This window comes from Staurois parvus, unplaced genomic scaffold (genome assembly GCF_062004578.1).
Source record: "Staurois parvus isolate SC_StPar_1 unplaced genomic scaffold, SC_StPar_1.0 ptg000734l, whole genome shotgun sequence".
NCBI lineage: Eukaryota > Metazoa > Chordata > Amphibia > Anura > Ranidae > Staurois > Staurois parvus.
In genome coordinates this window covers 2,155,111-2,443,468 of record NW_028318530.1, presented here as the reverse complement: position 1 = coordinate 2,443,468, position 288,358 = coordinate 2,155,111, and the positions used below count along the sequence as shown (strand labels likewise).

General features: G+C 42.0%; 1 protein-coding gene across 4 annotated transcripts; it reads right to left on the bottom strand.

Moving 5' to 3' along the window:
• Window positions 1-73,277: 73,277 nt before the first annotated feature.
• On the bottom strand, window positions 73,278-223,882 carry RBM47 (RNA binding motif protein 47). Of its 4 annotated transcripts, none has more exons than XM_089654021.1 (6): window positions 223,342-223,881; window positions 162,400-162,596; window positions 88,848-90,010; window positions 82,500-82,706; window positions 81,167-81,378; window positions 73,278-78,388 (listed from the first exon to the last, which is right to left on the bottom strand). In XM_089654021.1, the coding sequence occupies exons 3-6, from the start codon at window positions 89,977-89,979 to the stop codon at window positions 78,149-78,151; spliced, it is 1,791 nt and encodes a 596-aa protein (XP_089510147.1). In that variant the 5' UTR covers window positions 89,980-90,010; window positions 162,400-162,596; window positions 223,342-223,881; the 3' UTR covers window positions 73,278-78,148. The 4 variants fall into 4 exon arrangements, with proteins under 4 accessions (XP_089510147.1, XP_089510149.1, XP_089510150.1 ...); XM_089654023.1 differs by having other exon boundaries at window positions 82,500-82,703; XM_089654024.1 differs by lacking the exon at window positions 82,500-82,706 and having other exon boundaries at window positions 223,342-223,882.
• Between the last annotated feature and the right edge of the window lie 64,476 nt (window positions 223,883-288,358).

Here is a 288,358-nt window from a genome sequence, read left to right as displayed (position 1 = left end):
GTGTGGGCATCCGGCTGACAGTCGGGTGCCCACTGCGCATGCGCGAGAAGCGCTGCGCTTTGTGATTGGTCCGGCATCTTCTGGGACCTGTCATGTGTCCCAGAAGATGCTGTACCATTCACAAAGTGCAGCGCTTCTCGCGCATGCGCAGTGGGCACCCGGCTGTCACAGCTGAGAGCCCACGCTAACGAAGCCGGCGCGGGAAGACTGTGCAGTGCTGGACCGAGGAACAGCTAAGGTCCTGCTGTACAGAGGAGCACACACCAGAGACTGCGGACATAGTACAGGGGATGACCAGAGACTGCGGACATAGTACAGGGGATGACCAGAGACTGCGGACATAGTACAGGGGATGACCAGAGACTGCGGACATAGTACAGGGGATGACCAGAAACTGCGGACATAGTACAGGGGATGACCAGAAACTGCAGACATAGTAAAGGAGATGACCAGAGACTGCAGACATACACGGTACAGGAGATGACCAGAGACTGCAGACATACACGGTACAGGAGATGACCAGAGACTGCGGACACGGTACAGGAGATGACCAGAGACTGCAGACACGGTACAGGAGATGACCAGAGACTGCGGACACAGTCCAGGAGATGACCAGAGACTGCGGACACAGTACAGGAGATGACCAGAGACTGCGGACACAGTACAGGAGATGACCAGAGACTGCAGACACAGTACAGGAGATGACCAGAGACTGCGGACACAGTACAGGGGATGACCAGAGACTGCGGACAGTATAGGGGATGACCAGAGACTGCTGACAGTACAGGGGATGACCAGAGACTGCGGACAGTACAGGGGATGACCAGAGACTGCAAACACAGTACAAGAGATGACCAGAGACTGCGGACACAGTACAGGAGATGACCAGAGACTGCGGACACAGTACAGGAGATGACCAGAGACTGCGGACACAGTACAGGAGATGAACAGAGACTGCGGACACAGTACAGGAGATGACCAGAGACTGCGGACACAATACAGGCGACCAGAGACTGTGACCAGAGACTGTGGACAGTATAGGGGATGACCAGAGACTGCGGACAGTATAGGGGACGACCAGAGACTGCGGACAGTATAGGGGACGACCAGAGACTGCGGACAGTATAGGGGACGACCAGAGACTGCGGACAGTATAGGGGATGACCAGAGACTGCGGACAGTACAGGGGATGACCAGAAACTGCGGACATAGTACAGGGGATGACCAGAAACTGCGGACATAGTAAAGGAGATGACCAGAAACTGCAGACATAGTAAAGGAGATGACCAGAGACTGCAGACACAGTACAGGAGATGACCAGAGACTGCGGACACAGTACAGGAGATGACCAGAGACTGCGGACACAGTACAGGAGATGACCAGAGACTGCGGACACAGTACAGGAGATGACCAGAGACTGCGGACACAGTACAGGAGATGACCAGAGACTGCGGACACAGTACAGGGGATGACCAGAGACTGCGGACAGTATAGGGGATGACCAGAGACTGTGGACACAGTACAGGAGATGACCAGAGACTGCGGACAGTATAGGGGATGACCAGAGACTGCGGACAGTATAGGGGATGACCAGAGACTGCGGACAGTACAGGGGATGACCAGAGACTGCGGACAGTATAGGGGATGACCAGAGACTGTGGACAGTATAGGGGATGACCAGAGACTACGAACACAGTACAAGAGATGACCAGAGACTGCGGACAGTATAGGGGATGACCAGAGACTGCGGACAGTACAGGGGATGACCAGAGACTGCGGACAGTACAGGGGATGACCAGAGACTGCGGACAGTACAGGGGATGACCAGAGACTGCGGACAGTACAGGGGATGACCAGAGACTGCGGACAGTACAGGGGATGACCAGAGACTGCGAACACAGTACAGGAGATGACCAGAGACTGCAGACAGTATAGGGGATGACCAGAGACTGCGGACAGTGCAGGGGATGACCAGAGACTGCGGACAGTACAGGGGATGACCAGAGACTGCGGACAGTACAGGGGATGACCAAGAGACTGCGGACAGGGTGCAGGGATGACCAGAGACTGCGGACAGGGTGCAGGGATGACCAGAGACTGCAGACAGTACAGGGGATTACTAAGAGACTGCTGACCTTTGGGGAGGGAGGGGGAGCGGGTACCTGAATTTGACAGGTACCCGCTCCCACTTCCGTGGAGTTGTCCTCGCTTTAGTGTGGGCATCCGGCTGACAGCCGGGTGCCCACTGCGCATGCGCGAGAAGCGCTGTGCTTTGTGATTGGTCCGGCATCTTCTGGGACCTGTCATGTGTCCCAGAAGATGCTGTACCATTCACAAAGTGCAGCGCTTCTCGCGCATGCACAGTGGGCACCCGGCTGTCACAGCTGAGATCCCACGCTAACGAAGCCGGCGCGGGAAGACTGTGCAGTGCTGGACCGAGGAACAGCTAAGGTCCTGCTGTACAGAAGAGCACACACACATATATATACACACACACACACATATATATATATATACACACACACACACACACATATATATATATATACACACACGCACACACACATATATATATATATACACACACACACACATATATATATATACACACACACACATACATACATATACACACTTGTTGAAATGCATTTTTATTACAAAATATCTGAAAAATATTATTAAAAATACATTTCAAATATTTAAAAACACACATCTACATTTTTGGAATGCATTTACGAATATATGTAAAAATATATGTTAAAATTACTTTTTTATATGTTAAAAAAAATCTGAACAATATATTTATAAAACATTTATTTTTAAAAACCACACCACTCTTACGCTATCTTCCCAGGGTCATTAGTACTCACTCAGAAGGCTCTGACTTGTCATTTCCAACCCACTCTAGCATCCACCAACCATAAGAGACAGGAGGAATACAGCCAGCTCTTCTGGTGCAGAATTCTCACCCTGTCCTCCAGCCCTGTCCAAGGTCTCTGCCTTTGCTGACTACATTTGCATGCTGGTTGGGTATCTGGCTCCCATGCCCCAGCTGCACTGGGCTCCTCCTAACCTGGCATATACAGTGTAAGCCCAGTGACTAATTCCGGCCATACATGGGTCGAAATTCGACTGATTTTTCATCTGACAATCAGACCTAAGAATAATCAGCCGATTTTCACTCTGTTAGTGGGTCAATGGCACCGGCCGATTTTCGGGGTTCCTCCCCTTTTCTGTGATCGGGCATGTTGGAAAATTTGTGATTTTCGACTCAATGATGGTCAAATCGTACGATCGTTTTTCCAAATAGAATATGCGCATGAGACGTGACTTGGAAGGAACAGAAGTTTTCCCTGTTACCGAGCGAACAACGTTTTCGATTTTTGGATGAAAAATCGTTTGGAATTTGGCCCACGTATGGCCTGCATTACTCTACACTACAGGAGAGCTCTAGCTAAAAGGGGCCTAGCACCTGATTACACTGTTCTCTGTCACCACACACTAGTCTGGGACAGAGCCACCTAGTGGCAGACTAGCTAACTTCACCTGCTTACAGACCTGGTACTCATTGGTTGGCTTGCCCCTGTCAGTAGTCTTGCGCTCTCTTTGGGAGTGGACCATTTGACGCATTCTAAGTGCACTTTTTTGTGTGTTCACATGTTTTTTATTATTATTATTATTATACAGTATTTATATAGTGCCAAAGGGTATGCTCAGCGCTGTACAGTAGCAAGGGGGACAGAACATGAGACAAGACAGTAACAATACAATACACGAGGGGTTCGAGGGCCCTGCTCTTTCGAGCTTACAATCTAGGAGGGAGGGGAAGGTGGTACAGTAGGAAATGGCTGTGGGGGATGGAGTGGTAGGAGGAGTGGAGGAGATTAGCTGTTAGGTGAGGTTGGGGTAGGCTTCCCTGAAGAGGAGGGTTATCAGGGTGCGCCTGAAGGTGAGGAGGGTAGGTGACAGTCTGATGGATTGTGGTAGGGAGTTCCAGAGGATGGGGGAAGTCCTAGAGAAGTCCTGCAATCGAGCGTGGGAGGAGGAGACCAGGGAGCTAGAGAGCAGGAGGTCCTGTGAGGAGCGGAGGGCACGGGTAGGGTAGTATTTGGGTATCAGGTTATGTAGTTTGGGGCGGCGTTGTGAATGGCTTTGTAGGTCAGAGTTAGCAGTTTGAATTTGATGCGTTGGGCAATCGGGAGCTAATGAAGGGATTGGCAGAGGGGGGAGGCAGATGTGGAGAGCTTGGTGAGGTGGATGACTCTGGCCGCTGAGTTTAGGATCGACTGGAGTGGGGATAGCGTTCGTTTGGGTAGGCCAGTGAGAAGGGAGTTGCAATAGTCCAGGCGTGAGATGATGAGGGAGTGTACGAGTTGTTTGGTGGTGTCTGGGGTGAGGAACGTGCGTATCTTGGAGATGTTGCGGAGGTGAAGCCTGCAAGATCTAGATAGCAGTTGGATGTGGGGTAGGAAGGAGAGGTGGGAGTCCAGGGTGACACCCAGGACTTTGGCATGTGGGGTGGGAGAGATGGTGGCGTTGTTAGTAGTTAGTTAGTAGTATTTTTATGGTTCACTTATGGTGTTTATAACAAGCAGTTCAGGCTGGTAAACAACAGAAAAAAAAAATATCTTCATAGTAATTTCGCTCTGCTCTTATGTATTTCCCTTTAGTAAATCAGCCCACAAATTGGTTTAGTATGTTACATTTTCATACACTTTGTTAGAATTTTTCTTCCCTTGGCTTTTTTTTTGTTACTATTCCTATATTCAGGCCTAAAAATGAAAGATATTACTAGAAGGTCAAAATGGAACAATAAGGGCGTATAGAGACTTATTCTGGGGACTTTATTTTTGTTAAACTAGAAATAGTTGGCGATTATTATGCGGCTGCACATTTCTGAGACTGTGACCCTCGTTTTACTGGTTGCAATTATGAGCATTATAAAGTACTGTTTAACTAGCTGCTCCACAAATGAATTTCCTCTTCCTGTCTCTATGGGATAGATTTATTGCTGAGAGACTGGCAGATAATCAAACAAGAGCTGGTAAACACTACATTTACATATTTGATGCAAGCTGAAACAATAAGACATTGGCTTGCTGTAGATGGAAACCTCCATCTACTGCCATTGTTGGCATGCACTGCCCTCTAGTGACAACAATGTGCACTGCTCCTAGTGACTGTATATTAGAGAGGAAAAGGGAAGTCAACATGTGACAGCTGTCACAGAAGCAGGACTATATATTCACTTGCCCTCCAGAGGATTTGCCCCCCTTCCTGACCAGGCTATATTTTTTGCGATATGGCGCTGCGTTACTTTAACTGACAATTGCACGATCATGCAACGCTGCACCCAAATTAAATTTATGTCCTTTTTTTCCTTACAAATAGAGTTTTTTTCAGTGATATTTGATCACCTCTGCGTTTTTTTATTTTTTTGCGCTATAAACAAAAAAATGACTGACAATTTTGAAATAAAACAACAATATTTTTGACTTTTTGCTATTAAACATGTCCAGTAAAAATTAAAAAAAAAATAAAAATTTTGTCATGAGTTTAGGCCAAAATGTAATCTGTTACATGTCTTTGCTAAAAAAAATCCCAATATGTGTAAATTAATTGGTTTACATGAAAGTTATAGCAATTACAAATGGCGGTATATATACTGAAATTTTTTTTTTTTACTAGTAATGGCAGCGATCAGTGACTTATAGCGGGCTTACGGGACTACAGCGGGCATTCTGACACTGGGGGGGAACTGATTTGGTGTCACTGACATCCCCAGTGACAGAAAAACAGTGATCAGTGCTAATAAAAAGCACTGACACTGTACTAATGGCACTGAGCAGGAAGGGGTTAACATGAGGGGCAATCAAAGGGTTAACTGTGTGCTGTTTTACTGTGTGCTTTACACTGTAAGCACACTGCTTTGTATGGCTCTGCTTTAAAGTCATACTAAAGGAACATTTAAAAAAAAAAAAATAACAAACATATCATACTTACCTGCTCTGTGCAATAGTTTTGCACAAAGCAACCCCAATCCTCGTCTTGTAAGGTCTCCCGCGGGCACTCCTGGCCCCTCCCCCCTGCTGAGTGCCCCCATAACAAGTCGTCTTCTATAGGGGCACTAGCGCATGCTCTCTCCCAAACCCTCCTCTGTGTGTCCGTAGACACACAGAGTGCAGCTGAGCCTTGCCTCCGCTCCCTCCTGGCTGTAATTGATTGACTCTGAGCCAATGAGGAGGGAGTCAGAAGAGCCACTGCTTTCATGCACATCAATGGATCAAGGTTGGGCTCAGGTAAGTATAAGGGGGGAGCTAGGGAGAGGGAGCTGCACAATATAGAATGCATGAATCCTTCAGCCTTTAGATCCACTTTAATATATTGCAACCTACACTTCTTAGATGTGGCAACTGCATTAGTTTCATTTGTAGGTTTTTTTTTCCTTTCACTTGGTGCTCCAGCTAGTAAGTTTGTTACTTTTCAGTTTCCTTTAACAGACTAAGTTGTCCAGCAAAAGTAGCAGTTATAGGAATGAGACAGACTGGTGCTTACAAAGGTCAGCTTTTATTCATTTATGTAAACCCTTTATTCCAAGTTTAACTGCGCAAATGTGTTACATAGAGTTTAGGCTTTAATGTGTTTGCCACATATGTTAAGTCCATCTAAATCAATATAGTAGTCCTTCTCCAGACAGAGCTACTGTCCAAGGGTGTCCCTGTTACTCCTCCATAGATAGAGGAGACAAACAAAGTCAGGAATTGTGTTATTGGCTGGATCACCTAAAGAAAAGAAAGGAAAAAAGGCTAAAAACAGAAAACTAATGCAGTCTCCTTATTTAAGGACTGGTAAACTGCAACACTTTACATTTTTGTTTTGTGGTTTAGACACCATTTAAGGTGCCATTAATACCCATTTAAAGGTATCTATGACCTTTAGATGACCATCATTTACTCTCAACTGCAGTACTAGAAGATGACTGGGATGACCAGGTACCATCTGGCTAGCATCTGGAAAACAGGCCCTGCTGGTGACAGAAGTTTATTCTGCTGACCTGGTTTATTTCAGCCGGTAGATTGTTTCCTAAGATAAAATCAGTTAAAAAAATCAGCACCTGGATTGCCTGTGATTACATGAGAAACTTGTCCCCAACCAAGACAGTTCACTGCGTATACGATGCAAAAACAATCAGCGGGTCACCTTCAGTAACAATTCTATATAAAAACACTGATTAGACGTAAAGACATAGGCAGCTGAAGATACACTCACCGGCCACACTCTCCGGCCACTTTAATAGGTACACCAGTTCAATTGCACAAATTGCTAATCAGCCAATCACATGGCAGCAACTCAATGCATTAAGGCATCTAGACATGCTGAAGACGACCTGCTGAAGTTCAAACTGAGAATCAGAATGGGGAAGAAAGGGGATTTAAGTGACTTTGAACATGGCATGGTTGGTGCCAGACAGGCTGGTCTGAGTATTTCCAAAACTGCTACTGGGATTTTTAACACAACCATTTTTTAAGATTTACAGAGAATGGTCCAAAAAAGAGAAAATATCCAGTGAGCGGCAGTTGTGCAGATGAAAATGCCTTGTTGATGTCAGAGGAGAATGGGCAGACTGGTTCAAGATGATAGAAAGGCAACAGTAACTAAAATAACCACTTGTTACCATCTCTGAACGCACAACACGTCAAATCTTGGAGCAGATGGGCTACAGCAGCAGAAGACCACTCCGGTTGCCACTCCTTTCAGCTAAGAACAGGAAATGGAGGCTACAATTTGCACAGACTCACCAAAACTGGACAACAGAAGACTGGAAAAATGTTGCTTAGTCTGATGACTTTTGATTTCAGTTACAATATTCAGATGGTAGGGTCAGAATTTGGCGTAAACGACATGAAAGCATGGATCCATCCTCCCTTGTATCAATGGTTCAAGGCTGGTGGTGGTGGTGTAATGATATTTTATTGGTACACTTTGGGCCCCTTAGTACCAACTGAGCATTGTTTAAATGTCACGGCCTCCTAAGTATTGTTGCTGACCATGTCCATCCCTTTATGACTACAGTGTACCCATATTCTGTTGGCTACTTCCAGCAGGATAATGCTCCATGTCACAAAGCTCAAATCATCTCAAACTGGTTTCTTGAACATGACAAGAAGTTCTCTGTACTCCAATGGCCTCCACAGTCACCAGATCTCAATCCAAGAGAGTACCATGGGATGTGGTGGAACTGGAGATTTGTATCATGGATGTGCAGCCGACAAATCTGCAGCAACTGGTGATGCTATCATGTCAATATGGACCAAAATCTCTGAGGAATGTTTCCAACACCTTGTTGAATCTATGCCATGAAGAATTAAGGCAGTTCTGAAGGCAAAAGGGGGTCCAACCCGATACTAGCAAAGTATAACTAATAAAGTGGCCGGTGAATGAATATATAATAATTGACCTGCCCATCACACTTCTCCAGTCACATAATTTATCAGTGGGGCTTTCTATTACAAAGGAAAGAAACAAAAGGGACTTTTACTAGCTGAGAATTGAATATGACCAAGCTGCTTATATGTATGCATCTACTGATCATTTTGACATACTGTACCATTTTCACTGATGGTAACCTCTGTTTATGTATTTTAAATGAACCTTTAATGTTAGTTAAAGGTTTCATTCATGTCCTTCCTTCCCCTCCTTATTCCTTCTTTCCTCAAGGCTGTACATATTAAATTATTGAAGTCTCTCCTGATATGTTTTATTGCTCAGAAATTTTACCATTTTTAATTCTCCATCTCTGGACTCATTGGGGTTTATTTACTAAAGCTGGAGAGTCCAAAATCAGACTCCCTTCTGCATAGAAACCAATCAGCTTCCAGGTTTCATTGCCAAAGCTTCATTGAACAAGCTGAGGTTAGAAGATGATTGGTTTCTATGCAGAAGGGAGTCTGATTTTGGACTCTCCAGCTTTCGTAAATAAACCCCATTCTGTCATTCTTATCAGTAGCTTTTATATCTTTACCTATCTATAAGTGAGGTCTCCAGAACTGGACACCATATTCTAAAGCTGGCCATATATGAATTGAAATTATGGCCGGTTAAGCAGGGACCAGCTTAGATTCGGTCTATGTATGGGCAGGCTGCTTGTACCCAAGTTGATCCATCAATCGTTTTGCGTGCAACCAGCATGTTGGATTTTTCTACATGCAGTTACTGCGTGCGGCTATAGCCGTTAGCAGTAGTTGTTGTGTTCTCATGGCTGGGAAGGCTCAAAAGCATTGCTGGAGGTATTCCTCCATCAGCACTTACTATGCTGATGGAGGAATCAAGCACATTTTTTTTCCTTCCAACTTTAGTGGAAGGAAAGATATTCCAATCATCTATGACTTTCTTTAATGAGATCTAACTACAGCTAGGTTCACACTAGCCCACATTCTGTGGGTTGGTTGCGGGTGCGGGAATCAATGCGATTCCTGCAGCCGCATCACGTTTCTCTTGCAAGATGCCAGTGGGGTCGCATCTCATCCCACAAAAAGACCATGCAGCTTCCGTGCAGATGCGTTTCTGAAAAGGTGCATTTACCTTTTCCTTGTGTGCGCCGTGGGCACAGCAGCCTATTGACATGAATGGGCTGCTGTGCCCGCACAAATGTGAGCTGAAGGGTCCGTACTAATGTGTAACCGGTCCTACCTTTCTCCTGCTGGCGATCCCTCTAGTGATAATGAAAGCTCTGTACAGAGGACTCATGACCTCTTTTCTCCTGATGGTGATCCCTCTAGTGATAACCAAAGATCTCCTTTCGGCTGATGATCCCTCTAGTGACAACTAAAGATCTATATGGAGGAATCAAGACTTCCTTCTTCCTGCTGGTGATCCTTCTAGTGATTAGTGATGAGCCGAACACCATCCTGTTTGGTTGCAATCGAACAAATGAACCTAACAAAGGTTCACCCCGAACTTTGAACCATGACAAATTAATAAGCGGTATCTTAGTATGAGGAAAGATACCACACAGCTACTAAAATATTGTTGAGTTATAGTATTAAGGCAGGTGGTATTTTTAGTAGTGAAAACATTCTATAATGCTTCAGCTGTCAGCAGGGTTACCCGCTGAAAGCAAAAAGAATTGCTGGCAATTAAAACGTTTTAAAAATGGCGTGCCCCCCCATCCATACCAAATCTTTCAGGTCTTGGGATGTCATGTGTTGTGATTGGCCAAAGCATTGCTCCTGATAGGGTCATTGCTTTGGCTAATCACAATGCACTGTCAGGGCGCAGTGCATTGTGGGGCGCAGCGGATGAACAGCCTTACCTTTTATGTGTTTGTCGAACACACGAACGGCCGATGTTCGAGTCGAACTTATGTTTGACTCAAACACCAAGCCCAACTCTACTAGTGATATAACCGCAGAATTTTATTTGCTTGACCCACTGCCAGACCGTGCTGCTCATTTTGCAATCATCAGAAATAAGCACCCCCAAATGTAATTCCTCTGTAGTTCTGGCTAGCACTGTACCCCAAGACTGTACTCTTTTAGAGGTATTCTTTTTCCCTAAGTGCATTATTATGCATTTAAAAATGTTGAACTGCAGTTTCCAGTGCTTGTACCAATCTCTCAGCAATACCAAATCATATGCCATATTGAATACCTTTGTGTCATCAACAAAAAGACACATCCTGTCCATCAAACATTCAGTTATATCACTTACATATGGAGTAAATAGAAAAGAACCTTGTACAGAGATTTGTGGTATGCCACTGGTGACTGGTCTTTGTTCGGAATGAACCCTATTTACAACCACCCTCTAATATCTATCCTTAAGTCATCTGCTTAATATCTACTATACCACACAAAGATTAAGCCCTAGCTCATACAACTTTTAACCACTTGAGCTCCTGAGGATTTACCCCCCTTAATGACCAGGCCTCTTTTTGCTACTCGGCGCTGCACTAATTCAACTGACAATTGCGCGGTCACGCAATGCTGCACCCAAACAACATTTACGTCCTTTTTTTCACACAAACAGAGCTTTCTTTCGGTGTAATTTGATCACCTGTGCGCTTTTTATTTTTCACGCTATAAACAAAAAAAGGCCAAAAATTTTGAAGAAAAACAATATTTTTTACTTTCAGCTATAAAAATATATAGTAAACTCAAAGTTGGTTATAAATTTAGGCCAAAATGTATTCTGCTACATGTTTTTGGTAAAAAAAATCCCAATAAGTGTATATTGATTGCTTTGTGTAGAAATTATAGCGTCTACAATCTATGGTATAAATACTGCAATTTACGCCATGTCCAGTAAAAAAAAATGCAAAAATCAAATTTAGTCATAAATTTCTGCCAAAATGCATTCTGCGACATGTCTTTGCTAAAAAAAAAACAATACGTGTAAATTAATTGGTTTACGTGAAAGTTATAGCGTTTACAAATGGCGGGAAAGATACTGGGATTTTTAATTTTTATTTATACTAATAATGGCGCCGATCAGCGACATATGGCGGCAATCAGCGACATATGACGGCGACCAGCGACTTATGGCGGGACTGCGGCGGACATTTTGACACTGGGGTAACTGACTTGGGGTCACTGACATCCTCAGTGACACCAATACAGTGATCAGTGAAAAAAAAACACTGAAACTGTACTAATGTCACTGGGGAGGAAGGGGTTAACATTTTTAGAATTTGCTGTGAAAGGGGAGTGTTTTACTAGGGGGCGGGGGTGTGTACTGGATGGGGGGAGGGATAGGGGAGCTGATCGACGGAAAGAAACTCTTCTCTCCCTCTGCAGCTTGTCGGCGAACTGTCACAGAGCAGGGCTGTGTGTAAACAATGCAGCCCTGCTCTGTGTCAGTGATCACCGCTCATCGTGGGAAAACGGCCGGTAAAAACCGGCCGTGACCCAGCGGCGGAGACCTGCTGCTGACACCCGCGGGACAGGCAGGGCGGGCGCGCGCCTAGCGCGCGCCCCCTACCTATTTTGAAGGCAGCGTTTTAAAACGTGCTTTTGCCTATGAGCGCCGCCCTGCCGCCGTTTATATGCAGTGGCTGGGCGGCAAGTGGTTAATGAGATAATTAGTGGAACTGTATCAAATGCTTTGCTGAAATCAAATAGGCTACTGTATGTCCGTGTCAGGGCTCCCGGGTGACTGACGCAGGGAAACGCAGACTTCAGATATGTTATAAACAATACAATTTATTAACACTAACAATACAAACATAAACGCAGTGCAATACTAAACATAATACAGTGCAAACAAACCCAACCAACCACCCACAGATAACAGTACATACAATGCAAGCGTCGTCAGGCAGGCCGGGTCAATATCAATCGGGCAGGTAAGTACAGGGGGAGCAAGCGGAGAATGGTCGGGGTCACAGGCCAGGTTCAGCAGGTAGCGGGCAGCGTGGTACAGAGGGTCAGGCAGAGGAGAATGGTCAGACAAGCCAGGGATCAGGAGCAGGAGAATGGTCAGACAAGCCAGGGATCAGAGCAGGGTCAGCAGAGAATCAGACAGGAACAGGGAGCAGGAACAGGATACAGGGCCCAAGAGAAACACAACACCAAGGCAGAGTCTGCAGGTCTGAATGTCCCTTAAATACACCAGTATAATTAGTTCCAGGTGTTTGACTGGCTGCAAGGTTGAGTCTCTGATTGCTGGGAGCACCCGCTGGCCAGCCCTGGTACTGCAGCTCACAAGGCAGGTGAGTCCCACTATTGCTGGCCAGTCCATTCCTGACAGTACCCCCCCCTCAAGGAGCGGCCTCAGGACGCGCCAAACAGTCCTAGCTGGGCAAAATGTTCCACCGCCCGGGTCTGGTAACTGGCGGGATATCAAAGACTGGCACACCGGGCAGGACTCCGGGCTGAGGCACACCGGGCAGAGGCACACCGGGCAGAGGCACACCGGGCTGGACTCCGGGCTGAGGCACACCGGGCTGGACTCCGGGCAGAGGCACATCGGGCTGGACTCCGGGCAGAGGCACATCGGGCTGGACTCCGGGCAGAGGCACATCTGGCTGGACTCCGGGCAGAGGCACATCGGGCTGGACTCCGGGAAGAGGCACATCGGGCTGGACTCCGGGCAGAGGCACATCGGGCTGGACTCCGGGCAGAGGCACATCGGGCTGGACTCCGGGCAGAGGCACATCGGATTACCAGGTGAAGCAGCAGGCACCGGGCCCCCAGGCGGGGGCGACAGGCACCGGGCCCCCCGGCGGGGCGACAGGCATCGGGCCCCCAGGCGGGACGACAGGCACCGGGCCCCCTGGCAGGGCGACAGGCATCGGGCCCCCAAGCGGGGCGACAGGCATCGGGCCCCCAGGCGGGACGACAGGCACCGGGCCCCCTGGCGGGGCGACAGGCATCGGGCCCCCAAGCGGAGCGACAGGTCTCGGGCCCCCAGGCGGAGCGGCGGGCGCCGGACCCCCAGGCGGAGCGACAGGTCTCGGGCCCCCAGGCGGAGCGGCGGGCGCCGGACCCCCAGGCGGAGCGACAGGTCTCGGGCCCCTAGGCGGAGCGGCGGGCGCCGGACCCCCAGGCGGAGCGACAGGTCTCAGGCCCCCAGGCGGAGCGGCGGGCACCGGACCCCCAGGCGGAGCGACAGGTCTCGGGCCCCCAGGCGGAGCGGCGGGCGCCGGACCCCCAGGCGGAGCGACAGGTCTCAGGCCCCCAGGCGGAGCGGCGGGCACCGAGTCACCAGGCACGACAGTGGGCTCCGAGTCAACTGGCAAGACTGCGGGCACCGAGTCAACTGGCAAGACTGCGGGCACCGAGCCAACTGGCGGAACAGCGGGCTTCGAGTCGTCTGGCAAGACCGCGGGCACCGAGTCGTCTGGCAAGACCGCGGGCACCGAGTCGTCTGGCAAGACTGCGGCACCGAGTCGTCTGGCGGAACAGCGGGCATCGAGTCGTCTGGCAAGACTGCGGGCACCGAGTCGTCTGGCAAGACTGCGGGCACCGAGTCGTCTGGCAAGACTGCGGGCACCGAGTCAACTGGCGGAACAGCGGGCTTCGAGTCAACTGGCGGAACAGCGGGCACCGAGTCGTCTGGCAAGACTGCGGGCACCGAGTCGTCTGGCGCAACAGCGGACATCGAGTCAACTGGTGGAACAGCGGGCACCGAGTCGTCTGGCAAGACTGCGGGCACCGAGTCGTCTGGCAAGACTGCGGGCACCGAGTCGTCTGGCAAGACTGCGGGCACCGAGTCGTCTGGCAAGACTGCGGGCACCGAGTCATCTGGCAAGACTGCGCGCACCGAGTCGTCTGGCAAGACTGCGGCACCGAGTCGTCTGGCGGAACAGCGGGCATCGAGTCGTCTGGCAAGACTGCGGGCACCGAGTCGTCTGGCAAGACTGCGGGCACCGAGTCGTCTGGCAAGACTGCGGGCACCGAGTCAACTGGCGGAACAGCGGGCTTCGAGTCAACTGGCGGAACAGCGGGCACCGAGTCGTCTGGCAAGACTGCGGGCACCGAGTCGTCTGGCGCAACAGCGGACATCGAGTCAACTGGTGGAACAGCGGGCACCGAGTCGTCTGGCAAGACTGCGGGCACCGAGTCGTCTGGCAAGACTGCGGGCACCGAGTCGTCTGGCAAGACTGCGGGCACCGAGTCGTCTGGCAAGACTGCGGGCACCGAGTCATCTGGCAAGACTGCGCGCACCGAGTCGTCTGGCAAGACTGCGGGCACCGAGTCAACTGGCGGAACAGCGGGCATCGAGTCAACTGGCGGAACAGCGGGCTTCGAGTCGTCTGGCAAGACTGCGGGCACCGAGTCGTCTGGCAAGACTGCGGGCACCGAATCACCAGGCACGACAGTGGGCTCTGACTCAATTGGCACGACAGCGGGCACCGGGTCATCAGGTACCGGATTGTCTGGCTCGACAGCAGGCATCGGGTCACCAGGTATGACAGCGGGCACTGGGTCACCAGGCATCAGGTCAGTTGGCTTGCCAGCGGGCACCGCGTCATCTGGCAAGGCAGTGGGCACCGGGTCACCAGGCATTGGATCGTCTGGTTCGGCAGCGGGCATCGGGTCACCAGGCATGACAGCGGGCTCTGAGTCAACTGGCATGACAGCGGGCACCGGGTCATCAGGTACCGGATTGTCTGGCTCGACAGCGGGCATCGGGTCACCAGGTATGACAGCGGGCACTGGGTCACCAGGTATGACAGCGGGCACTGGGTCACCAGGCATCAGGTCATTTGGCTCGCCAGCGGGCACCGCGTCATCTGGCAAGGCAGTGGGCACCGAGTCACCAGGTACGACAGCGGGCTCTGAGTCAATTGGCACGACAGCGGGCACCGGATCAGGTACCGGATCATCTGGATCAACAGCGCGCATCGAGTCAACTGGCCTAATAGGATCGTCAGGCTGGATCAGTTCATCATGCTGAGTAGCGGCATCAGGCTGAATGCAGGCATCAGGCTGAGTAAAGGCATCAGGCTGAGTAGAGGCATCCGGCTGAGTAGAGGCATCAGGCTGAGTAGAGGCTTCAGGCTGAGTAGAGGCTTCAGGCTGAGTAGAGGCTTCAGGCTGAATAGAGGCATCAGGCTGAGTAGAGGCATCAGGCTGAGTAGAGGCATCAGGCTGAAGAGAGGCATCAGGCTGCTTACAGGCATCAGGCTGAGTAGAGGCTTCAGGCTGAGTAGAGGCTTCAGGCTGAGTAGAGGCTTCAGGCTGAACCACGGAAGGCAGGTTCACCGGTTTGGATACTGGCAGGATGGTATTGGTTGGAAAGAATTTTCGCTTTTTTCTGGTTTTAACTACTGGAGCACTGCAAGTAAACGCAGGTCTGCAAACGAATGGAGCAGCTGGAGACAGAGAAGAACTGGAGGATGGAACAGGGGAGGGAGCAGTTGCTACAGAGGACTTCTTTACAGGGTTACAGGCAGGATAGGTGCAGCGAGTGGGAACAGGGTACTGACATGCGGTAGATAGCAGGGCAGGAGGAGCTGTTGGGAATACAGGAGTAGAGCTTTGAGGAAATAGATTAGAAGCAGGACTGGGTTTTTGTAAGCTGACTGAGGCTGGGTGCAACAAATCTGTCCATGTCTGCAGTATGGGTTGAACAAAGCTGAGCTTACACAAAGCCTGTCTGACCAAAGACTGCACTGCGTTTATACAATCTCTTAGTATCTGTGGTGAACATGTGGAATAACGCTCCAGAAAGTAACCCACATCATCCTCTAATAACCACACCAGGGACTCTACCTGGGACTCTACCTGGTCTGCACTAAATGGTGGCAAAAATTCATCCCTGCATTCGGGGGTACCAGATGAAACCAACTCAGCACAAACCTCAATCAATGGCTGCACCTCAGAGAACTCTGTGCCCTGATCTACTAGAACATGAGCGAGCCGTATACATTCTAGCAGTTCATCCCGGGTATACTCCTTCAGAGTTTGATAAGCATACTCCCTGTCATCAAACACTAGCAGATATAAATATGCAACCTCATCCAGATCCATCCTTCCCATCAACAAACCAAGATGGCTTCCCTGTGCAGCCACTTCTGGTCAGGAGTGGCCTTGGTGTAATGTCAGGGCTCCCGGGTATGACCAGAGGTGTGTGACTGACGCAGGGAAATGCAGACTTCAGATATGTTATAAACAATACGATTTATTAACACTAACAATACAAACATAAACGCAGTGCAATACTAAACATAATACAGTGCAAACAAACCCAACCAACCACCCACAGATAACAGTACATACAATGCAAGCGTCGTCAGGCAGGCCGGGTCAATATCAATCGGGCAGGTAGGTACAGGGGGAGCAAGAGGAGAATGGTCGGGGTCACAGGCCAGGTTCAGCAGGTAGCGGGCAGCGTGGTACAGAGGGTCAGGCAGAGGAGAATGGTCAGACAAGCCAGGGATCAGGAGCAGGAGAATGGTCAGACAAGCCAGGGATCAGAGCAGGGTCAGCAGAGAATCAGACAGGAACAGGGAGCAGGAACAGGATACAGGGCCCAAGAGAAACACAACACCAAGGCAGAGTCTGCAGGTCTGAATGTCCCTTAAATACACCAGTATAATTAGTTCCAGGTGTTTGACTGGCTGCAAGGTTGAGTCTCTGATTGCTGGGAGCACCCGCTGGCCAGCCCTGGTACTGCAGCTCACAAGGCAGGTGAGTCCCACTATTGCTGGCCAGTCCATTCCTGACAGTCCGCCACACCACCCCGGTCCAAAACATTTGTAATATAGTCAATGCGGCCACCTACCTGTTGTGTAACAGAGGACAGAGTTTTCTAACCCTCCCAGTCTCTTGTGCTTCTGAATTTTAGCTATAGATCCCATAGATATTGTTGTTAATCTATTAGTCTCATTGAGTAGCAGTCATCTCCTCCCAGTAAATAGTATTAGACCCTTCTTCATTCCTAATTGGAAATGTCCTTTCAAAATATGCATGAATATTATATTAGGAGAGAGTTCACAATTATAGAAGAATACACAATAACAGAGTTTTGTATATATAATTACAATTACTTAAAAGACAAAAACCAACTGAATCATTTTGATGGGAACTGAGTTTCCTATACCAACATTGCAGCAAACTCATAAACAGTCACTTCTTTATTTCTCATGCCATATAAGCATCAACTGAAGGCAAATAAAAATGCCATAGGGAGAACAATGACTGAGCTGTTGACATGCCAAAAATAGTTTTTACATATAAAAACATAAAAACAATCTATAGGGGCAGGAGGGGTATCTGTTGGAATTGTGACTTTCTACCAGAAAATAATGAGATGGATTAAACAGGGGTCTAGAGGTGACATTTAAAGGTTTAAATTGTAGCAAATAATTTTTTATTAACAAAATACACTAAAGCAGTCCATAGAGTATTCTGATTTTGACCTAATTCCCCCATCCACACATTCATGGTGGATGGGGGAAATCACTCCCATTGAACTTTTGTGTTCTGACGGTGGGGAGATTTCCCTGATATCAGAATACACTGATCAGCGCTGTAACAATCGTACGTACAGAGATGGACGCGGTCATCCATCTTGCTCAAGACCCTCCATCTTGTATCTCGCTCTCCCTCCAATCCCCCTCCTCGGGAATGTGGTCTGTGTGTGTGTATGCTGAGTTCAAAAGGTATCAGGCCCCAGCTGGAGAGCTTCATGGTTATAAACCCAAATTAGCTGGTGCCCGGGTGTCTGTTAGCTTCTCAATCTGAGATAATCATAAAACCATAAACCAGTCCTTCACTGGGCTTCAAAGACATTTCAGCTAGCCGTAAAACAGACCTCACATTTAAAACCCACTTTTCCATATAAATTTAAATCTTGAGGTAGGAAATAATTACATAAACATAAAGCATATATTCGGATAGCTCAGTTTAATGCGAGTCGTCTGATATCTTACACCCTTAGTGGAAGTCTACAGGAGAGCAGAAAGCCTATAGTTCTAGCTGGAATAGTCAAATATAGCATGTTTGATATCTAGACGTTCAGCAGATGATTCTGCATATTAATCTACCTGTGGATAGAATGTTACATGTACCTAGGGAAGGTTATTGCCCTGGTATAACTTGTGAGGGATTTTGGTTCTAGCCTGAGTCCCCTGCCTACAACACCCCTCCCCAAATGAGGCGATTGGTTCTCTGCTTTAATGTGACACCCTGCTGAGTTCCTAGAAAAAGGCTGTTATGCTTGGAGCAGTAAGTTGAGTTGAGGAAATCTCCCTTTTAACATCGGGACCAACTTGGGAGAACGGCACCCTTTTGCTCTGAAACTTGATCTGCTTAACCCAGGACTTTTGGCAAGTACTCTACCTCTCTAAAACTTCTGTTATCTCCTTGCTTTGTTATTGCTCTCTGTACAGTTGCAAGAAAAAGTATGTGAACCCCTTGGGATTACGTGGAGTTTTGCATGAATTGGGCATAAAATGTGCTCTGAACGTCATCTAAGTCACAACAATAGAAGAACACAGTCTGCTGAACATAATACTACACAAACATTAGATGTTGCCATGGTTTAATTGCACATAACATGTAAACATTCACAGTGCAGGGAGGAAAAAGTATGTGAACCTTTGGACTTAATAACTGGTTGACCCTCCTTTGGCAGCAATAACCTCAACCAAACGTTTCCTGTAGTTGCAGATCAGACCTGCACAACAATCTGGATTAATTTTGGACCACTCCTCTTCACAAAACTGTTTCAGTGTAGCAATATTCTTGGGATGTCTGGTGTGAATCGCTCTCTTAAGGTCATGCCACAGCATTTCAATCGGGTTGAGGTCAGGACTCTGACTGGGCCACTCCAGAAGGCGTATTCCGTGCTGTTGCAGCCATTGTTTTGTTGAATTACTTGTATGCTTTGGGTCATTGTCCTGTTGCATCACCCATCCTCTGCAGAGCTTCAGTTGGCGGACAGATGGTCGTACGTTTTCATGCAAAATGTCTTGATAAACTCTGGAATTCATTTTCCCATCAATGACAACAATCCGTCCAGGCCCTGAGGCAGCAAAGCAGCCCCAAACCATGATGCTCACTCCGCCATGTTTTACAGTGGGGATGAGGTTTTGATGTTGGTGTGCTGTGCCTTTTTTTCTCCACACATAGTGTTGTGTGTTCTTCCCAAACAACTCAATCTTGGTTTCATCTGTCCACAGTATATTTTGCCAGTAGTGCTGTGGAACATCCAGGTGCTCTTTTGCAAATTTCAAACGTGCTGCAATATTCTTTTTGGACAGCAATGGCTTCCTCCGTGGTGTCCTCCCATGTACTCCATTCTTGTTTAATGTTTTCCTTATTGCAGATGTGTCAACAAAAATGTTAGCATGTGCCAGAGATTTCTGAAGGTCTTTAGCTGACACTCTGGGATTCTTCTTTACCTCATGCAGCATTCTGCACTGTGGTCTTGCAGTCATTTTTACAGGACGACCACTCCTAGGGAGAGTAGCAACAGTGCTAAACTTTCTCCATTTGTAGACAGTCTGTCTTACCGTGGACACATGAACATCAAAGCTTTTGGAGATACTTTTGTAACCCTTTCCAGCTTCATGCAAGTCAACAATTCTTGATTGTAGGTCTTCTGAGAGCTCTTTTCTGCGAGGCATGGTTCACATCAGACAGTGCTTCTTGAAACCAGTAAACCCAAAACAGGTGTGTGTTTTTTAAGGGCAGGACAGCTGTCAACAACACATCCAATATCATCACACTGATTGGAGTCAAGGTTTGCTCACTCCTGGTTCCAATTATCTCTGGGAGAAGTCATTAAGCTATGGCCTCACATACTTTTTCCTCCCTGCACTGTGAATGTTTACATGTTATGTGCAATTAAACCATGGTAACATCTAATGTTTGTGTGGTAGTATGTTCAGCAGACTGTGTTCTTCTATTGTTGTGACTTAGATGACGTTCAGAGCACATTTTATGCCTAATTCATGCAAAACTCCACGTAATCCCAAGGGGTTCACATACTTTTTCTTGCAACTGTATATATATGTATGTATATATATATATAAATATGTATATATATATATATATATATATATATATATATATGCTACATCTTTTTCTGTAAATATTTTTATTGTACCCTTTTGACCTTTTTAGTAATAAATCCTATTATCTGAAAAGTGTTGAACTGTTTCTAAAGCTCTTTAATGCAAACTAAGAATCCCTGTCTCTGAAGAGCTCTACTGTGTGTTTTAAACCTCTATATATCTCTGCTTGCAGTGACAGTGGTATACAGATGATTATTCAAACATCATAGTGTTATTGCTAATATTGGCGGTGTGGATGGACATTATCTAATTGGCTCCCTGTGCTCTTTCCTCTCACATTAGCCCTGCTGTACAGGTAATGCAAGAGGTTTATATTAGGTCAAATCTAGGTACTTACACTGATTGAATTTAAAAAATACATTTATTGGTGTAGTATTGAGCTGCATTAATTTGTATGCATATATTATATCTGCCTAGAGTTCAGACTTAGTGGATGACTATGCACAGAGCTAAGATCAGAGGATCATCCTGAAGGAAGGCAATGTCCTAAATGGTGCTGCAGACAACATTTTCCTTTTCTTCTGAGCTGGGTTTTGCTATTATGTACTTTCTTGAAAAAAATCTATTCAGTAAAATAAAATGGAGGGCCCTTGTATCCATGCAGGCTTGCAAGGCAGGTGTCATCTGTTCAAAGGATGTCTAAATCCAAGAACAATAATTTTAAAACTGTATATTGCAGTTTACCAGTCTTTAAGTGTAATGGCTATACTTATTTGCTGTTTTGAAAAAAATATAATTTGTACAAAGCCCTAGTAAACTGTACGTAAAAGAATATTCGACTGCATATTCATGTATCTTGGAATATAAAAAAATAAATATTGTAACATATGAAATGCTAGCCACAGCATAGCATACAGGTTCTTTGCATGACATTAGTTTGCAGCATGCTCATTCACATTATTTGTATGTTTTGACTTACTGTATCTTATTGTGTTGAAAAAAAAAATATATATATACATATATATATACACACACAACTACATATACATGACTATAGACATTTTAACTCTCTAGCACACCCTCCAGCATACCTGGTAAACTAGGACTGTGCAATACACATTGAACTGTAGTATACGTTCAGCTAGTTAGGGTTCAAAGTTCGCCAGAGCAATGTGAGTAGTGATTCATCTACGCATGCGGTGATGTACGTTGTACCAATTTATCCCTGTTTCTGTTAATTTGCTTTAATAAATTCATTCACATCTGAAATCATGTCTGCTAGTTATAGTCGGGGGAACGCAGTTCCAGCAACTCCAGCACTGAATGTATGTATTGGCAAGGGGTGTTAGACTGTGCTGGAGGGTCCATTTATGCTGGCTGTATCTGCTGGGATCTATTTGTGTGTGGGGGTCTGTTGTTGCCATGAGGTGTGCTGTTGCTGGTGGGGGATCTATTGTTACTTGGGTGGTATTTTGTTATGGGGGTCCATTGTTGCTGGGGGGAGGGTCAATTGTTGTGTGGGGGATCTATTTTTGCTTAGGGGGCCTACTGTTACTGCAGGAGGCTCTAGTTGCTGGGGTTGGGTCTATTGTTCTTGGGGGTCTATTGTTCCTGAGGTGGTCTATTGCTGCTGGGGGGGGTCTTTTCTTGGCTGAAGGGAATCTATTTTACTGCTTTTTTTAATATCATTAATTAATTCCATACAAATTACTTAGCATTACAAAATGATACTTGGTTCTGCATTCTCTAAAAGGAGTGGTACTGGGAGGTGGGTAGGGGGTGGAACCAAGAGACGGTGCTCAGAGGTGGGTAGGTGGAGGAGATAAGGGGCGAATGGGGAGAATGGGGGAATTCCTGCACCTGTTCTCTGAGAAAAAAGCCCTGGTTTTAGTATAGTATTCATAAATGCATGTAGAAAATAATTGTGGACCAATGGTTGTACAATACTTTAATTTGTGGACCCTAATATACTGTATTGATCCAGTGTATAATAGATAGACATTGCTAGACATGTGCACACCAGAACTTTTAATTTAATTTCAGATTCATTTGGTCATTGAAGAATTTTGTTTTGTCCTATTTGTTACATTGAACAGATTTGCTTTCCTAATTCATTTTTTCCCTTTCGTTCCGTATATATTCGTTGGTCCAGATGGATTCGAAAAATTTTGCAGTTTTTCCAGAAGATTGCTACATATTTAATATATTATCCAATTGAACAGATTTAAATTGGAAGGATTCGATAATTTCAGTTGCTAGTTCATCCCACAAAGAAACGGCATGAGCTGATTGGACAAAATCTACTGCCATTATGTGCATCCAAATTAACAAAGGGAATGAAATTCGGATCCATTTGTTATTGAGTCCAGATTATTGAAAAAACTTGAAAATTTAATTAATTTCCCCATGGGCCCAAACTATCGCATCATGTGATGTCATCCGATTGAAACAAATGCATTTGTTAATTTCATTAAAAAAAAAAAAATTCAGATTCATTGACATCAATTTTTATGTCCATTCAGAGATTGCTATACATCAGAACCTCCAAAAATGAAATTTTCCCCTGAAAGACGAGTCAAGAGGAAACAAAAACGCACATGTCTAGACATGCACACCTGAAGATAGATCCCCTCACTCACCCGGCACTTACCAACACACCTTGAGGTGATTTAAAGAGTTTATTAGGACAAGCAGGGCCTAAACGTAGAGAGGATTACCAAGTGTACTCGTACAAACAATGAATAACACAATAATGTTACTCTGAGAGATATGGTTAAACACCTGGTGTATTCTGACTATAATGACTGTAATAATAGAACTGAATTGCTTTTACCTAGCAACAAAAGACAGTCCTGACTTACTACAACAGTCCCCGTTTTATCCCACTGGCCGCTGAATGATGACAAAGAAAAAAACCTGTTAGCCTGCAAAGTTGGTGCCCTTGCAGAAAGCACAACAGTTCCCAGTAGACAACAGATTAAACTGCTAGTCTCTTACCAAACCCAGGGTGCTCTCTTCTGGGTCTCAAGACATGTGCTCTGGTTTAGTTCAAGTCCTCAGACAGGGATAGGAGATGCTAGCTTTCTTTTAGTCCTTCTTTGACAGTCCCTCTTTTCCTTCCTACTCTTTAGTACAGCCTGATCTCACCAGGCACCCAAATCACGGCAAGGTCCTGTACAATGAGCAGTCTCTCTAACAACTCATCCAGTTGTGGTCAGCTATGGTAGGGTTCCGTTCAGCCAGCAGTCCAGTGGGGGAAATTAGCAGTAACAATCGCTAATGCCTGCACCTACAGGTGGAGGCTGTGGTCATGTGAAATTATCGTTGAGGCAGCACTCCGACTTTACTTGCACAGTTAATGCTCTGTGTATGTATCACTACTGTAGCACCCTCCTAGGAAAGCTAGGAGAAGCTAGATATTTTTTTTTAGTTACAGGCTGAATGGCAGCCTGTGCAATAGTCAGAGGGTCAAAGTTGGGTCAGGGCTGAGAGACTCTACAGATCAGCTCTCTGAAGCCTCCCCCTGGTCGAGAGACTTGGAGAAGTCTCTAGAATTCAGTGGGCGGGGGTGAGGAGGAGCTGGTCTGCACTCTCAAGCGGTCCTGGCCAATTCACAAGCAGGAGGCTTGGTATGAGGTCAGGTCAGCCCTTAAGAGTGACTGAGCTTGCTCAGTAGCAGGATAGTTTGGGTGGAAGAGGGAGTGAGCAAGATGGTGTGTGGAGCCTGGGAGTGGTTCCAGGAGTGGGGCCTACCTACAGGTGGAGGAGCCATCTTTAAGGAGTCCACTTTGCAATGTTTATCTATGGAGTGTCTCTAGTGCAGGGCACAGTCATCATGGCTGGGTCAAAGTCGATCCTGGAAGGATGGTGACTGGCAGATACAATAAAGCAAGGGGAGGAGGGTCTGCTGGTTGCTGAGAGGTAGAGCGAGGACAGTCTTAAAGGAGATGGAGGTGAGAAAGCCAGTCACCATCCTTCCAGGATCGACTTTGACTCAGCCAAGATGACTGTCCCCTGCACTAGAGACACTCCATAGATAAGCATTGCAAAGTGGCCTCCTTAAAGATGGCTACTGAACTTCTGCATTAATGAGTATCCATAGCTGCTTGCTATGGGGGGACTCGTGCTGACTCGATCTCCAGCCAGGCTATATGCGTAAATTGAAATACACAGTGCGGCTCAGCCCCGCGCTACCCCCTGCTCCCTTCTCATAGGCTGTGATTGACAGCAGAGCCAACAGCTCCTGCTGCTGCCTCCATGTCCAGTGAGGACAGAGAGAGAGCAGCTATTCTACTTTTGGGCACAGATCGGGCTCAGGTAGGTATTTGGGCGGGGGATGGGGGGGAGCAGAACATAAAAAGGTTTTTTACCGGAATGCAGTGAATGCATTAAGTTAAAAACTTTTACCTTTACGACTACTGTAACCAATCACTTACTGCGTATTAACTTTTCTTGATTCATGTGTAACACTGGACATTGTTACTGAAGGCGCAGAACTCTACTTGCCCGCAAGATGGCAGCATTTAGGACTTCACCTTGCCATAGCCCTAATACAAATACTCAGAGTATTCTGGGACATGTAGTCTTGAAGGAGGACTTTCCATACAGTAAAACTGTAAGGCCTGCAAGCACCAGGCAAGGGGAGAGATGTTATAAAAGATAAAGCCTGGGAAGGAGCAGTTTAAGCCTGGCAAGGAGCTAAGTCATGTGGTTTGAACGAGGCCAGGCTAGGCTGTTATCGAGCTGAGTAGTGGACTGCTGTGCTGAGGCAAGCAGACTGCCCAAGGGAGATGCTCCAGCATCCAGAGCCACCATGTGAAATGCATGCAACCTGACTGCTACAGCAGCATCACCACTTAAGGGGGCCCCTTCCCACTGTGTAGATAGGACTGCCACAGAAGGACTGGGTGAGAGGGTTGTCACGATCGCGGCGTCAGACCCCAGCCCTTCTCACCAAACTCGTGACAGAAGGACTAGCCAATCTAAAACTGTGCTGTCACGTGCGTAACAATGCCATGCCCAGCTGCACCCTGCACAAAGATTTTCCAGCTAATGGACCACAACCTGTGTGCCGGGAGCGATTGTTACTGGGTTAGGTTAATTACGCAATTAACCCTTCACACCTCCTTTTTGTACAGAGAAAGAGGAAACTCGGAAAATATCAGCAATAACACTATGGTGTTTGCATAATCGTCAGTATACCACTGTCACCGCAGGCAGCGATATACTGAAGTTTAAAACACACACACAGTAGCGCTCTTCAGAGGCAGGGGTTCTTTAGTTTGCATTAAAGAGCTTTAGAAACAGTTCAACACTTTCAGAAAGTAAGATTTATTACTAAAAAGGTCAAAAGGGTGCAATAAAAATATTTACAGAAAAAGATGTAGCTAAAATATATATATATATATATATATATATATATATATATATATATATATATATATAAATATGCAGAAAACAATACCACAGCAAAGAGATAACAGAAAGGAATTTAGGTAGGTAAAGTACTTGCCAAACGTCCTGGTTTAAGCAGATCAGGTTTCATGAGCCAAAAGGATGCCTTATCTCCCAACCTTAGTTCCGATGTTCAAACGGGAGAATCTTCAACTTTGCCCAACTCAGCTTAGCTTTAATTCAAGCACCACCGCCTTTATCTAGGAACTCCGCAGGGTGTCTCCCTGAAGCAGATAACCAATTGCCTCATTTGGGGAGGGGGTTGTGTAGGCAGGGAGCCCAAGCTATGACCAAAGCCTTCACAAATTATACTATGGCCAATAATTTTCCTAGGTACATATAACATTCTATCCACGAGTAGATTAATACCCAGAATCTTCTGCGGAATGTCTATATATGAAATATGAGATACCTGCTTGGATGGCTAAAGAGATATAATTTTCTGCTCTCCTGTATATGCCAGCTAGGGGGTGTAATATACCAGGCGACTTGTGAGCCATCCGAATATGTGCTCAATGTTTGTGTAATTATTTCCTATTTGGAGATATAAAATTATATGGAAAACTGGGTTTTAAAATGTAAGTCTGTTTTACGACTCCCGGGAATGTCTTTTGAAGCTCCGTATGGGCTTGGTTTATGGTCTTACAATATCCTTGATTGCGAGCAACAGGCATCTAGGCACCAGCTCGGCTGGGGGTTTTATAGCCATGAAGCCCTCCCAATGAGTTTGCTGCCTGTGATCTCTGCAACAAACAGACCACATGCACTCAACAGAGAAGGAGGGGGGATGTTGGAGGGATCTGATTTGGGAGAGAGATACAATGTGGAGGGGTTTGCAGCAAACTGGATGACTGTGTCCATCTCTGTGTGCATGATTGCTACAAGGGTCACAATCTGACCCTATACTTTACAACTAGTTCTTGTTTGCCACAAATGCCCAGCTGGGCTGTGACCTTTCACAGATACTGTTTCCCAATAGAAGTCAACTACTTGCTGCCATTTATTACTAGAATCAGCCACCATTAACACCAAAGTTGCTACTAAACCCAGGCTGCTGATTTGGAATACCCCCTCCCTTTTGCACATTGAACACTCCTTCTCACAACCATATTTGCCTTTGCTTAGCTAACTTTAAGGGGCATACTTACTGACTGAGTCCAACCCCTTTTTGCTAAACTGCCCCTGAACTCCACATTTTAATGCAGCATCATACTCTTTTTAGCACTCCAAGATTAAAGGGCCCCAACTGAGCCGGCAGAAGCTTACATCAAGGGACTGTTCAGATTTAGAGTTCTACCGGGTAGCAGCACTGTTTTGCAGAAAATTTAACTATCTTTTAGGCCTAAGGACAGACTGTCCCAACTGAGAGCCCCCCACGTGAGTTAGCCTGACATTACTATTGTTAGCCATTTTAATCACTTGGAGCATAATCTCTCAGTCAGAGAGCTATTGTTTATGCTCTTGGTACTGCAGTACATCTAGTCTGGCCTTAAAGGTACCAGAGTCAATTGCATTGTATTTATATCGCATTGTTTTTCATGTGTTAACCCGGAGTCAATGACTCTTCCACTCTGGCCTACCAATGCAATCTGGTTACTTACTAACAGTCAGTGTGTTCCTTTTTTTTGTGACTGCTTTGAGCCCCTGGCCAAGGTATTTTAGTGATGTCAGCAGGAGTGAGGTTCTGCCTACGGCCAGGGAAAGAGCAGAGGACCCAATACTACCAGCAATTCCTGCACAGGCAGCTCTACACGAGTTTATGAGGGTGTGGCTGGGAGCGTGTCCTTTGGGGCACTTTGTGCTAAAAGGTGTCCCTTTTTCTCATTTCATAATGTAAGGATGTATGGTATATGGCACTGGGCTGTGTACTTTAGTTTGACGGTTTTTACCAATTTTAGATTAATGTAAATCATGCATTTTATTTTGACAAAGTTTACTGGTTGGATTGACATAGGTTTACAGTTTTATAATGGAACACACTATTAAAAACACATGATCAGGGTTGATTCCTAAAGAAAAAAGGTTTAATAAATCAGGCCCAGATTGTCATCGTCAGTTATCTGTGCCGTGTGTATTTGACTGTGTTCTGGTAGTTACATCTCAATTGTCACCTGTCACTCACAGATATGTAACTTCGCAAGACTGGTCGGTTTTGCAGGTTTGGTCACATAGAATAACTGCGGGCAGTGATAAATAGTTCAGTGTCATTCCGTAAAACAAATAGGTTTCTCTACTCTTTATAGAATGACACATTCCCTTCTTGTCACAATGCACATAAAATGACATCTGCTCAGTCATGGCTTTATCCAGCAGGTGACATAACATGAACATTGTGAAGTACGATGTCTCAGTATGGTCTAGAGCTTTCTGATTTAGTAGAAAATGACCCAAGACTATAGGGAATTAAATAAAATATGATAGACACCACACACTTAAGCCTGGGTTCACACTGATGTGGTCCGGAATTCGCAGGATTTTCTATGCAAATTCCTCACCGCATCAGAATCGCACCCCGTTCATGTGAACGGGTGTGTATGTTAAGTTAACAACACTCCAAAATCAGTCTGCAAAACGCGGTGCGATGTGCTGAATCAGATCGCATAGGTGTGAATACCCATGTGATCCAATTCTAGCGCGGACCTAAAAAAGAGTCCTGCACCTTTTTGGTGCGGATGTGGTGTGATTTGAGCCATACATAATGTATGGATCAAATTGCACCGCACACAATTCGCATGTGATTTGCACAGGAATGCGGTGCGGTTCCTGTGCGAATCACATGTGATGTACTGCACCGCATGAGTGTGAACCTAGCTTAAATAAAAAAGAGATGGGAATATTTGGTTCAACTATCTTACCTTATTTTATGATGAAACTTTTCAACATTTTCTTTGTTGACATAACAGGTGAAGCGAAACTTGGCAGGAACAACTAGACGGACATGTGAATGCTACACTTCCCACCTGCTGCCAGCGTGGCAAGGGCAACTCATTTTCTGCAAGCAATTATTTTAATTTATACTAGTATAGTTTGCCGCAAATTATTTTTAATGTTCTGTTCTATTGGTGATCTTGCTTAGCTGACAACATGTACAGATTGGTTGGAAGATTTCTCTCTCTAATGGCTATCCATATAACAAACAAGACAAACAGTACAGCTCTCCATACACTTGCAGATTTCTCTTATTCAGTCTGTGGGCTTCATGAGAGAAAATCAGTGCATGGATGGAGGAATCTTCCCTTCCAGCTATTGTACTCAGACAGCAACAACAAATGTGGTTGCCTGAATACCTAAATAGTGAATGCATCTGATAGGATACATTCATAGTTTGGCTGAGAATTTTCCAAATGACTCAATAAATTTTTAAAGCAACTTTTGCCTAGCTGGGCCGTGCTGTCAGGGCAACTCACACATTGAATTGCAGCCATGTATGGCTTCCTTTTTATGTATCCGCTTCCTAGTTCACCTAAAGGCACTAGTGACATAGCTCTGTCACAGATGTACCCTAGGAGGTGACACCACGCATGCCTTCAGGTAGATCCCGTACTAAGCAGAAAGATCTCAAGAGATCTCAGATCTCACAGTATTCTGATACTGCATATGCAAGACATGAAGCGCATGACATCATGCGCGTCATCTAGTGCATGCACCTTATAGCAGTAGGGTCATTTGTTGTTGTAGCCAGGTGACAACAAGGACCGAGTCACAGAGAGTTGCTGGGTTCTGGGGCCAAACTGGGATACTTGTTGCGGCGTGTGTCTACAGTAGGGGAGAGCTAGTGAGGGACAGATCTTGAGAACCTGAGACTTCTGGGATACCAGACCGCCAAGAATATGGGACTGTTGAAACCTGGGAGCGGTAAGTTGAATCGTCTTTGCTTATCTGTACATTGACGCAATTAATGCAATAGAGATTGCTGCTGTTCAGCAGCCCATCAGCCATCCATTACACACTCTCAAAGGCACAGCTTCATGTGCACCACCTGACAGAAGGGCCACAATGGCAGCGGTTAGTACGGACAATTAAGCGCCAGGTACTTATAGTCACTTCCAGAGTTACCCCTTTACCAGGAACGTATACACCCATTGTGCACACGAGGACTTTTATTTTTGGGTTATTTGATGCCTATACTTTTAACCCTTTTCATTGGGTGTAGCAACACTACAGTTTGTCTAATACAGTGCCTTTATACATTTTCATTTGTCTGTTTATGGATTCATGTCATGTTTAACTCCCTTGTCATAATACATTGTTTCAATAATCATTCAGTTGCTTGTGGCCTGTTCTCTTACATTATTCTAGATTGGTAGCATACAAACTTTTAAAATACACAGGCGGGGTCCTAGAAGCTCAAGGAGTCGTGGCAGAACAGAAAACCCATGATATCCAATGGCTCCTGCCGGGGGAAGCGCTACATTGTTAAAAAAAAGATCTTATGAGATCCCACGGAAGGCTTTTTTTTAAAAAGATGATTGTAATGTTGTATGGAGTATGCAAGAGATCAGACGCATGATAGTTCCCTTTAACTCTGCGGTAAGATCAATTGTCAGTGGAACACTCAAATGTCTTTTTCTGTTGTTTTCAAACTTTTTGAGCAGTAGGATAGACTTTGTTTCATCATTGTTTAGGAATACTAATCAGAAAACTGTATAATGTATAAAATGCAAAAACAGCCGACCCATACATGGATACAAAATACACAGTATATATACAGAAGCCAGGTTTTTAGAACATTAAAGTCACAATAATTATTCAAGCTCAAGGTGCTAACTTGCCAATGACAGGATTGGTAAGAGAACAGGCACTTTGAGTGTGTTGGATAGCATGCTCCCCTCTTGGCGCTGTGGCTCCTTCCACCAACTGCTACATAATTACTGTATTGTGCAGTGATGTAGTGGCCAGTGGGAGAAACCACAGTGCCCAGCAGGGGACACAATATTCAGCACAAATGGAAGTGACAGCAGCAATGCCCATAGCTATCTCAAGCTTACCACACATTACAATCTGATTTTACAATCGCCTTTAAATCTACCAACAACTATGTAGTGCAAGTGCCTGCCTGATTGGATACAGATAGATTATACAGTTTAGGTAGGCCCTCATATTACATGGTATGGTAGCAAGTTTTAAGAGGGTAATGGTTCAAATCAGCGTTTCTCAACCTTTTTTCAGTCAAGGCACCCTTTAAAACTATGGATAATCTGAAGGCTCCCTCTAAAATTCTGCAGAATCTCAAGGCACCCCAATCTAAAATGTAAAAACCTATTCTACACACAGCCAGGACACGCAACGTTAAAGGGGATTTATTCTGCCAAAGCAAATACACCTTTTGCAAACTGATACTGACTAGTATTCCAGTGTGTCTCATTTTCTCTCCTTCAATCTGCTAATGTGACCCCAGTGCTGATGGAGAGGGGCAGGGGAGGGCCAAACAAGGATGATGTGCATGCACCTGACGTCCTCCCTATCCACTGATGATGTCATTGGTTGTTAGGATGCCGGCAGCTAGAAGGTCATAAAAGTGCCCAACGAAAACCTGTGGCTTTGTGTACTAAAAGGCAGGATTGATCCACCTGCTGGCGTGTATACAATTTTTGGGCTTTTTGCCAAGGCACCCCTGAAGAAGCCTGAAGGCACCCCAGGGTGCCTGGGCACCCTGATTTAGAAATGCTGGTTTAAATCACCGTCCACTGAAAAGGTAAAAATATCACACTTCTACAGGGTGCCCATATTTTTTTGTGTGAAGCTATTCTTAAAGAACTGTAAACTGGCATTTAAGTTTCAGTTTCGATATGCAGGAACATTACAGAGGGAGCATTTTGTAGGTCTATACATTTGAGTAAAGATAAAAACAGATATTGTACTTCATCTGATTTATTGGATTGTCGGATTTTTCATCCTTACTGTTTGGTTTCCATAAACTGATCTCATTTTAAGGGAAAATTATGCAGAGAGGTGTTTTTTAAAGAAAGAAACAAGGTATGTTAACTGTCTCACTACTACTTCTCACTGTGGATTATTGTCTATGCAACATTGAACATGTTTGTAGACTTATGAGACCCTGCACCATAACTGGATATTAAAGTCTAAAAACCTAATATTTCTGCAAAAGCTACACTAAATGTGACTATTGTTTTGCTTTAAATAGACACAGGGGCATGTTTCAAAGGGAAATCTTTAGTGTTGCTGGCCTCTGACCTGGAAATGGTAGTTGTTTGGTCACCCTGACCCCACTGACCTCAACTGTTATTTGTATACAGATAAGGACTTCTAACTTCTTTCTGCCGTTCCAGATCAGCATATTAAAGGCAGCATAACAGGCAGGTAAGTAGTATTTTTAGAAGGAGGCCAGCAATGGCATTTCTTTACTTTAATTTAGTTGTTACTTATGACCACTAGAGGGGACAATTCATAAGCAATGCAGTCAATACAGTTCAATAAAGAAACGTAAAGTGATATGGCAGTCTTGGGACTTTTGTCATCACTGGTACGTTTTATGCAGTGCAAATGGGAAAAGAAAAGGTCAATTACAACAGCCTTGAAATGATTCATACTAGCTATCCACTAGCATGGTTGTAAATCATATTTATTAAGTTGACAACATTTAGCTCACCTATGTCAATACCTATACATATATCTTGGTTCTGATCGACCAGTTTGTACACTTACTGTTGTCCACTGCTTCCAACTTCCTCAGTAACAATTTTGAACAAGAAAAGATTGTATACAGCTGAATATAAAAAAAAAGTCAGCATTGCCTGGCAATGAAAACTTTTTTTTAAAAAAACGCGTGGGGTTCCCCCTCCCATCCATACCAAGCCCTTCTGCTTTGGTATGGCTTTTGAGGGGAACACCCCACACCAAAATTTAAAAAAAAATGGCGTGGGGGGTCCTCTCCAAAATCCATGCCAGACCCTTTTCCGAGCATGCAGCCTTGCAGGTTAGGAAAAAAGGGGGGGGGCAAGCAAGTGTCCCCCCATCCTGAACCATATTAGGCCATGTGCTCTCAACATGGGGGGGTGCTTTAGGGCAGAGGGGGCTCCCCCCCAAAGCATCTTGTCCCCATGTTAATGTGGACAAGGGCCTCTTCCCCACAACTATGACCAGTGGTTTTAAGGGTCTGCGGGTGGGGGCTTATCGGAATCTAGAAGCCCCTTTAATAAGGGGACCCCCAGATCCTGGCCCCCCCAAGTGAATGAGTATGGGGCACATGGAACCACTACTCAGCCACAGAAAAAAAGTGTATTGTAAAAAAGGACAGTAGACAGTCTTTGACAATCCTTTATTAAAAACTAAAAATTTAAAAATGTCCCCCGAAGTAGACCCAACAGCAATCACAATGCCCTCCGCCACCACTGACCCAAAAAAAGGAAAAAAAAAATGCTCCGCTCTTGATGTTGGCTCCCACGTTGGGATGACAGTTCTCAAATACTGTAATGAAGTCACGGGGGGGGGCGGAGTCACCTACCCCCTTGTAACGTCATCATGTGCTGTTGCACCTGACCTCTGGTCAGGTGCATTGCTTTGGCCAATCACAATGCACTGTCAGGGCGCAGTGCACTGTGTTCGCCGAGCACATGAATGGCCGATGTTCAAGTCGAACATATGTTCGACTTGAACATCAAGCCCAACACTACTTACCTGGATCTTTTGGCCGCAGCTTCCTCACTCTCCTGGCTGCACTTGTACATTACAGCTCCATAAACCTTTATAGAGCTGTGTCCCAAGGCCGGAAGTGAAGGGAAATGGTACCATAGAAGTCTATGGAGCTGTATGAAGTGAGACTTCAGGCACTGGATGTACACAAACACCAGAGGACACGGCCATAGGAAGGTAAGTACGCACCAGTGGAGGGGAAAAGTGGGTTACAAGAAGAGCAAATATGATAAGTGCATGTTGTCTTAAAAGTACATCTATACTTTATAGCAAAAGCATTGGTGTCAGTGGTTAGAGGAGACAAGACCTACCAGAATGCAGTCACTATCATGTGGGAGTCCAGTCTGCCTAGGAAATATCTGCAGTATGGAAGCCAGGCCTCAGTGACAGAGAAAAGGGTAAGGAAAGACATGCTGGTGTTTCACTTTAACTACTTGACCTCCGGAAGGTTTTATCCCCTTCCTGACCAGGACATTGTTTGCTATTCAGCACTGTGCTACTTTAATGTATTTGTAAACCCTCACCATCTAAAACAACCCATTCAGTTTTAAAATAAAATTAAAGGCAAAACATTTGTGTATACATATAAAAAAATGTTACAAATACCTAGCTAGTAGCACAGAAAATTTACTGATCTCCACCAACTCAGCTATTCCATCACCTCACTCCCCCTTATTAAAGGGGGCACTGACAATGCCCTAAATGTTACAATTGGATAAAGAAAATACACTTTTCTTTTACTTCATGCTTGTTCTCCTTCCATATTTCTCGTGATTCCCAGGCTGGGCCTCTAGGTGCTCTGTGCAACAGACCCGATCCCAGTATGTGGGGAACCGGATGCTAGTGAAGGGCCAAGCATAACATCCCTTCACTACCAGTAACCATCAGCTGTCAGATGAGTAACCATCAGCTTTGCTATGTCCCCCATCTCCTGGCTAGTTGGTTGCTTTAGCAATATGGTAGTCCTTAACAATGGCAATATAGCCTCCTGTGGACAGCATTCTGCTCGTTAGACTCTGTACTGTATCTTCTCTAATCTTTCCAGTCCCTTGTTGTAAGCCCTGTTCTTTGATATGACTTACACCTTACATGCACCCTTTTAGAAAAACGTAAACCAGGCAATTTAGATGAACATTATAAATCTTTTACTGAGGTAGTAAAAGGCAACACACAGTTCTCAGAAACATCTTCCACACACTTTCCTGTACAAAGTTCTCTAGTGCCTCATGAAGTTGTCGTACCTTAGGCAGATGGAAAATCCTGCAAAGCAGTCCTTCCAAGGCAAAAGTCCATTTAGGCAGTAAATCCATAAGAAGGTAGCAAATATCCCTTAGGGTCCATGATCTGGTGATAATCCACAAAAGGCAGTAGGTCCAGTAACAGGTATCTCAAGTCCTTAAAAATTCATAGGTTCCAAACCCCACTGGGTACCCTGACTGGTCTCTCCCCAAAGGTGTGCTCAGACTGACAGCCGAAAGGCTACATCTTGGCAGTCTTTCCCCAAACCAAGGACCCTGCTGGGCTAATGTGTCCCTGTTTATAAGGTACATGCCTGGAGGGAACCTACTCTTCTTAAAGGCACAGGGGCACACTGGACACCTTTTCTGCCATTGTGCTATATGCTGGGTGTCCAGTGCGCCCCCAGTGGGCGCTTCCCAGGCATACCTGCCCTCAATCTATCCATTATGATATATGTGCTTCTACTATGGAGGCTCTCAAAATGTAAAGAATTAGGATTGCAGATAATACTGTGGTGCCATGAAGTCACTCTGCAGCTTACACATGTATTGCAAATGTGTGCAAACTAAACCCCTGTTTTTAACATGAAATGTTAGACAGGACTATTCGGACTGTTGCAGACTGGCTGGTAAGTTTAGCTGGGAATGTTTCTTTGTTGTTGTTTGATTGGCATCTATGCAGAGCTGCACCAAATGTTGCACTCTCTAGTTCAGTAAATCAACTCCAATGTGTTCAAGAAAGGATGCTTGCCTTTCAAAAATAAAACAAGTCAAGTTTATTCAACAGCTTTAATTACTATAGTCAGGGCTTCTTTTCAGTGGGAATGCGGGCAAACGCAGTACCAGAACTGAATGTATGAAATGGCAAGGGGTGTGGGGTGTGCTGGAGGATCTATTGATGCTGGCTGCTGGGGGGTCTATTGTCACTGGTGGGGACTGTTTTTGTGTGAGGGTCTATTGTTGCTGGCGGGGTATTTATTGTTGCTGATGGGGTCTTAGGTTGCTGGTAGAGTTCTACTGTTGAGAGAGAGGTTGCTGGCTGCTGTGAGATCTGTTGTTGCTACAGGGGGAGGTAATGCTGCTGGGGTAGATCTTTTGCTGTTGATGGTTGAAGTTTTGTTGTGGGTGGTCCATTGTTGTTATGTGGGGGATCTATTGTTGCTGGTGTTGGGGTCTAATGTTGCTGCAAGGACCTATTGTTGCACGAGTGGGGTCTATTGTTGGTAGGGTTGCCACCTCATCCCTTTAAAACCAAACACATATTATTTACACAGGTTCTGAGGCTAAGTTATTGCACACAAGGCACTAAGTGAGTTTAATTACCACGGTAATTAATCGCAGAACCTGTGTAATTGATATGTGTTTGGTTTTAAAGGGATGAGGTGGCAACTCTAATTGTTGGGGGGACCTATTGTTCCTGGGGTGGGGTCCATTGTTGCTGGGGAAATCTATTGTTGTGTGGGGGATCTACTGTTGCTGGAGCGGGGTCTGTTGTTGCTGGGGGGACCTATTATTGCTGGCTGCAGGGTATCTATTTTACTGCTTTTCTTGTTATCATTAAGAAATTCCATACAAATTATTTAGTACCACAAAATGATAGTCGTTTCTATACTTTCTAAAAGAGGCAGAACTGGGAGGTGGGTAAGGGGTGGAACCAAAGGATGGTGCTCAGAGGAAGGTAGGGGGCGGAGACAAGGGGGAACTCAGAAAGGGGGAGTTCCTGCACCTTATCTGAGAAAAAAAGCCCTAACTATAGTTAATGACTATATTTGTTACTAACATTTAAGGTGGCCATAGACATAAGGGAAGAAATGTACATGCACACATAATCCAGCCATCATGAGAAGTCTGTTTCCATGGGCTCAGACATAAACCCACTCATTTGGGGGACCTGAGCATGCATGGTTATGCCTATTAGAGGAATAGTGCTGACAGGCTGGTGGGAGGACACAATAGTGATTAGACAAAGTTTTCAGACCTGTCTGATTTATATTTTCCATTTGGATTTGTTAGTCAGTGTTGTCTGTTGCTACTCATAGGTGAAGCATGTAAACAAGGAGAACTGATAAAACCATAATGGATCTCCATTTGTGCTGAGCTGACTGATGTGTACATGATTGTCAGACAAAAGTGTAACTTGCTAGTTTTCTCATGCAAGGCTCCCCACCCAAGACTGTAGACTCTTTTATGTGGCAATGAATCCTGTTTTGTTGTTGTTACATTGCTCTGCAGACAAAAGTTTATCCAACCAGAAATGTCACTAGGGAGAGCCTTCATTTGTATGCAGAGTGCATTTGTATTGTGGTATTAGATGTCCCCAGCTGGTGGGACTGTAGATGGATTCACTGTAATGTATCTTCCCTTTAAAGTAAAACTTTTTAAAGAGAGAGATATGGGGGGCTGCCATTGCCAACCTCCTTCTGAAACTGCTACTTGCTTGACTAGTTTTCTTACTCTTTGTCTTCAATACATTGAATCACTAACCTGGAATATGTATGGAACTCAGGAAACAGAATTCTTTACTTGAATGTTTTGAGTTAGCGACTTAAAATATTGAAGCCAGAGGCTCAGCACGACAGCCAGACATTCAGCATGCCACAAAGTAAGAAGTCCATGTTTCCCTTAGGAAAGGTTTTCTTTAACCACCTCCCGCCCACCATATAGTAATGAGGGGCGCAAGGTGGTTCTCTCGTTTTGGGAGGACGTCATATGACGTCCTCCCAGTCTCACTGCGCATGCGTGGCTCAGGGAGCGTGCAGCGCGGTGTTCGGCGATGTGCTGTGTCCCTTGGACACAGCGGATCACCGATCCCGGAAACAGCCAAAGATGTTGGCTCGTCATGTGATCAGATGTGTCCAATCACAGCTGATCACATGTAAACAGGGAAATGCCGGTTATCGGCATTTCTCTTCTCTCGAGCTGTCACACTGACAGCTCGTGAGGAGAGGAGAGCCGGTAATCGGCTTTCCGTGAGGGGACATGTACACAGATCAACAGGGCACTGATGATCAGTGTGCCCTGATGATCAGTGTAGCCCCAGCAGTGCCACCTGTCAGTGTCCATCAGTGCCTTATGCCAGTGCTCATCAGTGCCACATCAGTGCCATATATCAGTGCCTACCAGGGCACATCAATGCCACATTGTGCCCATCTGAGCTGCCTTTCAGTGCCACCCATCAGTGCCAGTCAGTGCCGCCTATCAGTGCCAGTCAGTGCCGCCTATCAGTGCCAGTCAGTGCCGCCTATCAGTGATGCCTGTCAATGCCCATTAGTGCCACCTACCAGTGCCTCCTCATCAGTGCCCATCAGTGTCCATCAGTGCAGCCTCATTAGCGCACATCAGTGAAGGAGAAAAATCACTTATTTACAAAATTTTATAACAAAAACTAAGAAAATACATTTTTTTTTCAAACTTTTCAGTGGTTTTTGGTTTGTTTAAGAAAAAATAAAAAAACCAGAGGTGATTAAATACCACCAAAATAAAGCTCTATCTGTCACAAAAAAATGATAAAAATTTCATATGGGTACAGTGTTGCTTGACCGCGCAATTGTCATTCAAAGTGTGACAGCGCTGAAAGCTGGAAATTGGCCTGGGCAGGAAGGGGGTATAAGTGCCCTGTAGGCAAGTGGTTAAAGTTAATTCTATATTGAGAGATATTTGGGGCTACCATTGCTGATCATCTTGTGAACATGCTAGTTGTGTTGGCTGTGATGGTAGCCAGCTTGCTTTATTCCTTTCTTAGCCACAGTCCAAGAACAAACATACATACAGTAAAGTCTAAACTTCTGATCTGCCAACTCAGTGGCTGAAATACTGAAGCCTCCAGCATTTTTATAATTTTAGATCAGCAATGGCCACCTCCATTTTTTGAAATCCAACGTTGCACCCTCCTCTAGTTAGGCTGCAGGTGAAATTAAGTTTTTGGGTTAACTGTAGCCAGCGGAGCAGCAATTGATTGTTTTTGTCTGGTTAGGGTGTCCTAGTTGGGATGTCTGATTTCTCGCACCTGCTTCTGGAAGACATTTCCAGAATATAGGGCAGGGAGAGTCAAAGGACCAGTCTGAATATTTATCATGTAAGTGTACAATCCAAACGCACACATTCCTGCGTTAAAAATGGCTGTGTGTATAAGTGGGTGCTGCAGCGACCGTAAGCTGGAACCGAACAGAATCTGCAAGGGAGAATGTCACCAGCACACCGAGGATCACCAATATGGGTCCAAAAGTTTTAATGAACGATCACATAGTTACAGTAAAGCAACGTTTCGGAGTCTCGCAGGACCCCTTCATCGGGCATGAGATAAATTGTGACAGAAACTGGAGAATTATTTAAGAAAACCATCCACCAATCAGAGTGAAGTGAAATGTGCTTGGCCCCGCCCCAAGTTGTCATGTTCCCTCTAAAATGCATTCAAATCAATGTAAACAGAAACATTACATGCTGCAAAAGTAAATAAAACAATAATCAGATGTACATGAACTGCATTCCCGGGGATATAAACATTGTTGTCACATGTGTATCATGGTACTCCCCGGATTGTAATAAGGTGTCACCTGAAAGCAGCGCTGGATTCTGGAAACAACGACCAGCAGCATATATGTTCCTGACAGAAGATAAAGACTGTTGCCTAGAGATGTGGGGGGTGTCTCCGATTGCCAAGTGACCTACAGTGGTCCTATTAGTGCAGCGGCCGACAGTTTCATGGCATGCACCATGCGAGTTTATTACTCATGCATGCGCTCAAACCATATGTAAAATATATAAAAAAAATTGATTGATAAAAAATTAAACTTTTTTATACATTTTACATATGGTTTGGATTTTTTACATTTCATTCCTATTCTATTCTATAAGTATTTTTGGTAGTTGATATTATTTCCTGTGTATGGTGTAGGTACATGACTCCTCACTGTGACAATATTTCGCATATTAACTCTCTGAGAGGTTTCCTTTTTTGCTTTTCAGACTAATACATTTTTTAATATATTTTTTATATATTATATATAATATTTCTATATAAGTTTATAGTATATAATGTTTCATATTTTGATATTGATCATGTAAGACCTTTAGTCACTTTTAATTATTTTTTATATCGATTTATTTTTACATATTGATGTTTATACTTATATTTTTATATATATATATATATATATATTATAAGTTTGGAGGGTATATGATTCCTGTTTTATATCCCCTCTCTTTTTGAATAATTTGATGCTGGTTCAGTCACAGTAAGGAAACATGTACCATTATATTGATGTATAGTATTGATATTTGATGTGTCCTGCCCCATAAATGGTCCATACTTTAACATTGGGGCATATTGGATCGATGCATGTACTTATTGACATCAAGCTAGCACTTTTCCAACTAAGATCAGCTATTTGCCTGGATCGTGACCGCAGTGTAGTCCGCACAGGCGGCTTAACCTACGTGTCCCTGTTGTACTGTACGTGTCCCTGTTGAAAATTGGGCCCGCGCACTGTGCATGCGCGGACATCCTTACCCTATAAATAGACTGTATTGAGACATCCAACGATAGGCACACCCCTTTTGATAACGTGCTATTGCACGAAACGCATTAAGGAAGAGCCCTAACGGCGTGACGTCACGCCGCCGGAGCCGAACGGAGATCCGGAGGCCATTTTTAAAAGTGGCTTATACAGCCACCTGGAGAAAGATTCAAGTATTTATATTTATTCATGTGCACTTTATTTCCTCACAGTTTGAGGATATTTTTGAGTACTTTTACTTGTTTTTATAAGGAGCTTAATCCACAATAAATATGAACCTTTTAAATACTACACTATAAGACTATTTCATATATGGCTTGGCTCTGAGCCAACTGCTCGTGGAGACCCCCAGAGGAAGAGTAGCTGCACAAGAGGCTGGTGTCCAGATGAAGGATCCTTACTCCTGGCTGATCCATCTAAAGGGGGACCCCGCAGAGATTTTATGTTTATTGCAGAAATTTCCATGTGCATCTGGTGAGTGCGCATTTTATAATATTAGTGCATGGAGTCACATCACAAGGACTTATACTGTTAGTGATAAAGTTGGATTTCACTACCTGTTATTGCTGACCTTTCCGAGTCAAGCCTTCACGTTTTTTCACGCGTAATTAGACTGTGTATTTACAGTCAGGTGCATAAATATTGGGACATCGACACAATTCTAACATTTTCGGCTCTATACACCACCACAATGGATTTGAAATGAAACAAACAAGATGTGCTTTAACTGCAGACTGTCAGCTTTAATTTGAAGGTATTTACATCCAAATCAGGTGAACGGTGTAGGAATTACAACAGTTTGCATGTTAGAATTGTGTCGATGTCCCAATATTTATGGACCTGACTGTATGTAACACACTGCATTAATACTGGTTGCAGAATGTTAGTTAAACACAAGACGGCAGTGTTGTGCGGTTCAGTTACCTAGACTCTGTTGAAGCAAAGCCTTGTTGAACTTGTATGCTGGCACTCCTGCACTCAGACGAGGAGGGAAAGGACTACATTTCCCATAAAAGCTAGCAAAAGGGCAAAAGCATAGATATTGAGTAGCTGGGAAACTCTACAGCAGGGGTATTGAATTAAAATTCAAGGAGGTCCGGTCACTAAAATGTTTTTCTGGCCGAGGTCCGAATAGGGTGAGCCCATCAGTGTGCCCCCTTACATTAGGTGTCGCCGTCAGAGTGCAACTTTACATCATGTATTCCCATCACATCAGGTGTGCCCATCAGAGTGCCCCTTTACATCAGGTATCCCCATCACATTGCCACCTTATATCAGGTATTCCCGTCAGAGTGCCCCCTTACACTCAAAGTACCCCTTTCTATTATTTTTCCCAATCAGAGTGCCCCTTTACATCATATTCCACATCAGAGTGCCCCTTTCCATCACATGTGCCTATCAGAGTGCCCCTTTCCAAAGTATGTGCCCATTTGTGCTCCTTTAACATAAAATCGGCCCATCGGAGCTCCCCTTAACATAAAATGTGCCCATCAGAGTGCCCCTTAACATAAAATAAGGGGCATGCTGATGGGCACATTCTGTGTTAAGGGGCACTCTGATGGGCACATTTATATTAAGGGGCACTCTGATGGGCACATGTTATATTAAGGGGTACTCTGATGGGTGCATTCTATGTTGTACCCATCAGAGTGCCCCTTAACATGCAATGTGCCCATCAGAGTGCCCCTATAAGACTACAACCTACCTTGAGGGCAGACAGGAGCTGTGCCGGGATCCTTGCTGGACGCTTGTGTACAAGAAGGGAGCAGGAGCCAGAGAGACAATGAGCTGCACATGTAATGTCATGTTGCCATGACGACTGCCCTGCTCAGCGTTGGTTCCGTCTTTGTGGACTGGCGGTCCGGGCATCAGCACTGCTGGGGCCATTTGCGGACCGCGGTCCACCATTTAGTGACTGCTGCTCTACAGGAAGGAAGTGGATGGTGAAATTCAGAGGATGGGTGTGAGTGTGGAGAAGGCCATGCGTGACTCAGGGGACCCTTCATGGAGAAGGAAAGAAGGACTGCAGATTGCTAGTATCACTGACAAGCAGGACAGACAATCCTGCAGGCAGGCAAATCATAGTGCTGTCATCAGCATCGGTTCTTGACAAAGGGACCAAGAGAACATGCCCCCTCCCCCAACAGGTGAGAGGGTTCCATAACCCAGATCAGCAGAAGCTACAAGTTACTGTGGTAATTTCAATTGCTCGTTTCAGTACACCTTACACCACAGATTATCACATTGAGACCCAGACTGCCTAGCCCATTCATTATTATGGCCTACTGCTTTAGTGTCTCACTAAAATCCTGAAACCACAGGACTCTGGCTACAGCAAGTGCCCCGGAGACAGGATTACAATAGTGTCTCATCTCAAGCCTCTTCCAGCCCCAAAGAAACTTTCTTCACCAGACTAGTTTACATACCTTATGGGTTCAACCTCTGCTGAAGTCTGCTTCCACCCTTCTTCAATTTTAGCAAATTCTTGCCTTCATCCCTTGTGTTAAAGAGACATTACCCAATTTCAATATCACTTAAAGGGGGAATCTTTCTGTGGCTAATCTTGCTCTTACACAAGAAGGGATCTGAACCTTAATGTGCACCAACTAGGGCCCCATCAAGCGCGCAGAAAATTTGGCATCTTTCTTTAATGAGATACAAAAAGGGGACATTACTGCTTATACCAAAAGTATTCATCTCAAGAGATAAATACAGTTACCAGCAACTGAGAACCCAAAAGTGAGTTAGTCTGACATCTTGATAGTTCACTTCAGCTCACTTGGGGAGGAATATCTGGAAGCTGGAATTGATGTTTAAATTCTGATCCTGCAGGACATTTGGGTTTGCTTAAAGTGATACTGTGCCTTATTACTTTGTTGAACTTTTTAGAGTGTTTAATTTTTCTTTTATGCACATCTACTGTCATCCTTAATATGCATGCACTCTTTATACTCTGACCTCAATACAATTAGAATGTTTGCTTACCTTAAACTGTGTGTTTATTTTATGGTTCAATGTCAGGGAGACACAGTGGTGTCAGCAGGGGCTGTACTTCCAAAGTATGCTGAGAACAGACAGGGAACCCAAAAATACTCAGCAACTCTTAAGAAGGTAGCGCTACATATATATACAGGGGTTGGAAAACATTATGGAAGCAAAAGGTAAAAAAACTAAACCGTGTTGGACCGCTTTTGGCATCCAAGACGGCCTGAGAATTGACAAATATAAGTCTTGCATGGTGGATAATGGAATCTGATACTACTCTTCATGCAAAAATCTAACAGTTCTCGTAGGGATGCTAGAGTGGCTCTATGATATTTAGGTCTGGCAACTGTGGCACCCAAGAAAGGTGCGAGACTTCGTCTGCATGCTTATCAAACCACGATTCTACAACACCAGCTGTGTGAGCCTGAGCATTATTCTCTTGGTAAATGGTGCTGTCTTTGGGAAACAATGTCTGCACCATGGGGTGCACATGGTCAGCCAAAATTTGTACATAGTTGTTGGCAGTGACTCTACCTTTCATGATGACGACGGGGCCTGCAGAATGCCAAGATATGGCTGCCCAAACCATGATTACATCACCACCATGCTTTATTGTTGGCACAAGACATTGCTAGTTGTATGCCTGGGATGGTGTTTGCCACACTTAAACATATCCGGTGGTTGGGAACAGTGTGAAACTCGATTCATCAGACCATATTACAGTCTTACATTGATAGATAGTCCATGATTTATAGGTGTTGCACTTTTCTGAGCATTAATATCGGTCACTAGTGGTTTGGCAATTGCAGCTTGCCTGTGAATAATAATACTGGATCCTACTGCGCTAAAATGGATGATCCCTACCGTAAGCAGCTACCACTCAAACCTATACCAAATCGGTAAGTGAAACTAAATAAAATGAATAAATAGTGTAGTGCTACTAAAAATATCAACATCAATAAATAATAACATATAATGGTGATTACTAAAAAATAAAGTGATAAGATCCTTCCAGGATCTAATGATGAAATATGGTGGCAAAGTGAAAACAAGGAATGAATCTTGTAAAAAATGCAAAATGATGAAACCACAATCCCCCTATCCACAACTGAGGGATGAATCAACACAATTGACAGTGTAATTGATAAAAGGTGGATCCCCTAATATGGGGATATGTGCCTATATAAATAGAGATATGTGCCACAAATCACACTAGACCACATATAAAGGTCCACATAAACAAATGTGTAACTATTAGTCAAAAAATCCAAAAAAGTCCAAACAAGTCCAAATATAACTAAAAAAATTACACTTGTATTCAATTTAAATCATGCAAGTGATGACGTGTATACGTGGTCACAGCAATGGTGGAAATCCTTCAGTGGCCGAAATGCCCCCTCACCTTCTTACAATGACCACAAGGGCCAGCTCGCCTTTGGGATCACCCCACGATCCTCACAGGTAATATTCGTCACAAAGTGATATCCTCACTGGATCCCATCAATGGTGGTTAACACTCCTCTCCTTTAAGCTCTCCTCCAGGCACAGGTAACAGTAATACCGCTCACTCTCCCATAAGGATCATATTGATAAAGCACAAAGATCCTCCATAGTGTAATCATGTTTAATAAAAACAACATTTGCAGAGTAAAAATTGCCCATTCACATTTGCTCCATATGAAATCAGCTTCATCACCTCATGCTATGGGTGTACTTCATGGGTAGTAAAAGGTGTACCAAGATGACACCCACACCAGAAATGACGTCACCACTCACTGGAAGTTCCTCCTCGCGTACCAACACGTTACGTCACACTAGTCACGTGACTTCTTGTCTGTGAATGTCTTGCTTATGGAGTGCCCTCCGCATAGCTTGGGTGGACACGGTCTTTGTAAGACTGAGATTGACCTCTGCAGTCACTTTTTCAGCAGTTGTTTTCTTATTAAAGGTCACAGTCCTGCCCATTTCCTTTTGTCTCTCATAACCTTTGATTCTGTACCTCGCAATACTGCAAATAAATTGGCAACTTCAGTCACAGAGGTACCAGCTAAGTGGGCACCAACAGTTTGCCCTCCTTGAAGCTCAGAAAACTCTGACATGACTCCACATTACTAGCAGCACATGCAATGAATGAGGCTTCCCAGCTGTTAGCTAGACGTCCCATCACACAGCGGAAGCAAAAGAATGTTACATTACTTCTGCTTTCAACACAAAACATGCCGCCAGTCTTACACCTGCAAATCATGTAGTGTTTCCATATTTTTGTCCAACCCCTGTATGTATGTATGTACAGTGAGGAACAGAAGTATTTGAACACCCTGCGATTTTGCAAGTTCTCCCACTTAGAAATCATGGAGGGGTCTGAAATTCACATTGTAGGTGCATTCCCACTCTGAGAGACAGAATTAAAAAAAAAATTCAGGAAATCACATTGTATGATTTTTAAAGAATTTATTTGTCTTGCACTGCTGAACATAAGTATTTGAACACCTAAGAAACAGCAAGAATTCTGGCTCTCAAATACCTGTTACTGTGCCTTTAAAAAGTCCACCTCTACTCCACTCATTAATCTAACTTAGTAGCACCTGTCTGAGCTCTTTAAAGACACCTGTCCACCCCACAGTCAGTCAGACGACGACTACTACAATGGGCAAGACCAAAGAGCTGTCAAAAGACACCAGAGACAAAATTGTGGACCTCCACAAGGCTGGAAAGGGCTACGGGGCAATAGCCAAGCAGCTTGGTGAAAATATATCAACTGTTGGAGCAATTGTTAGAAAATGGAAGAGGCTAAAGACGACTGTCAGTCTCCCTCGGACTGGGGCTCCATGCAAGATCTCACCTCGTGGGGTATCACTGATGATAAGAAAGGTGAGGAATCAGCCCAGAACTACAAGGGAGGAGCTGGTCAATGATATGAAGAGAGCTGGGACCACAGTTTCAAAGGTCATTGTTGTTAGAATACTACACCGTCATGGTTTCAAATCATGCATTGCACGGAAGGTTCCCCTGCTCAAGTCATCACATGTCCAGGCTCGTCTGAAGTTTGCCAATGACCATCTGGACGATCCAGAGGAGGCATGGGAGAAAGTCATGTGGTCAGATGAGACCAAAGTAGAACTTTTTGGTCTAAACTTCACTCGTCGTGTTTGGAGGAAAAAGAAGGATGAGTTGCATTCCAAGAACACCATCCCTACTGTGAAGCATGGGGGTGGTAACATCATGCTTTGGGGGTGTTTTTCTGCAAAGGGGACAGGATGACTGCACTGTATTAAGGAGAGGATGAATGGGGCCATTTATTGTAAGATTTTGAGCAACAACCTCCTTCCCTCAGTCAGAGCATTGAAGATGGGTCATGGCTGGGTCTTCCAACATGACAACGACCCGAAACACACAGCCAGGATAACCATGGAGTGGCTCCGTAAGAAGCATATCAAGGTTCTGGAGTGGCCTAGCCAGTCTCCAGACCTAAATCCAATAGAACATCTTTGGAGGGAGCTGGAACTCCGTATTCCTCAGCGACAGCCCCGAAACCTGACAGATCTAGAGGAGATCTGTGTGGAGGAGTGGGCCAAAATCCCTGTTGCAGTGCAAACCTGGTCAAGAACTACAGGAAACGTTTGACCTCTGTAATTGCAAACAAAGGCTTCTGTACCAAATATTAACACTGATTTTCTCAGGTGTTCAAATACTTATGTTCAGCAGTGCAAGACAAATAAATTCTTTAAAAATCATACAATGTGATTTCCTGAATTGTTTTTTACATTCTGTCTCTCAGAGTGGGAATGCACCTACAATGTGAATTTCAGACCCCTCCATGATTTCTAAGTGGGAGAACTTGCAAAATCGCAGGGTGTTCAAATACTTCTGTTCCTCACTGTACATACATACATACAGGGGTTGGACAAAAATATGGAAACACTACATGATTTGCAGGTGTAAGACTGGCGGCATGTTTTGTGTTGAAAGCAGAAGTAATGTAACATTCTTTTGCTTCCGCTGTGTGATGGAAGCACATTTGTGAGGTCAGGCACTTATGTCGGATGAGAAGGACTGGCTCACAGTCTCTGCTCTAATTCATCCCAAAGGTGTTCTATCGGGTTGAGATCAGGACTCTATGAAAGTCAGTCAAGTTCCTCCACCCCAAACTCTCTCATTTATGTCTTTATGGACCTTGCTCTATGCACTGGTGCACAGTCATATTGGAACGGGAAGGGGTCATCCCCAAACTGTTCCCACAAAGTTGGGAGCATTATATTGTCAAAAATGTCTTGATATGCTAATGCCTTAAGAGTTCCCTTCACTGGAACTAAGGGGCCAAGCCAAACCCCTGAAAAACAGCCCCACACTATAATCCCCCCTGCACCAAACTTTACACTTGGCACAATGCAGTCAGACAAGTATAGTGCTCTTGGCAACCGCCAAACCCAGATACGTCCATCAGATTGCCAGACAGAAGCGTGATTTGTCACTCCAGAGGACACATCTCCACTGCTCTAGAGTCCAGTGGCGGCGTGCTTTACACCACTGCATCTGCCGCTTTGCATTGCCCTTGGTGATGTAAGGCTTGGATGCAGCTGCTCGGCCATGGAAACCCATTCCATGAAGCTCTCTATGCACTGTTGTTGTGCTAATTTGAAGGCCACATGAAGTTTGTAGCTTTTGACTCTGCAGACAGTTGGCGATTTCTGCACACTGTGCGCTTCAGCATGTGCTGACCCCGCTCTGTCATTTTACATGGCCTGCCACTTCGTGGCTGAGTTACTGTTCCCAGTTGTTCCAATTTGTTATAATACCAATAACAGTTGACTGTGGAATATTTAGTAGCAAGGAAATTTCATGGATGGACTTATTGCACAGGTGGCAACCTATCACGGTATCAGGCTTAAATTCATTGAGCTCCTGAGAGCGACCTATTCTTTCACAAATGTTTGTAGAAGCAGTCTGCATGCCTAGGGGCTTGATTTTATACACCTGTGGCCAAAGAGGTGATTGGAACACCTGAATCCAATGATTTGGAGGGCTGTCCCAATACTTTTGGAAATATAGTGTATTTATTTATTTATTTATTTATTTTTAAACATTATAAATACTTTTTCTTTTTTCAAAAAATGTGATCACATGATGTCTGTTCTCTGCTACATGACAGACTTGGGGATGTGGGGGTGAAGACTGCAGGGGGCATAGAAGCAGCAGTACACTGATCTTCCCAGTGATCAGCTGTGCAGCACAAGTCTGATCATTGGAGTACAGTTAGGCTGTGCTCACAAGTAGAATGAAAAGAAGGAAACTGATTTTGCTGGAATGGATGTGCTTCCATGTCTGTCATAGTCAGTTTGAAATAGGAAAGCAGGGGGAATGGCCGGATCACTAAATATTTCACACAAAGGAAGCAATGCAAAGAAAACAAGATAATTTTTACTACAAGCACATGGTACAGTGGCCACAGATCATAAATATGAAATGTTTGGGTAACATACACTTAACCCATGCAAATGACCATGCATACTATAGACCACTTTTATTATATTTTCTTGGCCCTGTAATGAATTTACCTTCATGGGACCCCCACTTTTTGCCCTGTGCCCTAACCTAAAATATAGCAAAGCATTGCGGAAAAGTTGTTTCACAACAAGCCAAAAACCCTACTTTTTTGGTAATGTCTAGCTTTGACCATGCCCCCTATACCTTTTGCAGGTGGCTGATGTCTTTCACAAACCCTTGAAAATGCCACTATAAAATATTTTGAAATGTTGGCAACTATGCCTTTAATACATTATAAAATTAGTTAAATATTTGCTTTTGATAATTTCTCAGAAAAAAAAAACCTGAAAAAAATCGAGAACAGACCATTGTGAGTCATTGAAGATGATAACAGCACAAACATAAATACGGGTGTCAGGCAGTTGGACTGTGACTACATGATCATGGTCATTGCTAAAGGAGAGATAAGAACAGGTGCAGCTTTTAACAATCTGTGTGCGATGTGCAAACACAGGTGTGGTGTATTTCCTCAAACACCCTATCAGTTTTGACAGTTCCACAATGTCTAAATAAAAGAGTATTTAAACAACACTAACCAGTATAACTTAACATCAAATAAATTCTCTGAAGCATGGAGTGTGCATAAACCTCAAAATTTCTGATTCCCTGTAAGCTGGACATCTTTGTTTAAAAATGGGGTGATGGATGACCACTCGGATGCTCAATGAACAGATGTCGAGTATCTGTAAAGATTCCCAACGGAAATTTTTGAAAATATGGGAGCCGTGGTTGACACATGCTTTTCCCATGCCCCCCCCCCCCCGGCTAATCTAGGTTTGTGATGTTGTTCGGTATTGGAGTTCCTGGACCCCTGCTCCATATGTCCTATTGATAGCCCCTGCTTGGGTGCACCTTTTGCTGTGTTGGTGTTATAGCACTGTTTGGTATTGGCGTTCCCGGACCCCTGCTCCTGGTCTTGTTTTCTTCTTCCTTTTCTACTCCCTTTTTCCTTTCCATTTTTGCTTGCCTTTTGTGTGGCAGTGGATATCTGCCTTTGGTATGAGCTACTGTCAGTGTTGTATCACTGTTTTTGTAATTTATGTGCCATTGATAGCCCCTGCGTGGGCGCACCTTTTGCTGTGTTGGTGTTAGAGCACTGTTTTCTTTACTTTTCATGTGCCATTGGTAGCCCCTACATGGGTGCACCTTTTGCTGTGTTGGTGTTAGAGCACTGTTTTCTTTACTTTTCATGTGCCATTGATAGCCTCTGTGTGGGCGCACCTTTTGCTCCCTTGGTGTTAGAGCACTGTTTTCTTTACTTTTCATGTGCCATTGATAGCCCCTACATGAGTGCACCTTTTGCTGTGTTGGTGTTAGAGCACTGTTTTCTTTACTTTTCATGTGCCATTGATAGCCTCTGCGTGGGCGCACCTTTTGCTCCCTTGGTGTTAGAGCACTGTTTTCTTTACTTATCATGTGCCATTGATAGCCCCTACATGGGTGCACCTTTTGCTGTGTTGGTGTTAGAGCACTGTTTTCTTTACTTTTCATTTGCCATTGATAGCCCCTGCATGGGCGCACCTTTTGCTCTCTTGGTGTTAGAGCACTGTTTTCTTTACTTTTCATGTGCCATTGATAGCCGCTGCGTGGGCGCACCTTTTGCTGTGTTGGTGTTAGAGCACTGTTTTCTTTACTTTTCATGTGCCATTGATAGCCCCTACGTGGGTGCACCTTTTGCTGTGTTGGTGTTAGAGCACTGTTTTCTGGACTCTTCATATGCCATTGATAGCCCCTGCGTGGGCGCACCTTTTGCTGTGTTGGTGTTAGAGCACTGTTTTCTGGACTTTTCATATGCCATTGATAGCCCCTGCGTGGGCGCACCTTTTGCTCTGTTTCATATGTCATTGATAGCCCCTGTGTGGGCGCACCTTTTGCTCTGTTTCATATGTCATCGATAGCCCCTGTGTGGGCGCACCTTTTGCTGTGTTGGGGTTAGAGCACTGTTTTCTTTACTTTTCATATGCCATTGATAGCCCCTGCGTGCACGCACCTTTTGCTGTGTTGGTGTTAGAGCACTGTTTTTTTTACTTTTCATATGTCCTTGATAGCCCTTGCATGGGCGTGTCTTGTTGCTCAAGCCTTGTTGAAATGTTTACAAATTAATAAAAACTATTGAAATACAAAAATGGGGTGATGGAACAGGCAGGGATTGCCTATAGCAAAAAAAAAAAAAATCACTGCTGTTCTAGTTAAAGAACTTTGTTGAGAAATATCATCCCTTGTTGTTGATATATATATATATTGCAAGGATTTTACCAAACTTTGTTGCAGATTCCTACCTTTGGTTATTCCGCAGAAATAGCTGTTTGTTTTTCTGTGTCCATGGGCAGAGTGAACCTGTATGGGAGTTATTATATAATTATCAATCAGATGCTGTACTTGCAGGGTTCTAATGAGGAAAATGTCAGGGTCTGCATCCCTTTAGAAGTGATTTCCCTTTGGAAATATCTCACCAAAAATTACATTTTTGTTGCAGGGGATGCTCAGAATCTGACTTGTGTCTTAGTACAGGCTTCCAGGAAAATTAGAAGTCAATCGCATAAGCAGGAAATTACACCATCTGTGTGCAGAACCCTCCAGGTTGCCATACAACATTGCATTTTACAGAAAATTACAGCACTGCAGATTAAACAGAAAATTTAATTTTTAATAACATTCCATTACAACATGACTTGTGTAGCAATTGTGTACAGTATATTATTTTTTTTTACAAAAATGGAGTCACCGTTTAAGTGCTCATTCACACTATGTACAGTGACCAGCATTTTTCTGCATTTGATAGAAGCCAATCACCACAAGGGCACATAAAACAATTGTTTTCCATGTACCACATTCACACCACAGCAGTGTGTGGTGAAGTGCAGAGCAGAAAATTTCAGACATGTTGCATTTTTGTCAAGTGAGGAGGACGGCACCACATGTCATTGCACTTCAACGCAACACACCTGGCTGCTGTGTGACACTATAAAAAAGTAAAATAAAAAGAATATGCTGAAAGGAGGAGAAAGTGGAGTGACAATGGGATGAGCTCATCTGTCTGCTTCTCCTTTCACTATCAAGTTATAGGCAGTTGGAGCAACAAGATCTGTTAATGTGTTACTTAACCATTTCAATACCGTGCAATTTTACAGCTTCCTGCCCAGACCCATTTTCAGCTTTTAGTGCTGTCGCACTTTGAATGACAATTGCACGGTCATGCAACATTGTACCCATATGAAATTTTTATCATTTTTTTCCCACAAATAGAGATTTCTTTTGGTGGTAATTAATCACCCCTGAGTTCTTTATTTTTTGCACTATAAATGAAAAAAGACCGAAAATTTAGAAAAAAAATAAGATTTTCTTTGTTTTTATTATAAAATTTTGCAAATAAGTAATTTTTCTTCATAAATTTAGGCAAAAATTTATACTGCTACATACCTTTGGTAAAAAAAAAACAAATCAGTGTATATTATTTAGTCTGTGTGAAAGTTATAAAGTCTACAAGCTATGGCACCAATCATTGCAAATTGATCACACATGAAGCACTGATGGCCTATTTCATTTCTTGAGGCCCTAACATGCTAGGAAAGTACAAATAGCCCCCAAAAGACCCCTTTTTGGAAAATAGACAGTCCAAAGTATTTAGTAAAAGACATGGTGAGTTATTTGAAGTTGTAATTTTTTTCCACAATTCTTTGGAAAATGAATAAATTATTATTTTTTTTTTTCATGCATAATTGCCAAAATAACAAGTTATTTCTCACACCTGGCATAGACATACTTGCAATTGCACCCCAAAATGCATTCTGCTACTCCTTCTGAGTATGGCGATACCACATGTGTGAGACTTTTCCGCAGCTTGGCCACATACAGAGACCCAACATCCAAGTAGCACCTCCATGCATTCTAGGAACATAAAAGGGGCATAAATTACACATCTAATTTCCTGACTCCCTATCACAGTTTTGAAGGCCCTGGAGCACCAGGACAGTGGAAATACCCACAAAATGACCCCATTTTGGAAAGCAAACATCCCAAGGTATATTCTATCAGGCATAATGAGTCTTTTGAACGGGTTATTTTTTTCCAAATGTTTTTAGAAAATGTGGAAAGAAAAATGAAAACTTTTTTTTTTCACACAGTTGTCAATTTCTAAGATATTTCTAACACACAGCATGTACATACCAAGAATTATGCCCCAAAATGCATTCTGCTACTCCTTCTGAGTATGGCGATACCACATGTGTGAGACTTTTCCGCAGCTTGGCCACATACAGAGACCCAACATCCAAGTAGCACCTCCATGCATTCTAGGAGCATAAAAGGGGCATAAATTACACATCTAATTTTCTGACTCCCTATCACAGTTTTTAAGGCCCTGGAGCACCAGGATGGTAGAAACACCCACAAAATGACCCCATTTTGGAAAGCAAACATCCCAAGGTATGTATCAGGCATAATGAGTTTTTTGAACATGTTATTTTTTTCCACAAGTTTTTAGAAAATGTGGAAAAAAAATGAAAAAGTATTTTTTTTTTTTACACAAAGTTGTCAATTGATAGGATATTTCTTCTATACTCAAAAATACATTTTACTACTCCTCCTGAACATGACAATACCACAATCTGAAACTTTTTTACAGCTAAAGAAAGGATAAGCAAAAGATTACCTATGGTTTTAGGAGAGCATTGGACCAGGAAGCAGGCAACAGCAACAGGATTCGACCAGGCAGCAGGCAGGAATATAGTGGATAAACAAGCCAGGGTCAGAACAGGCAGCAGGCTGAGATCCAGGTAGAAGGAAGAAACATGGTCCATAAAAAGTCCTAGGTCAGTCCAGGCAGCAGGCAGAGATATGGTCAGCACAGCCAAAATATTGGTCCTAGACAACAGGCAGGAACATGGTCCATAAAAAGTCCTAGGTCTGTACAGGCAGCAAGCAGAGATATGATTAACCTGTGTTGGTTTGTATTGGTCCATGCAAAGTATTGGTCCAGGCAGCAGGCAGGAACATGGCCCGAAAGTTTTGGGTCAGTACAGGTAGCAAGAGGAGATATGGTCAGCACAGCCAAAGTATTGGTCCAGGCAGCAGACAGGAACATCAGGCTTAGGGCCTTGATCAGGTAGGACTGGGGCACAGGGGTAGAGGCTTCGTCCCACCCAATCTCTTCTAAGCCTCCGGACAACAGACCCTATTCCGGGACTAACAAAACCCGGAGAAAACCAAAAACTGGTTTTTATCTATTCTGAAGCCCCTCACATATGCGAGACCCCTGTGTTATCTTGAATCCCACTACTGCAGTAGCAGGGCAAAAGATCAATCCAAGCAGCAGGCAAAAAACATTGTCGATTTAACAGGCCAAGGTCAGTCCAGGAAAAAGGCATAAACATGGTTGATAATCCAGACGGCAGGCAGAAGCATAGTCGATAAACAAGCCATGGTCAGTTTTGGTGAAAAGCAGAAATGTGGTGTAGAAGCAATTCAGACGGCAAGCAGAGGCATTGTCGGTAAACAGGCCAGGGTCAGTTAAGGTAGAAGGCAGAGGCATGATAAATCATGGCAGTAGGCAAAAGATCAGCACAGATAACAAAAATGGGGAAGTTGTAGGCTGTTGAAAATATGGGGAACTAATATCTTATTATAGTGTGATAACGTTTGAAGCAGTCTTCAAAGCATAGGCCTGGTTGGGAGGGACATTGGGGACAATGAACACTGGTGTCTTTCCTAATTCCCCTTCTGCTGCATACCTTACATGTTTTTCGACGTCTTCTTCCTGTTTCTAATGGTGGAATTCTCTCAGGGAAATGGCGTTCATGCAGTCTGCTGACACGGAGCGAATGATTTGTGGTGGAGATCCTTGCTGATAGATTAGGGCAGTGATGACATCTTCAGTGTATTTGAAGAGGTGGCTAGGTCTTTCAGTTGATTTTTGATAGATTATATATGAATTATAAATTGCCATGTGGAAAATGTATATTGCAGCTTTTTTGTACCAGTAGAGGGTCTTCCTTGTTGGTAAGTATGGCTGCAGCATGCGATCGTTTAAATCCACCCCCCCCCATGAATTGATTATAATTGAAGATACACTCTGGCTTTTGGACTTCCCCTCGTCTTCTCTGAATGTCCACCATGATGTCATTATGGATTGTGGACAGGACATAAACATCTCTCCTATCCCTCCATTTCACGGCCAGCACTTCCTCGTTCCTAACACTTGCAGATTCCCCTCTTTGTAGAGTCGTTCTAATTAAACTTTGTGGGAAGCCCTTCCTGTTTGGTCGGACAGTACCGCAGGCCATTGTTTTTTCAAGGTACAGGTGGCGGAAAAGGGGCAGGCTTGTATAATAATTGTCAAGATAGATGTGATACCCCTTTTGGAGGAGTGGAAAGGCCAGGTCCCAGACAATTTTGCCACTTATGCCAATGTAGGTTGGGCACCCAGGGGGCTGAAGGTGGGAGTCTTTGCCTTCATACATGCGAAAGGAATGCACATAACCCGTGGCACTTTCACACAGCTTGTTGAGCTTAAGTCCATACCTGGCCCTCTTACTGGGCATGTATTGCTTAATTCCCAGCCGGCCAGTAAAGTGGATAAGAGATTCGTCCACACAGATGTTTTGGTCAGGGACATAAACTTCAGAAAATATTCTAGAAAAAACAATAATTAGGGGGCGAACTTTGTACAGTTTGTCAAAGCCTGGCTGATCTCGGGGAGGGCACTGGGAATTATCACTGAAATGCAGGAAACGCATTATCATATCATAAAGTGACCTGGACATTACGAATGAAAATATGGGAATGTGATGGATGGGGTGGGTGGACCAATATGAATGTAGTACATTTTTTTTTGTAAGCCCCATGTTGACCGTAAGGCCCAAAAACAATCTAAGCTCTTCTAGTGTTAGCGGTCTCCACTCGAATGGACGGGCATAACACAAATTGGGGTTGGCTGCAATAAATTGTTGGGCAAATAGGTTGGTTTGATCGACAATTGACTGAAGGAAACTATCAGGGAAAAATAAATAAAAAAAATCAATTGGGGAAAAATTTTCTGTGTTGATCTGCACTCCTGGTTGTGCAGTGAAAGGGTGGATTGTAGCTGATCCTGTGTTGGAAGGCAGCCACAAAGGGTTTGCAAGAGAGTTTGGGAGGCAAGTTTGGGACCTGACTCTTGGGGTCTGGCGTGATATCCCAGTGCTGGTACTGGGCCTGTCATCCTGGGGTCTAGCTCTGTTGGTGTTTTCTGACTGACCATTTGTGTGTAATGGCACTTGTATGTTGGCACTGCTCGTTGTTGCCTGCTCTTCAGAGCGTCTTACTCTTTTTGTAGGGACTACTTCCTCTTCCGATTCGGTCACCGATCCACTGCTTTCTCTTGGCTCGTAATCAAAATCGGAATCGGACGGTGAGAGCTCCCCGCTGCTCTCGTCCGTCATGCTCAGGATTTGGAAAGCCTCCTCACTAGAATAATATTTTTTGGACATGTTGGCAGTATGTCAGGCAACTGTAATGGGTAATGGGTAACTACTGATGGGCTGCAGTGATGGTGGCTTTTATGGGTACTCTGATGACAGGCTGATGACAGGTACACTGACAGGCTGCACAGTTGTATGCGCTGACAGGTACGCGGTGATAGGCTGCTGACAGGTACGTGGTGATGGGCTGCGGACAGGTACGTGGTGATGGGCTGCGGACAGGTACACTGTGATGGACTGATGACAGGTACACTGTGATGGACTGATGACAGGTACACTGTGATGGGCTGCTGACAGGTACACTATGATGGGCTGATGACAGGTACACGGTGATGGGCTGGTGATGCGCTGACAGGTACACTGACAGGTACACTGTGATGGGCTGCTGACAGCTACACGGTGATGGACTGCTGACAGGTACACTGTGATGGGCTGCTGACGGGTACACGGTGATGGACTGCTGACAGGTACAAGGTGATGGACTGATTACAGGGACACTGTGATGGGCTGATGACAGGTACACGGTGATGGGCTGGTGATGCGCTGACAGGTACACTGTGATGGGCTGGTAATGTGCTGACAGGTACACTGTGATGGGCTAACAGGTACACTGTGATGGGCTGACAGGTACACTCTGATGGGCTGACAGGTACACTCTGATGGGCTGACAGGTACACCGTGATGGGCTGGTGATGCGCTGACAGGTACACTCTGATGGGCTGACAGGTACACCGTGATGGGCTGGTGATGCGCTGACAGGTACACCCTGATGGGCTGACAGGTACACCCTGATGGGCTGACAGGTACACCGTGATGGGCTGACAGGTACACCGTGATGGGCTGACAGGTACACTGTGATGGGCTGACAGGTGGGCTGACAGGTACACTGTGATGGGCTGACAGGTACACTGACAGGTACACTCTGGCAATCTATAATGTGCTGCACTGTACTGAGCTGCAACTCACGGTTCCCCTTCTTCTCCTCACACAGGATCCGTGTGTGAGGAGAAGAAGTGGTGACAACAAGTGACAGCTCTTTGTTTATACTTCTGATCGGCTGTGATAGGACACAGCCGATCGCAGGGTAAACAGCCAATTGTATTGGCTGTTACCCTAATCAGGGAAAGCGCTGTGTCCATGGGACACAGCTGGCAAGATACCGGCTCGCTGCGCCTTGGGGGCGCGCCTTGGGGGGTGCTTTGGGGGCGTGTCCGGGAGGAAGCCAAGTGACAGCTCCTTGTTGCTACATTTGATCGGCTGTGATAGGACACAGCCGATCGCAGGGTAAACAGCCAATAGTGTTGGCTGTTACCCTCATCAGTGAAAGCGCTGTGTCCATGGGACACAGCGGACATGAGACCGGCCGGATCCGCGCCGCTGGGGGCGCGCTTTGGGGGCGTGTCCGGGACAACGCCAAATGGCGTGGACCCGGAAAGCTAGAGCGCTTTTCAAGCCGCCAAACGGCTATTGGCCGGGCGGCTAATGGTTAAAGTGGATGTAAACCTTGGACATGAAATGTGAACAAAACATATCCTATATTGTGTACTTGTCTCAATCCAGAGTGCTAAGAGTAAATTCTGTTTGCTAACAGTGTATATAAGCATTACTGTGAATAATAATACTATAACTTGTCTAAAGTGAACTCTAGGAGAATGGCTAGGATATGGTGCAATGTCCCCTGAAAGGTACCTTTTAGCATAAGCAATAGGTGAAGGTCTCTGTGTAACATCTGTAAAAGGGATGGTCTTTAATTCTAATTCTTCAGCCGGCTATCATCGGGGCCCTGTTGTACCATTAGTGCATATGAGAATAGTCCCAGTTAAGCCAGCAGGCAGCAATGTTTCTACTAGATGGCTATATGGTCCATTCCTAATGGGCTCACTCTCTCTAGCAGCAGATAGTAAATCTCACAACAGCAGCTCACAAGTCCCAATGATATTGCTACTCAGCATCTGGTCACACACAGTGCATCTGGTCACACACAGTGATTAGTCCTCTCTCTGCACCCAGGTTACTCTGGCTCCCCCACCTGGCAATCTCTCTTCAAAATGCAGTTCACTACAGTTCCCACAGCGCAGTGCTGCCTGACTCAGTCCATTGAACTCTTCCTGCTCAGCAGCTGCCTCCTCTTGCTTATATAACCAGTTCAGCACCATAGGGAAGAAGCTACAGAGAGCAGCTGCAGCCACTCTCACTCTCCATTCTTAGCCAAGCACCTGACTACACATATGTTATATGATGACAAGCCATCATTTTTAAAGTATTGTAGCTTGTCCGTGGAGCTTGGGCGTGTACATTATTACCAGAGAGTCATATTTTACATATATCTTTATTTCTTTTTTTTTTTTTTCCAAAAAAGTTTTATTGAAGTAAGAAAGACAAAACAGATCATAGACAGATACGGATCGCAGTCCGTGCACATCTTCATATATGTTCTCCCGTATCGCAGACGGGAATAGGACGTTAGAATAGATTTTAGATCAACATGCATCCAATTCCCACAATAAAGCATATGCAAAAAGTATAACCATAGTAATAATATTTACCATCTGTAATGTTCGATAAATATGGTATACATTAGTCTCTATGTAGAGAGAGCTCAAGCAGCAAGACTATGAGGTGCAAGACAAACGTATTATCTCAAGGCACATATGTCTGCTATATCCGTATCCAAAAATCGTGGGTTAGTTTTCTAAAGTATTATCACACTTGTACATCTAGAAGTGTTCTGATCCTTGTAAATAATATTGCTATTTAGAATATGAGAAAAAGGGTTGCTAAAACGAGAAAGAAAAGAAAAGAAAGAGACTCGAGTGGAAATGGAAAAGGAGTATGGGAAGTAATATCAGAGTGAGGAGGAGTGGGACAAGGAAGACATATAAATAGGGGGAGAGAAAAAAAAAAAAAAAAAAAAGGAGGGGGGAGGGGGGGGAGTTGGGGATTAGAATTAAATAAGTATAACTAAACCAATCACATCACATAGTATCGGCCTGGTTATAACAGATGCTGTCTTAAATTAAGGTTATAATCTCTTTAAAGTCCAGTAAAGGAATTATTCCTGAGGTGAAAGTTCTAGAGGTTCTCCAGTTTACCAAATCTTCTCGCTCATTCCTTCATTAAGCCATGATAAGTCTCAGTAGATAGGAAGTGAGTCCATCTTTATTTCAATGTTATCAACAAGGAACTATGTTTTCCCTTTGAAATACAGAACAATCCTACCCAGGTGTAAATCTTTCTGCCCGGCCACGTTCACACTGACAGAAAAGTAGTGAAATCTGACTTGTTCACTTACTGAGGAATGGTAAGGTGGAAATTTACCAGACCTTTACACATGCTTTCTCCTACACGGTAATCTATATGAGATCATTAAAAAACTGCAGATTACGGAAACCCATTTTAACTACCTGTCACTGGGCCAGATTGGGGCAAATGATTTACATGTGGAACACTAAAAATACGTTGTGCCGTTTAACATTTTCTATCCTAACAACAATATATTTTAACGAGAATGCTTCCTTCCTGACTTGCTTACTTCATCTAGAAACAAAAGTAAATAACAATATTTTTAGTTTTACATAAAGTGTTTATTGACATTTCCCATGTATTGTACAGTGTTTTATAGACAAAGAATATTAATGATCTAAGGGGAAAGAGGGGTAAAAATCTTGGGGAAGATAGGGGGAGGGGTGCCTGTTCAGAGATGGTTGTGTTCCTGCCCTGTTGGGTTCAAATACATCTGGATTCAGTGTTGATATGCCTCTTTCACAGTCATGAGATATATAAAGATAGAAAAAGAAAAAAACACTATAGTATTTTATCCAAAAGCCCACTATAGTATTTTATCCAAGACTGGCTGAAACGTCAGTGAGTAAGTAGACAGTGAGGATTAATGTGGACATCCTAGGTGAGGGATTTAAGGTGTCCCCTTAGGAGACTAGAGAAAGAGAAGAGGGGGCTTAAGATAAAGAATGAGAAGTGAGCCAAAATGAAAGAAGAAAAAAGGGAAGGGTGTGATGAAGAGAAAAAGAGGGGGTAAACGGTGGGGTGATGTTGTGGGGTTATGGGCTAATGGGCTAAGGGACTAAAGAAGGGGAGTGTCTGAGATGTAATTCTTGATATTTTGTGTGTTTGGGGGGCATATGGTTAAGTTGTGTACATATTGAACAATTCTGTATGGGTGCCATGATCCACTTATATGCTTCTGTAGTGTTATAGTGAAGCCAGTAGGCCCAGGTCTCTACTTGTCCAATCTGTCCTATGCTATAAGTATGAGTTCTTCCACTTCTGCAATTTTTATTCAGTTTTGTAAACCACTCCCTTAAACTTGGTGGTTGAGTGAGTAACCAGTGTATCGGCAGGCACAGTTTAGCTGCACTGATCATATGTGTAGCAATAGTGCACACAGAGATGGACGCGGACATCCATTTTGCTCCAAACCCCTCCATATTGTATCTCTCTCTCCCAAATCAGATTCCTCCGACATCACCCCTCCCTCTCTGTTGAGTGACATGTGGTCTGTTTGTTGTAGAGATTACAGGCAGCAAACTCATTGGGAGGGCGTCATGGCTATAAAACCCCCAGCCGAGCTGGTGCCTAGATGTCTGTTAACTTCTCAGTCTGGGATATTGTAAAGCCATAAACCAAGTCCTTCACTGAGCTCAAAGGCATTCCAGGTAGTCGTAAAAACAGACTTACATTTAAAAACTCACTTTTCCATATAATTTTATATCTTCAAATAGGACATAATTACATAAACAGGGAGCACATAGTCGGACTGCTCACTTTAAGACAAGTCGCCTGGTATATTACACCCCCTAGTTGGCATATAAAGGAGAGCAGAAAATTATATCTCCTTAACCATCCAAGCATGTATCTCATATTTCATATGTAGACATTCAGCAGAAGATTCTGCGTAATTATCTACCTGTGGATAGAATGTTATATGTACCTAGGAAAAGTTATTGCCCATAGTATAATTTGTGAAGGCTTTGGTCATAGCCTGTGCTCCCCGCCTACACAACCCCCTCCCCAAATGAGGCGATTGGTTCTCTGCTTCAGGGAGACACCCTGTGGCGTTCCTAGAAAAGCTAAGTTAAGCTAAGTTGAAAAAAGTTGATGATTCTCCCTTTTTAATATCGGAACTAACGTTGGGAGATAATGCATCCTTTTGGCTCATGAAACCTGATCTGCTTAAACTAGGACGTTTGGCAAGTACTTTACCTCCCTAAATTCCTTTCTGTTATCTCTTTGCTGTGCTATTGTTCTCTGTATATTTATATATATATTGGCTACATCTTTTTCTGTAAATATTTTTATTGCGCCCTTTTGACCTTTTAGTAATAAATCTTACTTTCCGAAAGTGTTGAACTGTTTCTAAAGCTCTTTAATGCAAACTAAGAATTCCTGCCTCTGAAAAGCACTACTGTGTGTGTGTTTTAAACTTCGGTATATCTCTGTCTGTGGCGACAGTGGTATACCGACGATTATTCAAACATCATAGTGTTATTGCTGATATTGCCGAGTTTCCTCTTTCTCCGTACAAAAAGGAGGTGGTGGCAGTGTGAAGGGTTAATTGCGTAATTAACCTGACCCAGTAACAATCGCTCCCAGGCTGCCGGCACACAGGTTGTGGTCCATTAGCTGGAAATCTTTGTGCAGGGTGCAGCTGGGGCGTGGCATTGTTATGCACGTGACATCGCGGTTTTAGATTGGCTAGTCCTTCGGTCATGAGTTTGGTGAGAGAGCTGGGGTCTGACACCGTGATCGTCACAATATGCATTTTTAGGTATTTAAAATATTGTTTCATTTGTAGGTTAGCATAGTGTGTCAGGATTTGGGCTGGAGTAAAGTCTGGCATGATGCCCAAAGCTGTCCATATGATGCCATGAACATTTGACCAGAAAATAGAAAGAGAATTACAAGAACTCTTGGTATGATGAAATGTCTCCTACTTCATGGTAGTATCTGTTATCGCATGTGATCGCATATAGTGAGCCTATATAAATAGCAAGGTTTATGTTCTTCCAGTCCTCCTCGGTTAAGGTACAATTCAGGTTTTTTTCTCCTAGGCCCTATAGAAAGGTCCTGTATTAGTGGTAGTGTGCATGAGAGTATAGGTCTGATATTAAGTGTTTTTGGGATGCAATTCTTATGCAGATCGATTCAAATGGGGTAAGAGGTCTACAGAATAGGTGGTGAGGACTGAGGTTATTTAGACAAAGGTGTATTGGAAAGTAGGACCACAAGGGTATGTCATTTTACTTGGGTGTTGTTGGTTAGGGTAAACCGAATGCAGAAAGCTGCATTTTTGAAGACGTGGTGTGCTAAGGGTTGTTTGTGTAGCTTTAGAAATCTTTTTGACATTCTCATTGTGAAGTCTGGGTTTACCTGGGGAGGGATCAGAGGGCCTGGAGTCAAGGAAAGCCAAAGAAAACCACACATTGTCCTAAAACATTTCAGGGTAGTATTTATTGTATGTGAAGGTGATTACTGTTCAGGCACTGGATGTGGATGGAATTGAAGCAAAGCATGGTTTGCAGAGGTTGGTTTAGAAATGCTTGTTTAAAGCCCCATTTACACTTGCGAATGGGGCAGTTAGCAATTAGCTATGGGAGACCTAGAAAAGGTTCCATGCGAACAGCTGTGGGTGGGAGACGCCTTTAAAAGCAAGGAAAACTGGCATCTCCTGCAGCAATTCACATTTGATCTCATGTAATCTCTCATGCAGAATGCAGACTGTCCCAGGCTTTCAGATCTCATTGTACTTCTCTAATAAGGGGTGCAAGGTTGCAAAAAGCCAGTTCTGTTATGTTGGATGGAAGTTTAATGCCAATTTCTTATTTTCAGAAGGCACCAGATAGGTGGCCATTCACCCTATTTTTTGCTTTGGAGTTTGAGTATATGGATAGAATTCTTTGATGCTTTATTGCTTGAAAGTCCCATAGTGGTTAGAACTGCCTCCATGTGATCCCATGCTACCCTGTCAAAGGCTTTCTTGGCATCCATTGAGAAAGGAAACCCTTCCTTTTTGTGTTGTTTAGGCCATAGTTGTATGTTTAGTGTTTCTGGAATGTTTACGTGACTCCCTCCCAGGGACAGGTCCAGCCTGCACTTGCAGAATGAGGGATGTGAGGGCCCCCCACATTCCCCAAGGCCCTCTCACTGGCTGCCCCACTGAACCTACCAGAGCTGGCCTCAATAAGGAAAAGAAAACTTTATTTCTTCAGGTTACCCTCACACATGGAAGCTTTTGGGTGCTCAGTACAAGCGCAAGCTGAGCAGCCAAATCATGCTCCAGTGTCCACTCCATCAACCACTTAAGCTCCAGAAGATTTTACCCCCTTTATGACCAGGTAATTTATTGCTATTCAGCACTGAGCTACTTTAACTAGCAACAGTGCCATCATGCAATACTGTACCCACATGAAATTTATATTATTTTTTTTGCCACAAATAGAGCTTTTTTGGTGGTATTTGATCACCACTGTGTTTTTAATTTTTTACTACATAAACAAAAAAAGACCGAAAATTGGAAAAAAAACTATTTTTTTACTTTCTACTATAAAACATATCCAATAAAAAAAATTAATTTCTTCATAAATTTCGGCTAAAATGTATTCTGCTACATGTCTTTAGTAAAAAAAATTCCAATAAGTGTATATTAATTGGTTTGTGTGAAAGATATACTGTCTACAAACTATGGTATAAATAATGAAATATTTATTTATTTAATACTAGTGATGGTGGAGATCATGGTGTGGTGTTTTCACTAAGCAATGTGCTGGTTCCTATTTCGTGCTTTGCATCGAGACAAAAAACAGCACATCGTCGCTGTCAGTAGAGAGCTCTGTGTTGTTTACCAACACAGAGCTCTCTCCTGTCATTTGCTCTGCCGATCAGCAGGTTTCAGCTATAAGTTATTGGCTGGAGCCCGGTGATTGGTATGTGCTGGAGCGAATGAAAGGACAGCTGTGCACCCCCTGCCCAAAAGTGCCAGCAAAAAAAAGTAAACCCAGCTGCTTGCCCTTGGCATGGCTAAATGTAAAGAAGAACTACATGCCTGGTGCCAAGACCTGCGTGGCATGATATGATTTGCACATCCCTGTGTTTGTATACATGTTGAGTTTAATGGAGGTAGAAGAACGTTTCCCAGGTCTCCTTTGCCTGCCTACAGCAGAGTGTCCCCCAAGTGACATTGGCCCTGTACCCAGATCCCTACACCACCATCATCTGTATAACCCCCAACCTGCAATATTTCCCTATCTCTCCTATCCCCCCTTCCCTCCCCTCTTCATGGCTGCCCCATGCATCACCTGCAAAGATTTAATTTACTTCCTAAACGTGTTATAATGATGAGACTTCATTCCAAAGGATTTGGGGAGCTGAGCTTAAATACATATTTATTCTAAATTTATGGAGAGGACTAAGAGGATTATACTATGCCAGTGTTACAGCAGAAAACATATAGTACAGTGATGGAGGTATGTGGCAGGCATTGTGCAATGGAAGGATTGGGAGCAGGAACAGACAAATCCATCTGGGTTTTTTCCACAGCAATCAACAGAAATAAAAATTAAGATCATCCTGGGTACTTACTGCCTATCTGGCTCCCTGCACGTGTCTCCACTGCACCTCTACTGACAAGGGGTCCCCTCACTCAATGAAGAGCTCCTCCCCCTTCACACTATTGGCCCATCAGCTAGTCAGCTGACTTTCTCCTCCAGCCTCCCGACATGGCTTCTGTCTCTCTGTAGCTCAGAACTCCCTGTGTCTGTGTGCATATGGCAGTCAAAACTAGAGGAACGGGCAGGCGGCAGGGCCCCCCACAGTGGCAGAACCAGGCAACAAGTCGTTGGTTGGGGACCGCCGCCCGGGCCCCCTGCATATGTATGGGCTGCCTCCCCCTGTTAGCGGCCCTGGCTATGGGTTTGGGGCCATGTTGTGAAAGAAATTCTAGATTGAGTTGTTGTCTTTGTTGCAATGCTAGGCTATCCTTTGTAGGACTTCCGAGGTTTGCAATATCTCATGTTTGAGTATTTACATTGGCCTGTCTATTCTGAGTTGCTTCCACTTTGGTGGCTGACTGTCTTGATCTTAGCATTCTGTTTGTAAAAGAAAACTTTCTAGATTTTTCTTTTTCTTTCTCTGGTCTTTCTCTTCTTTCCTGGTGAATGTCAATTCAGTTAGTGTGGCCTGAGTGATATAAACTTAATGTGTGTTCTGGACAGAGCCAAGAATCCTCTACAGACCACGCTCTTATGAGCTTCTCATTTGATTATAGGCGATGTGTCAGGTGTGTTGTTGTGGGCGAAGTGATCCTGGAGGAAGAATTTGTCATTTGCAATTGGATTGGGTCTCTCAGTAGGAAGGTATTTCATTACTAAACTTTTGTATGCCATTCTTGTTGTCGGAGGCACATGTAAATGTAATAGGGGTAGTTGGAGAGAGACATCAGTTCCATCCTCTGTTCTGCAGGTGTGATAAGTTGCAGGAAGTGTGTGTGTAAGGGGGGAAGACAGCAAAAACAAAACAGGGACACTGGTTTTGATTCTCTACTTTATCCAAAACAAAAAATAAATAAATACATTATATATATATATATATATATATATATATATATATATACTGCTCAAAAAAATTTAACGGAACACTTTGAAAACCCATCAGATCTCAATGGGGAAAAATATCATGCTGGATCTTTATACTGATATGGACTGAGTATGTCCTGGGGTATTTCCTCCCAGATGTGGACCAGGCCATCACTGAGCTCCTGGACAGTCTGAGGTGCAACCTGGCAGCGTCAAACGGACTGAAACATGATATCCCAGAGGTGTTCTATTGGATTTAGGTCAGGCGAGCGTGGGGGCCATTCAATGGTATCCATTCCTTCATCCTCCAGGAACTGCCTGCATACTCTCACCACATGAGGCTGGTCATTGTTGTGGATCCCAGGACCCACTGCACCAGCCTAGGGTCTCACAATGGGCCCAAGGATTTCATCATGATAACTAATAGCAGTCAGGGTGCTATTGTCTAGCCTGCAGAGGTCTGTGCGTCCCTCCATGGATATACCTCCCCAGACTATCACTGACCCACCACATAAATGGTCATGCTGAACGATGCTGCAGGCAGCGTAACATTCTCCATGACTCCTCCAGACCCTTTCACGTCTGTCAAATGTGCTCAGGGTGAACCTGCTCTCATCTGTGAAAAGCACAGGGGGCCAGTGGCAGACCTGTCTATTCTACTGTTCAATGGTAAATGCCAATCGAGCTCTATGGTGCTGGGCAGTGAGCACAGGGCCCACTAGAGGATGTCGGACCCTCAGGCCACTCTCATGAAGTCTGTATCTGATTGTTTGGTCAGAGACATTCACAACACAACAGTGGCCTGCTGGAGATAATTTTGTAGGGATCTGGCAGTGCTCATTCTGTTCCTCCTTGCACAAAGGAGCAGATACTTGTCCTGCTGATGCGTTAAGGACCTTCTACAGCCCTATCCAGCTCTCCTAGAGTAACTGCCTGTCTCCTGGAATCTCCTCTTGAGACTGTGCTGGGAGGCACAGCAAGCCTTCTGGCAATGGCACGTATTGATGTGCCATCCTGGAGGATGCTACCAGTAGTGACACCGACCTCAGCCAAATGCAAAACTAGTGAAAAACAGTCAGAAAAGATGAGTAGGGATAAAATTGTCAGTGGCCTCCATCTGTAAAACCATTCCTGTTTTGAGGGTCATCTCATTGTTGCCCATCTAGTGCACCTGTTGTTAATTTCATTAACACCAAAGCAGATGAAACTGATTAACAACCCCCTCTGTTGCGTAACTGACCATATCAATATCCCAGGAGTTTATTTGACTTGATGCTATACTCTGATTAAAAAGTGTTCCATATATATACACTTTAATTAATTACTCAATAGCAAGAGTACTTCCTATTAAGTAATTCCTGTAATTATGAAAGGCAGCCTGTGAATCAGCCATAGCAAATTGGGAAGTGAAGCAAAAATTAAAATAATAGGGAGTCTTCTATTATGGCTTACAACAATGTATGTCACAGCTTTGACAAAAATGTAGAAATATATGTTGGAATTCCATTGTAGATGTTCACTCAAAGAAAAACACAGGGTCACATACCGCCACAAATGAGTTATGCATGTGCTGTGCCATATATTACCTAAACAACACACTAAAATGCAAAGGTCAAACATAAATACAAAACAACTGTAACTTTATGTCAGAAAATACTGTATATAACATGGCATTTATATATTGAAATTCTGGTTTTAATAACATAAGGCCTCATTTACCAGGTGTACTACAGCGTAAACCTGTGCAAGGCCCATGTTTATCCGCAGAGGGATACATAGGTGTTCTATGCATCCCCGTGCAGGCAGCCCCATTCATGTCAACTGGGACACAGCAGCTGCACGGACAGGGACACTGCTCCCAATTGGACATTGGTGCAACCTTTAACGCAGACAGCAGCTACAAAAACTGTAGCTGCTGACTTTTAAAAAACAGCCACACACCTGTCCCTCGGTCTCGCGGTGTTTCCCCCGCAGTTTGTTTCACCGGCTGTCCTGTATTCCAGGAGGCTGGCATCTTCAGTGTGGGCACCCGGCTGTGATAGCTTGCGCATGAGCGAGTAGCACTGTGCTTTCTGAATGGTCCTGTAGTCTTCTGGGACCTGTCACGTGTCCCAAAAGACTACAGGGAGGGAGGACACCTTCCGTTTCTGATCGCATAGGTGATCGGACCGGAAGTGGGAGTGGGTACCTGTCAAATTCAGGTACCCACTCCCCCCGCCCCCCAAAAGTGCCAATCCTTAATGGGCATGGGGGAGCAGTCCTTAATGCAGAACTTCCCCTTTTGGGTGGAGCTCTGCTTTAAAGAGTTACTAAACCCAGGCCCCTGCTTTCACTATATCTGGTCTCCCACAGTACACAGAACATGGAAATGCAATTATTTTAGTAAATATAAACTGCTATATCGCTTTTCTCATCAGCAGTTAGAATAGTCTTGTGACTTCTATCAGTTTCCAGCAGAGCACTGGTTGCAGCTTGTAGGAGGAGTTTTAATTCTCCTGTAGTAGGATGCAGGACCTTTGACCTCTTTCTGGACAGTGCACATTGGCCCTGTGCTAATCACATGCACTCTCCCAAGAAAAAAAAACTCTTTGAGCATGTGCGGCTTGTCCGTAGCCTCTGTTATATCAGGAGATATTTTAGAGACACTGGAAGAAGTGGAGGATCAGAGAAGACAGGATCAAACTTCTTTTTTTACAAAATGTGGAAGATTAACCCCTTATGTTCCACAGTGAGTATAACAAGCATGCTTTACTGCATATACAGTCTGATTTTACTGTTGTGGGTTTAGTAATACTTTTAGGCGTCTTCATTGCTCCTCCATCCCACGTGTCTTGTGACTTCAGCAGAGCACTGGTTAAAGCTTGTAGGAGGAGTTTTCTTTCTGCTCTAGGAGGATGCAAAACCCCTTACTCTCCAAATTAAAAAAAAAAAACCTCTAGCAATACACACTAAACTGAGTATGTGCAGAAGGGCTACGGGTTCAGTCCGTCTTATCAGTGTGGACATTTGAACAAGAGGAGGGGCAGAGAAGTCAGGATCAAACAGCTTTTTTACACAATGCAGAGGATTAACCCCTTAGGTTCCACAGTGAGTATAAGCAGCATGCTTTACTACATAAACAGTCTAATTTTACTGCTGTGGGTCTGTTAACACTTTAAGGTGTCTTAGTTGCTCCGCCATCCCATGTAGAGACTCTGTAAGACAGGAAGTGTGTTACTGGCTGCATCACCAGGTGAAAATAAATGTGGTGGCTGCATTAATTTTCTTCTTTCCTTTTTTCTTTTAAGGATTGGTATGATGCATATTATGGTAGACAGACCTACCTTCTGAATATTTTGCATATAATTAATTGTAAATTCCTTTGCTTTTTTGATCTGAGTACGCATTTCTTCCAAACAAAGGAAAAAGCAGCACTTCCAGGTAGTTCAGACATATACATAATAAAGTGTACTTCTTCTTAAGAGCTGATTTCCAATTGGCGCAACCCATAGGAATCAATTAGACACCATTTTCTACTAGTCTGACCTAGGCAACGTGCATCTCTTATTTATTCTATTATTTCTGTCTCCATTAAGGGAGACAGCCAGAATTTCCAGTCCCTGTGAAACTATTACAAGAAATGGAGTGGGGGGTTGTATACCACTCCAACACCAGTAAAAACATTTCTTTTTCTACTTTTTAATAGATTGGTTAATATTTTAGAACCTCTGTCAGGTTTTAATACTGTCTGTAAACCCCTTGGAGAAATGTTCCCTTCATTGTTCTGTCCCTGTGAAACCAGAGATAGGGAAAACGGGTCAGCAAGGCACAGACAGCAATGAACACACTACTAGAGGCTCGAAGGCTTTGTTCACAGGGGCATACTACAGCGTACACCCATGCAAGGGCCTTATTTACTTGTACAGAGGTGCACAAGTGTTCTGCACCTGCCCATGCAGGCAGTTCATTCATGTCAATTTGGATACAGCGGCTGCATGGACTGTCTGCATTCGGGGCCGTGTACCCGAACCTGCACACCTGTCAAATAGGGAGCAGCGGCTGTGTCTGTGCAGCCAATGCATCCCAGTTGACATGTATTGGACTGCGTGCATGAAGCACAAGTGCATATCTATGCAGGTACAGTTGTGTTAAAAATAATAGCAGTCAGACATCACTAACCTGATCAATCACTGTTTTTGGTAGAAATGATATTTCTACATGGCAAATAATTTACTAGCAGGTGTAGTAGAGTAGTAGAAATCCAACAGACCCAACAGTCATGACATGCATGCTGCTGATTCTGTGTAATTGAATCACTAATTGAAAGGGGCATGTTCAAAATAATAGCAGTGTGGAGTTCTATTAGTGAGGTCATTCATTCTTTGAAAAACAGGTGGCAATTATTGCCCTTATTTAAGGAAGGAAGGCAGCAAATGTTGTACATGCTGGTCACAGTGCATTTCTCTCTGAAATTCTGAGGAAAATGGGTTGTTCCAGACATTGTTCAGAAGAACAGCGTACCTTGATTAAAAAGTTGATTGGAGAGGGGAAAACATATAAAGAAGTGCAGAAAATGATAGGCTGCTCAGCTAAAATGATCGCAAATGCTTTAAAATGGCAACCAAAACCTGAAAGACGTGGAAGAAAGCGAAAAACTACCATTCGAATGGATAGAAGAATAGCCAAAATGGCAAGGACTCGGCCAACAATCAGCTCCAGGAAGATCAAAGAAGGTCTAAAGTTACCTGGGAGTACTGTTACAATTAGAAGACACCTATGTGAAGCCAAGCTATCTGCAAGAAGCCCCCGCAAAGTCCCACTGTTGAAAAAAAGACATGCTGAAGATGTTACAATTTGCCAAAGAGCACATTGACTGGCCTAAAGAGAAATGGCGCAACATTTTGTGGACTGATGAAAGTAAGATTGTTCTTTTGGGGTCTAGTGGCCGGAGACAGTTTGTCAGACGACCCCCAAACACTGAATTCAAGCCACAGTACACTGTGAAGACAGTGAAGCACGGTTGTGCAAGCATCATGATATGGGGATGTTTCTCATACTACGGTGTTGGGCCTATTTATCGCATACCAGGGATCATGGATCAGTTTGAATACATCAGAATACTTGAAGAGGTCAGGCTGCCTTGTGCTGAAGAGGAAATGCCCTTGAAATGGGTGTTCCAACAAGACAATGACCCCAAACACACCAGTAAACGTGCAACATCTTGGTTCCAGACCAACAAGATTGACGTTATGGAGTGGCCAGCCCAATCCCCGGATCTTAATCCAATAGAAAACTTGTGGGGTGACATCAAAAATGCAGTTTTTGAGGCAAAACCAAGAAATAGAGAAGAACTGTGGAATGTAGTCCAATCATCCTGGGCTGGAATACCTGTTCACAGGTGCCAGAAGTTGGTTGACTCCATGCAACACAGATGTACAGCAGTTCTCAGAAACAGTGCTTATACAACTAAATATTAATTAAGTGATTCAAAGGAAAGCAAAATCTTCAAACATTTTTCAGTTTATATAGTGAATGTTTGAGTTTGTAAAGAAGAATACAAACACTGCTATTTTTATGAACAGTCTAATATTCACTTTTCTTCAATTTTTTTAGAGGAACAACACAAATTTGATATATTTTTCTTCATGTTTTGATTTGGAATAGAATGTGTAGTGTTCCCAATGCATTTGTGTGTATGGAAATAAAAGCCATTAGAAGGATTTTGAGTTTTATTCACTTTTCAACACACTGCTATTATTTTGAACACAACTGTATATGGCCCTTGCATGGGTGTACACTGTAGTATGCCTGTGTGAACGAGGCCCAAGCTTTCCCTGCTGTACTCAAAAAAAGTGTTTGTATTCTTTGGTAGCGTCCCTATTTGAGACATATCCCATTACTTCCTGTCACTAGAACAAATTGTAAATCTAATCATTCCACATTTAACACAAAACAGAAAATAGATTTAGTTGAATTTTGGCTTCAAGTCTGCCACAACTTAGAGGTTTAGCTGGGCTCTAGCAGGAAGCAGAGCCTGTATACTGTATATAATGAGCATGTCTAGTCACACCACTGTATGTATACAGTTGCATACTAAACATAGAAACAAAGTATCTAAAACATCAACAAACACCATGAAAAGGGTGTAACCTAATGTAATGGTATGTATATCTGTGGTATGTATATAACAAAACATTAGCATGTCTATAGTTCATTTTAGCATATCTAAACCCAAGAACATACATTTAGGTGTGACAGTCTTCTTTTTCAGTCTCTTTTTTCCTTTATTTTCACTTGGTGATCCTACCAGTCTCACACAAGCTCCCATAGAGTGACAGTGGTCACTCTCTGTACTGTATATGGAGAAGCAGCATGGTCACCCTAGGCTGTTCTCCTGATTTGGGCTACAGATTGCTTCTGCTCATCTCTTTTACTGAGCTCATCTCTATTACTTCTATAGTTCAGAGAAGAGAACTGGAAAGAATAACATTGTTTGAGCTTTCAGTTCAATGCACAGGAAGTGACAAGCACATTGCATTTCTGGCAGGATCGGTATGTTCTCTTCTAGCAGAAAATATACTTAGGCCAAAAAAAATGAATGCCGCTACCAAATCTCGGGACTGGTAAACTGCAATATGTTACATTTATATTCTTGGGTTTATATATAGTTTAAAGTGGGAGTTGGGATTCCATACTTAAAGCGTTACTAAACCCAGGACCCTGCCTTCACTATATCTGATCTCCCACAGTACATGGAAATGCAATTATTTTAGTAAATATAAACTGCTAAATACCTTTTCTCATCAGCAGTTAGAGCAGTCTTGCGACTTCTGTCCAGCAGAGCACATGTTAAAGCTTGTAGGAGGAGCTTTCATTTTGCTCTAGGAGGATGCAGAACCCCTGACCTCTGTCTGGACAGTGATGATTGGCCCTGTGCTGATCACATGCACTCTATCAAGAAAAAAAACTCTCTACCAACTAAGCACGTGCAGAGTGATTCCATACAATATGTCTTATCAGGTGATAAGAAGGGGACACTGTAAGAAGGGGAGGATCAGAGAAGCCAGGATCAAACAGCCTCAGTACACAATGCAGAGGATTAACTCCTTAGGTTCCACAGTAAGTATACAGTAATAAGCATACTTTACTGCATATATTGACTGATTTTACTGTCGTGGGTTTAGTAACACTTTAAACAAATAAAAGATTCTTAACTAAAGCTGTGAGTGGGGACGTAATGGTTTATTTTTTTTAGCAGTCAGTTGATTGAAACCAATGCCAACAGCAGTCGTCCTCTGCTGTGAACAAAGGCAATGAAACTCCCTCCCAAGAAACCCACCAAAATGCTCAGTTGAAAGTCACACAACAGCCCAGAACTTAGAATAAAGACAACAATATACGGTTTTCAATACTTTATTTTCTACACTCTTAAAATACATAGCAAATACAGGTAACAAGCTCACACTGAACTTGAAGGGCTTTTTAAAAACACAACAAACATGGTAATTCAAGAAGAAATAAGAGAAGACTCCTATCAGACAACACCTTATGAAGAAAATAAGGCACATATTTCCCCATTCCTTGTGTGCATTTGTTCTTGAAAATAAGCTCAAATATCAAGTCTCTATACAGCTTTGTGTGTTTAAAAATAAAAGTAGCAGTTTGCATGAAATGGTTTTTGGAGATAGTAAAAAAACCATCTTGGGCCTGGTTTTATACATTTAATTTTTCGGGTGTGAGCTGTGTCATTTTTTTTTCTGTAGACACAATATTGTTGTAGTCAGTTCTTTTGGGTTGTTAGTGTCTTATCAACTGACAGTTTATCAATTTCTTCCACAAGTGATTCTGATTAGGAGTAACACATGGAATGCCAGTCCTTGTGCAAAATGTGACATTTCTCCATGTTAAGTCATTCATCCTGAGCAGAAGATACTGCAGCAAGCCCAGAGATTGATGACCCAAGCTATAAGGCATAACATTTTCTATCATGTATATAGTTCAAAGTCACTGCCATGGATGATATTGATGGGGCTGTTGAAAAAAGCTTCATTTGCCCAGGTGCATCGTGGGACTTGTTGAACCTGGTAATCCTCATGCAAGTTGACATTTGATCCTGTCTAACATAGCCCACTGCTAGCATGTCTATTCCCTCAGTTGTATAACAGGCACAGTGTGAAGGCACAGGCAGGTGATGAGCAGTAGGGGAAGGAAGAAGTTGCTGGTTTGTTACCATGGAAATGTTTTATGATCCCTGCTCAGTAAACCAGAATTCTCCTGTTGCACCTGTTACAGAAGAACTGAACGCATTTAGAGGCAGGCATCACAGCATTAAATTTAAAGGGTTAGTTCACCTTTTCAGAAAAATTGAAAAGGTGAACAAACACCCTACACCTTTTCCTCCAGTCCTTATTGTTCCTCAAGGCCTGAGCTGTCAATGTCCATGTAGCCAGTATGGTCCAGGGATTTGAAGTCCTTGCCCCTCTTCTTTCTGCAGGACTCGCGGGACAGACCAGAGCAATTCCTATTAGGTCAAATAGGTCACGTGCCAGCTCTGACAAATCAGAATCGATCTGACCATCCAGGAACCCCCACAGAAAGAAGAAAAGAAGAGCGTGGATTTCAAATCCCAAGACTGCAATACTGGCTGATCGGGCACTTACAGCTCATCACTAATGGAGGTAAGAACAGTGGAGACCAGGAGGGGTAGGGAAGGTGTAGGGTATTAGTTCACTTTTCATTTTTTTTCTGGACTAAACTAACCCTTCAAGACATTACAGTTACAAAGCAGAAGCTACTATTTCCCTTACCCCAGCTCTTTAATTTTTAACAACAGGAGGCCCCATCTTAGACCTTCATTGGACCTAACATTCAGCAGACTTTACTAAATAGCACTGTGTCTGCTGTTTTTCCATTAGGGGAATATTGCATTGCAGGTTTATTAGGAGTCATAAAATATGTCACACATATAAAAAGGCATGCTGCTTGGCCATGTGCTAAAACAGCACAAACATTCAGCCAAAAGCTGCTAGTGGTGAAAAATAAATAAAATAAAAAAGGATATTTCTAAAATAATAAGTATTTTATTTCAAATACAGCATATTGGCACGTGATGTGTTATAAAGTGAAACACCTAGAAACAAAAAATGCTGCATTCGCTCAAAATGTTAAAAACATCTTAAATATTGTTCTAAAAGCCTTTAAACAGGCCACAAGAAAACAAAAACACTGCAATAATATAATGACATACTAACATAACAAAATCTATCTTAGAACATTGAAATAAAATGGTTTTACCTCTGCAAATGGCAAAAACATATATCTGAAATAAAACTATAAAGAAATACATATGTACACAAACTACGTCTATTTCTTATGGAAGGAATGGGACAACCCAACTTGCTCAGCAGTCTGTGGTTGATCTCACTCTATTCTAAGACAAAACGTAAAAGCCACCAACACCCATAGTATTTCATTAAAGAAGCGTGATATAAAAATGAGTAAGTAATGCAGTTTCAGAGCTCTTGGAGCATAGCTATTTACAGCACAGCAGTAGCAAATCACTAAAACACTCAAAGCTCTTACAGAGTAGGACAGGAGTCTCCAAACTATGGCCCACGGGGTACATCTGGCCTGCTACAAGATTTTATCTGGCAGCTAGGGTCAGCGGCATATTCACAATATGCACTGATTGAGGATGATGGTCAGCAGAGGCTGGCTGTGGTCTCCACTTCTGATGTAAGGGGGGGGGGAGGGAATCTGATGAGGACCCTGACGTGCGTGTGTGTGTGTGTGGGGGGGGGGGGGGGGCTCTTGATGCAATGGGGACTCTCATGTAATGAGGACTCTAATAGGGAGTTTTTTCAGCCCACAAATATTTGTAAAATATACTGTGGACCTTGTACTGAAAAGTTTGGAAACCCCTGGACCAGGAGAACCAGTATCACAACTGGATGTGACTGTTGTATAGCAAAGAGGGCTGGATAGATAGCTAAGGATCTGAGCAACCCCTGAGTATTGTACTAAAGTCACTGAACCTATAGTTAATTTATTTATAATAATTATTTTTAAGCAGTGAAGTAGTATGTTATTCCCAAGTCTACTGAGAACTCAGGTTTATTCAAGTCCCAGTGAGGAAAGCACTAGAAAAGCCATAGTAGCCGGTCAAATGTCACCTTCTTGTAGTCATCTTGTTTGCCCGTTTTTACTATTTTTCAAAATTTTCAGCATGCAGGGCTTTAAGTGAGTAATAGGTTTATATAAAAGTTGGCACAAAAACTACTTACTGTTGCTCCAATACCCAATTTCAACTTCCGGGGATAGAAGCAACACCTGGAATTTGACCACCTGCTATTAACAATACAGACTCTTTTCTTTTAATACATTTGCCCTAACAGAACACTTTTATACATCTACCCAGTGTGTCTACTTGTCAGTCAGTTTGGGTTGTCTCCCTCATTTGTTTCAGTGTTTTTACAAAACAAAATACATAGGTAATAAATACAATTCCTATAAAGCATCATATTAAGATTGGCTCCATCTGTTGGATAAACTCATCTGCGAATCCCGCAGGAATTAGTAATCTCCAGTACTTCAGCCTAGGCCAATATACAGCTAATATTCTACCAAGCTAGGATTGAAAAGGTGGTATTAATGTATTAAGGTTCCTCCATGAGGCTAGGGCCCAGTTTAGCCCTTCAGGTTTGTTTACACTTGCATTAGCCTTCTGAAGAGCAATCTATAGTAAATTGATTTTCAGAGGGCATTTGATAGACGGTGATCAAGTGTTGGGCATAGTAAAAACTGCCTGTTTTTACCGCCAACCCCCTCTCTCCTTACCCCACTACACTAGGCCTTCTACAAGGAATGCATTTGATAAATGTCAATAATGCCCATTATATTATAAAAATCACATAACAAATAGGTGTGTCTAATATATAGATTTTATGTTAGTACTCAAAAATGCGTGCTGTATAATATATATATATATAACATATTCTATCATTATAATACATAGATATGTCATAATGATATGCATATATCATTATACAGGTTCTGCAGAATTTGAATTGTGTTAATTCAGAATCTAGCTATAGATGGCCATAGATATCAGATGGTACTTGGATCTAACAAATGTATCCAACCACCAGAAGACATACAAACATGGATACTTATATCCTACAGGGGCCTTACCTCAGGGGAAGAAAATATATCAGCCAAACATTTCATCTCGGCCAATAGACATTCACCCTCTCCACCAAGATATGTCAGCCAGAAGTATCTACTTAGGTCTGGGGCCTACCACAACCTCCCAGAGTATAGACCTACTACTGCATTATGTTGTAGCCTAGAAATGCTCTACTCATGTGTCAATGAATCAAATAGGATATTACAATGATATTCATATTGTTTCTATACCATTTTGTTTTTGTCCCCCAAAAATGGAAAATTGATATCCCACAATATCAAACTGCTGCTCGGACACTCCTATCTAACATACACACAAGACTACGACTACTTCCTCTGACAGCACAGAATACTTTTGGTTGAAGTTGCTGAAGTTCAGAGTAATACAGCCAAGTATTGACAGAGAACCAACCTTCTTATCCTCTATGAATAATTCTGTTAATATTCCACAGAGGACCAATAGCCTTCACCTTGCTCAGTTGCTAAATGTTTCCATTGATATAGTGAACAATATACAGTATGATTTATAGGTCATGACAGAAACTTTATATTCCTAGTTATCCCCAAGATGTTCCAGTACAGCTTTATAAATAAAGTACCTTTCTAAAATCTCTCTTTATATATTTCTTTTAAATATGGAATATTTACTCTTTATGCTATAGCTGCTCTTGTACTTTTACATACCTATACATTTCAGTTACATTATTATCAAATGTACTACATGACATATATATATAGATAAATCTCTAGTGCAGAATGTTCTAAATATATATATATATATATATATTTATAAAAACAAATAAAATAAAAACACACCTTCATACCAATAATGTTGCCTATGCATATATTGTTAAAAACCTAAGCAACCAAACCATATAATATAAATCTACATGGTTAAAGCATAAAAATGCAGAAATGTATAAACAAACCTATGCATCCATCTCAACTGCCTTTTTGAAAAAAAAAAAAAAAAAGAATTCACATATATAAAATATTCTTCTAAGAATATATCTGTAGGTTCTTTCTTCATAAATATGTAAAAGTTCCTTCAGTAGCCCTTCCCACTCCTCTAGAGATTGCAGTCTTAGTAAGTCTGGTAGATATCATGCAATGGGACCTGGATGGCTGCAGCAGGAAAGGCTTGAGGTATATAGCTAGCATATCCTCCGTACATTGCTGCTGCAGCAGCTGCGTTCTTTTGTAATGTGGCTAATGTGGCTGTGGCAGGAGCAGCGATGGGCAAGTAGCTTGCACCGTAAATCCCAGCAGCAGGAATCCTTTGCACATTGGGAGCCATGGTATAGACTGGAGTTATTGGGCGACCCTGAAAGACAGATTGGATAATTAAGGAATAAAAAGAAACAGCTTAGTTTATACTGTCTTTAAAAAAGATAGAATGGAAACCTTATGTGATTAAACATGACTGAACTACAACTATCAACAACTCCACTAATATTCTCAAGGTAAAACTTAGTGATAACTAAAATGCTGTACATACTAGGCATATCTAATTACTATGCCCTCCAGCCTACACATAGGCAAAGCATACAAATTTTAGGCAGGTAATATCCTCAGTGGAAAACTAGCCCACAACTCCAGCTTTAAAAAGCAACATTGCTAAACCCTGAGACAACATCTGAGAAATTTAACGGAGATGTTCACAATATCTTCCATAATTTTTTTTTACTGACAATCATCATCAACACTGTTCCAAGTTATAAAATAAATTACCAAGCAATGCAAATACAAAAAAATGAAAAAGTATTTGCTCCCTTCCTGATTTTTTTTTTTGCATATTTGTCACACTTAAATGATACAGATCATCATGCGGCTGACTTAAAACAATTCCACAAAGAAGAGTGGGCCAAAATTCCTCTACAGTGATGGAAAAGACCCATTGCCAGTTATCACAAACACTTGATTGAAGTTGTGGCAGCCAAGGGTGGCACAACTAGTTATTAGATTTAGGGGGCAATTGCTTTTTCACAAAGGGTCAGGCAGGTTTGGACAGCCTTTTTCCCTTAATAAATGAAATCATCATTTAAAAACTGCATTTTGTATTTATTCAAGTTATCTTTGCGTAATATTAAAATTTGTTTGAGGATCTGAATAATTTAAGTGCGATAAATATGCAGAAAAAAAAATCAGGAAGGGGGCAAATATTTTTTCCACAGCCATGTAAATATGTTAATCAGATTCTAATTGTGACAAATGCACAATAATTTAAAACCTTGCAATACACATTTGTTGCATGCCTAAATGTTTACACTGCCTAATCAACATTCCCAAATGAAAAACATAAAAGCAGTAGAGTGTGCCTACCCACTTTATTGTTAAAATCAGTAGTTGCACTCATATGGAGCTGAAGGGGTAAATGGCATATCAATGGACCTGCTGACTACCAGTCCCATTGATAGGTAGATACACTAGTCAAAATATGGGGATTTGATCCATCTACTGTTGTCAGGGCTCTAGGTATGACCAGAGGTGTGTGGACTGACACAGGGAAACGCAGGCTTCAGATATGGTATAAACAATATAATTTATTAAGACTAACAATACAAACAATACAAAGAGTAGTCAGACAGGCCAGGTCAGTAGCAAACGGGCAAACGGAGTACCAGGAACAGGCGGGAGAGTGATCGGGGTCACAAGCTGGGTTCAGTAACTCACGGGCAGCGCCGTACAGCCAGGGATCAAGCAGGAGAAGTCAGCAGAGGTCAGGATCAGGCAGGGTCGGCAACAAGTCAGACAGGAACAGGAATACAGGATATAAGGTACAGGGGCCCATGGAAAAACACACACCAAGGCCCTGACTGTGAGTCTGGCCATTCCTTAAATACAACCCCTGCAATCAGCTTCAGGTGTTTGGCTGATTGCAGGGGTGAGTCTCTGATTGCTCAGAGCACCCGCTGGCCATCCCTGGTACTGCAGCCCACAAGGCAGGTGAGTCCCACCATTATTGGCAAGTCCATTCCTGACAACTGTAGACTGTCAGTAAGATAGCTGAGGATTTCTACAGTAACAAGTACCACTGGCCATACTATCTAATGCTCCCTTGGACTTTCAGTCAGCAGGGCTGTTGGTAACTTCAAAAAAGGGGATCTGTTTTTTTACTGTGTTATCTATGTGGACCTAATGTGCAGATTTTTTTCTGTTCCTCTTCTGTTCCACCTTCACAAGCTAAAGAGTCCATATGTACAAAGGGACTCCATGCTGACAGTCTACTCCTAAGTTCCCAGCTCTGCTCACTTTTTTCTTATGACATCTCCATTTAGTTACATTACAGAGAAGCATTAGCTAGTAGAATTCCCAACTTGGCTTTAAAATGATACAGCCTGGAACTCCAGTGCAGAAATTTCACTTTTCTACCAGCATCTGTTTTTCCATGATGATATTCTGTGTTTGTCTAGCTTTTGAGTCTGATGCCCATGTACACTAACCCTAAGCTTGGGAAAAACATAAGAAGCCAAATAATGGTTCAGGCCATCAGCAACCACCTACAATAAAACTTGAATTTTTGATAAATTTGTAATTTTAAGCCTCACAATAGATGGCTACTATCATCAAAGGAGCCACCTGTGAAAAGGTGCTTTATCATATGGCTTATTTGATAGTATCAGAATTGAACTGAGCCCTCAAAAAAGAATACTTAATTTTGCAGTGCACTGTAAATAAAAGAGTATCTCATTTTTTTGTTAAAAAGATAGTTTCCCCATTTCTTTGATCATGTTTTCTTACTCTGTCCTATGCCCACTGTAAACTCTTTATATGAATTTCCTGCGCACATGTGCATCCTTCAGCAGCTGAATGTCAGTCTCATTGTAGGAATGTGCCAGTACACAGTGGGCTGCATGCATGCCAGCTTGTACTCTAACTCAGGAGTATGAAAAAAGGGGACACAAATGGCGAATTTAGTAAGCATTGTCACTTGAAGAAAAGAAATGCTTTGGGGTCCACCTTGCTGCTAGGATCACTAAGTGTTACTTAATTGAAAGAAGGAAATCTTAAAAAAAATATATTTTTGCCATTAGAGAATACATGCAACAACATATTTACTTTATACATTTACATACACTTTAATAATAATTGCCTCACTTACCTGAAATGGTGGAGGAGTTGTCACTGAAGGAATAACAGCTGCTGCTGCCGCTGCTGCTGCTGCTGCTGCAGTGGCAGCACTCACTGGATCGGCCTGCACAGTGATGGGATTTATCATGTGTTCCATGCCATGGATTTTCCCATCTTCAATCAGCTTAGCAGCTGAGGCCTGAAACATGGAGTACGGAGTACTACCAATCGTGGGAATGGCAACTGAAAAACACAAAAATTGGTCAGCAACAACAGCCTTTTGTATAAACAACATGTAAGACTTCTTAACTGAACTTTTACCTACACCCAAGAGAAGTTATCAATTTACCAACTAAGAAATCGGCCCACGCAGCGATAGCCTTTACTGTGTGTAGACCACCATCACTATGAAAACATTGTACATCTCACACTTCTCTATACTGAGATAGCTTATTGTCACATTGTGTTAGTTGTAGCAGATGAAAAGGCATGAACAAGTGATTTGGGAAGTAATAATCAAATAAAAAACACAGCATGATTGATGAATCTCAGTTACAAAGATGACTATATATGCAGAATGTCAATGACACAATCTGGGCTGATTGAAGTAGCAGTTTGGCTGTATGTGTGTTGAAAGGTATGGGTTGGGAAGTCTACTTGTAGCATATACAACTTTTCAGACAGAACGTTTCTACACTTCAAAATAACTACAGCAAAATTGCCTCTTTCCTAAATGATAAGGAATACAGTGGACCTTATTAATAAAGTGTCTTAAATAAAAATGGCCTCTGCTGCCCAACCTTACTGATAAAAGTCTGATACTGTTAGTTAAAATCTAAAGTCTTTGAATATAATTGGAGGCTAATGGACAACAAAAAGATTTCTTATTTACAGTACTCTACATAATAAAGATCAATATGCTCACACGTCATAATTCTGCTATCAAGATTGTCTTTCAACCTTTGAAAACTTGCTGTGTGCTTATATTAGGGGCTATACATGGTGAGCCAAAAGTGTATATCTCTGGTGTTTAGTTGTCCTGTATTTACAATGTCCATGCATGTGTACTCTTCAGCTGACAAGTCATCACCTAAGAACTCATCAGCCACAAATATATATTTTTTTATTTATTATTTTTTTAGGGGGCATCTTCTGATCTACAAAACATTTTACAGAACAATGAATAAAGTTTTGTGAAATTTGCATTAAGATAAAATTGTCAACAATGCACTGGAGGGTCATTTATTAACATGGAGTAAGCATTATGAAGGAGCTATTACTCAGCTTTTATAAACCTCCCACCAGTATATTGCCTGATAGATTGTAGTCACCAGTTAGGGTTGAGTTTAGAATTTCAGACTAACCTGTACCGGGCTTAAGAGCAACTGGATTGACCGCTGGTAATTCCAAGTTGGGTACAAGTTCAAAGCCTTTTTCTTGCTGTTTACCCTTCCCTTCATGATATCTGCTATAAATGCCACGGCCGGCCGAATATCCCCCCAGGTACGTGCCCCTGGGACCGGGGGCTCTGTTGCCAGCTGCGCCTCGCCCTCTGCCTCTTATGCTGCCTGCTTGTAATATCAACACAATACAATCAGAAATCACAGAAGATCACCACTAAAGCCTTTATAAAGTACATAGTGGGAAATGAAATTGAACTTCCATTTTGGTAAATGACATACCAATCAGCACTGAAATTCAAACACCTCTATCTCTGACCTGACTTAAACATAACGTTTTCCTCCTTTTGTTGCTCATTTTTAGACCAGTTAGCTGCTGGCCATATTTTTTTTTATAATGGATTCACTAGAAGAAATAATACAGGTCACAAGAAATACTACAAAGAAATTCTAAAGCTTTTGGGGATATCATCTCCAAAATGGAAGCACAAATATGAGAAATGTTGTTTCAGTGTAAGGTTTCAAGGGAAACTTCAGCTAAAATACAAGTTATAGACTTTATATGGAGGCACATGTTAAGGGAAATCTACTCTTAATTAACTCGGTTGAGAGAGGTGAGTATAGTCTATAACTTACCCTACCAACCTCACGAAAAATATTTGATTTAATGTCAGAATGTAGTATTCTAATGGTTGGTTATTTCTACATGTCAACTATTCAAACTACTTGGCTGAAAAACTGCTCCAAATATTATTATCCAAGCAACCCATTTATCTGTATTTTGATGGTATTATTCTAATGATTAAACCTCTGAAGGGCCAAGTGTGTTTTTTTAATTAATGGTGGGCTTGCTTGGACATGGCTGGGGTAAATCAGGTTCATTTCTTGAAGAAACCCTCTCAAAGATTTGGGTTCAAACTGAGCATAAGATAAAAAATCATTATCAAGCTCATATTCTGTGAAAATCCAGTGTCGGCTATTACGTAAGAATCAGGTAATATGCAAATTTCACCTTGTAAAAATAATGCCTGCCCCACCCCTCACCCTCTCTGAGTTTCCCTATTGCTGCCTCAATGGGATAGGTGGTCTCATTGACAAGAAAGAAAGGATCAAGTATTGGGAGGAGGCAAAGCCAGTTTTGATTTTTTTTTACAATTCTATAACTGTGGATCTAGCTTCGATTCCCCATTTTCAGAAGTAAACTGTCCAAATTTTGGATATTAAAAGGGTGGCAGGTATGCCATTACCCCACTGACACTTATAAGATTTTATAGATACGAAAATAAGCATTATCCTGTATATGGTTTCAATTGTAATTGAATATGGGGCATTTCTTCCTCACGTAACCTATAATTTCATAACTATTACATTCTGTTAAGGACAGATAATAATTCCACTTATACTTGTGTAGATTACAATGTGCGCTCAAACTGAAGAAAATCTTGTATTTTAGCGTTTGTGATTTATGACTGATAGAAGCGTGATGTAAAGGTACATGCTATGTACAACAAATCAGGGCAGTTCCAGCAACATATCAGCAGTAAAGCTGCCAGGTAGTCAGGTGACAAACATATGCTGATAAGAGATAAACAAAGTGCACTGTGACCAATAGCAGAATGGAATAATTCATGTGACCTTGGGTAAGTTTTCTTATCTTTTGTCATCAAACATAACAAGGAGACCATGACATTTTGTACTATGCACTCAATACACTTTTCAAAAGATGTTAATAATACATACATAGTCTGCCTCGATAGCTTTTTGGGCTCTGGTAAGGTTTACTAAAGTAGGGAAGCAACACCTTCCACGGTAAGCTGTGAACAAGCTGGATATATGACCATTATAATTCATTTCTCAAAGTTCCCCTATGATGACCAATCAGATAAGTCATTCTTTCTTTAACTTGTACTAAATGAGAAACATATGGTTGCTATTGGGCAACAATGACAATTCCTTCTGGCACTATGCTAAAATCCAAGTGTTTCTCTAAGGCTGGATGTTAACTTGAGGTTTTTTTTTTTGTGTGTGCATGGTTTTGGAAGCTCCATTTAAGATAATTTTAATGCCAAAATGCAAGTCAATACATATAAAATAGAGCATGTAGGGAATTTCCCCAAAGCACTACAATTATATGTGTTGGTTTGCATCTTCTCAAAATGCATTAAATGACAAACTAATGGTTCGTTGTTTTTTCAGCATTGGGTGTAATCATTAAATTGTTTGAAATTTAACTTCCAAGCAATACAACCAAAGAAGCTCTTTTGCAAAGACTGAAGTAAAAACAAAGCAGTTATTCATAACAACCAGATTCCGTTCCTAATCTGAAACATGACATCTCACTGGTTGTTATTAGCTACTGCCAGTTTTTTTACTCTGTGCCTTCTGCTTCAACAGTTTCAGATATCCTTATCCTTCTATCCTTCCCCCCACAAAAGTATTGGGACACCCCTCCAAATCATTGGATTCAGGTGTTCCAATCACCTCCATGGCCACAGGTGTATCAAATCAAGCACCTAGGCATGCAGACTGCTTCTAAAAACATTTGTGAAAGAATGGGCCGCTCTCAGGAGCTCAGTGAATTCAAGGGTGGTAACGTGATAGGTTGCCACCTGTGCAATAAGTCCATACGTGAGATTTCCTTGCTACTAAATATTCCACGGTCAACTGTTAGTGGTATTGTAACAAAGTGGAAGCAACTGGGAACAACAGAATTCAGCCAGATAGTGGTAGGTCACGTGAAATGACAAAATCAGGTCATGCTGAAGCGCACAGTGCGCAGAAGCCGCCAACTGTCTGTAGAGTCAATAGCTAAAGACCTCCAAACTTCATGTGGCCTTCAGATTAGCACAACAACAGAGCATAGAGAGCTTCATGGAATAAGTTTCCATGGCCGAGCAACTGCATCCAAGCCTTACATCACCAAGTGCAATGCAAAGCGTTGGATGCAGTGGTGTAAAGCATGCCGCCAGTGGACTCTAGAGCAGTGGAAACGTGTCCTCTAGAGTGATCTCTTAGTTCCAGTGAAGGGAACTCTTAAGGCATCAGCATACCAAGACATTTTGGACAATATCATGCTCCCAACTTTGTGGGAACAGATTGGGGATGGCCCCTTCCTGTTCCAACATGACTGCGTACCAGTGCACAAGGTCCATAAAGACATGGATGAACCCGATAGAATGCCTTCGAGATGAATTAGAGAGAAACTGCAAGTCAGGCCTTCTCATCCTACTGAGGCATTTGACAAAAGCAAATAGATGTCATGTTTTAACTTCCTTGTGGGTAATTTTATATGACTGTAAACCATATAAAGAATGTATATGGGAATGCAAGTGAAAAGTAGGTCATCGTTATCATCTAAATGGCAATGTGGACTTTTATACAGGAAACAATACAACTTTTGGTATTGCTCAATAGAAAATTATGAAAAGATGACTTGTACTGTATGTCTGTGGTGCATTAAAGTGCACCTGACGTGGCCTAAAAGAAAACAACAGTGTGGCAGAACAGGAATCATCTGGTTCCTGTAAAAACTAGTTTAGTCTTCAAATTGATTATTTTGTGTGCATTGGGACCTGTTCTGTTTTCTTATTTGTTGCTCTAATCAGGAAACAGCAACTAAATTTTGTGGCCTCTGGCTTTTGCCCACCCTCCCATTTGCCTCATTATGAGTCAATCACTATGATGGTAGGCCTCACCTACAAAAAGTGAGGTTTAGTGGATATGTGGTTAGGTGTGAGAATCTGGGGTTACCTTTGTTTTCCATTCTAAATCAGGCACAATAGCCCAGATGTGCAGGCACCAGGAATAACCCATGGTGGTTAAAGTGTATAGATAATTATAACTTTTTTTTTAAGTTTTAGGCCTCATGCACACAGGGCATCTGTTTAAGCCTTTCTGAACATCAGAACTCCTGTTAGCCACTTAAAAAACATAGTTAAACAAGCTTATTGCACATGCGTTCAGGTGCATCTAGTGTTTGAGCGTTATTGCATTCTATTGGCTAAAATATTAATTCATTCTGGCCATTGGAATGCTTTTACACTCAGCATCTAGCATTATAAGCTTTTGGATGTATTTAGGCATGTTCCCCATTTTTTCTTCGGCTCTTCTCCTAAATGTGCATTTGTGTCTTTTTAGGCCTGTAAAAGCTCTTCTTCTAATACACCTGTAAATGCTTATGTCTGCAAGGACAGACAGGCTTACATAGAGGTGCTCTTACAGCCTGAAAAAATACCCTCAGTACCTGTAACAGCAGCTTTTGTAAGCTCTGTGAGCATAATGCCTAAAAGTAAGGAAGAATTACAACCTTTAAGATTTTTCTCTGTGTCCCCAATAGGTAGACCGGCCCACTCTTTTTGCCCTGGTGACTATTTTCAATGAGACAGAAAGTGATAGAAATCTAAAACTTTTGAGTTGTCAGAGAACAGTATGTGAGGGTAAATTTTCCAGTGGGAACATCTGTTCCAATGACAACTAAGAGGGGAACTTCCCTCACTTTAAAGAGATTTCCGTTTACTTCCTGTTGCATCTGCAGGACAGAAAATAAAAGGAATTCACCCCAATGGTACATAGACAGCAAAAAAATATATAGATTTTTTAAAATTGATGTGGGTTTAAACCCATGAGGCAGCATAAACTGCATGCCAATGTCCACATACACTAGGTATAGATACAATCAAAAATCTATAATGCTGTAATGGTTCAGTGAAGGTCTGCGTAGCCCCTATATACAGGTCATCTGTAAGAAGATGAGGTCACATGGATTAGTATAAATGAGAACTGTTCCATATATGAAGAATGTTGGATCCCAGAATGTGAAGGTCCTGTAAACTCATTTACATCACATATCCAGCTTGTTTACCAAGAGTTACAGGTTGCACCTAACAATGTCCACCTTTTATTGACATCACAGTGCACTTCGTAAATAATTTAAGTTCTCACTGTAAACTATGATGATGATGAAATGACTTATGGTAATTAAATAGGAGTATCATTTTGTAAATCAATGTGCTTGCTACAAAATATTCAAGGCTGTACACACATTCTGGAGATTTATGTTCTTCTGTTAGATTTGAGATGATCCTTACAAATTTGCAGAAGGAAAGAGGGAAAGAATAGTTAAAGAATAACAATGTGTAGTAACATCAACATCCAGCACAGAGATACAGCAAAGAAGTATATTATCCATGTTGCTTAGCCATGTTCTGGAGAAAGAGTCAGTACATGGCTCAAGCTGCACAAAGCAGAGGTGTAGAACATTTTTAAGACTCTTGTTCATCAAGCAATTGACATTAGAAGTCAAACTTAACTACTGAACTGTGTATGTTTATGAATCTGAAAGGCACATGTGGTCTGGAAGATTTTAGTTTTTGAAAACGATTTTTTAAAAAAATCTTTACTTTAAGATATAGGAAATCTGCCATTGTTTATGTATCCTTCTAAAAATTAAAATCTCCTGGCTTTCGTGCTGATCCAATTGCAGTCATTGAACTGAAACTAATATGGAGATCAGAAATGTTGATCTCACACTAGCCGCATACTTGCTCCAGGTCAGTGATTTACAAGTTCTGAAGACAGCTAAGATACTAGCATTTTCAAAAAAGGTCTCCATAATTTTCTTTGTACAGGTTTACTTTTGAGTCCCATCTCCTGTACTAGTTGATCTGCACTTCCCTCATTTTATGTCTGCCAGAAGGAAGTTAAATTGCGGAGGAGTTTGATGTAACTTACTGAGCTTCTGAATGGCAGTTGATTGCGTCATAAATTAAAGAGACAAATGCAGACCAAATACTACTTCCTTATACTCCTCCTACACATCAGTATGTATTAAAACAGTAAAGGGTTCATTAAAAAATTGCACATTAAAATAAATGACAGCTTAAATTTAATTTGTTTTCCCCCACTTCATAAATAATTCTTCTGATGAAAAAAATTGGTGAAACTGTAAAATAACCCACACGAAAAACAATTTTGATTTCAGTACTCTTTGAATACACAATTTAATGCATTCACAGGTTGCTTTGTTCCAATGGGAGAATCACCCAACTCAAGAAAAGGCAGCAAGATATCACTGGCTATGATCAGTTACCAGAGCTTGACATTTAAGTAGGGAGATCTCCTAAATGGGTTGTCCTTGTGACATTGAGTGCATGAAGTTGCTGAAATTCATCCAGTACTGAAAATTAAGTTTTTGGTACGTATAGCCTTTGATCGGGAGTTTAAAAAACAGAAAGGATCAAAAGGAAGTTGACCAGATTCTCGGAATAACTTAAATATAAGATAAAACAAAATACATTTATTACAGTTACCAACCTTTCACAAAGTAATCTCTGTTTGGACCAATCAATGCATTGTATGGGTATCCATAATAGGCTAATGTGTAGGGATCACATGAGTAAACATAATTTGGCTGAGTGACTTCCGTGGCAGTAGCCGTGGTCGTTGTTCCTTTAGCAGCTTTCTGGTATCGTGTGTACTGTTCTTTATCTACTGGTTTAGCCAATGTGACTTCTATGCCAGAGCCTTCCAGTTCAGTTCCATTAAGGTTCCTCATGGCCTGCACTGCATCATCTCGACTGGTAAAATGCACAAAGGCATAATCCCGTATTTTCTTAACCCGCTCCACACATCCAGGATTGTACTGGCCAAACACCTTTTTAATTGTATCCTCGGATGTTTCAATCATAAGGTTCCGCACGTAAAGGATTTTGACGGTTTCCATCACATCTTCATCAACATCAATTTCTGGTTCCGCCCAGTCAACAGCAATCTGGTGGCCCCATAGCTGTATTCTTCCTGGCATCAATTTCCTTCTGGCCATGGCAGCTGCTCGGTGGCTTTCATATTCTACAAAGGCAAAGCCTCTATTTTTCATCTTATCAGCAGCACTAGCATAGACAATAACATCTAAAACTCCTTCAGTTACTTTAGAGATTTCTTCTAGAATCTCTTCTCTTTTCTTCATCTTTGGAATCCCCCCAATAAAAAGTCGACAGTTATCTACACTGCAACAAACACCTAAGAGCCTTCCAGGCCTGATTTCATAATTATTAAGTTCTCGAACTGCCCTCTTGGCTTCATGTTTCTGTGTGTACATGACAAAAGCATATCCCCGATTCTTTCCATCAAAGTCCATCATCAGGCGCATTTCATAGATACGACCTACACTTTCAAAAACGGGAACAAGCTCATCCTCATAGACATCACGGGGTATTTTGCCTACAAATACTTCACAACCACGTGGGGGATGAAGACCTTCCCATCCTGGTGGTGGACCTCCATATTTTCTTTGTCCATTTTCCTGGACCATTGCGTAGCCTGTACGTTCCATAAGTGCTACAAGAGCAGCTTCATTTGGTGCACCGACAACTCCCTCTGTGATCTTTGAGGCTGACATGTTAGAAGAATCGTTACTCATCATAGCAATAGAATCCTCTGCTGTCATTATGCCAAAGTCATGCAATACTTGCTGAAACCTATTTAAAATAAAAACAGAGCATTAATAAAATAATCAAGGGCACTTGTACAAATAAAAACATAGCTTTTGGTAGAAATCATTTCTTTCTGCTTTAACAGATTTCTGGAGTAAATTAGTCATGTAAAAACTTGGCTAAAACAAAACTACAAGAAAACATATATATGAAGAAAGAGCAATACAGTGCAGAAACCAAGAGACACTCCTTATCATGTAGCAGCTTGCACAATAGCAAATGTAAAATGTTTACCCAATAGATTTTAACTGAAATCAGATAACTTTAGAATAAACTGCATCCATTACAATTAAAGAATCTTTCCAGAATGGAAGTAGAGGGGACATCTTCCAATAAGGACACATGTTTTGGTCACAGCTGTCTAAGACAGGATTTCCTTTATTTTTGTGTCTAAAGTAAGCCATAGATAATTCGAGTTTCTTTCTTTCCACCACGGGTGGAAGGAAAGAAAATTGCTCAATCCCCCATTACACAGTCGGTGAAGATGGGGGAATGCCTCCCGTTGCGCTATCGTGTTCTGCTGGGAGGCGCAGGGAGCCTTTCCAGTTGGGAAAACACAGTGCTTACTGCTAGCAGCTATAGCCAGAGGTAACAATTGAATTTTAAAAATCAGACAGGCTGGTGGTACCCAAGTCGATCTATGGATCGCCATGGGTACAACCAGCCTACCCATAGATGGATCGAATCTCAGCTGGTCCCTGCCGAACCAGACAAGATTCGATCCATCTATGGTCTGCTTAAGTATACAGGAAGTATAGGTTTTTCTCCCAATAAGACCGATACAAAACCTAAAAGTGGTATTAACCAGTCTACCCTACCTAAAAAAGTTTTGGCTTTAGATATACCATAATTCTAATTTAAAGGTGATCATTTCCATGGTAATTCACCAAAGGCTTGTATCTCCCTACCTTCTTTCATCTCTCTCAATACTAATATAAATAAATCCTACTGGTCTTATACAAAAAATAATCCCGAGTATTTAGTTATGTTAGTATATAGTGAAAGTTTTTTGTTTTGACAAACTTTCAATTGGCTTTACTGTCTGATTGCACGATCACATCTAATGAGCAGTGCTGTACTAATGATGTTACAGGACATTTCACACATTTCCTCTGTGTCTGCGGCATACATAATCAGTGTGTGCAAACCACATCTGAAATACAACCACTAGTGTTCAATTAAATATTTATGATGCCTGCATTGTAAAATCTCAACCCAATCCTTTCATAAAAGTGAAATTTAAATATACACTTCAGGAGGACAATAATTACATGCTGATGCATTGCGGTAGCACACTGTAAACCGCATTTTTATCTTGTGTTAGTACAAATGCATTTTGAGTAGCACCCCAATGTGCTGCAGCACACATACATAGTAACACGCTACAGCATACATATGTGAGCGATCTGTGACTTGCAGTGCATTCAAAAAATGTGGTATGTGCATTAATGGCTGTATTAACACAAAGCAGGTAAAATATGCAATACCACATGTTCAACATAAGTGCACTAAGGCAACACAGTCCACAAATGTAGTTTGAACCAGTCCTAAGTTGAGAACTGTGGTGTTAAAAAAAAAACATTCTATGTGCAAAGGTGTAAATGGGCAGTAAATGTACCTCCACTATTTTGTATCTTCTTCTGTACCTGATATGAGAATAACAATAGAAAGCTCTGGTGTTCTGATTTGGAGTTCTATGGAAGTTATGCAACCTGCTAGTAGTCAGTTTCTTGGTATTACTAAATTCCATTACAATATATTTTTATACAATAATGCATGCTTTACTGCAGACTAAAGACTAGATCTGAACCTTTGAATTGCATGGTTCAGAAGTCATCACAGACTAAGAGGACACCACCATCTTCCTGTGATTTGTACTCATGGAGTACTTTAGCAGACACATTATCTTGATTAGGGGTGCTCAACCCTTTGAAAAGCGAGGGTCACTTAGGTGATTTGGTAACCTGTTGTGGGCTACAATAAAATTAAATGGTCCAGAATTTAGATTTTTTTTATTTTAAATAGCATAATGAACATTTTCCTCCTGCAGCCGCTGAATGCCAGCAGAAAGGAAAGAAGATGAGTTGCTGCGGTTACAGAGGGAAAATTGAGAGAATCAATTCTTGTATATGCCGCCCCCGCCGCCCCTCCTGTCCACGCCTCACGCTACACTGGTGGTTTGGGGGGGGGGGGGAAACACATCTCAACTATGGGGGTTTTACCACCCCCAAACCACAAATGTAAACAAGCCCTTACTGTCCTGAGCACCCTATAAGGCTGCTTTTACACTGATGGGGTATGAATTGCATATGGGGATAAGGTGTTAGTTTAATCTCAGGAGGTATTATCCCTGCTATATTTAGAAAAAGTAAAGATACAAAGGTGTGACTTTGCGTATACCTCCAAAAGTATGTTATAAACAAAAATACAAATTATATATACAAATATTTTAAATATAATTTGTATTTTTGTTTGTAACATACCTTTGGAGGTATACACAAAGTCCCACCTTTGTATCTTTACTTTTTCACACGGACGTGCTGCAGTTTACCCATACTTTACCCATACTTCACAGTTAGCTGCACTTTGCCATAGACTTCTCTTATATCTTGCAGGTGTGGGGTACTTTCTGAAAGTGCACCAAAACCGCAAGATATAATAGAAGTGCACTTCCCTGGTTTGAGGTCGAAGGCCACATCAGAGGGCTCCAAGGGCCACATGAGACCACTGATCACTCAGTTCTCCCCTCCATTCTAAGCAGATAACCTGTGAATGTGAGTCTCCGGCTCTATGCTGTGCCTCCATGGAGGGACAGGAGTGGCTGGCTTAGGCTCTCAGTGGCTCCTTGAGAGGCTGAGCCAGCTGCCAGTCTAGGCTTCTGGGCAGATCCCGACTATATGGTCAGGATCTTTCCTGAGCCTGGACCAGCTCTGTGATTTTGGCTGAAAACAGGTCACATGAGTGCACTCCTGTGATCCATAGGATAAGTATAGCCAAAAAAGCTTTGGCCATACTTCTCCTTTAAGGGCCAAACTATTGCACTGCAATACAACGATGCATTAGAGCAGGGCTTTAAATTTCCACTCGCCTGCTTGCATTTGGCAAGTGAAAATAACATGGGGGCGAGTGTGTTCCAGGTGCCGCATCAGAGGGTGGGGGGCGGGTGCTACCAGCAGCACCAACCTGCCCCGAGCACTGTGTTGAGGGGGGGGCACACTGCTGGTGCCGCTCCTCATTGACCGGAGTCATCGCAGTTTCACTCCTGTCACAGGGAACAGCTGCTGACACTTGCTGGAGGGAGGACTAGGCTTTCTTCTCCCTCCTGCCTGCAGGGGGCAATAGACAGCCGGCACTAAGGAGTGAAGGCAGAGTGTCCTCCCTCTCTCCCCTTGTCATGTGACTTATCACATGACCGAAGGAGGGAAAGAAAGAGAAGCTGCATTCACAAGAAGATCTGTGAGTACAAGGGGGAAGGGCGAGGTTACACTTATGGGGACATCTGATGTAAAGGGGGACTCTGATGGGGACACCTGATGTAAAGGGGGACACCTGATGTAAAGGAGGACTCTGATGGGGACACTTATTTTCATTTTATGTTTACATTGTTTTATGTTAACCACTTGCCCTCTAGACTCTATTAAGCTATTGCTGTTATGTTTAAATTGACATAATAAAGCTATGTTATAATTGCTGTTTTTTTATATTTTGAACTCTTTATTCTAAAGAAAAATGTTATTTCATAAGCTTTAAGGGGGCGTGGTTGGGGGCAGGGCTGGGGGACGGGCCTGGGGTGGGGTTGGAGGCAGACCTGGGCAAGGTTTGGTGGGGCAACTGGTGGAGAGTAAGGTTTTTGCCTAGCTAGTAGGTCTATACTTGAAATTTTAATCCCTGCATTAGGGCATACTAAAAGCACATGAAAACCAGTTGCCACTATAATCTGTGAAGCTAGGTGTCCAGTTCTGAAGGCCTCATTCATAGAAAGATATTGATAAGATAACAAGTCCAGAGATGGACAATATAAATGGTGAAAGGGCAGAAGGATAAAACATATCTGGTGAGACTTCAGTAACTTAAAGTGTTACTAAACCCACAACAGTAAAATCAGTCTGTAGATCCAGTAAAGCATGCTTGCTATACTCACTGTGAAACCTAAGGGGTTAATACTCTGCATTGTGTAAAAAGGCTGTTTGATCCTGACTTCTCTGCCCCTCTTCTTGTTCAAATGTCCACGCTGATAAGACAGACTGAAACCGTAGCCCTTCTGCACATGCTCTGTTTAGTGTGTATTGCTAGAGGGTTTTTTTTTCCTTGGGAGAGTGCATGTGATCAGCACAGAGCCAATCAGCACTGTCCAGACAAAGGTCAGTGGTTTTGCATCCTCCTAGAGCAGAAAGAAAACTCCTCCTACAAGCTTTAACCAGTGCTCTGCTGAAGTCACAAGACTGCTCTAACTGCTAATGAGAAAAGGTATTTAGCAGTTTATATTTACTAAAATAATTGCATTTCCATGTTCTGTGTTCTGTGGGAGACTAGATATAGTGAATGCCGGGTCCTGGGTTTAGTAACACTTTAATCTGTACAGTTTGGAGGAAAGAAGGGAAAGGGGAGATATGTATGAAAGGGGGTGAAGAAGGCTCAGGAGAGAAATATTTTCAATATGAAGTCAAGATCAAGAACATGGAGACATGACTTCAAACTAGAAGGAGGAAAGTTCATAACTAATCTTAGAAATGATTATTTTATAATAAACTTGAAATATAATATAAATTAATTAAGAGAATAAAATAAACGATCAAGCGAGCGTTTTTTATAAATAGAAATAAAAGCAGCTTGCATAAGGAAAAAACCTCTAAATCCTTTAAACCATGTATATATCAAAATGCAGCTCTAGGACAACTATATAAATATAAATATGCTTAAATTATTAAATAAAATAGCATATAGACAAGTGATAAAACAAGGCGCTATAAATGAGCACAATAAAGTGACAATAGTGCGTCGTCTTAAAATGGACGAGTAACAATAAGATAAACGCACATTATGAACGCATACTAGTCCAAACAGTGGAAATGACTTTTAAATATAGAAATTGTGCCGCGCTCCTGTGTATAAATAATTACAATATTCACTATTTCAAATGACAATCCAAAGTAAAAAAAAAAATAAATAAATAATATAATGATATATATACTTATATCTAGTGTATAAAATACAATTATCTTCTGCTTATAACATCATAAATAAATACCGCATACTGTGCTGGTGACAATAGTAAATAGTGATAAAAACAATATATATGAAAAAGTGCTCATAGACAGGTGGATTAAGATTGAGCATAATCATCCCATTTGCCATCAGGAATATCCTAAGCAGGAGGATCATCCCAGCAGTCCTATAAGGACAAAAAGCTAGTTTTGCCTTTTTATAAGGCAAAACCTGAGGTGAGCGCATAATAAAATCACACTGCACGTGGATTATGGGAGCGGCATTGCACCATCATAATTTAAATTTAAATTGAAAGAGGACTGTCTATGAGCACTTTTTCATATATATTGTTTTTATCACTATCACTATTTACTATTGTCACCAGCACAGTATGCGGTATTTATTTATGATGTTATAAGCAGAAGATAATTGTATTTTATACACTAGATATAAGTATATATATCATTTTATTATTTTTTTTTTTTTTTACTTTGGATTGTCATTTGAAATAGTGAATATTGTAATTATTTATACACAGGAGCGCGGCACAATTTATATATTTAATTTTCTCACAGAACACTGTCTAATTATTATTATTATTATTATTACTACGAGTTTATATAGCGCCAAAGGGTTCGCTCAGCGCTGTACAATAGGGGGGACAATACATGGCACAGTACAACAACAACAAACAACGTACGAGCTTACAATCTAGGAGGGAGGGATGTAGGTCTAATGAGTAGGTGTGAGTGCCAGCGAACCACAGGTGTATCATATATTGTGTTTTGTTTGTCAAATTAATTAATGGTAATAGTTTAGACAAACACCATAGTAGCTCACAAGTACACTCATTTATTTTTTAGTGGAAATGACTTTTCCTTACAGGTGCACAGATCAATCAGTGTCTTGGGATAATGGTCGCTCCCAGTGGAATTACATCAATAGGTGATCGTGACTTCTGTGGATAAGAAAAAGAGGTGTGTTTGCACTCACCAGACGCACAATATAATTGCGCATGTATATGACACTCAGAGGGGCACTTGTGGTCATGTGGTCTTGTGGTAGCACTTCTCAGGCACTTTGTACACCTTGGAAACGGACTCTAGACCTCTTAGTGCAGCGGTTCTCAACCTGGGGGTCGCGACCCCTTTGGGGGTCGAACGACACTTTCCCAGGGGTCGCCTAAGACCATCGGAAAACACATATTTCCGATGGCCTTAGGAACCGAGACACCGCTCCTTGATCCGTCTCCAGGTGTGGGCGGGATGACATGCCGTCCCTGTCATCTGGACACACCCCCGGGATCAATCCTTCCTCATCGGTGATTGGCCGCCGGAACTGTAGCTCAGGAGAGGCACACAGGCGGCCAATCACCGGCGAGGAGGTGTAGCTTGGAAAGGAGGAGCCGGGCGGCACCGCGAAGATCGAGCGAGTGAAGAGGAGGAGAGCGGCCGGAGAAGGAAGACATCTGACCGGTAAGTGTCTGTACCATAGGAGAGGGAGGGAGCGAGCGAGCCCAGGCTGGAGCAGGGATCAGCAAGGTAAGTATCATTGGTGTCAGTGGGAGGAATAGTGCCCAATCATTGGTGTCACTAATACCAATGATGGGGCACTATTCCTCCCCCCACTGACACCAACGATGGGGCACTATTCCTCCCCCCACTGACACCAACGATGGGACACTATTCCTCCCACTGACACCAACCATGGGGCACTATTCCTCCCACTGACACCAATGATGGGGCACTATTCCCCCCCCTGACACCAACAATGGGGCACTATTCCTCCCACTGATACCAACGATGGGGCACTATTGCTCCCACTGACACCAATGATGGGACACTATTCCTCCCACTGACACCAATGATGGGGCACTATTCCTCCCACTGACACCAACGATGGGGCACTATTCCTCCCACTGATACCAACGATGGGGCACTATTGCTCCCCCTGATACCAACGATGGGGCACTATTCCTCCCACTGACACCAATAATGGGACACTATTCCTCCCACTGACACCAACGATGGGGCACTATTCCTCCCACTGACACCAACGATGGGGCACTATTCCCCCCCACTGACACCAACGATGGGGCACTATTCCCCCCACTGACACCAACGATGGGGCACTATTCCCCCCACTGACACCAACGATGGGGCACTATTCCTCCCCCCACTGACACCAACGATGGGGCACTATTCCCCCCACTGACACCAATGATGGGGCACTATTCCCCCCACTGACACCTATGATGGGGCACTATTCCTCCCACTGACACCAACGATGGGGCACTATTCCCCCCACTGACACCAACGATGGGGCACTATTCCCCCCACTGACACCAACGATGGGGCACTATTCCCCCCACTGACACCAACGATGGGGCACTATTCCTCCCCCCACTGACACCAACGATGGGGTACTATTCCCCCCACTGACACCAATGATGGGGCACTATTCCCCCCACTGACACCTATGATGGGGCACTATTCCTCCCACTGACACCAATGATGGGGCACTATTCCTCCCACTGACACCTATGATGGGGCACTATTCCTCCCACTGACACCAATGATGGGGCACTATTCTTCCCACTGACACCAATGATGGGGCACTATTCCTCCCACTGACACCAATGATGGGGCACTATTCCTCCCACTGACACCAATGATGGGGCACTATTCCTACCACTGACACCAATGATGGGGCACTATTCCTACCACTGATACCAATGATGGGACACTATTCCTCCCACTGACACCAATAATGGGGCACTATTCCTACCACTGACACCAACGATGGGGCACTATTCCTACCACTGACACCAACGATGGGGCACTATTCCCCCCACTGACACCAACGATGGGGCACTATTCCCCCCACTGACACCAACGATGGGGCACTATTCCCCCCACTGACACCAACGATGGGGCACTATTCCTCCCCCCACTGACACCAACGATGGGGCACTATTCCCCCCACTGACACCAATGATGGGGCACTATTCCCCCCACTGACACCTATGATGGGGCACTATTCCTCCCACTGACACCAATGATGGGGCACTATTCCTCCCACTGACACCTATGATGGGGCACTATTCCTCCCACTGACACCAATGATGGGGCACTATTCCTCCCACTGACACCAATGATGGGGCACTATTCCTCCCACTGACACCAATGATGGGGCACTATTCCTCCCACTGACACCTATGATGGGGCACTATTCCTCCCACTGACACCAATGATGGGGCACTATTCCTACCACTGACACCAATGATGGGGCACTATTCCTACCACTGATACCAATGATGGGACACTATTCCTCCCACTGACACCAATAATGGGGCACTATTCCTACCACTGACACCAATGATGGGACACTATTCCTCCCACTGATACCAATGATGGGGCACTATTCCTCCCATTGACATCAGTGATGGGACACTATTCCTCCCACTGATACCAATGATGTGGCACTACTCCTCCCACTGCAAAATTACAGTTATGAAGTAGCAACGAAAAAAATTTTATGGTTGGGGGTCACCACAACATGAGGAACTGTATTAAGGGGTCGCGGCATTAGAAAGGTTGAGAACCACTGTCTTAGTGGGACCCCCACAGGCAACTAGTACAGCTTCTTGGTTTCACTTATACCGAGGCATCAATCAGGTCAGCACTAATGAATATCCACCTTTAAGTAGCTCAAAAGAAAAGCCACCAAATAGAAGAGCTCATATAGTGTAGTAGGATTTATTGAGCCAGTGGTACAGATGTATTGAAGCAGGTTATATCAGCATAATGCAGCTAATGCTGGTAATGCAGTTGAATATAGCAAATAGTAGAAATTCCATTCAAAAGTTGTAAAGCTTGTAAAGATGGCCGCCAGCCTTACATGTGGACTAGGCAGCAAGTGACGTCAGTGCGGCAAGCTCCTCGCTGACGCATTTTGTGCGATAGCACGCTGTCAAAGTGATTGAAACATACTCGGGACAAACATAGATCAATACTCACACACAAAAAATTTAAATCAAGAAAAAAATGGGGCAGACTCAATGGACCACTTGATTTAGTTAGTTTTCTGCTGTCAATCTTCTATATTTAAGCTCCTAACATCAGCATCTTATGTGTGTTCTGGTAAAAACTCATGATACATTATAGTGCATGGAAACACACTAAATATGTAAGGTGCATTTAATTAGTCCATTTTTCAAGTCACATATTTATAGTTCCTGCCTGCAGGAAAAAAACATGTAACACGCACGTAAAATACATCTTGTGTTGCATTACTTTATATTGCAACACATTAAAAAAGTACTAAAACACATTATGCACTTTGAAGAGAATGCATGTACATTTTCCAAGGCAATGATGTCAATAGGACGGAGTTAGGCAATTTTATAAATATTTAGCTGAATGTTCTTTCCTGAAGTCCCTAATGGCATTTCTCACTGGTATAAAGAATGCTTTTCTTTCACCTGCACGAATTCTTCTTTGTTACCCTATGTACTGTTTAAGTGAGGCTCCACAGTCTTTTTGATCTTGATTACTATACAAATAAATGCAGTAGGTTAGGATGACAGGTAGGCTGTTGACAGACAGGTTCTACAAGCTCGAGGGCACAATTACTTTTTTAATTTGGTTATTTGAAAAACGTTGTCATGGTGAGGGCCACATCTACCAAGTGCCAGCTCTAAAGAAGGTGAAGTTTCAAAGTTTGTAAAACATAATTGCAGATCTTTGCTTCAGCAGGAATAGAGACTGTGCCAACAGTTTCCACCAATCTACAATTCTGTCATGACATGAATTAAGATGGTGAATTGCAGAAGTAAATTCCTATTTTTTTCTCTTTCAACAAATGAAGATCTAGCAGACGGACTTATTTAAAAGGAATATAAAATGCCCATGCACAGAACCCATGCATGTTGAGAGTGTCTCCCCAAAGAGTACTCAGGCCTCCTCCTGTAATGCCCTTGTGCCGTTGATTGACAGTGGCTCTGAGGGCCGTGCACTTACAGCTATGGCACACACTTCTGTACAGAAAGCTGTCAGCTATACCTTCTGCAAAGTGCACAGCTGCCAGCCCCCCACCAAAAATATGCTGCAAGTCACCAAGTTTAGTTACAGATAGCATAATAGCTAATATTTAACTGAAGGGGTCTGTTAATATGAAATATTGCATATAAATGATTACTACACATTTACATTTCCTAGCTGAAGCACAAGGTCTCTTTTCTCATGTTCACCAGGCTAACCTTAACTGCTATGTTAATAAAAAAACTTTTTTATTTACATAACTCAATAATCATGATCAAGTTTGAATCTTGGTTTTTACTAACCTATAAGCTTTCTTTGCTGTATGAATCAATTTGTTTTTCTTTGAAAAGGTGATTATGATGCTTGAAATATTACTTTTCTCATGCAGTTATTGATAATGTAACTTGATCAATCAGACCCTCAAGGCTCATTTTCATATGCGGCAGCCCTTACTGCTCCTCTGTGATGCAATATGTAATGAGGACAGTTGACAGGCTGGTTAAACCTCAAAAACCAGTACAACCACGCCACAACTGCATTTATTGCATGGTTGTGGTGCAGCCCTATTCACTGATAAACATGACAATGGGTACAGTTTTGCTGCAGCAGCAATGTTCTGCTCTGCAAACCCTTCCAGCCACTGCTTTGATAAAAGCGTGACTTAACCATCTATGTTACCCCCCCCTGGACCACACCTTAGTAATGTTGGCAAATTCTAGGTAATAAGGAAATAGTGATAATATTTTGACCACTGTTTCTTTCTGCTTTCACCCTGTACTGTGCACAATACACCTAAGCTCCAGTTTTGGTTAAAATTGTATATTATTATTATACAGTATTTATAAAGCGCCAATAGTTCGCTCAGCGCTGTACATTACAAAGGGGGACAGAACATGTGACAGAACAATACCAATACAATGCAAAACATGAGGGGATCGAGGGCCCTGCTCTTTCGAGCTTACAATCTAGATATATAGTATATTTCGCAGCCTATAGAGTCAGACTGCCCATGCAGATACCGGCACTAATCTTTTCTGGTCAGCTTTGTAAAAAATGAAACTGTGATGTGTGACTCACTGCTGAATGTATGTCAGACTTTACAACTATGCATTGATGCTGTTTTCCCCACATTCCGTCTTGTTGCCAAACACAGTACTGTTGCCTATATACACAGCAATCTGCCTGCCATATTGTCCAAAGGGTTCATTTACTTTTATGCTTGTTTTCTTTACTTGTTATCCATAAAATGACCTCATTTATTTGACAATAAGTGTTCCAGAGGCAAGCACACCATTAAGAGTTAAATTCTCCATCATCTTCACCCTGAGGCTGATTGTACCAGGTTAGACTGGATTTTCCTAACTAATTCAGATGCGGGATGGTGATACCTTATGGAAATGCAAACTGTCTAATTATAGGACCACCACTATACACTTCAAACATTTTTTACTAGTGATAGTGAGGATAAAAGTAAAAAAAAAGGCACTAAGAGCAATACATAAGAATGGAGTCAACACCTAGACCTAATAACATTACCAACTTAACATATACTGTTCAAAATTCAAAAATGTTAACTGACCCAGACTGGTCTTGTATACTAGTGTCCATATCACATGCTCATACAATGGTCTAAAAAACAAAAGTTTGGCCATTTGTTTCTTTAATTTTTGGACAGAGGGATGAATAGTTAATATTCTGAAAGGTCTTTACTTCTGGCTGCTACATTCACTGCAGAGTTCTCCTCACTTTCTGTCCCTGTGACATCAGTGCAAAAAATGGGGAAAGAGGTTGTCACCAGGAGAGGAAGGCACAGGCAGCAAGAAAAAATTATCAGAGGCTCTTAGGCTGGCCACAGATGGTTAGTTGTTTTTATTCAGCCAGCAGGCCGAACAAAAAAAACCCAAATTCCTCCATCTACACAAATTAGGTCAATGGAGGAGTCCTCCCTTCTGTCCATCATTGGCTACAGCCGCTGATAAAAGTTTTCCAGCATGTCCCTTTGACAAAAGTTGATCAAGCAATTGAACATGGATAGCTGCACACTGATTAAAATTCAGCCGGTCACTCCTGAACTGTCTGAATTTCAATCAGTGTATAGACAGCTTTACCCTTTGCCACTCTACTAAATTTATTTTTTTTCTGTATTTCCGTCGGAGAGATTTGTCATGACTTCCCGTCCCATCCCCAATAAGGACATATACAGCAAAAAACCCTGACAGAGGCTCTAACCCTTCCCTGCTGTATCCCAAACTAAATAAATATTTTAGCTGGAACTGGGCTTTTTAATATTACCTTTACTGTAAATATTGCATGTCTCTTTATCTCTTGAACAATCAATAACATTTTATTGTAGATAGTAACCTGTATATGTTAAAGTTCACATTTAAAAAAAAATGCCCATTTTTTGCAGGTCAAAAAATGTGCATTTACTATTTCTTTTTTTTAGGAGCCTGCAAAACATTGCACCAGTGATCAGCAGATTGCTGGTGCCATGCAGAACTCCTGCAGATTGTCAGTGTAAGCTTTCTGCTTGTACCTCATACGGGCAGGCAGGTTCACCCTGACAGGAAGAATCAATGAACTACCGGAGCACTCAACATTCATTGAGAACTACAAGCCAACAGCCTTGTAGTTGATTCATTCACAGAAATCTGTGAATGAATGATGTGACTATGTGGGCGGAGCCTCGCAGAGCCACGTTCTCTTCAAAAAGTGACAGCTGGTATGGGGAACTTCTCCCCGTACTGTCAAGCAGAAGGCTTGGATCACCAAACCTCTGCAGGAGTGGGAACATGTTACGTGTTCCACCCTAAAAATAGGTGGAACATGTAACATGTTCCCGAAGGTGAACATATCCTTTAAAGTCAGCCCTACATGGATTGAAATTCGGCCAGTTCAGCAGGGACTGGACGAATTTTGATCCATGTATTGGCATTTTGGTCAAACAGAAATCCACCTACCGATTGACTTCTGTTCAACCAGCCTTTTGGAAAATTTCTATTCTGACGGCTGGGAAGCCTCCCCACTTTCAAAATACAAAGACACAGCAGGAAAGATTCCCCCATCTACACTGAGTTTGTGGATGGGGGAATGGAGTCAGCTTTTTTTTATTTAGCCTGCTGGTTGAACAAAAAAAAACTGACTCGTCTATGGCCAGCCTAAGCCTCCAATAAACCAAAACTGAAATCAACATTCAAGTAGGAAGGCTGATGGTTATAATGCTGTATATAGACTGCTGTACGCTTCAAGTATGCAAATGTACTCATTTATGATGTGAAAATGACCTGTGTAGGTAAAGCTTAAAAGGGTAACTCCACTTTCGTTGGAAAACATTTGCAAATACAATTGCGATACAAGTCATATTGTAATTGAATGTTATTTAAAATGACCTTTCCTTTTCAATCAGCAGCGCTGTAATTTTCTGTAAAATGCAATACAATGTGGCTACCAGAAGGTGTACACAAGGCTCCCCCTCAAGAAACTTTACTTTCTGCTTGTGTGATTGGCTCACTGATTTTCCCAGAAGTCAGCACTAAGATACAGTCAGATTTCAGGCACCCCTTGCAACAAAAATTTCATATTTGTTGAGATCCCGTCCCTGCAATTTTCCTCATTAAAGCCCTGCAATTGCAGCAGCTGATTGATAATTAGAAACCACTCCCATTCCCATTAATTTTGCATATGGACACAGACAAACAGCTATTTCTTCAGAATAACGAAAGGTAGGAATATGTAACAAAGTTTGTTAAAATCCTTGCAATGTATATAGATCACCAAGAGGGGAATGGGTTTTTTTCTCCCAAAAAGTGGAGTTATGCTTTAATATCATTCATCAAACTGAACCCAAGGATGTGACAAACGCAAAATGGATATATACTGTACATACACGTGTACAATAAGATACGACACCTTAGCTAAGACAAGTAACACAAAATATCTGACATCTGAAAAAAAATATTTTTATAGTTGGATCCTGACCTAATTCTAGCCATACACAATATAATTGTTCCTAAGGTCTAAGCTGTAACTTATTTTAATACTATACATAATGTGAGCATATAAAACACATCATGTGTATAAGCTTTCCAACTACCACTTAGACCTGTACAGTAATAACATAGTCAAAGCTTTATACAATCTCATTTATTTATTTTTATTGAATTACATCTTATGTGACCATTTACATTTCTGAGATCTTAACAATTTAAAGTAGAAGGAAAGGCGATATAGCCATTCACATTTTATTTGGTGTCTCCCCACTGTTCTGATATTTCCTGCATACCATTTCTAATAAGTCTCCATGCAAATATCTGTTAAAAAACATTATTCTAGCAGTCACATGACTTGTCTGTACGGGGCCAATAACTCCACTAAATCCTTGGAAACATTACATCATCCCACCAGAGTTCAGAGCTCCATGGTGTTTTCAGCCCAAAAGGATTTCACGACCACCAGCAGTACAGACACCCAACGGAGGTTTCAGATCATATGACTGCGCAGAAAAAGTTGAGATTTATTAGTAATTGTATGCAGGAAATAAAAGAGCAGTGAAGAAGCAACATTTAAAAGGTAGGTGGTTGTATTGCCTTTCTTTCTACTTTAATGTCATGGGACCTGAGAGTCTCAGGATACCTTATGGCGCAGCTTTAGGTTGGTCATAAACTTGTTGGCCATGCAGACTTAATAATACAAATCTAACACATTTCTCCATGCTAAGACTGTAAATGGACAAATCTTTACCTGCTGGCTACTATATTCCAACAGTTGACTCCATCGGCTGTCAAAATACCTGTGCAGTGCCTGTGTCACTGGATGCAGGGGCCATGTGGATGCCAATTTTCAAGCTGGCTTCTTGCACAAAAGTCAGTTGTTCAATCAACATTTTTTGAGCCAGTGGTGCCATCAGGGACCCCGTGGTTCACATTTTGGCTGATTCAGCATGAATTGGATGAAATTAAGGCAACTTTTATCCATAAATAGACACATGAGTTATATAGGAGTTCCTGTGTGGGCTATAAGAGGTAATGAGAGGAGGGACAGTGCTCATGATGCAGACGGCCTGTCACCAGCTCATCTAGGGGGAAACTATAGTGATCATACAAGTTTTACCAGACTATCCACTTGCTTTTCCCTGAAATCTGTAAGTTGGGTTTGTCCGTAGGTGCATAAAGACACAACTCCTGTTGCTGCCATTAACAGTCATTTGGGTAATCTGTCATGTTATGCCCATAGGCACCTTCAAAAGATTGTACAATCAAACTACAATATTTAAACCTAGCATAACAGCTGGCAGCGAGTAACACGTCTTCAAAGCATTCAATTGTCTATGTGAGCAAGGCCTGAAAATATCCCTTTGGTTTAGAATATGAAGTCATCAGCCTGACCTTTTTTGCAGCTTTATGTCCCTATAGGAGCATGAAAAAGTATTTTAAAAGTGATGGCATTTTGATTGCTGTATATTATCCCCCCCCCATTAATTCCTGACCTTTCTCCATAGGCCTCTCTGTAGAAACCAGGGTTGCTTTTGAAGTTACTGATTAATCCGAGGTCCCAATGAGTGACTTGTAGAAATCAAGCATTTACCAGCAGCTGATTTTAGTGCTGGGTGGAGGGAAGGGGGTGCCAATCTTCATATCTGGATTTCTGTCACATCGGCAGAACTGAGCTGCAAAGTGCAGCAATTCAGGACTGACCTCTGATCTGAAATGTTTGTACAACCCTTTACAGGAATTGTGAAATAAAGGTTTACAGTGATTGTTAAGGAATATAGCTAGTGTGAACATTCCCTAACCTCTACACAGGGTTAATGTCATAAATATATTCCAATGTTTAACTAGGGTGTATGAAGAACTTTGCACCTAGCATACTTTAGTTAAATTTATAACATGTAATCATACTTGTTTAAAGGGTTCAAAAATACTTAAGGTGAGAATAATATGACCTGTAAGAGATAGCTACCTAGCTAATGTGCATAAACGGTTTTAACCCTTTCAAATGTCGCCCACACAATAGTCTGACTTCAATACAAAAATGTCTCTCATTGACTTCGCATATGTGAACCAGGGTGGCTGCATTCATGCCTGGCCTTTTTTGGGATCCTGGCACAATCACTGTGATTGCAAAACGCGGGTTCAGTTGCCATTATTTTCAATGGCACCTAAAACATGGCGCGGTTTTGCTGTGATTGTTGCACAGCTATCGCATTGCATGAAGCTTGTCGCCCAAAAGTCAACTTCCTCGGATGCTGACAACCCATATTACACTACAACAATCTTAGCTGTTATCCTAGATTCCTAGATTGCACTAAACTCTGGTTTAACACATATATTCTATTCAATTGTTACCCCAACATTTCATATTTCTGATATGTGTCTGTTGTGCCATTTATTTGTGTTAAGTATTCTGCACTGTGTATTGCTTCCTTTGTGTAAAATACCTGGTAATCCTGGCAGTCACCCTGCTTTCCTATTGCAAACTGACTACACTAGAATGAGAGCACATCCATCCCAGTGTGGTCAGTTTTCTGGTTGTGATGGGAGAACACCCTGCCTGTTCTCCAATGGTCAGAGTTGTGCTGACAAGCCCCCCTGCACAGCTCTTCACTGGGAGGATCAATGTACTGCTGTTGACATACTGTACTCCCCTGCAGCCTTCACCCCTACCTCTCTAAGCCCCTTATGCCCCTCCACTGGCTTCCACTCGCCCAACGAATACATTCAAAATACTAACAACAACTTACAAAGCCATCCATAACTCTGCCCCCAGCTACATCACCAACCTGGTCTCAAAATATCAACCAAATCGCTCTCTTTGATCCTCCCAAGACCTCCTGCTCTCTAGATCCCGTGTCACCTCCTCCCATGCTCACCTCCAGGACTTCTCCCCAGCTTCTCCAATCCTATGGAACTCCCTACCCTAATCTGTCCAGCTAATCTATCCACCTTTAGATGATCCCTGAAAACCTTTCTCTTTAAAGAAGCCTATTCTGCATCTACTTAGTAAACTACTGTTTATTTCCTCCATCAGCTCATCCCCCCACAGCTATTACCTTCTGTACCACTCAACCTTTCCTCCTAGATTGTAAGCTCTAACGAGCCGGGCCCTCTGTTTCCTCTTGTACCAAATTGTATTGTAACTGTAATGTCTACCTTCATTTTGTAAAGAGCTGCGCAAACTATTGGCGCTATATAAATCCTGTATAATAATAATTGCTGAGAACAGAGGTTATGTGATCATTTATTTAAATGAAAAAAAAAACACTTTTTTTTACTATACACTTTTTAATGCCTTGTCACTGCTACTGCTACCCAATCAGCGGCACTCACGCGCACCTGCTGAATGGGAAGTAGTTGTGGTTGTGCAGGGTGGCATGTCAGTCCGCTGGAGATAGAACCCTGCTCTCAAGCAAAGGACAGCTGTTCCTATCTTCATCCTGCTGTGGATTCTCACCTTTGGGCCGGTGCAGGGGAGCAATTAAAGAATAAACCAAACCTAAGACATTTATAAAGCAATGTTTTTATGCCCCCACCCCCTTGTCGGTCTATTATGTTCTACAGAAAGCTACAATGCTATAACATGTATCAGATTACACACAATTATTCACCCTGCTGCAATAGTTTTGTTGTTCAAGGGCTAAAGATCACTAAAAGGATCTGAGATAAGCAATCATCAGTCATGTGCAGTAATGTGGCATGGCATGGCATAGTATCTGTGTCAGGGCTGCTTTGCTATGTTAAGCCAGCCATAGATGGTTCGCATGTAGGGGCAGGATGATTGTACTCAAGTCGACAAGCCGATTCATCGATCAACTTGAGTACAACCTGCATGTTGGATTTCTTGCATGCAATTATTGACAGTCAGTGTTGAATGGGGAATCCCTCCCGTGAGGCTTCTGTGTTCTCCTGGCAGGGAGCTGTCCCTGCTGGGAAAGCATAGTGATGGATGTATGGACTTGGGTACAATCAGCCTACCTATACATGGATTGAACCTTGGCCTATCCCTACTGAACCAGCCGAGATTCGAACCATTTAGCTTTAGCCAATACTCTTATCCCAAAGAGAATGCTCCTGTTTCTGATGCAGTTTAATGTGCTTCATATAAACTGTGATCCTCAGCTTTTCCATTGGAAATGTAGTATCAGACGATAACCACCTAAGAAGGCAATATGTATGAAATACCAAATGATTGATCAGTTAAACAGAATTGTGCAACAATTGCACCACATCGTGGACAATCACATCAGAATACCACAGGAGACCTGTCAATGATCCTCTGTGTTAAATGTGTCTGAGAAGATATCAGCCATTTAGAACAGGATGAAACTAGAGTTACTCCTGTAATGCAGGCAGGAACCAGTATGTAATGCATAACGAAAGCTCATGTTGTGAGTTTCAGAATGAGCATCCTATGCACCTTCTTAAGATGTGAGTTTTCTGAAACCTAAAGAAGGCCTTGGACGATACGAAAACCGAAAAAAAATATTGAATCAGTTTTTCACATCTTTAGTGTGCCAGCTGAGATGCCACAATCGAAAGTCCCTGATCCAACATGATGGATTTTTATTAGAAAAAGGAAACAATTGATGGCACAATCGTATGAGCTATTTTCATTTTTCACTCGACAGAACTTTAGGATTTTGACTTGTCCATGGTCTGCCTTAGTCCATAGATGCAAAAAGCTGCAGTAAATATTAGATACAGTGGCAGGTCCTGTTGATGTTGCACTGGTTCTTGGAAGAGTGCTGACAAGTGGTCAGTGCAGGAAATAAAACACTAAGGGGTAGATTTACTAAACCTGGAGAGTGCAAAATCTGGTGCAACTCATGGAAACCAATCAGCTTTCAGGTTTTATTACCAAAGCTTAATTGAACAAGCTGAAGTTAGCAGGTGATTGGCTACCATGCACAGCTGCACTAGATTCTGAGTGCTCCAGTTTTAGTAAATCCCCCCCCCCCCCCCCCCCATGTCCGAATACACTGTACATGTTTGAGACCTATAGGATTTCCAGAGGCTCAGACTGCTTGGGAACAAATGGTCATATGCCAAGGTCTGTGGCCAGCTAGACACATGGCCAGCTAGCACAGGTTCCACCATTCCTAGCAGGACAGCCTTGAAAATAGTCTTCTCCAACCTGCTGTGAAGTTGAAAGAGAGTGAGACGACAACAAACAGCTAACAGTCTAGAAGGGCAGAGTCAGGGGAAACATATAATGAGATTTGACTTGAGAACAATTCATACATTGTCCCACTTGAATGAAAACAAGTATAGGAGCTCTCTACAAGCATGAGCCATTGTTCAGCCCCCCTACTGGTAATGCTACAGAAAATCTCAGACTGTTTACCACTGAATGGATTTAATAAAATGAAGGCAGAATTGAAACTAATTAGAAGATTAGAAAGTTTGCTCCACCTCAGATTAGACAGCCCTCTTATCAGCCTCATTATCTTATCTGCTGTAAAGTGCTACACCATGTAAAAACAACGCCATAGACAAACATGTCTCCTGAGTTACAGGTACCTGGATAACCTGTTCCACCAAACTGCTTTTTCTATTTATACCTAGACGGTGATTTGGGAAAAACCTGAAAAAAAAATGCAGGTGTGGACCACAATAACCTTTCAGATACAGTCCTAGGGTTTCTATAAAATATCACAACTTTTGTTCACAATGCACTACACAGGGAAATGTGTACCTAAATAATAATCTAGATAATTAATCTATATAACCTATATATTAATCTATATCTATATTTTGTACAATAATCTATCATTTTCTAATAAATCACTAGTGTGTAGGGGAATTCCCCCTTTAATTTGGCAGTCAGTTTCCTGAGCTGTCCTTGTGCAAACTTATGTCTATGATCACAGCAAAAATTTGGGCTTACAAAGGGGTTTACAAAGAACCTTTTTTTGGATTGCTATGGTATTATCGTAGGGGTCTTGCTGTTCCTCTCCCTGCTTTCTCTATAATTTTAAAGGACAACCCTTGTCCAACTGTGGTGCCTGAAGGTGATGAAATCAAGCATGCACACAAGTTCACCTATGGGATTTGTAAATATTATAAGGAACATACTTCTTGAGCTCCAAGACATACATTATTTGGACTCAAACACTTTGTAAATTCCACTAAATAATAAAAAGAAAATTCCTCATTGTATTGTGCCAGCACATTCGATCACCATGTAATGTCTATCCATCCTTTGTAACTGCATAGGCACAATGCAGTTGTGTAAATATGATTATGTATGTAACTGTGTTGCAAAAAAACAAGAACATCTACTTGGCTGCAATACTTGGAACATCCATCAAGTATGGCGTTCAAAGAAAAGTAGCCATTGCACATTCAGCACCTGCTAAATTACAGAACACCTGCCGCTCTTAATTATCCCTGAAAATTAGCATCTTACTTGCCTAGCAACTTACTAATCATTTACAGAAATTAAAGCCTGGTACACACAATACGAATATCGGACGAATGAGCATCTATTTTTTTTTTATGCTAGTCTCATATTGAAAATTAAGAGATTACTAAAGTTACAAAAATTCTCATATGAGAGAATACAACTTCTGAAGTGATGTAATGTGTTGTATTGTATTGTAATGTATTTATTTCTGAGCATGCGTGATCTAACTCTTCTGAATTTTTTTCAGAGTGAAAATACTGTACTGATTAAATGAAAATCGTATGATCTGGTATTGGACGAAAAACATTTTCAAATTTGTCCCTTCAAATAATTTCGGATGAAAGCTGTGTACTAACATTTAGATTATCATAAGATTGCTTTGAAAGCGATATCTTTTGTCCGTCCATTTTTCTGATTGTGTGTACTGGCTTAACATGATAAATATAGCAACCTCTATGAATCAGGATTTCTAAAAAAAAAAAAAAAAAGTTGCATAAAATGATGTTGCTATATGTAATGCTAGCTGTATATATGGATTTAAAAAATGCATGAAATAATGTTGATATATTTAATGCTAACCTATACATAGATTTACAAAAAATCATGAAATGATGTTGATATGTTTTATGTAATGTTAATCTATACAGAGATTAATAAAGATTTTTATATCACAACTAAAAAGTAATGTAGAATATTCTGATAGTTTACAAACCAGAAGACACAATACATATAAATTGAGACACTAATCATAATTTAAATTCCAAGATTATTGATGGTTTTGACAACCTGTGGTTCTACTGTACCAGTAGAGCTACAAGTCCCAGCTTGTACTTCAAATTACAGGACATGTTAGATCCCATAGTGCCAACGCTACTGCCAGGGATCTGCATGTTGGCTGATCCAAGATTATATCATTACAGCACCGAGAAAATGCCAAAGTAAGAGAGAACATTGCACCGTGTCCCTTCTCTTTACATTGTAAGCTCTCACACGTAGGGCCACTTTACCCTTCTATCATTAACTGTATTGTAACTGTAAAGCACTGTGCAAACTGTTGGTGCTATAGAAATCCTGTATAATAACAATACTGTGTAATGAAAATTATTTTACACATAAGCCATTTGCTGTCTACTAAAATTTGTTAATAAAGTAAAATGACAAAACATTATTTAACATTCCATGTTAAAACTAGAACAGTAATAATGAAGCTCTCTGTATCTATATCAATACAAATCTGTATCAATAATCTTCCTTTAGGTCAAAATTAAATCTAAGAAAAAACAAATGCCCCACTGCCAATAGTAACATGAACATCAGAAAGTTAAAACTGAAGACTATAGTGAAAGAAGTGTAAAACAACACACCTTCTAATGTACAAACATTTCCATACCTCTCAAGCCTTGCTGACAGGTCAGTAGTACAAAGCACCTTTGGTGGAGGAGTCACTAGCAGTCACAAGGTTTGCAGCTCATGCATATGTTTATTGGTCAGCAGCAAAGGACCATTTACATTCCTTGGAAGGTATTTGCTCAGGGCACCTGTAATTAGCCTGCGTGGGTGGAGTTGATAGGGAGGGGGCAGGCTTAACATTTCTTATTAGCAGTACCTCAAAAGCACATTAAGCATTATCAGGGACGTAAAGGATATGATTGGAATTTGAAGAACACAATCAAGTGTGAAGAAAAAGGAAAATCACATCATGGGCATGAAATTTCACAGTTTGGGATTTATTATACATAATGCCCTTTCAAGGCAGAATATTAAGTGGCCATTGCGGAGTGATTTAGGTACAAACAACTTCACCCTAGCACAAGGCGTTGTGCAAACAGTGTTACCTAGCAGATTAGATAAAGTGCAGGATTGCTTGGCAGTACATTGATCTGATAAAGGAAGGAGAGAACTGGGGAAGGGAAGAAAAAATATGAATTTGGAACATGATAAGACTATCAAAAGCCATTTCTTGTTTGGTGAAATCTAAAGAGTATATTCAGCATCAGTTCTTAGGGACACAGAACTGCTAGATTTTCTATTAAACACTTTCCAGCAAGGATGGACAACTTTCACATATTTTTAATCACAATGCATTACAAAACGCAGCCATACACACAAGGAGATCATTATTGGCACCTGCTAGCACCAAAGGCTGGGAGACCTCAGGGAAGCCACACATAGCTGTTTATTGAGCACTCTGCTGAGAACTTGCTGTCAGTGTGATCGGATTGTTTTCCATTAGTTTTTTCATTCTTCAATACAATAGTACAAATAAGTACAAAACAGTACAGAAAAAATATAAGAAGAGTATCAAAGCACGATACATCCATGAAGTTACATTCTTGTACATGATATTAAAACGTATTGCTTAAGATGCTAAACCTGTACATTTCTTAACTACTTTCATTAATTCTTCCACAGAATCTCCTTTCACCGAGCCCCTCCTTCCAGAGCCTGGGGGAGGTTCCCAGCACCCATTGGCCCTGAGGTTCAATCCCATCAGCACTGTCCGCCCGGGAGGGGGGGGGGTGTTGGGGAACCCATCTATCGACCCTTGGCCCCAATCCCCACTCCATAACAGCCAGCAGAACATAAACAGATCAAAGGTGTAGATGAAGAAGTAGGTAGGGAGGAGTCAAATAAGAGAACAGAGAAAGAAAAAAGGATAAGGAAGAATCAACGAGCCGTTACTGTGGCTCAAGGGGGCTTCAGCTAACCCGATTGAGCAGAGCATGTGAGGTAGTCAATCCAAGGTTCCCAAGTTCTGTCAAAGTTTGATAACTTGTCCTGCAGAATGGCAGATAAGTGTTTGTTAAACATTATGCAGGACAATTTAGACTTTACTAGGTCAAAAGGGATCACTGGCGATTTCCAACATCTTGCTATTGTGATCCTTGCAGCTATGAAAATGAATGTTATGAGGTGTTGAGATGGTCTTGAGATCCCTTTCGCAGGACAGCCCAAGAGAGCTTGTCACAGGGATTTAATCAAATTTACCCCTGTAAGGGAATAAAGGAGGTTATAGATGTGGATCCAGAATCTACGGACCTTTGGGCATGACCACAAAACAAGATACGCTGTCCCTTCCTGACCGCAGGCCTCGGAAACAGAGGAAGTATCTAGTATCCACTGGGCTATCCTGGCTGGAACCATGTACCACCTTAGTAATACTTTGTAATTAGCCTCAATTAAAGATGTGTTCAAAATCGCTTTGGCGGCCCCTTGGGCTACTTTGTGCCATTCTGCAGGTTCAATGGACTCGTTCATATCTTGCTCCTATCTGGTCATATAGGGAAGTTAGCCATCTGAGAGGACAAGATAATGTATACCTTTGATATGTAGCCCGAGCATTTATCAATATTCAAACATAAACGTTCCATAGAAGTAGTATTCGTGAGATCGGAACCTTGTTTCAACGAGGATATGAAATTAACTTTTTGGGTATAATGATGGTATTCAGTGGGTGGCATATCATATTTTTCTTTAAGATAGTGGATGGTCCTGATCCCTCTATGGTCAAAAAAATCTGCTATATGTACTAGCCCTTTGTTTGTCTACCATGAAAATGTTTGGGGGAGGAGACCCGGGGTGAATGAGGGGTTTGCCAATAATGGTACGAGTGGCGTGTGGGCTGATCGAAATGAATGTCTTGAGGATAACCTATCCCACATATTCATTATGAAAGATAAAGTGGGGCATAGGAGTGGAGGAAGAGCTTCAGATGGGAGCCATATCAAATGGGAGACTGGGGTTGTGGGCATGATTGAAGCTTCAAGCTGCACCCGAGCGGGGCGGCCGTGTTTTATATGGTGAATGATCAGGGATGCTATCTGAGTTGCATGATAATAACGCAGCACATCAGGGACCCCCAGTCCCCCTTGTAGCCTAGGGGTATGAAGGTTTATTTGTTCATCCTAAGCACCTTGTTTCCCCAAATGTATGCTGATACTGAGAACTGAACCTTCTTTAGGTCCCATATATTTATAGACACTGGAAGCGTCCTAAAAATGTATAACAATTTAGGTAACACATTCATTCTGAGCGAGTGCAGTCTGCCGAACCATGATGGGGGGCTAATTGACCAGCGTTTCATATCTTCTTAGAGTGTTTTATATAGTGGGGGGAAATTCTGTTTGTACAGTTTGAAAATTTGGAATAACTTTATTCCTAAGTAGGGAAGAGCACTGTCATCAGATTGTGAATGTATGAATGATAAACCTTGCAAATTTTGGCGTAAATTTATCATGCAGTGGTAAATTACTGCTGCCGAGTTCTCTGGCAGTCTCAGAGACAGCTCTGAGTGCCTGTTTATGAAGCGGTATAGATCGCTTCTCCTAATGAGGAGTGAAGCAATCTACGAATGCTTTGAACTCTGGAAAATGGCCACTGTTGCTATAATTTTTGTGAGATATAGCAAGATTACAGTAACAAGAGATCAGTAAAACACACAGCCGTGGGTTTATTAAGCAGCGGTGAATTACTGCTGCTGAGTTGGCAGCTCTCCTCAGTACACACAATCATATACAAAAATTATATATATATACTGTATATATACATACATATATATTAATATATGTATACATACATATATATTAATATATATACACTATATTGCCAAAAGTATTGGGACGCCTGCCTTTACACTCACATGAACTTTAATGACATCCCAGTCAAAGTCCGTAGGGTTCAATAATGAGTTGGCCCACCCTTTGCAGCTATAACAGCTTCAACTCTTCTGGGAAGGCTGTCCACAAGGTTTAAGAGTGTGTCTATGGGAATGTTTGACCATTCCTCCAGAAGTGCATTTGTGAGGTCAGGCACTGATGTCTAACGAGAAGGCCTGGCTCGCAGTCTCTGCTCTAATTCATCCAAAAGGTGTTCTATCGGGTTGAGGTCAGGACTCTGAGCAGGCCAGTCAAGTTCCTCCACCCCAAAGTTGCTCATCCATGTCTTTATGGACCTTGCTTTGTGCAATTGTGCGCGGTCATGTTGGAACAGGAAGGCGACATCCTGCTTTTACACGCATGTGAACTTTAATGGCATCCCAGTCTTAGTCTGTAGGGTTCAATATTGAGTTGGCCCATTCTTCCAGAAGCACATTTGTGATTTCAGGCATTGATGTATGACAAGAAGGCCTGGTTCTAATTCATCCCAAAGGTGTTTTATTGGGTTGCGGTCAGGACTCTGTGCAGACCAGTCAAGTTCTTTCAACCCAAACTCGCTCATTTATGTCTTTATGGACCTTGCTTTGTGCACTGGTGCACAGTCATGTTGGAACAGAAAGGGACCATCCCCAAACTGTTCCCACAAAGCATGAAATTGATCAAAATGTCTTGGTATGCTGACGCCTTAAGAGTTCCTTTCACTGGAACTAAGGGGCCAAGCCCAACCTCTGATAAAAAACCCCACACTATAATCCCCCCTCCACCAAACTTTACACTTGGCACAATGCAGTCAGGCAAGTACTGTTCTCCTGGCAACCGCCAAACCCAGACACATCCATCAGATTGCCAGATAGAGAAGCGTGATTCATCACTCCAGAGAACACGTCTCCACTGCTCTAGAGTCCAGTGGTGGTGTGCCTTACACCACTGCATCCAGTGCTTTGCATTGAACTTGGTGATGTAAGGCTTGGATGCAGCTGCTCAGCCATGGAAACCCATTCCATGAAGCTCTCTACGTACTGTTGTGCTAATCTGAAGGTCTCATGAAGTTTGGAGGTCTTTAGCTATTGACTCTGCAGACAATTGGCAACTTCTGCACACTGTGCGCTTCAGCATGCGCTGACCCTACTCTGTCATTTTACGTGAGTTGTTGTTGTTCCCAGTTGCTTTCACTTTATTATAATACCATTAACTGTTGACCATGGAATATTTAGTAGCAAGGAAATTTCACGGATGGACTTATTGCACAGGTAACAACTTATCATGGTACCACGCTTGAATTCACTGAGCTCCTGAGAGCGACCCATTCTTTCATAAATGTTTGTAGAAGCAGTCTGCATGCCTAGGTGCTTGATTTTATACACCTGTGGCCATGGAGGTGATTGGAACACCTGAATCCAATGATTTGGAGGGGAGTCACGATACTTTTGGCAATATAGTGTATATATATATATATATATATATACACACACACACAAATAGAACACACACACACATAGTGTTTCTAAACTGCTCTAGGGTTTTTTTTTGGGGGGGGGGGTTGTGAAAGGCAGGGGGGCTTTTCCACTGTCTTGGAGGCTCTTAAGGAAGAAGATTCCTCCCCAGTACTTCTTCACTCCTCTCTCATGACATCGCACCCTCATAAACTATCTGTTCCTGTTTCTGTCGATGACAGATTCTCTATGTGCTGAAAAGATCAGTGGAGAACGTGTTCCTCAGGATCGCTTCTGAACTCAGTTTCATAAACGCACACCTACATTTACTACACTCTATACTAACCTTTATCAGCTCTAGGAACATAATTTTTAAAGTGGGACCAAAAAGAAAGTGAAAACAAATGTATGCAGTCATCCCTGACCTCTAACCTATCCATATCACTTGACTTTGAAACTTATTTAAAACGAAGCTTAGGTTCACACTAATGCCTTTGCATGTTAATTTTTTTTATGCATTTTTCATGTTTCCATTTGTAGGCAGGTTGCCTACTGCTATTCAGCTTAGATGCTGCCCATTGTGCTGTCTTTGCAGGGGCTTTGTTTTGGCAGGTTTTTGGGTCTGACCCATTGGTCCTGGAACATATAAAAGAGGACAGGGGTCTGGATCTGTGGCACTCTAGTCTTAAGTCTAGTATTGCTGTCAGCTTCTAGCCAGTTCCTGTCTGTCATGCTAAATCCAGAGTTCCTGCTCATGATAACCTCGTTTCCAATGTAGGGGAACTGCTGGGATCCCTATTCTGCCCTCAAGATACCAGCCCTGAATACCGCCAACATGGACTCAGCCAAACATGACTCCTACTTTTGCTGGTATGCTGGGGCAGCCGCTGTAGTTAGTGTCTAGGTTAAGGGAAAGACTGTTGCTGTTTCTGGAATTACCAAGTTTTTCAGTAAAGCTTTTGAAGCTTTGTCCTTGCCTGGTCTGAAGTTACTAAAGATGTGTAATGCAACTAACTAGCACACACATGTAGTTTACAACCTGGGTCAGAAAGCACATTGGAGTAGCCCCATAAGAGTTAACACAGTGTGGCACACAAGCAAATGGTTACCAAGGGCAAAGGAATTTTAACAAGCAGCCTGTTGTGAAGCATGTACCTGTGCTGAGGACATTATCTCCCTAGGCAGTGTGTCTCCCATAGCAATGGGAGCAGATCATCGCTCAGAGGTCCCTAGCTTGTGCACTAGGTAAGGAAGAGAAAGAATTAATGCAGATAACTTGTGGAGTCCGCATTACATGTTTGATGGGGCTCCCTTCTGATACTGGGTGTGAGGTAGTGAAAAGTGGACAAGTGGAGAAGGCATCTGCTCAGCGTGTCCCTCCTAAATGCAACAAGTTACAGTTACATGAAGACAAGACAGAGTTAACTGACGGACAGTTTATTGATCAAGTGTACATGGTGCACTGCCAACTCTAAAATCACGGGTCTGCCTTAATGTTGAGTTATCCCGGAAAGTGACCAATTTTGTATGATCAGCACAACACTTAAAGGATAAGTACACCTTTGGGAATATGTTACATGTTCCACCAGTTCCACCACATGTTCCCAATGCTACAGCCACTGCCTGCTGCACAACCCCCCCACAGTGACAGAAGTACAGGGAGAAGCTAGAAGTTTCCCGTACTGGCTGGCACTTTCTAAAAACAGGCTGGTCATGTGGGGATCCGCCCACACAGCCACCTCATTCATTCACAGTGTTCTGTGGATGAGTGAACTACAAGTCCCAACACCCTTAGCGGCTGTCGATTTGAAGTTCTCAGTGAACTACCACAGCACTGTGGAGCACTGTGGTAGTTCACTACATCTTCCTGTCAGTATATCTGTTTGTCTGTACATCCTGTATGGGGAAGCAGATATACTGATAGGTCTGCATGGCACCAGCGATCTACTGATAACTGGTGCAATGCTTTACAGGCTCCTGCAACCAAAAAATATTAAATGCACATTTTTTACCTGCAAAAAAATGTGCAATTATTATTTTTGGTCAAAAGGTGAACTTATCCTTTAAGCCTGGTACAGACATTAAGTGTATTAAGTGGGCAGAACAAAAAAAACTGAGGCGCTTGTAAGGAAGTCTTTTTACAACAATACGATGTTAGTGCAGTGATTTCCCCGCTGAGCTATTGTGTTCTAACAGGGGGGCACTCCCGCTACAGCACACTGGTCAACGTCATTGGCTGACAGCACTGATCAGATTCTGATCGGCTGCTGGTTTTCCAAGCAAGCTCATTCGACAGAAGCCAGTTGTGAGATTGGCTTCTGTCAAACAGGGACCTGTAGTTACAGGATGAATGTTGGCCAGTATCTACTGTACCAAGGGGGTGAATAAGGTTCGGGAGGGCAGTATTTTCAACATGAAACCAAAATCAAGAACACGGGGACATGACTTTAAATTGAGGAAAGTTCAAAACTAATCTCAGAAAGTACTATTTTACTGAAAGAGTAGTTGATGCTGGAATACACTTCCAGCAGAGGTAGTGAGCCAGTCAACAGTAAATAGCTTCAAACATGCTTGGGACAAGCATAGATCTATGACAGACAAAAAAGTTAACAAAAAAATAAAAACCAGCAACAACAACAAAAAAAAACAAAAAACCCAACACTCCCCCCCCCCAAAAAAAACATAAAACCCAACACCCCCCCCCCCCCAAAAAAAAAAAAAAAAAAGAAAAAAACGGCAGGGCAATGGACCACTCTGTCTTTTTCTGCTGTCACTTTTCTATGTTTCCAATATCCATACTAATGGCAATTTTCAGTGGATTTCAACCACTTTCCATTCCTGAGAATCTACCACACTCTAGTAAGGATGAGCATTAGACCCGCGAGAAACTTTCACAGAAGGCCCTCGGCTCAATCAGCTGCAATAATCCTACAGCCACGCGTAACAAAGGATGGGGGATGTTGGTGATATCACTGACCTAATATGACCACATGGCCATACTTAGTGACATTATCCAAGCTGAGCCCATTCCCTGCTACTAGTCTGATTAACCGGTAGACTGAATAATTGTTAAGTCAAAACAGGGTAACACATTGCCCCATAAATACAGTTTATGGAAAGAAAGATTTTAAAAATGCTAATTTTGTTGAAGGTGTTTAGATGTGTTTGATGCAAATTCAATCCAGTTTCCTAATTTGCAATTTTGACAAAAAATGGAAACTGAAGTTTTATAGCTCTTGTTCACACTTTCTATTCACAATTTCTAACTCTTACTAAACACTCCTATAGCTTTAGTAATGGCGTTAGACAGGCATTAATGAGCTTTAGTATGGGCATTAGACAGGCCTTAATGGGTGTTAGACAGGCGTTAATGAGCTTTAGTATGGGAGTTAAACTGCCTTTTTACAAGCATTAAAAATGCTCCCCAAATGCCCTATGAGCAGTTTTGAAGCATTCTATAAGCATTTGACAAGCATTAAAACCACACCACAAACTAAATAAACTGTAATGTTATTAACAGCCGCAACCGCATGGGAAATTCCCTGTAAACGCTTGCCAGTGCGCTTATGGAGTGTTAACATAGACTTGAATGGGAGGCGTTGAAAGGCTTCAAACTCCTTCTGACTCGACATGGGTCTTCAATTTTGAAGCAATGCAACGCTAACACTTCATGTTTTTATAATGTGAACAGCACTGTGTGCTGTCCATAGTATCATTTGCATAGGTGTTTGAGGAGCGTTAAAAACACCCCTCAAATGCCTGCTTTCAATGCCAGTGTGACCTAGGCCTAACACTAATAAAAACTAACAACTAGTCCCTCAAGGGCTTCTTAACATGGGAGGTGTTTCCTGGGCTTCCTCAACACATGATCACTATGATTAGCTGTCACAGCGATCACGTAATCAGGATCCCATCCTACCCAGGGGTGGACTGACAACTCATAGGGCCCCCGGGCAATAAGGGATCATGGGGCCCCTGTGTCCTTGCTTAAACTCAAAAAAGCCTATGAAAAAGGTACCAGGGGCATCTCATAGGGCCCCCTACTGACCCCGGGCCCTCAGGCAGTGCCCAAGTTTCCAAATGGTCAGTCCGCCCCTGATCCTACCAGTTCCTGATCATCAACAGTGGTCTTGGCCACAAATCGGCCACAGCGCTGGGGCACTGAGTGATCGCACTCACAATACAAAACAGAGACAAGGCGTTCTGCTGTGCTGCTACATATGTGCATATTGTTCAGAGATACAGTACGGGGACATGTACATGTATTGCAGATAAATACTGCATATTTTTTTTTTACATTTTGCCTTTAACTTATTAGACTGCAATTTCATAAGACAATGAACAAATAATAGGTAAAGTGATAGTACCTGTATACATTATGGCAGCTGCTGTGCTCCTTTTTTCCCGATACCATTTATGAAATAGAAAGTGGTTGATCAGATACTGCTTGTATATTGTACACAAATCCATTGCATGTATTGTAAAATAAAATAAACAGAAGACCTAATCTCATAGAGGGTGGGAAGAACACTGGCTGTCTATAATAAAAGCTAATCAGTACATAACAACAGTGTGGTCCTTAGACACACTTAGGCAAAGTAAACAGCACACCTACACAAAACAATAAAAGAGAGATGAGAAAAAAAGAAATCCTAACTGAAACTGTCACTGTGAGGCTGCAATTTGTCAGTTCAGCGGGCAGTGCAGCCAACCAGCGGGAGAAAGAGAAAGAGGTGTGACCCACCTATGATTAACAGGTCACAGCCCAGCAAGGATCATACAAAAATAAACATCAATGATAGCAGGAACTGATAGTGAAGAGGTGGACTACTTCTGTTTATTAATGAATTAGTCACAGATAAATGTTTTTTTTTTTAAAGCCAGTACTAATTGAACTGGGGTGGATCGCTCCAAAGGCTGAAATTCGATGGGGGAATTATTGCACCAAGATTACTTCCTGACTCAGAAGCAGTTTGTGTCAGTTACAAAATTGCTAGCAACAACCGCTGTTAATGCATCTCTATGGAACGTTGCTCGAGATGCTGAAATAGAGTGATTTGTAGCAGAACACAACCAAAGCTATAGCACTATCGTCAGCAACTATGAAAAAGACATAAGCAAGGCAATCTCAAGTTCAGTTTACTAGTGGTTACAACCAATAATGTATACTGCCATGCGTATCGCTTGCAGAGATTTCCAGCTTGCTGGAAGATCTCTGTAACCAATGGGTACCTGTTTCTTCACAAAATAGAAAATGATTCTTCTAGCTTGTGTGCACCACAGTAACATGTCCATAACATGCATAGTTTAACCATCTTTAACCACTTGCCTACCGGGCACTTATACCCCCTTCATGCCCAGGCCAATTTTCAGCTTTCAGCACTGTTGCACTTTGAGCGACAATTGTGCGGTCATGCAACATTGTACCCATGTGAACTTTTTATAATTTTTTTCACACAAATAGAGCTTTCTTTTGGTGGTATTTAATTGCTGCTGGGTGTTTTATTTTTTGTGCTATAAACAAAAAAAGAGCAAACAATTTGAAAAGAAAGTTTTTCTACGTTTTTATTATACAATTATGCAGACAGGTCATTTTTCTCCTTCCCTGATGTGCGTTGATGAGGCTGCACTGATAGGCAGCACTGATGCGCACTGATGAGGTGGCAGGGATAGGAAGCACTGATGAGCACCAATAGGTGGCAATGATAGGCGGTACTGATGATGCTGCACTGATATGCAGCAATGTTGGGCACTGATAGGCGGTACTGATGGGCACTGATAGGCGGCATTGATGGGCATTACTGATTGGCACTGATGGGTGTCAATGATTGATGACACTGACTGGTGGCACTGCTGCGCACTGATAGGTGGCACTGATGGGTGGCACTGCTGGGCACAGCTGGGTGACATTGCTAGGCACTTATGGGCACAGGTGGGTGGCACTGCTGGGCACTGGTGGGTGGCACTGCTGGACACTGATAGGTGGCACTGATCATCAGGACACTGATCATCAGTGCCCTGATGATCAGTGCTGATCTATTCTCTGACAATTGCGAGTTATCGGCAGTACTTTCCTCAGGCTGTGACAGCGTGAGGAAACTGCAGCCGATAACTGGCAACTGTATTTACCACGTGGTGATCTGCTGTGTCATTGGACACAGCTGATCACGTGGTAAAAGGCCTTTATGATTGGCATTTTACTACATCACGTGATCAGCTGTATCCATAGGAAACAGCCATCACGGGGATCGCTGGGTGCACACCACTGGAGGTGCCGGAAGGGTGCACTCTGGGAGGATGTTATATGACGCCCTCGCAGGACTGGAGAACCATGCTGTAGCTGTCATTTGGCTATAGTGCGGTCGCCAAGTGGTTAACAATTGGGCTCCCCCAGATCCTGCCCCCCCCACCATGTGAATGAGTATGAGGTACATAGTATCCCAACTCATTCACTAAAAAGTGTAAATAGTGAATAAAAACACAAAATCTGTTTCCTCTTGTACCAAATTGTATTGCAACTGTAATGTCTACCTTCATTTTGTAAAGCGCTGCGCAAACTGTTGGCGCTATATAAATCCTGTATAATAATAATATTATGGTTTTTTGTCCCCCAAAATAGATCCAACGTTAATCATGATGAACGCAGCCACTACCGCTGACCCAAGAAAAAGAGTTACTCTCCCAGCAAAGGCTCCTGCTCTCTGACAGCTCTTAAAGGGGTGGAGCCACATGATGACATTGCCAGGTGCCCCTGCCCCCTTGTGACATCATCGACCGGGGCCCACTCCTTAACAACCATGTTGTTTACCTGTTTTTAAGGACGCCGGAGGATGCCCTCTCCTTGACAAGCAGGTAAATTCACACAAAGCACAAAATGCAAAATGCATAAAAAAAGCACAAAAATTGCAACAAAAATGGGTGTGAAAAAAACCCCTCAAAATGCACCCAGAAAATGTATCGACTGCAATCTGTATTCATGTAAACATAGCCTAAGAGTTTATTACAGAAGAACGTAACAGGAGGAAGGGGTTTAGGGTCATGGAATACTCCAACATGAACAAGGCCCACAACAGGGCGTGTTGATGTTGATACACTGTAAATAATCTGCTTCCCATAATGCCTAACCAGCTGCTGACAAGGCCTGTGCTTACAATCATACTGGAAAGATTAACATTAAAGGTCCAGTTCACTTCTAGTCTATTCACATTGTTGTCAATCAAGCCCCTGACTTTTATTGGAATAAAATTGTGGGGTTCTTAACAGTGGTATAGCACTTCAATTTAAATTTTTGTACCATTCAGATTGGAGGCACCCTGAAACAGGATGTGTGTACTGACCCAATCACCAGGTGAAATAAAGAGAAAAAAAACAAAAAATATATAAATATAACTCATGCAGCTACATATTTATGGATTGGCAAGGATTGGATTGCAATATATTACATTTTTACATTTTTTGGGGGGTGGGTTTAACACCGCTTTATGTACATTGGAAGTTTCGGTCAGTAATGTGTGTTGAATTTGATGCTGTTTACTGTGTTCCACCCTCGTGTGTGTTTTTGTCAATCCATGCCTCACCTTGGTAACATAGTTCCAGTGCCCAGCATACACCTAAGTACCATGACACATCACCTCTGGAAAAGCTAAAACACTTGAGGCTGAATTACAAATGCCTGCAAAGACGGTAGAGCACAACTGAGGCTCCTACAAACAGCAACCAGTTAGCTACTCCCGTTCTCCCAGACAACTAAATTAGTTTTACTTGCTAGTTTAAATTAACATTCTGACTGGAAACAAACTGACTTGAGAAGCGGTTCCGGTCCAAAGAATCTATGCTGCCCCTACTATGTATGAATATATTTCTTCAGTTGTATCTGACGTTTGGCGATACTATAGGCCAGCTCTCTGGGCACCATGTCTGATACTCTTAAAAGCCTTCCGCTAAAGACTTTTCTTAGCAAGGATTTAACTAGATAGGCCTCCATCTCTTTCCTCAGCCCTCCTCAATAGTCAGCCTTGGGAATGGCATGCAAAATGTGATATCATATACACATAGCCAATTTTTACATACATACTAGGCCAATTAACCTATCAGCATGTCTTCATAGTGCTGGAGGAACATGGAGTACCAAGAGGAAACCTGTGCAATCACAGGGAGATCATGCAAACTCCATGCATATAATGTTTTTACTGAGATTCAAACCAAGGACCTCAGTGCTGTAAGGCAGAAGTGCTAACCCCCGAGGCATTGTGCCACTCCCTGCAAAGCATCACAGCTGCTGCATGTGTACAGTCTTACTCAGCTACATGCTCTTTTTTAGGTGGATGGTTGAAAGGTGGTAAAACCACAGCTCAACTACTTGCTTTTACTCCCCCTCTACCCCACTGCCCATTTAAATAAGCCCTAATACGTTTACCAATATTTAATTTTGTCTGTGCCTTCCTGTCTTGGTGAAAATTTCCTGCACAGATGTCACAGTTATAGAGAGCGATGGAAAATCTCCACTGGGGAGTCACAGACAGAAGTAAAAACCTCATATGAAATGCAACTCTTTTCTATACTACCCAAAACATCAAGCAATATCCAGGGATCAAGGAGTTGATATGAAGTGATAAGCCTCCTGACTATGCTCCTGCACTGTCACTCCGAAACATGCACCCCTGGAGGAGAGTCCCAGTGGCCGTGTCAATACGCATTATGCAGTCATGGCTTCCTATTGTCATTACCAGAAATGTAGACCACAGCAGGGATGCAACAGAGGTTTCTTTAAGTGCATGTATACAGGAGGTAGCTGTTAAGAACTGGAAGAAATCGGCAGCAGTGAAATGCAAAAAGTATGAAAAAAAGTGTAAAGAAGTATCGTGTAAAAAATTAGTAAGGTATAAAGTACTTTAGGAAACTAAATGCCATCCAGTCAAGGTTTAGATCTAGTTTAACTCTATTATAGAATCATAGGGACAGATTTACTAAAACTAGTGCAAACAGAATCTGGTGCAGCTGTGCACAGTAACCAATCAGAATTTAGGCTTTATTGTCAACACTTATTGGAACAAGCTAACGTTAGAAGCTGATTGGTTGCCATGCACAGCTGCACCAGATTCTGTGTGCACCAGATTGAGTAAATCTGCCGCAGAAACACACCATATTTTTTTGGATCAAGATCTGAGCATCTCAAATGGAGTATAATTATTACAGTATAAAATGTCTGAATGTTAAAATTAAAATGCAGAGACGTATATTGTAAAGCGCTGAGCAAACTGTTGGCGCTATATAAATCCTGTATAATAATAATAATAATAATAATAATGTGCAGTCTACTGCAAACATACACTCAGCTGTCAGTGGGAATCCCTCCGACAGCTGAAACATAATGCATGCTTTTCACTACTACAATTCTGCAGGACTTGATAAAACAACTCCTGCGGTATTTTAGTAGTCTTTTTTAGTGGAATCAAATTTTTTTTTTAAATGCTATGCGTATCCTGATATGGACCTGTCAAAAACGCTTCTAAATGCAAACGCTTATAAACGCGGTTAGCCGCGTTTACAAGTGTTTGGCATTTGAAACGCCGGTAAAATCTACTCCTGAACGCAATTTTGCTACATTAAAAAAAAAAAACCACTGTGAACTCAACTGCCTGTAAAGGATTGTAAACGACATAGTGTACATGGACACATAGGAAAACATTAGGGAGTTCAGGGGCTGCTGAAAAAAACGCAGAAAAGCTCCTGAACGTCAGTTTATTAGCTGCAGTGTACATGAGCCCTAATTAGTGCAATGTCACATCAGTCAAATAAGCCAATGTTTTTGGGGCCGGGCAGGGTCCCTTCCTCAAGTTGATCTACCATAGTGGTCACTACGTCACCTTGAGGAAGGGATCCCTCACAGCCCCAAAACCTCAGTTTATTTCTCTGATGTGACATTGCACTAATAAATGAGCGTATACAGTATGTTTGCAACAGACTGCTAGAGATGTCTCCTCCATTTACTGTGATTTGAGTGGCACCATCCGCTACAATCACTACAAATTGCCAAACACTGAAAGGAGTGCAGTCCTCATCCTTTGATTCCTGTGAATGTTAAAAGTCTGATCATCTCATTACACACTGGACAATATGGCTGGAGATCTGATGCAATGTGAAAGCCTGGAGCTGCTGTCATAGTGTACAACGCTGACACCAAAAGTTGGTGAGACAATTTGGTCGTGGTGAAAGCTACATGAAGGTAAAATCTGAAATCTGTACCTGAAAATCTGTGTCGATGCAATGAAGAGCAAAGTTAATATGCAAAACGACAGTATATGATATAAAACAAGCAGACAAATGATCATAATAGGAAGGAAATAAGAGAAGCTTCCCTAAAGACCGGGCTTCATCTGTTTCCTTCGTGTTGTCACAACCTCTCCATGTTATATGGTAAACTCTAAAGAGGCGACTGAAGTGGCAATTCTGTGAATAACACAACCCAAGCCCTGGAGTAAAGGCAGCATATTGGTATATGAGGTATGGAACTTTTCAGAAACATTAAAGCACACATCTTTAACGATCTGAAAAATCTATCAAAATGGCATCAGTTATGTAGAGGTGCAATTTTCACATTCCAACACTGGTGTGTCTATATTTATTTATTTCAGGTACTTACATAGCGCTGTCAATTTATATTGAACGTTCACATTGGTCCCTAAACCTCAAGGGGTGTACAATCTAAGGTCCCTAACTTACATTCATACATACACATATATTAGGGCCAATTTAGACAGGATTCAATTAACCTACCAGCATGTCTTTGGAGTGTGGGAGGAAACTGGAGAACCCAGAGGAAACCCACACAAGCACAGGGAGAACATGCAAACTGCATGCAGGATGCACCATGGTTGGGAATTAAACCTATGAACACATTTATTGCAAAGCAGATGTGTTAACCTCTAAGCCACTGTGCCTTAGAAGGCATGGAAGGCATAAGAGCATACATGAGAGCAAATGAGCATATATGGGAGGACATGATTGGTTGCCATGAGTAACAAGAACTGTTTTTCAATTACACATATAAAGGCGTAGCCTCCCTAGCGGTCTGATTATGGCAGTATTTCTGTGCTCAAAGCGGTACATTTTTTTGCATGGAAATATGTAGTTTTTTTATTGTAGGCCTGTAATTTGTAGGAATAACTCACTGAAATCTGTCCGAACAAGAGTCTAGTAAACATCCCGGGTATGTTAAAATTTGAAACACGAAATCATAAATTATAATTTAATAAATAATCATAAAAAATAATAATATAATAATAATAAATTTAATTCAATACTATAATCAAACCAAAAACACTGATATTTAAAAATAGAGCGCCAAGTTTGCACATCACTGAGCAAAGTCGCAAAATCGTTTTCAGTGTCTGATGATGAATTTCCCCACGAATCATTATCACTCAATTCTGCAAGTGGTTCTGATTTACTATCGCTGTTCTCTAGCTGGTCTAAAACCGCTTTTGACCTAAAGGGACGCTTTTAGGACGCCATGGATGTTTCTCAGTTTCCAGGCAGAAAGAACAGTAAAAATGCAGGCAGGGCACAGGACAAAGCACTCGGGACAAAATGTATGTGAAATGGTTTGATACAGTAATGTTTTACTATGTGATTTTAGTGTATTTAGTGAATGTCACTTTTTCACATTTTTAAATTTCCCGCCGTTCCGTCCCCCATACGTCCTGACATCGCAGGTAACAGAACCCAGAAGACAGATGCTGGCATCCGCCGGAGGACATTGCAGGGGACACTGCAGGGGGGACATCGCAGGAGTGAAGGACAAGGTAAGTGATTGAGGGATCCCGAAGCAACGCTGCAGGGTATTCCCGAGTGTAGCTCGGGGTTACCGCTTGTGATGCTGAAACTTTACCCCGAGCTACACTCGGGAATACCTCCAGGGAGGTTAAAGCTCAGCTTTTGGATAAGCAACTATTGTCTAAATACATTTGGTATGTGTACTCTCACTTGAATCTTGGTGTCCTTTATGCATTTCTTCGCTGATCTATGGTGAAATTTTGTCTCTGCGCAGGAGCTTCCTGTATTAAAGACCGGTCACTGCTGCTCTCTCTCCTTGTGCAGAGTGATTGGTCCTGTATACTCCCCCTCCTGTAGTTTTCTGCAGGCAGTATGCAGTTTGGTGTGGCCTGCTGGGTCCCAGGCACAGGCTATGTACAGCACAGTGATGATGCCACTGCTACCTTTACGTGGTAATATCAGGGTTTGCAAATGCATCTGGTGCTCACAAAATAGTCATATTTCCTTTGTGGTTATTGAGGAATATAATTAAATATTTGTCAATTATTTTTTATCATTTTTGTGCCCAAAGTTCACCATTAAGTCTCTGCATTTGATCCCACACAAAATCGTTTCTTCCTTGTACATTAGGAATAGAACAGGACAGGTCTGCCGTTTTAACTAATGAGCTTCCTTCACCATTATGAAAAACATATTGAGCTGCTGAGCGAAAAGCACACACCTGTAAAGCTGCGACAAGCCAAGGATAAACAGAGCCCTACCAATCAAAGTCAGTTGTTTAAAGATCCACTCGACTATTGTGAAAATGTCTTTCCATTTCAGGGCTGTGTGGAAACAGAAAATGTTGTCCATCATTGCATCTGTTTATAGTACACCACTTAGACTGTATGCACAACTCCCGAATCACAATGGGACCTGTCTATGTACCTGCTCCCTGGATAAACACAGAATCAGTGCTCTGGAAAGTGCCAGGTGACAAGCAGGACATCAGTGTTGGGGGAAGGAGGAAGTCCTGAGATGGGAATGATGACAAAACAGTACAGTATAGGGGGAGAGTACATTTATTTATTTCAGGTACTTATATAGCACCATCAATTTACACAGCACTTTTACATATATATTGTACATTCACATCAGTCCCTAACCCTCAAGGGGCATACAATCTAAGGTCCCTAACTCACATTCATACATACACATACTAGGGCCAATTTAGACAGGAGCTAATTAACCTACCAGCATGTCTTTGGAGTGTGGGAGGAAACCGGAGTACCCAGAGGAAACCCACACAGGCACAGGGAGAACATGCAAACTCCAGGCAGGTGGTGCTGTTGTTGGAATTTGAACCGGCGACCCTAGTGCTGCCAGGCAGAAGTGCTAACCACTTAGCCACTGTGCTGCCAGTACATACAACAAAGGCACCAGTTTGCTCTTTCTTTTTTAGACTCAAAAATCAGTTTACTGCAGGAGACCAGGCAGTCATATGTTGCCACTGACGGGTTGCTAGAGGTTACAGCACACACTGTGGCCCACTGATTAGTTGCCAGAGGTTACTGCACATCATTACCACTCACTGATTGGTTGCTAGAGGTTACAGCACATCATTATGGCTCACTGATTGATAAACTCTGCACCCCAAACCTCTCTACTCCAGCGCCCCCCCCCCCCCACCTAGCTCTACATGCCTACTCTGCTCATCTATGCACCCACCCGCCAGAACAGGCTGATGGTAGGCTCAGTGACCACAGTTGAAGCCAGGACTTTCAAGCATGCCCGTTTACCTCCCCAGTGGGCAGCATTCAGCAGAGGTGATGATGGATGGAACCTGGGGGGGGGTAATATACATATGAATGCAGCTGCTATTTACATATTAATGCCACCACAATTTACATATCAATGTGTGAATGCTGACATGATGACATGGTCATCAGTACACTGCAAACCAATGTAAGACAGGACAATTGGCAAATATGGGGCAGCTTCTTTGGGTCCCACAAAAATGACTGGGCCCAGGGCAGCTGCCCCTCTTGCCCTGCCTTAAAGACGGCCCTGACCTACACAATGGCTGTCTTTCCTTACGCATAGATTCTCTTTGGACCGCTTGCATTGTCATTGGCACTATATGAGCACTTGGCATCTACGATGAATAGTCATATCTGTCATTGGTACACACCATAGATGGCCAAATCTATCCAAACTGGTCAAAGCTGAGGTGACCAGACATCTGCCTATACACTTCAATGTAAAAGTGTCAATAGTGATTATAATTATCCCTGAAGACCCTTTCACACATTTTATAAATGGCAAGCCCCCATTTACATTTAGCTTGAGTGTACCCAGGTGTAAATAGTGCATCTAAATCAATTGGCAATTGCACAACTTGTAGTACAAGAGAACAATTGTGCATTTTTGGCCTCATAGATTTTTAAAATGAGAGCCCCCCCCAAAAAAAAAGCATATAATAACACATTTCTCAGGCGCTCCCATAAAAATCTATGGGGCCAAAAATACACAATTCTGCCCCATTGAAGCTCATGTACTTTTTTCTGAGTTTCATAGGACAGGCAAAAAGCAAAATAATGCTCAGGTGTGAACAGGCCTCCTGAGAACAGTGAAATTCTTCATTTCAAAGCAGAAGCAAACCCATTGATTTGACCATTTTAAAAAAACAGTTAAATTCCCAACATACTTGGAATGCTATCTATCACATTTGCTTGGGCTCTCAACCAAACTGTCAAACAAGGGCGGACTGACCATTTGAGCACTCGGGCACTGCCCGAGGGCCCAGGGTCAGTAGGGGGCCCCATGAAATGCCCCTGGTACCTGTTATAGGCTTTTTTGGGTGTGCTTTGAGTGTGTGCAAGGACACAGGGGCCCCATGATCCCTATTGCCTGGGGGCCCCATGAGTTGTCAGTCAAACCATCAAATGGCTGATGTCATAACTGATCATATGTGCAGCATCATGGCAGTTGCTGATCAAACAGAAGTTAAGATGGCAGCCTCCTTGGTTGGAAAGGATAGGAGGGTTTAGTTCCACTTTAAGTGTTGTCACGCTGTAGGAATCATTTAGGTGTGAATGGGGCTAATGTTTTTGATTCATGTTAACTCAAGAATGTATGTACATCTTATTAAGTTGTTTATATGGGTTTCTCTGTGTTTTATAAACTTTTTAGGTACATTTCTTAGTGTGTTTTAATGTTCTTTGCTGACATAGATAATATACCTGCAGGAGAAGAAACGGGACTGCCTTAAAAAAAAAGCATATGCCAGATACTGTGATTGCCTATATTTATGGGTCTAAACTGAACATGACTTGTTTAAGAGACAGTGTGCCACTCCTTATATTGTGTTTAAACAGCAAATTAACTAAACAAAATAATGATTATAGCTTGCAATGAGATTTACCTTTGAAAGCACATTGCACAATGACACAAGCTGGATTATTAGGGAAGTATTTTAAAGCCATTGCATAAACTGAATGATAGGGGATCTGTTTAGTTTAGGTGAATGGAAAGGTTTCCAAGGGGAGAGGTCCCAGTAGTAGATGGCATAGTATAACACCATAAACACCAAAGAGGGGCTGACAGCTTCCAGAATACAATGCAACTCCAATAGATCTTACATAGATGTATTTAACAAAAAGGTGCAAAGAGAAAAACAAATAGTAGAAGACCCAACTGTGTACTATTAAGATCACAGCTGGTATAAAAAAAAGGATCATAAAAAGGATCAGAACCAAAATAGGCTAGATTAATAACTGAATTCCTTGAGGCTTTCCGCAGCACAAAGCACTGGTATACGTGCAGACACCTTGATGCACACATAAACATCTTACCAATACTATAGCACATCACAACATACAGGTGCTGCATTGCCAAAATTATAAAAATATTACAGGTACATTGACAGCTCATTTCAATTGGACTGTCTTAGTGCATGGAGTGAAAAAAGGTGCATTACTCACTCCAACAGTATGACTAGGACCATACGGCACATTCACGCCTATGCACGTGCGTTGTAACATACAAAATATTGCACACATGTGGGTTCACACCTGAGCGTTTCCCAAAGTAAAGGTAAAACCTAACTCAATCTAAAGCACCCCCAAAAAACCTGTGTACAAACACACATAACAAAAGTCTCAAAATCACTTGAAGAAGCTAAAGACTCATGTACACGGGGCGTTTGGAAAACTGTTCTGACCACAGGAAACTGACTGCTGGAAAACGTAGGTAAAAAAGTCAGTTTAGCTGCGTTTGCATACTGTGTTTATGCGCATTTGTGTTTAGAAGTGTTTTTAAACGATAACCTCAGGAGACCCTCCCAAATGCCCAGAATGCACTGAAAAATAGTAAATAATTAACTATTTCAGGCATTTTGAGAGAAATAAAGAGAGCAGAAGCAGAGAGAGCAGGATTTGTTGAGATTACCTGTCTTTTCTGGTTGTATTCACTATGGATCCCATCATGAGCATAATGCAGCAAGTTCTACCATTTTTTCCTTCACGCGAAACCTGGAACTGACTGCGCTGGTGTACTAGGTCCATTTGAATACATGGAAAATTCTTTGAATGCATTTCTGATGATGAAAAAATGCTCTGGACAGCATCTGGATATGGAGCTGTCAAAAACCGCTTCTAAAAGCAAACGCTTATAAAAGTGGTTAACCGCATTTACAAGCGTTTGGTGTTTGAAACGCCGGTAAAATCTACTCCTGAATGCAATTTTGGTGTGTTCACAAAAACGACTGTAAACTCAACTGCCTGTAAATGACTGTGTGTACATGGACACATAAGAAAACATTAGGGAGAGTTCAGGGACTGCTGAAAAAAATGCTGAACAGTTCCTGAACTGCAGTGTACATGAGCCCTAAAGCTCAAGAGTAAACCTATGGTAATGGTTTCTCTTTTACATTCACTAAACTGCAGTGCATAGTTGTAAACCAGCCAAACAGTAAAGAATAGTATATCTAACTGAAATGTGTTTTCATGGAATACATTGTAAATTCATGTATTTTATTGCAAACGAAATGGACTAATGAGGAGCACACAGACAAGTACAGCTGTATGTTACAAGCATGAAGGTCCTTGTGTTGAGCAGATAACTTACCGCTTCTATTTCCTGGGGGAAAATAAAATTATAGCAGACCTTCACTGAAAAGTTAAAGCACCACTTATCCTCCTCCTCCCCCTCATGCCCTTAACACAGGGGTAGGCAACCTGTGACTCTCTAGCTGTTGTAAAACTACATTTCCCATGAGACATTGCAAAATTGACAGTTACAGCTATGACTTGCAGAGGCATGATGGAACTTGTAGTCCTGCAACAGCTGGAGAGCCGCAGGTTGCCTACCCCTGCCTTAACACATTTAAACTGTAATCTTTTTCGGGGAGAAGGTAACTTTTGACAGGTACCCTCTCCCACATCCTTAATTCTTTGCTAGAATAGAAGAGTGACATCTGCCTGTGCCGGTGACCACCCATGAGCTCCTGTGACACGTTCCATGTTTCACGAGGTTGCAGGTTGTCATGGCATGCGCAGTGGGAAGTCAGCTGTGAAACATCGGGAAAAGCACAGCCAGCTCCCAAATCCTTATGGATTTGGCAGAAGCCCGATGAAGAATCAGCTGCAGGGAAGACATTGTTGGTCTCCATGGGCCAATAAGTTTTTTTTATATATATTTGTAGCTGTTGACTTTTATTTTTTTTTTTCCAAAATAATGTTTTTACCACATTTTCTTCCAAATTTTTTTTTTTTACCTTTGGTGTGCTTTCAAAAAAGATGGCAAAAGTGTGCAACCGAATAGAAGTCAATAGGACCAGAGATAAAAACGCATGTAAAAGAGTTATAAAACACGCATATACCCTTGATGCGACCAAAGCACAGCGCATCAGTGGGAACCCGGCCTTAAACTAGTGTGAAATTCCTCGTTAATATTGTTCTAGACATACCTTTAAAAATTGTAATAAACAGACAATGATCTCTTAAATCAAGTTTAAAATTTGCAAACCACAACATTTTAAATTAAGCAACAGTTATTGGGTCTGTTTTGTAAAATCCTACCAAATCTGTGGATAGATAGAAAGATAAATAGATAGATAGATAGATAGATAGATAGATAGATAGATAGATAGATAGAATTTTGCATGTGGAATCAAACCTTTGCACAGAATTACAGGAAATAAGTGTGTGGCAGCTGACCGATCAGCTGACAAATGATTGTAACACCAGCCTGTAAGCTGTGCTTCTCATGACCTCCCTGGCCAGCACAGAGAACACTGTCATTTGTAGCTGTCAGGAAAGCTGATTGTGCGTTCTTGCATTAAATGACCAAGTGCTGAAACAAAGTGAAAAGAACACTGCATTTCCTTTGCTCATTTGATCAGCTCCTGAAAGCAAAGCTTCTGATGGAAACAAAGCTGACCATACAAGAGCAGATTGGTTTTGCTGATGTTTCTCATTCTTGAGAGCTGGTAGCCCCATCTGTTACAATACTTTTTTTTTTCTTTTTTTTTTTTACACGTTTACTTTTTTTCTGCCGTAAAACAGGGTCAGTAGGAAAGCTCACACCCATAACATTAAAATAAATTAAACAAATACAATATCTAAGTTGCTTGTCATATAATTGATTGTATTTCTGAAAGAGGCCATAAACGGTTCGAATCTCGTTCAGCAGGGACCGGGCGAGATTTGAACCATGTATGGGCAGGGTGAATGTACCCAAGTTGATCAGTTTCTATGCATGACAGTAAAAAACCTTCTGTGTGCAGCTTCCCCACAACCCCCCCCCCCCCCCAATACTCAGTTGAGCCCCCTCTAGATCCAGCAATGTAGATGAAAGCCTCAGGTCTCCGGGGACTCTCCCTCCACATTGACTGAGACACAGCAGCGGAAGCCATTGGCTCCCACTGCTGTCAATCACAGCCAATAAGGATCTAGCGAGGGGCAGGTCTGAGCTCAGGAACGAGCATGCACGAGTGCCCCCTTTCACATGGGAAAGTCTCTGTTTCAGCAGGGGATCTGTAAGCTGATTGGAGCAGAGCGGGCGAATGACATATCTGTGTCCACTCAGTTTATGCAGAGCAGACACAGTCAGAGTCCACTCTGCTCTATAAGTGGCTGAGAGTAAATGGACTCTGCTATCTGTTTGCACTCAGCCACCTTTGATCCACTCCAATCCATAGGGATGAGTGGATTTTACAATCAGACCCACCTAAAAAGCTGAGAAGGGGCCTTAAAGTGGAACTGCACTGCATCTGAGCACCACAAACCAAACACGCTCATTAATTTTTAATATTCAAAGCAAACTCCTCCATCCATCCATGTCTCCATGCTTTATTTTGCTGAGAAATCATTTTGAAAAACACCCCCTGGCATTTCTGGCAATAGCCATCTTGAGTGAGGGCAGATGATTCATGTAACATTTATTTATTTCAGGTACTTATATAGCGCCATCAATTTAAGCAGCGCTTTACATATATATTGTACATTCACATCAGTCCCTAACCCAAAAAGAGTGTACAATCTAAGGTCCCTAACCTACATTCATACATACACATACTAGGGCCAATTTAGACAGGAGCCAATTAACTTACCAGCATGTCTTTGGAGTGTGGGAGAAAACAACATTTACTTCCATCTGCCCTTAGCTCAGGCATAGGCTGAGCTGAGAACCATACCTCCTCTCCTGAAAACTCCTGAGATGTATCGCATCATTTGCCAAGGTATGAAAACCAGGGAGTAACTGAAGTAATGTAAAAAAGTTTCAGCCTGAGTTCACACTTCTGCGGTGCAGCATATCGCATGTTATTTGCACAGGAACCGTACCACATTCCTGTGCAAATCACATGTGAGTTCTGTGTGGTGCGATACATTTTGTATGGCTAAAAATGCACCGCATCCATACCAAAAAGGTGCAGGACCCTTTTTTTGGTCTGCAATAGAATCAGATCGCATGGGTATTCACACCCATGCAATCTGATTCTGCACATCTCACCGCGTTTTGCAAACCGATTTCAGGGTGTTGTTAACTTAACGTACACACCCACAGCGGTTCACACTTCTGCGGTGCAGCATATTGCATGTGATTCGCACAGGAACCGCACCGCATTCCTGTGCAAATCACATGCAAATTCTGTGTGGTGCGATTTAAGCCATACATTCTGTATGGCTAAAATTGCACCGCATCCGTTCCAAAAAGGTGCAGGAACCTTTTTTTGGTCTGCACTAGAATCAGATCGCATAGGTATTTACACCCTTGTGATGTGATTCTGCACATCGCACCGTGTTTTGCGATCCAATTTCGGGGTGTTGTTAACTTAACATACACACCCGCAGTAGTTCGCATGAACAGGGTAATGTGGTGCGGAATTTGCACAGAAACCAGTGTAAATTCCGCACCGCATCAATGTGAACCCAAGATAAAACAAGTAAATATAATATACCTTCCTATCGATTTACTAATGCTAGCAGCATCAGGATTAAATAGTCCGTGTTGATTAAGAGAGAGAAGTTCTGCTTTCAGATGCAATTTGCAGGATTAAACAATGAACCACATAAACTTTTCAATGCTAATACTTTACTGTAGGTGTAGTTTTAAATGCCGTAAAATGCAATTTGGACCATAGGTAAACCACAATAAATTAACATACAATTCTCCTCTATAATGTATCATATGTACATTAGATTACAATGTAAATGTATGAAAACATTCCATCCAGGTTAAACAAAATGTTTCTATTATATTACTATTATCAATCATCAATCAGTCTGTTGTAATACCGAAATCTCATTTATGACCTTCTCTCCAATAACAAGTCTTTATTACTGTCAATGATAAACTGATATATTTAAAGTGTATGTAAACCTCAACAATAAATGTATGTTATTTGCTCTCTTTTGGTGTGTTAATATACCATTGAAAGAGTATTAGTATATCTATTCAAGTGAAAACATGACTATTCATCTAGCTAGAAATCTTGTCAGCCAATAACATCCTGTCCTCACCACGTCTGGACTGTTATCAGTGAGCATTGTTCCCTGCTATCTCTGTGGATTACAAAACACATCCCCCTGTTATGGAGAAGAATTATACTGTGTTATGTAGTCCGAGTACATCCTGTCTTATGCAGGCCATAGACGGGTCGTTTATCGGCCGAATTTTCATCCGAACGAAAAATCGGCCGATATCCACACCGTTAGCGGGGCAATGCCATCGGCCGTTTTTCGCGGATCTTCTTGTTTCTTTTTATCGGACATGCTGGAAAATCCACAAAAAACGGGTTGTTTTTCGTAAGCATTGGTGGCAGCATCCATCGCAGCAACAACTGATTTTTTGTTTATCGGCTGACAATTCGGCCGATAAACGGCCCGTCTATCGCCAGCGTTATGGTGACAATGCTGCTCAGTAAGGTTGTCATTCTCCACCGGGAAGTGTGTCCACATCTAAGCAATAGTGAGCTGCAATTATATCAATTTTTTTAGATATACTGTGCCTTAAAATACTTAAACCGGTATTAATTTGAAGAACAAAACTGTAATACACTGCAGTTTACCAATCCTCAAATGTGGTGGCTGCATTAGTTTTCGTTTTTGTTTTTTTCTTTTTTATCTGGTGATCTCATTGGGTGTCTCCACTCTGGATAGAGGAGTAATGAAGACACCATTGGACAACAGCATTGTCAGTCTGGGTAGAGGGAAGAGTCAGACTAGCAGATTTAGATGGACTTGACTAACAAATACAAGGTGATCTCCAGCTAACAATTTTTAAGCAGTTACAATCGTTTTTTTTCCTTTTTGGATAAAGGTTTTACATAAATCGATAAAAGCTGGCCATTGTAGGCAACCCATCAGTTTTAAATGGTTTGTCTCAACCCTCTAACTGTCACATTTACTGGACAGATTGAAAGTTGATAAATATCAGTCTTACTGGCCGGATCACCAGGTGAAAATAATAGTTTGTTCACACTAGTGGTTGAAGGGCAGTAAAAGCCCACAGATGAGCCACACTTACATCGCCCCCCCCCCCCCGCCCCAACTGCTACCCCCTTTACCTGCAGAGGCAGTGGCCAGGGGTATACACATACCATGGCCGTGATGATTTGCTTCTCAGTGGCAGCAAAATGTAAGCACCCGGATGCTTTTGGTGGTTGTAGCACCCACCAACCAAAACCCATTCAAGTGAAAGAGCCCACTCTACAAGAACCTCACAACTGTGTACAATGCACGGAGTTGCAGTGTGCTAGTGTATGCTTCAAAGGATTAAAGTGGGTGGTTTGGAGGCGAAACAATGCCTTCTCACTGCCTGTTAATTGTTCTCTGAAGATTGCTCTTCAGACAGCACTGCTAGTATGAACAAGCCCCAAAAGGAAAAAAGCCTAAAAAAATTAAACTAATGCAGTCACCATATCTAAGAACTGGTAAGCTATAATATAGTACATTTTTTTGGGGGGGAGGGTGGGAAGGGTTAATACCGCTTAAAACTGGCCATACGCTGTAAGATTTTTCTTGTTTGGTCCCCCAGGCCCACAATATAGAGAGTGATGATAAAAAAAAATAGGGGGCTGATTAGGCTCCTTGAGACAGTACAGGGGAGTAAATGGGATACAGGACAGCTCCGAATTTCTGAAAAGACCACCAGGTATTTTTTGCACTTATTGAACCGACATAAATACATTTTCAATTGGGTATTTATTAAAGTGAATTTAAAAAGTTTATTGTTAGGGTTGACATACATTTTAAGGGCTTTGTACACAATCATTGTTTTCTATACGAACTGAACTTTATTTTCCTATTCAAGCAGGGCCGGATCTAGCCTATCTGATCTGGGGGTGAAACTAAAATCTGGGGGGGGGCATGGCCCACCCCAGCATCCCCCTAGATCTAGGCCTGCATTCAAGTCAATGTGAATGGAAAAGCAGCTCAAGGCAACTTAAAAGCATACAGAATATGATCTGCTTCTGAGTCTGACACCCATAAACATGCTCCTGGGTAAGATGAACATGGCACATCATAAAAAAAATGCCCAGTATGCCAGTCCTGTCACCCCATTTGCATTGGCTGTTCCAGCTTCCAGTGAGCCTCACCAAAAGTTCAGTCTATCTTTGGATGACTTCCCAGAGAATGACCAATGTTCTTGGGTCTGGAGCCCCATACACATCACACTGACACGTAGCAAAAAAGAGCACTTATGTTCCACCTTCCACATGTGCTGCAAAAGTCTGTGAAGGGGACTGAGGCTGTCCCTGGGCTGTGCAAATCCTCCCACTGCAGCTCCAATGTGCCAGGCCAGGGGTGGACTGACAACTCATGGGGCACCTGGGCAATAGGGGATCATGGGGCCCCTGTGTCTTTGCCCAAACTCAAAAAAGCCTATGAAAAAGGTACCAGGGGTATCTCATGGGGCCCTCTACTGACCCCAGGCCCTCGGGCAGTGCCCGAGTTTCCAACAGGTCAGTCCGCCCCTGTGCCGGGCTATTGGCCACCAACCAAGACGGTAATGGCAGCAAAGTCAAGTAAATAATTCCAATTTCCGTACAATGACTGATTGCTTGAATTGAGGGTGAGTAGGACCTGCTAGCAGGTCAGTAAGCATAGTTAATTCATTTTCTTCCTTTTTGAAGGAACTGCTTGTTAACAATTTGTTTCAGGACAATCCCCACTGACACTGCACAAGCTTTCATCAACTGAAAAGGGTAATTTGCCTTACTTGGAAATGAACTTAAGATAACAAATCAAGCCATTTAAATTCAGCATATAATAGGTTCAAACACACCAAGTATATCTATTGAACTGATTCACAAACCTTATCAGTGCTCTTTCACATGGACACTGAATGTAAAAGAACCTCCTATGTTGGGGGGGGGGGGTTCTGGCTGTGGTAAAAATGGGACTGGAGCCTGCTGGGAGCCACAGAAGTCATTAGGAAGGCAAGGCCTTAACACTGCATGTGGTGTTCCAACTGTACTCCCAAATGTACATTATTTAACCCCTTGCCCTCCAGATGATTTACCCCCCTTCCTGACCAGGCCATTTTTTGCGTTATGGCGCTGCGTTACTTTAACTGACAATTACACGGTCATGCAACGCTGCACACAAATTAAACTTCTGTCCTTTTTTCCCCCACAAATGGAGCTTTCTTTCAGTGGTATTTGATCGCCTCTGCCACTGACATGAATACAGTGGTCAGTGCTAATAAAAAGCACTGACACTGTATTATGACACTGGGCAGGAATGGGTTAACATCTGGGGCGATCAAAGGGTTAACTGTGTGCTGTTTTATTGTGTTGTCTGTGTGTGCTTTACTGTGTATTGCTATGCAGAGCAATACAAAGCAGCGTGCTGGTGCTGACGGGAGAGATCTGTATTGTTTACATACAAACCTCTCCTCTGTCACTGTTCCCCGGCGATCGCTGGGTGCCGGCGGGGAATCTCCGTCCGGGAACAGGTGATCGACAGCTGAAGCAGCCAAAGGAGGCACGGGTAGGGAGGCGTTCAAGCACCCCCTACCCGGATATGCAAAATCACGTATACAGGGGTGGACTGACCATTCGGAAACCCGGCACTGCCCGAGGGCCCAGGGTCAGTAAGGGGCCCCATGAGATGCCCCTGGTACCTTTCATAGGCTTTTTTAGGTGTGGTTTGAGTGTGGGTGAAGACACAGGGGCCACATGATCCCCTATTGCCCAGGGGCCCCATGAGTTGTCAGCCTGCCCCTGCACGTATATATACGTGATTTTGCGCAGCCCTGCTGCCCTGTACAGTACTTCTGCTATAGGGGGTCGGGAAGCGGTTAAAGAGACTGTACCTCTTTTGGAACCAAATTCCCCTGTCCCTCTTTCCTCCTTGGTTGTCCATTGATATACAGACCTGTATAGAAAATTTACTTTTTACCTAATTAAAGTGGTACTAAAGTAAGTGCTATTGTATTAAGAGTACAAAAGTTTTTTTTTAACCTTAATGCATTCTCTGCATTTAGGTAAAAAACACTCCACTATCTGTCCTATTCACCCCCATCCATAAACACTTACCTGACTCCAGTCTCTGCTCCAGCACTGCTCCCCTTACTTCCTGCTCTCACAGAAGGACTGATTGCAGCGGAGTCATAGGCTCCTGCTACTGCCAGTCAAATTCTGTGAGGAAAGAGCAGTGGATGTGACTTACTGATGCTGTGTGTGTCTATGGGTGCACACAACCCAGCCTTGGCGCTTACTAAGGAGGCACCTGGAGGAGGGAGAAGCTGACAGCACCAGCAGGGGGACTTCAAGAAAAGGAGGTAAGAAACCTTTCCATGCAGTGTTGTTGCACAGATCTGGTAAGTATTACCTCTTTTATATTTTAAACAACAAATATAGCCTTTAGTACAACTTTAGGTATTGTAATGTAGTAAACCTTTAATCCAATAATCAAATAAAAAGAGTGTTGCGCTACTCAGTGATATATATTAATAAAGTGTACTAATATACTTTCCAAAATCAGTGAAAAGAAATAAATATAATATGCTGATAAACTCTTCAAAATAAACAACATAATAAGTCCCGTTCAACTAATAGAAGAATTAAATTATAATATCAGTTTCTTGAATTTCAATCTTTCTTGTGACAAACTGTGACACAATTTTTGTGCTCCACCATGTTAAGAAGTGCACCACCACCACCGGGAAGATAAACCGCTCACCACTCAAATAGGAAGAAGAGGGGAAAACTCCAATAGTGTAATAACATTTTTACTCTACGCAGATTAAAAACAACAGCATAATACACACAATATCTAAATATATTACCAGTGTTGTAAACAAAGCAACTTCCGATTTTCAGCTCTGGACTGGAATTGACGTCACTTGGCTCCATCACCAACCCACGTGGCTTCGTACTTGACAGCATGCTGCATTTGCCCATCTTAACAATCCATTACACAGAGTAGGAAAGAGTACATTTATGAAAACTGTGTGAATATAGGTGTCATCTGCAGATCATTGGGGAGACCCCTGCAGATTACTAGGTGGGGTAAAGGTCCAACCTTTGCCATCACCAGAATCACAAAAGTCTGACTTGGAGGCAAGAACAGACTCCCCTCCCTCCCACTCGTGCTCCCAATGTCATTCTGATTCGGTAACATGTTTCATCACATAGGTATGTATAGCTTAAGATATGAGACGCATTTCTAGCAGATATTTAAAGAAGAGCTCTGGGATAGGCAATCACCCATTACTACATCCCCCTGCATAAAATTCTAAACCGTTAATACAATTTTGAAAATGCTTACCATTTAGGAAAAAGGTCTAATTAATTTTTCATGACCTCATCTCTGTAATTCAAAAGTTAACACATCTGCTCTGCCAAGGAGGAGGTGTAACAGCAGGGATTACATCACATCCCCTTCCTTCTCTCTGCAGTAAAAGGAAACTACAGTTCCTATCAACCACAGGGAATTGTAATGACTATGGACGGCTAAACTAGACCTGTACATGTTGAATGTGTCTGAGAGTCTCCAAGAGTCACTGGAAATGGGGCTGAATTACATTACTGCTTCCTGGAGAAAGAACTACAGAAGGGATGTGCCAAGACAGTGGCTGGGGGAATAGGAGGCATAGCAGTCACTGGTCTTACAAACAGGAAACCAAAGAGAATTAACAGTTTGATTTGAAAATAAATAGGCTATTTCAGAGCAACTTCTGAGTTAATCATAAGATGGATGACATACTCAGTGAAGGTAGGAAATCAGCAACAAAGATATGTAAAGAAGTTTTTGCCTGGAGTTCTGCTTTAAAAAAAATCACTTCCTTATTTTATGAATTCTCTTAAATATGAAAAACAAGCAGTTTCATTTCCAAGCACAGCTTCCTCTTTGGATCAGCCACACATTGTTTTCCCAACTCAAAAAAGTCTCTATGTATGTTATCTGTTAGAAGCAAGGGTCATGCAAAATATTATATATCACCCTGTCTATGCTTTGTTATTGCAATCTCACCTACCCAAAACAGCAAGCTCATCGATTGTTAAATCACATGTGATAGCAGTGTCAAAAAGAGGAAACAAAATCTCAGCAAAACAGCCAAGCAAAAAAAATCTTATAGAGATCCAGTGGTTGGGATTGTGCATAAGCCGTTATTAGCCTATGTTGTGAAATCACAAGTTCCCTAATGTATATTTATGACTAGAGATAACTTTGTCCAATATATTAATACATGGTACATACAGCAGATATTTACCCTCAAGCATATTTTATCCTGATCTAAGCGATCTTTGTGTAAGTTTGACCCCCCCAACATTTGCCAGCAGCCCTCTGGGACACATCATAGGTCCTGGAAGGCTATGGGACCAGGGGTGGACTGACAACTCATGGGGCCCCCGGGCAATAGGGGATCATGGGGCCCCTGTGTCCTCGCCCAAACGTAAAAAAGCCTATGAAAAAGGTACCAGGGGCATCTCATGGGGCCCCCTACTGACCCTGCGCCCTCGGGCAGTGCCTGAGTTTCCAAATGGTCAGTCCGCCCCTGTATGGGACCATTCACAAAGTGCAGAATGGCTCGTTCATGCACAGTGGGAAGCCAGCTATGATGCCATATGGAGTCCCATCGAACTTCCGTTAGTAAACATGCCAGTGCCAAGGACAGTGCTGGATCCCTGAATAGGTAAGTGTCCTTTTATTAAAAGTCAGCAGCTACAGTATTTAAAGCTGATTTTCAGGAAAGGCTTGCATTGCATTGTTAGGTCCAGCTTGGAACAATGTAAGTATGCATATGGCATACCTCTGGGATCCCTGTAGAGGTCAGATATCACTATAGTAGTCTCTGCTGTTATTGTAAACACAGGGAGTCACTTGCTCAGCATTGGTGCAATTCACAGAATGCCTTGCATTTTCCTCAATTAATGCAAGCCGTTCTCTAAATGGACAAGATGGAGAGTCAGGGCAGTGATGTTATGCTCTCCACCTCATCCAATCAGAGAACTCTTTGCATTCAATCAGAAAATGCAAATATATTCTCTAAATGGTGCCCATGCTTAGCGTCCAATTCCTGTATTCAAAATGTATTAGGTCAGCCACTCAGCACAGGACCCAGAAGCAAGTAGAAGAATGTAGCTCAGCCATTTGGTTTTACTGTCCCCCATCCACAAGTCTAAACAAGTCCCTAGAGCTAGTTTACACTTGCTTTGACTTTAACACAAATTAAAGCAACTACCATTCCACGTGCATTTTTGAGGTTTCTGTGAAACCTTTCTGAAGCTTGGCAAATGCCCTGTGTGTGTTGTGTAGAACCCCTGCTCAGCAGATCCCCAAGTCATTGGTACCCAATTCAGCAGATCCCCAGCTCATTAGCACCCTCGTTCAGCAGATTTCCCACTCAGTAGCATCCCCAGATCTGTTGATGTCCCACTCAATATTACCCACAGATCCTCTGATCCCCCAGCTGAGTAGTACCTCTAACTCTACTGATCCCCCGCTTAGTAGTACCCCTAGGACTGCTGATACCCCGCTCAGTAGTAACCCCCAGCTTTGCTGATCCTCCCATCTCTGGTCCCCGTTCACCTTCCACTATAGCATTATTTTATTGCTCCCATGCTGCGCACCATGTATGACATCTGCTAGTTTCTCCCCCAGCTCTACTGATCCTCCGTGACTCAGTCCTCTCTCTCTGGTCCCTGCTCACTTTCCGCTATAGCACTCCCATGTTGCACACCACATGTGCCATCTGCTAGTTGTTCTGCCCCAGTCTGGATCCCTCTCACCTTCCTGCTGCTCCACACTGCACACCAGATGTGACATCTGCAGCAGTCACTCCCGGAATATGAACCAGAAGTGACTGCTAATGACGTGCTACCAGCTTGCTTGTTGGTTTTCCAGTACAACTAGATTATAATGTGTATGGTATTCTTGCTATTGTTATCTGTATCTGTCATTCAGCCTGGGTTCACACTTCTGCAGTGCAGCATATCGCATGTAATTCGCACAGGAACCGCACCGCATTCCTGTGCAAATCACATGCGAATTCTGTGCGGTGCAATTTGAGCCATACATTATGTATGGCTCATATTGTAACGCATCCGCACCAAAAAGGTGCAAGACCCTTTTTTTTGTCCGCACTAGAATTGTATTGCATGAGTATTCACACCCATGCGACCTGATTCTGCACATCGCACCACGTTTTGTAAACTGATTTCGGGGTGTTGTTAATATACACACCCGCAGCAGTTCGCATGAACGGGGTGCGATTAAGAAACCGCTGCGAATTCCGCATGGCATCAGTGTTAACCCAGGCTCAATCTTCACACAAATTAACATAAAATTAAAAAGAAAAATGCATCTCCATTGTTCTTGCATCAGTCAGCAACACATTTCCAACACACAGCTCATTTATTTGTCATTTCACGCAATGCGACAGTGAGGAATGCTCGCTGCAAACAATCGATCCACTTTTTTACAATGTATTCCTGTAAAGAAAGGTATTATTGGAAATAGTAATTATCTATAGTTTCTCTTTATATCTACAGATTCTGTTGAATTATTGTATTGATCTATTGTGACCTGGGAGATTTTAAATATGAGCACAGCTGTGTCGTTTTATTGATTCATAAATAGAACAATATTTATAAAATAATGAAAAGTTTATAAATAGCACAGCTGTTTCGATGAAGTACAACTTGTGCCTAGGCTCACATATAATTGTCTGAAGCTCTTTAAAGAGAAGGACATAAGGCAATAAAGTTTGAATAGAGGTGGTGTTGTGCTTGCATACTACAGCATTAAAGTGTAAGCAAAGGCAAAACTTTTTTTTTAGATTTGGATGGAGTGGAGATGGATTAGAACACCTGCCAGGTTTTTATTGCTGTCTGTGCCCCCGTTAGGGAGATTCACCCTCTTATTTGTCCTGTTTACTGTTATCATTGAAAGTGAAATCGCACATTTTGGATTGACACCAGAATAGTAATCAAGGGAAAATCCTCCAATGGGGACACTAGTTATCAAGACCCTGGTGACACCCCAGGATTCCCTCACTTTGGAGGGATTTCCTCTCACTTCCTGTTTTGGCTATGGGACAGGAAGTGAAGAGAAATCTCCTCTATGGAACACAGATGACAAAAAAAAACAAACAAAAAAAAAAGACAGGTTATAACCCTCCCTTTCTAAAATTTTGCCTGCAGTTCTAATTTAATCCTACACTCACACAGCCACACGCAGGTGGCCAGGGGTGGCCGCTGGCAAGGATCAGTAAGTTTTTCCCAGCGGTTCTGAACACTGCATGCACACACTGGGGGGGATTTACTAATTCTGGAGAGTACAAAGTCTGGTGCAGCTCTGCTTAGAAACTATTTAGTGTTCAGGTTTTATTGTCAAAGCTTAATTGAACAAGCTGATGGTAGAAGCAGATTGGCTACCATGCACAGTTGCACAACATTCTGAGTGCTCTATTTTTACCCCCGCTTCACATATATTCGACCACGTTTTGCGTGGGCACGAGAGCCCATTCATTTCAATGGACTTCCATGCCCCGTGACACGCAGGGAAGAAGTCCCTGCACTTCTGAAAAGGCAGCCTGCATGGGAACCTCGGTTCTCAGTACGGTTCTGTTTTCCAGTGTGGGCGGCATGCCATTAGAACTAATGGCACCCACCTACGGGTCTGCATTCCTCTGTGCGAGGGGGGGGGGGAATCCGCTGCATGGATTTTCCAATTTTCTACCACCCGCACATATGTGACCCTAGCCTTAGTAAATTTCCCCCAATATGTGTGACCAGCAGCAGTTGTCAGTGGCGGCTGTCAGATCTGTACAAGTTAATGGCTGGCGCCACCACTATTCACGTTACAGATACATGCCAATACAGCCAGGCTGGACAGGGTTTCACAGCTTTGCCCGCGCACAAACAAGCTGGACACAGCTAATCGGACAGTTTGTACGCAGCCATAGCAGAGATTGCAGCTGGATCCTCAGGTGGTCTTTAACCCCCTCTCAATGCAGCAAACTAACCATAGACACATACTCCAGGTCATTCTCTATATAAGAACAACAATCACAAACACCCAGCAGTATAATGTGCAGTAAGTGCTTCTACCAGCATGATGGACAGAGCAGATACAGTAAAACTAGTAAGGAAATATATGGATTTCCAGGTAACAATTCACTATTGTACCTACGAAGACATGAAGGCGTGTCATTATACACACAAAGATTTTTTTGTTATATATCTTATCTGTTATGTCGATTTGCTATATGTAATCATTCTTGATAGTGCCACTTCCTGCCTGAAAAATCTCATCAACCATCAATTACCAGGGGGAACTGACTTTGGCTTGCAGCACAGAGGCTTAGTCGTTAACACTCTACCTCACAGCACTAGGGTTCTTGGCATGAGTCCCAATCAGGACACTATCTGCATGGAGTTTGTTCTCCCTGTGCTTGAGTGGGTTTCTTCCAGGTACTCTGGCTTCCCACACTCCAAAGACATGCTGGTAGGTTAACTGGCTCCTGTCTAAATTGGTCCTAATATGTGTATATATGCATGTGAGGTAGGGACTTTAGACTGTAAGTTCTTGAAGGCAGGGACTGATGTGAATGTACAATATGTGAAGCACTGTGTAATTTGACGGCTCTATACAAATACTTGCATAGTAAATAAATAACACAGGCACCCCCAGTCAGTTATGAACAACTGCACAACTCCAGATCTGTTGGCACTTGGTGGACCAGTGTGGCAGTTGCAGCGATATAAAAGCAGTCACTCTATAGAGTTAGGTTGGCCATAAATGGATCGAAATTCAGCTTGTTCAGCAGGAACCGGACAAATTTCGATCCATCTATGGGCAGGCTGGTTGTACTGAAGTTGATCTATTGATTGACTTCAGTGCAATCAGCCTGTCAGGTTTGTACAAACGATTACTGCCAGCTATAGTCACTAGCAATGATCATTGTATTTTGATCGCTGGGAAACCTCCCACTGTCAGAATATAATAGCGCAGGGGGAGGGATTCCCCCATCAACACTGATTGTGTTGATGGGGGAATCAAGCAACATTCTTTCCTTCAACCTGTGATTGAAGGAAAGAAAATTGCATAATCTGTGCCTACCCTAAGCTATGCAGTACTGCCATACATCCTATAACATACATGGCTGCAGAAATACCAGATATATAACAAGTGCATGAAAATAATGAATGATAAGCAGTTTAAATCTACTTACACAACACTTTGTTCCATGTCTGGATAAAGATGAAAAATGTGTTGAGTGTCTTCCTTGTATAGTCATATGGGTATAATAGAAGGATAGATTTCACTGTTAAAGATCAGCAGTGGGAGAAAGTCAGCAAACTCCCACCTTTATTTCAGAGGCCAGCAGACTATCTCACGCCCCTGTCTGTCCCCCAGTCTAACCTGATTATCCAAGGTGAAGGTATCAGCTCCAGATAAGTCCAGGAGATGGTGTCAGCTGGAAGAGGAGAGGGGTGTCTTCCAATGTACCTGCAGCCGCTCTGTATTTAGGTCTTCATTGACATTGTTCTCATGCAAACAACAGGACAATGTGTCTGTAGTTGGAGAAAGGGGAAGCTGTCAGGGCTCTCCGCATTGTTTCCAAAATCAGGAATTGTTGAATTGAAACTAGCCCTGAGGCCAAGAGGGCAAGTATGTTTTGTGTATGGCCTTGAACAGCACATTTCACTCAGAGGGAGATACAGACATAAAAGTATCAGTCTGGCTGATGTCATTTGGAACATCTTTAACTCTTTACAGCCAAATTACTAACAAATATAATTGCATCTTTAGGGCTCATGTACACTGCAGCTGATAAACTCGCGTTCAGGAGCTGTTCTGCGTTTTTTTCAGCAGCCCCTGAACTCACCCTAATGTTTTCCTATGTGTCCATGTACACATCATCGTTTACAGTCGTGTACAGGCAGTTGAGTTTACAGTCGTTTTTTTTGAACGTAGAAAACTTGCGTTCAGCAGTAGATTTTATCAGCGTTTAAAACACAAAATTCTTGTAAATGCGGCTAACCGTGTTTATAGGCGTTTGTGTTTGAAATTTTTTTAAACTCTTCCATTTCCAGATACTGTCCAGAGCCTTTTTTCATCACGAAAAATGCATGCAAAGCATTTTCCCAGTACTAAAATTGACCTAGCACACCAAACCTTGAGGTTTTGCATGAAAAAAAATATGTTAGACACTGCTGAAATAATTTCTGCACAGAAATGAGCTGGAACACATCCAAACACTACAAAAAAAAATGAGACAGCTAATCTCAACACATACTGCTCTCTCTGCTTCTGCTCTCTCTATTTCTCTCAAAATGTCTGAAATAGTTAATTTTTTTACTGTTTTTCAGTGCATTCTGGGCATTTTGGAAGGTCTCCTGAGGTTATCTTTATAAAACGCTTCTAAGCGCAAACGCTCATAAACAACGTGGTGTGCAAACGTGGCTAAACAGATGTTTTTTAACCTACGTTTTCCAGCAGTCAGTTTCCATCGGTCAGAAGTGTCCCATGTACATGGAGCCTTATACTATGATGTATTTTTTTTGTCATTTGAGTACTATTGGAGAAATTTCCCTAAGGGTTCATTAACACCTGTTCAAAGCACTTTACCGCACAAAACAACAAGGCACTATATATACATTAAAATGTTGCAGTGCCAATAATATTCAATGGCACCCCAATGCGTTAACATGTGCTGTAGCACACCACAATGTGCAGTAATGCAACACTTGTGTGATGCGCTGCATTACAAAGAATGGTGCTTGTCCATTCAAATGTGTTGGCAGCACATCCAAATGAGCAGGCTGCCAGAATATAAAGCACATTAATGCAGTGTGTTCATCAATGTGCACTGGTGTGAATGGGCCCCCTGAAGCAGACCTTCCAGGAGAATGGAAGATTTGCTTTACTAAAAGCCCCCCATATTGACAGTGTGCCAAGCATCTTAACCTGTTGGCAAAGCGCACGCAAATATGCGGCCTACCAGGAGCTGGGCCTTGGCGTGAAGGGGACGCATATTTGCGTACCCAATGTAAACAAAGAATGTGCCAAGAGCACACACCCTGCACGCTCCCGGCACATTTACCAGCGCTTCATGGAAAGGTCCCAATCGGTACTTGCGGTCAAGAGCTTTCCGATCATGTCACCACCATGACAGCCAATCACAGTGGTCACATGACCATAAACATTGCCCCGCTTCCCAGCGTTACAGACCCCCTTAAAGGGCCAGGAGGTGCTGGTGCCAAGGGGTTCACCATGGCACGCTGAGCCCAGAGCTCCCCTGGTACAACTTTTGCTCTTACCTCTATGGCATGTTTGAAAACTGTCCGTAATAAAGCCAAACTCTTATAAGGGGATTTTATAGCTTAAAGCAGAACTAACTTGCATCTGAGCAACACAAACTGAAAACACAAGTGACAGTGAATAGCACCTAACGTGCACCATTTAGGAGATATTCACATCTATGGCAGCTGGAGATGTTACTGGCGCATGTGCACTGCACTCTGAATTGTGGACACACTGGGGGGGGTTTACAAAAGCTGGCTCACTCAGAATCTGGTTCAGCTCTGCATAGTAGCCAATCAGCTTCTAACCTCAGCTTGTTCAATTAGGCTCCATTCACACTAGAGCGTTTTTCAGCTCAATGCCTGACATTCAGAAACGCTCAACAAGCAAAATCCAATTCATTTCTATGACCCTTGGTCACATATGAGCGTTTTGTCACCTATAGCAAAATGCCTGTCACTCAAAAAAGTATTTGCGCTACTTTTCAGGCAGATCTGAGCATTTTGTCCCCATAGACTTGAATGCAAAACGCCTGAACAGTGGGAATGAGCGTTTTTTTCAAGTGTATTTTCAAGTGTTTTCAGCTCAAACAACAGCTATTTCTATTTCTATTGGCCTAAAGGAAAAACGCCTGAAAAAACACCTAAAGTATTTGCAAATCTGTTAAAAAAAAACACCCTCAAAGACGACTGAAAAAAACGCTTGAAAAAACGCCTGAAAAACGTTCAGATCAGTGTGAATGGAGCCTTAAGCTTTGGCAATAAAACCTAGAAGCTGATTGGTTTCTATGCAGATGTGCACCAGATTTTGCACTCTCCAGCTTTAGTAAATAAACCTCATTGAGTGTGCTGTCAATCCAGAGTGCTGTGCCGTGATAGCTGACTCCTGTGTGCATGCACAGGAGTGACGCCATTGCAACTCAAACAGCTGGAGTCTGCAAACCCCGAAGGAAGATGGAATCCCTGTCAGCGGTGATGTTGGATGTTCCACGTCAACCGATCAACTTGTGTACAACCAGCCTGCCCATATATGGATCAAAATTCAACTGGTCACAGCTGAACTGGACAAATTTCGATTCATGTATTGCCGCCCTTAGAAAGTACTAAGGCCAGAGACAGCCAAGTAAATAGCATTTTCAGAAGGAGTTCAGCAGTTGCAACCTAGTTATTACGATCACCACTGTTTTTATTTTTTTTAAAGCAGTATTAAACCCACAATAAAATATATTGCTGCTAAAACTTGTATGTCTCATTTTTGTTGGCCAGTGATCTTGTTTATGACTGTTTCTCTGATGTTGTCTTTTCTATAACAAAATCCATTGTAAAAGAAAATATATATTGCTGCTTATCAATCATTAGATGTGGTGGCTGCATTTGTTTTCTTTTTCTTTTTTTTTTTTAAACTTTTTTACATTTGTTTTCACCTGGTGTCTGGCCAGTAACACACCTCCTGTATTAAAGGGCCCCCACCTTGGATGAAGGACCAACAAAGACATCTTTGGACAACAGCATTGTTGACCTCTTGGCGCCGGCCACACGCAAATGTGCGGCTTCTGGTGTCTGGGTTTTGACGCAGAGCGGCCACACATTTGCGTGCAATTAAGAAAAACACATGTGCTGAGAACGCGCACCCTGAAAGAGGGTTTTTGATTATTCCATTCCATCTGATTGTTCTTTTTAGACAAATTGAACAATGTATTCAACATGTGAATGCGCTTGATGCTGCAATGGCACGATGTCTCCATGCAGCAACGCGCACCACCTTCTACGACCTGACATAAACCTCCCAACATTTGGTACTATTCTGTTGTGACTGTAGCTCAGTTGTAAAGACAGAAAGACATATGGGCTTGTTTAATAAAGTAAGGAGCAAAGTACACGCTGTGGTAATTCAGAACAATCAAGAACTTTTATTTATTGTGCCATTTGCTGTAAAATGAGCAAAGGTGACATCTGGCTAGTTTCAATAGGATGCTGTACTCTACACATCATTGTCATTGTTCTGTACATCACATTCCAGGTAAGCCTGTTGCTGTGATATATTAGATGTCTTGACCTACAGTCATTGCTTTATGTCCTCACTTCAAGAACTCCACATATTAGCAGTGGTGTATTTAGGTTTTGTGCTGCCCTAGGCAACACAAAAATCATCTGCCCCCAGGGACACGACCAACACACCCCCTTCCACCTCCCACGGAGAGAGCCTGACATTGACCAACAACACCCCTGCCCTTCACCTGGGAGAACCTTCCACTACCCCCCCCCCCCGGTGATAGAGAGAAAGACACCCATCTTTCCTCACAGCTCCAGACATCCCCAGGAATGAGTGTCAGGCTCTACATACATCATCAAGCAGCCCGCAGCCTCTCTCGGATCCCTCCTGGTTCCCATAGTGCGCATGTCCCTTTTTCCATCCCTTCTTATGGGGGGAGGTGCTGCACCCCTGAAAAATGACGCCCTAGGCAAGTGCCTTGTTTGCCTTGTGGTAAATACGCCCCTGCATATTAGCACAACTTCACCCAACAGGTAAAGACAACCCATGAACTGCAGATGTCAGCCATGCGACATTACCACTCTGCTAAAGTCAAGAGTCAACTCAATTTACTTTTGGACTAGAACTTAGAAAGTGAATATTTGCTATCTCTGGGCTTGACAAATTTGCTTTGAATCTAGGAGCCAGCTAAAAAGGTTAGGAGCCAGGTTTTTTTTATAGCGTAGCGTGGGTTGTCAGCACCCGAGGCAAGGCAACTTTTGGGCGACAAGCTTCACGTGATGCGATTTGCTATGTGGCAGTCATGGCAAAACCGCGCCACGTTTTAGGTGCCACTGAAATTAATGGCACCTGAACCTGCGTTTTGTGATCACAGTGATTCACAATCCTAAAAATGCCCAGGTGTGCAAGGAGCTGCCCTGGTTCACACATTTCTGGTTGAGATTTGAAACTCACAGATTTGCATGACAGACTAGATATTATCGGTTTCTATTGAGGAGGTTCACACAGATGTGATCCACATACATTGTGTTTTGAGCGCCATTACGCAAAGTCCTGTGCAAGTTTGTAGCGGTGCGTTCCAGACTCACTAGTGATGGAGTAGCGTGGCATGCGGAGATAAGTGTTCACATAGGATTGCTATTGACAGGAGTTCTTGAATTTAAGTTAATGGGAGGCGTTTTTGCATTGAAGTCTATGGAATGGGATTTTGCATTGAAGTCAATGGAATGCGATTTTGCATTGAACTCGATAGGGAGCGTTTTTACCTTGAAGGCAATAGGACATGATTTTGCATTGAAGGCAATAGGGGGTGTTTTTACATTGAAGTTAATGGAATGCGATTGTGCAGTGAAGTCAATGGGATGCAATTTTGCATTGAATCAATGGGATGTGATTTTGCATTGAAGTCAATAAGTGGGCGTTTTTGCTTTGAAGCCAACGAGACATTATTTTGTATTGAAGTCAATAGGAGGCAGTGTGTGAACCCAGGTGCCAAGACACAATTTCTGCCTCATAGCTGTATATCTGATGTGTGGGTCTCCGGCACTGCTTTTCTCAAGAAACTAATCATGGTCATACATGCTTTGATTTGTTATATGATTGATGTGTGATTCAGTCAAAACTATTGAATCCTTTTGGTCACACAGAGTCGATCAGCCAGGGTGGAATATTATCAATTGTTTTGCATCAATCAGCAGCACCAAGATACTTTGTTCATGAATACAATCAGATTCGAGTTTGTATCAGATTATGAGATTACATGGAAACAGAGATGCAACAGATAATTTACAATTGTATGTTACAATCATATCCTAACTACCAACTGAAATCCTCTTTCCCATGTGTGACATACTGATTGTGTTGGTTGTCAACTATAGATTGATTATTCCTATAGAAAGAGATCAATCAGAAAATAACTCAATCATTTATTGTAGCGTTTATGGCCACCATAAAAAATGAGATTTGGTCATTACATCATGTCATTACTGTGCTGCTCACTGTTGTCCTTACCGGAAAGGAAGCTGTACCTAAGAACCTGCAATACAAAGATCTCCCCTGCTTTTGCCTCATTCAGCCTGGGTTCACACTGATGCGGTGCAGAATTTGCAGCGGTTTCTGTGCGAATTCCGCACTGCATCACAATCGCACACCCCGTCCATGCAAACCACTGCAGGTGTGTATATTCAGTTAACAACACCCTGAAACTGGCCTGCAAAACTCGGTGCCATGTGCAGAATCGGATCACACCACTCAAATCGCACCACACAGAATTCACATGTGATTTGCACAGGAATGCGGTGCGGTTCCTGTGTGAATCACCTGCGATATGCCACACCGCACAAGTGTGAACCCAGGCTCATTCTGTGGATCTGCACTTCCAGCTCCTTTCCTGCTGATTCTTGAATATTCCCCCCCACTTGTCATCAGATCAACAGTCACCAGGGAGCAGCTCTGACAAAAGGAAGCAAAGCCCTGCCTCTTTCAAGAAGATCACCTCCATAAAAAGACTGGAGAATGAGGTGAGTCACCCACATGGTAGGTCAGTAACAGGGACTCTATCAGCTGCAGGAAGATCAGTGGCAATACTGGTGAAAAGTCCTTTGCGTTCTGCTTTCTTTTTTGCGTTCAGCTTTCACAGTACAGATCTTCTTTAAACAGAACAGGTCTCAGAATCATTTCCCTAAAGCCCAACTCCAAGTATAATGTATATGTAAACACCATTTATGTATTTTATTAAACATAGTAAAACATTTTGTACAGAAAACTAGCATAAGTATATGAATCATTCCTAATATCGGTTTCCTGCCACCCTTAAGGCCCTGTTCACCCTGGCATTTAGCCCTGATTCACACTGATGCAGTGTGAAATTCGCAGCGTTTTCTGTGCGAATTCCACACCGCATCAGAATCGCACCCCGTTCATGCGAACCGCTGCGGGTGTGTATGTTATGTTAACAACACCCCGAAATTGGTCCTCAAAACGCGGTGCTATGTGCAGGATAAGATTGCATAGGTGTGAATACCCATGCAATCCGATTCTAGTGCGGACCAAAAAAAAGGTCCTGCACCTTTTTGGTGCAGGTGAGACATAAAAAAATGTATGGCTCCAATCGCAATGCACACAAATCGCATGTGATTTGCACAGTAATGCGCTGCGGTTCCTGTGCGAATCACATGCGATATACCGCACCGCATATATGTGAACCCAGGCTGAAAGCAGGAGTTTGGGGTGAGTTTTTAACTCTCCTTAAACTCCTAGCAAAGCAGTCTGCCATTAATACTATTCACATGATCAAGACATGAAGAGTCTGTGACGCATTGTGTTGCTGTGCTAAATCTCTTCAACTACATGTCAAATGCACATAGGGCATTTGGGGAGCATTCTTAACCCGCCTTTAACACGATGCAAACTCAACTAACAACTTGCATGAACTCTATAGGCACATTTGTTAAGCATCAGTATGTGGAGCCTAAGGCTGGCCATACACTATACAATTTTCTGTCCAATTTCTGCTTAATTTCCTTTAGATTTACCTTCAACTATGTAGTGCCCTATACACAGTATAAGGCTTTACACAGCAGGACAATGATAGCTAGAGGAAAGAACAGCGTTTGCAGTCAAGCAAACTCTCCTGTTTACATGCAGGAAAAATAGTGAGTGGATTAGAGATCAGAGACAGCAAAGTTGTTGACATATCAGTTTATTTCTGCTCCTTCATTATCCAATCAGCAGGACGCTGGTGGGAGGTAACACAAAGGAATGAACTCCAAAGCTGGCCATAGATAGTTCCGCAGAGACCGGACGAATTTCAATGCATATATGGCAAAAGCAGATTCAGTAAAAAATGCTCTTGATCAGTGGCTGCACCCACTGTTTAGTGTATTCTGACAGCAGAGTCCCCTCTAGCAGAATACAGGGGACAATTCACAAAGTGGTATCTTACGACATCCAAGTATGCAGTAAGATACCGCACAGACTTTTTCCAAAAGTTTGTTGGCATTCACTAAAAACACTACTTAAATACAGCATGAGTTATTTTATGAAGTCATGTGATATTTTATTAGTGAAAGCATGCAGTAATGTAATCAGGGTTCCCCATTGACAGCTGAATGTATAAAAAAGAAATGCCAGCAACAAAAAAAATAAGAAAAAAAAGCATGGGGTACCCCTAATCCGTACCAGGCCTTTCAGGTCTGATATGGATTTTGAGGGGGACCCCCATGCCAAAATAAAAAAAAATGGCGTGGGTTCCCCCCCAAAATCTATAGCAGACTCTTATCCGAGCATGCTGCCTGGCAGGCCAGGAAGGAATGAGCACCCTCCCCCCAAACCATACCAGGCCACATGCCCTCATCATGGGGGGTGCTCTGAGGTGGAGGGGGGGCTCTGCGCACCCCAAAGCACCTTGTCCCCATATTGATGGGGACAAGGGCCTCTTCACCACAACCCTGGCTGGTGGTTGTGGTATTTTAGTAGTGAAAACATGCGGTAATGTAATCAGGGTTCTCCGCTGACAGCTGAATTTATAAAAAAAGAATTGCAATTAAAAATTTAAGAAATAAAAAAACACAAGTTTAACAAGGGGGCCACCAGATCCCGGCCCTCCTATGTGAATGAGTAGGGGATACATGGTACCTCCTACTCATTCGCCAAAAAAAAGGGGTATATGGTACCTCCTACTTATTCACCAAAACAAAAAAAAAGGGGTACATGGTACCTCCTACTCATTCACCCAAAAAAAAGTGTAGTGTAAAAAAACACGGGAGTCAGTTTTTAATAAATCCTTTATCAAAAAAACAAAAATTAAAAAATGTCCCCTGGTGTAGATCCAATGTCAATCATGATGCCTGCACCACCAAAAAAAAAAGGCTCTGCGCATGACAAAGGCTTCACCACCTGACAGTTCTTAAATAACTAAGGGGTGGGGCCACCCAGTGACCTTCTATGCATGAATGTAAAAACCTTCTGTTTGCAGCAGCCCCCCCTTCCCCAGTCCCCCCAATACTTACCTGAACCCCCAATCTCTATCCAGCATTTTGCACGAGAGCAGTTTCTTTCCCGGGTCCCTTCCACCTCATTGGCCATTGGCTCCCACTGCTGTCAATCACAGCCAGTGAGCCAATGAGAAAAGATCGGGGCCAGGCCACACCATGCTCTATGTGTGTGAATGGACAGACAGAGCAGCAGATCGGGAGTGAGCCTGATTGGGTGCCCCCATAGCAAGCTGCTTGTTGTGGGGGCATTCGGCAGGAGGGAGGGGCCAGGAGTGCTGGCATGGGACCTGAGAAGAGGAAGATTGGGGCTGCTCTGTGCAAAACCATTGTGCAGAGCAGGTAAGTATGACATGTTTGTTTGTTTGTTTTTTTAAAAGCAATTTGCCTTTAATATCACTTTAAATCTAAGAAATGCGATATTTGCTAAGTGACAGATTACCATTAGTTTATATTAAATATAATTTTGCAGCTCGAATAAGACGAGGCAGTTCTGATACTTCTTGTGACATTATGTTGTACAGTCTCCTTCTAGAGTAGGGGTGGCTGCATAGGGCTCTTGATACAGCCGTGCTTAAACCCTGAACACAAAATCGCTTGCATTTTAGTTTCAGTCCAACCAGAAAAAAAGGGGAAATTTACAGCTTTAAGGCTCTCAATTAAAGGATGCCTCCTATTCCAAGTATCACATGTAATTATTGGGCAGTTTCATATCACATCACATCACCTTAGGAGTTCTTTCTAAAATCTCCCTGCAAGTGGGTCTCGAACTTTTACTCTTCTATGTTGAAGAAAGAAGGTTCAGGAGCATTGTCCAAGTGAAGCTATTACCATATGACAAAGATCATGATTCAGATCCCGGAGCTGGAACAAGTAGAGCTATAAAAGGCATCTATTACCCTGACTGTCTAAGCATTTAGCTAGCAGAGCAGTCATGTGAAATAGATTAAAGCCTGAAGGAAAATTAGAACCAACCATTAGGTAGGCTTTGTCCTACCAAGCTTAGCTGTTTAAGTTTGTTTTTTAATCAGGATGTACCTTTGACTGCATATCTTAAAATAGATATATATCCAGAAGATATACATTTAAACACACAATTGCCTCTGTGCACATTATGTTGTGTGTTTTTCTTGTCTTTATACAGTTGGAAGTGTGTATTTTCCAGTAATGATTATTTTCCTCACCAGGTTACTTAGAACAAGTATGGCAATGGAATGCCCTTCAAACTCATGGTCGATTGCTTCTAGTAAATGTTTCACCAGACACTAAACAACCCCAGTGTTCCACCCTCTGTGCAAACATTGTATGAAGGAGAAAAATAATATCCAGGAACAGAGCCTTGGAGGTGGCAGATACAGTGTGTGAGAGCGTATAGACCTTCTGTAACCAAATTCATTACTACGTTATCAAGCATGTAAATTCAGATTAGCAACCACCAATTATTATTCTGCTTAAGGAATATATTTCTCAATATCTCTACTGAAAAAACAGACACAAGTTAAATAAATATGACCAAGCACAGGCTGACAATATGTTATTTTAGTTCCTTGATGCTGATAATTGCAACATGATTTGGACTCCACCAACTTACAAGAGAGACAGTGGAGAGTTTACAAAACTGGAGCGCGCAAAATATGATGCAGCTCTGCGTAGAAAGCAATCAGTATCCAGGTTTTAATGCCAAAGCTTAAATTAACAAGCTGAAGTTAGAAGCTGATTGGCTACCATTCACAGCTGCACCAGATTCTGAGTGTTCCAGTTTTAGTAAATCTACCCCGTATGTCCTATCAGATGTGAAGTCCATGTACAACTGCTTCAGCATCCAAACTAAGAAAAAGAAATGTTTACTGGATAGATTACTTTAACATAGAAGATCTATGAATTTATTTTTGATACAGACATTGCCTATTGTTATAACATGATTGTAAGACAACTAGATGCTAAATAGTCAAGAAGTATTGTGATGCTCATATAATATGCCCCAACTATTTATTTATTTATTATGTATTACAGGAACGTATATAGCGCCATCAATTTACGCAGCACATTACATATATATTGTACATTCACATCAGTCCCTAACCCTGAAGGAGTGTACAAACTAAGGTCCCTAACTCACATTCATACATACTAGGGCCAATTTAGACAGGAACCAATTAACCTACCAGCATGTCTTTGGAGTGTGAGAGGAAGCCAGGGTGCCCGCAGGAAACCCACGGAGGCACAGGGAGTACATGGAAGCTCCAGGCGGGTGGTGCCGTGGTTGAGATTCGAGCCAATGACCCTAGTACTGCCAGGTGGAAGTGCTAACCATTTAGCCACTGTGCTGTCCCATAAATTAGTGCTTAGCAAACATTGGAACCTGTGCACTCAGTGGCTACAGCTTTTGATACTATATTCAAGATGGAGCATTGCCCACCCCTGGTATCCCACAATGAAATGGGGTACCTCTGTATTGGCCAGTGAGGCCCCCACACTGAATTGAGGGTTGCTGGCTTTCTGTTATTGGTTGAGATATTTAAACTGGACCTTGCATCAGATATATTTTTCATGTTTTTAATTTAAATTTTTTTTATTTTAATGTATATTCCTATACTGTTTTTTTTCCTGGGGACTAAAATCGCTTTATCTCTGTTGTACAATTTTATGGTAAAAAATGTAAGTTTAATACAAAAGTAATACCAAAATCATAGGCATATCCAAAAACATCTCAAGCCTTATGGTGCAAAATACATGTGAATTTACAATGCAGGAACATGGACACCTTATACAATGTGAAGACATTTTCTAGTGCTACAGGAAGATATATAAAAATTGCAAAACCTCACAATTATACTATTCTCTAATACATGATCTATCCATTATGAGAACTCCAATAACATATATTACACATGATGATTCCCCATGCTATGTGAAATGTTTATTGTCTTTAAAAGGTGTCAAGAACGGTAAGATATCTAAGGCTATCCTCAGAAATATAAAGGTAGTCTTATATCCAAGCAAAAATTCCTTATTATAAATGAGCAAAAACACCAAATAATAGATCAATAAGAATAGACTTTATTATCAATATTAAAAATATTAAATATAAATGTGATAGTAAACGGGCGGACTGACAACTCATGGGGCCCCCGGGCAATAGGGGATCATGGGGCCCCTGTGTCCTTGCCCAAACTCAAAAAAGCCCATGAAAAAGGTACCAGGGGCATCTCATGGGGCCCCCTACTGACCCCAGGCCCTCGGGCAGTGCCCAAGTTTCCAAATGGTTAGTCTGCCCCTGATAGTAAATGATTAAATATAAATATGATTAAAAAACCCATAATCAATCAATATTCCCCAAAGCTACCACAGTGAAGGAAAACATACATCTGTGAGGATTGAGATTTTTGCCTGTTTGACATCTATAAAAATATACAATTTAAAAGGAGTTCAATAAGGTGCATTTGACTAAATCAGTCTTTCTCATACTTTTTTACCATGGAAGGTCCTCTGAAACAGTTTTCATGTTTTAGGGAACCCCCACTAAAATTATTACATTTGCAGCTTAGGCTCATAGTAAATTAGCATGATAAGTAGCTTGTATATCATTTTAAATAAACTAATACAGAACGGGTTTATTAATAATCAAGAGATGAAACAAATAATAACGATGACCAGGAAAAAAACACAGAGTGAAATTTGTAATGACCCCTTACACTGGAGGTCAGTGTAGAAGTGGCCTTAGATTGGTGGTCATTGTAGGTAGGAGATCAATCAGCCAAAGCTCTGTTTTCAAAGAAACCCTAGCATATGAACCACAAAAATTTTAAGCAAACATGAATGCTCACCCTATGCTATAAATATGTAATAAATAGAAACTCCATTCAGAAAAAAACTCAAAAGAACCCTAGAGGAATGGCACAGTGAAAAATATGCTGTGACATTTCTAAGGAGCAAGTGATAATTAGCTGAACCCTTGACTCTTAAAATCATGGGAAACAATGTTCATTTTTTAGAGGTTGGAAAGAAGACTTCAGTAATGAAGTGTTATTTTACTTCTAGCATCTTTAAACAATAAATGACTATTAATATTGTACATATTTAACATTTTTCTATTTAGTATATAGACATTTTGGAATGCAGATTATATTTAGCAGATGATTAGTCACCCTAACCTTCTGTACTATTGTTAGAACATAAAGAAAAGGTGTGCCTGGTAGTAAAGAAAACACGTGAAGGATAGATGCACATTTAATTCTGGACCTACACCTAGAATGACAAGTCGAAATGTCTTTTCACCTGTGTAATGACAGTCCAGAAGCTGTACACAGAGTCAGGACCTCCCCATTTCTGCACTGATTCTGTCAAAGGTCACATCTACATTCCAGGCTTAATTGAACAGAAACCTATTCACATTACCTGGAATCAACCAAGGCCTGATCCAAAGGTTTAACCAGTCTTTTGACTCTTGGTCACATACTGATTAAAGCATTAATGACTTAATAAGTGATCTAGTTTTCAAGCTACGCAGCACAGAAGGGCATGAAGCAAGCAGATAAAAGTTAAGTTATAAGAATTTGCAAACTGGCTAATAAAAGGAGGCGATGCCTAGAATTTCAGTGCGCTCGGTTTTAGTAAAATAACTTCATTGGCATACCTGTTGGCTGGTGGATAACAGGAGAGGAGACTGAGGTCCTGTGCTTTCAGACTGATTTTGTCAAGTGGGCCGAGTTTCAATACGCAGACCTCAAGGACACCGAGGACTCCAGTGTTTACTTAATGCTGGCTTAGGAGGTGCTGTCACCACACAGCTCTACCTGACAGACCTTTGTACTCCCTGTTCATCTGGGATGCCTGGAAAATAAAGTTATAGCTGCTTAGAAGTGTTAGGCAATGTATATACATATAAAAGATTATTTACTCTCATTTATATAATGAGATGTATACTTGGATGGCACTAAAAAGATCTGCAAGTGTATTTGGCGAAACCGGAGAATTTTTGCTCTGTGACTATAGTTGTATCTTGCCATCTTAGGCCATAATATTTGTTGGCTTTGGAGAAATCTTGTCCTGGGTACTTTAGCAGCAAGTCAACATGATCCTTAGCAGTACCACAGACTACAGAATTGGCACAATTCCCTCTATACTGATTAACCATGAGTTTATGTCTCTGTATGGAATTAGAGCCTATTTTAGAAGCATACGGAGTAACTCCGTGCACTACGGAGTCTATAACAGATAAAAAAAACAGTCTTCCTCTTATAATTTGTTTTATTTAGTAGGGCAGCACTGATGATGTGTTAAAGTGGAGTTCCACCCAAAAGGGGAAGTTCCACTTTAATGCTTTGTCCCCCGCTCCCCACTAAGGATTGGCACCTTTGGGGAGCGAGTACCCAAATTTGACAGGTACCTGTTCCCACTTCTGCTGCGATCACCTAGGTGATCGGAAGCGAAAGTTGTCCTCCCTCCTTCCCTGTAGTCTTCTGGAACATGTGACAGGTCCCAGAAAACTACGGGGCCATTTATAAAGTGCAACACTTCTCACGCATGCGCAGTGGGCACCCGGCTGTGAAGCCGCAAGCTGTCACAGCTGGGTGCCCACACTAAAGATGCCAGTTCCAGGGAGAAACCAACAGTGGTGAGGACACTACTGGACCGAGGGACAGGTAAGGTCTGTATTTTAAGTCAGCAGCTACAGTTTTTGTAGCAGCTGACTTTTTTTTTCAGCTGGAACTCTGCTTTAAGTACACAGATCAACCAGTTTAGTTTACAGTAGTCAGCTATTTCTAAATAGCACTCTGCACAAAAAAACATTGCCCTTTTACTGTTTTATTAATTATTCTTTTAATAGATGGCTATTATACTTTATATGCAATATAAGACAGAGCCACATAGTAGGGTTCACACAGTAGGGTTTTATGGCACTTTAAGTTGTATCTAAAACCAAAACCAAAAAATAGCTTTGACTGTCCATAGATGTGTCGCTGCATTTGTTTTCTTTTCAGACTTTTTTTCTTTATGTGATCCAGTCACTAACAATCTAGGGTGCCTAGGATAGGGCTACAGAACACCTTCCCCTATTGCTTTCTACAGCTTAACAAGGGATGGGGGGTGTTCTGTAGCACTTAGAAATAACTGGAAACAATGTACATGATAAGAGTGAGGAAGGCGCAGAGAATAGAGGATAGTTATCAGCTTACAAGATTTCTGGCAGGATCAACAGGTTTTTTTGCACTTCAAACAAAGTAGTTTCAATGGTATATTTAACAGACCAAAATAGAATAAATAAGAGAAGTTCTTTGTTAGTGTTTACAAGTATTTTAATGATTCAAACCAGGTATCAACATTGGGCCTAAAGTAGATATTTAACAAGGCACAAAAAAAGATGTTGTACACTTATACACAGCAAACAACCAAACTTCCGAACACGACTGTTTCAAATGGTGCTAGAGGGACTTTTTTGCTCTAATAGAATATCAAATCTGGTGGATAGGAATGCATTGGCTAAACCTCAGAACAAGGTTGGTGATGTGAAGATATGCCACATTGGAAGGTGTTGTCAGCGAAGTCCAGCTTTTAGAAGGATTTTATATATACTATTATTGCTATTATATACTACCATTCACTACATACAGTAAATATGCAGTATATGCTTTTAAATGTTACAGCATTCATGTCATTAAGAAAAGAGGTCCTGGTTCTGTGATAGTGATAGATCTATTTTTTGCAGGGGTTCATGCACTGGTAGGCCTCCTTTAAACCCTCCCAAATTCCTCCCCCTCCCTTCCCCACCACATCCAAGGATTCCAACATATCACCAATGATCAGCTTTGCCTTGAGCCGAACAATGACTGCATCCAATCAGTTGCAATGAGCACCACTTCTCAGAATGGCAGACTCATCTGAATCATGTAACGGTTGTCCCAAAAGATTCCATTCAAATTATTCCAAATATCGGTTTATTATATGACTAAATGCACATTGCTAGAAATAATTGAAATATGATCTGGAAATGAATATATAATTTTACATTTTGACCACAGATACACTTTAAATAAATACTATAACCCTCCAAATAAATTAAAGTCGTTGTAAAGCCTAAAGGTTTTTTACCTTCATGCATTCTATGCATGGAGGTAAAATACCTTCAGTATGCAGCCTTCCTACCTTCTCCCTGCAGCCTCTTAATACTTACTTGAGCCCGATCCTGCGATGTGCACAAGAGCGGCTACTGTCAATCACAGCCAGTGAGGAGGGAGTGGGGGTGGGGCAAGCCTCATTTTCTGTGTCTTATGAACACACAAAACAGGGCTTGGGAGCGAGCCTGTATGAGTGCCCCCACTCAGCAGGGGGGAGGAAGCCAGAGCACCAACAGACCTGAGAAGAGGAGGATCGAGGCTGCTCTGTTTGTTTGGGGTTTTTTTTGTTAAATTAAGCCTTTAATATCACTTTATGTGTGTATACATCTTCATATTATATGTATACATCTCCATATTTATTAAACAATACACATTTATAAACTAAAGATAACGTTTTCTGCTAGAAAATATATATTCACTTTATAGCCACAGAAAAGCAGATTTTTATTCTACAAGCTACCTGTACTTGTTTATTGGAAGAGAGGAAATATTTATTAATCTGAATAGTTTGTCACATTGTGCGGAAGTATGAAAAACTCATGGATGTGAGTCAGCTGAGGTCAGAGAGGTTTTTTTTGGTAAAAATAGAATTTTGATAATAGGTCTGCTGAATCCTCACTTTTTTCCCTGGATTTTATCAGTAAGTGCAGAGTACTTTCCTTCTGATTACGTTCTTACATTGCATTTTGCACACATCACTAAAACATTGCAATAACTTTTTTTAGTAACAATTTAATTGCTAATCTCAGTTGTTTAGTACAAAACAAATATACATGCTAGCTACAATAGAACAAAAGTATGATCTGTTTACGGACTGAACTGAACTTAAAGTGGAACTACACGGCATCAGGGCACCAGAAACCAAAATTGCTATTTTAATTCATTTTTAATATTCAAAGCAAACTCACTTATCCATCTATCCATGCTTTGTTTTGCTGAGATATTATTATTATACAGTATTTATAAAGCGGCAATAGTTCGCTCAGCGCTGTACATTACAAAGGGGGACAGAACAATACCAATACAATGCAAAACATGAGGGAATTGAGGGCCCTGCTCTTTCGAGCTTACAATCTAGGAGGGAGGGGATAGTGGTACGGGAGGAATAGCTGTGGGGGATGGAGTGGTAGGAAGAGTGGAGGAGATCGGCAGTTAGCAGAGGGCGGGGTAGGCTTCTCTGAAGAGGTGGGTTTTCAGGGTACGCCTAAAGGAGAGGAGATAGTCGGATGGATTGGGGCAGGGAGTTCCAGAGGATGGGTGACACCCTGGAGAAGTCCTGGAGGCGGGCATGGGAGGAGGAGACCAGGGAACTAGAGAGAAGGAGGTCTTGTGAGGAGCGGAGTCTGCGTGCTGGGTGGTACTTGGATATTAGGTCGGTGATGTAGTTCAGGGCAGTATGGTGGACAGTTTTGTACGTCAGTGTTAGGATTTTGAATTTGATCCGTTGCGCAATAGAAAGGCAGTGGAGGGATTGGCAGAGGGGGGTGGCGGAACGGAGCGGTTGGAAAGGTGAATGAGTCTGGCAGCCGTATTCAGGATCGACTAAAGCGGGGATAGCCTGTGGTGAGGCAGGCCAGTGAGGAGGGAGTTGCAGTAGTCAAGTCGTGATATGATGATAAATATCACTTTGATAAATACCCCTAGCATTAATAGCTATGGCCATCTTCAGTAAGGGAAAATGATTCATGTAGCAGTTACTTCCTGGAATCCATGTGCCCTTAGCTTGGGCATGCAAACAGAAGGGAGTGCTTCGCTAAGAAAAGCCCCAATCACCTCCATGGCCACAGGTGTATAAAATCAAGCACCTAGCCATGCAGACTGCTTTTACAAACTCAGTGAACTCAAGCGTGGTACCGTGATAGGTTGCCACCTGTGCAATAAGTCCATCCGTGAAATCCGTGTGATTGTTTTTCAGGGGTTTGGCTTAGCCCCTTACTTCCAGTAAGGGGAGCTCTTGAGGCATCACCATACCAAGACATTTTTGACAATTTCATGCTCCCAACTTTGTGGGAACAGTTTGGGGATGGCCCCTTCCTGTTCCAACATGACTGCACACCAGTGCATAGAGCAAGGTCCATAAAGACATGGATGAGCGAGTTTGGAGTGGAGGAACTTGACTGCTCTGCACAGTCCTGACCTCAGCCTGATAGAACACCTTTGGGATGAATTAGAGCAGAGACTGCGAGCCAGGCCTTCTCGTCCGACATCAGTGCCTGACCTCACAAATGCACTTCTGGAAGAATGGCCAAACATTCCCATAGACACCCTTCTAAACCTTGTGGACAGCCTCCCCAGAAGAGTTGAAGCTGTTATAGCTGCAAAGGGTCGGCCAACTCAATATTGAAACCTACGGACTAAGACTGGGATGCCATTAAAGTTCATGTGCGTGTAAAGGCAGGTGTAGGGGAGGAGCTAGCTAGCTGTTATTGGTGTTATGCTGTTTACACCTGGTGTGATCTGGCATTAAATATTTGTGAGTGGTATTTTATAATTTTATAAAAGAGTTATTAAGGATAAAGCACTATTTCTGCCTATTCCATTTTTTTAACGGAGCAATTGAAAGAGGAGGAGAAGGAGATACAAGTATTAAAGGCAGTTGTGGGGGAAAAGAATACTTGAGGAACCATCATCCCATCAGGAGGACACAAACATTATGAAATGTGAGGTCAAAAAGCAAAATCTGGGTGTTGGTGGAGGAACCATGATTTATGTTTCTGAAGATGTGAAGTGGTGAAAGAGTGGAGGAGCATCAAGATCTTTGTGTATATGGGACTTTTTTTCAAAAATATTTGTTTTGTTATGTGGTATTTACACTTATAGTTTCGCACAAGGAGTATTGGATTAGTAGGGAGGCACTGCACTAATATATTTACTATATATATATATACTCTTGGTAATATATATATATATACATACATGAGTATATACATACATATATGAGTGTGCTATACGGTGTGTCTCTTTTTTTAAAGCAAATCTTTAAAGAGGCAGTGTCAGCAACATGTACATAGGTTCAAATCATACACAGATTATTGAATGCTCTCTGCATACCCATGTGACAGCACTCAAGCAACATACAGTGGGGATCGAAAGTTTGGGCACCCCAGCTAAAAATTTGTATTAATGTGCATAAAGAAGCCAAGGAAAGATGGAAAAATCTCCAAAAGGCATCAAATTACAGATTAGACATTCCTATAATATGTCAACAAAAGTTAGATTTTATTTCCATCATTTACACTTTCAAAATAACAGAAAACAAAAAAATGGCGTCTGCAAAAGTTTGGGCACCCTGCAGAATTTATAGCATGCACTGCCCCCTTTGCCAAGCTGAGACCTGCCAGTGCCATGGATTGTTCTCAATCATCGTCTGGGAAGACCAGGTGATGTCAATCTCAAAGGATTTAAATGCCCAGACTCATCTGACCTTGCCCCAACAATCAGCACCATGGGTTCTTCTAAGCAGTTGTCTAGAAAACTGAAACTGAAAATAGTTGACGCTCACAAAGCTGGAGAAGGCTATAAGAAGATAGCAAAACGTTTTCAGATGTCAATATCCTCTGTTCGGAATGTAATTAAGAAATGGCAGTCATAAGGAACAGTGGAAGTTAAAGCAAGATCTGGAAGACCAAGAAAAATATCAGACAGAACAGCTCGCAGGATTGTGAGAAAAACAATTCAAAACCCACGTTTGACTGCACGATCCCTGCAGAAAGATCTGGCAGACACTGGAGTTGTGGTACACTATTCCACTATAAAGAGATACTTGTACAAATATGGTCTTCATGGAAGAGTCATCAGAAGAAAACCTCTTCTACATCCTCACCACAAAAATCATCGCTTGAACCTTGCAAATGAACATATAGACAAGCCTGATGCATTTTGGAAACAAGTTCTGTGGACCGATGAGGTTAAAATTGAACTTTTTGGCTGGAATGAGCAAAGGTACGTTTGGAGAAGAAGGGGCACAGAATTTAATGAAAAGAACCTCTGTCCAACTGTTAAGCATGGGGTTGGATCAATCATGCTTTGGGGTTGTGTTGCAGCCAGTGGCACAGGGAACATCTCACGAGTAGAAGGAAAAATGGATTCAATAACATTTCAGCAAATTTTGGATGTTAACTTGATGCCATCTGTGAAAAAGCTGAAGTTAAAGAGAGGATGGCTTCTACAAATGGATAATGATCCTAAACACACCTCAAAATCCATGGGGGATTACATCAAGAGGCGTAAACTGAAGGTTTTGCCATGGCCTTCACAATCTCCTGACCTCAACATAATTGAAAATCTATGGATAGACCTTAAAAGAGCAGTGCGTGACAGACAGCCCAGAAATCTCAAAGAACTGGAAGACTTTTGTAAGGAAGAATGGGCAAAGATACCTCAAACAAGAATTGAAAGACTCTTGGCTGGCTACAAAAAGCGTTTACAAGCTGTGATACTTGCCAAAGGGGGCAGTACAAGATATTAACTCTGCAGGGTGCCCAAACTTTTGCAGACGCCATTTTTTTGTTTTCTGTTATTTTGAAAGTGTAAATGATGGAAATAAAATCTAACTTTTGTTGACATATTATAAGAATGTCTAATCTGTAATTTGATGCCTTTTGGAGATTTTTCCATCTTTCCTTGGCTTCTTTATGCACATTAATACAAATTTTTAGCTGGGGTGCCCAAACTTTCGATTCCCACTGTACATTGCATTGCAAAGAGGTGGGGAAAATTGTATAGGGTGCCCCATTCTTGACAGTACCAGGTAGGTCTTCTAGTGAATCAGTGTGGCAGGGTAATGAGTAGACACTACCAGGGCTGCTGTTAGAAACTACGGGGCCCTGTACCGCAAACCCTCCACCAAAAGAAACACACAATTTACTATGCTTCAGTTATAAATGAAAACAGTGAGTGATTGTTACAAATCACTCATTGTGTTCATTGAGGAAATGAAGGGGCTGGTAAATATGACATACTGTATTTTACTGGACCCTTCCCCACTCTCCTTTCTGAAGGATTGTCTTGTGTGCTTGCAGATGCCAGTGGAAAGGAAAGGAGGGAATCCAGCAGCACTGTGGGGATACACAGGGGGTCTTGGGCAGTAAGGGGAAACATATGGTGCACAGGGAGGGTAATGGGTGAAGCAGGGGGGCAATTATTGGAATTGACCCCCTGTATGGCTCTCTCTGCAGCAGCTGAAAGCCAGTGTGAGAAGAAGAAGCCACCCTCTCTGCCACATCTGATTCAACCAGGTTCCTGGACCCCCCCTCCGCTGGCCTGGGCCCCGTACAGGAGGACTAATGGTACGGCCCTGGACACTACCACCTGTAAAGAAAACCCGTTACTTTGCCTAATGTGTATATACACTGATCAGCCCTAACTGTATGGTCACTGACAGGTTAAGTGCATAAAATTAATTATCTAGTTTCAATGGCATGTGAAAGTGGGTGGGATGTATTAAACAGCACATAGACATGTAGTCCCTGAAGTTGATGTGTTCAAAGCAGACATTTTTTTTTCCAGTTTGTTATGTAAGGGGTATAATGCCTTCAGTGTGATATTTATGCAGTGCATGGCTGGCTGTACATATCTTACATTTTAGCCAATTGGTTGAATTTGGCATGTAGGTGGCCCTGTCAGCAACACCTAGATCAGCAAACTTCTAATGAAAAATTAAAGGGCCAGGGGGAAAATTGTCAGTTGAACAGGGACTGCATTCTGGCAGATAAAGTTAGTAGTATTCAAGCAGCCAATGCTACTTGAATACAAAAGCTGGCTGCGGAGATTCCTCCATTCAAGCTGGCCAAACACTGATAGATGCTGGTGGCTATCAGAATACCCAAACAGCAGCTGCAGGCACTGTTCAGATGCCAACATTATGGACTTACTAACAGGATCAACAGGTAATACAACATAAAACAAACACTGCCGTGTTAAAGCTATTAACAAACTGCATCAAATATGTCATTTTTGCCAATAGTTCCACTATAAGCTCAACAGATATAAAACTGATGACCAGAGGGAGTGTTTACAAATCTGTAAATAAAACACAACAATCAAAATATGGAACAAGTAAGAATGTGAAAGTTATTCAAAAACATACTTTTGTGGAAAATGCTACTCAAAATATGCATATATATAAATCTTGTATAATCTTGTATAATAATAATATACCAAAAATGGACTAGAATTTTGTTATGTTGAAGTAGACGTAAATCCTAACTTGCCATAACTAATATAACATCTTCTAAGCACTGCATTTGGAATGCAATGATTTTTTTATTTTAAAAAAATCTGTTTTCACCCTTTTTCACCTTTTCTTTTTTATCTCAATGCTGCTGATCTCCTGTGGCTTTTTTACAGCCACAAATTTCTTCTAAACATTATTGAGCATTTTAAGAGAACGCAACCCAGATAGAAAAATGGCTCAGTCCATCTGATGGCTAGTACATCACACCCAAACACTCCACTCAAAAGTACACATATGCTTTCGGATGTGTACAGGACATCTTCAGCTTTTCAACTCAATTGTAAGTGGTTTAGTGATCTTAAAGTGCTCCAAAAGCACTGCACTTAGTTTACCTTTCAGCTTCTAAACAAAACTTTTAAGTGTTACTAAACCCACAACAGTAAAATCAGTGTGTATATTATTATTATTACCACTCAGCTACTCAGTACTGAGGCTACAGCCATAGTAAGGAATAAGCCGAGTGGCATGCATGTAGTTGGTGCTGTTCTCTACAAAAGCTGTGCAGCATTCAGCAGGGTTACACAATGCGTAAAGCTGAGTATACGCTAGAAGAATTTAACTTGACATTTTTCGTTGTTGGAAAGTTGTAAGACAGTTTTCTTGTTTTTCTAATCATTAATGGGGTCAAATCAAAATTAATTTTCAACCACAATGACAAGAAAATTCGTAGGAGTAGGTTGAAATTTTTTTTTTAAATGTATGAATTTTAACAGTGTATGTGGTTTTTGTTTGGTAAAGTCCATTAATTCCAAAATTCAATGTAAAGCCAGCCATAAACGGTTCGAATCTCAGCTGGTTCAGCAGGTAACGGCTGAGATTCGAACCATGTATGGGCAGGCTGAATGTACCCAAGTGGATTGACTGATCAACTTGGGTACAACCAGCCGGTCAGATTTTACATGTGATTATTTCTAGCAGCTTTTGTAACAGTAATAACTGTACTTCTTGTGGGGTCGGCTCCCCCCCCGCACCCTAGCCAGGAGAACCCAATTGCTTCACAGGATGGATGTCCCCCATCAGCACTGACTGTGCAACCCTTGGTTGCAGAAAAGAAAATCACTCCATCTATAGCCAGCTTTAAAACCCTGAACTACTTTTGAACAACATTTGAATGTTCTGAGAATTCTGCTACAAATTTTCATTCAAAATTCTACTAGTGTATATCCAGCTTAAAAGTAAGTATTTGGGAAGGTGGAGAGAACATTTGAAGGACAACTGCACTTACAGCTGCCGTTATCCCATAAATAATTGTTTTGATGAACTGACCTATATTTCACTAAAGAGCATCTTCCACAAAAATGTAAGTTGTGCATTTCTGCAACTATAGAAAAGGATTGCACCAGAAAACAGGCTGGAGTCATACTGTGGCCCTTTTCAGAAGATCCAGTTGGGTGCACATCTTTGCACAACTTTGCTTACACACAGTAAAGAATTTTCGTCAGTGCTAAATAAACTTAGCTTAGCAGGCTCTTAAATAGGCAATCAGTCATTCTCTCCTACAGCTTACAGCAGGTAAAGGCTGCAGTAAGAAATGGAAGTACCAAAAAAAGTATTATACTGATTTATCAAACAAAAGGCTTACTGACCTATATGGCAAACAAGTACAGTAAATTTGAATTAATATTATTTAATATAAAGTATTTAAGGAAAACATGTTCAAATAAAGGTGTAGAAAATAAAAGAGAATATAATCCATCTCTGTATAAACTTAGAGCAAAACTCAGTTCTAGGTTTAAAATAAATTATTTCAAAGAGAAGTATGGTCAAAGCTTTTTTGGTCAAACTTCTCTTGTGGGTTACAGGAGTGCACTTAGAGGAGTCTCCTGTGACCTAGACTCAGGCAACAACGGGCTAAAGTCTACTGTAGGCTGATTTCACAGAGCTGCTCCAGGCTCTGCAAGGTTCCTGACAATAATGGGATCCACCCAGATGCCTGACCGGCACCTGGCTTAGCTTCTCAGAGAGTAGCTGAGAGCCTAATCCAGCTACTCCTACCCCCTCTCCAGCCCGTTGCTCCTATGACTAATGGAGGAGCAGAGTAGAGAATGGTGACTGACAGTTCTCTGCTCAGAGCAGACCGAGAACTGAGCAATCAGCAGTCATGTGATCTCTTAGTTCTTAGGCTTCGAGGCGGTAGTATGGAGGTGAGTGTGTCTTTTTTTTATTAACCCCATACCGTTCTTTTAAATACCCCCCTTTAATAATAAAATAGCAGCTCTCATTGCTACACTCATCAATTATTTTGGGCTGCAGAAAGTTCTCTCAGAGGTCCAGTCCTCCACAACTTGTTTGTCATTCATCCCACTTTCTGTGAGTCCAGGGTGTCAGGGATCCAACCCCTTCATGCATGTCATTAAGCCAACCTAGGCTCATGGGACAATGTTGCAGAGATCAACATATGTGGCACTAGTCTCTGCAACATTCTAAACCACTCCACCGCGGGAGAAAGAAGAGAATCTATGATGTTATGCAGCCAGGCAATGATTGCTGAGAAAAGGTGTGCTTGTAATTTAAAATATATGCATAAATGGTGCAAAGGTGCTCCAAGGGGGGAAAGAGGGGTCCAAGCTGAAGTTCCACAATAGTACCATATACAAGAAATACTTTAAAGTGTTACTAAACCCAGGACCCTGCATTCACTATATCCAGTCTCCCACAGCACACAGAACATGGAAATGCAATTATGCAATTAAACTGCCAAATACCTTTTCTCATCAGCAGTATATAGTAGTCTTGTGACTTCTATAAGTGTCCAGCCAAGCACTGGTTAATCTTGTAGGATGACCTTTGACCTTCTTTCTGGACAGTGCTGATTAGCCCTGTGCCGATCACATGCACCCCCCCTAAAAAAAAAACTCTTAGCAATTCACACCAATCTGAGCATGTGCAGAGTGTACTATCAGCAGATGGACTGGGGACTGTGGAAGAAGGGGAGGATCAGAAGACAGGATCATACAGCCATTTTACTCATAGAGGATTAACCTCTTAGGTTTCACAGTGAGCATAACAAGCATGCTTTACTTCACATGCAGACTGATTTTACTGTTGTGGGTTTAGTAACACTTTAAAAAAGGCTTGTTCTGAGTTAGCTGAACGATAGATTGAGAAAGGTTAAAGTAAAACTATAGGGAGAGTGGAGGTGGATTAGAAAACCGGTTGGGTTTTTATTGCTGTCTGTGACCACGTTGAGGAGATTCATCCCTTCTATTTGTCCTGTTTACCAATATCATTCTATCAATCTATCTCTCGACCCCTCGCCTCACCCCTTCAGTCTCCGCCCGAATCACTAGCCTACTGAACAACATATCGGATTGGATGTCACTCCACTTCCTCAAACTGAACCTTTCCAAAACTGAGCTCCTAGTTTTCCCCCCAGCCCGTGCCCCCCCCTCCCCGTCTTCTTCATCATGACCAACAATGCCACCATCAGTCCCACCCCGCAAGTCAGAGTACTTGGTGTCATTCTAGACTCCAATCTGTCCTTCCAGCCCCAAGTCCAATCACTGACAAACTCATGTAGACTCCACCTCCGCAACATCTCCAAAATACGTCCGTTCCTAACTCCGGAAACTACTAACCAACTCAGCCACTCCCTTATCATATCACGACTTGACTACTGCAACTCCCTCCTCACTGGCCTACCTCACCACAGGCTATCCCCGCTTCAGTTGATCCTGAATACTGCGGCCAGACTCATCCACCTTACCAACCACTCCGTTTCCGCCACCCCCCTCTGCCAATCCCTCCACTGGCTTCCAATTGCCCAACGGATCAAATTCAAAATGCTAACACTGACGTACAAAGCTGTCCATAACACTGCCCCAAACTACATCACCGACCTGATATCCAAATACCACCCAAAACGCACTCTCCGCTCCTCACAAGACCACCTTCACTCTAGTTCCCTGGTCTCCTCCTCCCATGCCCACCTCCAGGACTTCTCCAGGGCCTCACCCATCCTCTGGAAGTCCCCACCCCAATCCATCCGACTATCTCCTCTCCTTTAGGCGCACCCTGAAAAGCCACCTCTTCAGAGAAGCCTACCCCACCCTCTGCTAAATGCCGATCTCCTCCACTCTTCCTACCACTCCATCCCCCACAGCTATTCCTCCCGTACCACTATCCCCTCCCTCCTAGATTGTAAGCTCCAAGGAGCAGGGCCCTCGAACCCCTCGTGTATCACATTGTATTGTTATTGTACTGTTTCATGTATTGTCTCCCATTGTAATGTACAGCGCTGAGCGAACTGTTGGCGCTATATAAATACTGTATAATAATAATAATCATTAAAAGTAAAAGTAAAAGAAAATCCCAAATTTTGGGGTGCTTTCAGAAAAGTGATAATGGGGGAATCTTCCAATGGGGACACTATTCTGGTTTAATTTGCAGGGATTTCCTCTCACTTCCTGTTTTGGCTATGGGACAGGAAGTGAAGGTCTCCTGTGGGACACAGATGGCAAACATTTGCAAGGGTTATAACTCTCCCTTACTCTATCCAAAATGAAAAAAAAAACATTTTGCCTATAGTTCTACTTTAAAACCTCTATCATCTTTTTTTTTTATTGTTGGCATCCTATTAGAGGGATGTCCTCCTAATTTCAATTACTAGTTACATCAACAGGACAGGAAGAGAGGGAAAAAATACCCAATGGAGCCAATAGAGCTGTTCAAAGAAACCCCTCTGAGTCTCCCACAAGAATTTGTAATCTGCACCCAAATACATGTATGAATAAGGCCTAAAACAAATGTTTTGGCTGGAGATAGGTAGGTGTACTGTGCATGACTCACTGATAAAATAGTGAAGTTGAAGTGTTCCCCAAGGCAAAAAACTTTTTTTTTTAGTTTCGGGTAGAGTAGGGAGGAGTCAAGCTGGCCATACACTGAGCCAATTTCAGCCACTACCTGTTGCCTCCCTTCCACTTGAAAAATCAAAGAAGCCAGGTGAAAGATTTCCAGTCAGATGGAGCCACTCCTTGGATATTCTGACAGCCGCCACCAGTGGCTGCCAGAAAACAATAGCCCAGAGGACGGGGAAGTTGTCCATTCGTGATGTTTAGTGTGGATGGAGGAATCTGTTAGATTTTTTTTGTTCAGCTTGCCTTACTGTATGCCCAGCCTTCTGTCAAGTTTGCTAAGAATGTATCTGGACTAGATTGGATTAGGAATACAACATGGAGGGCAGCTGTACATGGCAACAGATCAGTTTCTTGCTTTTTGTTCCAAATATTAACTGAACAAGCTGAAGATAGACATAGATTCTCTCTGCTACAGTTTTGATAAATTCCCCCAATGTATGTGGTATTTTAACTTAATAAGTAATGAAACAGCTGATTGGAGCAACCACTCCATCTCCAACTCTACTGCACAGACTCACCTTTCCTTCACTCCCCGCCAATCCGTTCAGCCCTCAGGTGCAAGGAAAGAAGTCTAGTGTGATCTCTAAAGTTGCTGTGGTTGGAGCTAACACAGGGTAGAGGACTCTTTGTGCCCTATGTGACAGTGTTGGGCCAACAACCAAGCAATACTGTAGTGCGGTCAGAGGAAGTGGATCACATGCCTATCCATTTCAGACAATGCCAGGTATTTTCTTCACTCTCAGCACTCTCAGAGTACCGGGGAAGTAAAGGAAAATTGAATATGTGCTGCTGGGGAGGGTGGCAGCAAGGCAAACCTATTGTTTGCCTTAAGGACCTGGCATGATGGCTTGACACAAGTTTGCCTCAGGGACCTGGCATGATGTGACTTTTTTTATATCCTAACTGCCTCTGCAGTAGCTCCTTTCTTAGTGGAAAATTTGGAAAACTGAATATAAAGAGCAGCTCTTATAGCACAGCAAACATTTTTATGTGAGTACATAGAATGTTCATAGGTAGATTAATACTATTGATTAGTTTGTACTCAAAGGAGAGTAACTCAATGCAATATAAAGCAAACTATACATCTGTAACATACAGTGTAACATAGACTGAGTGATAATCTGCCCATACAATTATTGGTTTAATGTTCTACTGTACACACACGATTGGCATGTAGATATAAAGTAGGCCCTTTAGCTGTTCTCACTAGGAAGACACAGATTCTAATGCAACAAAACTAAAAAAAAATTTAGTTTTTCTTGTTGACAAACACCCTACTGATTAAAGTGGTATTAAACTCAAAACCAAAAATGCAATATATTGCAGCTTACTAATCCGTAGATATCACCTTTAGATGGTAGCATTCTCAGTCTGGGAGAGGGCAGTGTTAGAACGAATGGCTCCCACTGCTGTCTTTGAGCCAATGAGGAGGGAGAGCAGAAAGAGCCTTTGCTATCACGCACAGCTGGTTAGAGATCAGGCTCAGGTAAGTATAAGGGGGATTGGGGGATGGAGCTGCACACAGAAGGTTTTTCACCTGCGATGCCTTTACAACCACTCTAATACCGATGTAGGTCTAATCTGATGCAATCATGTTCTGTTCATACCAGGGGCGGACTGACAACTCATGGGGACCCCGGGCAATAGGAGTTCATGGGGCCCCTGTGTCCTTGCCCAAACTCAAAAAAGCCTATGAAAAAGGTACCAGGGGCATCTCATGGGGTACCCTACTGACCCCGGGCCCTCGGGCAGGGGCCAAGTTTCCAAATGGTCAGTTCGCCCCTGGTTCATACACAACCAGACTGTCACATAACTGTGTCATACAAAAGCTTACTGAGTGAATGATTCCAAATGATTCACAAGAATAGTGAATAGCTGGAAGTAACACTGGCTACAAGTTTTGGTTTAGAAACAGGCACCACTAATTTTACATTAGTAAAAATAAAACCATATCATATTATTTACATTAAAATGTGTAGCTGTGATCCAGAAACTGCATAAACTAGTGGTTTCCACAGCTCATATACTGCCTTTAATATCTACTGAAGGTTTAGCTGTATGAGTAATGATTGGCAGGTACGTCACATGACACAAGACATGTCACATGTTAGTATCATCTGTCATATATTCCAAGTCACCATTCTTTCATTCACAGTGATCTGGGAAATTATATTATATTGGCTACCAGTGTTATTTTATGATATGCAAGAATAGTTGGAAAAATATATGAGTAAAATGATCTTATGCATAATTATATCATAAAGACGGGATATGTGTTCAGCTTGCATTGCAAAACTGAATAGACTTGTATTGAGAAACTGAAAAAAATGGATGACAAAATATCATCAGCTTTAAATATCTGCCAAATAGGACAGATCTGCAAACTAACATGTTTAGGAAAATTTGTTCAGACAGCAAAAGAGGATCTGAAAAATATAATCACACATGCATGCAATGTCTGGGTCACACAGTCCAACAAAAGCTACAAAATGTAGGCAATGAAACAAAAAAAGAATCTTTTTGAGTGATTAATCTAATAGCTTGATAATATATACTCTGCTCTAACATAAAGAATGGTCCCATCCTTTTAGGGCAGGTTTAAAAGCAATCCAGGAATACATGTGATAATAGATGAGGTCATTTTTATGACCGTGAACACACGCAATATGCAGTAATCAATAGAAACCAATCGGATTTCATCTCATTATGGTTCTAATAGTGATAAACTGAAATCTGATCATTTACTGCACTTTGCACATGTGTATTGAACTATTGATCTCTGCCCTTCCTTAAAGCTGAACTCTGAACATAAAACTTTTAATTTACATATAATGCTCAGTAGACACATATGTGCACCTTTGTTTTGTTGTTGCCTCTGCAAACCTAGATATTGCCTTGTCAAAGTAGCAGTGACATCATCACTATGCTGCACATAGTCTGTACAGTGAACAGAACTGTGGTTGGGATCCATCAGGTTCACACACTACAGGTTGCTTGCAGAAAACTGCAGGGTGGTGGATACAGGGCAGTCACCCTGCACAAAGAGAGAGAGCACAAGTGACTGGTCTTAACATCAGCAAGCTCCTGCACAGATCGAGAAAAAATTCACAAAGGACACCAACATTTAAGCTGGAACACACCTGTCTCTTGTATTTATACAATATTTGTTTGGTCCATTTTTCAGCTTTAAATAAGCCCAAATAACTGGAAACACCATAAAATGGAACTCTAGTTGCGCTCTCTGAAAATGCCTCTTCTGACATCACAGACTGGACATCACTAGGTAGGCCTTGGGCCTGTTATCCCACCACAAATGCCTCTCCAAATTGTTATAGACAGGACATTATTATTATTGTTATTATTATTATACAGAATTTATATAGCGCCAATAGTTTGCGCAGCGCTTTAGAAAATGAAGGCAGACAGTATAGTTACAATCCAATTTGGTACAAGAGGAATCAGAGGGCGCTGATCGCTAGAGCTTACAATCGCTGGGACATGAGTTTGTCAGTGCTCCGCATGTGCCACTTCAGTTGCAGACAGCAAATCACACTTCTCTTCAGGTCTCCTGTGCGAACAACTATTAATTCTCCTTAAAATAAAATCTGAACTCCGGGAAAAATAAAAAAGTCCCTTGCAGCGGGGTTCCCTCCCCATTGCAAGGGTTAGATATGTTATTTAAAGTAAGAGGGAGCAGAAACAGAAACTATACTTACCTTATCCTATGCTCCCTTGGCAGCCAGTGCTCTTCTCCACTCTCCAAGGCTTGAGGTTGTGAGTGGGCCCATAGCATCCTCACTTACAATGCAGGAATGCCAGTTCTGTATCTGGACAACATGTACCATTACAGTTCTCAAACACAAACTGTGGTTAAGAAAGATTTTTGAAGACTTACTGCATGTGACTCCACTACGTTCCTACCCAAACAAGCCACTGTTTGTAAAAGTATAAATGTAAGAGGATTACCAAATCAGTTTACATAATCAGAACGCTTTCATTGGGAACATATGGAAAACAAATATGGTCAACTCACACCACCGAATAGACTGTAACTATCCAGTTACCTGACTTAATGCAGTGTAAAAAGTAATGACAGTTAACCAATGCAGGCAATTGTTAGTGCAGTGATACAAATGACAGGCATTTTCTGGTTAGTTGCTATGCATTGTATACTTTTTGTGTACAGGCTTTGGAAAAGGAGAATTAACTGTAGGTATAGAATTCATCAATCAGCTCTTGCAACTTTGCCTGTCCTTATTTAATTTTGAGGGGGTCTGTGATTTATTCATGATTCCAATAGAAAGGAATAGCATTCAGAGATCCTCAATAAATTACTGCAGGTGTAGGTAGGTTGCTGTGGAAATTCCATCCATTCTTACAATCACCAGAAGCTGATGTAACCCTTTTCTGTATGGTAGTCTTGGCCATGCATCTAAGCATGTCTTTAATATAGTCATTAACATAAAGCAGTCAATCACAAAAACAATTTTATCATTGAGGGCCAGGCAAGATTCTACTACAAGCAACCGGCAAATAAGTAATGTGCATATATAGAGAATATTAAAAAGTGTTTCCTATTAGGCAAAGGTCAAAGCATGTAAATGTAATAAGACAAACATCTACCAATTAAGTATTCTTTAAATGGCATGTGTTCTGAAATTAAACACACACAGAATAAAAATAAACCAATTATCTTCTACTATAAGAAATCTGAATCAATTTTATGAAATATCTATGCAAATGAATATATATTCAATCAATATTTCAAAATACATTCCAAATTAACATATGGTCATACATAGCATGTGAACACAGTGTATGGAATGTAATACATTCTGTCTAATTAGAGGATTACAATTGTACGTGTTTAGTCTAACTTCTTAGCAATCAGAAAGAAATAGAAAAAAATGTTCATTCTCTTCTTTCCATTTAGAGTGTTTATCTGATACATAGTAGTGGCTGCTGGAAATGCAAGGCACCAGTGACGTCTAATTTGCTACAACAGTGTATTATAACCAATCAGAGTCCAGAATTATTATTATTATTATTATACAGGATTTATATAGCGCCAACAGTTTGCTCAGCGCTTTAGAAAATGAAGGCAGACAGTATAGTTACAATCCAATTTGGTACAAGAGGAATCAGAGGGCGCTGATTGCTTTGCTCAGCGCTTTACAATATAACAGGAGACAATACAGCAACAATACAGTTCAATACAAGAGGGATAGGAGGGCCCTGCTCCTCGGAGCTTACAATCTAGGAGAATAACAAGGGATGTGCAGAAACATAGGTCTGGTGAGGCCACCACTCTTAATGATAGAAGTACTGTTACCAATGCCCAACACATGTTTACGTATGATTAGAAAAGTTAGCAAAGTATATATATTGTTATAAATCTGGGACCACGGGAACCTGTCAGGAAGGAATATGGGGGCAACACTGCTGACTTCTTTTGGAAGGTGCATACTCCATGCTGTCATCCTGATTACTCACTTCTCAGCATGATCCTGAAACAAACATCTTCTGACAATGACAATAATTTTGTGTGTTCCTGATCAGACATACCAAGGAAGACAGCCCAAAAACATGCACCTTCAGAACAAGTCAACAATGACTAGGTAATATAGGGAATATAAAATAGAATTCTATAGATTTGAGTCAAACATGTGCATGTAGAGGAAGCTTAGTTGTGTTGATAGTAAGGAGATCTCATTGGAGCATGGACAGGGAAGTATAGAAGTGCTGGGTTTAGGAATCTGGGACACTAAGAGTGGTGTACAATAAAATCAAAGTAGAACTGAAGGCAAAGCTTTTTTTTTCATTTTAGATAGAAAAGTGAGAGTTTTTTTGTCATCGGCGTCCCATGTCAAAGATTTCTCTTCATTTCATGTTTCATAGCCACAACAGGAATTAAGAGAAACTTCCTCCAAAGTTAAGGGAAATCCTTGGTAGTCACCAGAAGTGTCAACATTGGGAAATTTTCCTATTCTGGTGACCACCCAAAATTTGTGATGGCTGCAGTATGTGTAGATTGCTATCTCATACACATACGAATGCCTTGTCCCAATAAAGGATTCTTTTTTTTCTCCTCACAAACTGTTTACAATGTACACTGGGCTGGGCATGTGCAGCTTAATGTACAGTTCTGGCATCTGAAGTCACATCATCCCAGCCTGGCCAATCAATATGGCCGAGGATTCCAAATCCAGAAAAAATTGTGAAAAAAATGTGGGCACCTGTAAACGGGCTCCCAGACATTGTATTGCAGGAGCAGGGGTGAGTATAGTTCAACATTAACTGTCAGTATGCAACTCTTGCCTGCATTCCTTTCCAAATGATGATGGAACTTCCTGGTAGGAGGAAACATGTGACACTCTCCCCCACATTCCACAATTCAGCACCCCGTGCCTGTGCAGCTAATCACCAGTTCCAAGCAGAGGAGAGTGTATCACTGTGTAAGTTTTAACTTTTAGAAAGTCTAAAGAACATAAAAACCAAACATTTCAGTTTTCTGGCTGTGTGGAGAATTCCAGCACTCCTCCAATGATCAGACTTCTGCTGACACCCCCCCCACACACACACACACACCGCCCAGCCATTCACTGGGAAGATCGGAGTGCTGCTGTTTCTCCTCCCTCAGCTCCTTATGCAGCTGAGAACAGAGAGTGTTTGCTCACTTATAAAAAAGGCATGCTCCTAACAGCTTTTATCTAGCTTTTTTTTTTTCCTACATGTACGGTAAGAAAGCTAGTACAACACTAACTTCTAAATGCTATTAAAAAACACTATTATCAGCGTTTTTTTTATCCAGTGTTATTTGAGCTTAAATAAAATGTGCATGGAGCCCTATAATGTTTTTTTATATCTATACATAAATGGTTTGCATTTTATTTCTATTTTACACTAAATGGGTTGTTTTACAAGGTGAGGGTTTACATATACTTTAAGCATGCATAGAAACTGCAGGGGGCTTCAGTGGCATATAAAGTGGCAGTGGAATGCCGGCAAGGTAACGGCAGGTACCTAAGGGTGTCCACTACAGAGCATTTAGTAAGAGAAGTAAATCTGTACTAAGTTTGTTATGAGGGTATTGTTACATTTAAGAGTAGGGCCCTCTTACCCCTCGTACGCTGTCTGTCTTTGTTGTACTGTGCCATGTATTGTCCCCCCCTATTGTACAGCGCTGAGCAAACCCTTTGGCGCTATATAAACTCGTAGTAATAATAATAATAATAATAATAATTTAGGTTTATTGGGGGTTTTTTTGCAATATGTAGTTTGTTGAAATTATTTGTTAAAAAATAGTAGCATATGTATATTTTCTTCTTACAATTTTAAACAGAAAGGCAAGCTGTTCCAATGCAACGTGTCCTTGTGTGTGCATAGACATTGTGCAATCTCTAATACTTGGCAAACACATAGGCCTCACCAGCATTTTGAAAAACCTGTTTCTTTTGTAAGCATGCATTAATTCCCAGTAAAAATACACTCCCTCTCAGAGTCCTCTCAGCTTCCTACCAAGGCTTCAACTTTGCACTGATTCAGACTATTTTTACTGCATTCCCTCATTGCAGATAGCAACAAAGATTATATAGTGAAAACAGTTACCATTACAAAATGACCTTTAATGAAACCTCAAAGTTAAAAACAACTATTCCACAACATTTCTAGACACAAAAATAAATGCCAGCTGGTAATAGAGCAAACCTACTGCCTACAATAAAATATTGTTCATTATGACCATACTGTTTTTGTATGATAAAATGTCCTACTCTTATTCTCTGGTTTATTTCTGTGTCACATACAAGTCTTAGGAGTGCCATACCAGCCTCAAAGTATGAAAAAAATCAGCAGTCTAAATGTTCTGCTTCTCTCCCAGTAAACAAGTCTAAAGCCAGCCATACACTAGTAGACCTTTCATCAAACGTTTGTATGAAATTTCTCAATACATTGGATGACTTGACAAATGTCTTTCAAAAATACTTCAAAACTTTGTTTGCTTTTAATATTCAATTTTGGAAAGAATGTAAATTCCCGCACCGCATTCACTGTTAGAAATGTGTTAGTTCGAAAAAAAATTTCCTTTGTTGAATTTTTTTGTCACTGTGACCAAAAACAAACATTAATTTGATCCCACTAATGTTTAGAATATCAAATGAATGTTCTTAAAATAAAGAATTTCAAATTACATTTTGCTAGTGCATGGCTAGGTTTAGGGAAATCACTTGACTTAACATGGCGGACAGATGTGTAGCATGATCCAGCCACACTTCAGGATAAAATTTCTACAGAATACTATAAAAGCCTGTACAATCAGCCAAGCATACATATTTGTAAAACTGGAGCAGAGCATGTATTAAACTACTTGAAGCACCTCTGAAAGCACCAATTCACAATACCCCAGTGGCTCACACTGCCAATGGGTGCTTGCATCTAAAAAGCTCATTCCAGCTTGTATGAAGGTAAGTGACAACAGGACCTCTAAGAATAAGCCTTGATGGTGGGATGAAAAGCATCAGAGGGGCATAGCCTGGGAGGAACAGGGTTAAAGTCACTTCTTACTCCCAGGGTGCAGCATCACATCTTCTGTTGTCATGTTCCTCCAATGGAGCCGGCATGGGACTGGCTAATTTTAGTAGTAGTAGTAAAGCATATTCACTTTGCAAAGCAAATTTTCACTCACCAATTTTATTGGGTAGAAAATTCAAAGAATACCCAATCACATGCAAGTAAAAAAAAACACAAAAAGCAGAATGTTTGTTTGCTCATGATTGGATGATAGAAGTCATGAGGACTTCACCTTAAAAAACTGATGAAAAATGTGCCTATGTGTAGCCACAGGTAAATTCAGTCAATGAACTGCTATATCTATCCAAAATACATTGCATCTATGCTAAAGGCCAGTGGTGCACGTTGCAGGTAGAAGAACCAGGTTGTCCAATGTTTCTGAACGCCTGTCATTTAGTTCTGTATCATAAACCTTCCATCTAACACCTCTATATGTAGGCAGGTGCAGTTTCTGTTCTCTACTGTAGCGTGGTCGGAGCTGTACTGCACCTGGAAAGAGGTTAAGAGAAACCTGGTTTCTGTATGGTTTCCTTGGTCCTCTAGGCAGCATTCCAATTGGTTAGGATGCATCCAGGTGACCCTGGTGGCCATATTGTGTCAGCAGAGCTTTTTTATGTTCCTGCCCCCAGGCTTTGCCTTGCTTTCTTGCGGGTGGATAGGCTAGGGACACGCCATCCTGCATCGGAATCCTCCTCATTGGGCTCAGACTGGCCAGGCGGCATTCTGCCCTTGGAAGCAGATGCTGTTGGTGCATCAGAACATGCTCCAATCTACAAGTTTATGCAGATCTGTGAGTGTTTTCAGCTGGGTGCCTTCCGTTTGGGGTTTTGAATCTTTGGGCTGTTCCTTCAATACAAGTTTTGTTAATTTTAACCGGGCTCAGTGTATTTACTGCTAGCGCACCATGCTGCACGTGCCCACAAATAAGATGGTGCTTGGAGCTCAGATAGGATTGTGTCCCAGCCTCAAGCTTCAATAGCCACTGACAAAATGTAAAATGAAGCTGGCAGCAGCTCTAAATCTTGGCTACAAAGCTGCTCGTGTGACTTGGACTTAATGGCCTTAAGGTTAAAATGCTTGTTTTATTTTAAGTGCCCACTGAAGCTGATCAGGAATTTTAGAACCTCTGTGAGTTTACTTTCCAATTAGACTTACAGAAGAATTACAACCTCAACCTAACTAGACTTAAAAGTGTCCCATTTCCCCTCCAAACACTTATGCTGACATTCCTGTGTCAAAAAATGTACATACATACTTACCTATTCTGAGCCTACTGCAGTCTGCTCACATGATTCCCTGTGTTAGCCAGCAGTGGCTTTAGGGAAGAGGAGGGAGCGCCAACAACACATGGGTCATGGGAGCCCACAGTTGACGTCATCACACCCAGGCATTGCCAGTCATTGTCAAGCGCTGTCTTCTCCCTGCTGCAGCCACCACTGGCTGACACAAGGGATTGGAGCAGAGCAGGCTAAGAAAAGGTAAGTATATACATTTTTTATTACACAGGATAGTCAGTATAGGTGTTAAGAGAGGGGAGGAGACATTTTTAAGACTAGTTAGGCTGAGGCTGGAATTCTAATATAAGAAAAGCTGACCAGACAACCACCAGATTTGGCTTTTCCTATCTTTGATTGAAATATCAAACATATTGATGGACCGAAAGCTGAATTGTAACCTTAAAAACCTGAATATCTGCTGCTCCCAACACATTAAAAGTAAAGTCTTGAGAAAACAAATCCTAATATTTATAGGAGCCTTAACAGGGTCAGATATAGGGTTGGTTAGAAAATAAAGATATCGACAACCCTGAGGATCGTAACCAGAACAACCACCAGCACAGAATGAATGGCAGAGTTATAAATACTTTTAGTGAAGAGCTGTGCACCTCTAACAGCTATCAATGAAGAATAGGAAACCTTAAAGATGTGGATACAAGTTGGATGGTGACTATAAGTGATCCACTAAAATCAAATTCATCAAAACCATTGTTAAAAGAAAAATACAGACAACATAAAATGTGGACCTCCCAGGCAGTGAAGAAGTTAAGTCCCTAAACTTTACTCTGTGGAAATTCCTTAGTGTATTACTGCATAGCACCGAGTGGTGTGACAAGGATCAAGTGATTAAAAATCATTTCATTTAACTCTCTTTGTCAATCTCCCCATAAGAGATTTCCCCTTCTCTGCTGCGGTCCTGCCAGGCAGTGCATGTTCAACAATGGTTTAGTTTTACGGTGTATGGCAGCAATCTCAGTTACTAAATATTCATCCGGACAAAAGTGAATACCAGTACAAAACAACACAGGGGGGACATGTATGAAAACAGGTGTGAAAAAGAAGTGTCATATTTCTATCAACTTTTGATAAGTTCCCATAAGTAATACTAGATTTTACTGCCTCCCAGTTTTCAGAAATGTTTACTACAGAGTCTTTAAGCCCCACAGGTGGATGACACAAGGCCAGCTCTACTCTGGGTGATACCAAAAAATGTTTATATTGTAAAGATGGAGCAAAAAATGGAATGGCCTTTGCAGGGATGAGCATCGGACCTGTGGCACAGTCTATGTGTGTACCAGAAGAGGATGGTCAGCTCGTAATATGTGGGAATTAAAGCATAGCTAAACCTAAGAACGAACATATAATACATTGCAGCTTTACAGTCCTTAGATGTGGCGGCTGCATTTATTTTCTGAGAGGAGGATGTGCTTTGTAGTCTAAGACTACGTTCACACTAGCGTTGTGTGCAGGCGACAGAGAGGCGTTTGAGAAGAGTTTTGTACCGCTTCCCAAACGCCTCTGCCAATTATGCACATTACAGCACATGGTGCTGTTCTAACGGGAGCGTTTGCGTCGTGTCGCATTGCGTCGCGGCAAAACGGATGCCTCTGGTCGAGTCAGGAGGCGTTGAAGCCTCCTATTCTCGTCTATGGTGCCGCTCCGCAAACGCCCGGATGGCGTTTGCGGTGCGGTTGCGGTGCGTTTGCAGAGTGGTAACACCACTCAAACTGCATTATAGGCGCTTGTGGGGCGTTATTAACGCTCGGCAAACGCCTAGCAACCGCAGCTAAACCGTGCATGCGGCGTTTTCGGAGCGTTAAAATACGCTCCGCAAACACCGGACCAACGCTTGCCAAACGCTATAGGGGCGTTTGGCAAGCGTTGGTAAAACAGCCAAGTGTGAACCAGCCCTAAATCAGGAGAGCAGCCTATGATGACAACGCTGCTCTTGCCATAGACACAGTGGAGTGAGTGTAGCCACCCTAGGACAGGAAGTATGTTACTGGAAGAATCACTAGGTAAAAATAAAGCGGAAGAGTTCTGAAAAAAAGGAAACAAACAGCCACCTCATTTAAGGACTGATAGTTTGCAATAAATTATTTTTTTTTAATGTTTTTTGAACCCATAGAAAACTATTTAAAGAAAAAAACTGTTTTGAATTAAGATACCATAAGCTCTTGGTATGAAAGTCCCAGCTGATTGTTTACAAAAACAGATTCACGATAAATAAGGCAAAGGCCATGGCTGTGTCTGTTTCGTTTGCTATGAAAAACCCATAGTAAATTCTGATGTATGACTCATTTTGTAGACAAGTATTAAGCTGGGTACACATGGGCCAAAAATCGTCCGAAAATGGTCAGTTTGGCAGGAACCGGTCCATGTGTACAGCTCCTCATCTGACAGAAGCCGGTCGCATGATCGGCTTCTGCAGAACGACATGCAAGAAAACCAGCATCCAATCTAGATTCAATCAGCACTGATCAGTGTGGCCTGTTCTCAGAATACAATAGCTCAGCAGGGAGGGTGCCGCACTATTGGATGTGTAAGTACGGCAATCTGTAAGTTTCTTTTTCGTTCAGCCCACTGGGTTGAATGAAAAAAAAACTTCCTTTGTATACTCAGTATTAGAAGAGGACCTCTTATCCTCTCAACAATGGTATACAGTCCGGAATTACAAGACTTTCTGAAGCTTTGCTAATGCCCTCCATCTTTGAAGGACTATATAATGCATTCTCCTACCATGGGCACATTGTACTTCTCATTTTCTTACCCATATTCACAAAATCAGAGTCAAAAGAACCTGCATGACCAACATGATCTTTAAATACAAAACTATGTGGGAAGATTCAGCAGCAGAACAGAAATGAGATGCAGGAGCTAAGAAGAGTAGTGTCAAGATTCTTTGTAGCTTAAGTGCCATGCAGCTCTCTACTTTATTATCAACTTCTTTGCTTGATAGGTGAGCTTCAAATGCATACCAGTCAAAGAACTAAAGGAGCAGGGTGTATATACTGTATAGGGTTGTCACAAGCAGGGTTTTTGTTCAGCAGGATCCCAGGGGAACGCAGTTTCAGCACCTGTAATGGCAAGAGGTACTGGGGTGTTCTGGAGAGTCTACTGAAGCTGGCTGCTGGGGGATCTATTGTTGCAGGGATGGTATATTGTTGCTGGGGCGGCTTATGTTACTGGGAGGGATCTACTGTTGAGAGGAAAGAGGTTAATGGCAAGAGGTACTGGGGTGTTCTGGAGAGTTTATTTTTGCTAGCTGCTGGAGGGTCTTATGATGCTAGATGCTGGGAGATCTACTGTTGCTGGCAGGGGTCTATTGTTGCGGAGGTGGATTTATTGTTACTGGGTGTGATCTATTGTTGCACAAGGATCTATTGTTGCTGGGGGGTCTATTGTTGCTGGGGATGGGTTCTGTTGTAGCTGGCTGCAGGTCATCTATTTAACTACTTTTCCTTTTATCATTAACAAATTCCATAAAAATTACTTGGCACCACAAAATACTTGGTTCTGTATTCTCTAAATGGGCCGTACTGGGAGGTGGGTAGGGGGTGGAACCAAGGGACAGTGCTCAGAGGTGGGTAGGGGTGGAGACAAGGAGTGACTCGGAAGGTGGGAGTACCTGTACCTATTCTCTGAGAAAAAAAAGCCCTGGTCACAAGTCATATGTGCCTAGGGTGACTTAAAGCATAAAGTGCACCCCTGCCCTGCACACGGAGCCATTACTATCCAAGTCTTCTTATAACCGCTATAACACAAATGTACCAGATTTAAATGAAGTGAGATATAAAAGAAACATTATGCAATACAACTCAATTTACAGACAGTCCTACAGCTTACATTGGCAGTTTGTGAAGCTGAAGTTAAACTTAAAATTCTGAAAGCGGGCCAAATTGTACCTCTTTTATTTGTGTATTTTCTCACGAAGCATTAAAATATACATTTCAGCCGGACAAAGGGGACAATGACGATGGAAACACCTATATTTTACATCTCCTGTATAATGGGCAATGAAAGCTCCCAAGGGTGGGTGTGATCTGATTACACAGTGTGACATCAAGACTCAGTCTTGTAATGAGGGATTCTGTCCTGGAATGTTGTTTTCCTATGCATAGTATTCTCATGTAATCCAGTGTTCTAGGGATTACAAGTGTCACTTTTAGCTGTTTTGCTTCCACACAGGATAGAAACATCTCTGTGTATCAAATATGGCCCTGAGAGTGAATGTTCTTAACAGGGGCGTACATACACAATCCATAGAGCACAGAGATTTATCACACATCTATAACACTACTTAACCTAATGAGCCCTAATTAACAAAGACCAATGAGAAGAGGCACATAGACAGAGAAATGTGATAATGTATGTAATACAAGCAAACAAGCTGCATACACACAGTGCTGGATCACCAAATAGACATAGTGGGCACTGCCTATGGGCTCCATGCTGTTCAGGAGCCCCTTGACAATGGATCAAAATAATATTGATTTGATCTCCGAAGGAAAGTATAATGAAGCTTTCCTAAATTGTTTACAAAAGATAGGAAAAAATCAACTTGAAGAAATGAAAACTTCACATTAAAGACTCTATAGAGAAAATCCTGTATTAAAGTGTTACTAAACCCACAATAGTAAAATCAGTCTGTATATACAGTAAAGCATGCTTGTTATACTCACTGTGGAACCTAAGGGGCATTGTTTAAAAATGCTGTTTGATCCTGACTTCTCCGATACTCCCCTTCTTCCAGTGTCCCCCTTTTATCTCCCGATGATAAGACATAGTGTGGAGACACTCTGCACATGCTCAGTTTAGTGTGTGTTGAGGTTTTTTTTTATCTTGTGCATGTGATCAGCACAGGGCCAATCAGCACTGTCCAGACAGAGGTCAGGGGTTCTACATCCTCCTAGAGCAGAAAGAAAACTCCTCCTACAAGCTTTAACATGTGCTCTGCTGGACACTGATAGATGTCACAAGACTGCTCTAACTGCTGATGAGAAAAGGTATTTAGCAGGTTAATTTTTACTAAAACAATTGCACTTCCATGTAGTGTGTACTGTGGGAGCACCAGATAGAGTGAATGTAGGGTCCTGGGTTTAGTAACACTTTAATGTAATGTACCCAATGATAACTTAAAGTACATAAAGCATATTCATCATGTTCACACTACAGTTTGTCTCTTAAAAGCTCATCTTCTTTCAGATGTCACTATGTAAAAATTGCTGGTGCAACCTACATACATGTATTGTACAGTAATGATGGTCATCTCTATCTAGTACCCTACATGCACACTACTTAGTTCTATGTTATCCTACTAGAGCACATGCAAGAGAAACCTCCAGAAAACTGCAAGGGGGGACCCCAAGGTTTCAACTACCTAGGGACCTCCACATAGTTTAATCTGGCACTGCATACACAGTATATACTGTATACACATACACACACACAAAGACACATATACACTGGAATGCCATACTAGTAAATCCTGACGCAGCCCTGTGCCTTGTGAGTGGCTGTATGGGGCTGTCTAAAAACAGTTCCATACAGTGGAGTTACTTTTTTCCAGTTATGCAGCAAGATCTCACTCACTCATCGCTCTGGCTTCCCTGGAGACCCCAACCCGGAACACTTCCCCTTGGCAGTTTCAGAGGAGCCGAAGCGAGTGGCCAGTGAGATCTCCCTGCATTGCTGGCAGAGCTGCACCGTATGTGGCTGTCATAGGACAACCTCATGCATCTGCACAGCTGCTGCGTTGCCAGTGAGTTTTCCCAGTAAGCACTTCCCAGAAACAGATAAATGATCAAATGATCATTATATTGCATGTTGCATGCATTGCGTTATGGCAGCCCATTGAAAGTAATAGGCTGCCAATGCCCAGAAAATGATATGGGCCACAAGTGTTGCACTGCAATGCACCTCAAGGCACTATAGTACGCTGTCATGTATTGTGGCATGCTGCAACGCATGTTTGTTGCCTTAGTGTGTTGGGGTGCAGTATGTTATATTAACTCCCAAATAATAATAACTCCCCAGTCATTTTTATATATGTAATAATAACTCCCCAGTCATTTTTATATATATGTAATAATAACTCCCCAGTCATTTTTATATATGTAATAATAACTCCCAAACAGAAAAAGGCGTAAGTTATCTAAAAAATTTTTTAGTTAAATGTTTATTATTAAACAAATGAGTGCATTTATAACTTGCCCTTCCCTCCTAGATTGTAAGCTCCAAGGAGCAGGGCCCTCCTATCCCTCTTGTATTGAACTGTATTGTTGCTGTATTGTCTCCCGTTATATTGTAAAGCGCTGAGCAAACTGTTGGCGCTATTTAAATGATGTATAATAATAAAAATAATCACAGCACAGGATGTGTGTGAGAACAGGTACTCTTGAAAATAATGCATTTTCACCATCTCTATGCCTTTTGCCAGCACTGAAATATGCAGCAGAAGAATGCATCCAGGGAAACTGAAACTCAGCACAATGCAAAAGCATTATTTTATAAGACGGATCACAAGGTTGCAGCTCAGCAGTGACAAATCTCCAGCTGCTAATCGCTCACTTGAATTTTCTCTTGATTCATTCTACCCACATTGTTTCTAAAATGACAAGGCTCGGGGCTGCAAAACTATTTCATGTTTTGGGAACTCTTGACTCAGAGCTGAACTTCGCCTGTGCATTCCTCGCAGCAACACTAAACGGGGTCACTCGGGTTGAAGCAGATGAGGAACTAAAGAGAATGGCCCACTGCTTGGAAACTATGTAAGGTTCAGGCGGAGAAGCAAAGGGTTAATAAGGAGATCTCAGTGCTCCATTGACTTCAGTGTGTCACTGAACCCTCCTGTCTTAAGAATACAAAGCTCACATTGTGCGGAGTATGATACTGAGAAGATGGCCCTGATCTTGGCAAGGTCTAGGTGTACTCAAAACCCAGCTATTAAAGAAATACCAAAACAAAAAGATATTCATGCTACCTGATAATTGTCAAGTGGGCTTTCCCAGAGCAAAAATTTCACTTTGAAAAGGCCATTACCAGATCCTTGCTTATTAAAAGGACAATTAGACACTGAAAAAAATGTTTCACTTAAAGGCTTTTCCCTAAAACCAAATTTCATAAAATGGGGCATAATCAGCCCATTTAGTGTGCTAAGTATAAAAGTCTCAGAATGGCACGTGGCAGAGGTATTTCTAGCATGACAGAGCAAAGAAGAGCGATAATGTGTCATGTGCCCTAACCCATGGCAGCCAATCAGAAAAGACCTTTTGCTGATGAAATCCAGTTATTACATGTTAAAGGAACCTGAGAAAAGTGCTGACTTCCTTCTGAAAATTCTAGATGCCTGGCTGTCTGTGACTCCACTGTCCTGGAAGAAGTATACAAGTCTGTGAGTTCAGAAATGCTTATGTAACGGTGGATAAGGTGTAATACTTACCTTATTCTTGGCACCAGCCTGGGCCCTCCAGATGGGTGACTGATCCATCATTGCAGACTTTCTAAGACACTTTGGGCCTTGATCGCATGCTGTCCCCATAAACAATTTTATCAAAGCTGACCTAAACTCTAAGGTTAAAGCGGAGTTCCACCCAAAAGGGGAAGTTCCACTTTAAAGATTGGTCTCCCGCTCCCCATTAAGGATTGGCACCTTCGGAGAGCGGGGGGAGGGGGGGACAGGTACCCGAATTTGACAGGTACCCGCTCCCACGTCCGCTGCAATCGCATAGGCGACCGGAAGCGGAAGTTGTCCTCCTACCCTCCCTCCCCGTAGTCTTGTTGGACACATGACAAGTCCCAGAAGACTACGGGGCCATTCAGGAAGGGAAGCACTACTCGCGCATGCACAGTAGGCACCCGGCTGTGAAGCCACAAGCTGTCACAGCCGGGTGCCCACACTGAAGATGCCAGCCTCCTGGAATACAGGACGGTCGGTGAAACGGGCTGCGGTGGACAGGTAAGTGGCTGTTTTTTAAAAGTCAGCAGCTAGTTTTTGTAGCTGCTGACTTTTATTTTTCTACAGAGTGAGTGGAACTCCGCTTTAAGTCCATTTTTGCAGGCAGGCATTATTAGAGCAGTATAATTAAAAAAAAAACTACCTCCGAGCTGTATATAAACGTCCCTCTGTGCTTTGGTTTCAGGCCAGGTAAAATGAAATCATGGTGACACCACAGTGGAGCACTGACATCAGCAGAGTCTTATGTGAAAGTGGATGAAAATTCTACGGACTTTTGCACCCACAGTACAAGGCTGCTACAAGTCCCATGACTTAATATGCTGACCTTAGGTAAGGTGACCCAGGAACAAAGTTCCAAGGAAACTGCTATGAACAGTTCAGGGGCACATTTCTACTACATTAGCTGGTCTTACCTTGCTTACCTAATGTCTGCCTCATTAGGGTGAGCTAACTAGAGGTTTGGTTTGTGTTAATAAGTTCACATAAGCTAAAGATATATATTTTTTGTTGTTCCTGCTCTTCTTCTTGTGTACAATGCAGGGCTAAAAGCCCCGCACTGCATATGATGATGTTGAACGACCACCCAGAGCCTAGGGCAGAACAGATTAGTGCTGGCTCAAGGGATGTGGCAAAGATGTAATATATCTTATCCTTGCTCCCCTAGTCTAAATGAATCCTTAAACCTTGCAGTGTAGGTGTTCCCACTGTAAGAGTACATTTGATCTAATTCCCAGACTTCAGCTTTAAGGTAAGTATAAAAGTAAAGGTAGAAAATTATACATTTCAAACCATGATTTTTAATAAAAAAAAGCACAGTTCTCACCCTAAGCCACGCCCTGCTGATGAGTTTCACCCTGATTGTGCTTAAAGAGTATATAAAACCAACATTTCATATTCCTGATATGTGCCTGTACCATGTACTTGTATGAAAAGGTATCCTGTTCTCTTTGTATTGCTTCCTGTGTGTGAAATACCTGGTGTTCCTGCCAGTCCCTCTGCTTTCCTATTAAAAACTGACCACACTAGGCAGGAGGGCACTGCGTGGCCAGTTCTCTAGCTATGCTGGAAACTCAGTGTGCTCTCCACCAATGATCAGATGTTTGCAGACCCCCCCTTCCCCTGCACAGCTACTGGGAAGACCAGTATTATGCTGTTTCTACTCCCCCAACGTTCATGCAGCTAAGGACAGAGGAAATGTGATCACTTATAAAAAAAGGGGAAAAAGTGTTTATAATGGGTTTTTTTTTTGTATATTCATACACAAATGTTTTGCCTTTCATTTCTATTTCAAACCTAATCAGTTGTTTTACAAGGTGAGGGTTTACATACACTTTAAAAGTAAAGTTCACTTTTTAACTTGTACCTACAGGTAAGTCAATAATAAGGCTTACCTGTAGGTACAATGAATATCTCATAAACCTGCAGTGTTTAGGAGATATTTACACAGCATTACAAACAAATGGCCACTGCCCCAATCTATAACTGGCCTTTGCAGCAAAGAGCACATGGAAGGGTGATGCATGTCAAACAACACAAAAAGAAAACTTCCCAGCTCATCTTATGAACCAGCCTGCAACCAACCGAATTGTCCTGTCTAACAGTATGCGTTAAAACCAGGGGTTTAGTTTACACACATTTGCAAACACATGCGTAAAGTGCAGAGCCTCTTATGGCACCTCATTATTTTCTGCAGTCCTAACCCTATAAGGAGCCCCCATAGTAGAAGCACATGTATAATAATGGATAGACTGAGGGAAGGTTAGCCTGGAGGGAGCCCACCCTTCCTTAGAGGCACAGGGGCACAGTGGACACCCAGCATATAGAAAAATGTCAGCTAAGGTGTCCAGTGTGTCCCCTCACCCATATATCAACAGTACAAACAATGGAGTGTCCCCTTCAAGCTAACCTGATTCAGTCTATCCATTATTATACATGTGCTTCTACTATGGGGTTCTCAAAATTAGAGAGCTAGGACTGCAGAAAATACTGGGGTGCTGTGACGCGGCTCTGTAGCTTACGCATGTATTTGCAAATGTGTGCAAGCTAAACCCTTGTTTTTAACGCAAAATGTTAGACAGCACAATTCGCTTTGTTGCATGCTGGTCGATAAGTTGAGCTGGGAGTTTTTCTTTTTTTGTTGTTTGATATTTACACAGCATAAAGCCAGTGATGTCACCGGCACATGCGGCCTAAAAGGACGGCATACCGTGTAATTCATATAGCTGGAGCCTGCAAACCCAGAAGGAAGAACATGAGCTGCGACAGTGCTGTGCTGGAGTGGCTATTTTTTTACCAAGAAGTGATTTTTTACAGCTACGCATCCAACTGGTGCTGCACCATTGTCTTAGTGTTGGCTGTTGCAAATCTCTCTTCTTCAGTGTAGCTGAGCCATGGAGATGAAGGCAGAGCAACTGTTGCTGGTGAGCTTGAAGCTCAGCAACTGATGTAAAGTTAGTGAATTATGGAATCTATAAGACACAGCCTTGATTTTCTTAATGTGAAATTGATCCTGCCAGCAATCCTAACTTCCTGTTGTGAGCTGACAACACTACCATTGCTGCACAAAAATCCCAAACAGCGTTGTCAGCCCAGCTTTAGCCTAGCCTTGGTTAACATCTATACTTGCGCAGTGCCCCCACTCTGGATGAATGAGCACAGGGGGCTTGTGCTGTGACTTGTTTCCCCTTTGTACTGCTGCACATGAATTCGAATAATCCAAAGCATGTTATATAACTGCAGAGGCCTATGTCTGACAGCAATTTTTTGTGTGTATGTCCAGGATCACACTATTGCATAGACAGTCATTGTCATAGTGTTATGTAAGGGAAATAATAGAAACGCCTAAACTGAACAAAGCTAATCAGGACAGCAAAAGGTACTGGAGTTACTAACCTTAGACCAGGAGCTTCTGAAGATCACAAGAACAAAGACATACCAGACAGGGATAACTTGATATTTGATATTGATGAACATTTTTGTCTTCATGACATCTACTCATGTTCATTACATGGGAAAATATAATATTTAGTTATTATGGGAAGCAGCTACATTTTTGCTTTAGGCCTCATTCACACGGCCGTAAAAAACTCATATACAAGCATTTTTATTTACGGATCTGAAAATGCAGCTGCATTGTTTTAAACAGAGACATTCAAAGAGCAGCATAAACATGCACAGTGTTCAAACTGTAGCACAAAATCCAAATATCCAAAAATCTGCATCTGGGCATAGGTATACACGTATATCACTAAAAAAGAACAAGGCAATTTTTATGCATTAAAAAATGGAACTATTTATGCAGGAACTTTTGTCCCTTGTCTAACGATCAGTAACATTTTACGGCTGCATCATATGGATATAACCTTAGGCCGCTTGTACACAAACATAATAATTTACTAAAGTTTATTGTTGACAGAAAGATCCTGAATAAATTGTTTCATAAAGAGCTTGTGTATACTCATGTATAGGCATGTAAATGTGCGTATGCGTGTACATGTGTAAAATTCTTCTTTATCTTCTACCAGTTACCAATTTTTCATTATACGCACAGATACATGCGTTTAAACATGTATGCTCATTCAGAGGTGTCCCTAGGGTTGGTTTCACCCGGTGCGGTAACACATGGTGTCATCCATCCAGAGAGGAAGGAGTGGTGCTGGTGTAGCGGTAAAATGAGTATCCCGACCCGTGAAGATGTGTATCCCCTGAAGCAACTGCACATGTGCCGGTTTCAGGCCGAAGAAGCCAATCTCCGACTTTAGCACAGAGCCGGCGACCGGCTTCTTCGGCCTGCAACCGGCACATGCGCAGTTGCTTCAAGGGATACTCATTTTACCGCTACATCGGGGCAGGGGCAGCTGTCACTGTTCCGGCATCCTGCTCCTGCACCCCCTGTGATGGTGTCACCCGGTGCGGCACGCACCCCCCTAGGGATGCCACTGTATGCATTAAAAGACTCAAATGTAAAATTTTCGATTCTTATTTGCGGCTCTGTACTCATCGCTGAATTGCTGATCTTTAAGCAGATTTGCACATTGTGCTATAGACAACAATACGCCTCTCTGTATTCAGATCAGTAAAAAATATGGCTTTTTTTTTTTCTACTCCTGTGTGGAAAAGGCCCTATTTTCATAGATCAGCTCATTATACACATACAATTTGTCTAAAGTGACACATCATTTTAAGAAAAAGCTGGACGGAGGAAAAATATTGCAAAACTACTACTAATAAACTAAACTGAAAACAGCATTGTTCTGACAAGGTGACCTTGACACAGACTTGAAAGCATGTTGGAACAAATAAGACCAACCTATAGTGCAGAAAAGGTGATCAGACCTAAACAAACAAATGGTACAGTCATGCTCTGCTATTATTTTCATTGTATGGAACTATTTTTTACTTTCTCAAGAAAGTCCCCTGAATTTTAAATGTACATGTTGAAATACAATAGGATCAGATCACTGCAGTTGTAACAACAGTTTAAAACTTGAGTTGTAATGCAGATGCATTAACGTACGCTTTGTGCATGATTTGAGGCACACTGTTTTAAAGCGGTATTGCCGCTGTATATTGCCTGCGGTATATCGCATGTGATTCACACAGGAACCGCACTGCATTCCTATACAAATCACATGCGATTTGTGTGTGGTGCAATTGGAGCCATACATTTTGTATGGCTCTATTTGCACAGCACCCGCACCAAAAATGCGCAGGACCCTTTTTTGGGTCCACACTAGAATCAGATCGCATGGGTATTCACACCCATGCGATGTGGGTCTGCACATCACACCACATTTTGCAGACTGCTTTTGGGGTGTTGTTAACATAACATACACACCCGCAGCGGTTCACATGAACAGGGTGCGATTCTGGTACGGTGCAAAATTCACACTGAAAACGCTGCGATTTCTGCACCGCATCAGTGTGAACCAGGGCTTAAACCCAAAAGCAAACATTTATTATATTGCAGCTTACCAATTCTTAGGTGTGATGTCATTAGCTAGTAAATTTGTTGTTTTTCAAAAGCACAAGCTATCTTCCAGATGTGTCAATTTACAGGGATGAGACAAACCATTTAACACTAGCGGGGGTGCATACAATGATCAGCTTTTATTTATACATGTAAAACCTTTATTCGTAAAGGAATAAACTGTATAACTGCTTCAGTGTGAACTGAAGTTTCGCTTCAGTTTGTTAGTGCATTTAAATCTGCTAGTACATTTAACGCTACCCTACCTGCCCAGACTGATAATGCTGTTTTCTGTTGTGCTTACTGTGCTCCTTCATCCAGAGTGGGGGCATGCTACTAGCCAAATCACAAGGTGAAAACAGAGCAAAAAAAAAAAGCCTAAAAAAACCGAATGCAGCCACTACATCTAATGATTGGTAAGCTGCAATATATTGCATTATTGGTTTTGGGTTTAATACTGCTTTAAGATAGCCAACACATTCTGAATGGACCCTAACCACACTAGACACACAGAAGAACACACCTGCACTACAGATCATACTCATCAATGTACTGTTGTACACCATAGTACGTGCACTTGTTTTTACCTACTGTATTTGTGTGTTGTGGTGCTACTGAAAAATAATTGGTATGTGCTGTAATCGCACTTATACCCGCACATTGACACCCAGGGGTTTATTTACTAAAGCTGGAGAGTCCAAAATCAGACTCCCTTCTGCATAGCAACCAATCAGCTTCTAACCTCAGCTTGTTCAATGAAGCTTTGGCAATGAAACCTGGAAGCTGATTGGTTTCTATGCAGAAGTGAGTCTGATTTTGGACTCTCCAGCTTTAGTAAATAAACCCCCCAGTGTCCCTAGAAATCCCAAATGCAGGGCTGGCACCAGCATAGGGTAGCTTAGGCAGCTGCCTAAGGGCACCGGGATGGGGGGGGGGAAGGGAATGCGGTAAAACCAAAAACCCCAGCCACTTGCTGTGGATTTGTATTTTTAACCATGCTGTAGAGGTGTGCTTTCTGGGGGCACTGGGTGTGGTCATTATTTTTTCACATATGATTTTGGCCATGGCCATCTTGGGTAAGGGTAGGTGATTCATGCAGCATTTACTTCCTGGACTCCATCTGCCATTAGCACAATCATGCTTGGTCAAGAAAATCCCTCCACCTCTCATCAAGGTGAAAGAAAAAATATGCCCATGAAGACTCATGGGATGTATGACATAATTTTGGCCTAGACCAAAAGCCAGAAAGTAACTGAACAAATGTACAAAATAACAAATTTATATATATATACAGTCAGGTCCATAAATATTGGGACATCGACACAATTCTAACATTTTTGGCTCTTTACACCACCACAATGGATTTGAAATGAAACGAACAAGATGTGCTTTAACTGCAGACTGTCAGCTTTAATTTGAGGGTATTTACATCCAAATCAGGTGAACGGTGTAGGAATTACAACAGTTTGCATATGTGCCTCCCACTTGTTAAGGGACCAAAAGTAATGGGACAGAATAATAATCATAAATCAAACTTTCACTTTTTAATACTTGGTTGCAAATCCTTTGCAGTCAATTACAGCCTGAAGTCTGGAACGCATAGACATCACCAGAAGCTGGGTTTCATCCCTGGTGATGCTCTGCCAGGTCTCTACTGCAACTGTCTTCAGTTTCTGCTTGTTCTTGGGGCATTTTCCCTTCAGTTTTGTCTTCAGCAAGTGAAATGCATGCTCAATCGGAGTCAGGTCAGGTGATTGACTTGGCCATTGCATAACATTCCACTTCTTTCCCTTAAAAAACTCTTTGGTTGCTTTTGCAGTATGCTTTGGGTCATTGTCCATCTGCACTGTGAAGCGGCGTCCAACGAGTTGTGAAGCATTTGGCTGAATATGAGCAGATAATATTGCCCGAAACACTTCACAATTCATCCTGCTGCTTTTGTCAGCAGTCACATCATCAATAAATACAAGAGAACCAGTTCCATTGACAGCCATACATGCCCACGCCATGACACTACCACCACCATGCTTCACTGATGAGGTGGTATGCTTAGGACAGGGGTCTGCAACCTTTAAGACATAAAGAGCCACTTGGACCCGTTTCCGAGAGGGAAAAAAAGACTGGGAGCCGCAAAACCATTGCAACATTTAAAACAAATCCGACACTGCATATATTGCGAAAAGCGCTCTGGTCATGAAGGGGGTTTAAGGGCCCAGTAAGCAAAGGGTTAACCAGGGCCACAGTGTATTGTCATAATCACAATCATAGCCTTAGGTCAGTGGTGGGCAACCTTTTTTTTCAACTGAGCCAAATCTCGCCAAAACCACGATTGAAATTTATTTTGAGAGAAACATTTTTAAAACTGAAAATACATCCCCCATATAGTAATTCATCCCCCATATAGTAATTCATCCCCCATAGTAATTCATCCCCCATATAGTAATTCATCCCCCATAGTAATTCATCCCCCATATAGTAATTCATCCCCCATAGTAATTCATCCCCCATATAGTAATTAATTCATCCCCCATAGTAATTCATCCCCCATATAGTAATTCATCCCCCATATAGTAATACATCCCCCATAGTAATTCATCCCCCATATAGTAATTCATCCCCCCTATAGTATTTCATCCCCCCTATAGTAATTCATCCCCCATATAGTAATACATCCCCCATAGTAATCCATCCCCCATATAGTAATTCATCCCCCATAGTAATTCATCCCCCATAGTAATTCATCCCCCATATAGTAATTCATCCCCCATAGTAATTCATCCCCCATATAGTAATACATCCCCCATATAGTAATTCATCCCCCCTATAGTAATTCATTCCCCCTGTGTCAATTCACTTACCTTTGCTCCGCGCGTTCCTCTAGCTGTGTTCCCGCGCCGTTCTGGTCTTCAGGGCGGACTGTGAGAGGAGAGGAGTTCGTCACGCTGCCCCGCCTACATCCTGACAGCCAATGTTTGGAGGAGGGAGGGGAGCGGGCGCCCGGCACATAGAAGAGCTGCATTAAAAGAGCCGCGGCTTGCCGACCCTATTGCCTGTCACCTGGTGGGCAGTGTGCTCCGGAGCCGCAGGAAAGGTGAAAAAGAGCCGCATGCGGCTCCGGAGCCGCGGGTTGCCAACACCCGGTTTAGGATCATGAGCAGTTCCTTTCCTTCTCCATACTCTTCTCTTCCCATCACTCTGGTACAAGTTGATCTTGGTCTCATCTGTCCATAGGATGTTGTTCCAGAACTCTGAAGGCTTTTTTAGATGTCGTTTGGCAAACTCTAATCTGGCCTTCCTGTTTTTGTGGCTCACCAATGGTTTACATCTTGTGGTGAACCCTCTGTATTCACTCTGGTGAAGTCTTCTCTTGATTGTTGACTTTGACACATATACACCTACCTCCTGGAGAGTGTTGTTGATCTGGCCAACTGTTGTGAAGGGTGTTTTCTTCACCAGGGAAAGAATTCTTCAGTCATCCACCACAGTTGTTTTCCGTGGTCTTCCGGGTCTTTTGGTGTTGCTGAGCTCACCATTGTGTTGCTTCTTTTTAAGAATGTTCCAAACAGTTGTTTTGGCCACGCCTAATGTTTCTGCTATCTCTCTGATGGGTATGTTTTGTTTTTTCAGCCTAATGATGGCTTGCTTCAATGATAGTGACAGCTCTTTGGATCTCATCTTGAGAGTTGACATCAACAGATTCCAAATGCAAATAGCACACTTGAAATGAACTCTGGACCTTTTATCTGCTCATTGTAATTGGGATAATGAGGGAATAACACACACCTGGCCATGGAACAGTTTAGAAGGCAATTGTCCCATTACTTTTGGTCCCTTAACAAGTGGGAGGCACATATGCAAACTGTTGTAATTCCTACACCGTTCACCTGATTAGGATGTAAATACCCTCAAATTAAAGCTGCCAGTCCACAGTTAAATCACATCTTGTTCGTTTCATTTCAAATCCATTGTGGTGGTGTATAGAGCCAAAAATGTTAGAGTTGTGTCGATGTCCCAATATTTATGGACCTGACAGTATATATAATATCACAATCCCAGCCAGTATAGCTTTTTTTAGTACTTTTGTGAAGCAGACTTTCAATGTGGAAGTGATACAAGAGGCTGTGAAGTCGCTCCCTTCCACAACTACCGCAATGTGTCCCCCTATAATAGACCCCAAATTTCTCGATAAAGAGGAGCTGTTACAGCCCATGCTATCACAAGTTATGTTGTCCATCCCTTGTGATAGCAATAAAGTTCATTTTAAAAAAACATTAAAGGTATAGTGTTAAAAAAGTAAATTGAAATGGAATGGTTAAGTTGTTAAGTGGTTAAAGACTGTGCTATAATTTATCTGTCAGCATATTGTCTCTGGCAAATTATTGGACAGGCCCACACTACAAAGATAATTAATAATCAAATAAGCAAAGTTAGTCGCTAGGCACTGAAGCGATGATTTATTTCTTACAGTTCACATAATTATTGTTAATCAATGATATGTGCTCCAATAAAAAGGCAGCTTTGAAAACCAACTCTGCCCTGATTTTTAGCTTTGCATTGTATTCTATGAAATATTTCTTACGTTTGTATGACCTACAGGCAATTATGTATATATGAGAGCACAAAGTTCACTAGCAAATATAGAATGGAAACCCCACAATGCCTCTGAGAGCCACACCTCCATAATCTTCTCACATCAATCATTTTACATAGCAGAATGTCTTTTTAACAATTTTTCCTTGTTTAACAATTACTTACAGCCTAGTGCATTTAATTGGTATATACAATTGGCTTTTACGTATATACTATCAAACACATTTATATATTAGCATATTTTGTAATGCATTACAGAAAGCAAAGTCCAGTAACCCATGGCAACCAAGTATATAATCATTTTTGCAATCAATACACAGTTTACAACTTTTTGGTTACTGAACCTTTGACATTGTTATCTGAATATATTGCATACTGATTACTCCAAACTGATTCTTGCCTTATTAAGCCAAATTAGATTTAGTTTGTCATGTTGTACAGGGCAACATACAGGTTAGGAAGAGAAGAATGGCCAATGTCTACAAAGGAGTTATGCAGTACATGATATTTTCTTCTATTATAGCCTCGTTCACACCATAAGTGCAGGAAAACTGATGGAAACTCAAACGCAGAATTCACTTGCAGAGACATCAGTTTACATCAGTTTTCATGCGCTGTTCCATGAGTTTTATACACGTTGCAGATTCCTGTGGAGAAAAAAATCTGAACTTGATACCAGTGTTGGGGTGTGGGGCACATAGAGAACAACTGATTTTATTGTGCCCTTGGAGAACACATGCAGAAAAACTGACATCTCTGCATCATGGTGTGAATGAGCCCTAAAGCTTTAATTATGACCACAGCTAATAAAACACAGCTGCCTTTGCCATGTACACTTGTACACCAGTGTTGGTCTGAGTATTGTACATACCAGAAGAGGCTGTGGTGGACCATAATGTGAGGTGTACCCCTATGACAAAAATACGCACGTAAAAAACTGAAAAACTGGATTTCCCTTGTATTCTTTACAGCGGCATTTACCATGAATCTGGAAGAGAATTCAAAAGTCAAAAAGGCCCTGCTGTATTTCATCTTTCCAGTAGTGACTGGAGTCTAGGAATATGATTGTTGCTTTCTTTGGTGGTCTTTTTGGCAAGTTGTCCCAGATTGGGTGTCCAATTTTATGGGGCTTACCAAAGATTGTAAGGAGAATGGCCTTTCTGGGAACTCCAATATGCAGCACTTTTCCCCATCTATCTCTTCATCATGACACCTTCTGACACCTATGACAGGCAACCTACAGCAGCAACCAGTCTGTTGGAACGTTACTAGAGAATACTCTATAGTTCCTATTTTGGTGTTTTTTTTATTTCCAGATCATGCAGATCAAATGCATTACCAGGCAAATGAAAGAGGCTTTATCATCTCAGCTATTGAGATGGCACACTTGGTGTGCGTTTTGTAGGGCAAGGTCAGAAATTCTGCTGGATTACATTCAAGAAGCAATGGAGGTATGTGATGCTGCAAGGGTGACAGGTTGGGAAACCCCTGATGAGAGCTGGCTATGACAGTGCAAAGAAAGCTCCTGTTAAATCCATATCCTTCATGTAGTTAGCTTGGAAGTAGTACACTCAATGTTTACTCCTTAGTAGTACACTTGAGCAGATATTTGTTCAGCATCTTATTTCAAACTAAGGCTCCTGCAAATACTGGGGTTTGTTTGTACAGAGTCAAATATGTCTACCTAGAATTTGCTAAAATGCAAAATTGGTTCAGCATCTGAAATTAAGGTCAAGTTCATTTATGAATTTTTCCTCAGTAACCCTTGTCCCATTGGGGTAAAATGTATTACAATGATTTATTCCCTGTCTCTGAATCTGAATGAATACTTTTTAACAGATTTACAAACATATTCATGCCATGCTAATTAGCGAACTTACATACGTTAGTCCTTGCAGAAGAGCCATTAACCTGAGAAAATTGTGCAAAATTTTCATAAATTTTCATATATGTCCATCAGCAGCATTTCCTGTTTACTCTTTAGATGTTTCCCCTAAATACTTTCAGATGATCACCTCAATGCTCTTCCTTACATTGCATGAACACCAAAGTAAAATCAGCCCATAGATTATGCAATTTTCTTTGCTTTGCCATGGGATTGTTTACTAAACAAACATTTTCCCAATAAAAGCTTTATTTTCCATAATATATTGTTTTTCTTCCTTGTGAGTAAAAACTCACAACTAGATTTCACATACAACCAACCCACAGTGTGTAGGTCAACCCCATCAAAATTATATATGGATTGGTTTAAATAGCATAATATTACATCCTATATAAATTAAATGGTCCCATATCAAACACTAGACACAGTTTGGACTATAATAAAAATGCAGTAGTGTGCACATCCGTGGTATCATCCTAGTTTCTGTTGTCATTGCATATGACAGCTGTCAGCAAAAAGATTGCTGACAGAAGGCATGTTGCAGTACGGTGGCCAGTGGACATAAACTGTGAATGTGCTTTTATTGTTTAAAAAAAATGTAATAAAATGTATAATATTTGTTTTAGATAAACTCAAGATTTGAGGCCATGTCATTTACAGTATATATGATCTAATATTATGGTATTTAGAATACTGTTTATAGATTTGTGTTATGGGGTTTCAAGCATGTCTAGTTAACTTGGAGGGTTCGCCATCTATACATGTTGTGAGAGGCCTATGTGTTAAGCAGGGAATACGTTCCATTTTTTTTCATTCAACCAGTGGGTAGAACAAAAAAAAAAAGACAGTGTGCTGCATGAACACAAACAGTGTGTGATGCAGGGATCTCTCCTGGCTGAGCTATTGTATTCTGACAGCAGGGACTCCCCCACCCGGTCAGAATACACAAATTACACAGAATAGAGAGAAAACAGGTGGCGCACACACCTAGTGCATTATCCAAGGTTTTTATAGGAATTAAATAATAAAAACATACTCACAGGCGAAGCATGTATCTAAAAAGCATAGAAAAATGACAATGGCCACAACGGCGGGCAAGGTGTTCTCACTGTCAGTGCGGTCAAATAGCTGATGCATTTCGGGGACGAATCCCTTTCCTCAGAGCTGATGACCAACCTCTGATGCTGATGTATGATGTATGGACAGAAAGAGCCTCGCTGTTGATGCCTCAAATTACACAGATCACTGCTGCAGCCATTGTCTGCACTTATCAAATGCTGGGTTTCCAGCATGACCATTCGACAAAAGCTGATTGTTAGACCGGTTTATGTTGAATAGTCAGAAATACACATGTACTGAATATTTTCAGTCTGTGCATACCCTGTTTTAATTTTCACATAGGCCTTTAATTAAAAAAGCTAACACTGTATTATAATAAAAATTGATGAATCTATGAATTCACTATGCATAAAATCAGCCACATTTGTCAGATCAAGTGTCCCTAATCTGCAAATTCAAGGGCATCATTAAATACTGTAAACTGAAACCCGTATTTGATGACTTTTATGGCCAGTGGCAGCAGGCTTTTGTTCATTTCAGAAATTGGTGCCCAAAGCATGCTGCATTTGCAGCCCAAAACCCGTTGACTCTGACACTAAGTGTATTATAGCATTGTGTATCATAAACAATTGCCTTTTTTCTAATTTCCTGATGAATGAACAGATTCCCCCATCCACACATTTGATGTGCTGCACTAATGTATTTTGTCAATGGGACTCCTCTGCTGTCAGAATACACTGATCAGCAATGCAGCTGATTGGCTGCAAGCACTGATCGAATAAAAATAAACCAACAGTCCTGTTCAACAGGAGTCAATCAGATCGACTCTTCTTGAACTAGAACCAGTCCTTGCTGAGCTAGCCAAATTCGATCCATCTATGGCCAGTTTAAGGTGTAGGTGCAGGGGTGGGCAGGAGTGGCAGCCTACCAGGACACAGAACAGCAAGGAGGCAGAGAATAGACATAGGGCAGTAACCCCAATTTATGACATGCATTAACAGTGGGGGAGGGGATATAGTTCCGCTTCCTTGCCCTGGGCACTAGACAAACCTGTCCCGGTCCTGTGTAGGTGTGCATGAAGATTTCCCAGCCAGATTTCCAGACAGAAACAAAACACCACATGTGAATCACACTCAAAATACAAATATATTCTGGTTGAAATTACAAAAACACCAAAAAATATTATCTTTTTTTATGCTAAAGCAGCCGCACACCATGAGAGACAGTGATAGAAACAAGGAAACAAGATTGTTTGGATACATACTGTAAATACAATATAAAAATGTATGAGTTTGTCTATAAATTATATATTTCAAAGAAGCATTAGGCACTAGGTTTATTCCTACTATAATTACTAGAGAAAAGTTACCAAAATGTTCAATAGTTATTTTCAATATATTTCCTGTATATATATTTTTTACTCATTACAGTTTAGCTGAGCATATGCAATCATATTTGAAATATTTTTTTTTCACATTTTGATAACTTTGTTTAGTAATAAAGCTAGTAAGTAAAACCTGTGGCCCTAAGCTGCTGCACAAACAGTTTCAGTTGGACAAACTCCACAAGACGTTATCTGTCAAGTTTCCATACAACAGTTGTTTGCTTTATTTCTCCAATACCAGGCTCTGCATGATACCAGCAATAGCCTTCCATGGATTTCCCTATTTAGTGCAGGAAATACTAAAAAGTCCAGTGCCCCTAATAAGACAATCTAGGAAAAGAAATAGTGGTATATACCAGATAGATTATATGTACAGCATGGGAAAAGAAACATCAGTACGTATCAGATAAAATATGTACAGCATGGAAAAGAAACGTATCAGATAAAATATGTACAGCATGGAAGTTGAGGAATAATACAAAAGTAACAGCGAACTCAATATTTACTTTACATGATTTGACACTTTTATATATGATGGGACATACATTTTATCTTATGTACTTTCTCAGCTGCAACCTTTTCTCAGCAATATGACCTGAACTGAATTATGGCTATTACTGAATGTACACCGTCCAAGCAGGTGTCCAATATTTACCTGTTTCTCAATGGAACCATTAGCTTTAGCTGGCTCTTACCAGCTCTTGTGATTGGGTTGCCATAGTAGGTCTCATTTATCATGTTGTCTTAATTAAGAACAGTGCTGTATCCTAGTCAACAGATTCAAATGTCTTGGAGATTGAACATTTTAATTTAACAGATTTCTAGATGGAAACATAGACAGTTCCTATGTAAAGGGTAAGAACACTTAATCTTTCCTTCTGGAGGCTGGTAATTGGATCGGCTACAATGCCTATAGAAGCCTTTGAGGCTGAACTGCACAGGTGTGGACTTTGGATCAAGAAGGATTTAAACAATGCTGCGGGCCTTGAGTGAGATCTAGGTAAATATAGGGATTTTGGGAGGGAGTGGGGCTAGACCAGCAATGGGCAAACTACGGCCCGGCGGACTTTTTAATCCGGCCCGCGGAGCTAGGCTCCCGCTAGGCTCCCGCAAGGCTCCTCTCACAGTCCACCCTGTTTCCTATGAGGATCTGTCCCCCCTCGACGTATCTGCGCATGTGCCGGAGATCGCCGATCGGCTGCTAATGCCTGAAACTGGCACATGTGCAGATACGTCGAGGGGGACAGATCCTCAAAGGAGACAGATTTTCATGCTACACCGAACGGCGCGGGAACAAGAGGAACGCGCGGAGCAAAGGTAAGTGAATTGACACAGGGCGGACTTGGGGACTTAATATGGGGGATGAATTAATATGGGGAATGAATTACTATAGGGGGGATGAATTACTATATGGGGGATGAATTACTATGGGGGATGAATTACTATATGGGGGATTAATTACTATATGGGGGATGAATTACTATATGGGGGATTAATTACTATGGGGGATGAATTACTATATGGGGGATTAATTACTATGGGGGATGAATTACTATGGGGGATGAATTACTATATGGGGTATGAATTACTATATGGGGGATGAATTACTATGGGGGATGAATTACTATGGGGGATGAATTACTATATGGGGGATGAATTACTATGGGGGATGAATTACTATGGGGGATGAATTACTATGGGGGATGAATTACTATATGGGGGATGAATTACTATGTGGGGGATGAATTACTATGTGGGGGATGAATTACTATATGGGTGGATGAATTACTATATGGGGGGATGAATTACTATGGGGGATGAATTACTATATGGGGGACGAATTGCTATATGGGGGACGAATTACTATGTGGGGGACGAATTACTATATGGGGGATGAATTACTATGGGGGATGAATTACTATGGGGGATGAATTACTATATGGGGGATTAATTACTATGTTTACTATGGGGGAATATTACTATACTTACTATGGATGACACATACACATCATTCATCTACTCTTGGTCCGGCCCCCGGGTCCAATATATGAACCCATTGCAGCCCTCAAGTCAAAAAGTTTGCCCACCCCTGGGCTAGACCTACATAGGGGGGAGGTAGTGGCAAAAAGAGTAAGGAAAGTTTGTGTGATAGTTTCCTTACTCTTCAAAGTCAGACACAGGATGAAAATATTGGACGAATGATTATTTCTTTTCTTTTTTTATGCTAGTCCCATATGGAAAATGAAGGGATTACTACAGTTACGAAAAATATCGCCTCACAGCATTTGACTGACAGCAGCAGGAGCTTATGGCCCCTGTTTTAAAAGGAAGAGAGGGGAGAAAAGAGCACAGAACTGAACCGACTGGGAACTCGGATAAAATGATTCTGCACTTTTTTTTTAACTCTATTATTCTGTATATACAAAAGCGCAGACACTTTTTAAAGACCCCATCAATATAGGGAGATGGGGGAGGACAGAAAGCTGTAAAACATTTTTTTTACCTTAATGCAGGGACTGCAATAAAGTGGTTGTAAACCCTCACATATACCCAGTGAAGTTACTGGCCTCAGGTGATACACAGAGATGAAACAAATTATCCTACATAAGTTGTACCTGTTTATCTATTTTTTCCTAACATCCACTCAAAGTGCACAACTTACATAGTGTCCCTCAGCTCTGAAAATCAAGGGGAGGGGAGCTGAAGTTGTATCAGTGAGGACAGCTCTGAAAGCTGATTGAAGAGTAGGGACACCCCCCTTCACACAGCACACAGGAATAGAGCTGAGCCTGTCAATCACAGACTGTGCCCTCCCCTGTCACCTTTTTTTTCTTGGTGTCCAGAAAACTCATCAGAAGTGACTCATGCTAATAGCGGAGGAAGGAGGCAGCAGACAGAAATTACACTTTGTACTCTGGATTGAGACAAGTAAACACTATAGAATGATATGCTTTGTTCATAAGTCAAGTAAGCGGTTTACACCCACTTAAAAAATAATTTGGCATTAGAACCACTTTAAGTTCACTATAGCAAAATATTCTGGATTGGCTTATAATACTGGACCGCTCTCACCCATTCTAAATCCTGTTGTGCAGGCAATTACCAGAAGCTAAAATCAAGTCTAATTCAAATAAAATAACCATATTTATTGGTACGTTTTTTTTTAAAGTGGACTGATCAGTAATTTTAAATATCTGCACAAAGACATTCCTGACATACCACACTATACAGCAACAGCTTAAACTTTGCAAAAAAAAGTTTACTTTTTAATATGAAAAAACAGACTATATAATGTTATTCCTATGCCTGTACTGCCACTGTTGACTGCCTATGACTGATGATCACGCTTTATGTAAATGCAGACTACATCATGTACGCTGTTCTATGGAAGTGTCATATACTGTAAATGTAACGTTCTGGAGACACTGCATAATAACTATTAGAATTTAGAATGTTTAAGTGGTCAAGGTCTTAAGAGCCTGACTTGTTGAGCTTCCCACCCCTGCTCTGCTGCTCATGTGTATGATACTACAGGGTTCAATGATCTTCATTTCCTCCTCTGCTCTGTGTAATAGATAAGGCACAAAGATGCAGCTCTTATTAAAAAAGGCATTTGACCTCTGTGCCTTTAAAGTAAGTTAGCCCTTGAGCAATGGAATAAATGAAGGAAACCCAAACATACATTATAACAGATATAGGCCTGGGCTGTTTCTTAGATACCGAGAATATAACTGGATACTAACATTTATAGTTAAAGTTGATCCAGGGAATATCCGATTGCCTCTCGGGGGATCAGGAAGGAATTTTTTTCCCTGCAGGAGCAAATTGGATCGTGCTTTGCTGGGTTTTTTTTGCCTTCCTCTGGATCAACCGTGGGTATAGGATTATAACCTTTTTTTTCTTTTCTATGGTTGAACTGGATGGAATTTTGTCTTTTTTCAGCCAGACTAACTATGTAACTATGTGTAATTATGTAACTCTATACTCATAGTGCTGGAACTTCATTTTAGGACCCTAATTCATTAAGATAGCAAGCTCTCTAGACTTCTGTTTCGGACATTTCATAAATGTGATAACATTCTGTGACACAGAAAAAGTTAAAAGAGTAGACAGGTGCCTACATTTGAAATATAAACATATGTACTATGAGCACCCAAATTCTGGTTGAGCACACATTCCCATGACTGTAACATCCAATGTCTTCAACTCACAGGAGCAGGAAAGCAGGGGTTTTAGAACCAAATAAAAACATTCTTACAATGCTTCACTAAAGTTGTAATGTTAGGTAATTTTCATAAAGTATGTAGGCTTATTGATGTGTTATTACAATGTGGAACAAAAAGAAAATAATATGTACTCCTTTAGGGTAGATTCACACCTGAGCTGCTTTGAACATCTTGAGAGCATTTTTTATGCACATTTGTACATATTTTGCAGACTTGAGTATTTTTGCTTCAGCCTATCACTAGCTAGTTACTAGGAAAGGCAACCCCCCCCCCCCACGTGAATAAAATGTGTGTTATATAAATTTTTATTAGGAGTTTCTACTGAAGTCTATGTGGACCGAAAATGTGGAGGAAAATACAAAGCAGAGATCTTAAGTGTGGAGCCATGGGTAATATTGGACACTTGCAGTGTAAAGTAGTTCAGAACTTTGACACTTACCAGTAATGAACCGGTCACTCACTTTGGAGGGGGGTGTCAAACAATTTACTGGTTCCTCTATCCTGGATCTGCTGCGGTAAATCTGTATGCTAAATTGAATCTTTTTGTGTCTCAGCCATCTGTGGATCTCACTCAAGTACTTCCTACAAATAACCATGAATGAACGGAACTCCTATATTGCAGGACTTCCATTCTTTGAGCTTTCAGGCCTCAGCAAGGACCATATCTCCATCTCTGTTAGAAAGCACATTGGAAAAGGGTGCTCCAGTGATAGGCGGTTTCGTAGGCAACTTGGGATAGATTTACTAAAACTGAAGTGCTTTGAATCTGGTGCAGCTTTGCATGGTATCCATTCAGCTTCTAACTTCAGCTTTTTCAATTAAGCTTTGGCAATAAAACCTGGAAGTTGACTTGTTTCTATGCAAAGTTGCACCAGATTTTGCACTCTCCAGTTTTAGTAAATAACCCCCCTTGTGTGCTCTTTCCACTCTAAACTGAGAGAGAGGTTTGTGAGTAGTTAAGATATCCCACAACACAGCTGAATGAGTGCCTCATGAGGATATTACTCCTCATGAATTGATAGGCATCACTTTTGAAAAATGTATTGTAGGCTAAATGAAAAATATGTCTTTCTCCAGTTTTTTTGTTGTTAATGAGGAAAAAATTAAATAAGGAAATAAGTGCATTTATCATTGTTGGAAAGCAGAACTGCAACAACATTGTGTTGGCCATACCTACCAGACAAACTCCATTTGTCATTTTTCCAGACCAGGAAAATAAAAGGAAAATCTGAAATATAATATGATACAAAGAGATGGTTCCTCTTTTAGACACTGAACTTCATAAAAATATCTGACAGAAGGTTTATGTGTCCAAGTTAACATTCATCTCCAATTTAATGCCTATGTAAACCCCAACAATGAGTCCCTATTAGCACCATTTTTGTCTTCTAAATACATAATTGAAAGTGATTTGATATATCTGTTCAGTAAGTGTAAAAATACATGTTGATTTTGGCTGAAACTTTACGGCAGTTTCTGGCACATCAATGGTTATTTATCTATGTTTCTATACTTGCAGCATGTTTAAAGGGATAATCATGGAGAAATGTGCAAGTATTGTAAAGTCCTTTTCTTGAAGGGACACAGGGTAGTATTCTAAAATACTGTGTTATACTGCCACCTTCAGGGAGAATTATACACTGGAAAAGCAAGGCTGTAAGGACAGCCCTGTATAACCCCTCCTCCTACCAGCAAGCCTCGGTTTAGCAGCAAGCAATAAGAGTGGATCATATAAACAGAGGGAAGACACCTGTCTCCTGCAATGTACTCTAATTAGAAAAATATTTTACAGGCAAGACAAAAATATAACTTTTTTAGCCATACATTACAGGACAGTATTCTGAAACACAAGGATGTCCAAAAGTAGTCTAAAGTCGGCTACACATGGTTCAAACATCTATGGGCAGGCTGATTATACCCAATTCGATTGTTATACAACTTGGGTACAACCAGCCTGTCAGATTTCTTATGTGATTATTGCCAGGTGCTATAATTTCTAGCATTAATCATGGTGTTCTCCCAGCAAGGATGGCTCCGCCCCTGCAGGGAGGACACAATAGCTTAGCGGGAGGGATTCCCTCCATCAGCACTGACTGTGTTGATGAGGGAATCAAGAAATGTAGTTGAAGGAAAGAGAATCACATTGTCTATGGCTGGCAATAGGGTGTCTGCACTCTGAACGGAGTACTACTTGGGTACAACCAGCCTGTCGGATTTTTCATGTGATTATTGCCAATGGTTATAGCAGCTAGCAATAATCACTGTGTTCTCCCGGCAGCGATGAGCACAATAGTTCAGCAGGAGGGATTCCCCCATCAATACTAACTGTGTTGATGGGGGAATTGATTGATTTTCTTTCTTTCAACTCGTGGTTGCAGGAAATAAACTCACATTGTCTATGCTCGGCTTAACTGATGGATGGGCTAAAGCAAAGAAGCCCACAAGGGTTTACAAGGGAGGCTCAATACAGTCTATAGAACCTTACAACCAAAGCTGGAACCAGTGGAGGCTTGAACATCCACCTGATAAAACTTAAGGAACAAGTAAACAGAAGACCAAGTGTCTGTCTTTCAAACACAGGAACATAAGTCTAGGTGGCAGCCTAGCAAATCTGAGCAACATATAGATAGGCTTATCCTGAAAAGCTCATAAAACACTAGCTGATTTGGTGGAGTGTACTTTGACCAGGAACCTTGCTCCTAGAGTCATAATTGTGACTGTTGAATGGACAAATCCACCTAGTGACAGAGAAGCAGTCTGTCCTCTACAGGGACCATTAGAAATGACAGTAAGGGACTCTGACTGAAGAAAGGGAGATGAAGCTAAAAGATGAACATGAACAGGCACACCCCTATGGAGTTTTCAAGGACTGCATTCCACATGACTGGAGTACTTTGGCCTTGGATCTCTTAAACGCTTATCATCTAACTTAAGGCGCTACACAATATGCTTAGGTGAGCGCCAAATGCAGGATCCAGTGCCCGGAGGGAGACAGTCAAGGCTTGTCCTTCATCTTCTTCCTGGTCCAAGTATAGTCCCCCAGGCAAAGCCGTCTAGTAACCAATCCAAAGTTGCAAAATGTTGCCCCAGTGACTCTGCAGCAACTGAAGAAACTTTCTAGAAGAAAAATGTGTTGATATAAGGTGAGAAGGTTTGCTTCTCTCAGAGCAAAGATAAGATGTTTTTTCACCTAAAAACACTAGCAAAGAACTGAGGGTGGAGATGTAAGGGCTTATACTGGGCTGTCCTTACAGCTATGCTAGTGTTCAAGTCTCTTGAAGGAGACAATATAACCCGGTATTTCAGAATACTAACCTGTGTCCTGTAATAAATGAATAAGAAATGTTTTTATATATTTAAATTTTGCCTTGACATATGTTTTATTGCTCTACCATGTCCTTGAAACTTGAAATGGAGAAGTTGAGCTGATGCTACATGCAACATTGATCAGTCTGCCTTCAGTTATGAATAACTGATAAAAAATTTTATGACATAAAGCTTCTATGAACAGGAACCCAAAAAGTATGATGATGTATACAGAATGTTAGTTTCCAGAGCAGCAGGGTAGAAAAGCTAGTATTTGGTAGATGCCATTGCAATCTACAGCCATATCACAACAATGCACTACCCCAGTGAAGGAAAACCCACACCGTTTTCCCTTCAAAGAAAGAATGGAGTCTGATACAAGCCTAGCATTCACTTCAAAGAATACAAACGGGATACTAGACAGCTGATACAGACAATTGTTCCTGGAGAACTAAGAAATTTCACTTACCAGAGAGGAGGAAACTGAAGAACTATGCATTATTAAACAAGAGCACAAAAGATGACCCCCAACAACTGATGAACCTCATTTACTGATGAGAAATACAAGAGTAAAGATATCAACTGCCAATCAGATATTTTACACACCTTATTTTTGGCACAATATATCCATATCCTGGATAGTGATGATTAGTAATTTTAACATATTTCTCCAGCCAAAACGTTTTTATAGAAGGGGAGCATAGTGGGGAAAGTTTAGAATCATTTCTGTAAATTTAATGCTGTCTTGTGTCCCTATTGGAAAAAGAAGTAAAAGCAATACAAACTTGATAAAGGTTCTAACCCTTCCATGCTCTATTAAAATGTTATATCAGTCTGTGTTCCCAATGGAGATGCTCCTTATTTTCTGTCCTGGTGACTACTTGTCACCAGTTTAAGAAGTAAATACAATTTTCAAAACTAGGACACAGAAAGGAAGAAAAACTTTACAAATGTTAGCTCTTCACAAACTCCCAACTCTATCGAAATGACAAATATGCTGGGGCTAGAATTTCACTTTGTCATTTAAACCAATAATAAGGAGTGAACAAACAACCTCCCTAAGTATGAGCCTTTAAATGGACAATCAGACATTAGCAATAAATATATAATGGGAGTGTCCTATTCTAAGATATGTACACACACAAATGGTATGTGATCATTGGAATCATCCACATTGAACATGTTACATATGGGTAGCTTATGGCTACCGTGTATAAAGTTTGATGGCTACACTGAAAAAGGAGCCTTTCACGCAATGTACACTGTTCACTGCATGGTAATGACCTTTCCATAGGCACAGACTTACATTGGTATTCATATAAAAATTAGGTAAGCAAAGAGTTTCCAACATATGGGTAAATTGTTTTATTGGAGTCAATAGGTTATCTGCTGTGATTTCTTACACTTAATACATACTGAAAGAGAACCTTCTTGGATTTAACACAAAGTGTTCTTTGGTTTAAAAAATATCAAGATAAAAATTAGTAGCCCATTAAAAGATTTTTACATGTCAATGAATATGACATTGAACTGATATGGCTATGTGGTCAAATTAGGCCATTGATATTCCGAGCATCCCTGCCCCTTTGTGTACCTGCAGCTGTTGGGTGGGAATGTCTTAGCCACAGTGGATTGGCGGCAGGGGGCAGGAGCGACAGTTTCCTTCCGGATTCAGTCTGAACCCAAATTTCGGACAAAACCTGACCTCATTCCTGCTGGACACCACTGTCATTCAGCTATCAAAAACCAAAACCTCTCCTGCCCTCTGAAGTTCTGAAAAATGTCTGTACTTCACTGTTGTTATCATAGAAATGTTTTAGGCCAGGCCAGGCCAGGTCAGGTCAGGTTCACATTAAATGGCAGTAGTTGGAGTGGAAAATCAGTTTGTATATTCTGCATTTATATTCTATGTTACAGTGTTACTAAACCCAGGACCCTGCATTCTCTATATATGGTCTCCCACAGTACACAAAACATGAAAATGCAATTATTTTAGTAAATATAAACTGATAAATACCTTCTCTCATCAGCAGTTAGAGCAGTCTTGTGACTTCTATCAGTGTTCAGCAGAGCACTGGTTAAAGCTTGTAGGAGGAGTTTTCTTTCTGCTCTAGGAGGATACAGAACCCCTGACCCTCTGTCTGGACAGTGCTGATTGGCCCTGTGCTGATCACATGCACTCTCCCAAGAAAAAAAAACAACCTCTCTAGCAATACACACCAAACTGAGCAAGTGCAGAGTGTCTCCTCACTATATGTCTTATCAGGAGATAAGGGGGGGGCACTGGGAGAAGGGGAGGATCAGAGAAGACAGGATCAAACAGCATATTTACACAATGCAAAGGATGAGTGAGTATATCAAGCATGCTTTACTGCATACTGCATATACAGACTGATTTTACTGCCGTGGGTTTAGCAACACTTTAACCCCTATGTGCCGACGTCACACAGATATGTGGCCTCACAGAAGTTGGCTTTTTTCCGTGGGGCCGCATATTTGTGTACCTGTCTTTCTGCTGGGAGTGTGCCGCATAGCGCGCTCCCAGCACAAAGACCACAGTGTCACTGAGAGCCCCGGGTCCAGTTCTAACGATCGGACTCCCGATTCTGGGTTACATGATCGCTGTGATAGCCTCTGATTGGCTATCACAGTGATCAATCAATCAATGGAGAAGAGAGATACATTGTATCTCTCTAACTCCTGGCATAGAGAAAAAAAATGTTTGTAAAAAAAAAAAAAAAGATAAATAAATATTAAAGAATAAAAGAAAAAATACCTAGATCAAGGTTTGATCTAATTCAGTGCCAGGGTAAGTGTTTGGGTCAAGGCCAGGGTCAAAGTTCAAGGTCAAAGGTCAGGATTTAAAAAAAAAAATTGGTATCAGTTTCAGTTAGTGTCAGTGTCAGTGTGTTTTAGGTAAAAAAAACCCCAAAATGTGCACTATTGTTTCTGGGCTGTTCTACGGGTACAAACAACAAATAACATACACATACATGGTATTGCTGCGCTCGTCAAGAGCTGGAAAATGTATTTTGGGTTGTTTTTTGGTGGTAGGTTATGGTAGTAACAAGAAACATGCAGCTAAATTAAAAAAAATAATTTTTTCTTTACTATTTTGGGCCAGTTTTCCTTTGATAATAAAAAAAACCCAGGAGATATCCAATACCATTTACCACCAAATGAAAGCCAATTTGTCCTGAAAAAAAACAAGGTATAATTCACCTGGATGTAGTTGTGATGATATGTACGGTTTTACTAACACATGTCAACATTGCAAAATTGTGCTTAGGCATTTAGATTTGTTTTACCCTTAGGCGTGAAGGGGTTAAACAAAATGACTAGTAACCGGTTAAAATAAATATCTCAACAAACCTGCTGAATTTATGCATTTTCTTATTTATATTCTCCCTAGTCACCTACAGACAAAGACTCCTATAGATTTTGTGTAAGGCCTAAAATACATGGGAAATTTCCAGTACAGTGATCCATGTGGTCACAATTCACCCGCTATTGATTGGTGATTACAGGCCATTCAGGTAAATTAGACTATAAAATGCAATGAACAGACGCCAAGGGCTATTTACTGAAATAAATATCTTAATATACACATCAGGTATACATTTCTTAAAAGCAGAATAATGTAAGCACAGTAGCTAAAGATTTCTATAATACAACTCTGTAAAGCCTTACTACATGGATGATATTCAGCTGTGTGAGCCATGCTGCTAAAAAACTGTGATTGAGTGTGGATTGCTGAAATGAATCACATCCTTTAAAGAGGAACTAAACTGCATCTATGCACCACAAACTGAAAACATTATTTAATTCATTTTTAATTTTTATAGCAAACCCACCCATCCATCTATGTCTCCATGCTTTATATTGTTCAAAAATCACTTTGAAAACTGCCCCCTAGCATTACTAGATACAGCCATCTTGAGTATGGGCAGGTGATTCATGTAGCATTTACTTTCTGGAATACATCTGCCCTTAGGCGAGGCATGCAGGCAGGAGGGTGTGGCTGCATTTGGAAAAAAGAAAAAAATTCCCATGAAGACTCCTGGGATGTATGACATCATTTTGGCCTAAGCCAGAAACCAGGAAATGCAACAAACAAAGTTTAAAACAAATAAAAAAAATATAGTTTCCTATGTATTTACTAATGCTAACAGCATAGGGATCAAAATTAGTTAAAGCGGAGCTCCACCCAAAAGGGAATGTTCTGCTTTAAGGACTGCTCCCCCTCTCCTATTAAAGATTGGCACCTTTGGGGGGCGAGCAGGTACCTGAATTGGACAGGTACCCGTTCCCACTTCGGTCCGATTGCCTAGGTGACCGGAAGCAGAAGTTGTCCTCCTACCCCTCCTCCCTGTAGTCTTTTGGGACACGTGACAGGTCCCAGAGGACTACAGGACCATTCATGAAGTGCAGAGCTACTTGAGCATGCGCAGTGGGTACCCGGCTGGGAAGCTGCAAGCTGTCACAGCCGGGTGCCCACACTGAAGATGCCGGCACCTGGAACACAGGACTGCTGGTAAAACGGGCTGCAGGGGACACACCGCGGGACTGAGGGACAGGTAAGTGGCTGTTTTTTAAAAGTCAGCAGCTACAGTTTTTGTAGCTGCTGACTTTTATTTTTTGACAGGGTGAGTGGAACTCCACTTTAATGTTGGCTGAGAGAGTTTAGTTCCAATGTAACTCCTATGGTGATTGCACTTTAATTATGCCATGCTGCCATTGATCACAATGATTGTCCTATGTAGGAATCACAAAGGTAGTGAATTGGCATCATTAATCATGCTAATCCAAAATCCATTATGGAATATTTTTAGTTGCATGGCTCACGCACCAAATGTTTTTAAAGATCACCTGGTAATATATGGTAGAGGTATACAGGTACGCACATTAGTGGTTACCATTCCACCAGCCCTCATACCCACATCAGGCTTTCCTCGGGGGGCAGAATGATCAAACGGGCTGCAACATCAAGGTAGACCAACAAAAAAGCTGATCTTCATTCTAGTGTGACTAAGACACAATTAGAACAAGAGTACCGCAGAGTACTACTGTGTGCTGAGACATTAAAGGGTACGTAAACCCTAACAATCAACTTCTCCTATTTGCTTCCTTTTGTTTTGGTAAATATACCACAGAAAGTGTGTTGTAATATTTGTTCCAAAAGTGCAAAACACAAATCCTGAAAGCCTCTAATTTTTTATTCCTGTCTGCATTGTACTCTCATTGATTACATTTTTTCCAGCTCTCTCTGACTACAAAACACTTCCCCCTATGTTATGGAGAGGAGAAGGTGGCATGTAGTCCTCACATATTTCCTGTCCTAGGGTGACAACGTTGCCACTCCATAGATACAGCATTGTGATTGAGTTTTGTCATCCTAGTTCTTGGCAGCCTCACTATGTGAAAATAAGGGAATATACAACTGTTATAGGAAACGAAGACAGCCACCACATATTAGGACTAGTAAGCTGCAACATATTATTATTATTATTATTATTATTACGGTACTCATATAGCTCCATCAAGTTACACAGCGCTTTACCTATATATTGTACACCAAACTAATAAGAGGCATGGAGGAGCTCAGCTCTGAGGAAAGATTAGAGGAACTGAATTTATTCTCTCTCGAGAAGAGGAGATTAGGGGGTATATGATCAACATGTATAAATACATCAGTGGTTCATATAGTGAACTCGGTGTAGAGCTCTTCACCCTGAGGTCATCACAGAGGACAAGGGGGCACTCTTTACGTCTGGAGGAAAAGAGATTTAATCTCCAAACACAGAAAGGTTTCTTCACATTGAAAATGTGGAATAGACTCCCTCAAGAGTTGGTTCTGGCCAGCTCAGTGGATTGCTTTAAAAAAGTCCTGGATTCTTTCTTAGATACACAGAATATAACTGGATACTAACATTTATAGGTAAAGTTGATCCAGGGAACATCTGATTGCCTCTCGGGGGATCAGGAAGGAATTTTTTCCCCTGCAGGAGCAAATTGGATCATGCTTTGCTGGGTTTTTTTGCCTTCCTCTGGATCAGCTGTGGGTATAAGATTATAACTTTTTTTTTTTTAATGGTTGAACTGGATGGACTTTTGTCTTTTTTCAGCCAGACTAACTATGTAACTAAGTAACACTCACATCAGTCCCTAACCCTCAAGGGGTGTACAATCTAAACTCCCTAACTGACATACTTACATACACATATTACATATGACATTTTTATTCTTGGATTTAAATAAATTTGAAATGTAATGCAGTCTTGTACATTGGTGCTGGTGGACTGTGACGGGAATATGTAAGAAGAGTTCAAGGTGAAATGAAAAAAAAAAATCAAATATTCTATAATTAAAGGTGGTAAGAGTATCATTCTAGGTCTATAGAATGACAGGTGTTATCATATTACTGCTTATTGCTATTAAAAATTAGGTAGTTTTCAGGGACGCAGATTTTTAGTTAGACTGTCAAGTTTCTAAGTGACACCTAAACAAATATAACATTCATGTTTATAAAAGGAATAGTAAATTATCAGGTGACAAGTAAAGTCAAACTAGTTCATACCAACTAGGATTGAGCCCTCCTGATCTGTATTCTTGTGAGAAGGGATTTATTACAGGTACTTATATAGCGCCGTCAATTGAGGCAGATTTTAAAACTTTTTGTCATGTCCCCCACCGATTGTTATGGAAAATGCACAGTCTGGAGTCTGGATCATGACAGATTGGTGTTACACTGAGGACATAGCAACCTGTGGACTGCAGAGGAGAACCTTTCAGAGAGTTTGCTAATCCCTACCCACAATACTATGAACACATAGCACTAATGTTTGTAACATAAACAATAATTAATCCAACTTGTTCTCTAACGATAGAAAAAATACCATCCACTTATATGCCAAACATATGTTCAATCATCTATAATAGCCCACTGAATAAAAAACTCTTTGCTGGCCTGACTACAGAGAACTAAAGTCCTACTGATGGCCACGGGTTGTCACACTTTGCGCACCACCACTGCACACTGCTAAGCTTTTAAAAAGTCTATCTAAACCCAAGAACAAAATTTCATGCTTCTTTCCCTTTATTTTAACCTGGTATTTCTGCCATTAACTCACTTCCTGTTCTAGGGTGACAATCGTCCTGAGCAGTGCTGTCACCCTAGGACAGGGAGTGTGTTAGGACTACATAACACTGTACTAGTACTACATAACATCTCCCTCTTTTCTGGGAGGTGTTTTGTAGTCCATGGAGAAAGAAGGAAACAATGCTGATAACAGTCCAAAGGTAGAGAGTACAGGAAATGATTAGCTCACAAGATTCTGGCTAGATGGACAGCTATATATAGGGCCCTCCTAACCCTCTTGTATTGAACTGTACAGTTGCTGTATTGTCTCCCGTTATATTGTAAAGCGCTGAGCAAAATGTTGGCGCTATATAAATCCTGTATAATAATAATAATAGTCATAGATGGATTGAAATGTGACAAGTGTATCAGGGACCAGCTGAATTTTGATCCATGTGTGGCTGCTTCAGTTTGAGTGGAGTTGATTTAATGATCAACTGTTCTTGAATGGGACTGCTGGTAAATTTTCATTCGATCAGCACCTGCAGCCAATCAGCTGCAGTGCCCATCAGTGTATTCCGACAGCAAAGGGGTCCCCACTGTCAGAATCCAGTAGCACAGCGGGGGGACATTCCTCCATCCACCTGTGTGGATGGAGGAATCTGTTCATTTGTTTTTTTGATCGGCCAGCTGTTTGAGAAAAAAAAAGATCCATGTATGGCCAGCTTAATTTTTACAGTTTACATACATTTTAAATAAACCTCAAAGGAACTAATTCAGAAATTGTTTATGTTGCTGCTGGAGAACTCAAAGCATATGGCAAGCAAGGTCATAGTCTGGCGTATAATTCTGCATGGTGCGTAGTGTGGGAGGTATGAAGAGTGTCCTTGTCTAGCAAAAGTTCTAATCAAGCAACAAGTGTAGGATTTTCATGTTACTCTTTAACAGCTGTAAAACAATACCGAACAATATTAATGTTTAACTTTCAGTATTATTTTAACTGACCAATAAACGACAAGCAAAGCCATCATACCTATCTTAAAATATATTCCATAAAATATCAAACTTACCTGATCTTAGGTCGTTTGCTCGGTTTCACCGATCTGCTCTGCGAAAAGCGATCTGGAGCTCAGAGATGTCTCAGTGTGACTGTAAAGCTACTGCATCTCCTATATTGTCTCAGGAGAGAGAGAGAACAACATACACCTCCTGATAGCAGCCAAGCCCTTCAGACTTCACTCCAGGCTTCACCCTCTGTCAGTTTTTCCCCTTCCTGAGCCCTGGAAAAATGCACAGCCGAGAAACTCGCAATTAGCAGGTCCTCACTAATCTCAAATCCTCACTGGCCAAAAGCTGCACATTCCAATATTTTAAATAGTGGCTCAGAAGGATATTTCTTAATGAAAAAAAAAATCCTGACTAGACACAAAACATTAAAGGTATGCAAACCCTTCCAGAGATTGAAAAGAAATGCCCCCTTCGATTGAGTTAAATAAAGTGAGAGGATGAAGTAATATTCGTGGTGAGAAGCACAAGGGGTTGGCTGGGGCTGTCTTATCAGTTCCCCTCTGCTCACTCGCAGTGAAAAGCCTGTCTCTAACTGGTATACTCCCTGCCCTTAAACTCACCAAACCAGAATCTTACTCCCGACTAACACAAGCAACTTCCCGCACATCCAAACTGAAACTTTATCCAGCTCAGTGAGCCCTTACTGGCCATGGGCCAGTACAGCATTCCTCTCCAGATACCTTTACTACAAAAGAAAAAAACTGCTCCCTGCAATTCATGTGGGTTCACCTTAGCCGGTGACACCGTATCACTCGGAGGGGGAGTTCCACTTTACAATTTCTGTGACAAAGTGCTTTTGCTCTTCAGATAAAAGACAGTTTTGTTTTCCCTTTCTAACGCACCTGCTTCATTTTTCCTTTCTGAGTGTTTATCAAAGAAAAAAAATTGATGTTAATACAGGGTACAGCTTGAACCGCTTTCACGGGAAAAATGTAAACCTGTATGTGCATAGCTCTCTTTTGCAGGAGGGGGGGGGGGGGTTATGAGAAATGGCCCTCCCCACACAGGATATTGCACTAAATCTGTAGGGAAATAAGAGAACCAGAACCTCGCTAAGTGGAAGAGTGGGATTGATAATAAAGATGGCAGTGCCTCCACCCAGGACAGGGCCTCTGTGAGCCGAGGGGATTCCCTTCCTGGGAATATAATCAGCAATCTAAACACAGTGATTGGGAGCAGAAGAACTACTGCAACCAGCATATGACATTACCCAGAAACATGCAGATGCACACCAATATAAAAACTAGAAAAGCTACAATTTCTGGGGAAATTGCGTGAAGTGTTCTTGCCTCCACCAGTAGTCTACAACTCACACTCTACCTTTTGTCACTCTGCTGCCTGCTCACACACCTGGGTTCCTATGGCAACTCACTCTACAGCAAGGGCAGAGAAGAGCGGTTAAAAACAAACTGCTCCAACTTGCTCACTTCACTGGTGGTTGCCATTGTTGTGAACCACCTAGCGGGGCCTCTAGCAGTCCACAGAACAGGATTCCCCAGGGAGCGGAGTCTAAGCCCCAGTCTGCTTGTTCACCAGAGCCCCTGATGGTGGGGATGGGTTTGGAGCAGACAAGGACCAGGTCGCGACCCCTGAGTACCCCCGTCTGTGGCAGCGGGACCCGCCAGAGGTATATGCAGGTAGAGAGCAGGAAGAGGTGGAAGACTGGATCCGAGCGGGATGGATGGATGGCAGAGTAGTAAGTGTGGTCAACGAGCCGGGTCAGTAACAGTGGGATCAGCGTAGTAGCAGGCGGAAGAATAGTCAGGTCACTTGCAGGGGTCGGCAACAGGAGTTCAGATCAGGTATGGAATATGCAGAAGAGAAGTCAGACTAGCCAGGGGATCAGAGCAGGAGAAGTCAGCGGAGGTCAGGTTCAGGCAGGGTAAGCAACAAATCTTAGGATCACAGGAACACAGGAACACGGAGAAAAGACCATACGGCAATGGGTGTTAGTGCAGGGCAGGTTTAAATAGTGTGCCCTGCCCTGCTATTGGTGCCGGGCGAGCGGCCGTGATCGCGAGTGCGCATGCACGGCCGCCGCCGTACAGGTCTCAGAGTCCGTCGGATCGGATGGATCGGTGCTCCGCGCATGCGCGGAGTCACTTGCCGCCGCGATCCCTGACAGCCATCTTCAAACGGTTGTAGTTTAAAAACTATAAATCCTACACCGAAGAGCTTTATATTGTGAGAATCACAAGACCCAGACCTACATTTTGATGCATAGTATGTCTCTGAATATAAAAATGAAGGCACAGTCACAGTTTAGAAATTGCCCTTCAAATTTGAGGTGGCTAGAGTGGAGTTTCAATGAATGTCAATGGGCAGCGTGAGTTGCAAACAAATGGTCATATTGTGAAAACTATTAGGACTGTGGCATAGCCATGGACATTTTTAGTGGCAGCAGGGATAGCTGAACGTTTTGATATAAGATTTGTGTAGGTGGGCTTGAAAATGAGGGAGTGATGGCAGTTTAGAAATCATGTCCTGATTTTTCAGCTCACACTCTAGCTTTTGTCAGCTCCCACTCTAGTTTTGAACATTGCGCCATTCATTCCTATGGGACCAATTTCACCACAAGAGCGGCAATATTTTGTGAACCATTCGGCGAAACGTTCCACAAAGTAATAGCACACCAATCGGGAACAATCCGCACGTTTTGGTATATTACTGTCTATGTAGTGTAAAAACTGTGGGAGGAGTTAGGGTGGTAAATTTGGCTATAATAATAAGAATATATATGTGAGATAACAGTAAGTGGTCTTGCCATGCAAGAACACTTAATAATACAAACTTTATAAAAGAAAAGATTAATAACAGTACATGCATCCAGTGTACAAACAGATATTGTCAGCAAAGGGAGTCTTAGTGGAATTGTACACATATACCCAAGTATATATAGTTCTTGTTAGAGGTACCTCCAGATGAATGCTGAGGCAAAGTCCCATTGCAGGGGTTCCTGAGGATGATGAAACACCTGTGTTTGTGTTTGAGACCTGAAGACAATATCTGTGGTGATGAGAAGACCCTCCGGCCATTACCCAACCAGCCTGGAATGCAGGTCTAGTTCTCTGGCACTGTGCAGATGAGAGAGTAATAGGACAGAGATACTTTGTTTGTCACAAGGATTCAGCAATACACTTAACCACTTCCTGTCCGGCCCATGTACATAAACGGCCGGACGGGAGCAGTGCAGGAGCTGGTGGCCATTTATAAACGGCCTCTGCATTCATTGCTTGTGCACGCTTCCTGGGAGCGTGCGGCACCGCGACTCGGTGCCCGCTGTGTCCTCCGGACACAATGGAACACCGATCACTGTATGGGACCTCTGTGTGAGGTCCCGATTCATGTGATCACTGATTGGCCAAACAGTGATCACAGGAACAGTAGTAAACAAGATATTACTTCCCGACATCATTGCTTACTACGTGTGAAATCTGTGAATGATCACAGAGGTCACATGGTACAAGGCTATTCAGTACAGCTTTCTTCCATGTGACAAGCTGTAACCAATCATAGCACTCACAGTACTTCTCAATGGCTGCAAGAATGCAGCCTTTATGAGTGTAAAAGCAATCAGTGCAAAAAAAGAAAAAAAAATCATCACCCCCCCACAAGTAGTACAGTTTCACTATGGTGACACTGTACTGCTAGGGTGATGGTATGTAAAAAAACCCCATAAATAATAATCTAAAAAAATAAAATAAAGATGTAAACAATTTTTTTTTTAAATTATAATTTTTGGTTATAAACTAATTTGGGTTATTTTTTTTTACTAAAAAGATAGATGAATATATTTTGGCCAAGATTTATGAAGAAAGATTATTTATTTGCAAAATGTTATAAGAAAAACACTTTTTTTTTTCAAAACGTTTGGACTTTTTCATTTATATTGCAAAAAATAAAAAATAAAAATCCCAGTGGTGAATAAATACCACAAAAATAAAGTTTTATCTGTCTCAAAAAATGCTAAAAAATTCATATGGGTACAGTGTTGCATGACCGCGCAATGGTCATTCAAAGTGTGAAAGCACTGAAAGCTGAAAATTGGCCTGGACAGGAAGGGGGTGAAAGTGTCTGCACCTGAAGTGGTTAAAAAGCTATGGGCAGCTGCAGTTAAACTATTAAAACATAGAAATACTTGCATTATCGTCTCTTCTGATCTGGTATTAGTAGAATGGACAAAACATGTGGGTGAGTCTCTCTCTCTCCCCCTCCCCCTTCCAGGATCTTTTCCCAACACCCTTAGAGTCAGGAAGTGACATAGATAACTATACATTACAGCGTGATACAAGTAGCTGGCAGTAGAGGGCAGCGGATCCCTACATGTGAATTTGCAACACTCCTTTCAATTTCCTTAAGCCTGGGTTCACACTGATGTGGTCCAGAATTTGCAGCATTTTCTGTGCGCATTCTGCACTGCTTCAGAATTGCACCCCGTCCATGCGAACCGCTGCGGGTGTGTGTTAAGTTAACGACACCCCGATATTGGTCTGCAAAACGCGGTGCGATGTGCAGAATTGGATCGCATAGGTGTGAATGCCCATGCAATCTTCCGATTCTAGTGTGGACCCAAAAATGGGTCCTGCAGCTTTTTGGTGTGGGTGCGGTGCGATTAGAGCCATACAAAATGTATGGCTCCAATCACACTGCACAGGAATGTGGTGCGGTTCCTGTGCGAATCACATGCGATGTACCGAGTCGCATATATGTGAACCCAGGCTAAAGTAGAACTGAAGGCAAAACTTTTTTTTTCATTTTGAATACAGTAAGGGAGGGCTTGTTATGTTTTGCGATGATTTGAACGATTCCATTGCCGCCTTGTGTGACTTGCCATGTGATTTGGAACTGTATTACAATGCCAATGTAGTAAAATGAAAGCATATGCTATGATCATGGAAGTCCTTTAACCACTTGCAACCGCAGATAGCCAAATGACGACCTCACTGCAGCCAGCCAGATCTGGGAGGGTGTCATATGACGTCCTCCCACAACGCGCCCTCCCGCGCACCCCGGGGGCGTGCACCCGGAGATCTCCCTGAACGCTGTGTCCTATGGACACAGCTGATCACATGAGGTAGTAAAAGGCCAATCACAGCGGCCTTTTACCACATGATCAGCCATGTCCAATGACACAGCAGATCAATGGTAAATGCAGTTGACGGTTATCGGCTGCACTGTCCTCACGCGTGAGGAAAGTACTGCCGATAACCAGAAATTGTCAGAGGAGGGATTGGCACCGATCATCAGGGGACTGATGATCAGTGCACTGATGATCGGTGCCCAGCAGTGCCACCCACCTGTGCAGCCCACCTGTGCAGCCCGCCTGTGCCCAGCAGTGCCACCCATCAGTGCCCAGCAGTGCCACCCACCTGTGCCCAGCAGTGCCACCGATCAGTGCCCAGCAGTGCCACCCATGAGTGCCACACATTGGTGTTGCCCAGCAGTGCCACCCATCAGTGCCCAGCACTGCCGCCAGTCAGTGCCCAGCAGTGCTGCCAGTCAGTGCCATCAGTCAGTGCCACTTATCAGTGCCCATCATTGTTGCATATCAGTGCCTGCTCATAAGTGCCGCCTATCAGTGCCCGTCAGTGCTGCCTATCAGTGCAGCCTCATCAATGCACATCAGTGAAGGAGAAAAATTACCTGTTCGCTAAATTTTATTATAGAAACAAAAGTCTGGGGGGTTTTTTTTCAAAATTTTTGCTCTTTTTATGTTTATAGCGCAAACAATAAAGCACCCAGTGGTGAGTAAATACCACCAAAAGAAAGCTCTATTTGTGTGAAACAAATCATAAAAATTTCATATGGGCACAGTGTTGCATGACCACACAATTCAAAGTGCAACAGCGCTGAAAGCTGAAAATTGGCCCTGGGCAGGAAGGTTCTATTCATGCAGCGGTGTTGGGATGTGGTGGTTTCTGCCACTGCCCACTGCGCTGAAAAATCTTTTTCAGGGCCAGCCACCATGAACTGACTCCACAGGAAACAAGCAAATTACTTTGCATTTGCATTGGGACTGCAGGTGAGGGAAATCTCTGGTAATCACCAGAGCTAGTGTTACCATTGGAAGAATTCCCTTGTTCTGGTGACTACTCAAAATTTGGGATTTTGTTTCACTGTCACTTTCAGTGATAATGGTCACCAGGACATATTGAGCGAGTCAATCTTCCTAATGGGAACAACGACAACAACCACAACCTGACATCTAATCCCTCTCCATTGTATATTGTTATACTTTTCTACAGTTATACTCAGGGGCGGACTGACAACTCATGGGGCCCCCGGGCAATAGGGGATCATGGGGCCCCTGTGTCCTTGCCCAAACTCAAAAAAGCCTATGAAAAAGGTAACAGGGGCATCTCATGGGGTCCCTACTGACCTGGGGCCCTCGGGCAGTGCCCGAGTTTCCAAATGGTCAGTCCGCTCCTGGTTATACTGCATTCATAACAGTGCTGACTTTCTATCATTTCACTTACATGCAATCAAGGAATCTGTAAATCTCAGAAGGACTAAGGGCCTTAATGTCAACTAACCTGCTAGATTGCATGCATCTTGTACCCGAAAGTAGATGGTATAGTCTTTAATTTGCCCCACGTGTCCTTGTGTAGCTTCCATGGATTACATGCAGTATTTAGGGCATCAATTTCTAGCCAAGTATAGGTTACACCCTAACCCTCCTGGAGCTTAGGCCCCAGCCTGTCATGTAACTGTCATGTGTCAAAGCCTCTACTGAACAATGATGTTCTAGAAATTGATCATTATTTTTACCATTGAAATTATTTTAACCAGGTCAGTTTCAATTTAATGGTCCATTCATATTTGTGTATTGCAGCAACATGCTCTAAAACAGTACATGCTAATGCACCTGATCCATGTGCACTGCCTTGCGGTGCCATGTACTGTACAGTAGAGAACAATGCATGATGCACTGCAATACTCCAAAACAAACATACTATGCATTGTTGTGTGCTGCATTATGAAAAAAGGGTCAGGCACATTTTTTCATCCAATGTGGAGCAATGTAGCCCATTGATATCAACGAACTGCACTGAAAACATGCTATAATGCGTGTTAATGTGCATGCGTTAATACTGTACATCCCAATGGGTCCCTTTAGTGTGAATGGGCCCCAAGAGTACCTGAGATTGAAAGTGTGTTCACTGGAATAGTTGCTACAAATACTGTATGATATATAACAGGGCCGTCTTTAATATTGATTGGACCCTGGGCAAACATTTTCCTGGACCCCTAACCCCCCCCCCACACACACACACACAATTCTGCTCGCCACCTGCTCTGAGACATACAATAAATAGCAGCTAGACTCAAAATCAGTTTACTGCAGCAGATCAGGCACCAATTGTGATTGGTGGCCGGAAGTTACAGCATATCATTAACAGCTCACTGACTGCTTAATAGAGGTTACAGCACACATTACAACTCAATGATTAGTTGCTAGAGGCTACAGCACATGGTTTATGCTTGCGTATTGGTTGCTAGTGGTTACTGCACATCATTACTGGTCACTGATTGGTTGCTAGAGGCTACTGCACATTAGTACCACTCACTGATTGGTTGCTAGAGGTGACTGCACATCATTACCGCTCACCCATTGGTTGCTAGAGGTTACTGTACATCCTTACCACTCACTGGTAGGTTGCTAGAGCTTACAGCACATTATTACTGCTGATTGATTACTAGACGTTATTACACATCTTTATTGCTCACTGATTGGTTTCTAGAGATTACAGTAGATCACTACTGTTCACTGATTGGTTGCTAGAGGTTACTGCACATAATTACCACTCACTGATTGGTTGCTAGAGGTTACTGTGCATCATTACCACTTATTGATTGCTAGAGGTTACAGCATATCATTACAGCTCACTGATTGGTTGCTAGAGGCTACAGCACTTAATTACGTCTCACTGATTGGTTGCTGAAGGTTACAGCACATCATCTTCTCACTGCTTGCACCCCATGGACTGAGATAGAAAACTCCTAGAGATCCTAGGAATCCTGGGATCAGTGGAAGTGCTGGGAGGGGTTTGGTGTGATCAGTGGCAGTGCTGGGGGGGGGGGGGTCTAAGTGGCAGTGGTGGGAGGATGGAATACGTGACAGTGCATGGGGGGATGGAATGAGTGACAATGCTTGTTAGGGGATGGGTTCAGTGACAGTGCTAGACGGTGGTGGGAGGTGGCATTTCTACACTGACCATGAATGTTAGGGGGGATTTACATTGAACATCAGGTTAAGGACAATTCTGCACATATCACCAATGTAAAGGGAAACTTACACTGACCACCAATGTAATGGGGAATTTGCACTAACCACCAATTTAATGAAGAATTTACAATGACAACCAGTGTAATGGGGGATTTTACACCAACAAGCAATACATTTTACACTGGCCACCAGTGTAAGGTGGGACTTACACTAACCACCAGTTTAAGGGAGGCTTCTACATGGACCACCATTATAAGGGAGGATTTGACACTGATCACAAATGCAAGTTAGGATTTTTTACCCAATTTTCAGAGGAGTTTCTACACTCGCCACCAATGTAAAGGGGATTTACACGGACCACTAATGTAATAGGAGCATTCACAGTGACCACCAATGTAAGGTGGGATTTACAATGACCACCAATGTAAGGGGGACATTCACACTGACCACTAGTGTGAATGAAAAGATTCTACACATGCCCCAATGTAACAAGACGATATACACTGGCCACCAATGTAATTGAGACATTTAGTCGATGTTCACATTTATGCGTGTTCGGGAACACATTCAAAATCGCTCTCCTGACGCCACAGAAACATGTTGCCCACAGCAGTGCCATTAATTGTTAATGACACCCTCACGTATCTGCTGACATGCGTCTTTTCACATGCACCAAAATTCATGGAGCTATGGCACTGTAGGGCTCAGTGTGATTTTGAAAACGGGTCAGGGACCTTTTTCCACATTCCTAGCACATAGAGAAGCCAATTGACTCTACATGTGACGTACACCTTTATCCACCCTGTCAGTACACCTTTGCATCCTAAATTTCCCTGCTAACCTCTGTACCCCAAACCTCCCCCTTCCTTTCTACTTCAACCTCCCCCTCAACTCTACATCTCCACTCTTTGTACCCACCTTCCCTACCTCTGTACATCCCCTCCTTGCTCACCTAATTTCTTTTCTGGCTACCTCTGCACCCCCCCCAATTTTGCTTACATTTGCAGAACAGGCCTTTGGTAGGCTCGGTGACCTCAGTTGCAGGCAGGTCATTCAAGCATGCCCCTGTTTACCTCTCCAGTGGGCAGTATTCAGTAGAGGTGATAGAGGCTGGAACCTCAGGGGGGCATAATATACATTTGAATTCCAGTGTTATTTACATTTACTTATGAAAGCTGACATAGTCTGCACACGAGTCATCTGTACATGGCAATGGGCAGAGCCGGGCAGCATAAGTGACAGTACTTCACACTGAGATATTGGGATACAGCGTGGGACGAAGACTTCAAGGGACAAGAGAAAGTATACCAGGACAGTTGGCAAGTATGGGGCAGCTGCTTTGGGCCACACAGCAGTGACTGGACCCAGTTCAGCTGCCCCTTTTGCCCCTCCTTAACCACTTGCCGACCGCAGATAGCCGAATGATGGCTTCACCTCGGCCGGCCAGTTCAGGGAGGGCGTCATATGACATCCTCCAAGAACGTGCCCTCCTGCGCGCAGCTGATCACGTGATGTGGTAAAAGGCCAATCACAGCGTCCTTTTAACATGTGATCAGCCCTGTCACAGCGTGAGGAATGTACTGCCAATAACCGGCAATTGTCAGAGGACGGATCGGCACCGATCATCAGGACACTGATGATCAGTGCCCTGATGATCAGTGCCCAGCAGTGCCACCCACCAGTGTCGTCCACCTGTGCCCAGCAGTGCCGCCCACAAGTGCCCATCAGTGCCACCCACCTGTGCTCATCAGTGCCTAGTAGTGTCACCCACATGTGCCCATCAGTGCCTAATAGTGCCACCCACCAGTGCCCAGCAGTGCCACCCATCAATGCCGCTCATCAGTGCTGCCCAGCAGTGCCACCCATCAGTGCCCAGCAGTGCTGCCAGTCAGTGCCCAGCAGTGCCACCAATCAGTGCCACCATTCAGTGCCATCCATCAGTGCTGCCATCAGTGCTGCCTATCAGTGCCCATCTGTGCTGCCTATCAGTGCCCATCATTGTTGCATATCAGTCCCGCATCATCAGTGCCAGCTCATCAGTGCTGCCTATCAGTGCCCATCAGTGACGCCTATCAGTGCCGCCTCATCAACGCACATCAGCAAAGGAGAAAAATTACCTGTTTGCTAAATTGTATAATACAAACAAAGAAAATCTTTTTTTTTTTCAAAATGTTTGCTCTTTTTTTGTTTATAGCGCAAAAAATGAAACACCCAGCAGCGAGTAAATATCACCAAAAGAAAGCTCTATTTGTATAAAAATTTCATATGGGAACAATGTTGCATGACCGCGCAATTGTCATTCAAAATGCAACAGCACTGAAAGCTGAAAATTGGCCTGGGCATAAAGGGGGTATAAGTGCCTGGTAGGCAAGTGGTTAACCAGGCACCTCCTTACCAGGCCAATTTTCAGCTTTCAGCGTTGTTGCACTTTGAATGACAATTGCGTGGTCATAAAACATTGTACCCATATGAAATTTTTATCATTTTTTTCTCACAAATAGAGCTTTCTTTTGGTGGTATTTACTTGCCGCTGGGTGTTTTATTTTTTGTGCTATAAACAAAAAAAAGCAAAACATTTGAAAAAAAAAGTTTCTTTGTTTCTATTATAAAATTTAGCAGGTAATTTTTCTCCTTTACTGATGTGCGTTGATGAGGCTGCACTGATAGGCAGCACTGATGGGCACTGATAGGCGGCACTGATGGGCACTGATAGGCAGCACTGAAGGGCACTGATAGGCAGCACTGATAGGCAACACTAATGAGGTGGCACGGATAGGAGGCACTGATAGGCGGCACTGATGATGGGTACTGATAGTCAGCACTGATAGGTGGCACTGACTGGCAGCACTGCTGGGCACTGACTGGTGGCACTGCTGGGCATTGACTGGCGCAACTGCTGGGCACTGACTGGCACAACTGCTGGGCACTGACTGGTGGCACTGGTGGGCACTGGTGGGTGGCACTGATGGGCACAGGTGGGTGGCACTGCTAGGCACAGGTGGGTGACACAAGTGGGTGGTACTGCTGGTGGGTGACACAGGTGGGTGGCACTGCTGGGCACAGGTGGGTGGCACTGCTGGGTGGCACTGCTGGGTACAGTGGGTGGCACTGGTGAGCACTGGTGGGCACAGGTGGGTGGCACTGCTGGGCACAGGTTGGCGGCACTGCTGGGCACAAGTGGAGAGAACTGGTGGGTGGCACTGCTGGGCACTGATCATCAGGGCACTGATCATCAGTGCCCTGATGATCGGTGCCGATCCCTGCTCTGACAATTGACGGTTCTCGGCAGTACTTTCCCTACGTTTTGACAGCGTGAGGAAAGTGCAGCCGAGAACCGGCAATTGCATTTCCCTGTGATCAGTGTGTCATTGGACATGGCTGATCACGTGGTAAAAGGCCTGTGATTGGCCTTTTACCACATCGCGTGATCAGTTGTGTCCGTAGGACACAGTGATCACGGAGATCGCCGGGTGTGCGCTCCCGGAGGCACGCAGGAGAGCGCGTTCTGGGAGGACGTCATATGACGCCCTCCCAGAACGGGCCGGCCGCAGTGTAGGCGTCATTTGTGGTCGGCAACTAGTTAATGCAATTCTTACAACAGTGGCATATAAGTGAGGGGCTTCACCCCCTGGGTCATTTAAAGCAGAACTAAACTCTCTCAATCAATAACTATTTGTAATCCTTATATTGTAAGTGTTAGTTAATAGTTTGGAATGTCTGTTATATTTACATGTTTTAAAAAAAAATTTCTTTCCATTTCTTCAGTTGCTTCCTGGTTTCTGGCCTAGGACAAAATGATGTCATATATCCCAGGAGTCTTCATGGATATTTTTTTTTCTGTTATCTGGAAGAGGGGCTTTCTCAGCTAAGCACACCCTCTTGCCTGCATGCCTAAGCTACGGGCTGATAGTTTCTAGGAAGTAAATGCTCCATGAACCATCTGCCCTTACTCAAAATGGCCCTGGATAGACAAGCTAGGGGGTGTTTTTCAAAGTGATTCTCAAAAAAATAAAGCATGGAGGCATGAACAGATTGGTGAGTTTGCTTTGAATATGAAAAATGAATTAAACAGTGTCTTCAGTATGTGTTGCTCGGGTATGGTTAAAACGGAACGTAACCCACCGATATAACTGTTTCCCAAAACAGTTACAATCAAGGCAGTCCCTGAATGATACCTGTTACAGTTACTAATGTGCTATGATATGTTAGCTTTTAGCTGAGCTGTCAGGCCATCAAATGGCTGGTGTCATAACTGATCACATGTGCAGCAGCATGGCAACTCCACATCAAACTTAGGCTAAGATGTCAGCTTCCTTGGCTTTAAAGGATAGGAGGATATAGTTCCACTTTCAGAATTGCACAGATCCAGCAAAGACAAGAACATCGTAGAACGTCTTGCCTCGATATACCTCAGAAATATCAGCTGTATGTCTACTATTATTCACAAGTGTTTTACTGCTCCATAAAGGCACCAAAGGATTATCATAATAAAGCTGAGATATTATTATAATATATTAATAAATGTGCCCAGTAAAGGCTCTGCAAAGTTCACCATACCATGGCATGTAGATGGACCAATGTATTTGACTTCAAGGTTGGCCAAGCATTCTGGAGGCTGTCTCACAACAATGAGTGCTAAGACTAAACTGTATATATTTAACTTTCTAGGTCCTCCTTTCCCCTCATATCAACCTGCTAATGCATTTTTTTTTTTAAATAGAACTTTTCAAATCTTCATTTCATACCTTATTTTAGACCAAGTGGTGTCATCACAGTGTCTCTGTACTTTTCTATGTTATGCAGGCAGATTGTGGCAGATGAAATAGACTTCCATGGTCAGGGGTGTATTTACCACAAGGCAATCAAGGCATTTGGCTAGGGCTGCATTTTTCAGGGGGGGCAGCACTGCCCCTCAGAAGAATGGATGGAAGAAGGGACACATGGGGACCTGGTGGGTTCCGAGAGAGGCTGCGAGTTTCATGACAGTGTATACACAGCCCGACTCTCGTTCACAGGGATGTCTGGAGGTGTTAAGGTGAGTGTCTCTCTCTCTCTCTCTTGCCATGGGGAATGGTGGCTGGTGTATGGGGGGCAGTTGGAAGGCTCTCTCGGGTGAGGGGCAGGGGTGTTGTTGGTCAATGTCAGGCTCTCTCTGTGGGGGGGTGCGGGGTTGCTGATTTTTGTGTTGCCATAGGGCAGCACAAAACCTAAATACACCACTGGGCATGGTGCTATACATAGCTTTCTAAAAACATCGCAGCACCCTGCCTCAATACTCCTTTTAAGAGCCCTCAGCCCTGTTGTAAGCAGTGGGCTGGATCTTGAGAGTTATGCAAATATTAAAATGCCTTGATGTGTGGATGTCAGTCTGGAAGAGTGTGAACAATTAGGTAGGCTTTAGTTCCATGCAGACAGCCCTAGGTAATCCACACATGTGATGCTGGGCCTCCAGAAAAAATTAAAGAGACAGGCCAGATACAGTTCAGCTAGGGAGGAAAGAAATAGATGATGCTGGATGTCCTCCAGCCAATAAATTATGCAAACTCTCTGTCTTACTGAAGCTTCTAATGCAGGCTGTGAGAAAATCAGTGTGAGGGATCTCAGTAAGGAAAGACTTGCCTTCATGATGTATGGACAATAAAGACCCTTTAAATAAGTGTTTTGTAAGATTGTTTTGTGTGTGATAGGTGACGGGAGACAAAACCAGTTATGCAACTATAGCCAAGCCTTTTTAAAACTTTGACACAATCTGCAGTACAGCAAATACGCAATACACCACATTAGATTCAACACTATATTACTAAGACTAGAGCTTAAAGACATACAGTATTATAAGAGGTGGATAGGATTACTGTATCTTGTTGAGCCATACACACAGTTTATAGTAAATACAGTCAGCTAGTAAATGACACAACAGAGGGCACAAAGGACAACACCTAATACAAGACTACTTGCTGTAGAATTTCCTTACTATAGAACATCACACAATTGAACACAAAAACCTAAATACAAGAATGTTTATTTCACACATAGATAGTGTTTCTGCAGGCAGACATAATAAAGATTTTGTGCTGGAAGATATAATACATAATAATAGTACAATGACCTTACAGCCAAGATAGAGTCCAATGCACCACCCTCAACTATGAACTGCAATACCAGAATGGACTGAGCTTTCCTAATATGATAAGCTAAAGGACAGTCATTTTTAACTCTTTCTATTTCACATAGCGCTACTCCCACAGGAGCCACTTGGTAATCTGGGTTTTCTGTTCTGCATCCCAACACCAAGAACAACCTCAGCCCCTCTGACACACCTGGCTCAATGAAAGTCACTGCAAGCACTTATAAGAACACAAGTGCAAATACCTTTGACTTGGTTGTGAGTCAGTTCCAGGAAATAGAAACAAGTCTGTTTAGTGGTAAATGAACTCAATGTGTTGGTACGGGTTAGAATGAATGTTTGAGCATAAATGAGCACACAGCAGGTAGGTTCAGACACATTCTGCTAGACAGTATAATCACTATGGCAAAGTAACTTACAATAGAGTTATGTACCACTAGACTGGAATCAGCACATAAATCCTAAAAGCCAGCAATAAACAGTGCATATAAGCATTAACTGCAATGTGAATGATACTATAACTAAGGGAAAATGTCACCAGCACACCAAGGATTACCAATATGGGACCAAAAGTTTTAATGAATGATCACATAGTTACAGCACGGCAACGTGTCAGAGTCTCGCAGGACCCCTTCATCAGGCATGTGTCCTGCGAGACTCCGAAACGTTGCTTTGCTGTAACTATGTGATCATTCATTAAAAATTTTGGACCCATATTGGTGATCCTCAGTGTGTTGGTGACATTCTCCCTTGCTGATTCTGTTCGGTTCCAGCCGACGGTCGCAGCAGCACCCACTTATACACACAGCCATATTTAACGTAGGAACGTGTGCGTTTGGATTGTACACTTTAATACTATAACTAGTCTAGAGTGCTGTCAAGGATAATGGCTAGGATATGATGCAGTGTCGCTTGCGAGGTACCTCTTAGCATAAGCAATAGGTAAAGTTCTATGTATAGCAACTGTAAAGGTGCTGTCTTTAATCCTGACTCTTCAGCTGGCTAGCATCAGGGCCCAGTTGTACTGTTGGTGCACATGAGAATAGTCCCAAAGCAGTAGAATAAGTCTACTAAATGGCTGTATGGTCAGATCCTAAAGGACTTGGTTTCTCTAGCAGCAGATAGTAAATCCCCACAGCAGCAGCTCACCAGGCCCAACGATACAGTTGCACACAGCAATTAGTCCACTCTCTGCTCTGCACCCGGGAGACTCTGGATCCCGCTCAGGTCCCCATTATGCAGCAGTGATGGTGCACTCTGTCCCTCATGGCAATTGGAAGCTGTGTCCTGTACTGTCAGGGCAGGAGCGATGGAATGGGCAGGCAGGCCTATGGTAAGGTCACGCAGCAACTGACGACAGCCACTACCCACAGACCAGAGTCCCTCAGGGCGCGGAGCCTAAGCCCCAGGCTGCCCTTCACCAGGGCCCCTGATAATGGGGATGGACTTGACGCAGCCTGAGACCAGGTCGCGGCCCCCCGAGTAACCCCAGCTGCAGTAACGAGTGCCGCCAATGGCGTACAGCTGGTAGGAGCTAGATGGGACAACGTGTAGTGTGGTCAGACAGGCCGGGTCTATAACAACGGAGCAGACAGTACAAGACGGTAGGCAAAGAATACTCAGGTCACGGGCTGGGTTCAGCAACGTGAGGTCAGGTAAAGGGTTAAAGCAGAGAATAGTCTTGTCCAAGCCGAGTCGATTACCAGGAGAGCAATAAGAACAGAACAAGAGCTTGCTGCAAGGAAACATACAGGACACGAATGCAAAGAGCCATTGCAGACAGCAGGCTTAAATGTGATCAGCCACACCCTTCTGGAGGAGGAGCCACCGAGGCATGAAAGCATAAAGGCTCCCACCATGCTTTGCAGAAACCTAAGATGGATGCCAGCACATGGAGCAACACAACTCTGAGAAAAGGTAGGACCTTGACATGTACAGCCTGAGAAAATGCAGCTTATGCCTCTCCTCTTGGCAATCTCCCTTAGGGAAATGCAGTTCAAAAGCTCTTGATTACAGTAGTGTCCCTTTCCTTTGGACTACAGTTTCCACAGCGCAGTGCTGCCTGAATCAGTCTATTAAACACTTTCTGCTCTGCAGCAACCTCCTCCCACTAATACAGCTGCTAACCAGTTCAGCACCAGAGAGAATCAGCTACAGAGAACAGCTGCAGCCAGTGTTTCTTTCACTATTCATTCTTACCCAAGCATTTGGCTACATTAGTTAGGGGAAAAGTTTGGAAATAGGGAGGGGGGTTGGGTTCTTAATACCACAATTTAGGAAACTGAGGTGGCCTGACAATATTTATGAAAACAAGAGTACTCCATCTAGCAGAACCAGGTTTTTTGAAACTGATCCTCACAGTGATTCAAGGACCACCGCCAGTGATTCATGCATTCCTTCTAAATGTAACTACAGTTTTTACCATTGTATTCCCCTCCTTGTTCAATCTAAAAAGCGTCACCTTTTTTCCTAAGTTATAAGTCCAGTCAGCCCGCTGCCTTCGTTGTTGCTTAGACAAAAATGATGTATAATCTTGCCTCCCGGAAAATGCACATCACGTATCCCAGGAGGCATTAGCTTAAAAGTCAACACTGGAGGATAAAGGGCCTAATGTGCGTCATCAGGAGGCCAGATGCAAGAACCAGGAAGTGACAGCTGGCTAGTGATGATGTCAGAGACCAACATGGTACTGCAGGACCTGTTGTGCAGCAGCAAAGCAGCGGATCACAACACAATACCACTACATGTGCTGAATGTGTGAGTATGTTTATTTAGGATGACCAATTAAAAATAGATAATGGAGGGGGGGGGTTAAAAAAGAGATTTATACAAGGGTTTAATTCCTCTTTAGGAGGATGATTTTTAAATTGACTGGTAAGAAAGTGCCAAATTTGTCCCTAAAGGGAAAGGAGTGTGTGTGTGTGTGTGTGTGTGGTGGGGGGGGGGGGGTCACCATTTAAATGTCTTAGATTGATTTCCATCCCTCTGCCCTGGCAACACTAAGTCATACTTGGCTTCTTGGCTTGCTGGAAGGAAACCTGGGTGACCTATGATTGGTGAATTTTACAGAGGAGTTTGGAGGAGTTACTGACTGGAGGACAACTTTCAGGGTAGTCTCAATTACTGGACTGGATTTGAATATTAGTGGGATAGTTCTTCCCAGCCATGACCAGGGGACTAAAGATGGCTTGTTCCAGTCCCCCCTGACCATTACCTACCTCCTTTTATCTCAAGTAACCACACAGACAACAAAACTGGAGTTAATGGCCCAAATGGCCTTTTATTACAACCATCAATAAATAACATTTAAATAACAAAAACACAGTATAACATAGGTTTTCAAGGTCCCAATAGGCATCAAAAAGAGAATACCTGCATCCTGCTTAACTAGGCCTCCAGTCACAACACCACCAACTCGGAGACAACTACCGCAGATACCCCCATCAGAACAACTGGAAGCTGTACCTCAGATGGGTCCCTACAAAGTACCTTTCTTGTCCTCACAGTAACCTACAAGGACCTTGCACCCTTTTTCGCCTTGTCAAAACCCTCTTCTGACTGAAGACCCCTGGTACACCCTGTCAGACCACCCCCTGTGGCTCCACCTGCTCCCTCCTTAAAACCACTTGGACTCCTCCCTTAACTAATGGGACTCTCTTCTCCCAACCCCCTTTAACCCCTGTCTTGCCATCCCTACGTTCATGTCTTCTTCTTTTCTTCTACTCCAGGCCTCCCTGGATAGGTTGCAAAGAGTAACCATCTGGTATTGGTTTGTTAAGGTTAAATCAAAAGATTAGTGGAGTGGTTCCCTCACAACTCAAGTACTCTTGATATGTGTACAACTGTACAGGTGATACAATGAGGATTTTTTCAATCCTATATAACCCATGTGTTTTGACTTTGAGAACAAATTGTAGTTTGCACTTTTGGGGCCAATGGGGATTGAGATAATGTGCTTTGAACAGTTTTAAGGAAAGAAGTCAGAATGGAAGTCAACAAAGTTTAGAGTAGGTACAACAATCTAAGTTATATATTCCTAGCTTTGCAAGCAATTATTTGCAAAGGTCATTTTCACTTTGATTCACCTTATTCACTAACATAAGTGAAAATTCACAATTCTTTACACTATTAATAAATAAACACCAAGGACTGTGAACTCGTAATTAGCTGTGCAGCTCACCTAGTGCATATGATAGGAATACTCTGCCGCCAAATCTTTAAGGGCTCGTTCACACTTGGCTGTTTTACCAACGCTTGCCAAATGCCCCTATAGCGTTTGGCAAGCGTTGGTCCGGCGTTTGCAGAGCATTTTTTAACGCTCAGCAAACGCTCCGCAAACGCCGCATGTGCGGTTTAGCGGCAGTTGCTAGGCGTTTGCCGAGCGTTAATAACGCCCCACAAACGCCTATAATGAAGTTTGAGTGGTGTTACTGCTCCGCAAACGCCCCACAACTGCACCGCAAATGCCGGCCTGGCGTTTGCGGAGCGGCACCGTAGACGAGAATAGGAGGTTTCAACTCCTCCTGAATCGTCCAGAGGCATCTGTTTTGCCGCGACGCAACGCAAACGCTCCCGTTAGAACAGCATCATGTGCTGTAATGTGCAGAATTGGCAGAGGCGTTTGGGAAGTGGTAAAAACGCTTCCCAAACGCCTCTCTGCCACCTGCACACAACGCTAATGTGAACGTAGTCTTAGAACCAAACCTCTGCTTCTGGTACCAACCTCCTTGGTAAAACAGCCTTGTTCACCACTGGACTCTGGACTGTGTGAGAAACCCCATATGGGACAACAATACACATCCTTAAAAACTGTATTTGACTGTATTTCACAACCATTTATATCTAAGATTTCTATATTACTGTAAAGTATAAATGATTTTTATTATGAATTAACTATATGAATATTGCAATCCACTGAGTCCACCTTCCCTTCTCTCCACTTCTTTCATATGCTGTACCCTTTCTCACCAGTCATACCTCATGTGAGGAAAATTTCCCCCTGCCTATTTTTTGTTCATATGGAAAATAAACAGATATAACTGACTAGAAATTGTTCAGTGTGGTTGTATAAAGCCTTCACATTCAGGTGGGATGGTATATGTAGTTATAGAAGAATTATCTTTAGTGCAGCTGAGCCTGGAGACCCGAAGCTGTTAACCCCAAAAATGCTGGAAGTTCGGCAGCAGGGCAGCCCTGCAGTGAAGATTTCCATAGAACCCAGCAGTCTGCACATCGTGGAGCTTTCTTCATTAGGTAAGTAATGTAACTAAACTGTAGAGAAAAAAATTTTTTTTAGCCAAACTTCAGCTTTAATGGATTCCTCTTCCAGATGTCCTATTTAATCATCCTCAATTCTTTCACTACTTGAAGAGTCGGCTGACATCAGATTGATCAATTGTATGCTCTCGATGTTTATGTAAACACTTTTATACCATTTTTATGTCATTTTAGCATTCATTTAATTGTTTTATAATTTGTTTACTATATACTGTTGCCATGGTGTGGTAGTTTGGATTAGTAAACATTTGTTTAAATTGTGTCTATGGAAGGAATCTGAAAATGGTTTATGGTAGGACTGAAAGCCGACTAGACTGTTGTCAATTGTGCAATGTACTCTGAAAATCTGACATACAATTGTCCTAAAAATAAAATGGATTGCTAATCTAATACACTACAGTAATCATCTGTTAAAAACCCTCTATTAATAACAATACAGATTTTCTCTAATGTAGTATTAAGTCAGTCATAATAGCCATGGACTCTATTGTTTCTTGATTCAAACGGAAAAATAAAACGTCTACTTCACCAAAGCAGCAACAACAAAACCGATATTATTCTCATTTCCTCCAGATCTGTACAAACCAGTCTGTCAGGTTCTCAGCAGGCAGCATACAATCCCAGGGGGTTTACAAATGGCCATGAAAACATGAGGTAAAGACAAGTCATATGAGAAGAGGCACTGTCTACTGTACCTCCCAATACAATTATTAGTACAGTGTAAATACAAAACAGAATTTTAATCATTATTCATTCACAATGGAATGCATATTTTACTGAAATACTCTTTTTTTCTGTGTAGTGATAAAATAAAATGGAAAAACAGAAAATGGCCAGCAAAGAGAGTTGTTGCCCATAGGGCGTAGGATTTATTGTCTGGAAAAAACAAAATAAGGAATTGGGTTGGTCACTATGGGTAAAACTTTTATTCTAATTTTTTTCAATTTACGTTTTGCTTTAATCAATAGCCCCCCACCTACAATGTTATGTTAGTCAAACAAAACAAGAAAGGTCTGCCTACCTTTCTCCCCCTAGGCCCCAACTTGCAAAGCTTTTCTACATGTACTGACCTAGTGAACATATGCAGGTCAAGTATCTTTTATTTGTTTATGTGGGACCAACACATTTAGGCCCTATGTACACGGGACACTTCTGAATGATGAAAACTGACTGCTGGAAAACGTAGGTTAAAAAACATCTGTTTAGACGCGTTTGCATAACGCATTTTTTAAAGATAAGCACAGGAGAACCTCCCAAATGCCCAGAATGCACTGAAAAGTGGTAAATTATTAACTATTTCAGACTGTATCGGAGAAATACAGAGAGTAGAAGCAGAGACAGCAGTACGTGTTGAGATTAGCTTAGGTGTGAGTTGCTCGTTAACATTTCTTTTGTTTCCAAGTGCACGAAAGGTGTCTAGTGGAGTGAGTCATTAAGGCCACCTGGCAGGGGGTCTTCATGAGGAATTTGAGGTGTGCATGATCATTAACAAATCTTTTGTTTCAAAAGACAGGTAAGTGACTGTATTTTAAAAGTCAGCAGCTACAGTTTTTTTTTTTTCAGGTGGAACTCCGCTTTAACCTTCCCCTACTGAGCCAAATCCTCCTTTATTTGTGTCCCACATGCCCCTCTTCCCAAACACTGTAGCACACAGTGGGGCTGTTTCAGCAACAATGCAATGCTGTCAATCCTGAAGTGGGAGAGGTCTGAGGTGTGAATTGGTCATTACAATGTGTGACAAGCTTGGTAGGAACATCCTGTGTTCAGTGTTTTGTCCATCTGAGTACCTTGAAAATGCGTTGCAGGCATTTTCCATGATGAAAAAAGGCTCTGGACAGCCGTTTATCCGCATTTACAAGCGTTTTGCGTTTGAAACGCTGATAAAATCGACTGCTGAACGCAAGTTTTCTACGTTCAAAAAATGACTGTAAACTCAAATGCCTGTAAACGACGATGTGTACATGGACACATAGGAAAACATTAGGGTAAGTTCAGGGGCTGCTGAAAAAACATCTCCTAAACGTGAGTTTATCAGCTGCAGTGTACATGAGCCCTTAGTAGTGCTTTAACTGCTTAACGATGGAAGGTAAAATAAACCTTACCACCTGACCCTGTATTGCACCAGCTTTATTCTTTTTATTTCATTTCTATTGGTCCTTATTTCACAATGTGTGGTCATATTGCTGGGGCTGCGTGACTGAGCATGCTCCGGGCACCTAACAACAATGCATATTCAGTATATGGCGGCATGGAAAATGATCCAGCTCTGTGCCGCAACATATACTGTATGTGTGGTGGTAAAATTAGAAAGAAGATTGATCTAGTTTAGCCTTTTTCAACCAGGGTGCCCAGGCATCTTGGGTGCCTTCAGGTGTCTTCAGGGGTTCCCTAGCAAAATGCCTAAAAATTGCCCAGAAATTGTATATAAATCAGAGGGTGGATTAAGCCTGCCTTTTAGTTCCGCAAAGCCACAGGTTTTCACTGTGCACCACTACAACCTTCTAGCCACCGGCATCCTGACAACCATTGATGTCATTAGAGGACTTTGGGAGCCTGTACAGCATCCTTGTTTGCCTCTCCCCTGCCCTCTCCGTCAGCACTGGGTCACATTAGCTGAGTGAGGGAGAAGAGAAATGCTGAAATACTAGTCAGTACCAGTGTGCAAAGGTGTGTTTGCTTGAAAGGATAAATCACCTCTAACGTAGGGTGTCCCAAGTGTGTAAATGTTGCTGCATTATGTAAAAAAATTTGTTTAGTTTTTTACATTTTAGAATGGGGTGCCTCGAGTTTGTGCAGAATTTTAAAGGGTGCCTTGACTGTAAAAAAGTTGAGAAATACCGATCTAGTCACTCGAGTCCCCGCCATTAAAGATGCTTTTCCTATTGTAATCATAGACAAACATACACATACCCACACAAACTGGCCGATCTGGAAAAAAAACAAAATCCATGAAGTAAAAATTTAACAAAATACACCATATCTATAGGGTCATAGTATTAACCAAATAACCAGTTCACCAAGCATTCAGAAAAAGAGAATGGGCTTTATATTTTGTGAGGTCGAAGTCATCACTTAAATATATAACTAGTGTTTTAGAACTGCCATGCTCTCCATAAAAAATGTTCCATGCCAACTTTAAAGTACAAGTAAAGGCTTCTGTATAGCAACGTAAAAAAAAAGTACCAAATCCAGGTACTAGGTGAAGCACAAACCTTGTAACGTTAACAACAAAAACTTCCTTAAAGTGGAGCTCCAACCAAAAGGGGAAGTTCCGCTTTGAGTCTTTGTCCTCCGCTTCCCCATTAAGGATTGGCACCTTTGGGGAGCAGGTACCCGAATTTGACAGGTTCCCGCTCCCACTTCGGAAGAAAAAGTTCTCCTCCCCGCCTCCCTCCCTGTAGTCCCAGAAGACTACAGGGCTATTCACAAAGCACAGCGCTTCTCGCACATGTGCAGTGGGCACCCGGCTGTGAAGCTGCAAGCTGTTACAGCCGGGTGCCCACACTGAAGATGCCAGCACCAGGGTGAGAGGACAGCCTGTGAAACCATCGGTGGTGAGGACACCGCTGGACCGAGGGACAGGTAAGTGACTGTATTTTAAAAGTCAGCAGCTACAGTTTTTGTAGCTGCTGAATTTTTTTTTTTTCAGGTGGAACTTCGCTTTAACCTTCCCCTACTGAGCCAAATCCTCCTTTATTTGTGTCCCACATGCCCCTCTTCCCAGACACTGAAGCACACAGTGGGGCTGTTTCAGCAACAATGCAATGCTGTCAATCCTGAAGGCAATGGGCATTACTAGGTGTGGCCAGGATCTGAATGACAAACTACATAAACAGTAGTAACAACTCCCCAACGTCTTCTTATCCCATTGTACTGCAAGCAGGTGCAATGCAGCATCGTTGCCACACCAAGAAAGCTGTATCCGGTTTGCTGCACTGGCAGGATCAACAGGTATTTTGGAACTTTGCAATAAATAAGTGCTGCAGCATGTTCTTTTTTTAATAGGAGGACATAGTTCTACCTTAAAGTGATTTTAAAGACAAAAAAAAATGTCATACCTACCTGCATTGTGAAGTGGTTTTGCAAGGAGCAGGCCCATTCCTCCTCTTCTTGGGTCCCCCAACAGCGCTCCTGACCCCTCCCTCCTGCCAAGTGCCCCCAGAGCAAGCAACTTGCTATGAGGGCACCCAAGCAGGCTCACTCCTGAGATGCTGCTCTGTGTGTCCATTCGAAAATACAAAGCCGCAATTTGGCCCCACCCTCTCTCTCCTCATTGGCTCACTGGTTGTGATTGAGCCAGTGGATCCCCCTGCTATCTCAGCCAATGAGAAGGGAGAGTCCCCGGAGAGCCAAGGCTCAGATAAGTATTGGGGGGGGGGGGGCACTAGAGGCTGCTGCACACAGGAGGCTTTCTACCTTCATGCATTGAATACATGAAGGTAAAAAACTTTGAGCCTTTAGAATCACTTTAACTATAGGGGGCGCCATTTTCTTTAGTGGTCATTATCATGCCAGAATGACTAATATTTGTACTTGACAGAAGCCAATTTTTACATCTCCCATTGGGGCCTACCCCAGTGATTACCAATGGTAATAGTCATCTGAGATGTTGTGACATCACTGGTTCTACCACTGTATATTCATCCTCATAATATGTTTTCACAGTGTGAATCTATCCACTGAAGAAAATTCAGGAGTATGTGAGAAAAGGAACTAATGCACTAGATAAACACTGTCAGGATTATTTAGGATTACATGTAGAAATAGTATCTTCTCACAATGGGAATTTTACATGACCTCTCCTGTCAAACAACACGCTTTGGTAGCTGCCTCTGGACACATGTATGAAAGTACAACACAGGAAATAAAGGGAGAGCTTACATTTGTTTCAAGAAACTAAATTGGAAGCAGGGGCGGACTGACCATTTGGAAACTCGGGCACTGCCCGAGGGCCCGCGGTTAGTAGGGGGCCCCATGAGATGCCCATGGTACCTTTTTCATAGGCTTTTTTGAGTTTGGGCAAGAACACAGGGGCCCCATGATCCCCTATTGTCCCAGGGCCCCATGAGTTGTCAGTCCGCCCCTGATTGGAAGTAAGGGAAATGTGCAACTTTAACTGCTTCCCGACTGCCCTATAGCAGAACTACTTCTACAGGGCGGCAGGGCTGCGCAAAAGCACGTATATATACGTGATTTTGTATTCCCGAGTAGGGAGCAATATAGCAGAGAATACAAAGCAGCATGCTTACACAGTAAAACAGCACAAAGCACATAACGGGAAACACACACAGCACACAGCGACCAAATACAACCAAAAGAAAGCTCCGTTTGTGGAGAAAAAAAGGACATAAATTCCATTTGGGTGCAATTTTGCATGATAGAGCAATTGTCAGTTAAAGTAACGCAACGCCGTATTGCAAAAAATGGCCTGGTCAGGAAGGGGGGTAAATCTGTTGGAGGGCAAGTGGCTAAGAAAATAGGTTAAAGTGGTTCTAAAGTCAAACTTTTTTTTACCTTAACCTCCTTGGCGGTATTCCCGAGTGTAGCTCGGGGTAACATTTCAGTACCAAGAGCGGTAACCCCGAGCTACACTCGGGAATACCATGTGGCACTGCTCCGGCATTTGTTCTTCACTTACCTTACCCTGCGATCCCGCGATGTGTCCCCTGCAGCGTCCCCGGCCATCTCCTTCAGCCGATGCCGGCATCCGGCTTCTGTGTCCTATCCCTGTGACGTCGGGACGTACGGGCGCCGGTGGCGGCGGGAAATTTAAAAATTTTAAATAATGTCATTTTTTTTTTTTTTACATTTTACATAGTAAAACATTGCTGTCTCAACCAATTTCACATACATTTTGTCCCTACTGCTTTGTCCTGTGCCCTGCCTGCATTTTGTCTGTTCTTTCTGCTTGGAAACTGAGAAACGTCCATGGCGTCCAAAAAGTGTCCCTTTAGGTCAAAAGCGGGTTTAGACCAGCTAGAGAACAGCGATAGTAAATCAGAACCACTTGCAGAATTGAGTGATAATGATTTGTGGGGAAATTCGTCATCAGACACTGAAAACGATTTTGCGACTTTGCTCAGCAATGTGCGAACTTATTATGGCGCTATATTTCAAATTTCAGTGTTTTTGGTTTGATTATATTATTGAATTAAATGTATTATTATTATATTATTATTTTTTATGATTATTTATTAAATTATAATTTATGATTTCGTGTTTCAAATTTTATCATACCCGGGATGTTTACTAGACTCTTGTTCGGACAGATTTCAGTGAGTGATTCCTAAAAATTACAGGCCTACAATAAAAAAACTACATATTTCCATGCAAAAAAATGTACCGCTTTCAGCACCAAAAATCTGAAATAATCATACCGCCAGGGAGGTTAATGCATTCTCTGCATTAAAAAGCCTCCCACTACCAATCCTACCCCCCCAATCCCTAAATACTTACCTGACTCCTCTCACCAATACAACACTGTCCCTGCTGCCGCACCACTCTCCTTTCTTTCTGGTCTCACAGGAGACAGGGTAAAGGGAGCCATAAGCTCCTGCAGCTGTCAGTCAAACTTCTGTGAGGAGGGAGTGGGGGCGTGGCTTACCAGCATTGTGTGTGTCTATAGAAACACACAGCCTGGCTTGGGAACGCATGTGCAAGGGTGCCCCCATAGTGCCCAGATTGTTAAAAAAGACATCCAGAGGAAGGAGGAGCAGATAGCGCTGACAGAGGACTGGCAAAGAAAAGGTAAGGGACGACTCTTTGCAATATCATTGCAGAAAGCAGATAAGTATAACTTATTTTTTTCATTTTAAATAAAACAATGTAACCTTTAATCTTTAATATCATAACTTGTTTTATTGATTGATATGGATTGTGTAAGCACTGTACTGTAAGGAGACAAAAAAACAGACTATTTTCTAACTGCTTTCCTCAGAGCACACCTCATTGACAATCATAGTAAGTACCAGCCTGAATCTAGATGTACTTTACATAGCAATAACCGGTATGGCAATCTTTGTGACTTTTACTTTCAAAATATAGAAATGCCTTTAGTGAATTGAAAAAAAGCTTTGTAAATGTAAATACAAAATCCATTAGACTTTTGTGTATTGAGCTTTATTTGTTCATTATGTACTGAAATAGGTTAACAATATTTTACCATTATAAAAGATACACTATATGTTGAGAAATTTCTCTATAAAGAGATTTTGATTTGAACTTTCCATTGCCACACTTGTTTTGTCTAATTAAGTGTTCTTGCATGGCAAGACCACTTACTGTTATCTCACATATATATTCTTATTATTATAGCCAAATTTACCACCCTAACTCCTCCCACAGTTTCTACGCTACATAGACAGTAATATACGGATTGTTCCCGATTGGTGTGCTATTACTTTGTGGAACGTTTCGCTGAATGGTTCATGAAATAGCGCCGTTTTTGTGGTGAAATTGGTCCCATAGGAATGAATGGCGGAATGTTCAAAACTAGAGTGGGAGCTGACAAAAGCTAGAGTGTGAGCTGAAAAATCAGGACATGATTTCTAAACTGCCATCACTCCCTCATTTTCAAGCCCACCTACACAAATCTTATATCAAAACATTCAGCTATCCCTGCTGCCACTAAAAATGTCCACAGCTAAGCCATAGTCCTGATAGTTTTCACAATATGACCATTTGTTTGCAACTCACGCCGCCCATTGACATTCATTGAAACTCCACTCTAGCCACCTCAAATTTGAAGGGCAATTTCTAAACTGCGATTGTGCCTTCATTTTTAATATTTCAGAGACATACTATGCATCAAAATGTAGGTCTGGGTCTTGTGATTCTCACAATGTAAAGCTCTTCGGTGTAGGATTTATAATTTTTAACACTACAACCGTTTGAAGATGGCAACCGCCAGTGAACTGAGCAAGTTGGAAATGTATGTTTTAATGTAACTGTGAAGCACTTTGGGTAACAACATTGCAATTAAATGTGCTATATAAATAATTAAAAGTTGAAATGCATTTCTCACTCTATCAAGCTTGCCATGTGCACTTTTTAAATTTGATCAATCAATTGGTTAGTGTAATGTTTACTATCTTTACTCACTCCAAACACTCCACACATTTACTCTGCCCACTCCATAAAGTTACTCTGCCCAGTCCATAAAGTTACTCTGCCCAGTCCAACCTTTTCACAGTTTCTCCAGCCACTCCAACCACACAACAGTTACTCAAGCCACTCCACCCAGTTACTCTGCCCACTCCAGTTGTAGACTACTGGTGGAGGCAAGAACACTTCACACAATTTCCCTAGAAATTGTAGCTTTTCTAGTTTTTAATATAATATACTGTATAATACATAAACACTGTGACTGTAAATTAAAATATCTTGGTATAGCTGGTCTTTCATGTGGTAAAATAGCATGGCTTGTAAAATAGCCATAGTAAATGGAATGTGTTTGCAGGTTTACTCTAATATTGCCTTGTTTTCTTGTTTCGAGAGATTATACGTTTCTGGAATTTCCTCAAGCCAACAATACTGCAAAGAGACATACACTATATTGCCAAAAGTATTGGGACACCTGCTTTTACACGCGCATGAACTTTAATGGCATTCCAGTCTTAGTCCGTAGGGTACAATACTGAGTTGGCCCACCCTTTACAGCTATAACAGCTTCAACTCTTCTGGGAAGGTTGTCCGCAAGGTTTAGGAGTGTGCTTATGGGAATGTTTTACTATTCTTCCAGAATTGCATTTGTGAGATCAGGCACTGATGTCGAATGAGAAAACCTGACTCGCAGTCTCCGCTCTAATTCCCAAAGGTGTTCTGTCAGGTTGAGGTCAGGACTCTGTGGAGGCCAATCAAGTTCCTCCACCCCAAACTTGCTCATCCATGTCTTTATTGACCTTGCTTTGTGCACTGGTGTGCAGTCATGTTGGAACAGGAAGGGGCCATAACAAACTGTTCCCACAAAGTTTGAAGCATGAAATTGTCCAAAATGTCTTGGTATGCTGATGCCTTAAGAATTCCCTTCACTGGAACTAAGGGGCCAAGCCCAACCCCTGAAAAACAACTCCAAACCATAATCCCCCCTCCACTAAACTTTACACTTGGCACAATGCAGTCAGGCAAGTACTCTTCTCCTGGCAACCGCCAAACCCAGACATGTCCATCGGATTGCCAAATAGAGAAGCATGATTTGTCACTTCAAATAACACGTCTCCACTGCTCTAGAGTCCAGTGGCGGCGTGCTTTACACCACTGCATCCGACGCTTTTCATTGCACTGATGTAAGGCTTGGATGCAGCTGCTCAGCCATGAAAACCCATTCCATGAAGCTCTCTACTAACTGTTCTTGTGCTAATCTGAAGGCCACATGAAGTCTGGAGGTCTTTAGCTATTGACTCTGCAGACAGTTGGCGACTTCTGCTCACTGTGCCCTTCAGCATGTGCTGACCCTGCTCTGTCATTTTACGTGGCCTACCACTTCATGGCTGAATTGCTGTTGTTCCCAATTGCATCCACTTTGTCCTAATACCAGTAACTGTTGACCGTGGAATATTTAGTAGCAAGGACATTTCAGGGATGGACTTATTGCACAGATGGCAACCTATCATGGTACCACACTTGAATTCACTGAGCTCCTGAGAGCGACCCATTCTTTCACAAATGTTTCTAGAAGCAGTCTGCATACTTAGGTGCTTGATTTTATACACCTGTGGCCATGGAGGTGATTGGAACATCTGAATCCAATGATTTGGAGGGGTGTTCTAATACCTTGGGCAATATAGTGTATATTAAAAGCAAAGTTCCAGTACATGGAATGAAAAGCAATATGCTGGAAAAATTGATTTTTGTGTCATACTATACTGCATACTTTTCAGCTGCCTGTACTTTGATGGTATATTTCATTTAAGTACAGTAGGTTGTCTGTGGGAGGTATAGACATAAATGTGTGCAGTTTAACCAAATTATATGGCTGAATGGTTCTAGGTGTAAGGTATATGATAGGGTCTGTTCCAGTTTAGGATTTCAGATAGGTAGGTGTGTCATTGGAGGATTGTATGGTAGCTCCAATGCCAATGCAAAACTGAGATATACACTTCAAAAACATTGACATTGAACATTCCTATATAAATATTATTTGAAATCTATTATTTTCCCAGCGATGCATTAGTCATAAATACACCAACTTTCTAATGCAAAAGGTTTTGTTTTAGATTTTTAATTTCTGGTCTATAGCAAGTCACTTTATCTGTAAATCTCCTAGGCAGCAGCTTTTTTTTTGTAAGCTTGACAAAGCACAGACAATTAAAGCCTTTTCATAATTTAAACAACGCACATAAAATATCTAAGAACAATGCTGCAAAGTGAATTACATTGTGCTCATGATGTCTTTATGCCACATGAAATTTCACATTGAACCATACAGAAACAAAAATTCAAGCTCTCAAGACCTGCCTGGTTGACAACATATATTTTGTGCTTGAAAGGACTAATGTATCAGAAGGGTAAAACTGATATTGAGAAGTGCAGAATACTGATTCTTGCAGTTATGTGAAAAAATAAGTACACCCCATGGAAATTGTTGACATTTTTAAAATAGCAAACATCAGATCTTCATTTATACAGTGTCTGCAGATATAAGCGATATACTGAAAAGAGAAGTACAGTGAAAGCTCTTTTTGGCTGTACTGCTCCTGTGGATCACAGAAGTGCAGTTCCTTCTGCACTACTGTGACCATTTTCAGCTGACAGCGGGCTTCAGCTAAAGTCACACAGCCAGTCCAGCCAACTAGGGAAAGATCCCAACTCTAACGTTTTTTAAAAATATGCCCCTAATGGTTGCAAGAATCACCTGCAAACTCTACGATTAAATGTTGGAGTTGTTGGAGAATTTTTGTTAGTATAAAATGGTTAACTCTTGGACCGAATTTGCTGGGTTGGCCAGTCCTAAACAAATTAGCAGTTACACAAAGGGTCTGATCAGGTTCGCCTGTCAGTTTTTCAGGCTGACATGATCGGACCCTTCTTTCTCTCCTTTGGACTGGTGGCCATCAACGGACTTGTGTCCATTTACACCCGGCTTCCTCCAATTTGATTCAGTCTGCTAAAAAAATTAAAAACCGTAAGAGGATCCATTCCCTTCCATCTACGTGGATCAGAGGGCAGTCAGGTCAGATCCCCTGCTGGTCAAATTGGAGTCCACCCTGTGCAAAAGAGGCCTTAAGGATTATTTGCCACCTAAATGTCAGAATCATTGACATCCACAACTTTCTTTCTGAGATTAGAGAGCTGTTTTGAACTTGGCATGATGACCACACACATTAATTGCAAATAGAACCTTCAGACTCTAGGTATGTGAGATTTAACAGATTCCGCCAGAATACTCCCTAAGCAGGTTCTAATCATTGGCATCTAATCTGGAATACCTGGATATAATTTCATGGATTTGAAGTGGTGGTAAATACCAGGGGCATTCAAGTCAAACCAGAACTTTTGAGTTTATATAATAAAATAACAAATTTTAAGGAGTGAAAGCTGCATTTATTTTTAGTGTTTAACTAATGCCTGGAAAGCTTAGAAAGATTTATCAGTACGCCTGAACCATCCTAAGACAGCCTGCTTCACTTTGTCATCATTGTATTCACAGTTCCCACAGAAAGATTCATCTCTTGTGCAATTCCATGACAGGTTATGCGGCGATTTTACAGGATCAGGTGTTCCACGTGCTGAAAGTTCACAGGAATGACTGCTGTGATCTAGGAACCACCATGGAACCACCACGATCTAGGATCCTCACTGATGGACGTACGGCCATCTTTGAAACATTTTCACCATTCAAATGTCTGCAGGTTTTATGCCTTTGTTCACAAGAAACTTCATCCCCACAAGCTGTTCCATGCACACACTAACACTGTTGTCTGCCATCTTGATTAATGGTCTCTGGACAGGTCTGCGACATGTGCGGACGCCTCTCAGTAATCGGACACACTTGCCACTAACTACTGCTTGTAGTACCGCCATGCTAGCATTCCTTTTTATACCTGTAAAATTTAAAGTTCCGGTTTGAAAAAGTCAAACGTCTTCACGTGATGTACTCACAATACTATCCTGTGGAAAGCTGGGTAAGTAGATTGGATAGATTTAAAAGGAAAGTTAACCCAGAATTGTTTTTTTGCACTTGAATAGATGTAGAATATGAAATAGTTTTAAAACCCCTGTAATAATATAGCCAAAAGAAAAATATTCACTTTTAGCTGTCATTGGAGCAGGCTTCCCCACTGGAAAATATACCTCCAATGCCTGTTCATAATCTTATAAATTAATCTACTGGTATATAAACTCAACAAAAACTTGAGAGAGGTTCTAACCCTGCACAATAGTATGGATATTTAGTATCGATTATTTAACCAATACTTACATTATAATTCCTAATTGATAATGACATTACATTTTTAGATCTTCAATCAATTTCATATAACCCCCCACCAAGTCTATCTAAATCCCATTTGGACAAGCATAATCAAGCCCATCTTTAAACCATACCAACAGATATTTATAAAGCCACAAACCTGTCATGATGTAAGAATTGGGACAGCCTGGATGAGGGGCTCTTTAACCTAAGTATCTTGGGCTATGTTATGTCTAGGTCAGGTTGCACTGGCTATGGTTACTTGTGGAGCTTCTGTGCCCCTATATCTGCTCACATTTGATGAAACCTCTTTTACTTGGCTTATTAACAAACATCACCTGCAGTTGGAATGAACTGCATTGTGTGTACTGGTTATTTTGTGTTCAATACATACCTAATGCATAAGGAAGATCATAGCCAAAAACAAATGTGCTGCTACAGCGTAATGAAGCCCATTTCAATCTGACAGGTAGATTGTGACCCCAATATGCTGTCTCTCAGATCAGGACAGAGCCAAGGGAAGCCTTATGCCAGCAATGGGGTTGGACCTTTGTAACTAGAGATCTAGTGAGCAACACAAATCTCCGCCTGGCAAGCACCGCCACAAAACAAGATGCCCTTTGGTGGGCTGAGGGGGGACATGTGATGCAGGGTAGGTCCTTGCAGACTGGAAAGGAGTGAGAGGGGAACAATGGGTCAGAGCAGTTAGGACAGCAGGGTACCAGCTGTAATGACAGCAACATGCTGGGCTAGCAGAATCAGCAGTTTTATGCTGTCTACAATGTCAGTGTGTATGTGTGTCTTGAAATACATCAAATTCATTCAATCTAACTTTGTACATACCAGTAAAAATCAGTTATGGAATGCACTCTGTATTGCTTATGACTGACGCATGCTGCATTACGTACTACTGACCCCTGCACTTTGAGTTACTTACTCCTGACCTCTGCACTCCACATTACATACCAATGACCCCTGCTCTCTTCATTGGTTACTCTACATTACATACTACTGACCCCTGCTCTTTCGGTTACTTACTCCTGACATCCGCACTACACATTATTTACTACTGATATCTGCACTCTGCATTACATAGTACTGACCCCTATACTCTGCATTTCATACTACTGACCCCTGCACTTTGAGTTACTTACTACTGACCTCTGCACTCCGCATTACATACTAATGACCCCTGTTCTCTGCATTGGTTACTCCTCATTACATACTACTGACTCTTGCACTCTGCTTTAATTAGTACTCACCCCTGCACTGTGTGTTACATACTACTGACATCTGCACTACTTATTATGACTCCTGCACGTTGCGTTACATACTGTTGCCCTCTGTATTACTTACTTCTGACACCTGCACTCTACATTACATACTTTGGCCTCTGAACTTGGCATTACTTACTTCTGACCCATGCACGCAACCTTGCTTTCTACTGACCTCTGAAGTCTGCGTCACCTACCACTGGCCTCTGAACTCTGCATTACTTACTATTGACCCCTGAACTCTTCAAACCTTCCTTACTTTTTAATGGGGCCTTGCTAGGTCATCTCTCTAAATTAAAAGGTGCTGCATCATGGGATCTATGATCTCCTCCATGTTTCTTAGGTAATTCCTCTAGGGTTGCCCTGATCTACCATCTCTCTAAATTAAAAGGTGCTGCATCATGGGATCTATGATCTCCTCCATGTTTCTTAGGTAATTCCTCCAGGGTTGCCCTGATCTACCATATAAAGCACAGTGTGGATGGGAAAAAATAATTTTCTGTAATGAGCCAAAATATTTTGGAGCATGTAATTGTCTTCCAGGTTTGCAGGTTCATTACTGGATTGGTTGGATTCTGCTTGGAGTTCCTTTTTCACTATAGTGTTTTTTTTAAATAGAGAAGGTATTTTTCTTCAGCTTCCTAGTATCTATACATAAGTTATAGTCCGTTCTGAATTATGAATTCATTGTTGTTGGGGGCAAAAGTGTAACAGCTAATTATGAAGTGCTTTAAGTGAGCAGATGATTTGCTATTGCTCTGCCAAATCATTCTAGTAGCCTCTCTAATGAAGGAAAGGAAAATTTAATGAGTTTGTTTCAGAGTGAAATTAATGTTGTCTTATTAAATCAGGAGAATTAATTTTTCAAGTGCACAGACTCAACATGAAAGAGAATTTGAACAGCGCTTTCCCCTTCAAGTTACACTTCTGCTGATTGTTGTTGGTAAAACCACTTCATGATCACTGTCTGTATAAATATGCTGTTTTGTTTTGTCCCTATAAACAGTACAAACAATACTCTGGATATTGGACTGCATGTGCAGCTTGTGTCCCAATGAGTCTAATGACACTGAAAAGTAGGGTGCACTCTATACATCTCTCAAATTGAGGCTCCTTTCACACTAGCTCAAAAATGCTGGACAAAACGCTGGATAAAAATGCTGGTAATAGCGTTTTTTAGCAGCGTTCCAGTAGCGGTTAGGAGCGTTTAGGAGCATTTCATTCACATTTTTACAGTATATATAGGGGAAAAAACGCTGTTAGGAGCGTTTAGGAGCCTTTAGTAGCGTTCAGCGTTTTTTTCTGTTGGAAAAACACTACAGTAACAATTTTTTTTCTGCTCTTAAACTCTGAAGTTGTAAAAACTCTACTAGCCTAAAATAATGTGCTTGGGCACATAGGATAACACTATTTAGCTTCTAGGAGCAGAAAAAAAATGTTGACAACAGATTCTAGGAGCTTAAAAAAGCGCTACAGGTGTTTATTGTGACATATCCTTCCAGCTAAACATTTTTTTAAATTTTGGATAGATTTGGGAAGGGCTTTTATTACTGTCCGCTAATCCATTGGGAACATTTATTTCTTTTTCTGTTCTGTGACAGCAGGACAAAAAGTGCGGAGAAAGGTTGTCACTGGGATACGAAGGTAAAGACAGTAATAATAATTTGAGAAAAGCATTTTGTTGCAGTTCTATTTTAAATTATCAGGTGGAGCTCCCTGCTACTTTTTACATGTTTACCAATGTCTGTGTAAAGATCCCCAACCTCTTCCCAGGTTCATTGTTATGCACCTTGCCATGGCTCCCCTGCCTCTTCCTTCTCCATCACCAGTCATGTGACAGTGATCTGGCCTAGGAATTGGTTGCTAGTCCAGAGCATTGACTGAGATCTGAGCACTGACTCTGAAAGTCCTTTGCCATAAATTAAATGTTGATTGTAAGTTTTTTTTTAAAATAAAAATATAATCTTAAAAAAGTTAAGTAAAACTGGTTCAATTCAGTACAGTTCCCCTTTAATGCAGCTACAGCCACTCCCAAAGTTAACCACTTCAATACCCCCTTCCCGTTCAGGCCAATTTTCAGCTTTCAGTGTTGTCGCACTTTGAATGACAATTGCGTGTTCATGCAACACTGTGCCCATAAAAAAAATTATAATTTTTTTCACATAAATAGAGTTTTCTTTTGGTGGTATTTAATCACCACTGAGTTTTTTATTTTTTGCAAAATAAACAAAAAACCCTGAAACTTTTGAGGAAAACTCCTTTTTCTTTGTTTTTGTTGTAAAATTTTGCAAATAAATAACATATCTTCATACATTTAGGTCAAAATGTATTCTGCTACATTTCTTTGGTGAAAATACCCCAAATTAGTGTATATTATTAGTCTGTAGGAAAGTTATAGAGTCTACAAACCATGTTATATATATCTGACAATCGATCAGTCAATGTACTGACGGCCATAGTACAATAACCCCCCAAATGACCCATTTTTGGAAAATAGACAGTCCAAGGTATTTAGTAAGAGACATGGGGAATTTTTCGGAGGTTGTAATTTTGTGTTACAATTTTTTGGAAAATGTAGAAATTAAAAAAAATCACTTTTTTTTTTTTTTACATATTGTCACCAGTCCAGTACAGTGTGATTATATAAATGGTGTGGTTGTGATCAGGGACACTGACTGGTGACAGTATGTAAAAAAATAAAAATAATAATTTTTTTTTTTTATTAAATCATTTTTTATTTTTTTTACTATTTTTTTTCAACACACTGTGACCAAAGCAATACAATGTTACCATTGTAACATTGAACTACTCTGGGCAAGTGATCAGGAATTTATTTTTTTTTACACATTATGATTGCTAATACCAATGTATTTAATTGATATTTGCAATCATTGTTACTGAATGAAACTGATTAATTCAGACTTTCGTTGTGATTAGCTGTGATTGGGCAAAGCGCATCACATGATACAGATGGGCTGTGATTGGCCCTGTCTGTACGATGTGATTGCTTTGATCAATCACAGCTAACAACACAATTCTATACAATGAATGGCATGGTAGGAAGCCATCCATTGTATAAAATTGACATGTGATCTGCTGTGATTGGTCACAGCGATCACATGACACTGACAACGGGCCAGTGTAGTGATATGTCATCGGCTGTGTCCCGTGGAAAATGACCCAGCTGCAATCCTACTTAACCTCACTCCCATGTCAGAGAAGTGCTATCATAAATCTCTTCTCAAGCATCTTCTAAATGCGGCACGGGCATGCATACTGAGCCACTGGAAACAGGCAGTCCCTACTGTAGCCCACTGGCTCGCAAGAGTGAATGACATTGATCAGATGGAAGACCTGACTTCTGCTGTTTGGAACAAATCAGAGGACCATAAGACCAGGTGGTTTTACTGGGACCTCTTCCGCTATTCAGACGAATACCTCCAATACATATAGTACTTGCTTTGTACGCATGATCTAAGGCTTTTTTGGGATGACAGGTAATGTGGTACCCTACTCCCCGGGAGTCAAGCCCACCCTGAACCCCATTAGGCCTCCTCCTCTTCCCCTAATCCCACTTCCCTTTTTTTTCCTTTCTCTTCTTTTCTCCTCTTCTTTTTCTCTTCTCGTTCCTTCTTTTTTCTATTATAACATATAAAAATCCAGTATGCTTGGACCCTAGTGGATGGATCTACAGTTGACTTCCCCCATTTACTAAAAACTGCATTTGGAATCTGAAGGCACTGTGTGGGGGGCTCTTACTTACCTTGCCCAGTGGGAGTCCTCTCAAATATTGTAGTCAGGCCATGCTGTGTGTGGGCTTCAGATCCACATACGATGATGGTTTCCCCGAACTAGCATAGTTTCTTTTCTGTTTATCAGTATGTAACTATTCCTTGATTGTACCATTGTTACCTTGTTTGACATATCTGGTTGGTGAAGTCACCTTTTTTTTTCATTCCATTGTTAATGTCGCATACCATTAAATAAGATATTGACAAAAAATAATTAAACAGAGCCAGGAGCCTAAAGTGAAATAACATCCATACCACCTGCAGAGACCATGCTTAGTCATGTTATAAATACAGGGTTCTAATTGCTTATTAAAATTAATTACACAAATAAACATAATAATCCTCCATTCAAGGATACACATCCAATATTCTCTATGTTTCTTATGCTTGTGGAAAATCACCAGGTTGTCTGTCTTCATTACAACAGAGGTAAAAAGAAGATTAACAATGGAATACAAATACTCCCATTACAATTGTGCATACACCATAATTTTAGCCCCTTCTGCTTTTTTGATTAATCAGGCCATTGGATCTTGGATCCTGAACTGGATAAACACTACTATACAATCTGAAACTTTGTGTTTTCAGATTTATTAAAAGTATGAAATCCAAAGACAAACCTATATAATTCATTCAGTTTGTATCAAATCATGCAGGCCCTTATACTACATAGCTATTGGTAGATCTAAAGTAGATTGTACTATCAGGTTGTATCAGGGGCGGACTGACAACTCATGGGGCCCCCGGGCAATAGGGGATCATGGGGCTCCTGTGTCCTTGCCCAAACTCAAAAAAGCCTATGAAAAAGGGGCATCTCATGGGGCCCCCTACTGACCCCGGGCCCTCGGGCAGTGCCCGAGTTTCCAAATAGTCAGTCCGCCCCTTGGTTGTATAGCGTTTGGTGACTTCTACACTTGTAGAAATGTAATGTAAGTGTCGCTAAAAAGGCGATTCAAAAACAGTATTCTGATTTCATGTCTCTAACTTCCTTAGAATGAACTCAGAGGCATGGTTTAGATTTTGGAGAAAAGTTGGGTCAGACATCAGGAAATTTAAAGGAAGTGAAAATAATTTCTGTGGCGTTTGCAAGACTATATACATCTAATTCACACTCACAGATCAGGTTGCTTAGGCAGAAATTCGGTTATTGTTGAGAAGTAATTTAGAAGCTTTGTAGAGGACAAGATTAGAATGTTTTTCCTCCAATAACTTTGGGGCTAGTAATGGCATTCTCCATGTTTCTGCCAGTATGGGTTTCCTATAAGAAAAAATACATTTTAATAAAACGTGTAAATTAATGTCTAACACTAACAGCATTCCAACTGTAGCATTACCCCCGTAGGAGTTACTGAGTATTTGGGTCCCCCTATAGTCCTGTACAGCCAGGCAACACGCATTTCCCGCAGACTTGCATCAGGTAACCACTCCTTTGTTTTGAAGTTTTATTTGGGGAATTAGAGCTTGGATAGGGCAAGGGGTGTACGCAGGGGCGGACTTACCATTTGGGAACTCGGGCACTGCCCGAGGGCCCGGAGTCAGTAGGGTGCCCCATGAGATGCCCCTGGTACCTTTCATAGGCTTTTTGGGTGTGGTTTGAGTGTGGGCGAGGACACAGGGTCCCTGTTATTCCCTATTGCCTGGGGGCCCCATGAGTTGTCAGTCCACCCCTGGGTGTACGGGATGCCCAACGGAACTCTGACTGAGCACAAACTCCTTAGCAACTATATACAAGTCTTTACAGCAAAAATGCTAATCCAGTATTCTACCAGAGTGCCTCTCTCCCCTTGCTGGCCCAGGGGGTGCAGGTCTACTGACTTGGTCCTTCTCCTGTGTTGCTGGTGGGTCGGTGGCTGCTACCAGGTCTTCTAGCTGGGCCGTTCCTTCCCTGCAACATAGGTGGTCTTCTCTCAGGGGCCTGTAAAGTCCCAAACTTTCCAACTTCCAAGGTCTCTCTGGAGGTGAGCACCTTTCCCATCTGGGCCCCCTCACAGGCTCCTGCATCTCTTCCTTTCTCACATTTTCCATCCGACTTCCTCTCAAATTCTCCTGTTCTCCTCCTGCTGAGCAGGCCCAGTTACTATTATAGGTTCTCCTTTCCCCTTTCCAAGCCTCCTGCTGGAAATTGGCCAGGATCCTTTGGGAGTACAGACCACCGACTCCTTAAATCCACCCACTGTTTCTAGATCTTTGTCCAAAGTTCTAGAGCAGGGGAAAATTCTAGAGGGCTGGTCTGCAGAGCCTCTCAGCTCTGACCAAAATGTGACCCCTACTAGCTATCACACCCAGGCTGCTACTCTGCCCTAACTAACAATTGGAGTCTAGCTCCCCCTAGCTAACTAGGAGGATGCTACGTCACAATGAATGAAGCTAGAGACAGAAAATAGGTTTAGATCAGTGGTCTCCAAACGGCAACCCTTGGTTGCCTTTATCCGATCCTTGACACCAACAATGGGGCATAATTCCTGCCACTGGCATCAACAATGGGGCACTATGCCTTCCACTGACACCAACGATGGGGCATAATTCTTTCCACTGAGACCAACAAGGGGGCACTATTCCTCAAACTGGCACCACCACTTCTCCCCCTAAAACCAAAGATCGGGCATTGTTTACTCCCACTGAGCACAGCTGGCCCCCCTAAAGTCTGAAGGACAGTAAACTGGCCTTTTCTTTCGAAAGTTTGGAGACCCCAGGTTTAGATGATGGAAATATTAATATTGTAAAGTCTTAAAGTGAAAATAAATCATATCCTTATTCTCCAAATATAATCCATACATATCCACTACTTAACCACTTCCTGTCCGGGGCAATTTGGCATTTTTTTTACACATATATTAAAATCAGCATTGTTTTTGTAGAAAATTACATAGAACCCCCCAAACAATATTTAATGTTGAAAGTGGAGGCCCGGTAGAACAAAATAGTGGCTGGTGCAATTTTTTATGTCACATAATATTTGCGCAGTCAATTATCAAAAGTAAATTTTCATGAAAAATACACTAAAATTAACATTCTATAAGTTTTATCTTCGGCTAGCTTCGTTGTTTGATCTTTGAACATTTATTGTAAACCATTGTTTAGGAAAATTCACACCAACCTGAGTTGTCTGTGCTTCTATTGGTTCATGCTGATGAGGTCTGAATGGGGAATGACGAAGTACCCACCACTCCTCATCCCTGAGGCCCTCCTCCCCAGGTCCAGGCCCCATAGCACCCATGTCGGCTGCTATGGCGCTAGCTCCACCAGTGTGTTGAATGTCATTTACATTACATTAGATGGATCCAGTCCTGCAGACATTGCTGCCAATATCATGGTTGCAATTTGGACCGGTTTCCCCATGCTGATTGGGTACCAGTGCACTTTGATCTTCAGGTTTCTCTGTGTAACTACTTTTTGTTACATCAGGTAGATTTCTTTTGTTGAAAACAACAAATGTTCTTTACATTTTACAGCTCTATTACAGAGAGACATACAGTCATGGCCAAAAATATTGGCACACCTTCATTTCTGTCAAACCACAGTGATCCTCCACCTTGTTTGACTGTAGGGACTGCATTCTTTTCTTTAAAGGTCTTATTTCAACAGTAGAATGATGGGCTTTACCAAACAACTTTTGTTTTTCGTCTGTCCATAGCACATTCTCTCAAAATGATTTTGGCTTCCTCAGGTACGTCTTGATAAACTTCAATCTGGCTTCTTTATGTTTCTGTGTCAGTAGTAGGGTCCTCCTAGGTCTCCTATTATAGTGTCCCGTTTCATTCAGATGGTGACGCATAGTGCGAGCTGACACAGTTCTATCCTGTGCCTGAAGGTCAGCTTAAATTTGTCTGGAAGTTGATCAAGGTTCTTTATCCACCATTTGAACAATCCTTCGTTGCAATCTTTGGTCAAGTTTTTCTATTTTGTTCACGTCCAGGGAGATTAGCTACAGTGCCATGGGCTGTAAACTTCTTCACAATGTTGCGCACTGTGGACACAGGAACATTAAGATCTGTTAATTGATAGAAGTGAGCACCACAAACTTGGAATGCAATTATTTCTTACAATTTTGAGAAGGTGCCAATAATTGTGTCTAGTCTATTTTTGGGGTTTTGCTTGGAATGTGTCAGATTTGGCTTTTTGTTTCTTCACTCTTTTGTGTCATACTAATACAAACACAAGAAATAATCATCAAAATGACTAAACATTTGCAATTGTGAATATTTTCTGGTCGAAGTGGTGCATTATCTGACAGAAATGCATGGGTGTCAATATTTTTGGTCATGGCTGTAAACAAAGGAAGTCATGGAAAAGAAAAAATCTTTTCATCAAGATATTCATCATAAGGAACAGAAAAAAGAGCAACATAAACAAGTCGACGTAATGAGTTGATGTATATGTAAACATGGCTCTTTAGCTCTTATGCAAAATTTACAAAAATGTGGTGAAATTCCACTTCACAAAGAATACATGCCTATCATGCCTAAGGAAAATTAAAAAAAATAATTTTTTACTTGCACTTGATTGGGTGATAGAAGTCATTCACTAAGCTCAGGGGAAAATTCCCTTGCAAACTGCAACTTCACTTGCAAAGTGAACAGCCTATTTGCCTTTAGTAAATCAACCACTCTGATACAGGAATACCGGAGACCATTATTTATTTAAAAAGAGAAAAACAACCCATTCCCCTACCAAAAAAAAAAGCTAGAGAGTAAACACAGTTACATTTTGAAGTACAGTACATTCCCACGACAAGTGGAGATTTTTTTTTATGCTGTATACTTTAAACATGTTTACAAGTCTGAGAACGAACTGGCTATGTGCCCTCCTCATTCAAAAAGGAAGCACTTGTCTCCATGACATTGTTAATTAAATATATTTGTCTTTCATACGATGCACTGAGAACAAGTACAGAAAACATAATAGGGGAATATTTTCCGTTGATGAACTTTCTTATCTCACAAGGAAAGGCAAGACAAACAAATTTACTCAACAAGGTGACGCTGCCTTTCTTAATGGGAATTTAAAAGTCCTTGTTCCTCTTGTAGTATTGTGTTACACCATAGTTTCTCCATGAAAGTTATGGTATGAAAGTTTTGTAATCACAATGATTAGGCAGTTACAAAACAAAAGGCTATTCAATAATGACAGGAACAAAAACAGGATGAGACTTCCTCAAAAAGAAAAGCAGAATGATAAAAATGGCAGACTAGACTGATCAAATTGGTTGCAGGATGAGTACTCATGTAGTAGTATGAGGGTTACCTTTTTGACCAGGAGAAAACACCCAAAAGCAGCAAAAGCCTAATTTTTTAGATTTTCCAGTATGTTGTAAAATATACAGTATATGACATTTCTACTGTATAGTCTCTAAAACTGGTTTTAATTTCTAATTTTGTATTTTGAGTGATATAAGGTTAGAACTGTCAGGTTTTCGTCACTCGCCCTTTTCAATCTGCAGACCATTGTCGATTGGACAAAAGTAAGAAGGAATCAAAATTGTACAGTTGTCACCACTAACGGGACTAATGACTACTAATGGGAAAAACTATTCCAATTTTGGATTTTCACTTGTTTTGCAGGAAAGTCATCTCACTTTGTGATATGTTTCTGCCGCAAGAAATTACATCTCACCAGTGGGGATACTGACATAAAAACCTAACACAGTGTGTATCCCTTCCACATTCCAAAAAATAAAAAAAAAGATTTGATTGTTCTACCTCAAAGCAAACCTTAAAAGAAATACAGGGGCTGTCATTGCTGAGCTCCTCCTGAAAATGCTAATTGCCTGGATGATATGTGGACCATCTACCTTCAACAGTTTAGGTCACTGACCTGTAAAAAGTATGTACCTCAAACTCAATAATATGAGGCCATACACTACTAACCTTCTTCTTCACAAAGCTTAAAACCTAAGTTTGGTTTTAAAAAAAATCAGCACAGGGGACATTACTTACTATTGTTCCAATGTATCCCTTGTGCTGCGGGCTCCTGCATTCCTTGAAATCTTCCTCATCCATCGACCAAGCCTACCCTGGCCATTGTAATCTTCTGGTACAATGGGGGTTAAAAGAGCTGAGAGAGCTGTGACAAGCACTTATCAAGGGATTCCAACTATGCCAGCCCTTTCCACCCCACCTCTGTCATTCATTGACGTACTCTAGCTTCTGTGAATGAAACAGGATCTATGAATGGAGGAGGTAAATCTTTCAATCATCTACCTATTCTCCAATCATAGATCAAGCTCCCTTGGCTCTATTAAAACCTTGCCACACCAGAAATTGGTGGTAGGGGGGCATCAGGGGAGGAGGACTTCAAGGAATGCAGGTACCAGCAGCACAAGAGGCACATCATATTTAGGCTAGCTTCACACTTATGCAGGGTGCAGTTGATGGATCCCAGTGCGTTTTGCATTTTTTTCATGTGCGTGTGTGACATGTTTTTAATGCTTTTTTAAGTGTTTCGCTTTTTTTGGGATGTGTTTAATGTTGCTAGGGGGAGGTGTCTGTTGTTATGCAGGAAACGCACCAAAAATGCATGTACATGCATTTTTCATGCAGCTCCATTGAAGTCTATTACACACAAAAAGCAATCTTCTGTGTGAAAAAAAATCCTTGACCCCTTCTAAAATACGCACTAGCTCAATACGCACAGTTGTCAACTAGATCCATAGGAAATTATATTAAATGGACCATAGTGCATTTCTGCAAACCAGTGTGAACCTAGGCTAATAGTAAGCCAAGTCTGCTGATTTTTTTCAAATTTTAACTAAAGTTAAAAGCAGAATTAAACCCTCCTATCTTTTACAGTCAAGGATTTTGCCTGGTGCTGCACATGTGAACAGTTATGACAACAGCCCTGGCTTCACAGTTGAGAGCATGCCTTTGTTTGAGAAACAGTCAGATTGATGGCTTTAGTTTTGCATTAATTCAAACAGGTGACAGAGACACTCCATCCTGCTTATAGCTGGTCTGAAAGCAGGATGCTCTCTATCCCAATGCTCCCTCACCGGTGCGGGCATCTTTTCTTGTGTGCCAGGTTTCAGTCATCTTCATTGGCCGGCGCGGGATGACGTCACTTCTGCGCATGTGCAGGAGTTAGTTATCCCGGCACACAGAATTGAATGTCTCTTCTGCAATAAAATGCCTGCCTGCTCACAATGTATGACAGCAGAACTTGAGTTCAGCTTTAATTGCTACTAGTTTCCCAATCTGCGAGCTTGTGTTCATTCTTTAAGAATCTGTCGCCGCCAAAGTGAGCTACCTGAATTTGTCACCCGTGTCAGTAATGTTACTGAAACTGGCGCAAATGCTTTCCTGGATTAGGTGTAGGCATTTCTAAAGGAAACCACCACTGGGAAAGTGCTATTAAGACTTTATTGAATTCCTTAGAATGTATTTTAAGCCTGCTTTAGGAAACAAGAGGCATGACAGAATCTTGATTAAATCAAAATCAAAGCTATAGGTTTCATCTCAAAGTTTACTTTTAATTGTCTTAGTTTCTATAACAGATATTTATTTTTCTAGTAACTAATAAGAACTGAAAATTGTATTTAGCTGTACTGACTGATTACCTCTCGCTGTTAGTATGTTAATCTGTCTAAACCAATTTAGCTCAAGTTAGTCAGCAAGTCAATTACTACAGTTTTAATTTCAAAGTTAAGCCTGCTGATGTAGTCACAACAGAGGAGGCAGCTCTGGGACAGATTGTGCAGACACGTCAAACCTTTAAAAATGTATGGCAGGGTAAAATTGAAAAAAAAACCAGTACATCTCTTCAATACATGTACATTTCTCCCTGATTTTTCTCTTTAAAGTGAAACTTCACCTAAAAAGAGAAGTTCCCGTTTTCCCCCTCCTCCCCTTCTTTACGACTATGGAATGATTAATTTTTATCCTTGGAAGGGGAACCTATTTCTGACAGGTTCCACTTCTGCTCAGCTCATCTAAGTGAACAAAGTGGAAGTTCACCCCTTACCTCTGCCCGCAACCTCCTTGGACAGGTCAAATGTCCCAGGAGGCTGCAGATCCTTTGAGAAATGGCAGTGCTATTTGCACCTGTGCAGTGGAAGGATGGCTGTGAAGCACCAGGAAGTCACAGCTAGATTTCCACATCCAAGATGTTGAGGTGGTGCCAGGGACCCAAAGAATGGCAAAGTCTCAGGTGAGGACAGAGTTGGATCCTTGGACTAGTAAGTGCATGTTTATCTAATGTCAGTAGCAAGGGCAGATGGACAACTCATGGGGCCCCCGGGCAATAGGGGATCATGGGGCCCCTATGTCCTTGCCCAAACTCGAAAAAGCCCATGAAAAAGGTACCAGGGGCATCTCATGGGGCCCCCTACTGACCGGCCTCAGGCAGTGCCCGAGTTTCCAAATGGGCAGTCCGCCCTTGGTCAGTATCTACAGTATTTGTAGCTGCTGACTTTTTTTTTCCAGAGCGAAGTTCCTTTTTAGGAAGTGCAGAAAAATACCAATTGGTCCTGCCAGAAATCAGTTGAGCTACTCACTTCTTGTGCACGTTGCCTGTGCTGCACTGAATTCCAGGTAGTGTTACCCACTCTGCCCAGTTAAACTTCTTTGAACTACACAGCGCCAGCCTCCCCCATGGTATGGAGATAAGGAAAAGGGGAACTGTTCTGAGGTCGTAAACAAAAGGCAGCAGCCTAGGGTGACAATGTTGCTCCTCCATAGATCAAGTAGAGTTGTCACTTTAGGACAGACAGGGGTTTAATTACTAATGCTGGCTCACTCAGAATCTGGTGCAGCTGTGCATGGTAGCCAATCAGCTTCTAACCTCAACTTGTTCAATTAAGCTTTAGCAATAAAACCTGTAAGCTGATTGGTTTCTATGCAGAAGTACATGAGATTCTGAGTGAACCAGCTTTAGTAAATAAACCCGAAGTGTGTTACTGGCAGGATCACTGGTTGAAAAAAAGACTGAAAAACAAATTAAACCAACATATATAATGACTGGTAATCTTCAAAATATTACATGTTTGTTCTTTGGCTGAGATGCACCTTACCAGGTGCTCTAATATTAGACAAATATATAAGAATTAATTAGGGGGAGGGCGGTACATCTAATGGAGCACCAAACAACTAGTTTACTGTGATAGTCTTCTGGAGATGACTAGGACAAAAAAAAGATCAAAATATCATTTGGAATGATTTAGCACCTTTTCCCTCTTCCTCAGCCTTTTAATTGTAATTTCAGAGATATTTCAGCCCCATACCTTGTAATATCTGTTTATTGTACTCTATCCTTTTCTACTGTAAAATTTTTTGATGAAAGGTATTGCTTTGGTTTTGTAGTAGATTCAGATATGTATATTTTCCATAGATTTTAATTTAAAGGCATTTTCAAATATAATGTTTCCCAGCACAATCTTTAAGTTTTTAAAAATACACTACTCAAAAAAAGTAAAGGAACACTTTGAAAACACATCAGATCTCAATGGGGAAAAATATCATGCTGGATGTCTATACTCATATGGACTGGGTAATGTTTTTAGAACGTAAGGATGCCCCATCGTTTGATGGAAATTAAATTTATCAATATCGGCATGGATGTCACTCCACTTCCTCAAACTCAATCTTTCAAAAACTGAGCTCTTAGTATTCCCCCCAGCCCGTGCCCCCTCCCCTGACTTCTCCATCAAAACCAATAATACAATCATCAGTCCCTCCCCTCATGCCAGGGTACTAGGTGTAATCCTGGACTCCCATTTGTCCTTTCAGCCCCAAATCCAATCGCTGTCCAAATCATGTAGACTTCCCCTCCACAACATCTCCAAGATATGCCATTTTTAACCACTGAAACCACTAAGGAACTTACTTTACTCCCTCGTTATCTCTCGCCTTGACTATTGTAACTCCCTCCTCATTGGCCTACTTCATTGCAGGCTATCCCTTCTTCAGTCTCTCATGAATGCTGCTGCCAGACTCATCCACCTTACTAACCGTTCTGTATCTGCCACCCCTCTCTGCCAATCCCTCCACTGGCTTCCCATTGCCCAACGGATAAAATTCAAAACATTAAAAATAACATATAAAGCCATTTATAACACTGCCCCAAATTACATCACCAAACTTGTCTCCAAATATCACCCAAACCGTACTCTCTGCTCCTCGCACAACCTCCTGCTCTCTAGCTCCCTTGTCTCCTCCTCCCATGCTCATCTCCAGGTCTTCTCCAGAGCTTCCCCCATCCTCTGGAACTCTCTACCCCAATTTATCAGACTATCGCCTACTCTGCTCACTTTTAGGCGATCTCTGAAAACCTATCTTTTCAGGGAAGCCTATCCTGCCCTCAGCTAATAATGGAATCTTCAACTCCTCCTACCAGTCCATCCCCCACAATTACTACCTTTTGTACCACTAGCCCCTCCCTCTTAGATTGTAAGCTCCAAGGAGCAGGGCCCTCCTAACCCTCTTGTATTGAACTGTATTGTTGCTGTATTGTCTCCTGTTATATTGTAAAGCGCTGAGCAAACTGTTGGCGCTATAAAAATCCTGTATAATAATAATAACCTTCAGAGGACTGAATTCAAAGACACCGCAAAAATCAAAGTGAAAAAATGATGCAGCAGGCTAGTCCATTTTGCTGAAATTTCATTGTAGCAACTTAAAATGGTACTCAGTAGTTTGTTTGGCCCTCATGTGCTTGTATGTGTACCTGACAATTTCGGGGCATGCTCCTAATGAGACGACGGATGATGTCCTGGGGTATTTCCTCCCAGATCTGGACCAGGGCATCACTGAGCTCCTAGACAGTCTGAGGTGCAACCTGGTGGTGTCAGATGGACCAAAACATGATATCCCAGAGGTGTTCTATTGGATTTAGGCATGCATGAGCTGCTTAAAGATAGCAGATAAAATTAGAAATTCTCACACCAAAGTAAAAATATGCCCCGAAGAGCAGTCCACCCCAAAAGGAATCTTTGTTATTGTAATCTTCAGCACAAATTGTCTTGCATCATCAACATATTATATTTTGGGTCAACATGTTGATGCTTAAGGAATTGGGGAGCCTTCCTTTATATGAATTGCTCTGAGAGATAGTATAGGGCAGACACTGGAGGGAAACTGCACATTTGCATATACACTTTTTGGCTCTTTCTTGGCCAAGCCCTGTATAGTCAATGTTTTCAATTAGGCACTGCCTATCATTTCATGATCTGTTGGTAAATTTAGCTATTAAAGATTTCCTTGTGTTGAGTGTTACAACTTGCCAATCAGTGATTTAGCAGAGTGGGAGCTAAAGCAAACTGCAAATATAGGTGTTGCATTGTCAGGCAAGCCTAGGTTCACACTAATGCAGTGCAGGAAACGCCGCGATCCGTCCTTGTTTCCTGCACCACATTCCAATCACACTCCCCTAGCAATCTGCTGCAGGTGTCAGTACAAAGTTAACAAATACAGGAACAAAACCACCATGCAATCTGGTTACAGTGCAGCTCCAGAAAAGGTGCATGCACATCTTTGGTGCAATGCGTTCCGCTTTGAGCCCATTTGAACAACGTGAATGGCACAGAAATGTGGTGCAGTTCCTGTGCGATTCACATGCAGGTCATGGTGTGAACCAAGGTTCAGGGATAATAAATATCAGTTTTTCACCTGCCTAAAATGGAGACTAAAGTATTAAATGTTTGTGTTGTGACACCAGACAGCTGTAATGTCACAAGAGAAATGGAGTGACAAGATCAAAACATTACATTTATACATAATGAGAGATATATACTTAATTTATTTTAGTTGATTAATTATAGCTGCATAAACTTAGTAATGTTATTAGATTCATAAGCTATTATAACATTCAATGTCATGCACAGTGATGTAATTACATCAGAATGACCATATTCTCTTTAATTGTCATGTGGTGCCTACCTTGTCTCATGGACTCTATGGTCTGCATAAAAACCCAGTACAAAATAGCATGTCTAAGGAAATTCACTGGAGAAATGATGTCTATACTTTATGACACTCTTTTGGTTAAAGGCGATTGGCTCTTATGGATAGTTTTATGTTAAAGATGATCATTTATGAGTGTCTATATTACAGCTGTAGCTCTATGGGATTATTATTATTATTATTATTATTATTATACAGGATTTATATATCACCGACAGTTTGCTCAGCACTTGACATAATGTTGGGAGACAGTACACGAGACAGTACAGTAACAATACGATTCAATACACGAGGGGTTCGAGGGCCCTGCTCCTTGGAGCTTACAATCTAGGAGGGAGGGAAGAGTGGTACAGGAGGAAATAGCTGTGGGGGATGGAGTGGTAGGAAGAGTGGAGGAGTTCAGTAATTAGCTGAGGGCAGTGTAGGCTTCCCTGAAGAGTTTCCTGAAGAGGTTTTCAGAGTGCACCTAAAGGTGAGCAGAGTAGGTGATAGCCTGATGGATTGGGGTAGGGAGTTCCAGAGGATGGGGAAAGCTCTGGAGAAGTCCTGCAGACGAGCATGGGAGGAGACCAGGGAGCTAGAGAGTAGGAGGTCTTGTGAGGAGCGGAGAGTACGTTTTGGGTGGTATTTGGAGACAAGATTGGTGATGTAGTTTGGGGCTTAACGGTTTGCTCATAAAAGTGAGGTGACCACACACTGGTGAAGGGATTGTTGTATGTGAGTGACAAGAAGCAATGTACCATGTATTCAATCCCATTTGTACACATCTTAGACTGCCTAAATGTTCCACAGGCTGGTCCTGAAAAGGAGTGGCTTGATGTTATTCCAGCAAGTTTTTGTGCTTGACCTTTCCAGGGAATGCGTAGTAACTGACAATGTGAGTTAGTGTGTAAAAATGGCACGCACTAGTAAACACAACAGTATGTAACCTATATGTCTCTTCTGATTGTGATCAAAAATAATAATTTTATACATAACATAAATCCGGCAGTCTTTAGGCCAATAACATGACATTATGGACTTCAGCAGGCGGGCGTGTAGTCCTTACGCCTGAACAAAATGGTGCTCACGTAATGATGTAATGAGTGCTGTTCTGTCCAGTAGTGCTGTGGCCCTGTGTGAAGATGCACCCCCAAGAGGCATGTTTATTTTAAATCAGATCTTTTTTTATTAATTGAAGTATGGATCCATGTACAGATATAATCAGACAACCACAATCTCCAAGTGTGGCGACAGTATCAACAAGTTATATCGGGGGAAGGGGCTCTGACGTCATGACGCTTAAAGGAAAATACACAGCAAGTATTAGGAGTGTGGCAAACACATAGACGATCCTGTATTATTGCACATAAAAGCAATTTTATTATTTATATCATGTGAGTGCACTATATTTTCCTTAATAAATACTTTTTAAAGAAGATAAGGCACTATATTTTACTCTTTAATTACATGGCACTTATGCATATGGCCAGATAAATCAGTAAGAAGTGGAGAGACCCCCTAGAGGAAAGAGGGATAACTCCATCCATCCATCCGACTCCAGGAGATAGGTCTCTAGAAAACAGCGAGACCCCCTGCTTGAAAAAGGGAAATACTCCACTCATCCATCCATCCATCTGGGACAGGGATACATATATCCACTCATTTCCAAGTCCATTTAAAGGGACACAAGCTTTTTTTGACCTTACTAAATGGTTTGGTCATATAAGTGAGGTGACCGCACACTGGTGAAGGAGCACATAAGTTAAAGATTTTGTGGACTTTTTTAATATTTCTCACTAGTGGAAGACACACCAAAAGTCATGGATTGTTTTGAAATACTGTAAGCACGCAGCTTTAGTAGGATTGCAAACTAAAGTTGGACTCACGTCATTTAAAATTATTTAAAATTATATTTAGTAATTTATTTAATTTATGTATATATCCTTTTGTGCATATTTCACAGTTAATGTCATTAGTGGAGCGCGACGCGTTTGTATTTGATTTTGGTTATAATGTAAAAGGGGTACAAAAAACAATGTATACCAAAGATATAACCATAGATTCCAGACCACAACATTTTCCAGATCCTTTTTTTTTTTTTAAAAAAGTGAAGAAAAAAAATTGAAAAAAAAAGAGGCATGTTAAAGATGGAGGGGGAACACAAGAAATATGCTGGAAGGCACTGGGCAGTAAGTCTGAAGGGGTGTTTGGGGACAGCACTGGAAAAGAGGTGAGAATTTCAGTAAAAGTTTATTTTAAAATCTGCAGGGCAATTTATTTTTGAAATACAAAATATGGATTTGGGCTCTGAAGTTGCCCTGTTATGTGATGCCTGCCCAAATCACAAATTGTTTTTTTAGAAAGTATGTTGGAGTTTTGTTACGTTACCAATTTAGATGTAAATGTAAATTCTAATATCATTGAACAAAGCAAGTAAGAGTAAACCTGTATATTATTTTAATTAAAACAAAGCTTTTATAACCACTTTAACTGCAGCCAGTTTGTATGGGGCCAGAAACACTGCCCTGGATTGAAACTGTCTGTGTCCAGAGCCCGTCAGGGGTATTATTCTCATATAACTGTATAATTGTACTAGGTTTGGTTCTGACCATGCTGTTGTTGTCCGCGGCTGTTCACACACACTGGGGTTGATTTACTAAAACTGGAGAGTGCAAAAACTTGTGCAGCTGAGCATGGTAGCCAAACAGCTTCTAACTCCAGCTTGTTCAGTTATGCCGGCCATACATGGGTCGAAATTCAACTGATTTTTCGTCCAAAAATCAGACCTAAGAATAATCGGCCGATTTTTGCTCTGTTAGTGAGTCAATGGCACCTGCCGATTTTCGTAGTTCCCCCTTTTTTTCGGTGATCGGGCATGTTGGAAAATTCGTGAAAAACTACCGATCTTCAACTCATTGATCGTTTTTCCTAAAAGAATATGCGCATGATCCATGACCTGGAAGGAACAGAAGTTTCACCTGTTATATGGGGTCAACTTTATGACTTGGGCGGCCAATTTTCGAAATCATTGATGGCACCATCGGATTACCAAGCGAACAACGTTTTCGATTTCCGGACAAAAGATCATTCGGAATTCGAACCATGTATGGCCTGCATTAAGCTTTGACAAAAAAAATAAATTGGAAGCCGATGGGTCGCTATGCAGAGCAACCCCACTGTGTGCTTCCACAATAGCAAGAATTGTAGATGGTCTACTTCAATTTACCTTTATTTGCTGGAAGTTTGTTTCAGGTCCCCAGAGCAGAATTTAAAAGTCAGAAGATCAGCATAACTGCCAAGCAACTAGCATTTTTAAATGGAGCTCAGCAATGGCATGCTGTAGATTTCTGTCCACACCAGTCACATTAATTCATTGCAAGGAGTAGCAAGGAACTCTGGAAAAAAAAGTGAAATCACTGAAAGGGTGTGTGCTCTGCCCATATAGCTATGATTGTACCTTTCAGAGTGTAAACAGAGGATGTTTGTCATGTACCAGGAACTAATGTCATGTGACGTGTCAGAATATATCTCTCACAGGTTACTGCGGTTTCTTTATTCTAACTTTTCCTTAGGTTTAAAACTGGATAGAGGTGATAAAAGAAACACAGGGGGGACATTATACACTGCTAAAAAAAATTAAAAGAACACTTTGAAAACACATCAGATCTCAATGGGGAAAAATCTCATGCTGGATATCTATACTGATATGGACTGGGTAATGTGTTGGGAACATAAGGATGCCCCATTGTTTGATGGAAATGAAAATTATCAACCTACAGAGGACTGAATTCAAAGACACCCCAAAAATCAAAGTGAAAAAATTGTGCAGCAGGCTAGTCCATTTTGCTGAAATTTAATTGCAGCAACTCAAAATGGTATTCAGTAGATTGTATGGCCCCCAGTAATTGTATGCATCCCTGACAACATCGGGGTATGCTCCTAATGAGACGACAGATGGTGTCCTGGGGTATTTCCTCCCAGATCTGGACCAGGGCATCACTGAGCTCCTGGACAGTCTGAGGTGCAACTTGGAGGCTTCACATGGACCGAAACATGATATCCCAGAGGTGTTTTATTGGATTTAGGTCAGGCGAGCATGGGGGCCATTCAATGGTATCAATTCCTTCATCCTCCAGAAACTGCCTGCATACTCTCGCCACATGAGGACAGGCATTGTTGTGCACCAGGAGGAACCCAAGACTGAATGCACCAGCGTAGCCTGTAGAGGTCTGTGTGTCTCTCCATGGATATGTCTTCTCAGACCATCACTGACCCACCACCAAAACGGTCATGCTGAATGATGTTACAGGCAGCATACTGTTCCCCATGGCTTCTCCAGACCCTTTCAAGTCTGTCACATGTGCTCATTGTGAACCTGCTCTCATCTGTGAAAAGCACAGGGTGCCAGTGGCAGACCTGCCAATTCTGGTGTTCAATGGCAAATGCCAATCGAGCTCTATGGTGCTGGGCAGTGAGCACAGGGCCCACTAGAGGACGTCGGGCCCTCAGACCACCCTCATGAAGCCTGTTTCTGATTGTTTGGGCAGAGACATTCACACCAGTGGCCTTCTGGAGGTTATTTTGTAGGGCTCTGGCAGTGCTCATCCTGTTCCTCCTTGCACAAAGGAGAAGATACCGGTCCTGCTGATGGGTTAAGGACCTTCTACGGCCCTAGGAGTTTATTTGACTTGATTCTATACTCTGATAAAACAATGTTCCTTTAATTTTTTTGAGCAGTGTATTTTAGGAATTATTCAAAATTGAACATGGCATGCTGGGAATTAAAGTTCATAAAGCACAAAAAGTAAAAATACTGGCTATGTTTTCCTAATAGTGTAATAAATGAAGCAACTGTGTTTGTACCTCTTCCCTGAAGAGCAGTCACTATGCAGGAGAAATAAATTCAGCTCGTGTAAAACCACTGCTATATACTGGTCGGTATTTATAGAAAAGTTAAACACTTGTAGGAAATTAAATTATGAGCACTCATTTAATCAACATGCAATAATAACTATACTCTGATCTCACAGAATAAGTCATCTGCTTTTTTAAACCTAAAGCTATAGCTATAGAGAATTTGGTCATGTCCACCAGTTAATATTGGATGAGCCTCCAGTACTCCACTTTGGCCAGGAAACAGCAGAATGAACTCACTTAACAACAACTATTTTTGTTTTTTATTTGGCAGACATTTTCGGTTACACATGAGACAACTTGTTGGATTGTGCTTGTTTCAAATCTGATGATAGATAACAGTCCACCAGTAGGATTATGTGCTTGAGTTTGGAAAGCAGGCCAGATGTTGCTCACAGGCTGAATTTTGGAGACCCCTAGTATAGGGCAACAGAGTGACTAGTACCAAGTTACAAAATTTACAAACCATTGTTTTATGTTGTTATGGGAGGGGATTTTTTTCAATTTCTCTAATCACTTCTATATCTTTGTGGTTTAATCCAGCTAAATAGCTTTAGAGCCAGAAAGCAGATATGGTTTTCAGAGGTTTTCAGAGTTTCCAGAAAATTTGATCATGTCAACCAGTTAGTACTGATTGAGCCTCCAGTACTCCACTTAGGCTGGAAAAACAGCAAAATGAACTAATTGGTCAACATCTACAGTATTTTCTTGCTTATTTTATTTGGCAGATATTTAGGGTACGTATGAGACAACTTGTTGGATTGTGGTTGTTTCAACATTATGCGTATGTAAATTGAGCACTTAATGGATTAAAGGTAGGAACTCCAAGGATATCCTTTGATATTGTACAGATGTGAACAAATCTTTCACCTCCATCAGACCACTGGGTTCTTTTACAAATATGTTCATTCGCTTAAGTATCTGGATATATTACAGAGTCTGGTATTATAGTAACAAATACAACATCCTTATAAGTAAATATATTCATTGAAGTACGCACAGCTGATGGTAAATTCGAATTAATATATTGTAAAACAAGCTCTAAAAGGGTTACTTTGTATTCATAATTTTTCTGTATTTGGAGGGATTAAACATTTTAGCATGGAAGGTCCCCCATGGTTACAAAAGATTAAATCCAGGTTTGACCTTTATCCTGTTTGCAGGAGAAAGTCCAAATCCGACAAAGTTATGTATTATAAAAAGTTCAAGTGAAATAGTTCACCCAGTTTCAAGTCGGTTAATAAATGTCTGTGGTTCAGAGAGATTTCTGATCCATTACTCAAACAATCACTTATTGTAGAAATGTTAACACCAACACTTGTTTTCACTGCACCATGAATAACATGTTTGCACTCGACACTGCTTAGAAGGTTTAGTCTGATCGCCAGTTTAATTGCTAAGTAACATACAGTAACTGAAGGATGATAATAATGAAAAAAAATAAGTCAACTTAGATAGTTTGTTGATTGATTAATGTCATAACATATAGAGTAGTGTCTCATAAACATTTTAAAAGTCTACATGTTTTAGCTTTTTAGATGGCTGTCTGTTCAGGTTTTTTTATTTATTTTTTGTAAAATGAGAGGTACAATGCAGCAGGTTATCATTTTTATTTGACAGTAATGGCCTTCTGGGAGCCCATATGTTCACTTCTCAGGACATTTATTTTGTCCATGCCTGTTAGAAATAGTGTGAGTTATAGGCAGGCAACAGAATAAAATGGAAAATGATTTTGGCAATATCAGAAACTGAACGTTATACACCAGCAGGAACCAGTCTCCATCAGTCTTGTGGGAAGAGTGTAAAGGCCAAGCTCAATTCTTATTCTGCCAAATGTAATTGTATACCAGCTACAGGGTTGGCATTGGATGCACCCATCACACCTGCATGAGAAATAAGATTTTTTACAATCAAATGGCTAATAATAAAAGTATTTTAAATTATGGATGAAAGGAGCTGTTCAATGATTAACAATCTTAAGTTTACTATCTTCTGTTTCAATGTTTTTATTGTTACATACCAAAAAAACAAGAACAGGCACATGATTTGCCTGCACAGGGGCTAAGAAATGATCAGGTATTACACAAGAGAAAACCAGCAAAGGCCATAATCATAGTAGCAGATATCAATGAACATTGACTCATAGGGGCAATGACTGTAGATACAAATAACAATAAGCCATATCCCCAAGGCCTCAGTATGAACACCTCAGGCGTGTCCTCCCTCAGGGAGCCAGCCCCAAGGGACCATGACCCTACACATGAGAGATAGAGAGAGACCAGAAAAGACAACAAGAAAAAGGAGAAGTTGTAACAAGAGGAGAAAAGGGGGAGAGTGGGAGGGAAGAGAAAGAACATTTCAGACTCTGAAACCTCTATGGTAGTGATCATATGTTGCCCGAGCAGGCCATTTGGAGTGTGGGAAATTCGTAAGAAAGCCAAGGCTCTCATACCTTAGGGAATTTGGATTGTGAATCTTTCAGGATACTGGACATTTGCTCATTGAGCATCAATGTGGTCATGTGCATCCTCACCACCTGGAAGACAACACATGGGTCTTCCAGGCTTAGGCTATGGTCCGTTTAGCTGAAATAAAGAGGTAGGTAGCCAGTTCCTGCTGATGTGCATATAAACCGAGTATGGGACAGTGCAACAGGGCCAACTTAGCATCTTTACAGACCATCAGGTAGAACAGGGTTTTGGAGCAGGCCAAAAACTCTTGACCAGAAACACACCAGTCTCAGGCAGGACCACCAGATGTGCAGGACATTAAACCCATTGACCATAGCTTCGAAAGCATGCCAAGATAGGCATGTGCGACTTGAGCAGGAACCCAGTACCACCTCAGCAGGACCTTGTACACAGCCTCAAGTGTATTGGTTATAAAAGAACATTTGGCAACCATTTTCCCATCCTCCAAATCTATAGGGCTGGAGATCCCACTCCCATTGGGACACATAGGAATGGGGTGTTGATGACAGGCGGCCATTTAAGGAAGCATGAATAGCTGAAATGAGGCCAGAGGACTCCAGGGCATGCTGACATATGTGTTACATTCACTATCTTCAATGGGAGAGTTCTGAATTCTAAGCCTCATCCACATTTAGCCATGTTTAGATGGACTAGTTGTCAGAGCTGTATTTACCTGGAACAAAAATGACAATTTAATTGAATAATCTGAGGGAAGCCTGTCCTGACATTACATAAACAGTATACTTTTGCTTTCTCCATAATTCCATACCTCACAGTTATTGCCTTTTGTATCACTCGCATCTCCATTTAGATTGTAATGTCCCAGGAGCAGGACCCTCCTAACCCCCTTGTCCTGAATTGTATTGTATCTGTACTGTTTCCCTCTATCCTGTGAAGTGTTGTCCGAATTGGTGACTGGGGTGATCCACCGCTCGCCCGCCCACCCTCCTTCACCACCAGCACCACTGGACTCTGTGTGTGCAGAGTGGCGCAACTGTGTATGCCAGCTCACTTCATCCACATTTTCCCACTGTACAGTGACAGAGCAGGTTGTGTATGCTCAGCCGGCTTCTCCTTTTCCCATTGGCTGTGCTGCAGAGCAGCTCTGTTTGTATGCCTGCTCCTTTTCTCCACCCCACCAGAGTGTCTATAGCAGCGATGAACTGAGGCCGATAGGGGCTGTGTGTGGTCTGCCCACCTACTCCTCCTTCCCCCTCCCTCCTGCAGCTGAAAGAGAACAGAGGAAGTGTAGTCCTGGCAAAGCACTGCATAATCCAAATTAATGGGCTGCAGAACTACAATGCCACATTTCCCCGGCGGCCAGAGGAGGAGAACACAGAACTTTTTCCCTGGAAATTCACCAGACATTTTGGGCAATCTAGTGCCTGCTACTGGGTCTATCAGAGGCTGCGAGAGACTTACTTTAGCTTGAGAGAGAGTTGCTGTGTTCTGAGGAACACAGCTGAGAGACTGAGCCTTGTGAAGACCAAGGCTCAGAGACTGAGCCATTGGGACCTCATTGCAAAGGACAGCAGATCGCCTAGTGATCTGGACCTGTATAAGAGGACTGGTGTTCTGAATCATTTGTGAAAATCTCGACACTGAGCCAGTTAATACAATAAAGACTGCTCTCTAGCAGCCCATCAGCCATCCATTGCACACATACAGAGTCATGTGCACTACCTTACAGAAGAGCCTCATCACTAGCCGGCTAATACTGACAATTAGGTGCCAGGTGCTTTATAGCCACATCCAGTGGTACCCCTTTGTCAGGAACGCATACACCTATACAAACGTGGGGCTGTATGCATAGTGTGCTCATAAGGACCTTTATTTTGGTTTGGTTTTGGTTGGTTAAACTTTTTAACCCAGTTTGCATCAGTCAAAGTTTGGTATAACTTTATTATAGTTAGTTAAATTCCATATTATAGGATCGTGTTCACCTTAACCAGTACAACATCTTTAAATGTGCTCACTTGCATGCCTACTAATTCCTGCTTTTTGTAACTACCTTGCTATACTACATTTATTTAAATTTACCATCCCATTGCTTATGGCCTATTTTCTGTGTATGGAGTGGTAGCATACTAAAGCTAAAGTTGCACAGGTGTGAGCAGCCTTCAACCTATAATCAGGTGTGTCAGTGGAGACGGAGTTAAAAAGTCATGGCAGAGCAGAGAACCCATCATCTCAAGTAGCTCCTGCGGGGGTAAGTGCTACAATATTGATGGTCTCCTACATAACTGGATGTATTTGGTAAATCTACACTTGATGACCTGCAGTGGAAGGGGGTGGGGGACACGGAGATCTTAGCAGCCTCTGCTGACCTGAATCATTAAACAACAGCATAAAAAATTGCCCAGTGGACTTTGCGTGCCAAAAAAAGTATATTAAAAAGTTTCATTTTATTGGAAAAAAAAATATTAAAAATAGAAATCAGTATACAAAAAAACATAAATCGGATAATATCTAAACAAGTAAAAATAGTAACACATATAATCTGCATGATCAGTATGCCATATGAAACAAGCTCTTTACAAAAGATCTTGATGCATTTCTTGAAGCAGAGTTCACATATTCAGGAGATAACAAAGCTTTTAAAGGTAAATTTGTCTTTATTATATTTTACAGAAATGTTAACAATACAAAACATGAGAAATAATAATAACATGGACAAATAAGTGGATAGAAAAACATCATAGGCATGTCAATAGTCCATGCAGATGAATGAAAATAAGTCCAAACAACAACAAAATGGAAGAGTTTAAATAACACAAATTACGGAAGTATAGAGAAAAACAAAAAAGAACAGGTTCATGGGGTGCATTCCCAGACGAAATATACGTAACAAAATGTGGAAACTCTGTGTAACAGTATAAACCCAAACAGAAAAAAAAGAGGAAAAGAGTCTACAGGGAAGAGAAAAAAGAAAAAGGAGAAGTCAAGTGTAAAGATAGTGAGGGAGAAGAAGGAGGGTCAGGGGACAGACGCGGCAGAAAGCAAAGTCAAGGTGGTCCCACACCAGCATCCCGCCAGAGTGACCCCACCGCCCACAACCGGTACGGGCCGCGGATAACAAAACTTTTAGATATACCAAAGAATGGTGCCTAAAGAAAGACCAGGACATTAGTAAGATTTTTTTAAAAAAGGGAATGCTTACCACAAAGTCAAAAAACCTATATAAAACAAATGGGGGGCTGGGAGCCCACCCAGAAAAAAATGAGTGACGACTGGAGGATGGCTTTGTAGACACTGCTTCACAAAATGCACTGCGATCTTTTGTTTCATATAGCATACTGATCATACAGATTATGTATGTGTCACTCTTTTTATTTGTATAGATATTATCAGCTTTATGTGTTTTTGTATACTGATTTCTTGAATGTTTTTAGTATGTTTTTTTACAATAAACTTACTTTTTAATATACTTTGTGTGCCTGACAAAATCTGGCAATTTTTTCTTCTGTTTTAACTGTATATGGGACTGAGTAACACCTTATCCACATTCACTATAACCTCCTACATTTACTATTACTTAAGTGAGCTTAAAGCGTATCTAAACCCCAAAACAAACATTTTATAATTTTGCAGCTTAGCAGTCCTTAGATGTGGTAGCTGTGTTGGAGTGATCTGACCAATAACACACTTCCTGTCTTGAGGTGTCTTCTCTATGTATGGAGGAGCAATGGAAACATTCTTGGACAGCTGCATTGTCTGGAGAGGAGATGAACTTTATATAAGTAACTAACAAATTAAAGCTAAACTCCAACTAACACTTTATAAGCAGTTACAGCAACTTTTTTTTTTTTTTTTGGTATAAAGGTTTTACATAAATGAGTAAAAGCTGATCATCGTAAGAGCCCCTGTCTATGTTAAATGGTTTACCTTAACTTTCTAACAGACACTTTTGCTGGACAGCTTGGTCTGTTAAAGAAAGATTAAAAAAAAAAAACTAAGTCACAGAGAGGCTCAGAAAAACAAAGAATGCTTTGTTAATGCTAGCAACAGACTGAATAATGTCTTTAATTTTTGATTTTGCCTTTAGTATCACTTTAAGGCTCATTCCCAACACTTTCCATCATTCCAAGCCAAGCTCATTCCATACCAAAGATTCAGGGTTGACTTAACCACAGCAGTTGTGGTTTTTACCCCAAAAATCTCTAAAATACCGGCTTTTTGTATATTCTCTCATCATCAAGTCATGGTGAGACCAAGATGAGGTCCTTGCAGTGTAAAGCAACTAAGAGAAATTTTAATTGGAATTCCAATGGCACCCAAGCCAGCATCTCACTAAATCGAAAATCAGATTGCTCTCATCAATACATGGGTTACTAACTGACTTTAATGAAGTGAAATGCAATTTAGAGCAAAATGACATAAGCTTAGGTTAGCTAATGAACTTATTTATTTACTTCTTAATTTTTTTACCAAACAAATTATGGATATCCGATTGCAATTAAATGTAGTCTAAGACTATAGCATGGAGGGAACCTTTAGATGGACCCAAGCCTGATACTAATAATGATGAACCAAATCTGATGAATGGCTAACAGCTAAAAACCACCCAATTCCCACTCCTACCCCTCATGCTTCCTTGGGAGTCTTCCCTTAGCTTAGTAAATGAGGTGAAGCTCTGCTGACATCCATCATCCAATTATGTGCAAACAAAATACTGTTAGATTGTAGGAAAAAAATACAGATGTGCTCTTTCTCAACACACCTAGCCTGTTGATTGGACAATAAAGTGGCACCAACAGACAGATGAGGCAATACCTCTGTTCATTCCTCCTATCAGCATGCAGCTTGTCAGCACATTTGCATGCAGAATGCCTTTTGGCTCCCAGACCTGTTACTCCCTCTTTTAGTCTGAGTGCTGCTGTCGGAGATTGCAAGGCTGAGATTAAGTCAATTTCAGTTACTTACATTGGTTGCATATTTAAAAAAATATATTAATACAGAGATGTATTCATTTCTGGCTTTCATATCTGCCTGGACATTAACTTTAAAAGTCTAAACATTTCAAGTTTTCTATAAAGTGTGAAAGAATTAAAACCCATGTCAGGTTTTATGGCAATCTGTGGGAAGATTTCCCTTCACTTCCTGCCAAAGAGTCAAAACAGGAAGTAAGAGAAAATTCATCCAATGTGAGGGAATCCCTGGTTATCACCAGGGTCACCAGATCTAGTGTTCCCATTGGGAAAATTTCTATCTATTCCTATTCTTGTGACAACCTTAAATTGGGGATTTTCTTTTATTGTCACTCTCAGTGATATTGGTAATAAAGGACAATAAGATAATACAGCCACCAATAAAAACCTGGCAGGTGTTCTAATCCCTCTTCACTCTATCCAAAAAAAAACAAAAAAAAATTATATTTAAAATAATGTTGTATAAAAATGTTGCTGTGACCAGAATGGGTCACTTTAAGAAAGCTTGGCAACCATAGCCGGATTATATTGTTGATGTCACAGGACTAAGACATAGCATACATCAACTGAACACACAACTCTTTTCGTTTATACAATAACAATTATTATTTTGCCAATAATCTTATCTCTTCAAACCTTCTTAAAGGATAAGTTCACTTTAAAAAACAATAAATAAATGCACATATTTTTAAGGTAAAAAAAATGTGCATTTTTCTATTTTTTTTTTTTATGGGCCTGGAAAGCATTGCACAAGCAATCAGCAAATCACTAGAGCCATGCAGGATTCTTGCAGTCTGTCAGTCTGAGCTGTCAGCCTCTACATCCTATGGGCAGTCAGTTTCACACTGACAGGAAGAATCAATGAACTACCACAGCACTCAGCCGCAAAGACCGGACTTGTAATTTCTCATTCATACATGAATGACACGGCCATTCGGGCCATTGTGACAGCTAGTAGGGGGAGAAGATCCCCTGCTAGCTGTCACAACAAGGGATGGGGGGGGGGGGGGGGTGCAGGATGCAATGTTACAGTAACATGTTACATGTTACAACCTGAATATGGGTGTAACATGTTACGAAAGGTGAACTTATCCTTTAAAGGATGTTTTAAACAATTTTCGGTATGCAGTCTTCTGCTATTTTTTTGTGTGTTTTAACTAGTTCTATATTGTATTTGGGTTTTTACTTCTAAATTCACTTTTTTTATGTCCCCTGCATGGCACAAATAGCAGACTTTTTTATCACCTATATACATGATACAAAATCAAAAGGCAATTGTTTGCAATTAAAACATAGCTGAGAACTTTTTTTAACACACATGGACTTTTCTGTCTCTAGACCAGTGGTTTTCAACCTTTCTAATGCCACGACCCCTTAATACAGTTCCTCATGTTGTGGTGACCCCCAACCATAAAATTATTTTCGTTGCTACTTCATAACTTTGCAGTGGGAGGAATAGTGCCACATCATTGGTGTCAGTGAGAGGAATAGTGCCTCATCACTGATGTCAGTGGGAGGAATAGTGTCCCATTGTTGGTATCAGTGGGAGGAATAGTGTCCCATCATTGGTATCAGTGGGAGGAATAGTGCCACATTGTTGGTGTCAGTGGGAGGAATAGTGCCCCATCATTGGTGTCAGTGTGGGAGGAATAGTGCCCCATCATTGGTGTCAGTGGGGGGGTGGGGAATAGTGCCCCATCATTGATACTAGTGTGGGGGGGAATTGTGCCCCATCATTGGTGTCAGTGGGGGGGATAGTGCCCCATCGTTGGTGTCAGTGGGGGGAGGAATAGTTCCCCATCATTGGTGTCAGTGGGGGGGGAGGAAATAGTGCCCCATCATTGGTGTCAGTGGGAGGAATAGTGCCCCATCATTTGTATTAGTGACACCATTGATGGGGCACTATTCCTCCCACTGACACCAATGATACTTACCTTGCTGACTCCTGCTCCAGCCTGGGCTCGCTCCCTCCCTCTCCCATCTACAGCCAGCATACCTGGCTGCAGCAGCACCATCTGCACGCTACAGATGCTTACCTGTTAGCTGTCTTTCTTCTCCGGCTGCTCCCTCGCTCGATCTTCTTTGCTCTTAGCGCTGCTGCTCGGCTCCTCCTCTCCAAGCTCCACCTCCTCGCCGGTGATTGGCCGCCTGTGTGCCTCTCCTGAGCTACAGTACCGGCGGCCAATCACTGGTGAGGAGGCGGAGCTGTTGAGTGACCTCGGGGATGTGGCCAGATGACAGGGGTGGCATGTCATCCCACGCACACATCGCGGTCCAGGGAAATGTGGACGTATCTGCATGTGGGCGGACCCGCCTGGAGACTGATAGAGGAGCGGAGTCTCGGTTCCTAAGACCATCGCAAAATATGTGTTTTCCGATGGTCTTAGGAGACCCTTGTGAAAGGGTTGTTCGACCCCCAAAGGGGTCACGACCCACAGGTTGAGAACCGCTGCTCTAGACGGTACTGACTTTCTAATGGATGATGTTGTTGTCAACAGACTCAATAATTAGTTAGCATCATCAGCACACCAAGCTGCTCAATCAGAGGTTTTCTTTTTTAATAATTAACATTTTATTATTCCTTTTGAAATGGTATTGAACCCAAAACAAAAATGTAATATATTGCAGTTTACCAATTCTTAGATGTGATAGCTGCATTAGTTTGCCTTTTTTCCTTTATTGCACCTGGTAATCCAGCCAGTAACACAGTTCCTGTCTTATACCAGCCATAAATGGTTCGAATCTTGGCTGGTTCAACAGGTCCCAACTAAGATTCAAAGCATCTATGGGCAGGCTGATTGTATCCATTTTGATTGTTTATTTTTATTTAAATATTTATTGATTTTTCAGATAAACAGGTTGTACAAACATACTCTTTAAAACCTTAGCACATTATCAAAACATTTATCATTTCATCTTTTCCCCCCCAACCCCCCCTCCCCCTACCTATATACCACCCATCCCCCCCATCTAACCCTTCACCCCTTCTGCTCTGCATTTTCCTATTAATTTCTGGAGATCTTAATCCCTATAAAAGAAGAACACAATATATATAGCACTATTATTCTATTTTAGTCCCCCATAAACTCTATAGTTAGCTTTGACTTTTTGAATTCCTCCCATTTGTTCCATCGTATATGGTGACTCTCCATCTTATCTTCATTCAAATGATAAAGTTCCTCCAAATTACATATTTGATCCACCCTATCCACCCAATCTTTTATTTTCGGCACCCACTGTCTCCTCCAATACTTGGGTATCAGTCCCTTTGCTGCATTCAAATAGTACAGTAAACCAGATTCTTTGTATTTTTTAACTGAAAGCTTAGTACTATGAAAAAGGCAAATCTCTGGGTCTACTAGAACATCAACCTCTGTAATTTTCTGAATCAAGCTTACTATTTTCCCTCAATACTCTTGTATTTTAGAACACTCCCACCATATGTGATACATTGTGCCTCTACCTCCACATCCACACCAACATAAAGGTGAATTATCCCCACTCATTCTATGTGCCGCACTCGGTGTGATATACCATCTTGCCAAACACTTAGAATTCATTTCTACCTCCTGCATATTTATATTTCCGTGGATTATTCTATACATTTTCCTCTGTTTTTCCGCATCTATTGTTACTCCTATATCTCTTTCCCATTTTTCTATATATGGAGGACTTATATCTGCGTTTATTTCAGTGAGAATCTTATATATTTTGCATGTTCCGTGTTTCCC

Coding starts and splice junctions, on each gene's coding strand:
- RBM47 (XM_089654021.1), bottom strand. CDS start 89,979: ATGACAGCAGAGGATTCTATTGCTATGATGAGTAACGATTCTTCTAAC. Junction 82,707..88,847: donor CAGAGATTACTTTGTGAAAG/GTTGGTAACTGT, acceptor TGATATTACAAG/CAGGCAGCATAAGAGGCAGA. Junction 78,389..81,166: donor CAACTCCTCCACCATTTCAG/GTAAGTGAGGCA, acceptor TCTGTCTTTCAG/GGTCGCCCAATAACTCCAGT.